Source organism: Elephas maximus, chromosome 15, assembly GCF_024166365.1.
Source record: "Elephas maximus indicus isolate mEleMax1 chromosome 15, mEleMax1 primary haplotype, whole genome shotgun sequence".
In the NCBI taxonomy this organism is placed as follows: domain Eukaryota; kingdom Metazoa; phylum Chordata; class Mammalia; order Proboscidea; family Elephantidae; genus Elephas; species Elephas maximus.
This window is the reverse complement of record NC_064833.1, coordinates 63,035,600-63,323,957: the sequence shown is the minus strand read 5'-3', so window position 1 is coordinate 63,323,957 and position 288,358 is coordinate 63,035,600. Positions and strand designations below refer to the sequence as shown.

The window sequence follows — 288,358 nt, the reverse complement described above, 5'->3', positions numbered from 1 at the left end:
CAAAGGGTCGGCAGTTCGAATCCACCAGGCTCTCCTTGGAAACCTTATGGGACCCTGTCCTACAGGGTCGCTATGAGTTGGAATTGACTCAACGGCACTGGGTTTTTGTTTGTTTGTTTGTTTTAATCATTTCTTTAAGGAGCCCACATAGCAAAGTACTTAAGCCTTTGGCTGTTAATCAAAAGGTCAGTGTTTCAAACCACCAGTCACTCCATGGGAGAAAGATGAAGCAGGCATAGATAGGATACGGCAATTATGGCAGGTATGTGGTGCCACTGAGCAGTTTCTGTTAACCCAGTATGGTCAGCAGCATATCTACGGAAAATGGCACCTATGGCAGACATTCAAATTACATCCCTGTCCAAACATCTGACATCCCTCTTTTAGACAATTTTACCATAATATCAGCTCAAAAATACAAGTCAAGCTCATTAATCTGTTAATTAACAGATTACATCCTTGAGGAGGACACTGGGCAGCACCAGGTTAATGGAAAATACTCAGTGGCACCATGTGCCCAGGCACAGTGCAATACCCTAAGATAGGCCACTGGCAGTTAGCTTCTATAAAGATTACAGCCTTGGAAACCCTATGGTGTAGTTCTGCTCTGTCCTATAGGGACATTATGAGTCAGAATGGACTGGAAGGCAACGAGTTTTCTTTGATTGTAAGCAGTTATTTAATTCCTATAATAGTATTGCCCCAAATTTTTTTTGTTGTTGTTGTTGTTAGGTACCCTATGGTCAGTTCTAATTCATAGCAACCCTATGTACAACAGAAGGAAACACTGACCAGTCCTGCACCACCCTCATTGCTATATTTGAGACCATTGTTGCAGCCACTGTGTCATGCCACCTTATTGAGGGTCTTCCTATTTTTTGCTGACTCTCTGCCAAGCATGATGTCTTTCTCCATGGACTAGTCAATCCTGATAACAAGTCCAAAAATACCTGACAAAGTCACAAAGTCTCACTATCTTCCCTTCTAAGGAGAACTCAGACTATACTTCTTCCAAGAACAGATTTGTTCCTTCTTCTGGCAGTTCATGGTATATTCAATATTTTTTGGCAACACCATAATTCAAATGTATCAATTCTTCTTCACTTTTCCTTATTTATTGTCCAGTGTTATAGATTGAATTGTGCCCCCCCAAAATGTGCGTCAACTTGGGTAGTCCATGATTCCAAATATTGTGTGATTGTCCACCGTTTTGTCATCTGATGTGATTTTCCCATGTGTTATAAATCCTATTACTATGATATTAATGAGGCGGGATTATCAGCAGTTCTGTTAATGAGACAGGAATCAATCTACAAGATTAGGCTGTGTCTTAAGCCAATCTCTTTTGAGATATAAAATAAAGACGTTAGCAGAGAGACAGGGGGACCTCATACCACCAAGAAACAAGAGCCGGGAGAATAGCATGTCCTTTGGACCCGGGGTCCCTGCATTGAGAACCTCCTCAACTGGGGAAGAGTAATGACAAGGATCTTCCTTAAGAGCTGACAGAGAGAGAAAGCCTTCTCCTGGAGCTGACACCCTGAATTTGGACTTAGGCTGTAAGAGAAAAAAATTCTCTTTGTTAAAGCCATCCACTTGTGGTATTTCTGTTATAGCAGCACTAGATGACTAAGACATGCAGCTTTCACATGCATACGAGGTTATTGAAAATAACATCACTTGGGTAAGCCACACTGTAGTCCTCAAGGTGACATCTTGGCTTGCTAACACTTTCAAAAAGTCTTTTGTAGCAGATTTGCCCAATGCAATACATTGTTTCATCTCTTCACTGCTGCTTCTATGGGCATCGATTGTGGATTCAAGTAAAATGAAATCCTTGACAACTTCATTATCTTCTCCGTTTATCATGATGTTGCTTAGTGGTCCAGTTGTGTGGAATTTTCTTTTCTTTATGTTAAGGCATAATCCATACCAAAGGCTGTAGTTTTTAGATTTTAGATCATCAGTAAGTGCTTCAAGTCCTCATCACTTTCTGCAAGCAAGGTTGTTTTATCTGCATATTGCAGGTTGTGAATGAGCCTTCCTCCAATTCTAATGCTGTGTTTTTCTTCATATAGTCCAGTTTCTGAGATTATTTGCTCATATTTAATAAGTATGGTGAAAGGATACCACCCTGACACACACTGTTCCTGATTTGAAAACATGCTGTATCCCTGTGTTCTGTTCAAATGACTGCTTCTTGGTCTATGTACAGGTTCCTCATGTGCATTCTTTGCAAAGTTATTTGTAATTTCTTATGATCTACACAGTCTAATGCTTTTGCATAGTTAACAAAACACAGGTAAACATCTTTCTGGTATTCTCTGCTTTCAGCCAAGATCCATCTGACATCAGCACTATCCCTTGTTCCACATCCTGTTCTAAATCTGGTTTGAATTTCTGGCAGATTCCTGTCATTGTACTACTGCAACAATTTGTGAATTACCTTCAGCATCATTGTTGTACTGTGGTGACTTGCATATCGCTGTGATGTTTTGAAGCTATGCCACTGGTATATCAAATACCAGAAGGGTCATCCACGGTAGACAGGTTTCAACGGAGCTTCCAGACTAAGACAGACTGGGAAGAAGGACATGGCAATCAACTTCTGGAAAAACTGGCCAGTAAAAATCTTATGGATAGCAGCAGAACACTGTCTGATATAGTGTTGGAAGATGAGCCCCTCAGGTTGGAGGACACTCAAACTACAACAGGGGAAGAGCTGCTCCCTTAAAGTAAAGTTGACCTTACTGGTATAGATGGAGTAAAGCTTTCAGGATCTTCATTTACTGATGTAGCACTACTCAAAATGAGAAGAAACAGCTGCAAACATTCATTAATAATCAGAACATGCAATGTACAAAGTATTAATCACGTAAAATTGGAAGCTGTCAAAAACAAAATGGAACACTTCAATATTGACATCCTAGGTATTAGTGAGCTAATGTGGACTGGTATTGGCCACTTTGAATCTGACAAACATATGGTCTAGTGTGCCAGGAATGACAAATTAAAGAGGAACCGTATCACATTATAGTCAATAAGAGTGTTTCAAGACCTATCCTGAAATACTATGCTGTCAGTGATAGGATAATATCCATATATATACAAGGTAGAGCAGTTGATATGACTATTATTCAAATTTATACACTGACCACTAATGTCAAAGTTGAAGAAATTGAAGATTTTTACCAACTTCTGCAGTCTGAAATTGTTCATATATGCAATCAATATACATTGATAATTACCGGTGATTGGAATGCTAAAGTTGGAATCCAAGAAGAATCCATAGTTAGAAAACGTGGCCTTGCTGATAGAAATGATGCCAGAGATTGCGTGATAGAATTTTGGAAGACCAATGACTTATCCAATAGAAATACCGTTTTTCAACAACATAAATGGCGACTACACATATGAACCTTGACAGATGGAATACACAGAAATCAAATCGACCACATTTGTGGAAAAAGATAACCGAGAAGCTCAGTATCATCAGTCAGAACAAGGCCAGGGGCCAATTGAGGAACAGACCATCAATTTCTCATTTGCAAGTTCAAATTGGAGCGGAAGAAAATTAGAACAAGTCCAAGAAAGCCAAAGTACAACCTTGAGTATATCCCACCTAAATTTAGAGACCATCTCAAGAATAGTTTTGATGCATTGCACACTAATGACCAAAGACCAGGAGAGTTGTGGGATGACATCAAGGACATCATACATGAAGAAATTAAAAGGTCATTTAAAAGACAAAAAGAAAAAAAGTCCAAAATCAATGACAGAAGAGACTCTGAAACTTGCTCTTGAACATAGAGTAGCCAAAAGGAAAGGAAGAAATAACCAAGTAAAAGAGCTGAAATTTCAAACGAGTGGCTTGAAAGGACAAAGTAAAGTATTTTAATGAAATGTGCAAAGACCTGGAGTTAGAAAACCAAAGGGAAGAACGTGGTCAGCATTTCTCAAACCAAAATAACTGAAGAAAAAATTCAAGCCTGGAGTTACAACATTGAAGGATTCCGTAGGCAAAAAATTGAATGATGCAGGAAGCATCAGAAGAACATGGAAGGAATATACAGAGTCACTATACTGAAAAGAATTGGTCAATGTTCACCCATTTCAGGAGGTAGCATATGACCAAGAACCAAAGGTACTGAAGGTACAAGCTGCACTGAAGGCATTGTTCAAAAACAAGGCTTCAAGGATTCACGCAATACCACCTGAGATGTTTTAACAAATAGATCCAATGCTGGAAGTGCTCACTTGTCTATGCCAAGAAATTTTGAAGACAGCTACCTGGCCAACTTACTGGAAAAGAGCCATATTTTTGCCTATTCTACAGAAAGGTGATCCAAAGGAATGCAGATATTATCTAACAATATCATTAATATCACATGCAAATAAAATTATGCTGAAGGTAATTCAAAAGGGTTTCCAAAAACTTAAGCCGAGAAATATCAGATTTTAGGGCATATTTATTATTTATTAGAAATTGGTCCAAATGTTATAAATTGCATTAATATAATTATACAAAAAAATATTTATTAAATGTAAGACATTTGCCAACATGTTTCTATCCTTGTTGCTCTATTTGCTTTACCTCCTGTGGCAGACACCATATGGTAACTCGACCTTCATTTCCAGCCGCTTCTCCTTTGTATGGCTCACTAAAAGCCGATAATTTAAATCTCCTTTTTTTTACTTTACTATTAGCTAGAAATAGCATGGGACACAGTATGTGACAATGACATATATGCAGAACTCTGCTGCTTATGGTTTTTTTTTTTCCTTCCATTTTTCCTGTTTGGAAGAAAAACAAGTGGAGGTCTGCAGGGTCATGAAGTCATTCTGTGACCATAAAAAGAGAAGTTTTCTAATTTCAGAGGAATTTTTTTTTTTTTTTTTTTAACCCTGAGAATAGAAGGATGAATAGAAAGAACATTCCAGGGATACATATTAGAATGTGCAATAGGTCTGAGGTTGGACTAATCTTAGTGGTAAAAACTGAAACTTCCTGTTTTCCAAATTCAAGAAAAGAAAAGATTTATTGTTCGTTATTTGGCTATAGCCCCAAGCTGTGAATTATTAACTACCCAAACTGGCTCTAAACCTATCCCAATGCATCTGTGTCTGCTTTGCTTCCATAACCACACCTCTGAAAATCATCCAATCAGCAATAGTCACTTTTCTGAAAGAGTCAATCAGCAAAAGCCTCAGTCCAGGGATTACACTTCTGAAAGTCAAGCAGCAGCAGCCACGTTCAGGAACCATGGTTCCACAGCTGACAGTCCACCGGTCCCTATTTGTCCTTCTGAAAGTTCTCCAGTTCCAGAACTCCTTGCTTCCCAAAACCCTATATAAGATGAGCATTTTCTTCCTTAAGAGAAATGGTGCTTTGAAATTATAGCTCTCCTTGTTCAACAAGGAATAAATGAAGCTTGGTTTTTGTTTTTATTGTTGTTGTTGGTTTCAGTTATTAAGTGTGGTCTCTTGCTTTGATAGTGAATATGAAGAATTAATTGAAGTCAGTGTAAGTTCCTGAAGGGATATATGGAAGATAACCCTGGAAGAGCCACCAGTGACCAGAAATTGGGGGACTTTTTTTTTTTTTCTTAGCCATATTTTGAAACTTCTAGCTTTATATCAAGATTAATGAGTGGCCATTGAAGGATTACCAGTTGGCACCCAGGAGGCTGTTACGATCAGATTTACATTTATCAAATTTTTTCTAGCATCAGAATAAATACCAGTTGGTACCCAGGAGGCTGTTACGATCAGGTTTACATTTATCAAATTTTTTCTAGCGTCAGAATAAATATGAGATTGGATACATTCTGTAGGGGCATTTCAACAGATGAATCAGTATCCATTTAAAAGAAAGATGATGATGGCTTGAATTAGTGAGATATTGCTGTTATGCAGAAAAGTCATCATATTTGAGGGTTTGTTAAAGGTAAAATCAAAATACCTTGCCAAGAGATTACAGGAAAGATGTAAGGGAGAGGGTGTTAAAGATGAACCCTTATTTTTCAACTTTTGCCACTAAATGGAGGGCAGGTCATTCACCACCATCAGAATGACTAGGAAAGAATCAGGATGGCGGAAAAGAAGATCATGAGTTTGTTCTGGATAGAATGTGTTTGAGAAGCCTTTAAGGTATATTAGAGAAGATTTCAAAATGGAATACAGAGTTTGGAGCTCAGAAAAGAGATCTGGGCTAACAATACAAATGTGTGAGTCAACTACCTTGAGAAACACATTTCTGTTTTAGAAGTAGTTCATCTGTAAAAGAGATAAAGAAGAGATGGAAAAGTAATGATCAGAGAGAAGGAGGAAAATCTGGAGAATTCAGAGTCACAGAAGCCAAAAAGTCTTTCAAGAGAAAAGGAGTGGCCAACGGTATTGAATACTGCTGAGGGGACACATAAGATGAGACCTGCAAAAACACCCTATTGAATTACTGATCTAGAAGTCATTGGTGACCTTAGCAAGAGTTATTTTGGTGGAGTGACAGATGAAGAACTAGATTGGAATTAGTTAAATAATGAGCAGGAGGTAAGGAAATTGAAATGAAAAACTACAAAGGCAGCCAATTTTGTTACTACGTCTCCCTGGGAAGAACGAGAACTATTTAGAGCGATAGGTGGAGAATAAGGAGGATTTTTTTTTTTTTTTTCTCGGAGTGGCTACTTGTTTGTTGTTTCTTGAGAAATTTTGATGTATTAAAAAGCATCAAACTTGTATTTTCAATAAACTACCTTCTATATTAACAATTACATTATAACAACTTCTCATAGGAATTATATTATTTTAACAGATTCCCTAATAAGATACCTTATAGACTCCTGCTTAAGCTGAAATTATTCATATCCAATAAAAATTATAATCGAAGAGTAGCCAGTTTTTCTGCATCTTAGTGCATGTTAAATTTTTGTCAGCCAAGGACTGTTGGCTTTTGAGTTGTTAATGATGTTTTATTGGCTAATAAGGTTTTATTTGCATTTCTTGTTAACTGCTAGAGCTTCCATTAACAATGATATTGAGAAAAGATTTACACAGCAGGTGGGGGCTGCATTTAAACCCACAGATTAGCACGCGGTACCAGAAAGAAATTGAAAACTGAACTTAAAGGAGATAGTCTTGTTATTTTGTTTTGTTTTTTATATCTTCTTGACAGCCTTGTTCATTTGTGGGATTGTTATTCTGTGGAAATATAAGCTAGAACAAATAATTGCTTTTAAGGCGGAATATAACTCTACCACAGTTCAAAGGCTATCTTATAATAATGCCAGAAATCTGCATGCTACTAGATAGTCAAAGGAGAATCAATTAATATATAAAATTAAGACCGGAGAAGAAAACAAAGGTTCAGTGTCTCTATCTATAAATGACCAGGAAGAAACAGCCACTAAAATTTTAGGCACATAAAAGGGTTTACCATAACGTATGCATGACCCACAGAAATGCAAAGCAATGTAACGAATGGAGGAATCAACAAATGCAGCTGACTGACCATGAAGTAGCATTAGTACAACCAGAGGTCATTGTAATATGTCCCTTTTGAAAACTTTGCCAAAGAATATCTGAGGTTCTCTTTTGCCTAAACAAGTATTTCAACACAATGATGAACTGCAAGTGGCTTTTATCCTACTGGTGTGATCCAGAGTGGTAAAAAAAATCAAAATAGTGCTGGAAATACAAGGAACAAAGGAGTTTATAATAATCTCAAGTCTTTGAGTCCTGCCATAATTTTAAGAGAAAACTGGATCACTACCATTGAAGCGTTCCAACTGGGGCTGACTTACCATTAAATATCAGGGAGCCACTAGCAGTAATCAGTTCTACTGGGTGACTAGAGCGGAAGGATATGCTGTTACTAGCTTCTGTTTCAGACATCATAATACACATGTTAACTCCACATAACCCATTACCTTCGAGTCGATTCCAAGCCATGGCGACTACCTGTGTTACAGAGGAGAGCTGCTCCATAGGGTGTTCTTGGCTGCGGTCTTTACAGAAGCCTATCACCAGGACTTTCTCCTTTAAAACTACTGGATGGGTTTGAACTGCCAACTTTTAGTTTAGTAGTCAAGAGAAAATCTTTTGCAGCACCCTAGAAACTTAATTCCACACGATAGTGTGAATTCCTGAGCTTTGACTATTGTCTATATTAAATGTTTTTTATTCTAAATTAGCTGATAAAACCAATAACTAACATTTATGGAACATTTACTATGTGCCACAAATTGGGCTGAGTCCTTTGTATATATTGCCTAATTCATTCTCTAGTAGAAATTATGAGGTTGATATTGCAATTATTATTTTATCTCTGAGGATATCAAACCACAGAATAATTACGTAGATTTTAAGTCACACAGATAAAAAGATGATAGAGTAGGGATTTAAACTCAGACAGTCTAACTCCAGTGCACATACTTTAATCTGAAAATTTAGATGAATATTTTAGGTGCATTTATAGATGAAATTATTTTAATATATAACTTTATCTTCCAGTAATGTTTCCTTTCCCAGTACTAAAATTACATAGTGTAATTTTTTTCTTTTCAAAAGTTTAATACTTAAGCTATTATTTCAAATACATTATTATTTATTCTTATCCCATCTATATGCTATTTTAATGGGCTTATATAAATAATTTAATTTCTTACAAATTTATAAATAAAATATACCTTTAACCTTCATATATTTTTTCTAGTTTACCATTTATACCTTTAGTATCCTGGCTATTTTTTAAATTCTAATGCTTAAAATGAGCTTTTCTTTTTTATCTCTAACATTTAAAATAACTTTATGAGTATGTTTCTTCTACTATGGTAGATGAAATGTCTTAAAAGACCTCTTATAACAACCAGAATAAAATGGAATATATATATTTTTAAAAGCATTTCTGAGTTGGTACAAAGATAGAGAAAATTGCCTAGGGGCAAAAATTAAGAAGGGACGGAAACCAAAGTAAGAAGCAGAAGTTCAAGGTATGTATCCCCTGAGGGTTACTTGTTGAATACTGAAATTAAGGGGAATGAATATTAAAAGCTACCTACCCAGGGGCCCCAACACTTGTCTGTCAGTTTGTCATATTGCGGTGGGTTGCATGTTGTGGTAATGCTGAAAGCTATGCCACTGCTTTCAAATACCAGCAGGGTCAGCCATGGTGGACAAGTTTCAGTGGAGCTTCTAGACTAAGACAGACTAGGAAGATTGACCTGGCGGTCTGCTTCTGAAAAATTGGCCAGTGAAAGCCTTGTGAATAGCAGCAGAACATTGTCTGATATAGTGCAGATGAGCCCCTCAGATTGGAAGTCACTCAAAATACAACCAGGAAGAGCTGCCTCTTCAAATTAGAGTTGATCTCGATGGTGTGGGTGAAGTAAACCCTTTGGGACCTTCATTATCTAATGTGGCACAACTCAAAATGAGAAGCAACAGCTACAAGCATCAATTAATAATCAGAATGTTGAATAATGAAATATGGAGCCAGGAAAATTGGAAGAAGTTAAAAATGCAATGGACTCCATTAAGATTAGTATCCTAGGCTTTAGTGAGCTGAAATGGACTGATATTGGCCATTTTGAACTGGATAATCACATGATGTACTCTGCTGGTAACGCCAAATTGAAAAGCAGTGGTGTCGCATTCATCGTCAAAAAGAACATTTCAAGATCCATCCTGAAGTACAGTGCTGTCAGTAATAAGACAATATCCATATGCCTACCTGGAAAACCGGAAACCCTGGTGATGTAGTAGTTAAGTGCTACGGCTGCTAACTAAAAGGCTGGCAGTTCAAACCCACCAGGTGCTCCTTGGAAACTTTATGGGGCAGTTCTACTCTGTCCTTTAGGGTTGATATGAGTTGGAATCAACTCGATGGCAACGAGTATGGTACGGTACACGGAGAACCAATTAATATGAATATTATACAAATTTACTCATCAAACACTAACGTCAAAGATGAGGAAATTGAAGCTTTTTCCAACTTCTGCAGTCTGAGCAATCAAGATGCATTGATAACTACTAGTGATTGAAATGCAAAATGGACGCAAGAAGAAGGATCACTAGTTGAAAAATCCAGCTTTGGTGATAGAAACAGTGGCAGAAATCATGTGTTAAAATTTTACAAGACCAACCACTCATTCACTGCAAATATCACTTTTCAACAATATAAATGGCGACTATACACAAGGACATCTTCGGAGGAAAAAACAGGAATCAAATTGACTATATCCAAGGAAAGAGATTATTGAAAAGCTCAATATCATTAGTCAGAACAAAGTCAGTAGCCGACTGCAGAACAGACTGTCAGTTGAACTTGAACTATGCAAGTTCAAGTTGAACCTGAAGAAAATTAAAACAAGTCCACAAGAGCCAAAATACAACCTTGAGTATATCCCACCTGAATTTGGAGATCATCTCAAGAATAAATTTGACGCATTGAACACTAACGACTGAAGACCAGGAGAGTTATGTGACGACACCAAAAAAAAAAAAAAACTTATTTATTTATTTTTTTGACATCAAGGACATCATAAATGAAGAAGTCAAAAGGTCATTAAAAAGACAGAAAAGGAAGAAAATATCAAAATGGATATCAGAAGAGACTTTGAAACTTGCTCTTGAACATAAACCAGCTAAAGCCAATGGAAGAAATGATGAAGTAAAAGAGCTGAACAGAAGATTTCAAAAGGCAGTTAGAGAAGACAAAGTATTATAATGAGATGTGCAAAGACCTGGAGTTAGAAAACAAAAAGGAAAGAACACGCTCGGCATTTCTCAAGCTGAAAGAACTGAAGAAAAAATTCAAGCCTTGAGTTGCAAAAGTGAAAGATTCTATGGGGAAAATATTAAACGACTCAGGAAGCATCAAAAGAAGATGGAAGGAATACACAGAGTCATTATACCAAAAAGAATTGGTCAACCATTTCAAGAGGTAGCATATGATCAGGAATTGATGGTACTGAAGGAAAAAGTACAAGCTGCACTGAAGGCACTGGCAAAAAACAAGGATCCAGGAATTGATGGAATACCAATTGAGATGTTTCAACAAATGGATACTGCTCTGGAAGTCCTCACTCGTTTATGCCAAGAAATTTGGAAGACAGCTACCTGGCCAACCGACTGGAAGAGATCCATATTTATGCCTATTCCCAAGAAAGGTGATCCAACTGAATGTGGAAATTATTGAACAATATCATTAATATGACAGGCAAGTAAAATTTTGCTGAAGATCTTTCAAAAGCAGCTGCAACAGTATATTGACAGGAAACAGCCAGAAATTCAGGCCGGATTCAGAAAAGGACGTGGAACCAGGGATGTCATTGCTGATGTCAGATGGATCCTGGATGAAAGCAGAGAATACCAGAAGGATGTTTACCTGTGTTTTATTGACTGTGCAAAGGTGTTTGACTGTGTGGTTCATAACAAATTATGGATACCACTGTGAAGAATGGGAATTCCAGAACACTTAATTGTGCTCATGAGGAACCTGTACATAGATCAAGAAGCAGTTTTCGGACAGAACAAGGAGCTACTGCGTGGTTTAAAGTCAGGAAAGGTGTGTGTCAGGGTTGGATTCTTTCACCATGTCTATTCAATCTGTATGCTGAGCAAACAATCTGAGAAACTGGACTATATGAAGAAGAACGGGGCATCAGGATTGGAGGAAGACTCATTAACAACCTGAGTTATGCAGATGACACAAGCTTACTTGCTGAAAGTGAAGAGGACTTGAAGTACTTACTGATGTAGATCAAAGACCACAGCCTTCAGTATGGATTACACTTCAACATAAGGAAAACAAAAATCCTCACAACTGGACCAATAAGCAACATCGTGATTAATGATGAAAATATTGCAATTGCCAAGGATTTCGTTTTACTTGGGTCCAAAATCAATGCCCATGGAAGCAGTAGTCAAGAAATCACACAACATATTGCATTGGGCAAATTCACTGGAAAAGACCTCTTTAAAGTGTTGAAAAGTGAATATGTCACTTTGAGGACATCTGACCCAAGATGCCTCTGACCTGAGCCATGATATTTTCAATCACCTCATATGCATGCCAAAGCTGAAAAATGAATAAGGAAGACTGAAGAAGAATTGATTCATTTGAATGACGGTGTTGGCAAAGAATATTGAATATCCCATGGACTGCCAGAAGAACAAACAAGTCTGTCTTGGAAGAAGTACAGCCAGAGTGCTCCTTGGAAGTGAGGATGACGGGACTTTGTCTCACTTACTTTGGACATGTTATTAGGAAGAACCAGCCCCTAGAGAAGGACATCATGCTTAAATGGAGGATCATCGAAAAAGAGGAAGATCCCCCAGTGAGATTGATTGACACAGTGGCTGCAACAATGGGCTCAAACATAGCAACAATTGTGAGGATGGTGCAGGATCCTTCTGTTATATATAGGGGCACTATGAATTGGAACTGACTCGATGGCACCTAACAACAACAACAACCACCCAGGGCCCAAAAGAAAAATTCTTGGGTGTATTCAACGTAAGCAATAAAAACTGAAACTCCAATACAAAGTCAGGACCCTCAGAGAAAGAGAGTTTAGAAAAAACTGCTTTTTCTTTACAGAAAAGCAAGATATTATACTACTAGAGTGATTTAAGAAGACTTTAAAAAATCAAAATTTTCCTGCATTCGTAACCTGCTGGGGCACACATGAGGAGGAAATACAAATTTTTACTAGAGGGACACGCACTAATGTAGGTCTCCCAGTATGCTCACAGATAGAGCCTCCTGCCTGAAATGAACTTATAATCCAAAGTTAAAAACATCCAAGAAAAAGGTCAGTATAAGCAAGACTTGGCAAATTAATTATTAACCGTACTATAAACCGTACTAGAGCAATAATAATTTCAGATGTTCATTTCCTGAATAAAGTACACTATATATATGTCTAAAGTGTTTACAAAATATAACATATAAACAGAAGCAAAGAATAAGATATGTTTTCACTTTTCTGCTCCTGCAAGTTTATTCTAAGCACAGAAACCAGAGTGATCACTTTGATACGTATGTGGGATCTGCTTAAACCCTGTGGTGATTCCCATAACATTCAGAATAAAGCTGAGGCCCTCACAATGGCCTACAGGGCCCTACATGATCTGGTGCTCATTGCCCCCATGACTCTTTTTCTCCTCCCCATGTACATGCTCCATCCACAATGTCTCCTTGCTTTCTTTGGTCCCATTTTAGTAACTTTGCATTAACTAACACTTCTCTCAGGAACTGTCTTCTCCAAAATATACACATATTTCACTTCCTCATATCTTTCAAATCTTTGCTCAAATATCACCTTCCTAATCACACACCCCCCGATCACTCTTTTCAGAACTGCAACCATCTTCCAACCACAGTACTATCAACCCCCTGTACAGTGTTCCTGCTTTATTGTGGGTTTCTCTTTTTCATAACACTTCCAATTTTCAACAAACTTACTTATTATATCTGTTGTTGCTATGAGTCAGGATTGACTCTACAGCAATGGGTTTGGTGTGGTTTATTGTTTACTGACTGTCTTCTCCCACTAAAATGTAAGCCCCATATTGGCAGAGATCTTGTTTTTGTCTATTTTTCACTAAAATATCCTAAGAGCCTAAAAGATACCTGGCACATAGCAGACAAATTTCTTGAAAAATAAATAAATGAATATTATCAAATAAAGATGAGGGAAATTTGAAAAGAGCCAATGATACTTCTAGAAACTAAAAATATAATTAATAAAATTAAAGTATTGATAGTTTAAATAGCAGATTAATAATGTATACAGGAAAATTACTGAATTGGAAACACAATTCAAGTGTACTACAATCTAAGAAATTACAAAAACTAGACATGAGATGGAGGGATACCAAGAAGTTAAATAAAATATAGAGTAGAAGGAGAAAGCTTTAGTTTAGTTGAAGTTTCAGAAGAAGAGAATAGAAAAGGAAAATTGGGCTGATATTTAGCAAATAATGGTTGAGAATATTCCAGAATTGGCCAAAGACAAGAATCCTTCGATTCAGGAACCCAAAAAATCCCCAGTAGAAAAGAATTCCACACACAGACACAGGCGTAGTGAGAACAGAATAGATAAAAAGATTTAATAAGCAGCCTAAAACCACCAGATTGTCCACAAATAATGACAGCACAATAAGGCAAGATAAAAAGGAGAAACAAATACTGGAATAGGGGTTGGAAAGGAAAAAAATAGAATTGTCTTTATTCACAGATGATACGATCATCTATATAGAAAATGTACGAAGAAATCTACAAAAATCAGCTACTCGAACTGCTAAGTGAGTTTAGAAAGGTCATGGGATATAATGTCAATACACAAAAAAATCTACTATATATCAATATACTAGCTATGAAAATTTGAAGTTTAAATTTTAAAATGCCATTTTTAGTACCATCAAATACCTGAAGTAGTTAGGGATACATCTAACAAAATACGTCCAAAATTTGTGTGCCAAAACTGCAAAACATTGATGAATACACTGTTTTATGGATTGGAAGACTCCTTGTTTAGATAGATTTCAATTTTTCCTAAACTGATACATAGATTCAAAACAATCTCAATCAAAAACCCAGCTGGCTTCTTTGGAGAAATTAACAGTCTGATTATGAAAAGCAACAGTCTTTGAGAATCCATTTATCTGCAAGTCTATGAAAGGCTAAAACTACAGGGAAAGAAATCAGGTAAGGTGTTTTCAGGATCTCAGGGTGGAGGAGGGGATCAGTTTTGCCTGTTTTTGAACTGGTAGTGCAATGGTTAAGAGCAATAGCTGCTAACCAAAAAAAGGTCAGCAGTTCGAATCCACCACCCACTCCCTGGAAGCCCTACAGGACAATTCTACTCTGTCCTACAGGGTCACTATGAGCTGTAATCGGCTCGACAGCAACAGTGTAAGTGGAATCACATAGCATATCTCTTTTTAAGTCTGGCTTCTATTGCACACTGTGTTTGTGGTCTCCATTCATATTTTTTGTGTACAGATGTCTTTTATTCATTCTCATTGTTGTGTGGTATTCTATTGTGTGAATACGCCACAGTATGTTTATACAATCGACTTATTGTCGCATTAAATTTTAAAATAACATATTAGCTTAATTGGCTAAAATTCTTAGCTCTTAGTTAAATCTTACAAAATCTAAATGGCATTTTCTTTACCAAGTCCTCTCTTAAACTGACTTTAGCTTGATATATCTTTGAAATTCACTGACTTCTTTTATGAAAAATTCTAATGTCAGGTATTTACCCAAATGAGTTTAAAACATATACTCACATAAAAAACCACACACTAATTTAACCGCAGATTTTTTCTAAATTGCCAAAAAAATGGGAAACAGCCAAGATATCCTTCAACAGGTAAATGGATTAAATAAACCATGGTAAATCCATACAATAGAATATCACTCTGGTAAAAGGAAATGAACTGCCAAGCTATGAAAAGACATGGAGAAACCATAAATGCACATTGATAAGTGAAAGAGCCCCATCTGAAAAAAAATACATGCTGTATGATTCTAACTATACAACATTCTGGGAAAGGCAAAACTATAGAGGCAGTAAAAAGGTTAGTGCTTGTCAGGGAATCAGAAGGAGGGTAAATAGGTGGAGCAGGGGACATTTTTAGGGCAGTGAAAACTGTTCTGTGGGATATTGTAATGGTGGACACACACATGACATTATGCATTTATCAAAACCCATAGGACAACGCATAGAGCAAACCCTAATGCAAACTATGTATTTCAGTTAAAAATAATGCATCAATATTAGTTCATCAAGTATAACAAATGTATTACAGGAATTCAAGATGTTAATAATAAGAGAAGCTGAACAGGGAGTGGGGGAGGAGTATATGGAAACTCTGTACTACTTTCTGCACCATTTCTCTGTAGATCTAAAAACTAGCCTATGAAAAAAATTCTAATTCCCTTCTATCATTTGATCAGTTTGAAGTTCTGTCCCAAATATCATCACATTTGCCGTGCCATGACCTATCCACTCTCCAGTTAGTTTCCCTGTGGAATTTCCCTTTTCTTAACTGGATTCTCTGATTTAGAGCCACAGGTATGTGAGTTCATTTCATACAAAGAGGTTCTGGCAAGAGCACTCGGAGAGACTCTTTCTGACTCCTGTATAGTGGATGTTTATGACTCTCAGCAACCTGCACATATCAAGGTAACAAGGTTAGGTTTAAACTTGATTGAGTATTGAGATTTTGCATTTTATTGTTGCAGTGAAAATCATGCCATGAATACTCCATTTATTCCTCCATATAAGGATGTTCCTAATTAATCTGTTATTCAAAAGCCACCAGTATTATATTAGTAACTGCATTATTTCATGACATTGACTAAAGCCCAGAAGCAGGTTCCTGTGGCCTAATTAATTTTTTTTAAGCCTTTTACTCAGCAGGATGCTGCCTACCTGGATCTCTGAATGAAAGGATATTAATGAAGCTGTAAGGCAGATGATTACATTGAATGTAATGAAGAATTTATTAGGAAGACAGCTATCACAGGCTGTGCGGTATATGAGGCATAAAACTGCTATGAGTTATGACAGAGTGTAGTTTAGGCAAGTAATGGACAGCCGAGCTACAAAAGGAGAGCTTGGAGATATATTATTTAGTAATAAAGTTCTCATAAAAATTGAAATATGAGGTGGAAAGATTAACATGGTCATACAAGTCATCTTTAATGTTCATACCCAAGTTCTGCCTTTTAGAAAGAGTAAACTGAATTTATGCCTACGACAACACGTAAGTCAAACTCTTTATTTATACATTTCATGCAAATGACTGCAGACCTTTAGTTTGCAGTTACCAAAGTAATGTTTAGTAGCATTTAAATTTATTACATTAGCATTGGACCAGGAGCTGTATTTCTACCTGTCAAGTGGTTAACGTTTGTAGGTCATGTCATCAATAAATAGACTGCATGTGGTTTACAGACCTTGCACTGCTAGTCCCAAATCTGACAAAAGATTTTGCATTTTGTGTTTTTTTCCTTGCACTGACTATGGATGTGTTCTTATGTATTCCATAATAATATCCTAATATTACTAGTTGACAATACCATTTGCTCCCATAGCATGGCCAGGTTCACAGAGGGGAGTGACCATAATGCTGTAATTGAGAGCATGGGCTTTTGACACTGGTAAACTGGAGCATTGACAGCCACTTACCAGCTGCATGACCTTGGTCAAGTTACTCAACAACTTTGGCCTTCTTTTTACATCTGTAAGAAGAACATAATAATATCAATCACATTGGATCATCATGACATTGAAATAAATTATGTAAAATATATCTACTCCATGGTAAGTGACCATCAATGGTAGCTGATTATTATTGTCAATACATCTTATGCTCTAATGAATAGGGGCATCAAAAGTCTTTAAGGAGAGGCAAAGCACAGTTTACCCCTCAGAAATGTTCATCTATCTCTATTTGATTTCTAAAGATAAAAATCTAATGGTTAAGTTGTATCTGGTGAGGTATATAATTAAATTGATAGTCATTAGAATTTGACCAAAATATTTTATGAAAATTCTTGTCTTTTATGATTTCTCGGAAGTAGGCATAAAATTGGAATATAGTCTAAAACTGCTATCTTAACTAAATTCTAAGAGAAAAAGCAAATGGATATACATTTACAAAACATTTTATTCTGAATTTCAAAGCCTTCCTATTTAGTTATTTGCTTAAAGGGTGGAGACAAGGTTGCAGTTTTAAACAGGGTGATCTCAAAGGCCTGAATAAGAAGATGATATTTGAACAAAGGCCTGAAGGAAGTCAGGATATAAGCTGCCATATGAGAATCAGAGGAAAGAACACTTTAAGTCAAGGGAATAGCCAGGGCAAACACCCCCAGATTGGAAAAGAGGGGTATCAAGGGAGGGAGTGGTTATAGTTCACCAAGGGTGCAGCCAAAAAAAAATGCATTGTCTATAGAAAATTTAAAAACAATAATAAAGCTGATGAAACTATTATCATCATGCACTCACAATTGTAAAAAATACCAGTGATAAAATATTGTTGCATAAAAAAAAGTTGGTTGGTCTGAATTCTAAACAATTGCTGTGGTTTCTGGTGAGCCATGATGGCCTGCTCCCACTACCCCAACCTTGGTATGCCAACATTGTGGAAGCATTCTTGGAAGGAACAGCAAGAAGGCAAGTGTGTCTAGATCAGATTGAATGAGAAGAAGAATAGTAGGTGAGGGAGTCAATGAGCACAAGTGTGACTGAAATGTGTAGGGCTTTGTAAGCTCTGTAAGGACTTTAAATTTTACTCTGGATGAGACTGGAAGCCATGGAGGGGTTATAGCAGAGAATTTTCAATATATTACTCACAGTTCAACATATTGGTTGCAATCTACAGAGGGACAGTGGTTGTGGCAAACAACTATAAATGGTGATATATTGGTGTTCAGAATTAAATTATATCCCCCCAAAATGTGTGTCAACTTGGCTAGGTCATGATTCCCAGTATTGTGTGATTGTCCACCAATTTGTCACCTCGTGTGATTTTCCTTTGTGTTGTAAATCTTACCTCTATGATGTTAATGAGGTGGGATTACAGGTAGTAATGTTAATGAGGCAGGACTCAATCTACAGATTAGATTGTATTCTGAGCCAATTTCTTTTGAGATATAAAAGAGAGAAGGGGAGCAGAGAGACTGCAGGACCTCAACCATCAAGAAAGCAGCACCAGGAGCAGAGCACATCATTTGGACCTGGGGTTCCTATGCTGAGAAACTCCTGATAAGGACCTTTCTCCAGAGCTAACAGAGACAGAAAGCCTTCCCCTGGAGCTAGAGCTCTGAATTTAGACTTCTAGCCTCCTAATCTGTGAGAGAATACATTTCTCTTTGTTAAAGCCATCCACTTGTGGCATTTCTGTTATAGCAGCACTAGATAACTAAGACACAGTGGAAGTGGAAAAATTAAGAATTGAAGGAATACTGAATATAGTTTAAAGGTAGAGCCAATGAAAGTTGTGGAGAAATTGGGTGTAGTGTGTGAAATAGAGAAGTCAACGTAAAACTAAGGTTTTTTGACCATAGCAAATGGAAAGATGAAGTATATGTTTACTGAGATGAAGGAGAGTACAGGAGTAATAGGTTATGATACATCCATACGATGGAATAGTGTATAGCTGTAACAAATATTGAACAAACTTTTAACATTTCTCAAAGTTTCCAGAAGACTCAGAGCTCTTCACTTAGACTTCCCAATAATCAGGTCCATACTCAACTATTTTATTTGAGTTGTTTTATCAGAATAGTCTCATTTCCCCAGCCACACATTATCCTATCACTCTGCTTAATTTTCCTTTCTTTTAATAACAGCTTTATTGTATATAATTCATATGCCAGAAAGTTCAAACTTTTACGTGTACAATTTAGTGGATTTTAGTGTCAATTGATCTAATTCCAGAACACTTCATCACCCCCAAAAGAACCCCAGAACCATTAGCGACCACTTCCCATTCCTTCCTCGCCCTCATCCCTAGCAACCACTAATCTAGTTTCTGTTGCTATGAATTTGCCTGTTCTGAATATTTCATATCAATAGAATCATAAAATATGTGGCCTATTATGTTTGGCTTCTTTCACTTAGCATACCATTTACAAGGTTCATTCGTGTTGTACTTTTTTATATCTGAATTCCTCAGATTATTGGAAGCCTTCGTATAATTTCCAAATTTCTGAAAATGTTGGCTTGGAGAGTGTTTCCAGTGTTCTCAATGATTATATGGAGGAAAGGATTTTTAGTGATCCTTACTCTGCCATTCCAGAAGTCTAGCTCCCTCTAGTTTATTTCTTCATAACACTTACAAGAACACTTCTTTAAAGCTCTCTTCTGGAATGATATTGCTTATTATCTAATTGTTTACTGTCCACTTCCTACTAGAATTTAAGCTATAGGAACAGGTATATTGTCTGTCCTGTTTTCTCTTCCATCTGTCAGGAATTATGAAGGGTCTGAGATATTACCCTACTTAATAGCTAACAGAATGAACCCTGGTGAGCAGTTGTTAATGCTCTCAGCTGCTAATCGAAAGGTCAGCGGTGTGAACCCACCAGCTCCTCCGTGAAAGATGTGGCAGTCTGCTTCCATAAAGATTTACAGCCATGGAAACCATATGGAGCAGTTCTGCTCTGCCCTGTAGGGTCGCTATGAATTGGAATCGACTTGATGGCAATGGGTACTAACTAACAAGTTAGCCTGCCACTGTCATGAATGCTGGCAGAAAACACAAGACTCCCGGTTCAGAGGCAATGGACTTTATTACTTAGTGCACAGCAAGCGGCATGAGTTTCATGTTCACACCATTCCCCTTTTCCCACAGGGATGATGCATTGCAACCTAGGGGTATGCTGTGCTTGTGGTGGGTTTACATCAGAGATGAAGAACTCCAAGATGAAGAACTCAAATCCTTTATAACAGGCTGTAAGCAAACCTACCTTCTGCCCTGGAGAGAATTAGTATCTTTATTATACTAGACAGTAAACAAACCTGCCATTTATTCTGGAGGGAAGCACTATCTTCCAAGGCTGTTCACTATACAGACATCTTTGAAAAGATAGTAGAATAAAACCTGTCAGTGCCTCTATTTTCAAGATAGGCAGAAACAGAGACCCACGAAGAATTGTCTCCCAATACCACCTTCAAGCCTAAAACAGTATCTGACACATTGTAGAAGCTCAATAAATACTTGTTGAATAAAAGGACAAATTCTCATTGTAGCCAAGAAATGCTATTTCCATCAATATATTTTTTTCCATAAATAAGGGAAATATTTTCTTTTTTGTGGATATGAAGTGAAGTTTTGAATAAGAATCTAAGCATAAAAACTTCTGCAAAGATTTGATACAGTAGCATGGCAAGTGGAAATTATAAAGATTTTATTGACTTTGTTTCTTAACAGAAATCATAAATTTACCTTACTGACCTTTGAAAGGGCCTCAATCTTCTTTCCTTTCCGTTTCTTACCTTACCTTGACAAAGAAGTACTGCTGTGGTTGATCAGGGCAGGGCAAGAACACTTAGTTAAACCACACAGCAAATGTCATAGTCAGGGATAGATTATCTAATAGTCTAGGTAAGCACGGTGCTTACCTTGCCTACCAGATCATCTGTAGTAAACAATTTCACATGTGAAGTTGTTCACTACAGATTAGTAAGTAAGCACAAGTAAGCCCATGCTTACCTTGCTTACTGGGTCAGCTGCTCCTGCCAGGGATTGTAAATTTGAAAAGAGGCTTTGATTATGTAGGAAGGTGCTGTGGAGTTGACAGAGAGACAGATGCCATCCATACCTAAAAGCAGAATGTTTGATGTGGTGAAAAAAATGTGAAATTGTTCACTACAGATGATCTGATAAGCAGGGTAAGCACTGTGCTTATCTTGCCTATTGGATAATCTGCCCCGTCATAGTATGCCTGTCTTCTGTGATTTCCAACTCTTAGAAAAGTAAGGAGGGCCTGGATTTACTTCTTTGTGGGCAAATGTATAGCTTACTTGATGCAGCTTCTCTTTCTCCTCTCCCTCTCTGTCTCTCACTTTCCCCTACACAGACACACACCCTCTCCTTCGCGCTGTCTCTAATTCTGAACGTTTTCTCTTATTCCATTGGATTAAATGAGAGTTTATAGGAGGCATTTTCCCTGGACCTGTATTCTCTGAAAATTCCACTGTATGGATTGGTACAAACTCTCTATCCTTTCATCGCACTTTTCTCACATCTGGGAACACTCACTATTCCTCAACGTGGAAAAAAAAATAGTAATATTCAAAATTAAGTTTTGGCCTTTAGGGTAGAAATAGGCAGACTGAGTCTTTTGGCTAGCCTTTTTCTAGACCCTCAGACCAAACTCTTCTAGGCAGAAAAGGTCCATATATGGACCCAGAAATTTTCATAATAGTCCATTCTTGTTCATTGGCATTATTTCCTGAGACTTTTAGCCAACAGCTCATTAAATATAAAATCTCCCTCTCCCTCGCTTTGTCCTTTTAAAGGGGTAGCTAGTGAAGAACAGGATTTGATGTTCAGAACCTTGTATCTATAAACATCTGTTGGCACCTCAATGCCATGCAATGCCCAGTATATAACCAATTTTTAAAAGAATAGCACTACTACAGACGAGATTGATTCTCAGTCTGTAGTCATGTTATATTCTGCCTCATGTTTTTTTCAACAAATAGAAAACCCTATAAAAGAGTAATTTGCATAACAGCCACACAACAAACAAAACAGAGTTCTTTTTCTGTGTCTACATAGTTTTATCTTTGAGCATATCATGTCATTTTCAGTTACAAATTCTTTTATGGATATTATTCTGCCTTTGCTCTGTATGTTTAAAATTCATGTAATTTCAGTTGTTTATTCTGTTTTGTCATTGAAATGGATTCATTTTGTGTTACTCTGAGAATTATACTTACATTGTGGATCATTTATATGTCTTCAGTATAGCTAGCTACTCTGATGTTTAAATAGTTTGCCTCATTTACTAACTTTTTTATCATAAACGTTTAAATTACTTTATTTAACTGTTATTGGGATTTCTTGTTTTCCCTTGTGAATGGATTTCCTAGCTCAGTAATATACTTTGGGCCAATTCTAACCTGATAAACTGAGAATATTATTTCTTTGCAATTACATACATTTCCCATATTCTACACAAACCAATTATTAGTCACGTATATCACATTTATGATCACTTTTGAATTAGCTGTTTTTTGTCTTAAAAGGTATAATAATTACTTTCAGTCCTCAAAATGTTAAAATAAATAATCACTGCAGGATATCAAAATATTTTTTCATGTTTTACAGTTTCATTTTTCCTGCCTTTGACCTTCTGTTCAACCATAAATACACCTCAGTGTCTTTACCAAATCTTGAACTATCGGCAAATGTTAACGATTAAATATGTAATTAAAAAGCAAAACAGAAAGAGAACATTTTGCCCCCTACTTTTCCTTTGTGGTCAATTTTCCTCTGTCCCTTCAGAGAAAATTAAAAATATTCTAACAAGTCTCTCCTTAGGAAAGTATTTTTATATATAATAGAGGACTATTGTTCCATAATTTGGAATTTAATTTTGATTTTAATAATACAACCCTACCACAGTTCCCAGATTGAACAGGGCCTCAAAAAACAATTGCTTTATTGGGCAGACTAGGTACTGAGCTACAGGTATTAATATCATTTCCTATAATTTTTACATGAATCCTGTATTATAATTATCCCCATTTTTTGGATGAAGAAACTGAGACTCAGACAATACCACTGGTATCAAGAAATTAAAAACAAGTCTTCCAATTTCCAAAGCTTATACTCTTTCAATAGGAAACTCTGGTGGCATAGTAGTTAAGAGCTACGGCTGCTAACCAAAAGACTGCAGCTCAAATCCACCAGGTGCTCCTTGGAAATCAAATGGGGCAGTTCTACTCTGTCCTGTGGGGTCGCTATGTGTTGGAATCGACTTGACAGTAGTGGCTCTGGCTTTGGGTTTATACTCTTTCAATATGGCATGCCACAAATCTCTGCGTACTTTGCTTTGGACCAAAGTCCAGAAGACACGTGAACAACTGTTTTTTGGACGATCAAGTTTTTTTTTTTTTTAAACATGTAGGGATTTTTCCTACCCTGTACAACTTTGATTGTCTGTTTCACTTTTAAAATTTGCCAAAGGTAGCAGAAGGGGAAAACTCTTAAATAGAGACATGACTTTTAAAGTCTCCTCGTATAAAACTATTCCTTGTAGCTTACAAAGAATTTGGCTGGCAACAGTAACTTGTCTTCTTATTATGCATGGAGCACTGTTTTTCTTTGTCTAAGCTCTTTTCAGCCACGATTAAAATCACCACGATATTGTGGTAGGGCCCACATTTTTTTAGCCCAAACCAGTAAGCACTGCAATGTCTTTCAAAATCTGGTCTTTAGTGAGAGACACAGTTTGAGTTCTCAGATGAAAAGACATGCTAAAAAGAGGCAGTCTTTGGGGTGTTTCACTGAACGCCCAAACCCTTAGAGCTTTCTGTCACTTGCTTTGTGTCTTTTTTCACATTAACTTGTATTTCAAATTTCCTCCTAGAGCTTTTATAGTTTGCAATCTGTCCCAGGAGCAGGTTTAAGTGACAGGCCTCATGGATTTTTTTTTTTTTCTTTTAAGATCTATAAAGGGAAAGAAGGAATACTTTTCAAAGAAAAGAAATATTTACTTGCAAAGAGATATTCTCTAAAGAACATATCCATTATGAGTAGCTCTATTTTTTACCAGTCCTTCGCACCACTGGGTAGGATTACCAGGCTACACCAAGTGGTGTTGGGAGACTTTGGGAAAAAGCTAAGGAGCAGAGCAGGACAATCTTAGGCTGGAGAAGAAAAAGAAGAAACTACATGAAAGCAGTAAGAATGAAAAAAGACCCCAAACCAAGAGATAGAATACAGATGTTAACAATGGGGACCTTACCTGGGTCTGTCCTTTGGCGCCAAACCCCCCAGTAGAGATAATACTCAAAAAAAAAGAGAATCTTTTCTTTCAAGAAAAGAAAGTTTCTTTAAAAATATACCCTCTCCAGAATATAATTGAAAATATGATGATCTGATTAAGCCTCTGGATATGGCTTCAATTTTCCTAAAATGATGAATTTGCTCTACCCAAGGTGAATTTAACAGTAGTGTGGGTTACTCGGTTGCTTTGTTAATGATATCAGAAAAGTAAGACACCTAGGTTCTTATGGAATTCTGAGACTAGGTACTTCAGTATATTGAAGCAAACTAGAAACATCGTTTTTGGAATGTCATGGGTAATAATAACCTTTAGGTTAAAATCATACCATTTACTGGAATAGGAAACACTTGATGAATAATTGGTTTGAGAGGAAATGGGTTTGATCTTTTTGTACATTCTCTTTGAGGTGCCTGGGAGAATCCAAAAGGAAATACTTGGTAGGCACTTTTAATTTTAATCTGGAGAGCAGAAGAAAAAAAGTTGGAGGAAGATATAGATTTGGTCGTTAGCTACATATAGCGTGTAGCTAATAATTCAAGTTTTGAGGTAAATGAGATCTTAAAAAGAGTTTTCAATAGTCTTTACCTGTTCTCTGTGCTTACTATGGACTCCTATTGCTTATGCCTATACAAAACATATACATAACTTACCACACTCAATTAATATTCTCTTTTTGCCCGTCACTTATATATGATATCAGAGATGATGCCATATTCCTATCTATGTGACTGTAATTTAGTAACATGTCTGGAATATATTAGACTTTCAAAAATGCTTGTTGAGTAAGTGAAAGAGTGAATGAATAAATGAAAATAACTTTAGCTGGAATCCTGAACTTCCTTGTGAGCTCCAAATATTTAATCCACTTGTAGAATTTAACTTACCAGAAATCCTATCCAAACCACCATCTATGGTATCTATGGTCCTTCTGCGTTTCTGGAAAAACATAGGACTATGGTTTCTAATTCTAGCTGCCTACTATAATCACCTAGATATCCTATCTGAAACACATATTTCTGGGAAAATCCTTATATTTGTTGAAGCAAAATCTGTAGAGATTAATTTTAACTATTCCCTCAGGTGATTTTCATTCATTGAGACTAAAATTTTCATACATGGACCCATATATGAGAATAACCACCCTAAGAGAGCACTAAGTCTACTTTTCAAAATTATAAGAAATTTCCCTATTAGGTCCATCATGACAAAGAAAGAATATGAGCAGATACTCCAAGCATCCAAAAAACAACTCCATAATGGTTTTGATTTTGCATTTTAAATAGAAGAAAAGTTAAGGTAAAATTTCCCAGGATAAGAAAGGTCACACATTTTCACCAGATGGTCCTTCATGGGGAAAGAAATATTAAAGAACTGTAGCAGTATCTAGCCTGGAAAACAAAATACAGAAATTTTTACCAGTAAGCCATGTGCTCAGTACAATTCTACTTCAGGGTCCTTTCTTATCTGGCCTTAGCAGCTGTATTTTAAAACATTCACAAAAAACTCATTTTATGGAAAAGTACCCACTCTTCTTCACAGGTGTCCTGGTGGCTCAGTAGTTAAGAGCTCAGCTGCTAATCAAAAGGTTGGCAGTTCAAACCTACCAGCTGCTCCTTGGAAACACTATGGGGCAGTTCTACTCTGCCCTGTAGGGTTGCCATGAGTTGGAATCCACTCGATAGCAATGAGTTTTTAATTTTTCTTCACAGGAAATACAAGACACTTCATCATTCTATTCCAACCTACTTTTTACACTTTATTTTCTACGGTTTGGCACCATATACCCTATGCTGTGGTCAAAATAATAATAATAAATTATTTTGTGACTCCCTAAACTTGCCATGTTAGTTTTCGCTTCCAGGCTATTCCTTCTGCCTGGCATGCACTTGAACTTTTCTCCACCCAGAAAATTCCTTCTCACCCATCAAGATCCAATTCAAGGACCTCCTCATTCTTGATGCTCTCTTGCACATCCCCAAGTAGGGTTATTTGCTCCCTCCATTGTTTTGCAAAATTAAATTTTTATGATTTATTTAATGATATATCTCTATTGGATTTTATTTTATTTTTTTTAATATATATATCTCACACTATCTTTTGAGCTCCTCTAGGCCTTTTTTAATCTTTGTATCTGGCACATAAACGAAGGGCTTGCCACATAGTGGTTTCACAACAAATATTGGCTAACTGAATAAAGATACCTTTCAAATCCAAGGAAAGATTTTGTGAATCCTTAATTTAAAATGACTTCAGATTACACTTACTTTCCTAATTTAACTTCTAGTACTGTACAGTATGCCCTCAAGACACTAAGGTTAGCATCCTATAGGGTTAGTGCCCTCTCCGGACTTCATGCATGCAGTAGCTGCCGGTCATATTTGCTAGCGGTGCTGTAACAAAGGAAACCCGGTGGTGTAGTGGTTAAGAGCTATGGCTGCTAACCAAAAGGCTGGCAGTTCAAATCCACCAGGTACTTCTTGGAAACCCTATGGGGTGGTTCTACTCTGTCCTATAGAGTTGCTATTGACTCCATGGCAATGGGTTTGTTTTTTTTTTTTTTTTTTTTTTTTTGGCTGTAATGGAAATACCACAAGTAGGTGGTTTTAACAAACAGACATTTATTTTCTTGAAGTTTAAGAGGCTAAAATTCCAAATTCAGGGCACCAGTTCTAGGGTAAGACTTTCTCTTTGTCCACTCTGGGGGAAAATTCTCCTCTCTAGCCCTGGCTTTCTTCCATTCCTCAGTGATTTCCATATCACATCCATCTTTCCCCCATTTGTGTTAGCTTGTTTTTGTGTCTATTCTGTCCTTTTTATATCTCAAAGCGGATTAGGTGTAATACACACCCTACACTGACATGGTTTCATTAACATAACAATGAAAATTCTATTTCCAAAAGGGGCTATATAGAATTTAGGATTACAACACATATTTGTTGCGGGGGGGGGGAGCACAATTTAATCCATAACACTACCCTTGTAAACTTATCTGGTATACAAATTAAAAAAAAAAAAATCAATCTACTTCTCACATTGAAAAACCTCCAATATCTCTCCATTCGTTATTTCACTAGGTTCAAACTCTTCTACTTGATTTTTTAAACTCTCTGTCTCACTCATCTCAAACCATCACCTAACCAATTCAGAACTGCGTTCTCCGCTGTTGGTCTGCAACTTTAGTTGTAGTCATACAAGTTTGTGTTTGCTCATAGAACCTAGGCATGTTCCAATGTCCTCTAGTTTCCTCACTGGAGCTTGAAAGAGGCTAAGACTATCATGATGAAATGTCAAATTAATAGAAAGATGGCAAGGACTTGGTTCCATGGGGTTGGCAAAATTAGTACTTAAGGCAAACTAATTCTGGGAACTGAAGTCCAAATCCAATGTTTGGTTTACTGCAGACTCAAATCAAAGCCTCGCCTTTACCTGTGCTCTTGTTACATTTAGAAAAAATAGTATAAAGCTTTTATTGTAAACACTGTGAGCAATGCGGCTACCTGAGACATCTCTTGTGTTCTTCCTACAGCAGCTGCGGAAGTGGTGGCTTTGGTCAATGTTTGTTGATTGATGACTTGATCTGGTTAAACATCACCATCAAAAGTCCAGACTTCTCAAAGCTTTCATCCCCACAGAAGAAACTAAAGAAAACCAGATGACAAAAATTTCAAATTGTAAAATGTTCTGGTTGTCAAATTTAAATAGGAATATCCTGTCCAATGCCGAGGCCAATTGGTGCCGATTTCACATTTTGTTCTTTGGTATCTGGACAAAGCCTGCTTGGCCAGTGAGCTGACAGCTCGAGAGTACTCCATGCTCCTCCGCAGGCCCCTCAGAACGTTCTACTTTTCGTAGCATTTCTGCATTACATAGGGTGGGGATGATATTCACAATGAAAAGGATTACAATTAACCATCAGTAGAGAGATTCTCCCATTTTCTGGGTGGCCATCTTAGAGTCTGGTATAGTCAACATTCCCTCTAAAATAGATTTTATGTACTGAAATGAGAAAACAATCATCTAATATGAACAGAGAGATTAAGAGAATTGGTCCAGCCAATCACAGGAGACACCTTTAATTCAAAACCTAAACCACGAGCATAGTGATTATGATCAAGGAGCTTTACAGCACATAAGGGATTCAAAAAAGCATATTAATCCACCTCCTGCAACACTTTTTGCAACACTGCCAATTTAAAAGAATGATTAACCTTCTCTCCCACTCGATTCAACCTGGCATATGTATTATACCACTCTAAATGCTAGCAGACTCCTTGCTTATGGCTTCCATTAGGTAGCATTTAGTATCCATGAAAACTTTCTTCAAGCAGTAATTACTTCTGAGACCATAAACATTTCAGATGGGAAAAGAGAAAAAGAAAGGAGGCATAAGTAAAGGGAACTAGGAAAAAGTAAGAAAATACCAAAATACATAAGCATGTTGGTTCAAAAAAGATAAATTTAAAGGTGATTTAAAAGATACTGGATAAGCATTTGTCCTGTCTCTGCTTTATACAAAGAGCTCTGTTCTATATGCTGTGTTGCACCTGTTTATTATCTAAGACATGTTAAAAAGCCTCTTGAGAAAAGGGATTTATTCTTTCTGGTATCCTAAACACCTAGCTTGATGAACAGCATAAGCATGTGGAGGTCTGGGGATATAGTGAACCCAGCAAAGGCTCACCTCTTACTGAGGATCTTTGAGAGGCTCAATCTCCGCTTCTACGTGGTGTGTGTAATCCTTAATGTAGATAAAACACTGGAGTCACAGAAGATACTAGAGAATGTAGAAAACTTGTTTCTGAAGTGGCTATTCAATACTACGTTTCAAAGAGAACACCTTGCTTTAGGAAAATACATTTTATAATAAGGCTTTCTTGATAATTTTACATTTCTAAAAAAACATATATATATGTTTAGTGAACAATGTATTTGTTTGACCCCTCTTACTTTTCTGGAAATATGCAAGGTTAGTTTTATTGCAAGCAGATACCTCCATGTGCTCTGACTTGCATTTCTGAGCTTTCATCTTGTCTTGCTCTTCTTTTCCACCCCACCCCCATTCTACTTGATGCTTTGTGATACTTTGTTAAAGTGCAAATAACTGTAAAAATATAAGAAGTACAATGTTGGTGATGGCCACCTGTAGTATGAAGATATCAGAAATTAAATAAGTCGTGGCACCAGGTAGGCACCCGCATGTACCTGACTTCAGAAATCAAAATTCTAACTACCACATGCTCTGCACTGGAGCTTATACAAAAGAGAAGCGGAGGCTCCTGCAAAAAAAAGGGCAAGTAAACCAAGGACAGACTTTAATTAGATAATCATTGGTAAAAGACGACGGTGTTCTTACAGAGCAGAAAATACTCACTGCCGTGAACAGAAAAGAAGATAGAGTTAAAATAAAAGCCCCAGTGTGACACAGCAACACGATGGAATCCCCTTGAACTATGCTCTTTCTAAAGCCACACCATATCGTTTGTCCTGTCTTGCCTGGAAATGACAAGGAATACTGCACTGGGTCACACTGACATTAAAAGTAGCCCTAGTTTTAATGAAGTTTTATTTTATGGATTGAATTTCCAAAAAAAATAAAAAATGGGTGATCTCTTTCCCAAGAAACATTTCTATGAAATAACTAAGGAGCCAAGGTTGGTGGTATTAATTTTTCTAAATGCAGAATTATTTTCTGCAAAAGAAGGTATCAATCAGAAATAGAAGTCACCAGTCATTTCTTAACAAAATTGCTTCAAAAGTACATTTTTAATTGATAGGTAAACCTTGCTAAGCTTGCACATTTAGAAGAAATCTGTGCAAATGCCTGAAACCAGGAGGTGCTTTATCACAAGAGACAAAGTCTCCATACACCCCATCTGAGAGCTGGTTCTCCTGAAAATGGCCACCATGTAGTAATTGTTGAGACTAACAAGGCGCAATAAGTGTCTTTAGGAAGCTAGTATGAAACAAAAACTTATCACCTTATGATAAAATGTGTTGCAGTTGACTCTTTGGATATCAGAAGAATGTATAAATTTAACAGAATTGAGGCTGAATCCTGCCTCTAGAAAATGTGCCTTCAAAAACACTACATTGGAAGTTTCCCATCTCTACTGGTGACGCTTGCACAGCCTGGTTGATGTAACTGGTGTCATGGCCAGCTGTAGTATGAATGTACTGAACTGTACACGTGAAAGATGTTGAACTGGCAATGTTGTGTGAGCTATTATTTTACAATGATCTAAAAATATATATCTTAGGAGATTCCTACATTTGTATCAGACACTGTATTCTAACCTTTACCTTTCTAACTTACAAAAAAAAAAAAGATTCCTCAGTTTTTTTTTGTTTTTTTTTTTAGCTAATTAAGCTAAACAATTGTTTGGTCTTAAGGAGACTTCAGGGAATATTTTTGGTTTAAGTTTTAAAGTTTATCTCAGGGCAATAATTTCAGCAGTTCTTCCAGCCCCTTGGCTCCAGAGAGCCTGGAATCTATGAGAATTTGAAATCCCGTTCTCCATTTTCCCCCTTTTGACCAGGCTTCTTCAATAGAATCTTTGTCAAAATGTTCAGTAAAGGTAGTCAGGCACCAGATTTTAAAGGGATGTGACTATGGGGCAAAAGAGACCACCAACTTTTTCACTCTGGAGGTGTTTTTAAAATGAGATTTACTACAAAATCATCTTTCTTAGAGCATGTTATGTGGGTCTCTACTACAGCAAAATATAACATATAAGACTATTTTCTGTCTATTGCTCTTTGATATCCTTGATAAAACATGTAAAAAAAGAACTCCATCTCTTATTTCTTATTGCAAGTACTATATATTTTATTTAAAAGGAAAAAAAAAAAAGCAAGTCAATTCTGACTCATGGCAACCCCTTGTGTTACTGAGTAGAACTACTCCGTAGAATTTTCTTGGCTTACTCTTTACGGAAGCAGATTTCCAGGCCTTTTGTCTGTGGCACCTCTGGATGGGTTCTAACCACCAACCTTCAGGTTAGTTGAGCTTAAATCACATTTGAGGAGAATGTGCGTGAAGACCTAAGGTCAGTCAAACATGGACCACAATGCAGAGAGTCAATTGGCCAACCAGAAGATTAATAAAAATGATGGCATTTACTATGAAATTATTTTTTCAGTAGTAGAATTGGGGGTGAATACAACTTGCGTTTTATTGGATTCCACGAAAAGAGAAAATCTCTTTTCCACAGAGACATTCGTTAACATTAATTCTGAAGAAAAACTTTTGTAGTTGTCTTACTGCTTAGTGGCGACAGACTTGCACTTTTTCACCCGCACCTATTGTGGAAAACGGTGCGCACTCTGGGCTGAGGATTCATGCTGTGGTAACAAAAACCTAAAGGCACCCTCATTAACACTGTGCTTTAACCTTTTTTTAACCAGCTCAGCTAACGGGCTTCAGGCATTCTACAGAGCAGCAATTAGAAAATAACTAATTTTCATACGTTTCTTTCAGAAGAGTGAAAAGCTGAGATATTTCAACCCTGATTTTATGGCTTGGGAGGATACAGAGAGTTAGATTACTTCCTGTCAAAACAGAAATCAACCTCTTATGGGGAATAAATGCCAATTAAGGGAGATAGAGTGAGCACATTATATTGTTTTGTTTGCTTTGCTTTGCTTTCCTGAGCACTTTGTCTGCACAAGCTCTAACCCGTTTCTGGAGTGACCATCGATGCTTCATAAGAATGCCAATACACTGCTCCGTCCAATTAGTGGGATGCAGAGGCCAGTCAGAATGTCCACGTGTTTCATAAAGGAGGTGGAGGTGGGGAGGCAAGGAGGAATCTGGGAAAGTTATCTGTCTTGTGTGCTTTACAATGCAGCATCTTCTTAGGTCTGCTCTTTCTCTTCCTTGCCTCAAACTGCCAAATATGCGTGTAAGTTTCTCAGTTCTTGAGGAAGAGACTCAGCAAAAAGAGCTGCCTCAATATAAAAATGCCTCCACATTCAAGGTGAAGAGGATTTAGAGTTACACAGGAGTATAACCAGTTGCCATCCTGTTGATTCTGACTCATGGCAACCCCACAGAGAACCGCACTTCACAGAGTTTTCACACATGTGACCTTTAGAAAGCAGATCACCAGGCCTCTCTTATGAGATGCTTCTGTGTAGATTGGAACCACCAACCATTTGGTTAATAGCTGAGTACTTTAAACACGTGTGCCACCCAGGGACTCCTAGGGAATACACAACTCAGGAAATAATTGTATAAAACATAGACGTTTCCAAAATTGGCCCATGTTCTCACTGAACTGGTTATAAGAACTTTTAATTATTACTCCTTAAATTATCAGTAAACAAAAAGTCTCAGTTGTACCCAAAGAGCCTTAACATTTGCATATCTTTTTCGTTTTTAATCTTCCTTATCCCAGGTTCCAGCTGAGAGTAGCACTAGCAGATATCCAGATGATAAGAGGGTAGAACTGCAATGGTGCATCAAAGCTCTGATTTATTCATAAAATGAATCAGCATCAATGGAACAAGCTCTCCCAAGATTGAATAATCAGCAAATAATTATTCCTATTAAAGAATTCAAGAACCCAAGTTATCAGTGACCACTACTTCTGAAGCAACCAATAGCTTCATAGCTATTAGTTTACTTAGGGAGTACTGAAGACAACTGTTCACAAATTCTAAACTGCTTTGTAGAAGAGTATTCACGGTCGTCTTAAAATAAAACACTTTCCTAACATTAGTATTAGTCTTTTTTGTATTCTGTAAATAGTAAAATTGCTGTGGAATAGGTGGTAAACTTGATAGGAAACCCCAGATCTCAGCAATTTGCTGTGTAAGATTTAAAGTGGCCAATGCCATTAACCTTTATCAGGAACGACATTGGTGGGCCAAGCCACAGGGCCTTTCCCATCTGTCACGTTCGCCAGGATAATGTCCATGAGGACCTAAGATCAGTCAGACATGGACCACGGTGCATAGAGTCCATTGGCAAGAAATGGCTTAAGCAAGCTCCTGCTGTCGAAGAAAATAACATTTTAGGATTCAGGAGGAAATCTGTTTTAAGTTTTAGAGGAGGAAGGATATTCATTAAGCTTTGATGAAAAGTGAATCTTAATACCTGCTAGTAGTTGTACTAGGTACACAGAATTTCACACAGTGAAAGAGTTAACAGATTGTTCAGAAGAAATTTTTTTCTATGGTATTTTTGTGGTACAACATTTTTTTGTACAGTGATGAAGTTAACATTTCTTTGGAAAAATAAAGTAAAAAGTGTGTAGAGAGGAAGTCTTGATTCATTCTAAAATTATGCTAAGTCAAAGGAAGATGAAAATTAAAGAGATTGAATAGGAAGAGAATAGACTTCCCTGATGTTCAACTAGTGACCTCTCCTCTGGTGTCAGAGGGTGGTTGTACAACAACTTTAACCCCAGTTGTTGTTGTCATTAGGTGCCATCAAGTCAGTTCCGACTCATAGTGACTCTATGTACAACAGAAGGAAACACTACCCAGTCCTGTGCCATCCTCACAATCGTTGCTATGCTTGAGCCCATTGTTGTAACCGCTGTGTCAATCCATCTCATTACATGCATATGAGGCATTTGAAAACACCATGGCTTGTTTCAGGTGCTCCTTAGTCTTCAAGCTGACATCTTGGCTTTTTAAAGCATTACAGAGGTCTCTGGCAGCAGATTTGCCCACTGCAGTGCATTGTTCAGTTTCTTGACTGCTGCTTCCATGGGTGTTGATTGTGGATATTACTGGAATCTTCAGACTTTTGTAGTCCTTTATTATTGCCCACCCCCCACTGCCACATCCCTGTGAACATTTATTTTTTTTTATCAGATACCCTCAGAGGTGTTTTCCTTTATGTAATTATCGTAGTACATGGTAAGAGTATTGGCCCCCAGTGAATCACAGCTCACTGTATCCTCACCCTTTGTAGTTGTCCTCCTATTGACTTGGGCTTGGTCATGTTACTTGCTTTGCCCACAGGCACATTGATTTGTCTAACGGCATATCAGCAACTGAGGCTTGGAAAGCATTAATGTATCAGGGCTTGCTCTTATGGAACACTTGCTGTGATGGTTAATGTTATGTGTCAACTTGGCTAGGCTATGATTCTCAGGTTTGTCACTGGAGTACCGCTTTTTTCATAATATAATGTACTCACCTCCCTGATGAGATTTGATATAATGTAATCACTTTCAAGATGAGATCTGACGTAAAGGGGTCACCTCCATGATGAGATCTGCTATGAGCAGCCAAACAGTTGAAAGGGGAGTTTCCTTGGGGTGTAGCCTGCCTCCAGGATATAAATGGATATTCTACCAAGGTTCACTCTCCATCTGGATCCTGTGTCCAACTCATCATCATCTGATCTCAAGTCCTTGAGACATGTGCCAGCAGCCTGCCACTTGACCTACAGATTTTGGGGTTTACCATCTCCCACAGCTCTGTACATGATCCAGTAACGTTTCAACTGACCTGCAGATTTTGTGTTTCTCAGCCCTTGCAATCATGTGAGTCAGGAGAAGTCTCCAGCCTGATGCCTGACCCAGGGATTTGAGACTTGCCAGCCTCCACAACTATGTGAGCCATTTCCTTGGTTCAGTGGTTAAGTTGATTGAAGGATAACTGAAAATTCAGCAGTTAGAAACCACCAGCAGCTCTGTGGGAGAAAGATGTGGCAGTTTGCTTTGGTAGAGATTTACAGCCTTGGAAAACCTATGGGGTCACTGAGTCTGAATTGACAGTGGGTTTGGATTTTTTTGTTGTTGTTGTTGTATATATATATATATACACACACATATATATAACACTGTTTATATATATATATTTCACTGGTTTTGCTCCTCTACAGAATCTAGCGTAAGACATCTGGTACTGAGAGTGGAACAAAATCGTAACGATGAGTTTTCTGAAGTGGTTCTCAAGTCTAGCTAGTCTTAAAGGCCTCCAGTGGTAAAGAGGGCACTGCCAATTCATGACATAAAGTGGTAATAGCAATATGCAAAATATCATCACCAATGGGTCAAATACTTATGAAGGACATATATGATACTTTTTTACAATTTTGTCAGAGTGAGAAGTATAAGGTACCTGGCTGGTTGGGCCTATTTTCATGAGACAAAGTGCTAAAAGAAAGACATTAGCTCAGGGTTTCAGACTTACAGCTCAATCACCACATAAAAGAACTGAATGTTGTCACTCGTGCCCTGAAAGAAAGCCTTATTTCTTGTAGTAACAGCTGATATTCCTGAAAACCAAACCCTGAGCCTTATCATAAGAGTGGCTGTATTACAATGGCAATCGAATTCCCAACCTCAGATGGCATCTGAAGTTAAAGTGAGATCATTCATTGGGAAGAAATAAGATCTTGAAACTTGAGAGGGAGACATAAGGGCAGATAATTAGGAAGCTGGGGACATTGAGCCCCTAAATTTTGTTGAATCATTCCTCTTACTCCCATCTGAAGGGATAACTTAATCTTAGAATGCCAAGCCACCCTCCTCAGTAAAACTATTATCCCTTCCACCCCCATGTGATGAGATTAACCCGGCTATACCTAAAGAGTCTTTGTTTGAAATGTTGCCTGGGGCAGTACCTGAGGTGTTGCCTGAGGCAGACACCTTGCAAGACATTGCTGAATGTCCCCAAGACGCACCCCCCACCTTCCATTTTTGTTTCTAGACCTATAACTAGACTTAGGTCCCAGTGAACACTAAAAGGTGAAGTACAAAGCGTGACCCAGGAGGAGGTACATTACACTTCAAAGGAACTGCTTGATTTTTCTAATACATACAGAGACCCAGGGAATATGTGTGGGAATGGCTATTAAGGGTGTGGGATAATGGTGCAAGAAAAATAAAATTGTATCAGTCCGAGTTTATTGATATGGTCCTATAAAGCACAGATTTTTCATTCAGTGTTTCAGCTAAAGAGGTTAGAAAAAGATCTAATTGTTATTTTGGTTGGTTCACTGAAGCATGGATTAAAAAAATTTTTTTTACACTATATCAAGTTGAAATGCCAGAGCTGCACTGGTATACTGCTGACAAATGTAACCAAAGAGTTAGGAAAATTGGCATTTTAGAGTGGATTTATCAGGTTGAACCCACAGACCCACCCTGGAGTGGCCAGAGGACAAAGTTTTACTACAACCGTGAGGAACAAATACGTGAAGTGGGCTCCAACACCCTTGAAGACTGCTGTGATTGCTATTTTATATAAGTCAGATTTGACAGTGGTAGATGCTCTAACTAAATTAAGACATCTAATGACAATGAGGCTTTTTGGACCCCGTGGTGGCTGGTGCCAAGTGGCAGCTCTCAATCAACAAAGACAAGGTGGGCATGGTTACCATAATAGGCAACAGAGTCAAGCTTTAATCAGAATGGTCTGCCTTTTATGGACTTAGGACATTGGCTACTTAGTCATGGTGTCCCTAGGAGTATAATAAATGGGACATTGTTGTTGTTCGGTACCATCAGGTTGGTTCCAACTCACAGCAACCCTATGTACAACAGAACAAAACGCTACCTGGAACTGCACCATCCTCATAATCTTTGCTATACTTGAGCCTATAGTTGCAGCCACTGTGTCAATCCATCCCTTTGAGGGGCTTCCTCTTTTAAACTGAGCCTCCACTTTACCAAACAAGATGTTCTTCCCCAGGGTTTGGTCCCTTCTGATAAAATGTCCAAAGTACATGAGATGAAGTCACGCTATTCTTGCTTCTAAGGAGCACACTGGCTGTACTTCTTTCAACACAGATTTGTTCGTTCTTTTGGCAGTTAGAGGCATATTCAACATTCTCCACCAACATAATAATTCAAAGGCATCAATTCTTCTTCAGTCTTCCTTATTTATTGTCCAACTTTTGCATGCATAAGAGGTTATTGAAAATACCACAGCTTGGGTCAGGTGCGCCTTAGTTCTTAATTTGACATATTTGCTTTTCAATACTTTAAAGAGGTCTTTTGCAGCAGATTTGCCCAATCAATGCATTGTTTGATTTCCTGACCACTGCTCCCATGGGCTTTGATTGTAGATCCAAGTAAAATGAAATCTTTGACAACATTGACCTTTTCTCCATTTGTCATGATGTTGCTTATGGTCCAGTTGTGAGGATTTTTGTTTTCTTTATGTGTAGGTGTACTCCGCTCTGAAGGCTGTGGTCTTTGATCTTCATCAGTAAGTGCTTCAAGTCCTCTTCATTTTCAGCAAGGAAGGTTGTGTCATCTGCATAAGGCAGGCTGTTAATGAGCCTTCCTTCAATCCTGATGCCATATTCTTTACATAGTCCATCTTCTCGGATTATTTGCTCAGCACACAGATTGAGTAAGTATGGTGAAAGAATACAATCCTGACACACACGTTTCCTAACTTTAAACTATGCTATGAGCATTCAAACAAATGCTCCTGGTCTATGTACATGTTCCAAATGACCACTTAAGTGCTCTAGAATTCCCATTCTTCCCAATGTTGTCCATAATTTGTCATGATCCACAAAGTCAAATGTGTTTGCATAGTCAATAAAACACAGATAAACTTCTTTCTGGTATTCTCTGCTCTCAGCCAAGATCCATCTAACTCCAGCAATGATGTCCTTTTCTGAATCTGGCTTAAACTTCCGTTGATGTACTGCTGCAACTGCTTTTGAATGATCTTCAGAAAATTTTACTTGTGTGTGATATTAATGATATTGTTCAACAATTTCCACATTCTGTTAGATCACCTCTCTTTGGAATGGGCACACATATGGATCTCTTCCAAAGGTTGGCCAGGAAGCTGTCTTCCAAATTTCTTGGCATTAACAAGTGAGCACCTCCAGTGCTGCATCCATTTGTTGGAACATCTCAGTTGGTATTCCAACAACTCCTGAAGTCTTATTTTTTGCCATTCCCTTCAGTGCAGCTTTGACTTCTTCCTTCAGTGCCATCGGTTCATGATCATATGCTACTTCCGTAAATAGTTGAATGTCGACCAATTCTTTCTGATATTGTGACTCTGTGTATTTCTTCCACCTTCTTCTGATGCTTCCTGCATTGTTCAATATTTTCCCTGTCACAATATTATGACTCGAGGCTTGAATTTTTTCTTCAGTTCTTTCAGCTTGAAAAATACTGAGCATGTTCTTCCCTTTTGGTTTTCCATCTCCAGGTCTTTGTATGTTTCAATACTTTATCTTCTCAACCTGCCCTTTGAAATCTTCTGTTCAGCTCTTTTACTTCCTAATTTCTTCCTTTAGCTGCTCTACATTCAAGAGCAAGTTTCAGAGTCTCTTCTGACACATATTTTGGTCTTTTCTTTCTTTCCTGTCTTTTTAATGACCTCTTGCTTTCTTCATGTTTGATGTCCTTGATGTCATTCCACAACTCATCTAGTCTTTGGTCATTCATTTTGAATGTGTCAAATCTATTCCTGAAATGGTCTCTAAACTCAGGTGGATTATACTCAAGGTTATATTTTTGTTCTTTTGAACTTGCTCTAATTTTCTTCACCTTCGACTTGAACTTGCATATGAGCAATTAATGGTCTGTTCTGCAGTCAGCCCCTGGCCTTGTTCTGACTGATGATATTGAGTTTTTTTCATTGTCTTTTTCCATAAGCGTACTTGATTTCATTCCTGTGTATTCCATCTGGCTAGGTCTATGTCTATCATTGCCATTTATGCTGTTGAAAAAAGATATTTGCAGTGAAGAAGTTGTTGGTCTTGCAAAATTCTATCATGTGATCTCTGGAGTCATTTCTATCACCAAGGCCATATTTTCCAACTACTTATCCTTTTTCTTTGCTTCCAATTTTCACATTCCAATCACCAACGATAATCAATGAATCCTGATCACATGTTTGATCAGTTTCAGACTGCAAAAGTTGGTTAAAAAAACTTCAATTTCTTCATCTTTGGCATTAATGGTTGGTGTGTAAATTTGAATAATAGTCATATTAAGTGGTATTCCCTGTAGGTGTACGGATATTATCCTATCTTCACAGTGTTGTACTTCAGGATAAATCTTGAAATGTTCTTTTTGGTGATGAATATGATGCCATTCCTCTTCAATTCGTCATTCCTGGCATAGTAGACCATATGAGTTTCTGACTCAAAATGGCCAATACAAGTCCATTTCAATTCACTAATGCCTAGGAAATTGATCTTTATGCATTCCATTTCATTTTTGACAACTTCTAATTTTCCTAGATTCATACTTCATACACCTCACATTCCAGTTATTAATAGATGTTTGCAGTTGTTCCTTCTCGTTTTGAGTCATGCCACATCAGCAAATGAAGGTTCCAAAAGCTAGACTTCATCCACATCATTAAGGTCGACTCTACTTTGAGAAGGCAGCTCTTTCCCAGTCATGTTTTGAATGCTTTCCAACCTGAGGGGCTCATCTCCCAGCACTATATCAGACAATGCTATGTTGTTATTCATAAGGTTTTCACTGGCCATTTTTTTCAGAGGTAGACCACCAGATTCTTCTTCCTAGTCTGTCTTACACTGGAAGCTCCACTGAAACCTGTCCACCCAGGGTGCTCCTGCTACCTGCTGGTATTTGAAATACCAGTGGCATAGCTTTCAACATCACAGCAATACACAAGCCACCACATTACAACGAACTGACAGAACAAAAGGTGAGGGTATATATATATATATATAGCAAATATTTTTGTTTTCTTCCTTCCCTTATCCCATAAGATATAAATGGAGCTAACAGGTTTTCAGTTATATGCATGTTAGTTGTGCCATGTTAGTCACAATTATGACTTTATAAATCATCTTTTTTTAGAGACTATGTATGTTTTACATAGATGTGTACAGGTGCCAAGTTGACAAGGGGTAAAGTGTGATAGTTAATGTTATGTGTCAACTTGGTTAGGCTATCATTCTCAGTGGTTTAACAGACTTTGGAGTGATGGCTCTTCCATAATGTTGTTGTTCTTCTTAGGTGCCATCGAGTCGGTTCCGACTCATAACGACCCTATGCACAACACAACAAAACACTGCCCGGTCCTGCACCATCCTTAAAATCGTTGTTATGCTTGAGCTCATTGTTGCAGCCACTGTGTCAATCCACCTTGTTGAGGGTCTTCCTTTTTTCCGCTGACCGTGTACTCTGCCAAGCATGATGTCCTTCTCCAGGGACTGATCCCTCCTGACAACATGTCCCAAGTATGTAAGATGCAGTTTTGCCATCCTTGCCTCTAAGGAGCATTCCGGCCGCACTTCTTCCAAGACAGATTTGGCAGTTCTTTTGGCAGTCCATGGTATATTCAATATTCTTCGCCAACACCGCAATTCAAAAGCGTCAACTCTTCTTCAGTCATCCTTATTCATTGTCCAGCTTTCACATGCATATAATACGATTGAAAATACCATGGCTTGGGTCAGGCGCACCTTAGGCTTCAGGGTGACATCTTTGCTCTTCAATAGTTTGAAGAGGTCCTTTGCAGCAGGTTTACCCAATGCAATGTGTCTTTTGATTTCTTGGCTGCTGCTTCCATGGCTGTTGATTGTGGATCCAAGTCAAATGAAATCCTTGACAACTTCAATCTTTTCTCTGTTTATCATGATGTTGCTCATTGGTCCAGTTGTGAGGATTTTTGTTTTCTTTATGTTGAGGTGTAATCCATACTGCAGGCTGTGGTCTTTGATCTTCATTAGTAAGTGCTTCAGGTCCTCTTCGCTTTCAGCAATCAAGGTTGTCTCATCTGCATAACGCAGGTTGCTAATGAGTCTTCCTCCAATCCTGATGCCCCGTTCTTCTTCATATAGTCCAGCTTCTCATATTATTTGTTCACCATACAGATTAAATAGATATGGTGAAAGAATACAACCCTGATGCACACCTTTCCTGACTTTAAACTAATCAGTATTCCCTTGTTCTGTATGAACAACTGCCTCTTGATCTATGTAAAGGTTCCTCAAGAGCACAATTAAGTGTTCTGGAATTCCCATTCTTCTCAGTGTTATCCATAGTTTGTTATGATCCACACAGTTGAATGGCTTTGCACAGTCAATAAAACACAGGTAAACATCCTTCTGGTATTCTCTGCTTTCAGCCAGGATCCATCTGACATCAGCAGTGATATCCCTGGTTCCACATCCTCTTCTAAACCAGCCTGAATTTCTGGCAGTCCCCTGTCAATATACTGCTGTGGCCACTTTTGAATGATCTTCAGCAAAATTTTGTTTGCATGTGATATTAATGATATTGTTCTATAATTTCTACATTCGGTTGGATCACCTTTTTTGTGAATAGGCATAAATATGGATCTTTTCCAGTCAGTTGGCCAGGAAGCTGTCTTCCATATGTCTTAACATAGACGAGTGAGCACCTCCAGTGCTGCATCTGTTTGTTGAAACATCTCAATTGATATTCCACAATTTCTGGAGCCTTGTTTTTCGCCAATGCCTTCAGAGCAGCTTGTAGTATAATGTAATTACTTCCAGGATGAGATCTGATATAATGTAATCACCTCCATGATGAGATCTGCTATGAGCAGCCAGTCAGTTGAAAGAGAAGTTTCCTTGGTGTGGCCTTCCTCTAGTATATAAATGGATGTTGCAGTCAAATCCCATAGAAAGTTAGTAGGAAAAAAAAAATAGGTGGCGGAGTAAATAAAGATGAGAATAAAGCCCCCGCAGACCCTGACAGCATATCAGAAAGACATGCCCATGAAACAGATGAAATCCATTACCTAGTCTTTCAAAACAAATGAAAAGGAATTAGGAAAATGATAAAAAGCTAATAAAAAACAAAATTAGAAAAACTGAAAAAATAAAGTGTTGGGAAAACAGCAAGATTTGAAAAGAAAGGTGAAAGGACTCAGTAATCTGTAAAAAAAAAAAAAAAAAAAACTCATTTCTTGAATGAAGTCTAAGCTAGAAAGAACACAGTTTGAATAAATGCTATGGATAATGTCTCCTTGGAGAAAGAGCTGCTTTCGGATACAGGTTAGGAAATGTACAAGATGTGATCACATCTTGTCATACCAGAAAGCTGGGAATACTATCAAAGACTACTATGGATGTATCTAAGAGATTCAGGAGCCAACTTGAATAGAATCCATGGGCCTAAAATGGCATAATTTATGCACTGATGATGATAATAACCTTGATGAAAAACAAAACACCTAATTAATCATTTTTGGAAGATATTCTGGAGTCAATTTTTAATTTTTAGTTTATTGAAAACTGGTAATAAAAGAAAAGAAGCATTTATTATGCCTTTCCTATTTGAACTGAAAATCAGGGCAATCAAATAGTTGATGAGTGGAATATTCCAGCTACTTAATTTTTTAAAAAATATTGTAATACAATTAGAATATTACCATTTGGCACCCCTTAATAAAAAAGGTATCTAGGCATATACCATCAATAGCTACAACATCACAATAAGACAAGCTGACACTATTTAACTCTTTTTGGAATTAACAAATATTAAGTAGATTTATTAAAAAAAAAATCAAACCTGGTTCTGATCAAGCCTCTAGATCTACCTACCGATTGACAGGAAATGTGGGATTTCAAGCCAATAAATATATCAGCATAATCCAGACAAGTGGGGAACCCTACAGGATGAATGATTTGAACTCAACAACAAATAAATAGTTGCAAGAAAATAAAAACAAATGTATGGAAAATCTATAGCTTAAAATAATGTTTGGATTGCTATTGAAACAAATATTGGTTTTCTGAAAAGGAAATCAAGGAAATGTGAACACTGATTAGACATTTGTTGATATGAAGGAATTATTGTTGAGTTTGGGGGTGCAATGATGCTGTGGATAGGTAAGAAAGGGAGTTCTTATATTTTAGATTGATAGACTAAAATTTTTACTGAGAAATAGAAAGTCAGGAATTTGTTTCAAAATTGTCAAGAATTATACTGATGGGAGTAGGTGAGGGTACACAGGAAATAGATTAGCTATCAATAGATATTTGATCAGACTGATACATGGAGTTTTATTTTTCTTTCTACTTAGTAGACAATTTAAATTTTCCATATTAAAACCTTTGTTTTAATGTGAATGGCTTGAAATTTACACTTCTATGCTCTCAAAAAGGAGGAAGTCATTCTTAAGCTTGGAGAAGCCTTCTTCCCTGGTCAAAATTCGAACCACAATTCTGCCCGAACTCCCACATCTGGAACACTGGCACCCAGATTGTTTTTGAGGTCTGTAGGTAGTAAAATAAGCAAGAACAATTTAAAAAAAGAAAGAAGAAAGCTCTTTAATCTTACCTGGAACAAGACAACAAAGAGGAAATGTTGGTGCTAGGTCTGAGGCAGAAGCTGTAATATCAATAAATGTCCAAAAAAAAAAAAAAGTTTCCTTCTGAAAATCAGTCAGTACTATTGTGTAAACTTTTGCAATGAAATTTCTTTTATGTATGTTTCAGTGTTAAAATAAAATTATAATTTAGGTAACTTTTAAATTATCATATACTCAAGGCCTAGACATAATAGTCTAGGCAGAAATGAAATTAAATTTATTTGGGTCATTGGAGTGTATTCTTCAGACTTCTTTGCTCTGACTGCACTTTCATAAAAAAGTATGAGGAATTCTCCAAATAATCCATGCCTGAATTCAAAATGGATTCTTTGTAGCTCAATTTCTCCACATGCTCAAGAATGTCTGTTCTCAGACCAATTATTTATTTCTTCTGTCCCACAGGTTACTGTTTGTGTCACATTTTTCCAACTAGACCATGTGCTCCTTTGAGGGTAGAGACCAGTATTACCAACAGTGAGTTCACTTTTGGTCTGCCCATACCCACACCAGTCCTTTCAAAATTAGTGTTGCTCAGCACATATTTATAAAAACAAATCTATTTGACTTAATAATATTGACAAAATGATAATATATGAAACAGAGTATAATTTGAGAGTGGAGGTTGTTCTAGAAATCCCATATTATAGAATAAATTGTCCCAAAAGCTATTATACAATTCACTGATTGAAATATATGCTGATGAACTGGGTACCATTTAAATCCGTAACTGGGAAGGGTTAGAACAAATTTTATTATAAAAAAAGAATACTTTCACACCTAGAATTTTTGAGCTTGATTATCCTTCACATTGAGCAGGAATAGATGAGATAAAAAGCATTTATTCAAATTTCGAAGTGATCCATTCCTTATTTGATATGAAACATTTGATTAGAATTTGTGTAATTTGCCAAGAATCCACCAATCTGTCCTTTCTATATTTTCCAAAGTTTGATATCAGTGCAAAATCAAGTCATTCTGCAGGACTTAGCCATTTCAAAAAGCTTCATCAATGTTACTTCACAAGGATACAAATTAAAATTAGAAAGCCATTGACCACATGATGGGAAATGACACTTGAGTGAGACACATTCAGTGGGACAGCATTCAGACTATTAAGCAAACTAGGATTTGGATTCCAAAATGGATGGATGATGGCTCCTACCAGACCACTAAACCACAGCTCATCTTCTTCTATCTTTAAAGCCATTGAGAATGAACCTGCCCCCTGACCTTTGCGATTCGGCAGAGATCATATATATGTTCTCTGTCTCCTTCAAATCCCTAGGCTTCTTCTCTAGTTTCAGGGATAGTGACACTCAGACAAGTACAATGAGTATAAACAGTGTGGTTAAAAGGGCAATTTAGTCTACCATTGTACCAACTTACTCATAAAATAAACGTGTTGGTTTACACAGTTGTTAGTTTCTTCAATGGCTTTGTTTAGAGGGGTCTTGGCTTAAAAAAGCAGCTTTGTCAGCAGTCTGAAATAGCTCTGCAGAAATCTAATTGCATGAATATGAATGTTTATACAGAATCTTTTATTCAGTCTTAGATTTAGAATTTTACTACCTCTTTTGGCTTGGAAAATATTTCAGGTGAAAAAAAAGGAAAGAGAAAAATTGTATAATACCTCTAGCCCTCTTCATTCCTAGCACCTTGTTTTTTTCCAATTTCATCAAAAGATTAGATATTTCACAATATGGTTTTTTAAATTATTATAGTATATCTTTAAATTTCCTATATGTCTATGTTTTTATTAAAGTTTCTTAAATATAGTTACCTTCCCACCACTTTCTAAAAGAAAGCAAAGAGCATGGTTTTACTTTTTTCCTAAGAGTCAAGGTTTACAGATATTAATTATCATATTTTTTTTTTTTTTTATTGAAGCACAGACTTGTTTTAAGGAGGCTTTTGAGATATGTGAACCTATTTATTCTCATACCAAATGGCACTGCTTTCTGGTGATATTTTTTCTGCTGCAATTATATCCTACTGAGGCTGCTGCCTGTCGTTGTTTGATTTGAGACATTGAAAGGGAAATTCTGCATTCTCCCTTCTACAGAATAATAGGAACGGGTTTTATGATGACTGTTTACTTGCAGATGCCCCTTTTTCTCCCCCTACCCAATTCATATCTATGGTGACATGTCCCAAAAGTAGAGAAAATTCTGACTTAGAGATATATGAATCAATGATTTGATTTATTTGGCTCGTACTTGAAGAGAGAACCCATTAATGTCAAATTGACTCCAACTCAAAGTGACCCTATGGGACAGAGTAGAACTGTTCCTTAGGGTTTCCAAGGAGCGGCTGGTGGATTTGAACTGCCAATTTTGGGGTTAGCAGGTACAGCTCTTAACCACTGTGCCACCAGTGTCCCCATATTCAAAGGAGGTCCTCCAAATTAGTGGCCATTCTGCCTGTCTGTTGTAGCCTAACCTACCACCAGGATCTACCACCACCATCAGAGATTTTCCTTCATTGTAACACTCAGATTTTGTGTATTATTACCTCAGCCACTTGTAGGACTGCAACTGAGTTTCTGTAATTATAAAGAGCCAAATGGAGCAGAGTAACGGTGATGGAGGCAAGGCACTTACCTGTGCAGTGCCAAGGCAGGCAGGGAACTACAGGTGTGTGCCTGTACTGATGGGCAGGTTCCTATTCCCATCTACAGGAAAAGGGTGTTGCCAGCATAGCCGTGATCCTTATCATAGATTCTGGGCAACCTCAGGCAATTTTTCAAAGACAGATTCTGAAAACCAAGACATGAAATTATGAGAAAGAATAATTAAAGCACTTTTATTCTACTTACGGTCCTCTTGGTAACTTTTTCTGTCTAAAAAGCTTCACTATGTAGTTCTCAAGTCAGGAAAATTAGCATGGGACAGTAGTTTCCAAACATTTTCACCCATCGCTCCTACACCAAAAGAAATGCTAAAATTGATGGCTCCTAGTAAATGAAAACCCCGGTGGCATAGTGGTTAAGTGCTACGACTGCTAACCAAAGGATTGGCAATACGAATCTGCCAGGCGCTCCTTGGAAACTCTGTGGGGCAGTTCTACTCTGTCCTATAGGGTTGCTATGAGTCGGAATCGACTCTACCGCACTGGGTACTGGGTAGTAAATGAAAAACAGTTGCCCATCAAGTCAACTCTGATCCATGGCGACCTTATGCTCCATAAGGTTTTCAATGGCTGCTTTTCAGAAGTAGATCACCAGGCTTTTCTATCAAGGTGCTTCTGGGTGCTAAGTGAAAGACTGGAGGTTCAAGTCTACCCAGAGGTGCCTTTGAAGAAAGGCCTGGCGATATAGTCCCATTGAAAACCTCACGGAGCCCAGTTCTACTCTGACACACATGGGGTACCCCTAAGTCAGAATCGACTCCTTGGCAACTGGTTTTTGAGCTGGTTTAGTAAACAAAATATCTTTTAGACTCTCTACATTTACCCAGAAAACATTTAACAAGATCCGGAATCGACTTGATGGCAATGGGTATGGGTTTTTTTTGTTTGTTTGTTTTGTTTTGTTTTACCATATACCAGGAAAAAAATAAAAATAATAAAGATGCTAACACACAGATTTTAAAGAATTTTAGTTCCAGTATTATATTTCCTTTTGACTTCAATATGTGAGCTATTTGGCATCTGTGGGAGGGAATAAACAACCAATGACAGAATCCAAGGTATCTCTTCCCACATTGTGCCACTACAAGTTTGGTCCTGGAGTTGCTCAATACCCTTGTATTCTGATTTAAGGAGATATTAAAAGACCTCCATGTTCCCAAGTATCTCCATTATGCGGAGGCTGAAAGTGCCCTGTATTAGCATACATGCATTGAATCCAGTTGCTATTCATTTGTTCAAACAATTGAGTAGTTTGCAATTTAGCAAATAAGTACAGATTTCTTCCAGATTGGAGACCCTGGTGCCATAGTGGTTAAGAGATCAGGCTGCTAACCAAAAGGTCAGCAGTTCAAATCCACCAGGTGCTCCTTGGAAACTCTATTGGGCAGTTCTACTCTGTCCTATAGGGTCGCTATGAGTCAGAATTGACTCAACAGCGATGGGTTTGGTTTTGATTTTTGGTTCCACCAGATCACCCATCCAGCTGCATAAAAAAATTTTTTTTTTTTTCCAGAGAAAAACTGTCAGGAAAGGAAAACTCAAAGGGCAAAATTTCAAGGTTCCATCCCCACACGTGGGAAACTGACAGGCGTGTAAGACTTAAAGAAGCATTTAGGGACACTGGGAATTTAGTGAACAGATCGGCAAGGATGGTAGAAATAAGACTACCCCCAAGAAGGAAGTAAACTAAGTAGGTGAAATTTTCTTTTACATTCCTTTGCCTTCTCATATACTACTGCACTTTCCTACCTAGGGTCTGTTTTGTATCCTCAGTAGACCTACACGCACGCGCACACACACAAACCCACATCCACACATGCGTACATACACAGTCCACAAACAACTTTGTTGAAATTCAGTTTAAACCAACTAAAGGAAATATATAATGCCCTGAATTTTATAGACTTTGGAAATATTTGCATTTTAATGAAGAACTCTTAACTCAAAACCTCTTTCCACAAAGTAAGTTATTTCTAATATCAAACATTGGGAGTTGAAGGAGAAATTTGGGGGAGCAAAGAAACATAAGAGACCTCTTCTCAAGCACCATCTTTCACATCCTAGGGAAAAATCCTCACCACAAAGGCAACAATCCTTCTGCTAAATTGAAATCAAGCTTTATCATGGTCACAATTTCACACAGAGCTACCTGGTTCCTATTAGGTATTCAATGAGTATTTGTTGAATGGAGGAAGAAGATATGGAGGAGGAAATTATTTTTTTTTTTTTATAGTGTGCAATGTTTATATATATATAATTTCCGGTTGCATCATAGGCATGTGAAAGCTGACCAACAAATAAGAAAGACTGAAGGAGAATTGATGGCTTTGAATTATGGTATTAGTGGAGAATACTGAATATATCTTGGACTTCCAGAAGAATGAATAAATCTGTCTTGGAAGAAGTACAGCCAGAATGTTACTTAGAAGCGAAGATAGCCAAAGACGGCAAGACTTTGTCTCATGTACTTTGGACATGTTATTTTGAGGGACCAGTCCCTGGAGAAGGACATCATGCTTGGTAAAGTTGAGGGTCAGTGAAAGAGAGGACGACCCTCAATGAGATGGACTGACACAGTGGCTGCAACGATGGGCTCAATCATAGCAATGTGGGGATGCTGCAGGATCAGGCAGCGTTTTGTTCTGTTGTACATAGGGTCCGTATGAGTCAGAACCAACTTGACGGCACCTAACAACAACAACATACATATATATATTTAAAGTCAAGGTAAAATGCAATTATAATTTGAAATTTGTGGAATTTTTCTTTTTAAAAGAAGAATCTTTTTTGAAAGGTCAACATTTAACTTAAGTCTATTTTTCAGAGGAGATATTTGGTCCAAGTGAAGAAACCCTTTAATTATTGCTCTTTTATCCTAAAGCAAACAATTTGTATTTTCGTATCATGAAGTACAACTATTTGACGAAAAGAGAATAAATATTTCATATTTTTTAAAACTTCTCCAATCCAAATACTGACCTCCTTGCTCAATTTCAATAAATCTGAATGTTTCTGAGCACCTGTTTTTTAGCCTGTACTTGAAGAGTTGAATAACTTACTTTATTAAGTCACTAAAAAAAAAGAAAAAAAAAAAATTAGCACCTTGAAAATGTGCTGACCTCTATATATGCAGTTGACAGAGCACACCACCAGAGGGTGGTAAAGAAGTTAAATCTCGAACCAGAGTAGCGAAAATAGTATGAGTTTAAATAAAAGCAACATTTCACAGTATGCTTTCCTGACCAGTGTCATATATAAAGACCTAATAGATTATATATACATGAATTCTAGAAATTCAGCATCACACTTCACTGATCAATTTCTATGACAAAAGGAAAGTAATTTGAGTGTAGAAAAAGAGTATACTTACTTCTTAAATTCCACGCCCACAGAACCGACTCGCTATTGAAAAATTGCAGGAATAATAGCTTTCTGTGACTCAGTGGTCAGGATACCATTATCAAGAGTAAAATTTATCTTCCTGTGATGCTCAAATGCACAGGAAAAATGCATATCTAGGAGAATGACTAAACTCTGAGTGACACATGAAAATAATTCTTCAAATGGAAAAACTATGAGATCTAGAAGGAACAGTTTACTCTGTACCACCATGGCTATATACAGTAAGAGACTAAGAAACATAAAAATTCATTCTAGGAAGTAATTTGAGGTAGAAGAGAATTAACATGAATGAGGAAGAAAAGGAATTTGGTTAACAATATTATAAACCAAAAAACCAAACCCGTTGCCGTCGAGTCGTTTCCGACCCGTATTTTTTTGTCATGCTTGGAATACGAGGGAACTGTGCCTTTCAGACTAATGCCACAATTGAACATAGGAACTGAGACCTCTACTGAAGCCCAGCCAGCATTAAAATGTCTTGTAATAATGCTGAGGAAATATAGTCAAATAACTCTATTTGTCTTAAGTCAAAACAACTTTAAGACATCTACTTTTTTTAGGTGTTAAGAAGGTAGCACAAAGTATATTTAAATATACTCATTTTTGTTTTACAGAGAATACAGATTCTGAACCAAATAAAATAACATCATCAAACCCATGGATACAACACATTGCTATTTTTCTTCTCATTTCTATAACTTAGAACATGCCTCTAGAGGAGGAAAAAAAAAAACTGGGGGTTAATTTACCCAGATTTCATATTCAATATGTAATTTTTAGATAGAAAATATCCCTGGTAAAATAAAGTAACACAGATTCATTTTTGGATGGTATATTAGTTTCCTAGGACTACCACAAATGGGTGGTTTAAAACAGCCAAAATTTCCTTTCTCTCAGCTTTAGAGGCTAGAAGGTTGAAATCGAAACGTGGGTCTGGCTATACTCCCCCTAGAGTCACAGGATCCTTCCTTGCCTCTCCCATCCCATCTTCTGATATCCCCAGCCTTTCTTGGTTTAAAAATATATATATATATATAATTCCAGCTTCGGCTTTTGTCTTTACATGGCCATCTTTCCTTTGGGTGTGTGTCTGTGTCTTCACATTGTTTTCTTCCCTGTGCATGTCTCTGTCTCTGCACCTCTCCTCCTTTTCTTAGAAGGACACAAGTCACATCGGATCCGGGTTCACCCTACTCCATTATGACCTCATGTTAACTAATTACATCTGCAAAGACGCTCATTCCAAGTAAGATCACATTCGCAGGTGCTGGGCATTAGGACTTTAACATATCTTTTGGGGGCAAAAGTAATCAACCCACAACAGCCAGAGAGAGTAAAGCGAGCCATGTTTTACTATGTTGTATTGTTGTGTAGCGTTGAGTCTGTTCCGATAGGACTGAGTAGAACTGTTCAGTAGGGCTTCCTAGGCTTAAAACTTTATGGGAGCAGATTGCCAGGTATTTCCTCCCTTGGAGCAGCTAATGGGTTCAAATTGCCCACCTTTTGGTTAGCAGCCAAGCGCTTAATTGTGCTACCAGGGCTCTTTTATTTTACTACAAAAAAAATTTAATAACATTAAAAATAACAGCAACAACAGAAAAAAAAAAAAAAAAAACAGAAGTCTGCTACCTTAATCATTCCTACCCCCAGTCTTCTAACCATAAAGATCCCCTTTTAGAAAAACTATATATGTATTGCTTTTGTAATCTGAAATAACATACTAAAACTGTTAAATTTTAATTTTATCATTCATTTTCAAGTATTATCTATTGGTTTCTAATATAATTAGTATTTAGTTGTTTTACAACAAACACAGGCACGCACACACACACACACATTCACACAGACAGAGATTCACGCATGCTTTCCTCTCTTCCCAGAACAGGTATAACAAAAATTTTTGTTAAATCAAAATTCAGTGTTTGCTTTTTTATTTTTTTACTTATGTAAATATTTTTCATTGCTGAATCACATGGTGAAATATAATTACACTGTTTGCACAACTTTTTGTTTTGACTGAACTTGATAATCACATTTTTGTTTGTCTGCATGCTTAGCTTTCTGTGTACATATTGTTAAAATAAAACTTCTCTCGATATGGCCAAAAAGAACAGGGAACAAAGTGTTTTTAAAATATTGCACATTTGAAAATACCTGAATTCCTCTTCATACCCAATTGGTAATTAGCAAGACACACAATTTTAGATTAAAAATTATTTTCCTTCAGAATTTTGAAGAAAGTGTTCATTTTCCTTTTGTTTATAGTGCTGCTATTGAGAAGTCCAATGACATTCTCACTATTGATCCTTCATATATGATCTTGTTCTTCTTCCCCACCTCCAACAGTCTAGAATCTTGTAGGATCATCTCCTTATACCTAAAGTTTTGACCATTCATAATACTATGCAATAGTATCATTTTTTAAAAACTCATTGTACATGGTTCTCAGTGGACTCTTTAAATCTAGAAAGCCAGGCTCTTTACTTCTAAGAAATTGTCTTGTATTATTTCTTTGGTGATTTCTCCCTAGTCTGTTCCTCTGTTTTCTCCTCCTGAAATTGATAGCAGATGTATATTGTACTTCCCGGCTTGATGCTGTAATTTATAAATTTTTGTACTTATTTTTCATCTCTTTGTTGTTGTTCTTATTGTTTTACTTTCTGGGAGATTTCCTCAGTTTTATCTTCTAGTCCTCTTAATGTATATACATTTTTTAATTTGTGGTGTCATGACTTTATTTTCCAAGTTCCCTTTCTTATTCTTTTAAACACATAGCATTAGACTCATGAATACAAAATCATTTGTGAAGTTTTATCAAACAATATTAATTGATTTTTTTTTAATTTTTTTGTTCTTCGCCATGCTTTTCCTGTTTTGTTTTGTGTTCCTTTTTACTGTTTGTTTGCTGTTTGCTTGTTTGTTAGTTGGTCTGTGTCTGTTATATGAGAAACTTTCCACAAATGCCTTATAAATCTTGATTATGCATTTGAAGAATAAGGCACTGAAAGGCTTATCAAAAAGTCAATGGGCAAGAATGAGCTTTTCTACTGCTTGTCAACAGTTAGACTTCAATCATAACCAGGTGAGGACAGGGATATTTCATTTCCCTTACCCTATATCAGAGATTTTTCTTCTTCCCCATGAAAGAATCATTCATTCATCTGAATAAAGAATATAAACTTGGAAATAGCATCTGGGAGCCAAACAGTAAGTTCATTACACTGACTTTAACTCAAACCCTCTGTTTTCAGTAAATTATTCCATTTTCAGCTTCAATTTCTGGAAGTCCCCATTTTTGTTGCATCTGATATTAATGATACGGTTTGATAATTTCTGCATTTCACTGGATCGCCACTGTTTGGAATGGACACAAATATGGACCTCTTCCAGTTGATTGGCCAGGTAGCTGTCCTCCAAATTTATTGCAAGAGACAAGTGAGCACTTTCAGCATCACATCCATTTGTTGAAACATCTCAATTGGTATTCTATAAATTCCTGGAGACTTCTTGTTCACCAATGCCTTCAGTACAGCTTGGACTTCTTCCTTTAGCACCGCTAGGTCTTGATTATACATCCTGAAATTTTTGAACACTAACCAATTCTTTATGGTATAGCAACTCTGTGTTTCTTCCATCTTCTTTTGATGTTTCCTGCATCATTCAATTTTTGCCCACAGAATCCTTCAGTATTACGGCTCAAGGCTTCAATTCTTTCTTTAGTTCTTTCAGCTGGAGAAATGCTTAGCACGTTTGTCTGTTTTGGTTCTCTAACTCCAGGTCTTCGCATATTTCATTATAATATTTTACCTTGTCTTCTCATGCGGCTCTTTGGGATCTTCTATTCAGCCATGCCTAGCATCTCAGAGTCCAGAGTTTCTCTGATCTTGGGTACCCAATTATGGATAACATTGTGAAGAAGGGGAGTACCAGGACACTTACTTGTGCTTATGTGAAACACGTAAATAGAACAATAGGCAATCTTTCTAACAGAACAAAGGGATACTGTGTGGTTTAAAATCAGAAAAGGTGTGTGACAGGGTTGTATCCTTTCAACATACTTATTCAATCTGTAGGCTGAGCAAATAGTTTGAGAAGCTGGACTATATAAAGAAGAATATGGCATCAGAACTTATCCAAATCAAATGTGAAAAATATATGTGTGCAAGTGCACAAATCTATTATATGTATATCATTATATATCTATAATTTTATGTACATAATATTGTATATATTATTTTAATGAACTGAAAGATTTAAATTATCTCATCTACAGAACTTACTATACAGTTAGGGAGTGACTTAGGGTACGAAAATGAATTGAGCAGTCTAGTACTTGAGAGTCACTATAACCCTTCCTAATTTGTTATTTTTTGCTAGAGCTTAACTATTTATTTTTAGTAGATGAATCAGGAAAAGCAAGAAAATTTTAATTTCTAAGATAGAGGAACAATTGTACATTAGGAATCAAAATTCTTCTTTGAATAAATTTAAAAACAATTTCGTACATCATGTATTATACAGAGATTCAGCTGGCCACATTGGCTCATTAAGGTATGAAACAGTTTCATATAATTCTAATCATTTTAGAGGTCACATGAAGAATTATCTTGTGACATGGAAAGGTACAAAAGGTTTAAATATATTGGTGCTGATTAAAGGGAACTATCAAGCCTCCTCATACAGTAATTACATATTTAAAGATACTTTAAAAGTATTCAAATTCCTAGACATTTATATCTTTAAATAAGTCAGACAATAGCCAGTTCTTTTAAAAGTTTTGACTCTATTCACCAGTCCCCCAAATTAAAAAGCATGCTTTTCATTCCTCTTTTTAAATAAAAACAGCCTTGTCTGCACTGATTTCATCATCACTATTGAAAATGTTTATCTGCCAAATAAAAAAGAAGAATACAAATTAGGAACACTGATATGTCTTCTGACATTTTTCATTTTGAAGCTGGCTCTCAAGTTGTCATTACATTTACCACATAAACGTTAGAAATGATTTTGTTTGGAGACCCACAGCTATTTTTAGGTGCAAGATGTTTGGAAAACTGTAGATAAAGTTGCATTATCAGGCTGACCAAATATGCTGAAATTATATATGAATCAGGATACTTTTTGCTCCATGAACTTAAAGTTATTAACCTATCCAGGCAAAATATCCTGAACACCATCATTCCCCAAAATTACAGAAGAGGTTTCACCAGGCAAGAATGTGAAAAATGATCTTTGAAAATTAAAGTCAAGGATTAAGTTGGACTATGCTCACATTTCTTTCATTGGATTGTTTCCATCTTTCTTCTGGTCTGTGGAACTCAGCCAAGCTTTGTACTTCCACAAAACCTTGTACTTCTTTCATCAGCACTTATCGCACCTGAAAGTATTAATTGTCTACATTCTCCAATAAGCAATATGTTTGTTAGGCCAAGGGCCCCTTCTGGTTTGTTCTTTTCCAAAGCATTGAGAATCATAGCCTAGCCAAGCTGACACATAACATTAACCATCATACATAAGTAGCTGGCGATACAGATTTCAAGATACCTGCATTCTAGTGAATGTGAGGAACTAAAAAAACAAAACTTAAGGTCTGTACTGAAAATATTTAAAAACAATTTAATTTACCAGTGTGCTATATTTTTATGATTTCTAGATTACCATCATAATTTATTCAAATAACAGAGAGACAAATCTTTCAGAATATTTGCTATATTGATCAAATGAAGAATTACAGTTAAATTTAAGTTTACTTTTATACTGCATCCAAATTTTGTACTTAGATAAAAGTGAAATTAACATTTCCAAGAACTGCTTTTTCAGTATAGAAAATCTTTACTAATTTTGCATCTTAAGTTCTTAAAGTAATTTTCTTAACATTTTCAAACATTAAGGAAATTTTGTTTATTAAAAACATGTAATATTTCCCTGTAGGCATATGAACCAGGGCCAGAAGGCTACATAGCAGTGCTTCAGATGTAATCTAAAAAATGTCCTTATGTGCAAGAGCTAAGACCAATGATTCCTGAAATTGCTCAGTGTTGGACATATTCCTTCTTATACAACTGATAGGTTTGAGACCAATAGTTTATACAAGACATTTTCCCTCAAACTTTGAAGTAAAAATATAAACTCTACTCAATATATCAGCATTTATATTAAAATGTAACTTCTTACTCATGGAAAAAGCTTGAATTAAGTATATTTATAAGTTTGGAAATCAGTAGTACATCACGTTGAACGATTCAAATACTTCTATTCCTACCTGGGTTGGAATAAGAGAGGAAACTTAGGAAATAAAAAAAAAAAAAAGAAAAGTCCATCCACTGCGCATCTGTAAAACTACTGACTTACCCACATCTGTACCCACATTCTCCACTTCCCTCCTTTTTAATAGAAAAAAATGTCCCATTTCCTACCAAAAGCTGATCATTCTTTGTCCCCAGTATATCATCACAGAAAACCATTCAAAGACTTCACTTTTAAAGTTATCTTCTTTCTGGCCTGCATCATTAGTTTCTTACTCTGTACTTGATTATTTCCCAAAACATATATGCATCTCTATTAACTCAGGAAACCCTGGTGGCATAGTGGTTAAGTGCTATGGCTGCTAACCAAAAGGTCGGCAGTTCAAGTCCACCAGGTGCTCCTTGGAAACTCTATGCAGCAGTTCAACTCTGACCTATAGGGTCGCTATGAGTCGGAATTGACTCCACGGCAAGAGGGTTTTTTTTTTTTTTTAATTCTATTATCTCTTAGGAGCCCTGTGGCAAAGTGGTTAAGAGCTTGGCTGCTAACCAAAAGGTCTGCAAATTCACCAGCCATCCCTTGGAAACCCTATGGGGCAGTTCTACTTTGTCCTGTAGGGTTGCTAGGAGTTGGAATCAACTCAACGGAATGGATTCAATATCTCTTAAGGGCCCTAGTGGCACAGTCGTTAAGCACGCAGCTGCTAATCAAAAGGTTGGCAGTTCAAACCCACAAACCACCTCTTTTGGGAGAAAGATGTGACCGTCTGCTTTTGTAAACATTACAGCCTTGGAAACTCTATGAGGCACTTCCGCTATGTCCTATACGGCCACTACGAGTTGGGATCAACTCAACAGCAGTGAGTTTTTAGTATCTCTTATCTTTATTTTCTTTAAAATATACTCCATTGTCTCTCAATCTACAAAAAAAAAAAAACTTCCCTTAACCTGAAATCTCTGTCAAATACTGCCTAATGTCTCTGCTAGCAATCACTGCATTATGTCACAAAAACCATTTCATATCTCTTGAATGAATTTCTTTACTTTCTATCATGTCTTGTGGTTAATTTTGCTTATTTTGCCTATCACAATCTAAACTTATTGTAATTATTTCTTTTGCTAAGATCAAAAGAGGTGCTGAAATTCAATAGAATGTTGTTACTGTAAGTCAAACTTGGCAAATACTTCAGTATTTAATACAAACTACAACCCTGAATTTTTCCCCCAAAGCATAAATAAAGTGTCAAAAACTTTTAAATATTCCTTATACTGAAGGAAAGGTAAACACAGCTGAACATATCTGTAGGCTAGAAAATTAGCATACAACTTTTTTGCTGCTGTTGATCACAGAACACATAGTTCCAAATAAACAATAATAAAACATGTGTAAGAGTTCTCATACAAGATCTACCCTGATCCTCAGTTAATTTTGAAAGCACATTTATTGCCTGTAGTTATGAATCATAAAAATTCTACTGTACAATAGGTAAATGTATATTTGTATACTATCCGCATGTCCTATGACCTGGTAGAAAAACAAGTTCGGCTACTGATACTGGTTCAGTGCATGGACACTCATTCTATAAATATTTAGTCTCTGAAGAGTCAACGTGAGTAAATAAGAACAGAGCAGAGGCAAGATAACTAACACTGACCCTGAATAAACTGGAGAAAGGATAAACAAAAGCAGGGCAGGTCTTTTATTGCATTGTGCTTTATTAACTTTTAGACACTCTATATCAATAAAGCCACAGGTATCCAGTCTCCCACCTAGGCTGTTACCAAGACACTAGAGAATATATGTTTTAAGCTTTTCAGTTTCTACAATAACATAATTCAAAAGATAAACTTTCTCTTCTACTAACTATAGAGTAATTTAATGTGGAAAATTTAAACAGTTCTTTCTGAAAAAATATCTCTCTTGTGGCAAATATATTACTTGGAGTTTTAAGGGACTGATAAGTGACAATCTGAACAGTTATTACTCATTATGAAATGGTCAAAGACAGGGTCTAGCTGTATCAAGCTGAAACCTTCCTTACTTCCAATCATTCTCCCATTAAACACCCAAACATAATCATGCCACTTCCAGAGACAGAACATACAACCAGAGCAATCTGTTTAAAATAGGATTCCTACTGGGAAAACAACGAGAATACAAGAAAAAGAAATCTCTACTTGAAGAAAAAGGCAAATAGAAAAAATAATGAGCTTTGAAGTTAGAGATAGAAAGCAACTCTCTTCAAAGATGATATAAACAACTAGTTACATACAGCATTGATGGGATACAATTCAGAATAAAATACTCAAAAGAAGTCATAATTACTGTAATTTTTGTTGTCAGTTATAATTTTAAAAGAGCTTTCCTTTTCAAATTAAATTCTCAGAACATCTATTTACTGATATGAATGGGCATTTTGTGTTTCTCTGATTTTTTTTTCATTATTATAGATGTTATTAAATTAATGCAGTCAAAAACAATCAGAGCAAATCCAAACTGAAATGCACTCTTTAATGTGAGGTGTGCTGGTAAGCCACTTTCGTTATGAGTGACAAGGCATCTGATGTTTTCTCACCACATCCACGGCCAAGGTTTTCCTGCCAAGCAAAATGATTTTTCTCTCAAAGCTCCACGTTTACAAAATTTAACATATTCAACATTGTTTTTCTTCTATAGCCTTTCATATAAGTTGCATATAAGCCTCCTGGGGGCAGAAACAGTGGCTCTGTTACATCTCCATTGTCTAGTACAATGCCTGGCACAGAAGGGATTGAATAAAGATGTGTTGAATGAACAAATGAATGAAGGAATACTACTGCAAGCTGGTAACATTTGTTCCCTTCAATATCCTATGAGATTTTTTCAATAAAATCATAAGAACAGAGAATTTAAAAATGCTCCACCGACATTTATTCCGATCTTCCACTCAAACGAAAACCTCCATTACAGTAATAACAATCTCTTAAGTGTCAGTACTATGCTTAGTGCTGTGCATCCGTTAGAACTTTAATACCAACAATGAGGTAAATATGATTATTTTCCTTTTACAGATGAGAAAATGAGGCTCATAATGTTTAAGACACATGTGAATGGCCCACAGCTGTTGTTAGGTGCCGTCGAGTTAGTTCCAACTCATAGTGACCCTCCGTACCACAGAACAAAACACTGCCCAGTCCTGCGCCATCCTTACAATCATTGTTATGCTTGAGTCCATTGTTGCAGCCACTGTGTCAATCCATCTCGTTGAGGGTCTTCCTCTTTTCCATTGACCCTTTACTCTACCAAGCATGATGTCCTTCTCCAGGGACTGATCTCTCCCTCCACTTGTCTGTCAGTTTGTCATACTGTGGGGGCTTGCGTGTTGCTGTGATGTTGGATGTTGCGTGTTGCTGTGCTATGCCACTGGTAGTCAGGTACCAGCAGGGTCATCCATGGAGGACAGGTTTCAGCTGAGCTTCCAGACTAAGACAGGCTAGGAAGAAGGACCTGGCAGTCTACTTCTGAAAAGAATTAGCCAGTGGAAACCTTATAAATAGCAGCAGCCCACAGCTAGTAAGTGCTAAAGCAAACATTCTAACTGGTGTTAATTCACGTATCAAGCCAAATTAAGTTTGGCTGAGAGTAACAGAAAACTTTATAACAATAGTGACTGAAGATAAGGCTAGCATAGCAGCTGTGCTCTAGAAAATTTTTAGGAACCCAGGCTCCAGCCTGTTCCCCTCTCTGGCATAGAATATAGTCTTTATCTTCAGATTCTGTCTTCCAGGGAGTAAGAGGGAGGAAGTACCAAAGAAGAGTAGTAAGGAATACATGACAACTGTCTCTTAAGGAAGGTTTGTGGAAGCTGATACATTATTTTATATTTTTTACCAAAACTTAGCTCCATATAATGGTCTGGAAAAAAAAAAAAAAAAAACTAGCTTTTTGCTTCGTTGTCTAGCTAAAATTTTGAAAGGGGGAAAATGATTATTACAAGGAAACAGGCAGTCTCTAACAAACTATGCCACACTCTGAGAGGTGGTCTTGAGACTCAGTATTTCCTTGAACATAAGGTACTGTCAATTTTGAAAGAAACATTAGTGCATTATATTTTGATCTACACGTTGTTGTTGTTAGATGCTGTGGAGTCAGTTCTGACTCACAGTGACCCTATATGCAACAGAATGAGATGCTGCCTGGTCCTGCGATGTCCTCACAATTGTTGTCATGCTTGAGCCCATTGTGGCAACTAGTGTGGCAGTCCATCTTGTTGAGGGTCTTTCTCTTTTTTGCTGACCCTCTAATTACCAAGCATGTTGTTCTTCTCCATGGGTTGATCCCTCCTGATAACATGACCAAAGTATGTGAGACGAAGCTTTGCCATTCTTGCTTCTAAGGAGCTTTCTGGCTGTACTTCTTTTAAGACAGATTTGTTCATTTTTCTGGCAGTCCATGGTATTTTCAATATTCTTTGCCAACACCATAGTTCAAATGCATCAGTTTTCCTTATTCATTGTCCAGATTTTGCATGCATACAAGGTAATTGAAAATACCATGGCTTGGGTCAGGCACAACTTAGTTCTCAAAGTGACATCTTTGCTTCTCAACACTTTAAAGAGGTCTTTTGCAGCAGATTTGCCCACCGCAATATGTTGTTTGATTTCTTGACTGCTGCTTCCATGGGCGTTGATCGCAGATACAAGTAAAATGAAATCCCTGACAACTTCAATCTTTTCTCCATTTATCACGATATTGTTTATTGGTCTAGTTGTGAGGGTTTTTGTTTTCTTTATGTTAAGATGAAATCCATACTGAAGGCTGTAGTCTTTGATTTACATCAGTAAGTGCTTCAAGTCCTTTTCACTTTCTTTAAGTAAGGTAGAGTCATCTGTGTATCAGAGGTTGGTAATCAGCCTTCCTTCAAACCTGATACCGAATTCTTCTTCACATAAACCAGCTTGTCAGGTTATTCGCTCAGCATACATATTGAATAAGTATGGTGAAAGGATACAACCCCCCCACACACTTTTTTTTACTTTAAAACATGCAGTATCCCCTTGCTCTGTTCAAATGACTGCCTCTTGGTCTATGTACAGGTTCTTCATGAGCACAATTAAGTATTCTGGAATTCCCATTCTTTGCAATGTTATCCATATTTTGTCATGATCCACACGGTCAAATGCCTTTTCATAATCAATAAAGCACAGGTAAACATCGAAAGAAAAAAATTTTGCAGTTTAATTATGATACCCAGTATAGGTTATCTATTTCAGAAATGTTAAAATCTTAAAAAAGAAATGGGCACCTGAGAATCAAGAAAATATAGTAAATTATTCATAAAACAACTTAGTTGTAACAATGAGTTTAGATGAGCTATGATTGAATATTTTACACTCTAATTTACATAAAAATTAGTATGACTTATCTTACTATAGGATTAGAAAATGTGTATATAGGACATCATTGATGTAGATAATGTGAATTTACCAATATGGAAAACAATGTAGATAAAAATATATTAAAAAAAAAAAACTTTCTAATTTTGCTTGTTCAAACAACTTCACTATGTTAGTGGAATGTAGTATCAATTGCTGTCGAATAGATTCCAACTCATAGCAACCCTATAGGCAGAGTAGAACTGCCCCCATGGGGTTCCCAAGGAGCAACTGGTGGATTTGAACTGCTGAACTTTTGGTTGGCAGCCATAAATCTTATCCACTGTGCCACCGTGGCTCCAGTAGTGTTCTATAGTTTGCTTAAAACAACTAATATTCAGGCTCTGTTATCTTTATTCTAGAAAAGAAGGATAAATTTTTGTGATGGTTCCGTGAAAGAAATGTAATACATCTTCCCATACCAAATAAAAAAAATAATAATACCCCTCTAATTAGGAAAAATAAAATATGGTCTAAGAGGCAAGGTTGTAAAAACTAAAATCATCAAATACAGTAATAATTAATTTCTTTTTTTGCTTTTATTTTCCTCTCCTCATTGAAACTGAAGTCACATTTACTTGAAATATTCTTCTCATTATATATTGGCTAAACTTCTTTAGAAACAACTGGGATTCATTCTCTTTAGTCCCAGAGGAAAGTTTTAATTGCATGTTGCCATGACAAACTGAATTATTAGGACAAACATTACTATATAATTCTACAACTGTCTGATTTTAGAAGGTCTCATCAAAGCTATTTTCTTTCCATGTAGATGAGATCTAAGAAAATGAAAAGTATCCATTTCACAATTAGAAAGGAACAATGCAAAGACCAGTTAACTTACTCAACTAGGGCTGAGAAAGGAAGCCAGGATCTACCAGTGTGCAAGCTTTGATGATTTTACATTTATAAGCCCATGCAGCTTAATTCACCCGACCTGCGAAACAGCACCAGTTATTACTATTAACATTAATATTAGTAACTATTATAGTATTTAGGGTGTTTCTTCACAGTGTTATAGAGTATAATAAAAACAATTTGAGATTCCATTGCATTGATAAACCAATAAAATATTAGTAAAGATATTAGCTAACACAAACAGGAAAATGCTTAGAATCTGAAGAGTGCATTTGTGAAGAAAAGGGCTGGGCTTCTCATGAGAATTGTTAGTGACTTTGACTGTAAGGGAAGCAGCCTCTAAGAAGCCTTTTTCCCTTAGAGGATAGAGTTTAGTGGTGACAGTAATTTCAGCAAAAGGAGGAGAAAGTGGAAAATCAAGACGTATTAGCAAAATGAAGGCAACAAATCGTTCATTCTAATAAATTTTGTCCTTTCATGGTAAAACATAAAGGAAGATGGTAGAAAAACAAGGACAGGCTGAAAGTTTAGAATAATTTAATAGCTCTAGCAGTAAGAGGTTCATCTTCAGCAGAAATCTATTATATGTGAAAAAATTACTATCAAAGTATTTATCGTTAACACTTAAATGAATCAAGAAAGCTAAACAGGAATCTCATTCCCCAACTTCTTTACACCTGAGTTCAGTTTTTAAAAAATAACAAGGAATAAATTCTGTAAAATTATTTTGCCGTGGCCTATCGGCGAATCCCTTCCTACATTCTGAGATGCCCAATCCTAACTAACTCCAGTTTCTTTAAAGACCATGTCAAATGTCATCTCCCTCATGTGGCCTTTCCTGATTCCCATAAGCAACGGTTATAAGTGCTTGGCTGCTAACCGAAAGGTTGGTGGTTGGAACCTGCCCAGTAGATCCATGGGAGAAAGACCTGGCATTCTTCTTCTGTACGATTACAGCCTAGGAAACCCTATCAGGCAGTTCTATTCCATCACATGAGGATGCTATGAGTCAAAATCAATTTGTCGGCACCTCACAACAACAACATGAGCAACTGCAATCTCTCTCTATGGCACTTAATTATATGCTCGACTTACCTACTTTCCAAATCTGGGGTTAGCAAACTTTATCTATGGACTAAAAAAAAAAAAAATTTTTTTTTTTTTTTGTACTAGACAGTAAATATTTTAGACTTTTGGGGCCATTTGATCTCTTTTACAACTACTGTACTCTGACATGGTAATCATAAATGAATGTATGAACTGTATTCCAAAAACCCTGGTGGCGTAGCGGTTAAGTGCTACGGCTGCCAACCAAGAGGTCGGCAGTTCGAATCTCCCAGGCACTCCTTAGAAACTCTATCAGGTGGTTCTACTCTGTCTTGTAGGGTCACTATGAATAGGAATCAACTCAACAGCAGTGGGTTTTTGGTTTTTGAACTGTGTTCCAATAAATATTCATGAACACTGAAATTTGAATTTTAGGTCCTTTTCATGTGCCACAAAATATTCTTCTTTTTTTGGTTTTGTTTTCAGCCATTTAAAATTTAAAAACCATTCTTAGCTCACAGGTCATACAAAAATAGGGGACAGGCCAAATTTGGCCTACAGGGCGCAGCTTGTCAACCTGTGCTCTAGAATGTGACTTTGGTAAAGAAAGCCATCTCCAATACTCACCTTTACCATCCCTGCAGTACCTAAGGCACTGCCTTGCAACTTTTTCAAAATGAATAATGGCATTATAGAAATAAATTGCAATTAATAAAAACAAAACATGAAGCAAGTTCGTCCTTCGTCTACTTCTTCAGAGTTCCTTTAAGCAGGTCCTTTCCTATTATACTCTCATAGTGTCCTGTTCTTTCCCATTAAGTAGTTACCACGGTAGTTAACTATACATTTATTTGTGAACTTTCATATTTATTACTATATTAGTTTCTATTGCAGGTGTAAAAAATTACCACAAATTTAGTGGCTTATAGCAACATATATTTATTACATCACATTATGTCAGATGGGCACATGGCCAAAATTAGGGCGTCAGAAGAGCTGGAAGCTCTAAGGGAAAATCCTCTTCCAGGCTCACACAAATTGTTGGCAGAATTCAGTTCTGTGCAGTTTCAGGACTGAGGTCCCCATTTCCTTGCCGCTCTTTGTCAGGGGTTGTTCTGGACTTCTAAAGGCTGCCCACATTCCTTACCTTTTTGTTTCCTTTGTCTTCAAAGCCAGTAACCACAGATCGAGTCCTTTTCACGCCTCATCTCTCCTGTCTTCTTTCACCCATCATCTTTCTCTAATTTTAGTAAAGAAAGATTCTCTGCTTTTAAGGGTTCATGTGATTAAACTGGGCCCAAGATAATTTCGCTATCTCAAGATCAGTAACTTTAATCACATCTTCAAAGTCCCTTTTGCCATGCAACATAACATATTCACAGGTTTCCTGGATTGGGGCATGGACATCTTTGTGAGAGCTGTTATTTCACCTACCACAATTACCGTCTACTCTATTTGACTGTAAGCTCCTATCTCTTATTATTCCTGTATACCCAATGCCTGACACATTGGCCAGAAACATGGTAGTTGTGCATAATAAATGTTTCTTGAATGAATGAATTAGCAAATGAGTGAATGAATGGATGAACCTAGGGTAGATTCAGATGTTCTCACCTTGTGTTAAATACTTAGTAATCACCAGTATATCTACGGGATCGTGGTTAAGTAAAGCACAGACTTTAACTTCAGAAAGACAAGGATTCTAACTGGTGATTTCACTAACTTACTAGCTAAGTGACCTAGAGGGACTTTTACTTAAACTCTCTGTGCCACACAGTTTCCTCATACGTAAAATGGAGAAATCGAAACCTCTCCCTAAGAGTTGTACTGAGGATTAAATATCTGTCTGTTTGTATGTGTTTTCTGGTTATCACAGCACCTAGCTCAAAGTAAGCACTCATTTTATTATGCTGTTGCTAGCTGCCATCAAGCCAACTCCAGCTCATGGTAACCTTATGTACAACAGAAGGAAATGTTGCCCAGTCCTGTGTCATCCTTACTATTGGCAGCATGTTCAAGTCCGTCATTGTGTCTATTGTGTCAACCCATCTCACCAATGGTTTCTCAAGCCCTTGTTGGCCCTCTACCTCGCCAAGCATGATATCTTCCTCTAGCTATTCATCCCTTTTGATGATGTGTCCAAAGCAAGTGAGTCAGACAATGTTCTCTTGTGATCCATAAGGTTTTCATTGACTAATTTTTTAAAGTAAATCACCAGATTTTTCTTCCTAGTCTGTCTTAGTCTAGAAGCTCTGCTGAAACCTGTCCACTATGAGTAGTCCTGCTGGTATTCAAAATGCTGGTGGCATAGCTTCCAGCATCACAGTGATATGCAAGATACGGCAGTATGACAATTTGACAGATGATTGGTGGCATTTTATAATGTCATTGTTGTTGTTGTTAGGTGCCATCGAGTCGGTTCCAACTCATAGCGACCCTATGCACAACAGAAGGAAACACTGCCCAGTCCTGCGCCATCCTCACAATTGTTGTTATGTTTGAGCCACTGCTGCAGCCACTGTGTCAATCCATCTCATTGAGGGTCATACTCTTTTTCACTGACCCTCTACTTTACCAGGCATGATGTCCTTCTCCAGGGACTCATCCCTCCTGACAACATGTCCAAAGTATGTGAGACACAGTCTCACCATCTTTGCTTCTAAGGAGCACTCTGGTCATATTATTTCCAAGACAGATTTGTTCATTCTTTTGGCAGTCCATGGTATATTCAATATTCTTCTCAAACACCACAATTCAAAGACGTCAATTCTTCTTCGGTCTTCCTTATTCATTGTCCAGCTTTCACATGCATATGATGCGATTGGAAATACCATGGCTTGGGTCAGGAGCACCTTAGTCCTCAAGGTGACTGTCTTGCCTTTCAACATTTTAAAAAGGTCTTTTGCAGCCAATTTGCCCAATGCAATGCATCTTTTGATTTTATGATATATGTTTTATTATATACAAATAATAGATATAATAGATGATATATATTTTATTATAGCCAGTCATAAATGTTACAGGTATTTTGCAGTCTTGGAAGATGACGGAATTAACAGGGATGGGAAGAGGAAAGAAAAGAATACAGGAAAGGAGAAGAAAAGGGCCCAGAGCAGAATACTGCCAATGATCAGTATTTAAGAATCAAGTAATTTGGCTGCATGTATTTGTGTGTTTGCTTTAATGTCCTTCATTCATTTCTTATCAGAGCTATTTCAGTTTCTTACTCTCTTCTCATGCCCCTGTCCGGTCCATCCTCCCCAATCATACTCAAAGTTCTTTTCCCATTTCTTGTAGAATGTAGTAACCATAATGCAGAAGCTTTCTTGTCTTCTTAACGTCCCCCTTTTCATGGAACCAAATACATGCAACCGTTTCTGTCAAACCTTCAGATGCTAAGATCTTACTCAGCCTAAGATCTTTCCTTTAAAAATCAATTTTCTTTCCTTTAAAACCAGTTTTCTGGGAAAAATAGACCATACTTCTTCATTCCATTTTCTCCCCCTCATTCCTTCCTCTTCTATTTCTCCTTCAACCTACTATAAGTTTGTGTCTTCTCCATTATTTCATGAACCTGTCTACTGAATTGCCATTGACCTCTTTAGCCAATAATGTAAAAGACTCACTTCAGTTTTTACATTATTTGATATTGTTGCTTGTCATGGATTGAATTGTGTCCCCCCAAAATATCTGTCAACTTAGCTGGGCCATGATTCTCTGTATTGTATGATTGTCCACCATTTTATGTGATTGTCCACCATTTTATGTGATTTTCCTATATGTTGTAAATTCTATCACTATGATGTAATAAGATGGATTAGTAGCAGTTATGATGATGAGGTCTACAAGGTTAGGTAGTGTCGTGAACCAATCTCTTTTGAGATAAAAAAAGAGAAGAGAGCAGAGAGACGTGGGGACCTCATGCTGCCAAGAAAGCAGTGCCGGGAGCAGAGTGTGGCTTTTGGACTTGAGGTTCCTATGCTGAGATGCTCCCAGACCAAGGGAAGACTGATGACAAGAACCTTTCCTCCAGAGCTGACAGAGAGAGAAAGCCTTCCCCTGGAGCCGGCGCCCTGAATTCAGCCTTCTAGCCTACTGGACTTTGAGAGAATAAACTTCTTTTTCTTAAAGCCATCCACTTGTGCTATTTCTGTTATAGCAGCGCTAGATAATTAGACACTGCTGTATTTGAAACTGTTAATCATTCCATCTTAAGAACTACCCTCCTTTTGTTTCCAAGACTGTGCTCTGCTCTATTTCTCTCATTTCTTTAGCCACTGCATTTTAAAACCCAAAAAATCAAACCCACTGACATTGAATCAATTCCAACCCATAGAGACCCTGTAGGACAGAGTAGAACTGCCCCATAGCGTTTCCAAGGCTGCAAATCTTTATGGAAGTAGATTGCCACATCTTTTTCCTAGTGGAGCTGCTGGTGGGTTCGAATTGCCAATCTTGTTGTTAGCAGCCAAGCACCTTAACCATGCATCACCAGGGCTCCTACATAGTGTGTCTTTATATGAGTATGTATGTGTGCATAGATATAATTTTATGCATTCTTCTGCCAGTGTGTATTTGGATATTTAGATTATTTCCAAATTTTTTGCTACTACAAACAGTGCTGATATATTCATTAGTGTTTATTTCTTCTGGTGCACATATGCAAGAATTTCTTTCAAGTTTATACCTAATAGATAATTTTACATTTTTAACATTTACTAAACAATGCCAAATTGTTTCCCGAAGTAGATTTACAAAAATACACTCTCAGCAGATGCGTAGAAAGAAAACTTGACTTTGCTCCAACAGTACTTGATTTTGCTAGAATTTCTTGTTTTTTTTGTTTTTGTCAAATGGTTAGGAATAAAATAGTATCCCATTGTAATCTTAGCATGTGTGTCACTGGTTATAAACGAGGTTCGCAATTTTTTAAATATGTTTATTAGTTTATGTGTTTCACATGCTTAATATTTTATATATTTATTGGTTTATGTGCTATTTTTGTCCAGTGTCTTATTTCTGTTTTTTTTTTTTTTTTTTCCAACCACATAAATTAGATTTGGTTGGTAAGGTAAATTTTCCTAGCATTTTATTTGCTTGAAAATGTCTTTGTTTCATCTTCTTTTGAAGAGGTTGTTGAGTGAGGTACACAATTCTTTATGAGTCAGAATTGACTCAACAGGAATGGGTTCTGGTTTTTTATATACTTTGTAGCTATTTGTCCATTGTCTTGATGTTGAAAAGTTCAGTGCCAGCTTAACAACATAACTTATAGGTGATATTTCTTTTTTTCTGATGGCTATTATAATGAGTGTTTCCCTTCCTGTTCTGTTATCATTGTGTTTAACTAAATATGAATTTTTATATATTTATCCTGTTAAAAATAAGTTATGATTTTTGAATCTGAAGATTTATACTTTTCATGAATTCTCAGAAGGTCTTAAAAATTGTTTCTCCTTCATTCTCCCTACTCTCCTTTTAGAATTCCAATTAGACATATGATAGGTCTTCTTATTCTTTTTTCTATGCTTCTCAAACTCTTTCAAGGTTTCTGTATCCTGGCATCTCTCTACTGTGTTTATTTAATTTCTTTCATTAATAACTTGAAAATAATTATTTATTATTAGTTTATTTTTAACCTGTCATATTACAATTTATCTTTTCTGATGTACCTTATATTTATCCAATCCATTAGGTTTTGATTTCAATTATTGTATTCTCAGCCCCATTGAGATTGATGCTATCTATTGGGCTGTGACTTGGTGTGAGTCACTTCTGAGTAGAATCTCAGATGATCTTGTTTGCTGTCCTTCAGCTGTCACTTAGCCTTAAACAAGAGGATAACCATATGCTGAGATGGCTCAGTCATGAGATTCAAACAGACTGGATACCTAAGCTGCTAGATGGAGGACAGTTACCATATAGAGTCACATGACATACCATAGGCTTTAAGAGAGTATGAGAAACTTTTTTTCCCCTTGGGGTTGCTTTTTGCAACAGCCTAGCCTAGCCTAGCCTGATAAAATTTTTCAATTGGTTATTTTTAAACTCTGTTTTGGTTGTTTTTGACATGCTCTTGTTACCTTGGTCACTTTTTAAGATACATACTTTTTTTTTTAATTTCACTAGGCGTTTTAGTCTTCCTTATTTTCTATAACTGATGATTTCAATATTTGAATGTCCTTGGGGTTTAAGTGTGTTGCTTGCTGTTTTCTTCTCCATATATTTGTTTTGTTTTTAAAACCCATATTTTAAATCCATGTTTGGCTGCATTACAGATGCTCCCCTCCAGAGAGGATTTGCATAGCTTCTCCTGCCAACGGGACATCCCAACAAACTGGGACTACTGCAATTTACTCTCTCAGCCTCCAGTTTTCCTGACCACCCCAATACCGAAAAATCCATTGCCAGTGTATTGATTCTGACTCATAGTGATCCTATAAGACAGAGTAGAATGGTCCCATAGGGTTTCCAAGGACTTCCGCTGACCTTTTCGTTAGCAGCCCTAGTTTCTTAACTACTTGGTCACCAGGGCTCCAGACCTCCTTGGTAGTATAAATTCAAAGCCCAGATAGTGTAAGGCAAATCCATGGTACAAATTCTGAGGAGACACTTTTTTCCTGTTTATAGTTGTGGCCAAAAAAGGCACGTTTTATGTTTGTTTTCTTTTCTGGTCAGTGGATTTTACAAGCCTTCCCTTTCACTGAGGGTAGATCACCTTTGAGAAGCAAGGTTTTATTTAAAAAAAAATAAAAAATCTCTGATCTAGCTTCCCCCATTTCCATGGGCCCCAGACCTAATATCCTGGTGCGCATGTAGCTAGCGTTGCCCGGTGGTGTAGTGCGTAAGAGCTCAGCTGCTAACCAAAACTTTGGCAGTTCGAATCCACCAGCTGCTCTTCAGAAACCCTATAAGGCAGTTCTACTCTTTCCTGCAGGGTCACTAAACGGTTTGGTTTTTTGGTTTACGTAGCTAGTATTCCCTAAAATTCCATTTTGTGGCATCGTTTGCCTCCCTTCCCCTGCAACCACCAGTGAAAGCCCCAGATTTTGTGTTAGCTTGCAATTCTAATTTTAGCTCCTAAATGCTTCTGTTTTGGGGGGGGGTGGGTAAAAGTAGATGATTGAAGATTTTCTTTACTTCCTTGAGAACTCAGCTATGCATTTAAAAATGTTTATTTTAGCGTAGCTCATGTCTATGTGTTTTGCAGAGGAAAAACTTGGAAGAAACAAACGATTTATGTTTTTATACACAAATATATCCCCACCACAGAGGAAAAACTTGGAAGAAACAAACGATTTATGTTTTTATACACAAATATATCCCCACCACTTAGTGTTGTATGAACACAAAAATATTTATTTAATAAATTTATAGAACCATTTAGAATGAAGAAAACACCAAAAACAGAAATAAGACAAACTTCTTTTTTTAATTATGAGTTGGAACCGACTCGACGGCAGTGGGTTTTAAATACTTAAAACATATAGAAAAACACAGAGAATAATATGAAACAAGAGCCAAGGACTGAGCACCCAGATATTATAAATGTTGACATTTTTCTACATGTGCTTCAATCTCTTTTAGAGTAATTGAGTGTTACAAAAACAAATAACTTCCAATTAAAGCTAATTTCAGAGTTAAGGAGCTATCCATGCGTTCATCCAATTAACATACATTGACTCAAAATTAAATATTATGTACTATGCTTAGTACTGGAGATTCAGTGGTATAAATTATGTGATTTAAATCACTTAGCTTTTAGGTCAATACTGGAAATATGGCTTTCAAAATAAAATTTTACTACAACTGTGTTATTGACGATTCAATCTCATTCCATAAACATTTATTGAGCACATAGGGAAAATCTTGCAGTGAAAATACAGGGTAAGAAAATGCTATAATTATGAAGAACCTTCTTTATTACTTACTGACACTGTATATCTAAAAAGAATTGACTCATCTATGTATGTTATTCCCTGCCTTTCACCTCTATTTGGATTATTTATTAATTCTTGACAAAAAGATCAATATATTGTGAATTCATTTATATACGCTCAATATCAGTGAGATAAAATATAATTCTGAAAGTACTATTACATAAAGAAGACCAGATAGAACTATTACAGATACTTAGAGATGAGCTATGCCTCTCTCATTTCCTGTACTTTGCTCTTCAAGTAGATATAATACTATTTCTTCCATTATCTATTGAAATATTCTTAAATTTGCTGAAGAATTTCAATAAAGTGAATGAAAAGAATTATTAATCCCCTTGGATAGTAGTGGGAAATGCACTGTAATTGGTAAGTTTTATATCAGAGTTCTTGGAATTTCTCCAACTGCATTAGCAATTGGTCATCTTAATTACATGGTCCATTAGCTGAAATCTGAATCACAAAACGACCATGCACAATTCTTGCCAACTCTGAGCCGTTCATTGTGAGGTCAAAGTTTTCTTGCTCATCACAAAATGAAACTAGATATATTAAGTTAAAATATTTCGAGCTCATTAAGTACACAACTTCAAGTTAGTGATTATATCACATACAGAAAATAACTGTATTTCTAGAGACAATGCCTCTAAGACTTTCAGCTTTTTCTGATGAAAATAAGGTAGTTATGCAAAAGATTTAGGCACATTCCAAAAATTTTAAAAGACCATGTCAATCATTGTGCTTCTGCTTCCTCTGTCTTGAGCTTAAACTCTCTGTGCCTTATAGATATAATTACCCACAATTTTGACACAAACATCTCAGTCTAACTGATAATAGTCACTAGTGTGTTTCTAAAAAAAAACATTTAGAACCAGTTTCATCATTGCAAGCAAGCATTTGGACCAGAGCATCCATGGAATCTTACCATAAGCCACCTTCAATGCTTCTGTTGTTGTTGTTGGGTGCCATTGAGTCAGTTCCAACTCATAGCAATCCTATGTACAACAGAACTCAACACTGCCAAGGCCTGCGCCATCCTCACAATCGTTGCTCTATTTCAGCCCATTGTTGCAGCCACTGTGTCAACCCATCTTGTTAAGGGTTTTCTTCTTTTCTGGTGACACTATACCAAGCATGATGTCCATTTCCAGGGACAGATCCCTTTTGATAACATGTCCAATGTACGTGAGACAAAGTCTCGCCATCCTCATTTCCAAGGAGCACTCTGGCCATACTTCTTCCAAGACAGACTTCTTCTAGTAGTCCATGATACATTCAATATTCTTCACCAACACTGTAATTCAAAGGCATCACTTCTTCTGAGGTCTTCCTTATTCACTGTTCAGTTTTTGCATGCATTTGAGGCAACTGAAAATAACATGGCTTGGGTCAAGTGCACCTTAGTCCTCAAAGTGACATCTTTGCTTTTCAACACTTTAAAGAAGTCTTTTGCAGATTTGCCCAATACAATACGTCATTTGCTTTCTTGCCTGCTGCTTCCATGGGCATTGATTGTGAATACAAGAAAATGAAATCCTTGACATCAGTATTTTCTGTTTATCATGATGTTGTTTTTTGACCCAGTTGTGAGGATTTTTGTTTTATGTTGAGATGTAATCCATACTGAAGGCTGTAGTTTTTGCTCTTCATCAGCAAGTGCTTCAAGTCCTCTTCTTTTAGCACGGTCTTTATTTGAAACCAACTAATACTGACTGGATCTATTCAATATTAATTTCTTTACCCAGTCAGGTATTAACATTTTTTGAGTACCTACGATGTGCTCCATACTGGTGTACCAAAATAAATAAAAGATATCCCCTATCCCCAAAATACTTGTCTCCTAGCCCATTCTATATAAATTTTTGAACAGGAAACAAATTTATTAATTGTTGTTATTTACCACAAAGGGCTCACCTCTCCATTTACTTTCTCTTTCCTCCCCCCGACACATACTTATTTATTTTTATTGCACTTTAAGTGAAAGTTTACAAATCAAGTCAGTATCTCATACAAAAATTTATACAGACCTTGCTATGTACTCCTAGTTGCTCTGCCCCCTAATGAGTCAACACACTCCTTCTCTCCACCCTATATTCCCCATGTCCATTCAGCCAGCTTCTGTTCCCTTCTGCCTTCTCATCTTCCCTCCAGACAGAAGCTGCTCACATAATCTCATGTGTCTACTGGAGCCAAGAAGCTCACTCCTTTCCACTACCATTTTCTATCTTACAGTCCAGTCCAACCCCTACCTGAAGAGTTGGCTTTGAGAATGGCTCCAGTCTTGGGCTACCAGAATGTCTGGGGATCATGACCTCCGGTCTGGGGACCATGACCTCCAGAGTCCCTCTAGTCTCAGTCAGACCATTAAGTCTGTTCTTTTTAAGAGAATTTGAGGTCTGCATCCCACTGCTCTCCTACTCCATCAAGGATTTTCTGTTGTGTTCCCTGTCAGGCCAGTCATTGGTTGTAGCCGGGTACCATCTAGTTCTTCTAGTCTCAGGCTGATGTAGTCTCTGGTTTATGTGGCCCTTTCTGTCTCTTGGACTCATAATTACCCTAAGTCTTTGGTGTTCTTCATTCTCCTTTGCTCCATGTGGGTTGAGACCAACTGACGCATCTTAGATGGCTGCTTGCTAGTGTTTAAGACCCCAGACACCACTCTCCAAAGTGGGATGCAGAATGCTTTCTTAATAGATTTTATTGTCAATTGACCTAGATGTCCCCTGAAACCATGGACCCCAAACCCCTGCCTCTGCTACACTGGCCTTCAAAGCATTTGGTTTATTCAGGAAACTCATTTGCTTTTGGTTTAGTCCAGTTGTGCGGACCTCACCTGTATTGTGTGTTGTCTTTCCCTTCACCTAAAATAGTTCTTGTTTACTATCTAATTAGTGAGTATCCCTCTCCCTCCCTCCCCACTCCAGTAACCATCTTTTGTATTTAAACTATTTCTTGAGTTCTTATAATAGTGGTCTTATACAATACTTGTCCTTTTGCAACTGACTAATTTCACTCAGCATAATGCCTTCCAGATTCCTCCACACTATGAAATGTTTCATAGATTCATCACTGTTCTTTATCAATGAGTAGTATTTCACTGTGTGAATATACCATAATTTATTTATCCATTCATCCATTGATGGGCACCTTGGTTGCTTCCATCTTTTTGCTATTGTATACAGTGCTTCAGGGAACATGAGTGTGCATATATCTGTTTGTGTAAAGGCTCTTATTTCTCTAGGATATATTCTAAGGAGTGGGATTGCTGGATCATATGGTAGTTCTATTTCTAGCTTTTTGAGGAAGCGCCAAATCCATTTCCAAAGTGGTTGTACCATTTTACATTCCCACCCCAGCAGTGTATAAGTGTTCCAGTCTCTCCCATAACCTCTCCAACATTTATTATTTTGTGTTTTTTGGATTAGTGCCAGCCTTGTTGGAGTGAGATGGTATTTCATTGCACTTTTGATTTGCATTTCGCTATGGCTAATGATCATGAGCATTTCCTCATGTATCTGTTAGCTACCTGAATGTCTTCTTTGGTGACCTGTCTGTTCATATCCTTTGCCCATTTTTTAATTGGGTTGTCTTTTTGTTGTTGAGTTTTTGCAGTATCAGGTAGATTTTAGAGATCATATGCTCAGCAAAATGCCATAGCTAAAAACTTTTTCCCAGTCTGTAGGTAATCTTTTTATTCTTTTGGTGAAGTCTTTGGATGAGCCTAGGTGTTTGATTTTTAGGAGCTCCCAGTTATCTAGTTTCTCTTCTGGTGTTTGTGCATTGTTAGTAATGCTTTGTATACTGTTTATGCCATGTATTAGGGCTCTTAGCATTGTCCCTACTTTTTCTTCTGTGATCTTTATCATTTTAGATTTTATATTTAGGTACCTCTCCATTTACTTTTAAAGGACATAGTGGAAAACTAACTCTATGGGGCAGTTCTACTCTGTCCTATAGGGTAGCTATGGGTCGGAATCGACTCGACGGCGGTGGGTTTGGCTTTTGGAATGGAAAACTTAACCAGGCACCGTCCTAAAATCCAAAGACTATGCCTGTACCTTTCCTGAATCTTATCTAATTTATCAGAATATTGAGGCTAACTTAGAGTATGGTAAATGCTGGACTCAGGCCAGAGTTCTAAGTCTCAAACAATCTAAATCTAGATTTTTCTTTAAACAATCCAAATCTTTATTGTTCTAAGTCTTAAATATTTTTGGAGGTGGAAAAAAAGCCATTATAGAATTTTGCCCAGTATCAAGGACATTCTTACTGAATTATACCTTTCAGTCTTTATTTCTCTCAGTTAAAATGGGGATAGCAAATACTTATTTCCTGTCTTTCCATCTTACTTTTTAGTTCCCCTGAATCCTCAGAGATCACTGAGAAAAATTCAAATGCATATGCAAGTTTTTACTGTAGCTGAGCTACAGTTCTTCTGAGTTAAAAGGGCTGTTAACTAGTCCCTTACAATCTTCACTCAACCATGACTTTGTATCGATGCTTATTCTAAACTTAAAAAAAAAAAAAAAAAATTACTCATCTAAAAATTATCTCCTTTGGCAAGAAAATGAAATAAAAGTGGCTGAGCAGATCTACTTTCTCTGTCAACTCTTTACCTTATACCTTTGTCTTCAATGAATAGCCACACCTTAATATTTTTATTCGTGCCTTGAATATAACAGTAGAAACAAACAAAAAAGTCTTTCTGTTGTCCATGCATTTTCTCATTATGGGCCTTAGCATCCATGATGCATCTTTATTTGTCTGTGCCCCTCCAATATACCTCCTTAGCTATACATCATCCAGTCCGTGTTTTCTAACAGTCCTCTAAAAATTGTGTTTTACTGGATTGGTTTCTATGCAGCTATATCTATCTCTTTATGAATCTTTCCCATTTTCTTTTTCATTAGGATCAGTTGCAATTGAGGAGTCAGAGATTCATTTCAGGAGGCTCCTAGCCTTCTTAACTTATCCTCTCTTTTAGGGGGTCAAGCAGTAGGATCAAATCTGTTGTGGTGTAAGCTTTAGAGATGATATGACTTAAGTCAAATCACCTTATATAACCCTGGCTGGCTGGAAACAAGCATAAAGCAGTTTCCTGGAAGGAACCGTGTAGAAAGGATGAGTCCTGCAGAGTTCAATCTACTTTCTAATCCTATCAGTCCCAGGGGAAAGAGATAAAAGGGCCATTAAAATGGTACAGACATGCCCTGGACTGATGATTGCACCCCAGTCCCTGAGAGTGAAGGGGCTGCTAGTACCAAGCGTTTCAGCAAAGGCAATCTTTGGTGGTGGCAAATAGGAGGGAAATAAAAGTGTACTTTGTGTATTTCTTAAGCTCTCGCCACAATGTTGCACAGTGTTACTGAAATATTTTAGAAGGAACTGGCAGAACCTTGTACCGCTTTGGAAACTAGGAGACAAGTGAGAACATGGGAGAGAAGGCAATTTTAAAGACATTGCCAAAGAGCAATAGGGTTATGATTATTACCTAGTACCATGACCATATCCCCAGGAACTAACTGCCTTTGAAGGATTTAAATTTCCTTTTACAATATTTTGGAGCCCTGGTGGCATAGTGGTTAAGAGCTCAGCTGCTAACCAAAAGGTTGGCAGTTCAAATCCACCAGCCATCCCTTGGAAACCCTACAGGGCAGTTCAACTCTGTCCTGTAGGGTCACTATGAGTCAGAATCGATTCAACAGCAACAGGTTTGGGTTTATGGGTTTTACAGTGCTTAGGGCACACATCTGATTATAACCATCATTCCATACACTAGCAGATGGGAACTGTAAGGTGACATGGCCCTTCTCACAGAGTCTCTGTTGTTCTCATATTGAAATACAGTTTTTTTTTTTCCTGTTTTAAAAAATTAGGTTAATAGTAGGTCCCAGCACTCCTTCTACCTTCTCACTGTTAAAACCTGAAAAAAAAAAAAAAATTTTTTTTTTTTTTTCCAGCAGCTATCTGAACAGTTGAAGTTTTGGGATTAGACATAAACCTTATTTGACTATCTGCTAGGAGTCCCTGGGTGGTGCAAATGATTAAACACTGGGCTATTAACCTAAAGGTTGGAAGAAAGGCTTGGACTAAGGATCTGCTTCCAAAAGATCACAGCCGTGGAGACCTCGAGGGACAGCCCTATGGAGCACAGCTCTATTCTGAAATGCATGGGGCCGCCATGAGTCAGAATTTACTCGATAGCAATTGTTTTTTTGTTTTGATTTGTTTAATATTCTAAGCACCTATATTTTGCATTTTCACATGTGTTATCATATTTAATATCTCACATTTTCTATTTTGAGTACACTGACTCTCAGAGAGTAGAGAAGTAAGAACCAGAGCTATGTGGCCCTCTTCCTGGTGCTACCTAGCCTCATCTCAATTCTGGCCTGCCTTCGTGATCATTAGGGATTGGCATCTTCCATTACTTCTACCTGTCTGGCTACACTGGTGTATTACCATAATTAGAAAACTCCTATCCTATTTCCTGTTATTCTCATCCATAGTATAGTCTTTGTTTAACTGCAAAGAGTGACCATAGGCTTTTCTCCCTAGCAGATCTGGTTCTAACTCCGTATCTACCTCTTACCTGCATATTTCTAATGCTATTACTGTTGGTATTGCCTCACAACTGGACCAATAAGCAACATCATGAGAAATGGAGAAAAGATTGAAGTTGTCAGGGATTTTGTTTTACTTGGATCCACAATCAACATCCATGGAAGCAGCAGTCAGGAAATCAAACGATGCATTGCATTGGGCAAATCTGCTGTAAAAGACTTCTTTAAAGTGTTAAAAAGCAAAGACATCACTTTAAGGACTAAAGTGAGCCCGACCCAAGCCATGGTGTTTTCATTCGCCTCATATACATATGAAAGCTGGACAGTGAATAGAGAAGACCTAAGAAGAAGTGATGCCTTTGAGTTATGGTGTTTGTGAAGAATATTGAATATACCATGGGCTGCCAAAAAAAAAAAAACAAATAAATCTGTTTTGGAAGAAGTATAGCCATAATGCTCCTTAGAAGCAAGGATGGTGAGACTTCATCTCACATACTTTGGATGTGTTACCAGGAGGGGTCAATTCCTGGAGAAGGACATCATGCTTGGTAGAGTAGAGGGTCAGCAAAAAAGAGGAAGACCCTCAATGAGATGGGCTGATACAGTGTCTGCAACAATGGGCTCAAGCATAACAACCATCATGAGGATGGCACAGGCTAGGGCAGTGTTTTGTTCTGTTGGACATAGGGTTGCTATGAGTCAGAACCATTTTCAAGGCACCTAACAACAACAACATTGCCACTGCATCACCTGTGAACTTTCTCTTCTTGCCTCCAGAGCCAGGATCCAACCCTTTTCATTTCCCACCACTCCAAACAAATCTCCTCCACTAGATCCTTCTGAGAAATGGGTATATTAAAGATTTCATAAAGGAGTTATTAGCAGGACTTTCCATAACTCAAGCACAAAACTTTACTTCAAAACTGCTACGTTTTCCTTCCAAGTCAGGGCCACAGCATCCAATTCCTCTTCTGGTCACACTTTCCCCTTCAGCCCCTCCCTTCAACATGCTTCACTTCTCCCATGGCTCTTTTATGACTTTCTTTTTTTCAAATGTCGACTAATTTACCTCTTCCATTATATTACATCCCCACTGACATCATTTATACTCTCTTCAAGCTGACAAAAGGACAACAAATAAAAAATTCTCCCATTTGTTATCGGGATCCAAGTCCCTCAGAAAGTGACTAGAAAATTACATTTTTTCTGTTATATATTTAACGCTTTCCAAATGTGTTTTATATGCAAGACTCTGTGTGATGTTAGGAAAACATGGATAAGTGATACACAATTACTAAGACATGAGTCCATACCTGTGAAGGCAAGTACAGATAAATATATAATCAGGTGAACAGGATGTAGATAGATATGTATTCAGGTGGTACATACAAGTAGTTATGAGTTAAAAGATGGGGGATGAGAGAAGCCGAGTAAGACAGAGCCAACTACAGAGTTCTAAACTGAAAGTTTGGTTAATGATGCCGTACCACTTCTAGGTAAGGAAGAATTCTTGAAGTCCTGGGCCCAGAGACTATGTCTAGTGCAGAGACAATGTACAGTCTTGCATCACCACACTCAAACAATGGCTCATATGAAGAGTTCCTACTGTTCCCCATGGTGCCCAACATAATTTCCCTTTGCTTCTTATCCATGCTTTGCATTTCCATATTGTGTCTAGTCCTATTGTTCCCATTTGTAACTTCTCCTGCCTACTTCCTCCACTTTTAACCTCTTGGGGTCATTATGAATCAGAATTGACTTGATGGCACACAACAATAACAAATATATGTCATTATCAATATCTTCCCTAAAAATATTTTTTTTACAGGTTTACTAAACCCTTTCTCTCCACCCCCTACCCCCAGCCGTTGAATTTTCGTATGTTGGAGGGATCTTGACGAGATGAATATTCTCTTGATAATTATGTAAAATGTAATTCATTCTCAGGAAAACATCCCATCTTGTAATATTTTAAACCATGACCCATATTTTCTCTTCTCTCTCTAAACCCCATGCTTTCTGGGAAAGAATAGCTCTCCTGTATTTCTAATTCCTTCCCTTTTTTTCTAAGGTAGCATATATGGCATAAATGCTACTCTCACTATCTCCTAAACCCTTATACTTCTCTATCACTTATATGTTTCATTGTACTCATTCAACAAATATTTAAAGAAAACCCCTGATTCTATTAGGTTCTGGAGATATCAATGTAAAAGATAATCTGAAAAAGCCCTGAGTCAAGTGAAGAAGACCATCGTATGATGACTGGTGTGGATAGTGGTGTCCTCAGGCTGCTATGAAAACCCAGAGAACAGGCACCTACTTCTCAATTATGCAGTGGAGGATGAGTGTGGAAGGAGAGGGCACAGAAAAGACCTTCAAAAGAATATGACACTTGAGTTATCACTATCATAACTGGAAGCCAAGAATTTAGCCACTCTAACTTATCACCCTAAATATTTTCCTTTAACAGGTCATGTTGATTCAGCCTCTTATCTCCTTAATATCACTTCAAAATTTTCAGTTCTCTCCATCCCTCTGTCACTATCTTATTTATACTACTGTCTCTCCCTAAAATACTAAAATAGGCTCTTAGATGTTCCCCCTCATTGTAAGATCATACTTCTCCAATCTTTTCTTTTACTTTGTTTTTTAATTTGTTAAAATTCAAGGTCTTAAACTTCTCAGTGGTTGTTAAATGCTCTGAAGATAAAGTACAAGTCCTTCAACATGTCTCAAATTGTTCCTGGGAGACCACACAGTACAGCAGTTAAGAGCATGGAGCCTGCAGGTAGACAGCCTAAGTGTGAATTTGTCATTGTAAGGGATTGAATTGTTCCCCCCCCACCCCCCATTCTCAAAGATATGTTGAAGTCCTAACCCATGCACCTGTGAATATAATCCTGTTTTGAAACAACAGGGTTTTTCTTCTGTTATGCTAATTAGGTCATACTGAATAGGGTGGATCCTAAACCTAATATCTTTCAAGTTGTGTCTTATGAAAAGAGCAGAGTAGACACAGAGAGACACACAGTGAGTGAAGATAGATGCCATGTGACAATAGAGGCAACGCCAAGGAACATCAAGGATTGCCAGCAGCTACTAGAAGCTGGAAGAGACAAAGAAGGACCTTCTTTGAAGCCTTGAATTGAGACTTTTAGCCTTCTGAATGGAGAGAAAATAAATTTCTGTTCTTTAAAACCACTCAAGTGTGATATTTTGTTACGGTAGCTCTAGCAAACTAAGACAACCATCTTATAGCTATAAGCTTCAGATTCTCATTTTTTAAAAGAGAGATTTCTGTTTATATGATTAGGGTGTGGGCTAATTACATAATGTCCTTAGAATACTGTCTGGGACATAATCAATAGATAAATATTAGCTATAATAATTATATATAATAATAATAATAATAATTATCTCTCTGACTTCATCTTTCCTATTATTTTCCTTGCTCTATGCTTGTGTATCATATGTATCCTTGCTGTTCCTCTAACACATTATGTTTTACCTTAGCTCTGTATCCTTCACATGTTTTGTTCTCTGCCTACACCTCCCTTCCATGTCTTCTCCAAACCTGCCTGACATCAACTCATCTTTCAGGTATATTGTGGATGTAATTTTCTATCTTAAGTTTTCCTGTGCTGAGGTAGGTGCTTTTCCTTTTGGTTCCCATCAGCTCCTCAGACCTTTTTGCTACCACTAATCACTCTATGGGATCCCTGGGCTGCGCAAATGGTTTGCGGTCAATGACTACTAACCTAAAAGTTGGTGTTTTGAACCAACCCTGGAGGTGTTTTTCCATAAAAAGACTTTATGCAAGCCAAGAAAACCCTATGGGGCAGTTCTTCTCTGTAACACATGGGGTTGCCATGAGTCAGAATCAACTCAGCAATAACTGGTTTGGATTTTTTTTGTTTTAATAACAGGCCTCCTTCATTGGATTGTAAATGCATTAAGATCTTATTCCCCATTGTCTTATTCCTCATTGTATCCCCAGGACCTAATACGGGCACTGGCTTATACAGGCACTACATTTGTTTTTGTTAAACAATCTAATTTTCAATTGCATATACAAAACAGAGGAAACTTTGATGTGACTAAAAGCCATAACATGATAATAACTTCTAAGCCTTATAAACTGTGTTTTTTTTAAGGATATGCATTTCTTTATGTCGGGACCTGCATTTCATTCACTTTAGCCACTCCTCCTCACCACTAGCAACTAGCAGAGTGTCTTCTATAGAATACATATTCAAAGACAAGTGTTAATTAATTGTAAATGAAACAAAATATTTTTAAATCAAATAATTCTAAGACTTTCTGTGTGAATGTAATATGGAAATATATGTTTGGGACTCAATTTATCTTTCTACAAATAGATGCCACTGAATTTTTTTGTTTTTAAGTCTGATGGTTTACATTAAGTTATTTTACGGTGAACATTAAAACAAAAAAACCTAATGGACACAGCATTATTCAAAGAGAAATTTTGAAAGAAAGAAAATCTGAGGATTAATGTCCTTAATATTGATTTCTGACAGCCTATGTTCATGTTTAGGTTGTCTGGTCAACATTTGGGTCTGACTCGTAGTTTCCAAACCATGGTGTGTCGTGTTCTAAATCAATTCCCTAGGAGAGATTTAGGGATAACTTTTCCACAGGTTTTCTCAATTAAAGATGCATCTAGCTCTTTGCCCACATCACCCACATCTGCTCATAAAAAATGAATAATGGAACACACATGTACTGACTTGAGATTCATTTCAGCTTTTTGCAGGTGCAAATACAACTTTTAAGGTGCAAAGTGGAGCCACAAATGCTGTCGGCCTGCCCAGCTAAAATTCTAGCCTTTAATCACATCTAAATAACTCCTCAGGTGATGCAATCACAGGATTTTGCTCACAAAACGAGTATAATAAATACTGTAGATTGAACTGGTATATATTAACAGATGAGACTACATTATTTAGGAAGAATGAAACCTAGCTAATTTGCACCATATCCGATATTTGCTCAAGCATTCTTTTCATTTTATTAACCCAAAATTCACCTTGAGTGTGTTTCAAAGCAACTTAGACCAAATAAAATAGAAAATAAAATACTTTTATCTGTATACATAACTGATGCAGGGAATTACATTGACAGGTAACACAAATCTATTGTAATTACTACATATCCTTGTAGCTGAGGTAGGCTTCTAGCTGACAAACCAAGTCAACACTTGGTTATAAGAAGTAATAGGGGGGCTCACTGGTGCAGATAATCCTAAACAGCAAAAAATCCCCAAATCATTTATTTTCAGCTTGGTTACACATTTAGGAGATTTTTTTTTTTTTCAGCAAACATCCCTTCCTAATTTCATTTTTCTTAAGGTAAGATTCTGTGATTATAAACTTTACTAATAATTAAATTGTCACATTCCTTCCATTGGCCAATATAGACAAGAATGTGTCCCTTGCCAGTAAAGATGATACAGGTAAGAGTTGTTTGTTCTAAGATGGAAAGCAGAGCCTTGTTCCTGAGGAGACACATATCTCCATGACCACCTCTGGTGACCAGATTTCCAGAAAGTCTATTAAACATGGTATGCTCTGTGTCTTCTGATGCCCAGTGGTACTTCAATTGTTATTTTGCTTGAGTAGAGAAAATACCCTTTCCTTACTCTGATGGGATAGAGAAGCACAATTGGCTTGTTTCTTTATGAACCAGAAAAATCCGGGTTATACAGAACAACACACTCACACATACTTGCTTTCATTTCAACACTGTAAATATGAAAGAATATCATAATTATGAAAATAAATTATTTCCAAGCAACAGATATGAATGTATTGTTATCCAAGTTGCCTAATAGAAAGGAGAATTGTCCAGGGAGCCTTATTGTGAAAAACATAGTGATAGTGATCCAAAGTTCAAAAGTCAATGAAAGAAAAAAGAGATTTCCCTCTTGGCTTCATACTTAAACACGTATATCTCCTCTCCTCAACCCTGAGGCAGAGAAAAATGAAGATAGGTTCTGCCTATACACTTTGCTCCTGTTATAATACCTCCGAAACCAACCCTCCTTGCTTTGCTTATCCAAATCCTACCCATTTTTCAAAGCGTAGCTCAAATCCTGCCTCTCTTGTAAAGCATTCTTTGACCATCTCATCTGGAAGCAATCTTTCCCTCTTCTAAACTTCCACAAGACTTACTTTCCATACCACTCATTTAGGTCTTATTAGTTACTGACTGGTAGATATGTAATGTTTTCAGAAAGGTTGAAGCCATAATGGAGACTTTTTTTTTTAATCACTTTGTATAAAAAAGAAATTCATATTTTTAAGTAAAACAGGTCTATGTATTTTTACTGTTCTAGATGGATTTAAAATAGGTTACAGATTGTCTCATCACAGCACAAAGAAAACACTCATGTGATGGCATTGTTTTGTGGTCTCAGAAATATTACAAGTTCTAACTGCAAATATTAGGTTGTTAATAATAGAGGTTTTATTTATATATGCACACATACGTGTATATACGTGTTTGTGAACATGTATGTATATGTAAACTTGCTTTGCTCATGTAAATATCCTGTTAGCAAACTAAAGTAAGGCAAAATTCATCCAGGAATTTATTATAAGTGCATCAACAAATTATGATTATAGATTTATTATTGAATTTACTCCTTTTTTTACTTTTGTAACTGATAAAGGGCATACTGCTAGACAATAAGGAACCCAGTATACCTTAGTATTTCCCATCTTTGAGGAAGAGATGAATATTTAAGAAAGGAAGGGAAAGAATTCACAGGCTTAGAATAATACAAAATTATATTTTATGTTTCTGAATTTAGGGCCTTCTTTTTTTTTTAACCAGAAGACACAGGTTGCTTTTATTTTTCTGAGAAAAAAAAATCTGAACCAAAACCAAAACCAAAAAATACTCAGCAAGTATCCAAAAGTCCCAGATTCTAGTCTAGCACCAACAGTCAACTAGCTCCAAGTAGTTAATTTCTGTTTCTTGGTTTCTTCATCTGGAGATAAAGGACACTAATTTGATTAGTTCTATTATTTCAGCTTCAAATTTCAAAATCCATGTTATGATTTTGCCCATCTAGAAGAGGGCCTATTCAAACTAATTTTAAAAGCCATATCTATCATCAATTTCTACAATTATGCAACTTAAGTTTAATAGAATCCAGTCAAAATTTTCCATTTCCAGAAGTTAAAGAAGATGAAAGTCATTAAAATAAAATCACGGAAATTTTATATGTATATCTACATCACCCTTTTTTAGGTTTAAATAACTCCTGAATTGGTGCCATTCTAAGGATTGAAGATAATGGAAAATCAATTAAAGTGGAAAAGGTCATTCAAAGTCCTTGCCTTTGTGCTGGGTGTATCTTTGGGTAAATTCCACATTTATTCTGGATTAATGCTCTACCTTTTTTCCATGGGCCTTTTCAACATCCAGCCTTGAGTTTATTGCACACTACAATTCAGTCAAGTGCAATCACATTTATATCACTGTTATCCGGTATTTCTGAATTGTGTCCCCTATGGAAACCCTGGTGGTGCAGTGGTTAAGTACTACGACTGCTAACCAAAAGTTCGGCAGTTTGAATCTGCCAGAGGCTCCTTGGAAACTCTACGGGGGCAGTTCTACTGTGTCCTATAGGGTTGCTATGAGTCGGAATCGACTTAATGGCAGTGGGTTTGGTTTTTGATTATGGGTGTCCCCTATATTTCCTAGAAAAGAGTTTTGAATTTGAAAGGTATTTGTTAAAACATGATACACAATGAATAGATGACAAGACCATATCTCCATGCCGATATTGAAAGTCCACAGGAAAAGCTAAGAAGTCTTCAGTGGTCTCTCATTCTTTTTTTTTTTAACTTATTCTCATAAAAATAACAGTGACCTAAAAAGGTGGAAACTCAGTTTTACTTTCATTTGTAAAGTTCTGGGCTGTGTTTCTTAACTAATCATAACCATCTGATTGTACAGGTTATTTCTAATACAACAGAAAACCGAGTGTGAGGATATATGCTAGATGAACACTCTGAATCTATGTCATTTTTGTTGTATGCCTTTGTGTCGATTCCAATTCATAGCGACTCTATAGGACAGAGTAGAACAGTCCCATAGAGTTTGCTAGCCTGTAATCTTTACATGAGCAGATCTTTTCTCCCAAAGAGCCACTGGTGGGGCTGCTGGGTTAAAACCTCCTATCTGAACTGCAGACCTTTCAGTTAGCAGTCCAGCACTTAACCAGGGCTCCTGAAGAAGCTATATATATATGGGTATTAATGGTTGTCAGCATCCTAGTTCCATTAGGGACTTGCTATCTTTTTACACAAGTAACGTGCACCTTCTGAGAAGCACCCTCACAAGCCAAATCTCTTCCATGTGTGGCTGTAAAAACAAATTAACATAGCGTGCTTATTAAAATACCTTGGTGGGGAGAGGGAGGGCTCCGCTGGCAAACAAACACAGAAGGGCATGTTATTTGTGTGAAAATACAGGATTTTAAAGCAAATGCCAAGAAGTGTCATATGGATGTGGTGATTTGGAGGCAAAGAGCTGATCACCAAACCAAAAAACCAAACCAGTTGCAATCCAGTTGATTCTGAATCATGGCTACCCCATGTATGTCAGAGTAGAACTGTGCTGTACACAGTTTTCAGTGGCTGTGACCTTTGGAAGGTTGATTATCAGGCCTTTTTTCCACCTGAGGGACAAAGTCCATTCTTTATTACTCAGGCGGTATACTGAATAGAGAAGAAACTTTCTTCAAAAAGAAAGAGGTAGTTTGGGAACACAAACTTGCTTCAAGACATGTCAAGTAGGAGAAAAACAAAAGATTGTACTTCTCAGATTGCCCTGTAGCCTAGCCTCTGGTCTCTCAGGAATTTTAGGGGAAGAGAGAATATGTAAATTCATGAACCCAAGATTTGATAAGAAGCCAGAACCAGAGAACCCCCCGTTTTTACAAATTTCAGCAACTGATGTTTGCTTTATTGAATTTACTATAAACCCGTTGCCGTGGAGTCTGACTCCTAGTGACCCTATAGGACTGAGTAGAACTGCCCCATAAGAGTTTCCACGGAGCACCTGGTGGATTCAAACTGCAGACCTTTTGGTTAGCAGCCGTAGCACTTAACCCCTACACCACCAGGGTTTCTGAATTTACTAAAAATAGAAGTATAAAAAGGAGGAAGGAGCAATACCCATTACAAAAAATAGAGGATATTACTGTATCTCAGCAAGCTGACCCAGGGAGACGTGGGCAAGCAGGAACGGACCTAGCCTTGCTAAAGTTTGTTGCAAGCAGAAGAGTGAGGCACTGTGAACCTGTACAAGGGAGGATACAAGAAATGGCTGAACATAAATGTTGTGAGATGGTCCCCAAATCTGAAAGGAACTAGAAAGAAAAGACTAGTTGTGCTTTATAGAATATTTTTGTGTTTCTTTTTTTTAGTAACAGCACAAAGGATTATGAAATCTGAATAAACAGCTTAAACAGATAAAAATATATCCCACAGACTGAAAAAGTCAACTGCTAGGTATAAAGGCTGTGTCACCAAGCATAATTTACTCATCTTAAAAATGTGTTTTTGTTTCATATTTAGTGGGAAAAAAGCTGTCATGTGGTGTTTTTAAGTTTTTTCTTAGCAAAAAGCCATTTTATACTATTTTTATTTCTCAATATCCAAGGGTTTCAGATTGTTACTGACTAGTATTGTTAATGCTTTCAGAGATAATTATGTTTTCTCACTCCAGTTGGATTACGAATATCTTTGAAGGAGTAAAAAACACACCTTACATTTATTTGATTCTCCTTCTGTATGCAACAGAAAGCTAGCACAGAGGTTTGATATATGGACTTTTACACACAGCAGGGCATTCACATGAACTCACATGCAAACTGTATCTCCTCTACCAATAAGAAATATAAGACAACAACAGAGAATACTGCCATTAATCTTAAGCAAGATTTATTATGGTGTCAAATTAGATTCTCAATTTCTATTCTGTAAGAAATGAGAAAATGAGTGAGATATTACCTCAAAGTCGTTTTATTATATTTCATGATATATGTTTCCTTTCATAGGAGTCTTCTTCTTGGCCATCTGCTAGTCCTGTGTCTTTCGATGTGATTCAGACACAAATCTATTGTTGTGATTAGACCAAGCAAATCTGTTTTTTATCAGTAGCACCTTTTCTTTGTTGTAACAGGAGGAAATAAATTGGCAAAAGAAATATGGGGAAAGGGGCAAAATAATTTGACAAAAAGGAAAGTGTCTTGAATAGAAAGAAGCAGGACAGAATTGTAACCATTCACACCAAAGGAAGCATAATCAAAATTGTACCAAACCCCCCACCTTCTCTATACAAAAGTTTTGGCAAACCCAATTGCCCTTTGCTATTTTTTCTGTTTTTGAATTGCAATTCAGGAAATAAATGAGTATTCAAAAAAGGAATGATTTCCTACCCTTTGGTGCCATCATGAGGCCAGAATAACAAAATACTGAGAAAAGTGGATCTCCAGGGTAACCGAAGGTTTTGATATTTCTCTTCATTCAAAACGTGATTATCCAGAGAATGAGGGCTTATTTCAGGAAAAAAATATATATTTTTACTATATTTGAAACCCTCCAATCAACAAATTATAGCTCATATATCTTCTTATATCTACATAGATCATATATCTGTATAGATACTTTTAGGCAACTGTGAAATTACAATTTTGTGAATTTGGAATAAATAAAATACTCATATTCTGAACCTATATAACCATTGTCCAAAGAGTTTAGAGTATTTTAAATCAATTACAGCAATATCTTAGCTTTACAATTTTTTTTAATTATTCTATGGTGAACCATGAGTGGGAACCGACTCAATGGCACCTAACAACAACATGATGAATCATAAGATAGCATATAAGATAATTTGATAAAAGTACCTTGGAGGTATCGAAACACAAGCTTATGCTATCACAAAAAGAGAATATGTTATTTTAGGACTAGGACAAATGACAATATAAAGAGTATGGCAACGCAGTGCATTAGAAAGAATGGCTAGGAAGGTCATCAATCATCTAAGGACTTCGTTCCCAGATGAAATCAAAGTACTAGAATAAATCAGGTGATTCAGTATTTCAAATTGTCACCATGAAGTACATGTAAAAAAAAACAAAAAAATTACTTAAAATCTCAAATAATAAATATAGCTTTTTCTGCTACTTATGTTATATCAGCATTATTATCACTAGGCTTGTATTAGATCTATTCTCATATCCATAGAGTTTCACGATGTTCATCTATTTTCTCAATCCACTTAATTTTTTTCTGAATTGTTAAGGCTTTCTGATTTGATGAAAATCTGTTCCCTAACTGATGCCTAAACTGTGGCTAAATCTGACCTCTTCCCACTGGTCCTCAAAATTTCCCTTACTTCTCTCTCGTCTTGCCTTCACGGCATTTAGAAACTGAAGCAGTTCATCTGTAATGTACAGACTTTCTCTCTGAAGGATAGAAAGTTTTGCTATGTATATGTCTTGCTTACTTCAGCTTTTCTTATTTACTGGAAAAGTCACCGACAGGGAAAAAAGAAAACTGCTGATCTGGCATTTATCTGCCTTTGTTCACAGAGTGATCTATTCTCATCTTGTTACTCTATCTAGCACCTGAATGCAGTATATCCTTATTCCCAGAATTATCAAAAATATAAACTCCACCATCAGCTTCAATTACAATAAAGGCGGCCTACATTGCTTTTTTCCTTCTCTTGTCTCATATACAGACATTATACCTGGAACTAGAAATAATTTGTTCTCATTTAACGTCAGTGGCCACCTCCTTCTTCCATGACCTAGCCTCCAGCATTCTTTCAGTAGAATCACAGTGCTAACATCAGCTTGGCTTTGGGCATATGTTGCCCTCATTTGGCCTCTGTAACACTGCTCAATATAGATCATTATCTTCAACATTCATTCCAGGGATGGACAGAAGTTAGATCTCCCTCCATGATATCATCAAAGGCCCCATACAGTGACAGGAGTTACCAAAAAAGACATGGTTTCTGCCTTGATAAAATTCTCAAAGGGTCCCAGTCTGAGACTCCCATTTATCAGGGAAGCGTGGAAGCCATCATGATTGAAGATAAAAAGAGGCTTTCTGGTCACCTATGACCTCCTTCTGGCAAGACAAGGCTATGTCAGACACTGTTCTAATATTTAAATGTCATTTCGTCATAATTTTATTCATCTCACATGCTAAGGTTTCTTTCTATCCTGACCACATCATCTTTTGCTTCTACTTCATGATGTAATTTGGGGGAAGAAAGAGAAATTTAGGAGACAGAGAATAGAGTATCTGATTCAGTATAAATCTAAATAAGAAAAGAGTACCTACTTCACTTATTTCTAAGAGAATGTATTTAAACCATGAAATTAGTTACACAGTTTTGGAAGTGGTGAGAAGCCCAACAGGGAACAGTAGGGGAAACCCAGAGATTATCAACACTAGGAAGCCACTACTAACCCCTAGGTGGAAGAGACAAATGGTTAAGGCAGTAAGGGAGAAGCCCAGGGGATGATGTCATCTGACAGAAGGTGGGACCATGTCACCCCTGCCCAGGAGTTGCGGGAGCAGCTGTGTTGTTGCTGTTAGTTGCCATCAAGTCGGCTTCATCACAGGGCAGCCTCAGGTACAACTGAACAAAATGTTGCCCAGTCCTGCACCATCCTCACAATGGCTGGTAGGCTAGGGTCAATTTTTGTGGCCACTGTGTATTCTGAGTGCCTTCCAGCCATGGAGCTCATCTTCCAACACTACACCAGGCAATATTCTGTGATGATACATAGGGTTTTCATTAACTAATTTTTGGAACTAGATCACCAGGCCTTTCTTCCTAGTCTGTCTTAGTCTGGAAGATCTGCTGAAACCTGCCCACCATGGGTGACCCTGCTGGTATTTGAAATACTTTTGGCATCAGAGCAACATGCAAGCCACCACAGTACTAACAGACAAACTGACAGACAGATGGTGATGAAGCTGTGCAGGAGGTGCAAATACTACAACAGAGGCAGAAAGGAAAGTTTTCCTCTCCCTCTGGCTTTCAATCTCCTGCCAATGACTATCATTTTGCAAACCTGCCAGCATCTCTTAAAAAGGTGACCTGATTCAGTCAGATATATAAGACCAAAAGGCCAACTCCTGCCCAAGGGCAAGATCAGAAGGCAGGAAAGGACAGGAACTGGACAATGGACACAGGGAACCCAATGTGAAATGGGGGAGTGTGCTGTCACATTGCGGGGATTGCAACCAATGTCACAAAACAATATGTGTACAAATTTTGGAATGAGAAATTAACTTGATTTGCGAACTTTCACCTAAAACACAACAAAATTAAAAAAGAAAGAAAGAAAATGAAAAACAAAATGGCAGTCTGAGATCCAAAGCCTGTAGGGATCAGCCTTCCCGAAATAAGGCGCAAAATAGTAGAACTGGGAGGAACGGATCTGGACCCAGGTACCTAGAGGAGTACTGCTGGGTATTTGTTGGAAGGAGAAGAGTGAAATCTAAAAGGCTATAAATGCCTATTACCTACTTCCCCTTCTTCAAATATTCTGCTTTTGTGTTTGGCATTATCGTCTTAAAAGAATCCATGGTTGGCTCTTCCAAATTTCCAAATCAAAAGATCTTCTATAACCAAAAAAAAAAAAAAAAGACATAAATATTTTTTCTTCCTTTGACATTTTACAACTAAGAATCATGTAGGAATTTTTTAATACTAGTTTCTCTTTTTAAGAGAGAAACTATTTCTTCTATTGCTTAAAATTGAGTTGCCGCAAAAATAATTTTCAACTAAATTAGATTTCTGTTTTGTTTCCCGCTGCTACAAATGAAAACACATTTTCAGGCAGTGATAAAAGCACAATCCACAACAAAGAGGCTTTTCGTGTTTGATAAACTGGCGAGAGTCAAAACATAATCACAAATTTAAGGGTCTGTTATATTTCAAGAAATCCTGGTGGCGTGGTGGTTAAGAGCTACCATAGCCAACCGAAAGGTCGGCAGTTCGAATCCGCCAGGCGCTCCCTGGAAACTCTACGGGGCAGTTCTACTCTGTCCTACAGGGTCGCTACGAGTCAGAATCGACTCTGCGGTAATCGGTTTGGTTTTTTAAAAAAATATTTCAATTGGAAGCATCTTTAAATTACATTATTCGGTTTTTTCCCGCTAATAACCATATTATAATTGTAAAATTTTTAATTACAGAATTCAGCAATTTTTTAGCCTGAGGAACCAGAGCCATATTTCTAATGCAATATTTCTATAATCTATTAATTAATTTTATAAAACATTCTAATAGTTTAATTCTATCATTGAAATAATTACTTTTTTGCATACTCTTTTGATTAATACTTCACAGAATACACTATGAAACACATATAGAGACAAACATACATCCTAAATATAGCAAATATTAATTTCCTATTATACTTTTTCTTCCATAAGTTTTTGGGTAATACCTACAAAGTTTAAACTTAATCTAAAAATTCTATGATTTTAGTGGTAATCTTTCAGAAAATATAAATTGAAAAAGACAGTAAACAGACCCTCTAGGCCATTTAGTTATTAAAAAGAAATCACCACTAAGTTGTTGCCATTTTCACAATCATGAATGAAGTATCTGATCTGTCTCCTTTTAGCAAGAAAAATCTAAAATTTGGGCTCTTTGTAATATTCATTCTTCGTATGTTACTCTATGTGTCATGCCTCCCCCCTTTTCCTACCGAAATGGTTTCTAACTCAACCTGAGGACAATTAAGGAAGTGTGTTCTGTGCTATTCTGACCTAGTAGAGAAATAGTCAACATTTTCACTTAGAGTAGGCAAATTATATCCGCTAACCTCAATTAAATGGCAGTTAGTGACCTGGCTTCCTCTGTTTCTTAAGTCACCATCTATTCCTTGTTGTGTTTGAACAGTAGCCTTGCTTTTTCATAGTGCTTCCTCAGTGTTATTTAAATTTTCAACCTTCTTGTTCTTGATTGTTACAAACTTGTTAATATGGTGGAGCCCTAGTGGTGCAGTGGTTACAAGCTTGGCTATTAACCAAAATGTCATCAGTTCAAATCCATCAGGGGCTCCTTAGAAACCCATAGTACTTCTAGTCTGTTCTATAGGGTCGCTATTAGTCGGAATTGACTTGACAGCAATGAGTTTGGTTTTTTGGTTTTGTTAATAAGGTAAGTTTAAATACTCCATTGGCTTCCCCTTGCCTTAGAAAATACAGTTTAATCTTACTAACATGGCATACAAGGCTCTTCATAATCTGGTCCCTATCAGCCTCATCCCCCACTGTTTCTCCTTTCACATTTTACTGCAACATTATCAAATTACATGTAGCCTTCCAAACATGCCATATGAATTATTTTGAACATGTTGTTCCTTCTACCTTGAATGACCTTATCTGTATTAGTTCTCCTGAAAAACTCTTCCTCATTCTTCAAAACTCAAGCCAATTGCCATTTCTTCTGGGAAGTCTTCTCTAGACAGTTAATTCACTCCTCCAAGTTTAATCATCCAGATATAAAACTTTCCAGTGAGCAGCATAAAAGCATAGACCATGTGCTGATCTTTGTGCTTGCATACAATAAGTGCTCAACAAATAATCTGATTAATTAACGAAGGTGGTATTATAAGCTCCTAAAAACAGTATATTTTAATTGAAAAATATTTAACACATATTAAGGTTATTTTAAAATGGTTCTGATAAGTCTGATTTTTAAATTTTACAAAAATAAAAAAAATTATCTTGTGTGCTCTATAAATGCAATGTAATTACAAATGGTGAGTAATTTAGAATTTAGCATTAAATGTCTAAGCCAAGCAGAAGCTGCCACCTTTGATCACATCTCTTTTTGAACTATTTTCCTAGGTCAGGCTTGAAGCTTGTGCCATTTTGGAAACACTGGTAAAGAGGTGAGGAAGCCATAATCAACCTTCTCCTGAAATCCCAGAATTATTGAGCTGGTAAGAATCTGAGAGCCACATGATTCTCTCCAAACCAAGGAATCTTCATTACTATGATAGCTCTTCATCTGCCTGCGTCGAACATTTCCTGTAGCAGTCAGCTCATTCCTTTGTTCGTCAGTTCCAGTTATTTAAAACATTCTTTCCTTATATAGAGCCAAATTCTATCCCAATGAAGTCCCACAGCCGTTTTGCCCCACAGTAACTAGACAGAGTCTGATAGTTTTCATCTGACTCTTCCTATCTCTGACGTTAGCTACATACCTTCTTGTCTCAAAAAGAGGATAAGAGGATCCACCTATACAGTTGATTTCTAGGCTCATCTTGGGGTTGACCCTTATCCAGACAGATGCAGTTTACGTGTCATCACTGTTCTCTGTAAATAATTAGCATCCCTGTCTAGCACTTAAAGATATGAGCCCTGGGAGCATTCTCCCCACACCCAAAGTCCCATTGAAATAAGCCACAGAGTATAGTGAGCAAATAATCATTATCAAAAAATATATGAAGACATAGCATCATCAACACTCTAGAAACCTGGAGGAAGTTCTGCTAGGTAAAATATGCTAGGGATTCAAACTGAACATCGGTTTTGTATTTATTTTGCTTTGTCCATTGTTTAAGAATTGTAACACACCCACCATCTCAACTTCATGTCAATCTTCTAGGTTGTCATTCATAGGACCTCACTTCTCTCCAACCACAAGGACACACCCATGACCCAAATTAGACCTGTGAGTCTGACTCTCAAAGAATAAGATCTGTAAGTGAATGTGCAATTTTGTATCAAGGTAACTGATGTTGTGTCTTCTAATAGCAGGATTTTAAAAAGAAAGCTATAGTTACAACCAAAATTTTCACTAACTGATGGATAAACAAAATGTAGTATATCTACGAAATCAAGTATTGTTCAGTTATAAAAAGGAATGAACTAGTGATATATGCTACAACACGGATGAACCTTAAAAGCATTTTGGTAATTGAAAGAAGCCGGACACAAAAGGCCACATGCTGTATGATTTCATTCATATGAATGAAATATGTGAAATGGACAAATCCATAGACACAGAAAGCAGTTTAGTGGTTGCCAGGTGCTGGTGATGGGGAGTGATCGTTTAATGGTGCAGGGTTTCCTTTTAGGGTAAAGTTCTGGAACTATATAGTGTTGATGGCTGCACAACATTGTGAATGTACTAAATACCACGGAATCATATACTTTAAAACGGTCAAAACAGTGAATTTTATGTTATGTGTATTTTACTACAACAAAGAAAACAACACACACACACACATACACACACACACACAAAGACAACCATTAATTCCTGGTTCTAAAATTCAAAACCTCCATTGTGTTTGTCCTTCCTAAGGCTTGGTTATTTTGCTTTCTGTCCATTCTATGAGCTACTCTGCAAATTCCTAATAAATTCCTTTCTGCTTATGTTTTCTGTAATCAATTTTTGCTGTTTTCAAAGAAACAAACAGAAAACAACCTAATTCTCACATGTGTTGCTAAGACTATGAAGTATCACAACTTGGGAAGATATATTTGGCAATACACAGTAAAGCTGAAGATTTGCATATCCAACCCTGCATAAATACCGGAAAGAAAAAAGTGAAATGCTCAAGAGTGTCCATTAGCTTTATTTTTGTTTTTGTTTTTTGAGAAAAAGGGTAAGTAACCTAAATATCTACCAGTGAGAATAGGAATTGTGGTATATTTATACAAAAGAATATTATATTGAAGTTAAAATAACTAGAGTTACATGTATCAACCTAGATATATGGTGACAAAACCATTTTGATCCTCCTGGAGTCCAGATTTCTAGATTCATGGAATTGGGGTGGCCCACCCAGGCTATCTGTCCTTAGGTGTCCTTTCGAACTTTGGCTATACCCCACTCATTTGCACAAATCCTAAAGTGTTGGCTGACTGCTTTAGAAGAAGATGATCCTTTGATTACTGGGGAAACACCAAGGGCTATCCTTCAGATAAAAGCCAAATCAAGTTCTTTGTCTCATACTGGGGTATAAAAACAACATTGAGGTTTAAAAATAAAAAATCCCATAGATAACTCAAAAATGTAAAGCTCTCTAGATAGATCATTTGGAAACCCTGGTGGTGTAGTGGTTAAGTGCTATGGCTGCTAACCAAAGGGTCGGCATTTCGAATCCACCAGGTGCTCCTTGGAAACTCTGTGGGGCAGTTCTACTCCATCCTATAGGGTCGCTATGAGTCAGAATCGACTCGACAGCACTGGGTTTCATTTGATGCTCGGTTTATATAGACCATTTACATAAAGTTTTACAATACAAAAAAACTACATATTTCATTTTGACATTTAAAATTTTAAATACATGGAAATGTTATATACCCAATTCAGTGCTGTAACTATGTGGCAGATATCCATTCCAATAATGGCTATAATATCTCTCATTCAACATGTTCTTCTTGCAATGTGATCTTGTCATTTCTTTCACTGAGTGGCAAGTCTATGTCCCCTCATCTGGATTCTGGTTGGACCTCTATGAGTATCTCAACCAATAGAGTACAATGGAAATGACTGGGTCTTCTGAGGCTAGATCATGAAAGTGTCATGCATTTCTGCCTTGCACTTTGAAAATACTCACCCTTGCAACCCAGTCACCATGCCGTTAATACAGAGGTCCCGAGGCTACTGAAAATTTCACTGCAACTTGCTTGGCTCCCTCTCCCACAATTTTGCATTAGAGTCCCAGTTCCTTTGCTTGACCTGCCTCGCAAAAATCCTGGCATCTGCATAGTATGATTAAGAATGTTGCTGGTCTTATTTATATGGATTCTCTCCTTGTAAACCCCTTAAAAATAATTAACATTTCCCCTCACCCTGGTGGAGCAGTCTTGGCAGCAGCAGCTACTACTGATTCCTTTCCTTGTGCAATAAAATAAAGATGCCTTTCTGCCTTCCCACTTCGATTTTCAAATGATTCCAGTCCCAGACATCAAGTCACTCCCAGTCTTCTAGTCTCCCCAGCCGAGGCTCCAAACATTGTTGAACTGAGAAAAGCCATCCCAGCTGGGCACATTCCCAATTTCTTCTAATCCACAGAATTCACAAACATAATAAAACAGTTGTTGTTTATACCACTAAGTTTAGGCTGGCTTGTTACTCAGCAATAGTAGCCAGAACAGGTAACTGCTAGAGAAAGAAATGAGAAATAGGACCTGGGGGGAATAAGAGAGTCTTGCTACATTAAGATTTGACAAAGGCAGTGTCAAAGACCTAAACGCTTAGAGAATCACCAAAACTTAATGTAACAGAATATATTTATTGTGAGTAAATGTGCTTTGAATTGGGCAGTGGCACCTGAACATATCGGGAAAGCGCTCCTAAGAGGAGACAGTGAAATGGGTTATAGGGGTCATTGTTATGTTAATTTCTCAAGAGATTGCATCAAAGCACCGGGCAGGGTTTCAGAGTTCCTTATTTAAAGAAACAATCACCAAAGAAACCCATTGCTATAGAGTCGGACTCATAGTTACCCTATAGGACAGACTAGAGCTGCCGCATAGGCTTTCCAAGGAGCAGCTGGTGAATTGAAACTGATGACCTTTTGGTTAGCAGCCAAACACTTAACCACTGCACCACCAGGGCTCCTCACAGAATCACCAAGAACATGCCAAACATACTCTGGAGTTCTGTTTCTCAAAGCTGGCTGCGCATAGAAAATTTTCCAAAGAAGTCAATGCCTAAGGCCCATCTCCACTAAGCTGCTTACTAGGCTATTATATGACCTGAAGGTGACTCCAGAGAACCAGTTCCTTTAAGGTTCAAAAGGACATTGAAGGGCAGATGGCCTGGGTGGGTTACCCCAATTCCATGAACCCCAAAGTTTGGATTCCAGAACATCAAAACAATTTCATCAGCAGGTAATAGATACACGAACATTCATTGTACTCTTCTTTACAGCTTACTCTAGTCTTTGAATATTTCAAAATAAAAATAGAAAAAAATGCATATCCTAGAAACTGTTGTCAATATGGAAACCCTGGTGGTATGGCAGTTAAGAGCTATGGCTGCAAAACAAAAAGGTTGGCAGTTCAAATCCACCAGGTGCTCCTTGGAAACTCTGTGGGGCAGTCCTAATCTGTCCTATAGGGTTGCTATGAGTCGGAATCAACTCAACGGCAGTGAGTTTTTGTTTTGGGGGGAGGGTTGTCAGTATACAAATATTTAAATTATTACAAAGTAGGCACCATGAATTAATAAATAATAGAATATCGGTTGGAAAATAAAAAGCTAGTTATTTGGAGGAAAATCAACTTAATTCTTCCTTCATTCTATATGCTAAAATTAATTAGACCTTAATGGTCAAATGTAAAATCCTAATTTAACAGAAATTGGAGAGTAGGTATAAAATATCTACTCTCTGCATTTAAGACTTTCTAATATTAAATTTAAAAAATATTCCATAAAGATACACCAATGATTATTTTTATTTAAGGTCAAAAATGTCAAAATTAATAAATAAATAAATATATTTTCCCTTCAGATTTTACTGAGAAAATTAAAGCTATCAAAGGTGATCAATCTTAAATATCCCCCTCCAACTACAAACATATTTATATTTATCTCAGTTTTTTATTCTGCCCATTATCCACTTTAAAATTCTACCTATCCCCTTAAATCTGAATTTTCTCATCCATTCTAGATTTTGCTCCGTCAATCATTAATTCTCAATCCTTTATTTTAAATACATTGTCTAACAATTCTCCCTCTACTGTCCTTCCACTCTCACTAATATGCATGTTAAACTCTATTGTCCTTCAAAATAATTGTCTTTGTGACTATTCATAGCTATCATCCCGTCATTCTTCTTTCCTTTTATCTGAAATATTTTAACAGTGCTCTACAAATCCTATGTCCACATCACGTCCCATTTACCACTTATTTCTCTACAGTTTTTAAACGAAATATAAGGTAGTAGTTAGAATTAAGTGTCCTGTACTTCAATCCTGGATAAGCCACTTAATTGCTATGTGACCTTAAATGAATTATTTTAACTTTCTATGCATCAGGTTCTTCATCTTTAAAATTGCATGACAGTAATATTATGGTAATCATATTGCCTTTATTACTACAAAAATAAATAACAAATGTCAAGAATATCTCTTCATGAGCTTGTTTGTTTATTCATTTATTCAGATCATAACCTTCAGTATGGCTTACTCCTCAACATAAAGAAAACAAAAAGTTATCAAGGATTTCACTTTACTTGGATCCACAACCAATGCCCATGGAAAAGCAGCAGCCAAGAAATCAGATGACACATTGCACAGGGCAAATCTGCTGCAAAAAGATATACTTGAAGTGTTAAAACTAAAGACATCACTCTAAGGACCAAGGTGTGCCTGGCCCAAGCCACTGTGTTTTCAATTAGCTCATATGCATGTGAAAGTTGGACAATGAATAAGGAAGACCAAAGAACTGATGTCTTTGAATTATGGTGTTGGTGAAGAATATCGAAATACCATGGGCTGCCAGGAGAACAAACAAATCTGTCTTGGAAGAAGTACAGCCCAAATGCTCCTTAGATGCAAGGATAGTGAGACTTTATCTCACATACTTTGGGCATGTTATCAGAAGGGACCAGTCCCTGGAGAAGGACATCATGCTTGGTAAGGTACAGGGTCAGTAAAAAAGAGGAAAACCTTCGACAGGATGGACTGACACAGTGTCTGCCACAATGGGCTCAAGCATAACAACGATTGTGAGGATGGTGCAGGACCAGGCAGTGTTTCGTTCTGTTGTGCATAGTGTCTCTGTGAGTTGGAACTGACTCAACGGCACCTAACAACAACAACAATCCCACACTTTTTATCTAACTCTTACTGTAATTTATTCATTCACCTATTCATCTACTCAAAAAACACAACCCTATAGGAAAGAGTACAACTGCCCCATAGGGTTTCCAAGGTGCAGCTAGAAGATTTGAACTGCTGACCTTTTGGTTAGTAGCCATAGCTCTTAACCACTGTGCCACCAGGGCTCCATTTTATTGGTATTCTGACAAATTGTAAAAATGGTGAGGGGGTCTCTGACTTTGTTTAACTTCATGAGGGGGGAGGATCATCTGCATCAGCCCATGGCTTACGATTCCCATAAGGTGAAAGTCAAATATACTTCTGTCCTTCAGCCATTTTACCAGTTCTGATACCAGCCATCCCTCCCACAGCACTCTTTGCTTCTCTGCTGGGTTTAACAATTCATTCCAATGGCCGCACAGAACTCAGAGACAATATTCACAATTACAGTGTTTATTAGACAAGTAACAGTTTGTAATTCAGGATCGGGAACAACAGGCTAAAACTCAGGATCAGGATCAGAAAGCATGTAAGCAAAGTCTCCCTTCTTCAGTGCAGGATTGCTCTCTCAGTGCTTCTCAGCCATACAGGGCTCCGCTCGGCCCCCTGAGGGCAAGCTTCTCTCAGCCCCCTTAAGACAGTCCTCCTTTCTTGGCCCTCAAGCCTTGGCCCCACTTGGGCCTGGCCTCTGCCTTGCTCTGGCAAGTGTTACAAAGCTCTTGCTCTCTTGTGCCATCTCCAGCGTTACAGCTCTCTCTGTCTCCTGGATCTAGAAGGTTCTCAGTACAGGGATCCTGGGTTCAAAGGACACGCTCCACTCCTGCTCATCTTTCTTGATGGTAGTGAGGTTCCCTCTGCTCTAGGGCTGGCTCTCTTTTTAAGCCTAACAGGATGGTGAAACTGACTAATCCCCTCTTTAGGGACCCATATACCTTATTTGCATGGTCCCACCCCCTGAGGGATTCCATGTATCTTATTTGCATTATTAGCAGGCTGTCCAATCCCCTTGGTGGGCCACAAACACCTTATTTGCATAGGCTTGCCCAATCATTTTTGTGAGAGTCACAAGACACGCATGGCTAGAAGAGCCATACAAGGTAATCCACTGCACCACACAAATACCTGCTAGAAACTGATAAAACATCAGTGATTAAAGCAACATTGCACCTTCCTCATGTCTCCATATAGTTGGGGAGACAAATATCAAATCATTAATCACACAAAAAATATAAACTTAAAACTACGTTTCCCAAAATAGAGACCATCAGTCCAGACCTTTCTTCAGAGGAACTGCCTATATAACCTCTCCACCTGACTGTCTACTGACTGAGAATGCCCTTTACTTCCAAGTCTGCTCTTCCTGCAATGTCCACATCTCATATGATGGCAATTTCTTCCTTCCTGGTTCTCAGTCCTCATACTTTGTAGTCACCTAGTCCCCTCTCTCTCTTACACCCATACCAAACCTTTCAGGAAACTCAGAATCCAACCATATCTCACTATTGCTAACACTCTTCCTCACGACACCATTATATCTTGTCAGGATTGTTGGAACAGATTTTAACTGGTCTCCCTATTTATACCCTTGCCCTTCCTATCCCCACTACCCACCTGCAATCTTGTCTGAACACAGTAGCCAGAGAAATCCTCTTAAGTCAGAAGTCAAATAATGTGACTCTATTGTCCCTTTGCAAGTGGTTTGCACTCAACTACTAACCTAAAGTGGCTCGGCAGAAGCAAAGCCTAGTGATCTGCTTCCATAAAGATTACAGCCAAGAAAATCCTATGGAGCAGCTCTTCTCTGTACTACATGGGGTCACTATGAGTCGAAATCTATTTGATGACAACAGGTTTGGGTTTTTGTTTTGTTTTGTTTTATTGTTCCAAACAGTATAATGGTTCCACATCTTATTTACAATAAAATAAAAACTCTTGACAAATGTTTATGAAGTCCTACATTACCTAGGTCCTTTATCCCCCTCCTCTTTACTTTTTCCATAACACTTCTCACTTCCTCATGTACTATTTATTTTTTATATATTTTATTTATTGTATATTTTTTTGACTCCCTCTTTAACCCTACACCTTTAGGATGTATGCTTCATGACAGAAGGGATTTTCATCTACATCATTCAATATTGAAACCAAAATGCCTAGAAGAGAACCTACTATACATAACATCTGTTGAAAAAATAAAAAGGAAAAAAAGAATGAATTCAAATATGTTCACTAAGGAGATATGATTTTTTTCTAATGAATATAGTGAGGAAATATCCTAAATATTTATTAATCACTTATAACTCATTTCAAAAACTAGAATTGGACTTTAACTTTTGGCCAAGATAAAGCAACAGAAACCAAATCTCCTTCCACCTGAAACAATTAACGAAACAGACAAAATATCAGATGCAATGGTTTTCAAGACATTGGATATCAGACAGCAAAGAAGAGTAATCGCTGAGAGCTGAGGGGGAAAAAAAGACCCCAGTTCTCTATTGTTTCCACTTGCTTGCTGGAGAGCATTTCCATGGTGCAGAGGAAAGAAATAGAAACCAGAGAGAGTACGGGAGTCTCCTTCAGTGAAGGAAACAGAGCTGTGAGGGGCATAGGGTAAGGTGGCTGTAGTTCACAGGGCAGAATAGGTCTCAGCAAGTGTTCAAGTAGGTACTGATCAGCACATAATGTGAAGAAACTATCTGAGGTAAAGAACTACCCAACGGAACAAACAGAAAAAAAAAAATGAAGCTTACATGGACTGGTAATAGTTTCTGCTCCCACTGGCCAAAGTGGAAATCATCATAACTCATGAGGCTTAGGGGAGAGCCTCAGGGGGTTTTGCTGCAGTGGCGGGACAAAATTAACCCTGCTATTCTAGTCTCATCTAATAAAGCTTAAAACAAAGATCCAAAGGATAAAACTGTTACAAAGTGACTTACCCCAGTTCCTGAACACATTCCAAGAATATCTACAGAAATAAAAATATCCAGCACCTAAAAGGTCAAGCTCACAATGTCTGGCATCCATTCAAAACTTACCAAGACACACAGTTTAGCTGGAAAATACAACCTATAATGAAAAGTAATATCAAGTAAACAGTCAACACCATATATTTCACAGATGAAAGAATTGGTAGACAAAGGCATGAAAACAGCTACTGTAACTGTCTTAAAGCAAAAAAAAAAAAAACTTAGTGAGCATCAGGATCATTTTCAGGTACTGAGTTGTAAGTTAGAGAAAAAAATTGAGCATATTAAGTAGAGATATAGAAGATCAATAAATAATACCCAAATCAAACTTCTAGAGATTAAAATATAACGTTCAAGATGAAAAATGCACTAGGAGAGACTAAGAGCAAAATTGACATTCCAGGGTATAAATATAAAACATTTTTTTCTAATTAGTTAATTCTCTTTAAGAGATCACTGCTTAGTAAATAGCAATGTTATTACACATGGCCTAGTAAAGCCTAAAGGGCAATTCTACTCTGTCACGGAGGGTCGCTATGAATAGAAAATAACTCAATGGCACCTAACAACAATGACAATGTATTATGGGATTTATAACACACGTAGTAGAAAGCCAGGTTGGGGAGAAATGGAAGTATACTGTTATTAGGTTCTTAGACAAAGTTATATAAAATCACTTCAAGGAAGCCACAATTTTTTTTTTTTTTTTTTTTTTTAGTGGTGGCAAAAGCATATCTAAAAAAGGAAAAAGTCAAGAAAGCAAAAAACAAAGACTAAAACTAAGGAAACCACACACACACAGAAGAAGACACACATGTACACATGCAACAAAGAGTTATAGCTAACACTCCAAAGGATGAAAATGTAATCATAAAAGAAAATTCTCAAGCCAAAAGAAGGTGAAAAATAGAAGGGAAAAAAAAAAAGCAAAGAACAAATGTGATAAATAGACAAAAAAGCAGTAGATTTAAACCTGACTATTTTTTTTTTATATATCAATAATTGGAAACCCTGTTGGTGCAGTGGTTAAGTGCTATGGCTGTGAACCAAAGGGTTGGCAGTTTGAGTCCACCAGGCACTCCTTGGAAACTCTATGGGGCAGTTCTATGCAGCCCTAAAGGGTCGCTATGAGTCGGACTCGACTCGACGGCACTGGGTTTGGTTTTGGTTTATATCAATAATCACAATAAGAAAAATAGTTTAAACACCTCAACTAACAGTGAAAAATTCCCAAATTGGATTAAAAAAGGAACACTCATTAATATGCAGCTTATTAAAAAGACACTTTAAATATAAAGAAACACATAGGTTAAAAGTAAAAGGATAGAAAAAGACATACCATGCTAAGATTAATCAAAAGGAAGCTGTCGTGGCTATAATAATACCAGACTATCAGACCAAAGAACACTTCAGGAATAAAGAGGGTTATTTCAATATGACAAGTAGGTCCACTATCAAGAAGAAATAACAATCCTAGATGTCTATGTCCCTAAAAAGCTGACTTCGAAATACCTGAAGAAATCAATAACTGATACAACTGCAATGAGAAATAAACTTATAATTTTATAAGTGGGAGAATTCAACTCCCACAATTCAATAATTGGTAGAACAAATCAGTCAGGTTACAGAAAACCGACTGATACTCTCGAAAAACTTGATCTAATTGACATGTATAGTCTACTCCCGGAGCCAACACAGAATAATACCCACTTTTTTTTCCAGTACACACTAAAAATTTCATCAGCTATACCATTTTTTTTTACCATAATTCTGAGTCTTAAAACCATTCTCAGTAGATTAAAAAGTATTGAAATCATGCAAAGTATTTCCTCTAACCACAATGGAATATAATTAGAAATTAATAATGGAAAAATATATTGAAAGATATTTAGAAACTAGAATAGACTTCTAAACAACATATGCGTGAAAGAAAAAATCAAAAGGAAAATTAGGAAGTATTTTGGCCTGAATGAAAATGAAAATACGACACTTCAAAATTTGTGAGATTTAATTAAAGCTGTATTTACAGAGAAATGGATAGCGCTAAATGCCTATGTTAGAGAAGATGAGGGTCTCAAAAAACCTCAGCTTCTACCTCGACTTTCCAGCAAAAAAAAAAAGAACAAATTAAACACAAAGTAAACAAAGCAATGAACGTAATAAATACCAGAGTGGAAATCAATGAAATAGAAAACAATAGGAAAAAAAATCATCTTTTAGATGAATAAAATTGATAAACCTCCAACCAAGCATCTAAGAAAACCCCACAGCTAACATCGTACTTAATGGTGAAAGATTGGATAATTCTCTGCTAACATCAGGAACAAAGTAAGGATGCCTTTCAGATGAGGGGCACAGAGTAAAATAATCATGATGATCAATAATAAAATTAATCCAGAAATAAACCCACACTTCTATGGTTTGACAAGGGGGCTAAGTCCATTCAATGAGGAAAGAAGAGTCACTCCAGTAAATAGTGGTGGGAAAATTGTATTTCCATGTGGAGAAATATGAAACAGGATCCACGCTTCACACCATACACAAATACAAATTCAAAGTAGATTAAGGGCCTAAATGTGAAAACTAAAACCATAAAATTCTTTGTTTTTTAAAGTTTACAGAACTAGCTTCTCATTAAACAATTAGTACACATATTGTTTTGTGACATTGGTTGTCAACCCCACGACATGTCAACACTCTCCCCTTCTCAATCTTGGGGTCCCTATTACCAGCTTTCCTTCCCCTCTTGCCTTCTGGTCCTTGCCCCTGGGCTGGTGTGCCCATTTAGTCTTGTTTTGTTTTGTGTGCCTGTCTAATCTTTGGCCGAAGAGTAAACCTTAGGAGTGACTTCATTACTGAGCTAAAACGGTGTCTGGGGACCATACTCTTAGGGTTCCTCCAGTCTTTGTGAGACCAGTAAGCCTGGTCTTTTTTTTCCTTTGAGTTAGAATTTTATTCTACATTTTTCTCCAGCTCTGTCCAGGACCCTCTACTGTGATCCTTGTCAGAGCAGTCAGTGGTGGTAGCCAGGCATCTTCTAGTTGTGCTGGACTCAGTCTGGTGGAGGCTGTAGTACTTGTGGACCATTAGTCCTTTGGAATAATCTTTCCCTTGTGCCTTGGGTTTTCTTCATTCTCCTTTGCTCCAGACCGGGTGAGACTAGTGGAGTATCTTAGATGGCTGCTCACAAGCTTTTAAGACCCTAGACACTACTCACCAAAGTAGAATGTAGGACATTTTCTTTATAAACTGTTATGCCAGTTGAGCTAGATGTTCCCTGAGGCTATGTAAAACCATAAAATTCTTAGAAGAAAATGCAGGGGCAACGTTGCTTGGCCTAGCTTTTAACAATTAGTTACCAAATATAATAACAAAAGCAAAAACAAATAACTAATGTGACTTCATAAATATTAAAAACTTTTCTTCATAAGAAGACTTCACCAAAAAATGAAAAGACAAGGTACCAGCTGGGAGAATATCTTCAGAAAACATATATCTGATAAAAATCTAATAACCAATATATATATAAAACTTGGGCATCTTCACAACAAAAAGACAAATAACCCAATCATAAAATGAGCAAAGGGCTTGAATAAATATTTCACCAAATAGGACACTGAAATGGCCACCAAAGACAACTCAGAAAAGCAGGGTGCAAATGATTGCACAACTTGAAGAATGTAATCAATGTCACTGAATTTTACATGTAGAAATTGTTGAATTGGTATATGTTCTGTTATGTATAGTCTCAGCAACAACCAAAAAGATGCTCAACACCATTGGTTATCAGAGAGATACAAACCAAAGCCACAAGGAGATACCAATTCACTCCCACTAGGATGGCTAAGGAGTCCTGGTGGCACAGTGGTTAAGAGCTCCACCGCTTACTAAAAGGTCGGTAGTTCAAATCCACCAGCTGCTCCTTGGAAACCCTATGGAATATAAAATGGTACAGCCATTGTAGAAAATACTGTGGTAGTTCCTTGAATACTACTTAGCCAGTAAGAGAAATGAAATCTTGATAAAAAAAAGAATAGATGGAGTACGAAGACATTATGTTGAGTGAACTAACTCAGTCACAAAAGGACAAATATTGTATGACCTCACTTATATTAAAACACAAGAAAAGGCAAAGGTATACAGACCAAAGTTTATTAGTGGTTACCAGGGTTGAGAAAGAGGGGGAAAAGGGAAGGGGTATTGCTAATGAAGTACTGACTTTTAGTTTACATTTGATGGAGAAACTACATTGGTTAAGGGTATGGGTTGCACAACTGATTAATATAATTGCTCTCAATAAGTTGTACTTGTGAAAATTGAATTGGCAAAAGTTGTGTGATTGATATATTGACAAAAAAAAAAGCTGCTGTGGCTGCTTATGTACAACCAAATACCTCATGGGATTTGGTTCCTTGGTTTAGAGGTTTAGGGTCATGATTTCATTAGACATCCCAGTTAACTGGCCTGATAATGTATTCAGTGCTTCTATTCTATCTCCTAGTTTGCCACATAGTGTCTAGGGTCTTAAAAGCTTGCAAGAGGGCACTCAAGGCACAACAATTGTTCTCTATTTGCCTGGATCATGGGAGAAAGAAGGAGAATCAGGAACATAGGGAGAAAATAGAATGTGTGGCTAATTGCCTCCATGAACAATCCTGATCAAAAGGGGAGAAATGAAGAACAGAATTTCTAATTCTCACGGAATCCAAACTTTCTGGAGCCATGAAGGCTGGATAAACCCCTGAAACTATTGCCCTGAGATAATCTTTAAACCTTAAACCAAAAATATACCCTGAAGTATTCTTAAAACCAAACAACAGTTTAGCTTAACTGTCTACCTTGAGCATTGTTCTCTTTCAAGATCTATCTATATGGGATCAAATTGATAATAGCAACTCAAAAGACTAAATAGGAAATGTAGGAGGCAATGAGTTTATGGTAATAGGGAGGAACAACTCAGAAAAGGAGGAAGAGAATATTTGCACTACTCAAAGAATGCAATCAGTGTCGCTGAATTTTCCATGTACAAATTGCTGAATTAGTATATGTTCTGCTATGTATATTCTCAACAAAAATAAAATAAATTATTAGTAGTAATAATAATATTAAATACGTATCCTAAAATCTGTTTCTAGCTCATTTTCTATCCACATTTCCTATCTTAAAAAATTATATCTAGATAGATAGATATAGATGATGATAGATGGTAGAAAGAGAGAGAGAGATAAAATTAGAGCTAGAGATAGTCATAAATTTGTTCTTGCTGTTTGGTAAAGGGCTAAAAATAATACTCTGCTTTCAATAATATCAGGATTAAAATAATTCTATATCCATTATCTTAGAGTCTCTGGGTGGCACAGTTAGCACTCTTGGCTTCTAAATGACAGATGGGCAGTTCAAGTCCACCCAGACGCACCTCAGAAGAAAGGATTGGCCATTGAAAATCCCATGGAGCATAGTTGTACTCTGAAACATATGGGGTCACCATGAGTTGAAACTGACTTGAGGGTAATTGGTTGTTTTTTGTTTTTTAATCTTACCTGAAATCCAGTGAAAAAACAGAGAAAGCCATTCCCATCTTCTTGCTTCTGTTCCTATCTAAAGCAAAATGATTTAGTGACAAAGACACTGGCCAGAGATGATAAGATCTGAATTCTAGCCCAGGATTCATGGTTAACTAACTGTGACACTCTTAAGTATGTAACTTCATTCTTCTGATTTTAGTTTTCTCACCTAAAATATTAAAACATTAGAGTAAATAATATTACTAAACTGGAGTCTGAAGCTCCTTAGTAATCAATGGATTACTCAGTGATCTATAATGCTTAACTCAAAGTAGTTGTTGTTATTAGGTGCTGTCAAGATGGTTATGACTCATAGAGACCCTATGTACAACAGAAGGAAACACTGGCTGGTCCTGCACCATCCTCACAACCATTGCTACGTCTGAGCCTACTGTTGTAGACACTGTGTTGATCCATCTTGTCAAGGGTTTTCCTCTTTTTCGCTGACCTTCTACCTTACCAAGCATGATGTCTTTCCCCACGGACTGGTCCCTTCTGATAACATGTCCAAAGTACCTGAGACAAAGTCTCCCCATCCTCACTTCCAAGGAGCACTCTGGCTGTACTTCTTCCAAAACATGCTTGTTCGTTCTTCTGGCAGTCCATGGCATAGTCAATATTCTTTGCCAACCCCATAATTCGAAGTATTCAATTCTTCTTCCATCTTCTGTATTCATTGCCTAGCTTTTGCATGCATATGAGGCAATTGAAAATGTCATGGCTCAGTCAAGCACACCTTAGTCTTCAAAGCAACATCTTGCTTTTCAACACTTTAAAGAGGTCTTTTGCAGCAAATTTGCCCAATGCAATATGTCATTTGATTTCTTGAGTGTTGCCTCCGTGGGCATTGATTATGAATCCACGTAAAGTGAAATCTTGATAACTTCAATGTTTTCTCTGTTTATCATGATGTTGCTTATTGGTCCAGGTGTGAGAATTTTTGCTTTCTTTATGTTGAGTTGTAATCCATACTGAAGGCGGTAGTCTTTGATAAACTGCTTCAAGTCCTCTTGGCTTTCAGCAACCAAGGTTGTATCAGCTGCATATCGAAGGTTGTTAATGAGTATTTCACCATTCCTGATGACACGTTCTTCTTCATATAGTCCAGCTCCTTGGATTATTTGCTCAGCATACAGATTGAATAAGTATGATGAAAGGATACAATCCTGACACACACCTTTCCTTACTTTAAACCGTACAGTATCTCTTGTTCATTTTGAAGGACTGCCTCTTGGTCTATGCACAGGTTCCTCATGAGCACAATTGAGGGTTCTGGAATTATCATTCTTCACAATGTTATCCATAATTTGTTATGATCCACACAGTCAGGTGCCTTTGCATAGTCAATGAAACATAGGTAAACATCTTTCCAGTAATTCTCCTCCTTCAGCCACTATCCATCTGACATTAGGAATAACATCCCTCATTCCATGTCCTCTTCTGAATTTGACTTGAATTTCTGGCAGTTCCCTGTCAATGTATTGCTGTAACCACTTTTTAATTATCTTCAGCAAAATTTTACTTGTGTGTCATATTAATGATATTGTTGAATAATTTCTGCATTGTTGGATGACCTTTCTTTGGAATGGGCACAAATACGGATCTCTTCTAGTCAGTTGGCCAAGTAGCTGTCTTCCAATTTCTTGGCAGACATGTGAGCACCTCCAGCACTGCATCTATTTGTTAAAACATCTCAGTTGGTATTCCATCAATTCCTGAAGCCTAATTTTTCATCAATGCCTTCAGTGCAGCTTGGATTTCTTCCTTCAGTACCATCAGTTCTTGATCACATGTTACCTCCTGAAACGTTTGAACACTGACCAATTTTTTTTTGTTGTTACAGTGACTCTGTGTATCTCTTTCATCTTCTTTTGATGCTTTCTGCCTTGTTCAATATTTTGCCCATAGAATCCTTCAAAATTGCAGTTCAAGGCTTGAATTTTTAATTCAGTTCTCTCAGCTTGATAAATATCAAACATGTTCCCTTTTGGTTTTATAAAAGGTAGAGAAATCTTATAAGCATTAATACATTGTTTTCCCATATCATCTGTAGGATATGTCATAACCCATGAAAGACACGTTTTTGAAGGCTCTTATTTTGTGTTTGTATTTATGCCAAGCCACAGTTCTCATCAACTGCCACAGTTCTGCAAAAAGAAATCATGAACTAAGATAAATAATATTAATGATGCCCTCCCATAAAAGGAATGCCAAATAGTATCAGGACAGCTGTAGAGATAAAGGTTTCCTGCTTAGTACAATACATAAAATGTGGGATCATTGAGTCTTCCTTTGTTATATTTTAGTATTAGCAATATGGATATGGTAAAGGCAAAAAACGTACACAGTAGGAGCTAGGACCATTTTCAGGTTTTGAGCCACTATTTAGTTTTAGCAAAAGAACCACTTCTATCACATTAATGTTATCTATCTTCCATCATGTTAGAGTTATTAATCTGAAATTGTCCATTGTGATTTTTATTTTATGTATTTTATTAATTAGTTTTGGTTGTACAATTTTACAGGAACTTGTAAGTATACTCGTTTTATGTTCAATCATATTTAGGAAACGTGATAATAAAAAGAGTTAAATCAACACCAAAGTAACCACAGGAATTTTTTTTGTTCCTTTTAAGAGGTTCATAATTAACCAGTGAGAGAAATATTGGGTTAAATAATCTCTAAGATTCCTTTCTAATCAAGAGTACTAAGCCATTCTACTTCTCTAGACATACATACCACATATAACCACTAGAGGACAGCAAGACACTTGGACAGAAGGTGACTTTTCTTTATCTTCCCCCTGTTCTACATAAAAATGTAGACTTGAAAGAAGTCTGATTTATTTGAGCAATTTACCTACACCAGGAGCTTCTTCAGGTGTTAGAAACAATGCCGGAGATCGAATGATAGAACTTTGCAAGACCAATGACTTCTTCATTGTGAATACCTTCTTTCACCAACATAAACGGCGACTATACACACGGACCTCGCTAGATGGAACACGCAGAAATCAAATTGACTACGTCTGTGGAAAGAGACCATGGAAAAGCTCAATATCATCAGTCAGAACAAGGCCAGGGGCCAACTGTGGAACAGACCATCAATTGCTCATATGCAAGTTCAAGCTGAAACTGAAGAAAATCAGAGCAAGTCCACGAGAGCCAAAATACGACCTTGAGTATATCCCGCCTGAATTTAGAGACCATCTGAAGAATAGACTTGATGCGTTGACACGGGTGGATTGACACAGTGGCTGCAACAATGAGCTCAAGCATAACAACGATTGTAAGGATGGCGCAGGACCGGGCAGTGTTTCGTTCTGTTGTGCTTAGGGTCGCTATGAGTCAGAACCGACTCGACGGCACCTAACAACAGCAACAACAACAGGAGCTTTTTATTTAAATAGCCCAAGAAATAGAAATTCTCCACAATCCTTCTTTGATAGTCTCATTTTATGTGTCCCAAATCTGTTGCCAGAATTCTTAATCTTGGTTGCATCTAACCTTTTCCTGCAATAAAGTAATTCTATCCTTTCTTGCCTTGTCTTAGTGAGCCAGGCAGTTATGGTAACACACACACACACCACTACCTATTTTTTAATATTGCTGAAATAAAAATTTAGTAAATAAGGCTATTATACGAAATAAAATGTGTTTATACTTGAGGAGGTTGACATTGACATACCTGTTTTAGAAAAGTAAATCTAGCAAGAGAGAAAAGATGAATCAGAGACAGACTGAAAAATAACAATATTTAATATTTACTGAGTATTTACATCCTTGGCACTTTTCTAATTACTTTCATAAATTATATTCTTTAATGCTTTGGTGGTGCCAAAGGTTAGTTAAATGATTGACTACTAGCTGAAAGGTTGACGATTCAAATCTACCCAGAGGTGCCTCAGAAGACAGACCTGAAGATCTGCTTCTGAAAGGTCACCATTTTGAAAACCCTATGGAGCAGTTCTACTCAGCACACAAGGGGTCATCATGAGTTGAAATTGACCCGAAGGCAACTAACAACAATTCTTAAAAGACTCTATGAGGAAGGAGCTCTATTGGACACTTCTTGTTTATAGATAAGGAAATTTAGATAGACACATAGTCATCATGCAAATAACAAATGGCAAAGCTAGAATTCAAACAGTTTGACTCCAGTGCCTGTTTTTACCCACTACATCATGTTGAAGGGAGAACGGTCATCCCACAGGCTACGGCCACAGTACAGAAAAGTAAGACGAAGTGACTCTACACTAAGATAGTGGTCGTGAGGTATACAAAAGAGTATATGAATTTAGAAAGATACTTAAAACCCAGACCCAGTGCCGTCCAGTCGATTCCAACTCATAGAGACCCTATAGGACAGAGTAGAACTGCCCCGTAGAGTTTCCAAGGAGCACCTGGCGGATTTGAACTGCCGACCCTTTGGTTAGCAGCCGTAGCACTTAACCACTATGCCACCAGGGTTTCCAGAAAGATACTTAAGAAGGCAAATTGAGAGGACATTGGCACTGATCAGAAATGGGACTTTAAAGGTGGTATTAAATCTGAGAATTTCAGCTTACATAGTTGAATGTCCATTAATCAAGTTATCAACTAAGCTAAAGAATTCCATAAGAAGAGTAGGTTTGGAAAGGTGGGAACTAATAAGCTCTGATTTGGACCTGTAACATTTCGGAGTTCTACAAAAGTGTACTAATTCAACACGTATTTAGTGAGTACTTAACACATGCTAAACAGGGACTGATACCTCCAGATAACATGTCTAGGCACTTGAGATGCATCAACACACAAAAAGGGACAAAAATTTCTGCTCTTCCGGAGCTTATATTTTCATACCGACTATAAAAAACTATTATAATAAGTAAGAAAATATGGTAGTTATTAGAAGATGACAAAGCTCTTTCAAAAAAAGGAATAAAAAATAAAAGCCATCTACATAAATGGAAAGAATTCTGCGCTCATGGATTGAAAACTTAGTATTGTGAAAATGTCAATATTTTTTTTTAAATATTACCCAAAACAATCTATAGATACAATGCAATCCCGATCCAAATTCCAAAAACATTTTTAACAAAATGGAAAAACTAATCACCAACTTGGAAAGGAAAGAGGCCCCAAAGAGCCAAAGCACTATTGAAGCAGACCAAAGTAGAAGGCTGCACATTCCCCAATCTCAAAACATACTATATAGCGACAGTAATCAAAACAGCCTGATAGTGGTTCACTGACAGACACTTAGACCAGTGGAATAGAATCAAGAACACAGGAGTAAATCCACCCATCTATGGACAATTGATTTTTGACAAGGGGTCAAAGTCCATTCATTGGGGAAGAAACAGTCTCTTTAACAAATTGTTGTTGTTAGGTGCTGTCAAGTTGGTTCAACTCATAGCAACCCTATGTACAACCTGTATGCACTACCTGGTCCCACACCATCCTCATGATTGTCGTTATTCTTAAGCCCGTTGTTGCACCCACTATGTCAATTCATCTCATTGAGGTTTTCTTGTTTTTTACTGACCCTCTACTTTACCAAGCATAATTTTTTTTTTTTTTATGTCGTTCCCCAGGGATTGATACCTCCAGATAACACGTCCAAAATTACGTGAGACGAAGCCTCGCCATCCTTGCTTCCAAAGAGCATTCTGGCTGTACTTCTTCCAAGACAGATTTGTTCATTCTTTTGGCAGTCCATGGTATATTCAATATTCTTCACCGACAGTATAATTCAAGGGCACAAATTCTTTTACAGTCTTCCTTGTTCACTGCCCAGCTTTCGCATGCATATGAATCAATTGAAAACACCATGGCTTGGGTCTGGTGCACCTTAGTCCTTAAAGTGAAATCTTTGCTCTTCAGCACTTTAAAGAGGTCTTTTGCAGCAAATTTGCCCAATGCAGCATGTTGTTTGTTTTCTTCACTGCTGTTTCCATGGATGTTAATTGTAGGTCCTAGTAAAATGAAATCCTTGACAACTTCAATATTTTCTCTGTTTATCACAATGTTGCTTATTGGTCCAGTTGTGAGGATTTCTGCTTTTTTTTTTTTATGTTTAGATGTAATCTATACTGAAGGCTGTAGTCTTTGATCTTCATCAGTAAATGTTTCAAGCGCTCTTTACTTTCAGCAAACAATTTTGTGTCATCTGCATAATGCAGGTTGTAATGAGTTTTCCTCCAATTCTGATGCCAAAACTTCTTCATATAGTCCAACTTCTCAGATTATTTGCCCAACATACATATAGAATAAGTATGGTGATATGATACAACCCTGATGCACACCACACAGTATCCCCTTCTTCTGGTTGAACAACTGCCTCTTTGTCTAAGTACAGGTTCCTCATTAGCACAATTAATTGTTCTCAAATTCCCATTCTTCCCAATGTTGTCTATAATTTGTTATGATACACACAGTCAAATGCCTTTGCATAGTCAACAAAACACAGGTAAACATCTTTCTGGTATTCTCTTTGCTTTCAGCCAGGATCCATCTGACATCACCAATGATATTCCTTTTCCCATGTCCTCTTCTGAATCTGGCTTGAATTTCTGACAGTTCCTTATCAATGTACTGCTGCAATCACTTTTTAATGATCTTCAGCAAAATTCTACTTGCTTTTTTTTTTTTTTTCCCTCTCCTGTTCCCAGCCCAGCATCCTTGGTCCACACCCCAGGCACCTCCAGAGGGTGTCCAAGGCTGACCCTCATGCATGGCTCCACTTGCAGGAGGCATGCCTACCCCAGAGAGTGTTTCCCAACCCAGACAAGCAAGGCCCAGTCCTGCTTTTCCAGAGATGAGAGGTCTGCCCCTCAGACACTGAAGATCACAGTCAAGCATGGCCCCTGCTTTCTCCCTCCAGTAAATCAAGAGCCCCTATCTTGGGCCCAAGAAATGTGCGGGCCCTCTCCCACTTGGTCCATATGTGACTGTGCACAAGCACAGGACCTCCACAACTGGCTCCTCGGTCCAGTGGGGCCCTCAGATCAACCCCAAGTCTGCCTGACCACCGTTGCCATGAGTCCCTGGAGGGGAAGAAGGGATCTGGCCAAGGGTGGATACCAGGGACTCGATTCATCGCTTTCTTGCTTATTAATGATATTGTTTCATAACTTCCACATTCGGTTGGATCACTTTTCTTTGGAATCGGCATAAATAATAATCTCTTCTGGTTGGTTGGTCAGGTATCTGTCTTCCAAATTTCTTGGCATGGAAGAGTGAGCACTTCCAGTGCTACATGTGTTTAATGTTGAGTCTTAAAAAAAAAAAAAAAGTATTTTACTTTGACTTCTCAAAAATTTTTTAGGTCTTATATCATAAATGCATTCCACTATTTCCACTTCCCTGCAACCTCTGTCCACTTCTTCATTAATCTTCCAAGAAAGTTCTAACATCTTTGCTTCATTTAATGTAGGCTGTTAATTCCCTCTCGGCAAACAAAACCAACTCTGAACCTTTTCCCAAAATATGGGATCTTGAGTTATGGATGAATAACCCCATGTCAATGGATTCTCCCCTATCCAGTTTATAGTCCACATTCCCAACAATCAAATAGACCCTCAAGATTCATTCTTACACATATTCTCCTGTTCTCTGCTAATATATATTATTATGTTAATAATAAAACAGCAAGTCCTGCAATTCCATTGACATGTTGTTATTTCTTCCCAGAATAGAACATGTACCGCTCAGTCCTACTGTTCTGAGGCCCAATAAAGGGTGAGGACGATAAGTTTTGAGAAGAATATCATTCTGTTCAATTAACATTATTTCCATGCTTTCTGTCTTCTGACAAAGGGAAAAGGGCTGCTTCTGGTGGCTAAGATGTCTCAGGGGATTTGAAGGCTCGTAACTATAAGCCGGAATCGACTTGACAGCACTAGCTTTTTCTGGGAAGTGTCAGACTTGTTCAATGAAAGAGTCCCATGAGCTTCCAGAATACCAGTCTTTCCTTACCAGGGCCCTAATTTTAATAGAAGGTCTGCAGAGGCTATGCATTTCATCTTCTTTGTAGTGTACTGCTAGTCTTATAAGATCCTAGGCCTGATTTTCAGTGTGATAAGGCACTATGGCTGGAGGAAATGAGTCTTCTTTAATTCTGTCATAGAGGCCTTTGGCTTCTTGAGCATAACTTAAGATGCCAAAAAACTGCCCTAATTTGATATGGGGGTGGAAAGGAGTATGTCTTCAATGTTATTTAAAAGAGCCAACCTACTTTACAATCTTACAATTACCATCTCCCCTACATCTATTCCATGCATGCTCTTTTCTCAATACATTGATCTCCACATCTACCTCATCACTATGAACCACAGGTAAAGGTTTCAGTAGTTGCGATGCCAATTTATCTTCCTGCTCCTAATGTTTCCTTAGCCAGGTTACTTAGAAAACAGAGCCTGAGGGTAAGCTTAAGTACTAATGCTCTAGTCTATAACACTTTATGTATGGTCTGTTCATCAGGTGTATTTGCATTGCACTGGAACTTGTTAAAAATTCAAGGTCTTGAGTCCTACCCCAGACATACTGAATCAGAATTTAAAAGTTCTTCAGGTATTTCTTAGGTTTAAAGGGTACTACTTTATAAGAAGATGCAATTTTTGAATAGTGGAAGTGAGACAGGAAAGGTGTGGAAGCAAATACAGTTTCACAAAAAGATCAGCCAATTGCTTGGTCTGTAAGATAATCTCCAGAAAAGATGTTCAGAACCCCAATTCACTGAAAGGAGGAAAAAAGATGTCCATACCCTCTCTCCTATCTCCTTTTACTCAGTCAAACTTCACCCCATGGTTCATTACTTCTCCATACGCTAGGTGCCTTCATGCACCCACTGGGTAAAACAGATGCCATGCCTTCTGTTCTGGGATTTCACAGAATGGGGAAGTGGTAGAGGGGTAAAAACTACATTCTGTAATTTTTCAGAATACACTCAAACATGCTTCCACATGTGTACCTTTAACTATATTTTATTTTTATATTATATTTTACTTCTGAAGGATTTGAGAATTTTATGGAATGAAATAGAAAGGCATGTTGTTCAGTAAATAATAGGTTTAATTACTCCATGCTTGAAAAATAGTGTCAGAAATTGGAACTCCTCTCTTGTGCACATATATACGCACTCCAGTGAATCCTGAAGGAAGACCACCAGCTCTCTGCTCCCACCTGCATATTTTTATTCGGAGTCAGGAGAGAAACAATTGCCTCCTAAGTTTTGACTTTCATTGTTAACAGTTTTCTTCATTACCCTTCAAAATGCTTGCAGGAGCTTGTTGAGAAGGGGATCAGCAAGTCTAATCCATTCCAAGATTTTGTATTTTTCTTGAGGGTGTGAAAAACTGAAGATCCGAGATGGCAGCACAGTCCCTTATCACATGTATCATGAATTCTATTTTCATAGAGACTCTTTTACTTGCCCCTTCCTTTCCTTTTCCACAACCACTGCCAAACAGAAATCCTTATTAGTTCTTACCCTGCTTAATGCAAATGTCTTTCTATTTAAAGCTCAATCATCAGACTCTCCACCTCAACTTCTAGTTCATCTCTGCCACTTCCCTGTTGAGAATTTTTTTTTGAAGAATTATTATTTCTTTTTTATACTTTTTTTTTGAGAAAATAATTGAGATTTCTTAGCTTAGTTCTCAAAATTTGTCATTAGAGGTCCCCACCTAACCTACTACTGACCCATTTTACAAACCCATAACTCCAGTCAATAACTTACTTGACTCTACATTGTTTTCTCTAAAATGCAGGTTGTTAAAACATTCATAGCATAATTCCAGAAGATAAAGCATGTTATCTGGACTTGTTATAGCACTTTAGTTAAGAAACTAATCTTTTAAAAGAGGTAAGAAAAAAGGTAAAATCTGAAGAAGGGTGGACAACTGAGAGAAAAGTTTACTGCATGCGCAGCTGGGTCAGTCATCAGCTGACTGTGAGTTGATGGCGGCACTAATGTTCAATGGTTGATTTTAAACCTGGGGGAGAATAGTCATCGTTTAGAATCTGCTCATTCCCACTGAAGAAAATATGTTTCCTTTGAAAGTGACAAATAAAATACCAACTTGGGTCTGGTATCTGGACAGAATCAATTTCAAGTACTAATCAAGCTCATCTCAGACTGGACTGTTAATATAGACGGGCTTACTCCCCAAGAGTTATAGTTTACTCCCCAAGAGTTACAGTTTAAGTCATCTAATGAAAATGAGACTTTGCCAGAATTGCAAGTGGACCAAGTTTAGAAAATATGTTACTAAGAGCCACTCCAATAAAATGTTTTACTAGTAAGCATATGGTTTTATTTACTATTATTCTTTCATCCCTAAATAATTGCATTCAATATTCATTTTGAAATTGGTATGAAGCCATAACAAAGAGACTTAAGTATTTGGCAGCACAAAGCTGTTCAATTTATCAATATTTGGTAAAGCAGAAATGGTGTTCATAAAGAACAGATGGTCTTTGCATTCAAAAGTTTAAGTTCTGGATATTATATATACATGAACTACAGGGTAAGAAATAATGTTATAAGGGATTATTTAGGAAATACATACATGATTATTATTTAGGAGAGTGATTTTCTATTCACCCTTCTGTTACTGACTCACAAAGTTCTAAATAATCCTAAATTTTCTTTGTGTATGTATCCAACAAGAATATATCATAAAATTACTATAAAAGCATCAAATGATAGAGCTAAGGTCAATATTAGAGATTGTGTGATCTCTAAATGTTACAGATAATGAAACTGAAGCCCAGAACATTTGAATGATTGAGTTGCCCAGTTGCAGGTCTGTTAACTCCAAGTCAGTATGTTTATTCTTTTTACATTTCTGATACATCCTACTTCGTCTTTAGAGAGAGCATTACTAGTTAACATAGCATTAATATTCACTCAGTAAGGACAATTGATTATGTATGAGGCCAAAGACATATATACCAAAAAATATACAGTCTTCACAGTACACAGGATAAATAAGAAAGACAAAAAGTAAGGAGGAAGAGAGACCACCATTTTAGGAGGAGAAGGGACCTGAGAGGTGACAACAGGGTTACGTCAACCCTGTTGTTGAAGTTGGTTACGCTTCCAGCCAAATGTTCTGAAATCAGACCAAGTTCCTATAAACAGATCTAATAAATAATCTTTGCACAGGCCAGGGCTGAGTTTAACATTGGCAAGGATCTAAAATTTTCACACAACAACATGAATAAATTAATGTGTTTTACTTGTTAGAATACCAGTAATTTCATAAACCCCTATCTGAATGTTGCAATACAATTCTCTTTAGGATTTGGAACATCAGAGCTCTCTTGCACAATTCTCTGAGAATAAATTTTAGCATAATTCATTCAAAGAATACTCACAATCTGATTCCTGAAGTAATAAAAAGTCCAGTCTACAACAAATAAAATAACTTTGATTGGAAATCCTAGAGAAGGAATTTGAACTTGACAGAACATGCTTAAAACCATGCTTCAACAAAATACCAACAAAAACTCTCATTTAAGTCACTGATTTCAATATGCTATACAGATGAATATTCACTTCCAAATAAAAATCTAATAAAGGTAATAAAATTTTGTTTTGAAGCTGTAGCAATAAATCTGTTAAAATAGAAAGAAAATTATAAACTAGCAAGGTAAAACAAACAATCTAAAACAAGGGAAACAAACTCCCTTTACTTAAAATAAATGCATAAAAATATACCATAGATCTGTTACCTCATTAATAAAAAGATTACTGAAATCTCGGAAACTTCCTGACAAAGATGTCTGAGCAAAAACGTCTCTACTCTCTTAATTCATGCCAACTGTCTTAGGCTGTATTCTCTAGAGAAGCAAAACCAGTGAAGTGTATATATGTGTAGAGAGAGAGAGAGATTTATTTCAAGGAAATGGTTCATGAAGTTGTGAAGGTTGGCAAATCCCAAATCTGTGAGTCAGGAGTCAGGCTGGAGGCTTCTCTTGACTCATATGGTTGCAGAGGCTGATGAACCCAAATTGACAGGTCACACAACAGGCTGCTGGCTCACAGGATTGCAGGAACTGGCGATACCAAAATCAGCAAGTCAGATGGTAGGCTGCTGGCTCATGTCTCAAGAACCAGAGGTCACAGGATGATGAGTCAGATACAGTATCAAGAGAGGGTAAGCTTTGCCAGAACGTGGACATATATTAGATGCAGGCCACATTGCCAAGGAAACTCTCCTTTCAACTGATTGGCTGCTCACATCAGATCACAAAATGGAAACTGATTATATAATATCTGCCAAACCACTGAGAATCATGGCGCAGCCAAGTTGACACATAACCTTAACCACCACACCGACGAAAAACAATACAAAAAAAAAAGAGAGAAGAAGCTTCTTTCTTTAATGAAACAAAAAAACAGCTTTAATTCTACACCACAATCTGTGAATAACCAAAAACAAATCAAACCCGTTGCTCTTGAGTCAATTTCCAACTCATATTTTTTTTTTTTTTTTTTTTTAGTGACCCTATAGGATAAAGTAGAACTGCCCCATAGGATTTCCAAGGAGCGGCTGGTGGATTTGAACTCCAACCTTTTGGTTTGCAGGTGAGCTCTTAACCACAGCACCACCAGGGCTCTACAACCTGTGAATAACAGCTGCCAAATACAGTGCCACTAATTCTAAATTGAGAGATGGTGCCAAGAACAAATAAATAAAAAAGTATATGCTAATCTCTGCAAAATTCACTCAAAGGGAAGACTTGTGTAAAATTAGAAGGCATAGACCTAGAAGGGACTACCTATAATTACCTTAGTCTCCATTTGAATAGAACATACCTAAGAGATGGGAAACATGTAAGATGCCTGCTCACCCACTGTTTTAAGCCTGTTACAGCTCAGATTGAAAACTTCTGGATATCTCCTGTAAGTGTGACTTGAATTTACCTGGAACAGTGAGTTCTAGTGATGTGGGCAGGCCATGGAAGAATTTTAGGAAAATGTTCCACATGACAGAGTGTCTGGCAAAGGGAAGTTGAAAGTTTAAAAAATAAGAAGAAAAGAAATTTGAAGACATGCCACCGTTGCAAGAAGAAAGAAGAAGAAATGTAGAAGAACGTATATTTCAGGGCCTCGCTTTGGCAGTTGATTGTCTGCTGAATAAAAATAAATTAATTATAAGTCATCCTACTAAAAAAAAAAAAAATACTTGCAAAGCTGACTTCCTGCTCATCTTAACACAAAAGTGGGAACATAAAACAAAAAGTAAAGATGTGCCCCCTCAGGCAAAAGACAAAGACAATATATCTTAATTGCCACTAACGTAGCTGAAGTATATTACTTCTCCAGATGTTCTGCTTCTCCTAACACTAATTTCCGCACCCCAAAATGCATTAAATGTAACAAAAAGAAATGCTATGATGATTGTAGTAAAAGCAAAGCTAACAAACACTCTTTAATTTGGTTTCTGGAAAATTGACATCGGATCTCTGAGATTTGCATGCAGGAGATTACTTGGGGAATACTCTCTAAAATAACACATATAAGTGAATGAGGGAAACAGAATTGGGCAGAGGGAGAAGTTAAACTGAAATGAAATTTCAACAGCTCCCCATTCAAACTGCTAGCCTTGGAGCTGAAATGGCCCTTCACAGAAGTCCTGAATTGAGGCACAGAGGCAGCGCCTTTGTACTCTGACATCAGTGGCAGACTAACCCATATGCAAAGTATGCACAGGTTTAATTGTGTTTACGTAAGTGCACAATTTCACACAGGCTTCACCACATAAAAACCATGTGGTGTACTACAGATTGGCAAGTAAGCACAAGTAAGCCCCTGTGTACCTTGCTTATTGAGTAATCTATCCCTGCCTGACATCAACAAGTCATTATTTAGGCTGTCCCAGGAATGACCAGTACCTCTGGGCAAGGCAGCTGCCATAAAATGAGAGCCATTTCAGGGGAAAATTCAGCTGTGAGACATCATTATTCAGCACTTTCAGAATGTTCGTCTTATGCCTGGAAGGGAATCTGGGTAGCATATACCAACATCTCCTTACATAGTTAAATGTCCATTTTCACAAATGGCAGGCTAAAACATGCAGATTAATTAGAAAAGAGGCACTGAAGGGTTAAAGAGTCACTGAATAAGTACTGTGCCAATAACCAGGAGAAAACATAAACACAGAGCACTAAGCCTGGCATTTGGGACTAATTTTTCCCTAGGTGCTTCTGTGGATTCCAGAAAGGTGACTAAGAGCCAGAGAAGCTGAGCATAGATTTTAAGTCTTGCAGTGCTAGTGGGAAACAAAGCTGGAATTCAGGGGCACAAAGAAAGTGGTACTCTGATAGCCCCTTGGGGCTTTAAACTGATATAAAACTAAAGGACAAACCAGAAATTGTTAATTCCTCCAAAAAGATTGAAAGCACATTTTAAATCATCTGAGTTATAATTCTGGGACTGCTAATGACCCTAGCTACCTTCCAAAAACAAAGACAAACTCTCTCTAGAAGAAGATAACATCACATTAGACCACATATTTTTATTATAATTTTTGATATGAAACAATAAGCATATAAAAAATGACCAGGTACATAGGAAACAATATAGATAATTGGAAACTGAGGAAAACAACAGAAAATAGAAAGAGACATACAAGGTATCCAGATAAAGGAGCTATCAGAAAGAGGCTTTAAAATAACTCTCTTTAATATGGTGAAAGAAATTCTTAAAAATTGAGAATTTTGGTGAGAAACTAAAAATTCTACTTAAAAAATCTTAAAGTGAAAAACATAATAATAGAAGTCACGAAACCAACAAATGGGTTTAACAACAGATCTAGCTGAAAGGAAAATTAATAAACTAAAAGATACGTAATTCTTTAGAAGAAAAGAAAAAAGAGAGAATGTGGTGAAAACAATATATGTAGAAATACTGGCTGAAAAAAGTTTCCAAAGCTAATTAATGGCATCAAGCCACAGACTTGAAAGGTATCATAAACTCCATCCAGGATAAATCTTCTGAAAACTAAAAGACTAAAGCACAACCGCTGGGTGGGGGGAGGGGGGGTTAACTTCAAAGGAGCAACAATTCAACTTACCTATGACTTCTTATCAAAAACAATGGAAGCTGGGGGATAATAGAATGATACACTTAAAGTGCTGAAAGAAAAGAGCAGCCAAATGTGAATTTTGGCTGAACAAAGGTGAAACAAAGATATTTTAAGTTAAACAAAACTGAGAGAATTTCCTATCAGCAGACCCACACTATATGTGGAACAGGAAAATACTAAAATACTTGAAAGGAAAAAAAATCTGTAAAAAAAAAAAAAAAAAGGAATCTAAACTGCAGAATGAAAAGTGCCCAGAAAGTGTGCTTGTCCATAGGTGATTCTGGATCACTGTGATCTAGAACAAGGATTAGCAAATTTTCTCAGAATGGACAGATAGTAAATATTTTATCTAGCTAGCTAGTTGCATCTGTCACAACTACTCAACACTGTTGTAGCACAAAAGTAGCCATAAGTATGTAAATCAATGGTCACAGCTAAGTTCCAGTAAAAATTAACTTACAGAAACTGTCTTCAGGCTAGGATCATTCCATTGGCCATAATTTCCTGACCCTTGACCTAGAGGTTTTGGTTGGAAGCATTGCTCTTTAGACATAAAAATAGCATTTCAACCCAAGCAAGATAGGGAATGGGAAGTGAGAGCCTCACAAAAAGCCGTGACTCGCAAAGGCTATACCATTAGCAAAAGAGTGAAAAATAAAAGCTGTGTGCCTGCACCATTAGGATGTGAGAATAATATAGACATAGTTTTTGTTTTTTTTTTTTTAAGGCCGCCTCAAGTAATTCAAAAGCACAAGCTTGTTCTTACAAACTTGGGTTTGGTGTTTGAATTTACATTGTTGTAACTTCGGCAAGGTCTGCAAGATACAGGTAAAATATCAATCAAGGAATTAATGTAAAGCAGTTATAAGTTAGAACTTCCATCAAGGAATTAATGTAAAGCAGTTCTAAGTTAGTACTTCCATGTGACACCTGGCAGAACAAAAGAAAATTCTGAAGCCTATACTCACATAACAGCCTGTCCACCATTTTGCTCACACCACAATGAAAAAGAATGTCTGGCCAGAAATTGTCAATGGATGATAAAAATCAATCAGCCCAAAAGGTTGTTGGGAGAACAGTTTATTCATACAGTATTAAAATAAGACTACTTATTAATTACAAATCAAAAGATGTGTATTTATAATAAAAAGTATTCCAGAAACCATCTTAATTAAATGATGAAATATCATCAATAATGGGACAAACTGAAAAAACGTGCCTTCTGATTTTTAAATAGTTTTTTAATTGTCTGTGGCTGCCATGAAAAAGGACATAAAATAATCTGCATAGCATTATCGGCAAATATGCATGACCTGAATCCAATAGCGAAGGAAATACTAGAAAAATCCATATTGAAAATTTTGCAACACAACTGAACTCTAAAATTATCAGTGTCATAAAAATCAACAATGCCAACAAAAATCAAAAAGTTGGAAGACTGTTCTGGATTATAAGAACTAAATTGACATGACAACTAACTGCAATTTGTAATCCTTGGTAGAGCCTTTGGTAGGAAAAAAAACTGTTTGAAGGGCATTAATGGGAAAATAGGAGAAATTGAAAATGGACAATACATTAGATAGAATATTGCATCAATTTTCAGCTACCAGAGTATAATATAGAAGAATGTTTTCATACTTAGAAGATAAGGGCTGTGTTATGGATTGAATTGTGTTTGCCAAAAAGATATGTTGATGACCATCTAAGATGCAGCAATTGGTCTCTTCCTGTCCTGAGTAAAGGAGAGTAAAGAAAACCAAGGACCCAAGGGAGTAATTAGTCCAAAGGACTAAGTTACCACATGAACCACAGCCTACACGACCCAGACACCAAAAGAACTAGATGGTGTCCAGCTATACTTACCAACCGCTGTGACTGGGATCACAACAGAAGGTCCCGGATAGAATGGAAGAAAAATGTAGAACAAAAAATCACATTCACAAAAAAGACCAGACTTAACCCCTAAGACTATGGCCCCCAGACACTCTGCTAACTCAGAGCTGAAGCCACTCCCAAAGTCCACTTTTCAGCCAAAGTTTAGACAGGCCTATAAAACAAACAATAACACACAACAGTAATGTGCTTCTTAGTTCAATCAAGTATAGGACTCCTAACTGACAGCACTTGCCCAAAACCTAAGACGAGAAGGCAAGAAGGGACAGGAAACCTGAACGAATAGACATGGGGAACCAGAGGAGTAAAGAGAAAGGGGGAGAGTGCTGACACATTGTGGAGATTGCAACCAATGTCACAAAATAATTCATGTCTAAATTTTTGAAGGAGAAACTAATTTGTGCTGTAGGCTTTCACCTAAAACCACACACACACACACCAAATAAATAAATAAGACCAAACTTACTGGTCTGACAAAGACTGGAGGAAACTCCAAGACTACGGTCCTTAAACACCTTCTGATTTGGAACTGAAGCCGTTCCCAGAGACCACCTTCCAGACAAACAATGGGCAAGCCTATAAAATGCACAATAACACCCAAGAGGAGTGTGCTCCTTAAAACACTCAATTATACAAGATCAAAAGGGCAATATTTGCCCGAAAGCAAAGATAAGAAGGCAGGAAGGGGTAGAAAGTCAGGACAAAAGGAAATGCAGAACCCAGGGTGGAAATGGGGAGAGTGCTAACACGTTGTGGGGAATGAAACCAAGGCCACGAAATACTTTATGTACAAATTATCTAATGGGAATCTAATTTGCTCTGTAAACTTTCACCTAATACACAATTAAAATAAAAAGATACGTTGAAGTCCTAAACTTTAAAGGGGACTTTGTTTGGAAAAAGGGTTTTTGAAAATGTTATCAGTTAACAGGAGGTCATACTGGAATCAGGTAGGTTTTACTCCGAACTAAGCGGTGTCCTTATAAAAGAGAAGGGACACAGAGAGGCAAACACAGGAAGGATGGCATGTGAAGAAGCATCTACAAGCCAAGGGACACCAAGGAATATCTGGGGCCACCAGAAGTTGGGGGAGACAAGAAAGGATCTTCCCCTAGAAACTGCAGAGGAACCACGGCCCAGTTAACATGCTGACTTGGACTTCCAGCCTTAAGAACTGTGAGATAATAAATTTCTGTTCTTATGAGCCACTCAATTTGTATTACTTTGTTACAGGAAACTAGGCAACAAATACATGATGAATTTAGTAAAAAAAACGTGTCATGATGTCTGTGAATAATTCTCATAAATTCAGCAAAATATTAATTGTTGTGCAGTCGAGTTAATCCGGACTCCTAGAGACCCTATAGGACTGAGTAGAACTGCCCCCAGAGGGTCTCCTAGGCTGAAATCTTTATAGGAGCAGATCACCAGGTCTTTTCTCCCATGGAGTAGCTGGTGGATTCAAACCCGCCAACCTTTCAATTAGCAACCATTTACTAAAACCAGTTGCACCATGTGGGCTCCTTAAAATAATCATAATAATTATACATATTTCTATATATATAGTACATAGAGAAAAAAAGTAGCAATGTTAATGTTAGGAATGGCTGAATCTAAGAGAAGAGTATGTAGTTATCCCCTGCACTCCTCTGGCTAGTTTTCTAATGCTTGAAATGCTTCCAGATAAAACATTAGCTGAAGAAAAACCTAACAATTCTAAGACAGACAAGGAACTTTAATAAACCTTTTTTATTCTTAAAAATCTTACTTATTAAAGGTATAAATAATTAATTTTAAGAGACTCTAAGGAAAAAGCAGTTAAAAAATTTTAAATAAAAATCATTTATGTACCTAGCACCGGAGAAAGCTGCTATTAATATTTTTACCTTCTCTATTAAGGTGTGTTGTTGGGTGCCGTTGAGTCGTTTCCGACTCACAGGGACCCTATGTACGATAGAATGAAGCAATGTTTGGTTCTGTGCCATCCTCGCAATTAAGGTAAAATTAACATATTTGACAAGTTTTGACATATGTATACAGTTGTGAACCATTACTACAATCTCTGTAAAAAGCATAACAATCACCTCCCAAAATTTCCTCCTTGTCCTTTGCAATCCCTCTTTCCTTCCTTTCCTACCCTCCTCATCTCCAGGACATCGACAACCTCTTTCTTACACTGTAGATTAATTTGCAGAATTACTTTGGACATGTAATCAGGAGGGACAAGTCCCTGGAGAAGGACATCATGCTTGGTAAGGTAGAGGGTCAGTGAAAAAGAGGAAGACCCTCAACAATACAGATTGACACAGTAGCTGCAATAATGGACTCAAACACAGCAACAATTGTGAGGATGGCTCAGGACTGGGCAGTGTTTTGTTCTGTTGTATATACTGTCACTGTGAGTTGGAACTGACTCAATGGTACCTAATAGCTTCACAACATACACGTACATACATATACATATATGAATATATATGAATATGTATATATGTGTGTTTTTTATATATATATATGTATATGTGTATATATATGGAGCCCTGGTGGCACAGTGGTTAAGAGATGGGCTGCTAATCAAAGGGTCGGCAGTTCGAATCCACCAGCCACTCCTTGGATACCCTATGGGGCAGTTCTACTCTGTCCTATAGGGTCGCTATGAGTCAGAATCAACTAGATGGCAATGGGTTTGGTTTTTATATATATATAATGGCCCTTTTTATAAGGTATATGGTTTGCAAGTACTTACTCTCAGGCTGTGGTTTGTTTTTTCATGCTGTTAACACTGCCTTTCAAAGATCAAAATTCCTTAATTTTGATGAAGTTTTATATATATATATAAAAACCCTGGTGGCATAGTGGCTAAGAGCTATGACTGCTAACCAAAAGGTCAGCAGTTCGAATCCACCAGGAGCTCCTTGAAAACTCTCTGAAGTAGTTCTGCTCTGTCCTGTAGGGATTGGTATGAGTCAGAATTGACTTGATAGCAACAGCATGTATTTTCTGACCTCTATTCTGCTTCACTAATCTATTTGCCTATCTTGATGCTAATACCACCCTGCCTTGTTTGTTGTAAGCCCGTAAGTCTTCAAATCTGGTAATATAAATCCTCTATCTTCATTCTTCTTTTCCAAATTTCCTTTTGTTATTCTGGGTCTTTTGCATTTCAATGTGCATTTTAAGATCTGCTTGTCAATTGCCAGGGAAAAAAAAATTCTGCTGAGATTTTGATTGGAATTGAGTTGAATCCTAGATCAATTTGGGAGAACTGACATATTAACTATATTGAGTCTTCTAACTTATTAACATGATACATCTCTACATTTATTTACATCATCTTTCATTTATTTCAATGATACTTCGCAGTTTTCAGTACAAAAGTCTTGCATATGTTTAATATGAAGTGTCCCTAAGAATTTCATGTTTATCATGCTATTCTAAACGAAAGTGTATTTTTGTAAATTTTAATACGCAATTACTCATTGCTTGTATATTGATCTTCTATCCTGTAACTGTGCTGAAGTCACTTCTCAATTTTCAATACAAATTAATGTCAAAGTAGCAATGCTACACAGTAGTAATATGCAAAAATTCAGAGTAATCACAAAGCGTGCATTGTAATAATATGGATGCAGTGTCTTGACAATACGCACATTGTCAGAGAAATTAGAAAAGACGGTGAGTTTCCAAAACCATTTGTTGACTAATATAAACAGAAACATACTTTCACATAATTGCTGAATAAATGATAGAGGGAAGCAAGTGAAGATTAAGTGCAACAGCTGACTTTTCAAACCATGATTTTCATTACTCGTTATCAAGAAATGTATCTTAATCCAGTCAGTTTTGCAGGTAGATTTGATATTATTAAAACCCAGTATTTAAATCAACTTTGTCAAACTTTAATTGAGCATGTATACGTGGGTCAATTTTAGGACTCCCTATTCTGCTCACTAATCTATTTGTCTATCTTGATGCTAAATAATACACACCCTCAAATACTGATTTACTTACGTGATAAAGTGCTTTTGTCAATCAGTCCAACTCTTACAAGCTTGGAAAGAAAGAAAGTACAGACAAAAGAATAAAGTTCTCATAAGCTTTGAAATAGTACTTACAAGAAACATAAAATTAGGCAGAAAGGAGAGGTAGGTAGAGGAGAAGATAGAAATGCAGAGAGACAGAAAGACACTACTTATTTGACTTTATGGGTCGGGGGGCAAAGGCAAGACCAAAGGTTCCAGTATATTTAGCCTGAAGTAACAATTGTGCCTGGATAAAATAAATAAATAAATAATTCTTTTAATATGCATAATATTTCCCTGCTTGTCTCTTATCACACTGTTTCACAAGATCATCATCTCTACAAAGAAAGAAATCAGTCTTCCAATTACCTCTGTGAGAGGAAAACACATAACCCCCTACTACTCAACACTTAATTTTAGCTTAATTGGATGAAATAGCATTTGACATAGTTTCTCGATTATTGTTCTAGGATTTCCCTAGGCCACTTGGATACAAACCAGCTCACAAGTCATTTTTTTAAGGTAATTAAAAATAAATAAAAGGACATCACACAAAATGGCAAAGTAGCAAGCTTAGAGTTCTCTCTTCACCAAAATAACAATTGAACTGAAAAGAGCAATTGGAGCCAACTAACCTGATGGGACACTCAAACCAAACAGAGAAGTGCCAGATGAAGGGAAAGGCACTGATCTTCTGTAGGTGAGCCACTTGTGCCAACCCACTATGATTCCCTATTATTCAGCCCCACCACAGTAGTGGGGACAGAGCCCATGTTCCTAGAGTGGCTAGCTGATACCAGGGTGGGCAGTGGGGACTTTGTCCTCCAAGGGTTTGTGATTGCACAGTTTGCACAGTAGGCTTGGTCTGGCAGCCCTGAGAGACAAGTGCAAACAATTCTGGTGGTTTCAGCCCTCTTACAGTAGCAGCTTTTCCTGCTGCAACAATATAAAGGGCAGGTTTTGTGGTAATTCGTATTCGTAACTCTAGTAGTTGTGCCCTACATAATTTAAAATGCATTAAAAAGAATTATAAATCTAAATGAAAGAACTAAAACCATAATTTCCACAAGATTAAATTTGTGCATGATCTCATAAACTCTGCAATTCATGAACGGGGGGGAGGTGTGCGTGGGGCTTTTGGTCAAGAAGTCAGATGAGAACTCCCAAGTACAGTACAAAGCAGAAAGCTTTTTGTAAGCACAGGCACACAGGAACAAGGAAGCTATACTGAGCAAGTTTGGATTGGCTGGTGGGCATCTTTTTTTTTTTCTTTCTTCCTGATTTAGGATTAATGGGAAATTTGGAACTAGGTTAAAGTGAGCAGACAAGTCCTAATTCGATTAGATTTTCGTTTCTGGGAGAGTCAACTGATTAATTTAGGTTTCAGCTTCTAGGAAGATCAGGCATTTATAGGAAATAGAAACTAGGTTTCTGTTTGTTGACCTGGGGCTTAGCATAAGTGACTCCATTTGGGGCCTACTATAGTCAGGTTTCATAGTGGTTAAGAGCTAGGGCTGCTAACCAAAAGGTCGGCAATTCAAATCCACCAATCGCTACTTGGAAACTCAATGGGGTAGTTCTACTCTGTCCTACAGGGTCGCTATTAGTCGGAATCCACTGAATGGCAACTTTTTTTTTTTTAACAGCCAAGTTAATGGAAACCCTGGTGGCCTAGTGGATAAGTGCTATGGCTGCTAACCAAAAGCCTGGCAGCTCAAACTCACCAGGCACCCCTTGGAAATTCTGTGTGGCATTTCTACTCTGTCCTGTAGGGTCACTATGAGTCAGAATCGACTGGACTGCAACGGGTTTGGTTTTTGGTTTAGTCAGGTTATCAGAAGCGAACATTAAGAGGTTTAAGTGCTAGCACTTCCCTCCCCCGGAAATGTAAATAGTCCACAAAAAAAGAACAAAAACCAGTGCCCTTGAGTCGATTCCGAACTCACAAAGACCGGCTAAATTTCTTTCACTGAGTTTGTACCTTTTCACAAAACAGCAATAGTGCTTCAGCTTTCTTTGCCTGTTTCCTTGTTTTCACACTGACTCCCTTATCTTACCCCTCTGGAATCTCACCCTGCTAACTTTTTTTCAGTTTGATTCTCACGCCCATTGGCCTGTTGTTTCTCCTATTCCTTTTATGCATTCCAGATACACAGTTTCTGTGTTCTCAGGCTTTGCAGTAACAGCTCAAATTCCAACCACCAAGACAATATAAAAATCTTAGAATGGGCAAAGAGAAAATCCCTGCAGTAGTGTTTTGTTTACGAATGAGTTGGTGGCTTGAATTGACTCTACAGGGGATAGTTTTCCTATAAATCTATTGTATGTGATACTGAGTTTAAGGTCACTGAACACTAGCATTGACCACAAATAACTGAACCAAAGATAAATACTGTTTTCCTTGCCTTTTCAGTCCATTTTCTTTGTCCACATTCTACTTTTCAGTACTACTACCAACCACCTATTCACCCTCATTTCTGTATCTCACTGCTTCAAATGGTCCTTCTCATAGCACCCTGCTGAGGCTTTTCCTCTGAATTTTTGTGCATCTATCGGTGGAGAGTGTCTGGGCTATGATATACCATTTCGTGATATTTGTGTAACATCAAAAATTACTAGTTGTGCCTCATCTCAGCCCTACTGTCTGAGTCTCTTGGTGGTGCAAACGGTTAAGCACTTGGTTGCTAAACTAAAGGCTGGTGGCTTGAGTCCACCTGGAGGTACCATGGAAGAAAGGCTTGGCAATCTGCTTCTGAAAAACCAGCCATTGAAAATCCTATGGAACACAGCTGTACTGTGACACACATAGTCTCCATGAGTCAGAACTGACTCAACAGCAACTAATTATCTTTTTTTTTTTTTTAAATAAGACTAATCAAATAAGTTAGACCTATTAAATTATGGTTATCTATTTTTTATGGATTAATAGGAGCCCTGGTGGCACAGAAGTTTAGAGCTGGGCTGCTAACCAAAAGGTTGGTAATTCAAATCCACCAGCTGCTCCTTGGAATCCCTATGGGGGAGTTCTACTCTGTCCTACAGGGTCTCTATAAGTCGGAACCGACTCTACAGTACCTAACAACAACAAGAACAACAACAATGAATTAATATGGTACCTTCCCAGATTCTATTTTAATATTAACAGTAGGCCCTTAGAGAATAACCCAGTGACCTATCTAGAAATTTAAAGTGCCGTATTGTGACCAATAAGGCTTATATCAAATGGGGAAGAGACAGTGGACTTTGGTACTGGTATCTGGAGGCAAGATCCAGAAATTCGCCTTATTCTCAGGCATTCTAAAAATTACATAACTACCACTCTGCTGTAAATGTGATTAGGAAAACTAGTAGGCAAATTTATGCAAAAATACATATAGTAGTAAGATTATGTGAATGAGAAACAATAAAACATGAACTGAATGAAGTAAATCCAGCATGTAGGTTCAGACCTAAGGAAAGGGGAAGTTGTGTTGGGATCTACTAAGTACGGTATATTTGTTAAAGAAATTAATAGTTCACGGTAATTAATAGAGGAAAGTTGATCTTCGATATAGATGCATGGTCAAGACAGTAGTTCCTTTTAGAGAAGGGTAATGATTTGAAGGGAACACAGCAGAAGTTTCTCAAGTTCTGATAATATTCTATTTCTTGATCAGAAAAACCAAAAAAAAAAAAAAAAAAAAAAAAACCTGTTGCCGTCGAGTCGATTCCGACTCATAGCAGCCCTATAGGACAGAGTAGAATTGCCCCACATGGTTTCCAAGGAGCGCCTGGTGGATTAGAACTGCCAACCTTTTGGTTAGCCACTGTAGCTCTTAACCACTACGCTACCAGGGTGGAGTTTAAATAGGTATGCCCATTCTGTGAAATTTAATTGAGCGACACTTTACTATATGATAATGTATACACACACTCCTCACTTATCTACTTGCTCATTATCTAACATTTCGCATTTACAACAGTAGGAAAAAACCTACCGTCTGTCTCTTTTGTGCATTAACAATATGCGTAACCAACCCCAAGATATGAGGGGAGAGTAACAACAGCTGTGATGATTAAGGTTATGTGTCAGTTTGACTAGGCCATGATTCTCAGTTATGTAATGATGAAATTTGGTAGTTACGTAATGATGTAGTCATTCTCCATTTTTGTGATCTGTTGTGGTCATCCTCCATTTTCACGTAATGCTAATTTTCGTATTAACGACCTGGTCTCTGGAACCTACCTTAATAAGTGAGAAGTGGGGGTATATATATATATATATTTATATGTGTGTGTGTATATGTATATATATATATATATATAGTGAAACCTATGAGAGCCGGATCCCAACGGGATTACCTTGTTTTTCTGGGTCTCACAAGTTTTCTGCCTTTGACATGGTGCGGTCTTACCACTTCTCTATTGCTCTCTATTAGTGAAAAATATTTGAGTTTTCCTTCTCTGATGGGCTTCCACCTTACACAGGTTCCAACTTTTGCAGGTTTTACTGCATATTGTATATAGTATACATTGTGTGTGTATATACATATATACTTATATATATACTCACATGTACATTTATATATTTAAATTACAGAAATATTTTTAATGTGACTAGAATTTTGAAGTAGGATCTTGCATTTTAATCAAATTTGCTCCTTTTCTAGGTAGTTTTGACTTATTCCTTATACTCTGTGTTCCACCTATAAGTTTTTCGGTTTAGAAGGTTTGCTGAATTGAAAAATCAATAAAACACACAGGAGTAAATCTGCCCAGACAGGATAAGTTAATATTTCATTGCAATCTCTCTGCCCTATGAGGTGGCCCCAGTATGGAACAATGATAAGCATCACTCATACCTGAATGCAGTAAAAACATTTTTACTGGATTTTAATAGCTCAAGGCCTTTTTACTACTTCATTGTAAGTGGGGGTAAAAACCCAAGAGCTACATACAGTCATAAGAGTTGAGAAGTCCAATACACTTTAAAAAAAAATTTGGAGACCATTAATTCCAACCCTTTCATTTTGTATATGAGTAAACAGCAGCCAAGAAATTAAATGACTTATTTAACAGCTCCCCTAACTAATTAGTGCCAGAATGGAAACTGACCTCGAGTCTTCTAATTGCCAGGTTAGCACACTTCTCTGGATGTCCTCCCTCCAAAAAACAATTTTTTACATGTAAAAAAAAAAATTTTTTTTACTGGCCCCTAGGTTTCATTGTTTTATTCATTTGCCCCAGATTCCTCTTCAATAATAAATAGCTTCACTTGCAATGGAATTATCCTATTGATTGCACCCCAAATAACTTCTCTAAAATTGCTTTACAACCATTTCTGCTATTAGAATGTGTGTACCTTTGGCTATTAAATAGTTGATTCATTCATTTATTTGACATTATGGAAAACCTATTCTAGGACACACACTATAATTTGTGCTGGATATTCAGAAATAAACAAAGACATGGTGTTTGCCATTATAGTACTTTAGGTCAATTGAGGGAAACAGATTTTAAAATAGTTATCATAAAAATAAATGCACTTAAGAAAGGGCCTGACTCCATTTTTGGTGTTTGACTGTTTTGGGCAGTTTTCAAGCACACCACTCCCTTTTCCCCTTCTGCCCCATATCTGCAATCTGATGAGAAAGCCCAGATGTTTCCTTTTTTAGTGCGGTGGGGGGGGAGTTCAAATCCTCAAATCCTAGCTTACTTACAGGAGCCCTCATCCCAACCACAATAAAAGCCAATCCAGTGTCCTTCCTCTGATGTGCCATGCCATCTTTGGTCCTAATTGGAACCTGTCCTGCTCTCCACAGAATAATAAACCTTTCTGTAGTCTCTTGATACATATGTGATATTATTAATCTTAACATCTGAACCAAGTTTTGAGTGAAGAAGGTCACTCCTATCTGTGCAGGATGATCCAAACTTGCTCAATTACAAAGTGTAAAGTGCCGGAAGTGAAGATTCCTAAGCAAGAATCTAGGAGTAAACTACAAAGATTACCTTTGAGCAGGTTTAAGAAAGTCTGGCATTTGAGAACTAACTGATGAATACAAGTTACTCAGGTGAAGAGTGGAAGAAGAAACGTTCCAGACAGTTTGCACAAAGGCTCTGAGATACGAAAAAGCTTTCTACTTCTCAGGATATAAAAATATTCTGTGTCATTGGGACATTGTTATTAAGAAAGAGAGAAGGCTGAGATTAGGCTTCAAAGATAGTAAGGGCACACCAAATAGGGCCATGCAAACAATTTTTGTCCTCAGTTATCAAAATTCCTTATGTTTCCTGTCCACAGTTCTTGCTTATTGTTCTAAGTCCTTCACTTGCTTAACTTTGAATAATTTTACATACTTGTACTTCTTCCTGCTGGCATTTGACAGTGTTCCAACACATCGCCTAATACCTAACAGTTCAATTATTGTCTGACAAAAATGAGTCATTAAATGGTGGCACAGTTGGTAAGCATTTGGCTGCTAACCAAAAGGTTGGCAACCGCTCCTTGGAAACACTATGGGGCAATTCTATTCTGTCCTATAGGGTTGCTATGAGTGAGAATCGACTCAATGGCAACAGGATCTACAAGGTAGGAAAAGAGAGAGAAACTACATGTAATATGTCCATAGAAACCCTTTTTAAATTTGTAAATATTTTTCCTTATAAAAATTTCCAATCGTTATATATATATATATATATTTTTTTTTTTTCTTTTCTCCAGTTGCCATCAAGTCAATTCCAGCTCATGATGACTCTTAGTGGTGCAAACAGTAATATGCTCAGCTGCTAACCTAAAAGTTGGTGGTTCAAATCTACCAAGAGACACCTCAGAAGAAAGGCCTGGCAATCTACTTCCAAAAAATGGGCCATTGAAAACCCTATGGAGCACAGTTCTACTCTGACACACACGGAGTTGCCCTTACTATACAATTATACATAGGAATATATATATATATAACTCTATATAAGACTAAAAATAAGTATATATATACCTATACACACATATATATTACATATATATATGTTGTTGTTTGTTGGAGCAGTACATCAACAGGGAACTGTCAGAAATTCAAGTTGGATTCAGAAGACGATATTGCTGATGTCAGATGGATCCTTGCTGAAAACAAAGAATACCAGAAAGATGTTTACCTGTGTTTTATTGACTATGCAAAGAAATTTGACTGTGTGGATCATGACAAATTATGGATAACATTGCAAAGAATGAGAATTCCAGAACACTTAGTCATGCTCATGAGGAAACTATGCTTAGACCAAGAGGTAGTAGTTCAAACAGAACAAGGGAACTCTGAGTGGTTTAAAGTCAGGAAAAGTGAGTGTCAGGGTTGTATCCTTTCACTGTACTTATTCAATCTATATACTGAGCAAATAATCCAAGAAGCTGGACTATATGAAGAAGAACAGGGCATCAGGATTAGAGGAAGACTCATTAACAACCTGCAAATGCAGGTGACACATTGCTTGCTGAAAGTGAATAGGACTTGAAGCACTTACCTATGAAGATCAAAAGCCACAGCCTTCGGTATGGATTGCACCTCAACCAACATGAAAAAAAAAAAAAAAAAATCCTCACAAATGGACCAATAAGAAACATCATGATAAATGGAGACAATACCAAAATTATCAAGGATTTAGATCCACAATCAACACACATGGAAGCAAGCAACAGTCAAGAAATCAAACAAGGCATTGCAGTGGGCAAATTTGCTGCCAAAAGGCCTCTTGAAAGTGTTAAAAAGCAAAGACATCACTTTAAGGACTAAGGTGTGCCTGACCCATGTCATAGTGTTTTCAATTGCCTTATATGCATGGGAAATCTGGGTAATAAATAAGAAAGACAGAAGAAGAATTGATGCCTTTGAATTATGGCGTTGGTGAAGAATATTGAATATACCATGGACTGCCAAAAGAATCAACAAACCTGTCTTGGAAGAAGTGCAGCCAGAATGCTCATTGGAAGCGAGGATGATGAGACTTCGTCTCACATACTTTGGATGTGTTATCAGGAGGGACCAGTCCCTTGAAAAGAACATCATGCTTGATACAGTAGAGGGCCAGTGAAAAAGAGGAAGACCCTCAAGAAGATGGATTTGACACAGTGGCTGCAACAATGGGCTCAAGCATAGCAATGCTCATGAGGATGGCACAGGACAGGGCAGTGTTTTGTTCTGATGTACACGGCGTTGCTATGAGTGGGAATTAACTTGAGGGCACCTAACAACAATGTTGTTGTTTGTTGCTGTCAAGTCGATTCTGGCTCATGGCAACCCCATGTATATAGAGTGAGTAGAACTGCTCCGAAGGGTTTTAGAGATATTATATAGAGAGAGAGAGAGAGAGAGAGAGGACTCAATATAAGACTCTATGTGTGTATGTGTGTGTGTACATATATATGTACATATACAAATATGTGTATGTATATGTATAAGGAGCACTGGTGGTGCAGTAGTTAAAGCAACCAACTGCTAACTGAAAGTCAGCAATGTTCCAAAGTTCAATATTATTCTTCCATTAAAAAAATTGAAATTAATATCCAGATATTCATCCAGAAATAATATTGTAAAAATCAGTAATCAGATTAATACCCAAATACTTCCAAAATCATGCTTGGCCAAATTTTCTTTCTAACACAGCACTTATAAGAAATTTACAGATATAATTTATTCCCGTAATTTGAAATATAAAATTTTTTTTTAGCGCCTGTATCTCTTCTTAATTCATTCCATGTTTGCCTTTTCTCAATCCTAAAAATACATTTTAACACATTTGTAAAATCCATATATTTTAAATATTCCTCTTGAAATAAACTTGTATCTAAACAATAAAAACCATGTATCTATAAACCACAACATATTTGAGGAAAACCAATATCATCAAAATCATGGGGCACGCAACAACTGCATAACTTACTTTTTTGTGGATATATTCCTTACATCCATTTGTCCTTACAATTCTTATTTATAACACAGGCAATAAAACTTTGTAAACTTATTTTTACAAGGTTACTTAAAAACATTTAAATTATGATAGAACTGTTGATAATCAAAGGGTGTAATAAGAAATTTGACAGTAAATTTAAATTCTGTTTTTCTTCGACTCAACTAATATTGATGCAATGCTGTGTTGTAGTATTTGCCTTTGCTTGTCCTGTGAATTTGGCAGGAAAACAATGAACAAGAGATTTTATTTAACCATTTATCAAGATGTTAATGTATTCCCTCATTGCTTTAGGATGTAAAGCATGTGTCTTGTGAAGGATTCATTGACAAATGCATTTATGTGTTTCTGCTCTACTGATGAGCTTTTAAACACAAAGATTGGTCTCTAAAATCTATATTGTGATTTGACATAGAAAAATACACTATGCTAGGTTAAAATTTAAATTTATCTTCATTGCTTTTAAGCTAAGTACTCATATCCATCTAAATGAAATTGTGCTGCCATTAGAATAGGTAGGAATAAAATGTAATATCATATTCAAATATTCACAGTTAAATCAAATGTATGTTCATATAGATAAGCACATTTTGAAGCAGCATAATATAAGAAGGATAGAGGAAAGGTGGTAAAGATTATTTGTCCAAAATACTTCCAGTTTATTTTAATGCTTATTGAACAGGAAAACATCCTCAGTGCTTGTTAAAAAGTGAATGTACTAAATGCCACTGAATTGTTGACTTTAAAGTTGTTAATTTTTTATGGTTAATGTTATATCAATTTCAGTTCAAAAAAATAAAATTTTAAAAGCTTAAAAATAAGGCAAGCCAGTAAGAAAAAAAAAAAAAAAAACAGTTGCCTTCAAGTCAGTTCTGACTCATGGTGACCCCATGGGTTTCAGAGTAGAACTGTGCTCCGTAGGATTTTCAAGGCTGTGACCTTTCAGGAGATCACCAGGCTTTTCTTCTAAGGCACCTCTGGGTGGGTTCAAACCACCAACATTTTGGTTAGTAGTTAAGTGCTTAACAGTTTATTCCACCCAGGGACTCCAGTAAGGTAATATACATAATAAAAATATAAACAATGTATAATATAAAACTCATATAAATTTAAGGATGTACAACTATGATAACATAAAGCCTGCCTGATACAAAGAGAAAATAAAAAAGTTGGAAATCAAATACAGATTTGAATCTGTCAGGGCACATTGCTAATCATCGCATGCCCAGGCTGATAAATTTTCTTTAACTTCAATTTCATGATCTGTGAGATAATTATAATCATAACAACCACAAAACTTGTTGTGTTGACTGATTTATGTAATGTATATCAAATATCTGACTGATTAAAAAAAAAAGTTGTCAGGTTGATTCGACTCATGGTGACCCCACGTATGGTAGAGTAGTACTGCACTCCAAAGAGTTTTCATGGCTGTAATCTTTTAGAAGTAGATCACCAGGCTTTCCTTTTGAGGCTCCACTGGGTAAAAAAAAAAAAAAAAAAAAAATTTTTTTTTTTTTTTTTTTTTGGGTGGAGGTTAGTAAATTAGGCTGCATACAACAACCTTTAGGTTAGTACTTGAGTACTTAACTATTTTCACCACCCACGGACTCAACTTACTGATTTAAAAAAAAAAACATTGCTGTGGAGTAGAACTGCCCCCATAGAGTTTCCATGGAGAGTCTGGTGAATTTGAACTGTGACCTTTTGGTTAGCAGCCATAGCACTTAACTACTACACCACCATGGTTTCCACCTGACTGATAGTAGTCAACTAATGGGACTCAAATATTTTAAAAGAGAGCTACTTCTCTCATTTGTTCAAAGTCATTCTTTCTATCATTCATATACATGTTTTTTATTAATTCGGTAGGTACGCAGCATAGAAACACGTTCAACAAAAAATTTGTTGACGCATCCTAAAAATATCTTTAAAATAACATTGCATTACCTCTCAAGAACTGGAAAAAAGAAGGGGAATAATAATAACATAGTTTAGATTAATATAAGATTTTTTATATTTATTTGGTTAGCTGAGCTGTTAACCAAAAGGTCAGCAGTTCAAATCCACCAGCTGCTCCTTGGAAGCCCTATGGGGCAGTCCTACTTTGTCCTATAGGGTAGCCAGGAGTTGCAAACGACTCTATAGCACCCAACAACAACAAATATGAAATTGAGTGTGGTTTTAGCCAAAGGTTACAGAAATTTCAACTCAAGCTGCCTTTAACTACAAGGAAATTAATTATTTCACCTAAGAGGAAATCCAAATATTTATGGTAGGTTTCTGAGTTGATTGATATGCTGGATTGACAATGAGATCAAACAATATAGTTCCCTCCATTTTTCACTCTTCCATCGAGCCAGTTATTTGCTGACTCTCAGCCCCATTTCCACCCTCTTTTTTTAGTACTCTCCTCTGTGTCCAAGAGGCTGGAAGCCTCAAACTACATTTCCCAGACACCCTAGCAATGGAGGCCCTGACGCGAGATTGGACGATGAGGAAAGAAAGAAGCCATCATGTTTCTTCTGTAGATGCTTTTTGCTGCAGCAGTATCTGTGGGTTCCACGGGGCGACTGCAGGCCAACGCCATAAATTTCACGCTTGGCTGGCGTTGGTGTTTTTCGCAGCTCCGTCAGGAGTGCAGGCTGTTGTGTTACCACACTACCTTCACCAGGTGGCTGGTGTTGGGGAAATAGTTAAAAACAAAATCCCAACCCTACCCTACCCTACCAAAAAAAAAAAAAAAAAAAAACAGAAAAGTTTTATTATTGGGTAATCATTAAACCAGAATGTGATGCATCACAGGCACTTCACAAATTGTACCCTTTATATAGCTGAGTGGATACTACCCACTACATTCATGTCTTCTAGATAAAATTGCTAATTTTCTATTATTTTTATGGCCTGAGGTAGATTTGAAATTTGGGGCCTGGGCCACTTGAAATTATGGCATCTCCTTCCAGGAATGTTGAAGGTAGAGGAGGATTACCTCAAGTTACATTTTAAATAGATTGCTGCCAGGTTAGAGTTAACTCCTTAGATTTACATACTTTTCAAAGAAACAGAAACTATGATTACAAGTTATCTAAAGTTGAATTCCGAAAAAACGAGAGGAGGGAAGCCTCTTCCCTTACTCTCAGCAAGGAGAATTAAAACCTCTTATTTTGAAGCCCCTGGGTGGTGCAAATGGTTAAGAGCTTGGCTACTAACCTAAAGGTTGGAATTTGAAGTCCATCCAGAGATGCCTTGAAAGAGAGGCCTGGCAATCTACTTCTGAAAAATCAGCCATTGAAAACCCTATGAGAAAGCATGGTTCTACTCAGACACATATGGGGCCATCATGAGTTGGAATCAACTCCACAGCAACTGGTTTGGTTTGGTTTTTGGTTTATTTTCAACTTGTATTTGTCCTTACACTGGCAGGCACAGGGTCACACACTCTTGTTCCTTTTGCTCCTTCAGCCTTGTCTTTCTTTCTTTTGCTAAAACAGCCCTCACAATGACTTTGTCATTAATTTCCTGCCTTAAATCCTCCTCTGTTTAAAATACCTAGAGCTGCTTCTATTTTCCCAACTAGACTCTGAGCTAACCTTAATGATGACTCTACTTAAGCTGGACCAAGGTGGAAACAGCAGTTCAGGCATCAATCCAGATATGACAATGATCACAGGAAGAGAGAGAGAGAAAAAAAAGTCTCTTGCCACAGCTCTCCCTGGTAAAGCATCTTTTCCCCAGAAGATCCCTAGCAGACAGCCCTTCATGGAACCCTAGGCAATACTGAGTCATATGATAAGTTAGTAAATTAGGCTGCATACAACAAGGACTCAAAATAATATTATCTCTAAAGACAGATATTTCTTTCTTTTTTACTTTAAAAAAAACTTCGAATGTAGGCAGTTCAAGCCCAGTACAGTGGTTCTTGTATTACACAAAACAGACTCTCAGCGTTTTAACACCACCATCCCTGGGAGGTAGCCCTAATCCTCATCATCCAAGATGAAGCTCCAGGCTTCACATCTATATTGCATGCACCATGAGGAAGGAAGTGAGGAGGAAGGGGCATGAGCCTCACTTGAAGGACATATCCCAGAACTTGTATAAATCACTTCTGCTCACATCCTGTTGGCCAGAAAATAAGCACGTGGACATATCTAACAAAGAGGAAAAAAAAAAAAAGGAGCAATGGGAAATTGTCTATTTTTTTTCCTGAGCATTTGTGTGTCTGGGTAAAAATTAAGAGTTCTATTAAGGTATAAAAAACCTGTAAGGAACCCCTGGTGGCATAGTGGTTAAGTGTTATGGCTGCTAACCAAAAGGTCGGCAGTTCAAATCCACCAGGCGCTCCTCGGAAACCTGGTGGGGCAGTTCTCCTCTGTCCTGTAGGGTCACTATGAGTCAGAACTGACTCAACAGCAATTGGTTTGCTTTTGGTTTTTTATTAAAGCATAAAAAGAAAAAAATAGATACTGTGGGAAAAACTATTTAGTCTCAGCCAGCCAATCCCTTTGACCATTTAAATATCAATGCATATCCTTCTTTCTACTGAAACATCATTTTAACTGTCTTCCTAAAGAAGACAAATACCAAGTCCCACAACATCAGTGCACCCAACAAGAAATCCACAATCCCTTAGTGATTCAGTCTTCTCCACAATGTCCAAATGCAGTTCCTCATGAGCCAGTAATGTATGAGCTAAAACTATCTGCTCCTGACCAATCAGTATGCAATAAGAGCTCCTATTTGGAAAAAATTCATCACAATCTTCACATCCTGCTGCACAGGGATAACAAAAATGCTGTCCTCTGGATGGAGAGTCAATTCCTTCATCAGCCAAGCTAGGAGCTGCTGGCTCTATTCTCTGCAAAAAGCTCTTGGTCCACTATCCTCCACAGTCATACTTGGTATGTACTTTGGTGAGTACAGTATTCTCAGGGGCTTTTACAAGCCATTTCTAGCTGGTGTAAGTTAAGGACCAGGAATTGTTTCAAGTCAGGCTCCTGAGTTGTTTGGCAAAACAATCCCCTCAAAAGCAGTACAGTGGAGGTTTATTTGTTTCCTGTTGGCTTCATGTGTGAAGCACCACAGCCAAAGGTCTCATCTAGCCACAACTTCTCAGCCTCAAAACTCAGGTATTGCACCTGTGGGCTTCTGTGTTCTCTTCATCCCACTCTATTTCAACTTCACTCATTTGAGGTCATCTGAGATTATGGGTTTGAGTGGTGCCTTAGCCTAGGTCTTTCCTGCCCCCAACACAGAGCCCAGACTTTTGCTTGTATGCAGTGAGTTTATTTGGGAGTCTGTTCTCAGAACAGCCGTGAGGGGATTGGAGATTGTATAAGGAAGGAGGGGAAACCACCACAGCCAGTGAGAGGTTTTATGTGAGACTTTCTGAAGAGCTTCATGAGATGACTCATAAGACATTCCTACCTGAGAAGACAAAGGAGAGTGTCATGAATTGAATTATGTCCCCTCAAAATACATGTTGTAAATCCTAACCTCTGTGCTTGTAGCTGGAAACCCTGGTGGTGTAGTGGTTAAGTGCTGTGGCTACTAACCAAGAGGTCGGCAGTTCAAATCTACCAGGTGCTCCTTGGAAACTCTGTGGGGCAGTTCTACTTTGTCCTATAGGGTCGCTAGGAGTCAGAATCGATTTTATGGCAACGGGGTTGTTTGTGTGTGTGTGTGTGCTTGTGGCTATAATCCCATTTGGAAATGGGTTGTCTTTGTTATGTTAATGAGACAGGATTAGAATAAGGTGTGTCTTGAGTCAATCTCTTTTGAGATATAAAAGAGATTAAACAAGCAAATGAGCAAGCTGAGATGGGGAAAGACATATGCCGGGCCATATGAAGATCACCAGGGAGCCAAGAACAAGTAACTTCCACCAGAGCCAACAGAGAAAGCCTGAATTCAGACTTCTAGCCTCCTAAACTGTGAGAAAACAAATTTCTGCTTGTTAAAACCACCCACCTATGATGTTTCTGTTACAGAAGCACTAGATAACTAAGATCCAAAAACTGAAAGCCAAACCCACTGCTGTCAAGTCGATTCTGACTAGATTAAAAAAAAAAAAATTTTTGTCACTGATTCATTTCCCCCATTAGTTGAGGGCCACTCCAAGTCCCCTGAGTTGTAATGCTGAGGAATCTCCCACTGGAGTCCCACGCCAAAAAATTAGAAAAGACCTGGGACAAGAAAAGAGAAATACACAATACATGCTTTGAGGTAAGGCACTGTCAATCAAAGTGAATTAATGCCTGCACAAAATTTTCACTATATTTCCACTGTGGCTGGAATCAGAGATGAAATTGAGAGGAAGTGAGGCAGTGCACAGGAGGTGATTGATACAGGGTAGGAAGGTATTGTCCTTAATCTGATCTGTGCTGCTGCATTGGATCCCATTGTCTTGCTTTAACTTTTTAAAAATAATTTTAGTTTTTCTTTTGTTGTTGGAAATATGTACAGCAGAACATATACCAATTCAAGAATTTCTACATGTACAATTCAGTGGCATTGATTATAGGCTTCAGGTTGTGCAAACATTCTCACCCTCCTTTTCTGAATTGTTCCTCACCCCATTTAAATACACTCACCGCCCTGTAAGCTTCCTATCAAACCTTTAGACTTGATCCCATACAGATAATTCTTTAAAAGAGCACAATGCTCAAGGCAGACATTCTTTACTAAGCTAAACTATTATTTGGTTTTAGGAAGACTTTAGGGATATTTTTGGTTTAAGGCTTAAAGATTATCTCAGAGCAATAGTTTCAAGAGCTCATTAAGCCTTCATGGCTCCAGAAGTTCTGGTTTCTTTGAGAATCTGAAATTCCATTCTGTATTTTCTCCCTTTTGATCAGGGTTCTTCTATAGAATCTTTGATCAAAATATTAAGTAGCCAGGCACCACTCAGCTCTTCTTGTGTCATAGCAAAGGAGGTGTCTTACCTTAGCTTTTAAGGGAAAATGCTTGAAAAAGACTCGAGGCCACAGGCGTATTTCCTGCAAAGGCTGTTGCTTTGCAGCCATGACTTGTAACTGCTTCCATTTCAGGTAGAGAAACAGTTGAATTTTTCTACCCTGCATGGTCCTAAACGACCATGGTCTCAGTCAGTTTATATTACAGACCTCAGGCAGCTAGCACCTCCTTTATCAAAGTCGGATGCCCTTTCATTTCTGTTTCCAAGTTGACTAGCCGTGACCTGGGTCCTTCTCTCTCCTGAAGAACTTTTCTGAAAGCAGCAACACACGAGCATTCTGAATATTTCCTACCATATAAGAAATATGGGTTAGGTTGGCCCATTGTCTGCCTTTCAAAATGTGAGAAGCAATATTTTATCAACAATTTTGCCACAGCAGATTTCACCAACTCTCCATGAGACTCCATGGGTTACTTAGAGCAGAATCGCTGGACAAAGAGAAGAGGTCTAAGGTCTGGAAGAGAGGAAACCCCACAGAGAAGACCCAGATGAAATGATTAGTTACGTCAGAGGAAAACTGAAAGAGCGTGGTGGTATCAAAAACATAGCTAGCAAGAGCTTCAAGATGGAAGAAGTTGACTGTGTCAAATGCTCATAACAGGTAATAAAATGAGTTCTGAGAAATGACTGTTGGTTGTGGCAATGAGATGAGTATGGTGACAGTAATGGGAATGCTTCTTATGAAAGTAGAAAGCTCCTTGTTTTCCAGAGGATGTGCATCAATGCCGAAGAAACTTTCTACATAGTCTCCCCAAAAGCAGACAAAGAGCCCTTGCTTTTCAGTGTAATAGTATAATGGAAATGATTTGAAATAAACAGCACTACTAACAAGATTAGCGAGAAGCAGGGCAATCTTCAAACCCAATAACATGGCTTACTCAAAATATAATTGTAAAAGACCCATATATTTAAAATAAAACAATTGCTTACTGAACCATCTTTAAAATCAGATATTTGCAAATAATAGGATAAAGCATCCATATAAATTCTTAATATCATAAAATTATTAATGTAATCTAGTTTAATGTCACAAGAATCCAGCCAACACTTAGAAAACAGAAGTTTTAATAATAAGTAATGTTAATGAGTTTATGAAGAAAGTTGATGAGTAAGACAAGATCCTAAGTACTGATTTTCTAATATTTCTCAAAGTATTTCCAGAGTATTATAATAGTCACAATTTTTTTTACTTCAATTAAAAATAACTATCACTACTCAGCATTTGGAAAGGAAGGAAAGGGAAATATGGCCTCCGAAACTAGTTGCCGTGAAGTCGATTCCAACTCATAGTGATCCCATGTGTCTCATCGCAGAACTGTGCTCCATAGGGTTTTTAACAGTCATGATTTTTTACCAAGCCTTTCTTTCCAAAGTGCCTCCAAGTGGATTCAAACCACTAACCTTTCAGTTAGCAACCAAGCACTTAACCATTGGTTCAGTGGTTAAGAGCTTAGGTGCTAACCAAAAAGGTCAGCAGTTTGAATCTACTAACCACTCCTTGGAAACCCTATGGGGCAATTCTACTCTGCCTTATAGGGGTCGGTATGAGTCAGAATCAGCTCGACAGCAATGGATTTGGTTTTGGTGTTTGATAGGGAACCAAATCCCGGAACCGTGGGTGGGTTTCTTTGTTGAATATATGTTTTTATATATATATATTAATTACAGTAGACTTTGAACAGGACCCTTACATGAGTATGATTTAAGCAGTTAGCAGAGGGTGGCACAAATGGCTAAGTGCTGGCCCACTAACTGAAAGTTTGGTGGTTCCAACCCACCCAAAGATGCACCAGAAGTAAAGCCTGTCTCGGGGGACAACTTCGTCAATTGGCATAGCACAGTTCACAAAGATAATGTTCTATCTACATCTGAGTCTGGGGAGTAGCATCTGGGACCTTAAGAGCTTGCGAGCGGCTGCCTGAGATACAACTATCTGTCTCTACTTGTATGGAGCAAAAGAGAATGAAAGAAATCAAAGGCTCAGAGAAGAAACTAGTCCACAGGACTAAGCCCACACAGATCACAACCTCTTTAAACCTGAGACCAGAAGAACTAGGTGGTACCTGGCTACCACTACCTACTGTTCTGACCAAGGACATAACAGAAAGTCCTAGATAGAATAGAGAAAAATGTAAATCAAAACTCAAACTTCTAAAAACAGCCAGACATCCTGGATCAATAGAGACTAGAGGAACCCCCAAGACTATCACCCTAATATACCCTTTGAACTTGGAATTGAAGCTATTTCTCTGTAGGTCACCTTTCAGCCAAATAATAGATTGGCTTATAAAATGCACAATATCATTGGTTATGTGCTCCCTTGAACAATTAACTATATGAGACCACACAGTTAACAGCCAAAAAAGCAAAGACAAGATGGCAAGGAGGGGAAGGGAAACTACATCAATGGAAACAGAACAAACAGAATAGAAATAATGAGAATGCTGACACACTGTAAAAATTGTAACCAATGGCACAAAACAATTTGTATAAAAATTATTAAAGGGAAACTGAATTTGCTGTGTAAACTTTCACCTAAAACACAATAAAATATTATTTAAAAAAAGAAGAAGAAGTAAGGCCTGGCGATCTGCTTCTAAAAAGTCACAGCCTGAAAACCTTATGGAGTGCAGCTCCATTCTGCACATCTGGGGATGCTATGAGTCAGAATCAACTCAATGGCAACTAATAACAACAGAACAGAACTGTCCTACTACATGCAAATAACCCACTCAGACTCTACTCCTTTTGTGTAAAGGACAGACCAGTTTTTCCAAAGGAAATTCTTAAACTCATTAGAGAGCTGGCATTCATTTTATTAGTTTCATTTAACACCACAAAAAGGCCTTGTTCACAGGTTATTTTACTCTCTTCTTCCTCCCCGGATGATTAGCTAGATTCATTTTTAAATGGAAGATATGCTCTAGGTATTTAAAAGTAGGGCATCTCTTCCTTTCAAACCTCAGAAGAAAGGCATGCTTCAGTTTCCCCATGGAAAGCTCTGGTATCCTGCTCCCCTTTTGAAAGAGGGACTCACCCTGCTTTTCCTGTTCTTCTTTTTCTTCCTGCCTTTCTCAGCATTGAGCCTCTTTATCTTTTTTCAGCCCAAAAGGTAGTTTGTCTCATTCCAGGCCATTCAACACTTGTACTTTAATGGAAGTAAATGAAAACAGTTAATCTTTAATAATAAAAAACAGGACAATTGTGGCATTAGTTCTTAAGTAGTATAAAATGTTGACCCTCCACCACGTCAGAAAGCAACCTGAGGACTCAGGGTTCAATGAAAGACAGTAAACAAAAATGTTTTGGTGACTAAGTGCACAGCTTTACTAATAGGTTTTTTATTCATGACGGTGCTAAAAAAAAAAAAAAAAAAAAAAAAAAAACCACTGCCGTAGAGTCAATCCAACTCATAGCGACCCTACAGGACAGAGTAGAACTGCCCCATAGTGTTTCCAAGAAGCGCCTGATGGATTCGAATGGCCGACCTTTTGGTTAGCAGCCCCAGCTCTTAGCCACTATGCCACCAGGGTGACAAATAAAACTAAATATTTTACCTTTCCGTATTAACATTAGACAATTAATCTTGAACATACTTATGAGGTAAAAGGTACTTTTATACTTTTCAATGAGGAAAATCAAGGAAATAGTTACATATAACATGCCTATGTGCAGAGAAATGTAAAAATAATACCAAATAATGCTAACTTGTCACTTTGTTAAGTGTCTGACACAGTACTAAGCATTTACATGAATTTTTTTTCATTAACCCTGAGATATCAGTGTTTTTAGTACCCCCATTTTATAAATGAAGAAATGGATGCAAAAAAAAAAAAAAAAACTCATTGCCATCCAGCCAGTTCTGACTATAGTGACCCTATTAAACAGAGTAGAACTGCCCCATAGGGTTTCCAAGGAGCAGCTGGTGGATTCGAACTGCTGACCTTTTGGCTAGCCGGCATAGCTCAGAGAGGTTAAATACCTTGCCTTTTTTTTTTTTTTTTTTTTAAGGAAGGGCACAAAACTTGTAAGGAACAGGGTTAGACTCAACCCAGATCTTTCAAATTCTAATTCCCATGCTTTCAGCCACTACAGCATACTGCAGATATTAGGGATAGGCTTTGAATTTGAAGCTTAGATCCAGTTTCTAGTAAGACTATGTTGTCATATCTTCATTTTCAAGGAAAAATTGTGGCCTGCACTGCCCTTAATGACACTTCTTCTTTAGAGGAGTGTTCTGGAGGGAAAGGGTACTATTAAAAGTTATTTTTAAAGCTTAATTTTTTTGGGTTTGACTCAGTTCCCTAACTTTTTCATGCTGAAATGGGTAGAAGAACAAATACTAAAGTAACAATATCAGCTGTGTGGGTGTGTGCCTGTGCACATGTGTGTATGTGTGTGTGTATTTATGAATATAAGAATACAACTTACAGGGAAAGGCAAGGTCCAAGTGTGTATTTGTGCAAATAGTAAACTACATAGAAATCAAAGCCGAAGTTCTCTGCTACAACTACCTAGCACTTTTCCTTTGGTTACGAACCCAGTGTATTTAAAAAATTCGCTATCCTTCAGTTGAGGAAAGTATGTTCCTTTTAGGAAATTATTAAATATTTAAAAAGTGAAGAAAATAAAAAATATCTCCCAATACCCAGAATAAAAAAAAAAAAATGCACTGTTATTTCCATCATATACATTTCTATATTCATACATTAAAAAATTACATAATTATATATTTTTACATCACATTCATTGTGACTTTTATCCTATTCTTCACTTAATATTAGGTTGTGATTTTTGTTTCTTTATCAAAAGTACTTTTCAGAGACATGATTTTCATAATTTCTAGACACTATCTATTTAGAAGCTTTCACAAGGATGCATTTCAAATATTGAGACATAAAGTTTCCCAACTCCTAGTGGCATAGATGCCCCGGAAAAGAAAATGGACAGTGACTCTTGGTCCATGGAGCAAATGTCTGAGACATTTCTGATGTAGTGTTCCTTAGGTTGGGGGAGCCATGGACAATGGCTCTCATTAGGACTAAATGACCTGAGCACTAAGCGTTACAAGGCTGAGAGTTGAATGATTTGGTAATCTTATTCAATCAATAACCACCAGTTGCCATCAAGCTGATTTCAACTCATGGCTGGTGACCTCGTGTGTTGCAGAGTAGAACTGTGCTCCATAGAGTTTTCAAGGCTTTGACCTTTCAGAAGCACATTGCCAGGCCTTCCTTCCAAGGTACTTATGTGTGGGTTCAAACTGCCAACCTTTTGGCTAGCAGCTAAGCATGCTAACCATTTCTACCTCCCAGGGACTCATTGATTTGTACACAACCTAAAGAACAGCCTTTACATTGCAGCACTGTTCACAATAGCAAAAAGATGGAAACAACCTAGGTGCCCAACAAGAGATGAATGGATAAACAAACTATGGTACATACATACAACGGAATACTATGCCATGATAAAGAACAATGAAGAATCCTCAAAACATTTCACAACATGGATGTATCAGGAGGGCATTATGCTGAGTGAGATTAGTCAGCTGCAAAAGGGCAAATATTTTATGAAACCGCTATTACAAGAACTCATGAAAAGGTTTAAACACAAAAGAAAACATTATTTGATGGTTACAAGGGTGGGGAGGAGAGGAGAGGGGAATTCATTAACTAGATAGTAGACAAGAATCATCTTGGGTGAAGGGAAGGACAACACACAATACAGGGAAAGTCAGCACAACTGGACTAAACCAAAAGCTAAGAAATTTCCTGTATACAACCAAACACTTTGAGGGACAGAGTAGCTGGGGCTGGGGCTGGGGGAAGGGACCATGGTTTCAGGGGACATCTAGGTCAATTGGCATAACAAAGTTCATTAAGAAATGTGCTGTATCCCACTTTGGGGTCTGGGGTCTTAAAAGCTTGCTACTGGCCATCTAAGATACATCAATCCATCCTAATCCACTTGGAGTAAAGGAGAATGAAAAACACCAAAGACACAAAGAAAATATGAGCCCAAGAGACAAAAAGGCCACATAAACCAGAGACTCCATCAGCCTGAGACCAGAAGAAATAGATGGTACCCACTACCACCAATGACCGCCCTGACAAGGAACACAACAGAGAGTCCCTGACGGAGCAGAGTGGCAGAAAAGTGTGGAGCAGAACTCAGATTCACATAAAAAGACCAGACTTAATGGTCTGACTGAGACTGGAGGAACCCCTGAAGCCATGGCCCCCAGATGTTCTGTTAACCCAGAACCAAAACCATTCCCGAAGCCCACTCTTCAGATGACGATTAGACTAGACTATGAAACATAAAATAATACTAGTGAAGAGTGTGCTTCTTAGTTCACGCAGATATACGAGACTAAATGGGAGGCTCCTGTCCAGAGACCAGATGAGAAGGCAGGAAGGGGCAGGAGCTGATTGAATGAATACAGGAAAGTGGGGTGGAAAGAGGGAGTGTGTTGTCACATTATACGAATTGCAACCAGTGTCACATAATAATATGTGTATAAAATTTTGTATGAGAAATTAACTTGAGCTGTAAACTTTTACCTAAAGTACAATAAAAAAGATGTCAATCATATCTAAAAAAAAAAAAATGAATGAACTTTATCATGATTTGTATACAACTGTAACAAGGGAAGATTAATCAATGTCAGGCTCCCCTTTATTTACCTAATCTCAAAAGCACTTTAAGGAAAGCCGACTCATCTTTCTCAGTTAAATTGCAAACATCAGGCCTTAATAAGGGTAAGACAAGCTCTCCTTCATAATTCTGTATTCTTATATTTAAAAAGAATGTTGAATGTTTAACTTGAGTGTCATCCTTCAGATTCAGTTAGTGTGATCCTTGACATAATTCCAAATTTGGAAATTAATAGAAATGGAGAAAATACACAATTATTTAAACCTCTTTTGATCAGTCTCAACACACCTTTAAAAATGATTATCATTGCCCATTTTTTTATGATAGCTATACTTTTAGTCTTTTTTCCTACTAAAAAAAAAAAAAATCACAGTGACAGTTCTAGGATTATCCACCAGGGGGCAAACATACATCGGTTGCACAATGAAGGGCGCCCCAATAATAAGCTAGCTCTACTGGAGAAAAAAAATGGAAGCACAGCCAGTGCTTGACTTATATTAGAAAGAAAGCAGTGCTAGCAGACCCTTTCAAAGAGAAGATGCTTGTTTAGTTTTTACTTTTTTTTTCCTATTTTCAATACTGGAGGAAATACATCTGAAAGTTGCAGTTGGCTATAACAAAGTAGTGTCACAGCTCTCTAGAAAAGGGTAAGCAAGCACAGTAAGTTCTGTTACAGTTATTATAATTGTCTCTATTCTGACAAATTTAAAATTAAAAAGTAGGTTTTAAAATGCATTTTTGAAAGAGTTTCTCAACAATGCAAACCTTGCCTATGGTGACATCGCTGACATAAACCAAAAAAACCCAACCCATTGCCGTTGAGTTGATTCTGACTTATAGCAACACTACAGGACAGAGTAGAACTGACCCATAGGGCTTCCAAGGAGCACCTGGTGGGTTTGAACTGCCAACCTTTGGTTAGCAGCAGTAGCATATCTCCCATATTAAAGAGGAAAAAATTCTCTCCTTGTTGCCATGAAAAAAAATCCCCTTCTAATTCCTGCCCCATTGCTCCGCTCCTTTTTATAGCAAAACTCCTCAAAAAGATACATCTCCTTAATGTTTTCACTGCCCTTCCTCCCATTTCCTTTTACTTATTTATTTTTTATCCCTCTCCACTACGCAGCCTTCAGTATGGATTACACCTCAACATAAACAAAACAAAAATCCTCACAACTGGACCAATGAGCAACATCATGATAAATGGAGAAAAGATTGAAGTTGTCAAGGATTTCGTTTTACTTGGATCCACAATCAACAGCCATGGAAGCAGCAGTCAAGAAATCAAAAGACGCATTGCATTGGGCAAATCTGCTAAGGACCTCTTCAAAGTGTTGAAGAGCAAAGATGTCACCCTGAAGACTAAGGTGCGCCTGACCCAAGCCATGGTATTTTCAATCACATCATATGCATGTGAAAGCTGGACAGTGAATAAGAAAGACTGAAGAAGAGTTGACGCCTTTGAATTGTGGCGTTGACAAAGAATATTGAATATACCGTGGACTGCCAAAAGAGCGAACAAATCTGTCTTAAAAGAAGTACAACCAGAATGCTTCTTAGAAGCAAGGATGGCAAGACTGCGTCTTACATATTTTGGCCATGTTGTCAGGAGGGATCAGTCCCTGGAGAACGACATCATGCCTGGCAGAGTACGGGGTCAGCGGAAAAGAGGAAGACCCTCAACGAGGTGGATTGACACAGTGGCTGCAACAATGAGCTCAAGCATAACAATGATTGTAAGGATGGTGCAGGACCAGGCAGTGTTTCGTTCTAATGTGCATAGGGTCACTATGAGTTGGAACCGACTCCATGGCACCTAACAACAACCACTACACAGAAACTGTTCTTGTCAAGGTTATTAGTTATCTCTGTGTTACCAAATCCTATATTAAATTCTCAGTCCTTATCTTACTCAATCTATTAGTAGCATATGACCGTTAATCACTTCCTCTTCCTTCTAACACCTTCTCCACTTGGCTTCTGGGACACTACTTTTGTTCTCCCTGGTCACTTCTTTTTCACACCCTTTGCTAAAACAAACTAAACCCACTGCCGTCTAGTCAATCCCGACTCATAGTGACCCTACAGGACAGAGTAGAACTGCCCCATCAGGTTTCCAAGCAGCTGCTGGTGGATTCGAACTGCTGACCTTTTGGTTAGCAGCTGAGCTCTTAGCCACCGCACCACCAGTCCTCCTACTGGATCATCTAAATACTGGAGTGTCCCATGGCTCAATTCTTCAGCATCATGTATTCTTGAACAATACTTGTTCCAAGGTGAATTCTTCTGTTCTAAAGACTTTAAATATGATGATACTGAAATTTGTATTTACAGCTGTAGCCTCTGTCTTCCTTGGATTTCAGAGTAGTATATCCACTTGCCTACTGTTCATCTCCACTGAGTTCTCATAGGGATCATACATTTAATATGTCCAAAAATAAACTCATTATCCCCCAATCTCTGTTCTCCATCACTGTGTGCAACTTTTGCACACATCTACCTCTCTAATTCAATTCCTAACAATCTCCCCGTCATGGATTGAATTATGTCCCCCCAGAATATGTGTCAACTTGGTTAGGACATGATTCCCAGTATTCTGTGGTTGTCCTCCATTTTGTGATCGTAATTTTATGTTAAAGAGGATTAGGGTGGGATTGTAACACCCTTACCAGGTCAAATCCCTGATCCAATGAAAAGGGAGTTTCCCTGGGGTGTGGCCTGCACCACCTTTTATCTCTTAAGAGATAGAAGGAAAGGAAAGCAAGCAGAGATTTGGGGACCTCAGAACACCAAGAAAGCAGCGCCAGGAGCAGAGCGCATCCTTTGGACCTGAGGTCCCTGTGCTGAGATTCTTCTAGACCAAGGGAAAACAGATGACAAGGACCTTCCTCCAGAGCTGACAGAGAGAGATAAGCCTTCCCCTGGAACTGGCACCCTGAATTCTGACTTCTAGCTTACTGGATTGTGAGAAAATAAACTTCTCTTTGTTAAAGCCATCCACTTGTGGTATTTTTGTTAAAGCAGCACTAGATGACTAAGACACTCCCCTCTGATCTTTTTTCTACAGACAAATCAGCCCTCCAGTTTCTGGAACACTCAAAATATACTCCCACCTCCTTGCATATGCCAAACCTCTCCTTCAATATACTCCTTTGGCTTGCTCCCGTGCTTCCTTCAGGTCTCTGCCCAAGTGTCCCCTGACCACGTATAAAATAGAACTGCCCCATCCCTGCCCCTTACTGTGTTCTATTTTCCTCCATGGCCCTTGTCACCAACTCATATGCCATACTGACTGGTGGTCATCCCCTTCCACGAGAACATAAGATCCATGAAGATGGGATTCACTTCTTCACTGCTGTATCTCCTATGTCTAAAATAGCATAACATATCAGGTACTCCATAAAGATCTGCTGAATAAATGAATATCAACCTGCCTGCTGACCAAAGTTCCTTAAAACTTACTTTTTTACCAAACTTAAATGTCTTTTATTTTTTTATTAGTTTAAATTTAATTTAATAAGAAATTGAATATTTCTTTTGCATAAAAAAATGAAGAATAGTAGAGACATAATTCTTTGCAAATATGATTTAATAGCCTATTCATTGAAATAGAAAAAGTTTTCATTAAAGTGTACTTTTGTGGAGAGGAGATTTATTGGTTTCATCAGATTCTTAAAAAGGTTTGAAATGAAAGAAAATAGTAAGAGCATTGCTCGAATGTCTTCTTTTACCTCAATACCTTATAGTAGTGTTTGTTTTTAAGGTTTGAGACTTATACCAAACTAGTGAATGTATCATATGTCATTTACTAAGCATTTCACATAAGCAAATAGACATTTCACAGTTTAACACAGAGTTCCAATTACAGCACAGTAGCTGCATGATATAGATGGCTCAGTGGTTAAAGAGCTCAGCTGCTAACGGAAAGGTCAATGGTTTGAAACCACCAGTTAGCAACTCCACGGGAGAAAGATGTGGCAGTCTGCTTCCATAAAGATTACAGCCTTAGAAATCCTACGGGGCAGTTCTACCCTGTCCTATAGTTATGGGTCGCAATGAGTCAGAATCAACTCAACGGCAGTGGGTTTACTTTTTATTATATGCCAACTCTTTACCAACAGAAAAAAAGTGAAATTCTTAGCAAATGTCTAAAACAGTTTCTGTTCTGCTTGTAGTCACTTCTTTTTCATTCCTTGCTCTTTTTCTGTTATATCTGCAAATCTGTTCAATACCTGATACCAATCTTCATTGAATAAGGATTTTCTTATATCTGTGCTTTTACATTAATGCAGGAAATTCTTAGTCTATCTAGAATTACTTGAATGAAACTTTATTTCTATTGCTCTAGCCTTGCTGTCTCTGAATTACGTTTGGACATATTTTACATGATATACTTTCTGACCTCACTTTTTTTTTTTTTTTTTTACAGAACTTCAGTAGGGCATGATTAATCAACCCCAGCCTAGCAGCCACTCCCACCTCCCCCTCGCCCCCCCCAAAAAAGGTGCTATTACTATAGAAATCCTCTTACTACTTTCTCTTATATCAAAAATTATGTAAGACAATATTGCTTGTCATGCCTAAGTGCCTGATTCTTTCCTAATAGACCAAGTTCCCAGCTCTGGGCAGACCCCTTTGGGGTAATGAGAGCAAGAGACCTGGCAGTCAGTGGGGCGACAGATGCTGGGGCTAAATCACCCTGACAACGGTTCCCAATAATATGTCTGAGAAACTAATCTCTGCTAACTTGTTAATGGCTGTTAATGAGATACTCAGTTACAACTCCTGAGTGCACATTTGCATTTAAATGAGCCCCTTCTGGAAGGACCAGCTTAACCAAAAGCGATTCTAATGCTGACAGCTGAAGACACAAAGTCCCTGGCCCTGATTTCAGATTGCCCCTCCCTGAGATCCACAGTATCACTAGGCCATTTGAGCACCACAATAGATGTGTGAAACCCCTATTTCCAGTGAGTAAAATTTTAACTGTGATTGGAAAAAAAGGGAGAGAGAGAAAATACTGGTCTTCATCAGAATGAGGCTAAAAAAAAAAAAAAGAAAAAGAAACAAATAGTGGAAAGTATCACCCCTTGCAATTTTAGTTAGAAAACTATCGATTTCCCTTTAGAGGGCCAAAACCTCTCTGCCACTACTAAGGCCAACTGGAGCTCTTCAGCAAGTCACATTGTATGTATGTGTCCCCACTTAGTTGCTTTAGGGGAAGTGAAAATAATTTAAAACTATGGTGACCATAAAATTTATTGTCCAAATCAAAATACTTGTGAGTAATATGGAAGTGCTAATAATAATTACCCCTGGACAACAGATGGAAATAGGTTGGACCAAGCAAAGAATTAGGTTTTTTAATTAAAATAAAAGTCAAGGACACCTTTAAAAGCAAAAATGAGTTAAAACTGGGAAAAAGCAACACCACAACATCAGGGGTATGTAAGGAAGAGCAGAGGGGCAGATTCATTTGTCCTCTTAACCTTGGAGATAGAAAAGAAGAATGTCAGCTGAATTACTCACAGTTCTCCTTTCTCTTCCCTTCAGGCCCCTGTTCATGTTCTTCCTTCTACCTAGAATATTTTCTATACCCCTTTGCCTGACTTAACTTCGGCTTCTCCTTTACCCCAAACCTAAAAATAATTTTCTATGTTTATAGAAACATTAACATATGTTCTTCTCAGACTCCTCCCAATCATGAGACAGGTGTCCCTCACATGTGTTCCTATTAGCACCCCGAACCTCCCCTTAGTATTTTATGTTGTTTTGGCTCTTTACTTTCCAAGTACACAGTAAGCTTCTTGAGGGCGTTTACTGAGTCTTCTATCTTTCTCTCATCAGTTAACATACCTAAATGATAGGGGCATACTATTCACTGAACAAAACTGTGAATGATGTATGTACAAGATTTTTTAACAATAGTTGGAATATCTACCTCTTTCTGTCTGACTTGGAATATTAGCTCCTATCTCTGTCTTCTATTAATGTGCGCCCCTCATTTTAGAGATATTATTTCAGTTTACTCACCCTTTGAAATAGGTAAATCAAAGAAAATAATCTAGAAAGTCATAACACAAAGGTCTAAGAACGTGGTATCTTCATATGAAGAGTGATTAAAAATTTAAAAAATACATAAGCCAAAAAATATCTTCAATCAAAATTAATAAATCATAATGATAAGAATAAAAATAGTAAAGATGAAGATGTGTTGTTGTTAGGTGCCTTCAAGTCAGTTCCAACTCCCAGAAACCGTATGTACAACAAAACGAAACACTGCCCAATCCTGCACCAACCTCACAGTGCCTCCTAGGTTTGAGCCCATTGTTGCAGCCATCATGGCAATCCATCTCATTGAGGGTCTTCCTCTTTTTTGATGACCCTCTACTTTACCAAGCATGATGTCCTTTTCCAGGGCCTGATCCCTCTTGATAACATGTCCAAAGTAAGCGAGATGTAATCTCACCAGACTTGCTTCTAAGGACCACTCTGGCTGTACTGTTTCCAAGACAGATTTGTTTGTGCTTCTGGCAGTCCATGATATATTCAATACTCTTCAACAGCATAATTCAAATGCATCTATTCTTCAGTCTTCCTTATTCCTTGTCCAGCTTTCACATGCATATGAGGCAATTGAAAATACCATGGATTGGGTCAGGCGAACCTTAGTCTTCAAGGTGACATCTTTGCTTCTTAAAACTTTAAAGAGATCTCTTGCAGCAGATTTGCCCAATGCAATGTGTCTTTTAATTTCTTGACTACTGCTTCCATGGGTGTTGACTGTAGATCCAAGGAAAATGAGGTACTTGACAACTTCAATCTTTTCTTCATTTATCATGATGTTGCTTATTGGTCCAGTTGTAAGGATTTTTGTTTTCTTTATGTTGAGGTGTAATCCATACTGAAGGTTGTAGTCTTTGATCTTCATCAGTAAGTACTTCAAAGTCTTCTTCACTTTCAGCAAGCAAGGTTGTGTCATCTGCATAAGGCAGATTGTTAATGAGTCTTCCTCCAATCCTGATGCCAAGTTCTTTATACAGTCCAGTTTCTCAGATTATTTGCTCAGCGTACTGATTGAGTAAACATGGTGAAAGGATACAACCTTGATGCACACCTTTTCTGATTTTAAATCGAAGATGAGGAGAGAAAGTAAAAAATTATATTTTTTATGTTGCTGTTGTTTTAGGTGCCATCAAGTTGGTTCTGACTCATAGGAACATTATGTACAACAGAATGAAACACTGCCCAGTCCTGTGCCAGCCTCACAGTTGTTGTTATGCTTGAACTCATTATTGTAGCCACTGTGTCAATCCATCTTGTTGAAGGTCTTCCTCTTTTTCGCTGGCCGTCTACTTTACCAAGCATGATGTCCTTCTCCAGGGACTGATCCAAAAGTATGTGATACAAAGTCTCACCATCTTCGCTTCACAAGAGTATTCTGGCTATACTTCTCCCAAAACAGATTTGTTCATTCTTCTGGCAGTTCATGGTATATTCAATATTGTTCACTGGAACCATAATTCAAAGGCACTAATTCGTCCTCAGGCTTCCTTATTAATCGTCTAGCTTTTAAATGCCTAAAAAAAAAAAACAAACAAAACCCAGTGCCATGGAGTCAATTCCAACTCATAGCGGCCCCATAGGACAGAATAGAACTGTCCCATAGAGTTTCCAAAGAGCGCCTGGCAGATTTGAACTGCTGACCCATTGGTTAGCAGCCATAGCACTTAACCATTACACCACCAGGGTTTCCTATATTTTTATACTTCATGTTATACGTATTCTAGAATTTTTAGTAATGGTAACAAGACCTGAATGTGACATATTTTTAAAATTCCTGTTATATTCAGGCCATGTTCCTATTAATAAAAATTCTAGAATACATATATACAAATAAATTATGTGACATTTACAGCACTCACAAGAATTAGTATCATTAACTTATTATATTTTTTTTTTTGTCAACTTTGGCTATAAATGGCTTTTGAATATTTTCCCTATATCAAATGGACCCTCATAGGACAATGCTTTCTTTAATTCCAAAATATATATTAAAAAAGTAGACTTTACGACCATGATCCAAGATTAATTTTTTTTTTTATAACTTTTATTAAGCTTCAAGTGAACGTTTACAAATCCAATCAGTCTGTCACATATAAGTTTACATACATCTCACTCCCTACTCCCACTTGCTCTCCCCCTCTTGAGTCAGCCCTTTCAGTCTCTCCTTTCTTGACAATTTTGCCGGCTTCCCTCTCTCTCTATCCTCCCATCCCCCCTCCAGACAAGAGTTGCCAACACAATCTCAAGTGTCCACCTGATATAATTAGCTCACTCTTCATCAGCGTCTCTCTCCCACCTGCTGACCAGTCCCTTTCATGTCGGATGAGTTGTCTTCGGGGATGGTTCCTGTCCTGTGCCAACAGAAGGTCTGGGGAGCATGGCCGCCGGGATTCCTCTAGTCTCAGTCAGACCATTAAGTTTGGTCTTTTCATGAGAATTTGGGGTCTGTATCCCACTGATCTCCTGCTCCCTCAGGGGTCCTCTGCTGTGCTCCCTGTCAGGGCAGTCATCGATTGTGGCCGGGCACCAACTAGTTCTTCTGGTCTCAGGATGATGTAGGTCTCTGGTTCATGTGGCCCTTTCTGTCTCTTGGGCTCTTAGTTGTCGTGTGGCCTTGGTGTTCTTCATTTTCCTTTGCTCCCGGTGGGTTGAGACCAATTGCTGCATCTTAGATGGCCGCTTGTTAGCATTTAAGACCCCAGACGCCACATTTCAAAGTGGGATGCAGACTGATTTCCTAATAGAATTATTTTGCCAATTGACTTAGAAGTCCCCGCAAACCATGTTCCCCAGACCCCCGCGCTTGCTCCGCTGACCTTTGAAACATTCATTTTATCCCGGAAACTTCTTTGCTTTTGGTCCAGTCCAATTGAGCTGACCTTCCATGTATTGAGTGTTGTCTTTCCCTTCACCTAAAGCAGTTCTTATCTACTGATTAATCAATAAAAAACCCTCTCCCACCCTCCCTCCCTCCCCCCCTCGTAACCACAAAAGTATGTATTCTTCTCAGGTTTACTATTTCTCAAGATTGTATAATAGTGGTCTTATACAATATTTGTCCTTTTGCCTCTGACTAATTTCGCTCAGCATAATGCCTTCCAGGTTCCTCCATGTTATGAAATGTTTCAGAGATTCGTCACTGTTCTTTATCGATGTGTAGTATTCCATTGTGTGAATATACCACAATTTATTTACCCATTCATCCGTTGATGGACACCTTGGTTGCTTCCAACTTTTTGCTATTGTAAACAGAGCTGCAATAAACATGGGTGTGCATATATCTGTTTGTATGAAGGCTCTTGTATCTCTAGGGTATATTCCCAGGAGTGGGATTTCTGGGTTGTATGGTAGTTCTATTCCTAACTGTTTAAGATAACGCCAGATAGATTTCCAAAGTGGTTGTACCATTTTACATTCCCACCAGCAGTGTATGAGAGTTCCAATCTCTCCACAGCCTCTCCAACATTTATTATTTTGGGTTTTTTGGATTAATGCCAGCCTTGCTGGTGTGAGATGAAATCTCATCGTAGTTTTAATTTGCATTTCTCTAATGGCTAATGATCGAGAGCATTTTCTCATGTATCTGTTGGCTGCCTGAATATCTTCTTTAGTGAAATGTGTGTTCATATCCTTTGCCCACTTCTTGATTGGGTTGTTTGTCTTTTTGTGGTTGAGTTTTGACAGAATCATGTAGATTTTAGAGATCAGGCGCTGGTCGGAGATGTCATAGCTGAAAATTCTTTCCCAATGTGTAGGTGGTCTTTTTACTCTTTTGGAGAAGTCTTTAGATGAGCATAGGTGTTTGATTTTTAGGAGCTCCCAGTTATCGGGTTTCTCTTCATCATTTTTGGTAATGTTTTGTATTCTGTTTATACCTTGTATTAGGGCTCCTAGGGTTGTCCCAATTTTTTCCTCCATGATCTTTATCGTTTTAGTCTTTATGTTTAGGTCTTTGATCCACTTGGAGTTAGTTTTTGTGCATGGTGTGAGGTATGGGTCCTGTTTCATTTTTTTGCAAATGGATATCCAGTTATGCCAGCACCATTTGTTAAAAAGGCTATCTTTTCCCCAATTAATTGACACTGGTCCTTTGTCAAATATCAGCTGCTCATACGTGGATGGATCTATGTCTGGGTTCTCAATTCTGTTCCATTGGTCTATGTGCCTGTTGTTGTACCAGTACCAGGCTGTTTTGACTACTGTGGCTGTATAGTAGGTTCTGAAGTCAGGTAAAGTGAGGCCTCCCACTTTCTTCTTCTTTTTCAGTAGTGCTTTGCTTATCCGGGGCTTCTTTCCCTTCCATATGAAATTGGTGATTTGTTTCTCTATCCCCTTAAAATATGACATTGGAATTTGGATCGGAAGTGCGTTAAATGTATAGATGGCTTTTGGTAGAATAGACATTTTTACTACGTTAAGTCTTCCTATCCATGAGCAGGGTATGTTTTTCCACTTAAGTATGTCCTTTTGAATTTCTTGTAGTAGAGCTTTGTAGTTTTCTTTGTATAGGTCTTTTACATCCTTGGTAAGATTTATTCCTAAGTATCTTATCTTCTTGGGGGCTACTGTGAATGGCATTGATTTGGTGATTTCCTCTTCGGTGTTCTTTTTGTTGATGTAGAGGAATCCAAGTGATTTTTGTATGTTTATTTTATAACCTGAGACTCTGCCATACTCTTCTATTAGTTTCAGTAGTTTTCTGGAGGATTCCTTAGGGTTTTCTGTGTATATAATCATGTCATCTGCAAATAGTGATAACTTTACTTCTTCCTTGCCAATCCGGATACCTTTTATTTCTTTGTCTAGCCTAATTGCCCTGGCTAGGACTTCCAGCACGATGTTGAATAAGAGCGGTGATAAAGGGCATCCTTGTCTGGTTCCCGTTCTCAAGGGAAATGCTTTCAGGTTCTCTCCATTTAGAGTGATATTGGCTGTTGGCTTTGCATAGATGCCCTTTATTATGTTGAGGAATTTTCCTTCAATTCTTATTTTGGTAAGAGTTTTTATCATAAATGGGTGTTGGACTTTGTCGAATGCCTTTTCTGCATCAATTGATAAGATCATGTGGCTTTTGTCTTTTGTTTTATTTATGTGATGGATTACATTAATGGTTTTTCTGATATTAAACCAGCCTTGCATACCTGGTATAAATCCCACTTGATCAGGGTGAATTATTTTTTTGATGTGTTGTTGGATTCTATTGGCTAGAATTTTGTTGAGGATTTTTGCATCTATGTTCATGAGGGATATAGGTCTATAATTTTCTTTTTTTGTAATGTCTTTACCTGGTTTTGGTATCAGGGAGATGGTGGCTTCATAGAATGAGTTGGGTAGTATTCCGTCAGTTTCTATGCTTTGGAATACCTTCAGTAGTAGTGGTGTTAACTCTTCTCTGAAAGTTTGGTAGAACTCTGCAGTGAAGCCGTCCGGGCCAGGGCTTTTTTTTGTTGGGAGTTTTTTGATTACCGTTTCAATCTCTTTTTTTGTTATGGGTCTATTTAGTTGTTCTACTTCCGAATGTGTTAGTTTAGGTAGGTAGCGTTTTTCCAGGAATTCATCCATTTCTTCTAGGTTTTCAAATTTGTTAGAGTACATTTTTTCATAATAATCTGAAATGATTCTTTTAATTTCATTTGGTACTGTTGTGATGTGGTCCTTCTCGTTTCTTATTCGGGTTGTTTCCTTTCCTGTATTTCTTTAGTCAGTCTAGCCAATGGTTTATCAATTTTGTTAATTTTTTCAAAGAACCAGCTTTTGGCTTTGTTAATTCTTTCAATTGTTTTTCTGTTCTCTAATTCATTTAGTTCAGCTCTAATTTTTATTATTTGTTTTCTTCTGGAGCCTGATGGATTCTTTTGTTGCTGAGTTTCTATTTGTTCAAGTTGTAGGGACAGTTCTCTGATTTTGGCTCTTTCTTCTTTTTGTATGTGTGCATTTATCGATATAAATTGGCCTCTGAGCACTGCTTTTGCTGTGTCCCAGAGGTTTTGATAGGAAGTATTTTCATTCTCATTGCTTTCTATGAATTTCCTTATTCCCTCCTTGATGACTTCTATAACCCAGTCTTTTTTCAGGAGGGTATTGTTCATTTTCCAAGTATTTGATTTCTTTTCCCTAGTTTTTCTGTTATTGATCTCTAGTTTTATTGCCTTGTGGTCTGAGAAGATGCTTTGTAATATTTCGATGTTTTGGACTCTGCAAAGGTTTGTTTTATGACCTAATATGTGGTCTATTCTAGAGAATGTTCCATGTGTGCTAGAAAAAAAAGTATATTTTGCAGCAGTTGGGTGGAGAGTTCTGTATAAGTCAATGAGGTCAAGTTGGTTGATTGTTGTAATTAGATCTTCCGTGTCTCTGTTGAGCTTCTTACTGGATGTCCTGTCCTTCTCCGAAAGTGGTGTGTTGAAGTCTCCTACTATAATTGTGGAGGTATCTATCTCACTTTTCAATTCTGTTAAAATTTGATTTATGTATCTTGCAGCCCTGTCATTGGGTGCATATATATTTAATATGGTTATGTCTTCCTGATCAATTGTCCCTTTTATCATTATATAGTGTCCTTCTTTATCCTTTGTGGTGGATTTAAGTCTAAAGTCTATTTTGTCAGAAATTAATATTGCTACTCCTCTTCTTTTTTGCTTATTGTTTGTTTGATATACTTTTTTCCATCCTTTGAGTTTTAGTTTGTTTGTGTCTCTAAGTCTAAGGTGTGTCTCTTGTAGGCAGCATATAGATGGATCGTGTTTCTTTATCCAGTCTGTGACTCTCTGTCTCTTTATTGGTGCATTTAGTCCATTTACATTCAGGGTAATTATAGATAAATAAGTTTTTAGTGCTGTCATTTTGATGCCTTTTCATGTGCGTTGTTGACAATTTCATTTTTCCACATATTTTTTTTTTGTGCTGAGGCGTTTTTCTTAGTAAATTGTGAGATCCTCATTTTCATAGTGCTTGACTTTATGTTAGTTGAGTCGTTACGTTTTTCTTGGCTTTTATCTTGAGTTATAGAGTTGTTATACCTTTTTGTGGTTACCTTATTATTTACCCTTATTTTTCTAAGTAAAAACCTAACTTGTATTGTTCTATATCGCCTTGTATCACTCTCCATATGGCAGTTCAATGCCTCCTGTATTTAATCCCTCTTTTTGATTATTGTGATCTTTTACCTATGGACTGCCATGATTCCCTGTTATGTGTATTTTTTTTTTAATTAATCTTAATTTTTTGTTTTTGTGATTTCCGTATTTGAGTTGATATCTGGACGTTCTGTTTTATGACCTTGTGTTGTGCTGATATCTGATATTATTGGTTCTCTGACCAAACAATATCCTTTAGTATTTCTTGTAGCTTTGGTTTGGTTTTTGTAAATTCTCTAAACTTGTGTTTGTCTGTAAATACAAGATTAATTTTTAAAACGGATTGTGCTATAAAAAGTCGTAGAGCAAAAGAATGATCTCTATTATTTCATCCTACCACCTATTCATTAAATTATATTTTCAAATCCTTTACATTGATGTAAGACATTTCCCTTTTCTTTCTTCTTTATTTACTGCTTTCCCTGTGCCTCCCACTATGGTGAAGTAGTCAAATCCTGCTGGGCCATTTAAAGTCTTTAAATTTTGTCTTTTCCTTAGCATCATAAACACAGAATACCTTCCATGAATAAAAAGAACCTGGAAAGAGTGCATTGTTAAATGAAAGAGCCTATGTTATCATAAGAAACTGCCCATATTGCCAATGAGTCTGGAAACTATACTAAGAAGGATGATAACCACTGTCCTGGGACTGGCCCAAGTCACAACACTTACATCCCTATTGTCTTGGATAAATTGAAGGAAGAGATCAGACATTTACTTTCATTCTTAGGACAAGTCTATATAATAGCCATTGCTCTCCTCATTTCAAAAACAAGACCTAGTCAGGTGGTGAGCGGAAGAATCCAAGTCCAAATCTATTGAACTACAAAATAGCTAAACTTCAGAGTCATCTGAGTCCTCTAGTTCCCATACACTTTCTCATACTCATACTCCTTCCCCTTTACTTTATATGGACTTTTATTCCCAACACCTGATACCTAGCAAATTGTTCAACTAAGTTATAAATTATCAACCACAAGGCTTAGCAAGTTCTCTTTTCTGAGGTATTTAGAACTCTAAAGGTGATGAAAGCCTATCTAAGTGGACAAGGGTAATAACATTTTCCTAGTATAAGTGCCTTCTAATGTCTGCACTAAGCAATTTCACATCTTCCCATTATATCTTCATAATCATCCTCTAGTTGGAATCCTAACCTTCTTTGCACTAAGGACCCCTTTGACAATCTGGAGAATCCTATGGATCTCCTCTCAAAGTAATGCTTTTAAATGCATAAGATGTGATATATAGCATTTCAAAGGAATTATATTACCATATTTTGGAAATCAGTTATCAAAATATGTATTTTTTAATTTCTTAATATAGAAATATATGGGCATTTTAACACATTAAATAACAAGATATAGCAGTGGCTCTAGTAACTGCTATACTTAAAAAGCAGTGATGCTGGGTGCATAGGTTAATTCTGATACTTCTCTACACGTATCCTGGAACTGAAAAATTAAGTAAATGGATGGTGGAAATTGGAGTGGAAATTTACAGATAAGCAAGGAGAGGAAGCTAGAATGATCCATTTATAATGGATTAGAGTTGGAGACACGAGTATGAACTCATGGTTAAAAAATATAAATACAGATGGTTATACATAAAATATTTGTAGGTATGTGTATATACACAAGTTAGTATACTCACATACATTTCTTTCCTCTGTCATCTGAAAGACCCTCAAAGAAATGACAACCCATTAACAACAAGTACACCTGGTACCTAGATCCTGGTTTCTAATTCCATTCTCCGATAAAAAAAAAAAAAAACAGAGTTCCTTTGAGAAATGGCCAAGTCTAGGACCAAGTTAAAACACACACACACATATTGATGGGGGCATGTCAAAGGAGGATAAGATCTAGCTAAAAGAGCTCTCAGTGGCCAAAGACAGAAGAATTTGAGCAAGAAAATAATGTAGTATGGCGTATAGTCCAAAGTAATAAATACCCTTTGGTCCATATTGCTATAAATTATTGAAAAAATTAATATTTGGGTGAGAAGTGACAAATCTCTTGTGGGTAAATTCCAAGTAATTCATGTAGATACTCCACACCCTTTATATGTGGGCTGTGCATAGTAACTTCCTTCTAAGGAGTACAGTATAGAAGTGGGGGAGTAACTTCATAGTGGAGAAACCTGAAAAATGCTACCTCACCCAGTTGATCAAGGTCAACATCAAAAGTCATAAATGATGTTGATAGTATATAGCCTTGTTATAAAGTGATGAAAATGACAATTTACCTCTGTGGTCTTCCTCCTAATAACCTATTACTCAAGTCTTATTATGAGAAAAGCATTCGTTTATAATAGCAGGACACCCTATAGAATACCTGGCCAGTTCTGCTCAAACTGACAAGGTCATCAAAAACAAAGGCAGTCTGAGAAACCGCTATAACCAAGCCTAAGGGAATATAACAACTAAAGGTAATTTGGTATCCTAGATGGGATTCTCAAACAAAATTAAGGGCATTAGGTAAAAACTAAGGATATCTGAATAATAAACTTTAGTTAATAATAATGTATCAGTTCATTAACTGTAACAAATATACCACGAAACCAATACAAATGTAACCAATAACTGTAGCCAATATACTAATGTAAGATGTTATTTGTGGGGGAAACTGGGTGTGGGGATATATGAAAACTCTATAAATTTAAAACTATTGTAGAAAATAGTCTATTAGAAAAACTAAAAAAGTAGTGATGACTTGTAACACCAGAATAATGATATTTTGAGTTGTCTATAACAAATGCAGAAAACCTGGTGGTGTAGTGGTTAAGAACTAAGGCTGCTAACAAAAAGGTTGGCAGTTCGAATCCACCAGGTACTCCTTGGAAACTTTATGGTGCAGTTCTACTCTGTCCTATAGGGTCGCTATGAGTTGGAATCAACTTGACTGTCCTATAGGGTCACTACGAGTCAGAATCAACTCAACAGCAATGGGTTTGTTTTTTTTTAATAACAACTGCAATATAATAGAAAGTTAATCTGAAGCCCTGGTGGCACAGCAGTTGAGAGCTAGGGCTGTTAACCAAAAGTTGGCAGTTCAAATCCACCAGCTGCCGCTTGGGAACCCTCTGGGGCAGTTCTACTCTGTCCTATAGGATCACTATGATTTGGAATGGCCTCCATGGCAACAGGTTTGGTTTGGTTTTTTTTCTTTTTTTAAATCTGTGATTTCCAGGGGTGACAAAGCCACAGGTGCTCCTAATATTATTGTGGTTTGTTGTCTATATTTGTAATTAAAGAAAATGCTAAATGCTAAAATTTAGTTGGAGGTTGGTGAAACTAGAGATGTAATTTTCCCATCCATATTCCATACCTCTGAATTCTATTCACATACACTTTGATATAGATTAAGAATTCCTGCAATACAGCAATATTAATGGCTGGATTTTATGAAAGTGATGCCCCAAGAAATGAATTAAGTTGTTCTAGTTTTCAAAGATCATATATTCTAGGACCAGGAATTCTGAATTTTGTTAGACTTCTTTCACTATACTACCTCCCAATTTTGGAATTAGTAAGCAAAGGTATAGGAACACTTCATTGAACAAAGGCACTTCCCTGGCCTTGTGTAATTCACTGTTTAGGTTACCAGACACTCCACAGAGTAGAGCTGGCTTGGACCTAAAGATAGGTAATTCTAAAAGCAAGGTAAGTTTAATAACGGAGCTCCACTCCCACTGGGGGTGGGGGTGGGGGGTGGGATAACATTGCAAAGAATGGGAATTCCAGAGCACTTAATTGTGTTCATGAGGAACCTGTTCATAGATCAAGAGGCAGTCGTTCGAACAGAACAAGGGGATACTGTGTGGTTTAAAGCAAGGAAAGGTGTGCGTCAGGGTTGTATCCTTTTACCATACCTATTCATTCCGTATGCTGAGCAAATAATCTGAGAACCCCAAACCAAACCCACTGCCGCCGAGTTGATTCCGACTCATAGCAACCCCACAGGACAGAGTAGAACTGCTGGATAGAGTTTCCAAGGAGTGCCTGGTGGATTCGAACTACCAACTTCTTGGTTAGCAGCCATAGCACTTAACCACTATGCCACCAGGGTTTCCATAATACCAGAAGGTGGACTATATGAAGAAGAACGGGGTGTCAGGATTGGAGGAAGACTCATTAACAATCTGCGTTATACAGATGAAACAACTTTGCTCGCTGAAAGTGAAGAGGGCTTGAAGCACTTACTGATGAAGATCAGAGATCACAGCCTTCAGTATGGATTACACCTCAACATAAAGAAAACAAAAATCCTCACAACTGGACCAATAAGCAACATCATGATAAGTGGGGAAAAGATTGAAGTTGCCAAGGATTTCATTTTACTTGGATCCACAATCAACAGCCATGGAAGCAGCAGTCAAGAAATCAAACAATGCATTGCATTGGGCAAATCTGCTGCAAAAGACCTCTTTAAAGTGTTGTAAAGCGAAGATGTCACCTTGAAGACTAAAAGGTACACCTTACCCAAGCAATGGTATTTTCAATTGCCTCCTATGCATGTGAAAGCTGGACGATGAGTAAAGAAGACAGAAGAAGAATTGACGCCTTTGAACTGTGGTGTTGGAGAAGAATATTGAATATATCATGGACTACCAGAAGAATGAACAAATCTGTCTTGGAAGAAATACAACCAGAATGTTCCTTAGAAACAAGGATAGCGAGACTAGTCTCACATGCTTTGGAAATGTCAGGAGGGATCAGTACCTAGAGAATGACACCCTGCTTGGTAAAGTAGAGGGTCAGCGAAAAAGACAAAGACCCTCAACGAGACAGACTGACACAGTGGCTGCAACAATGGGTTTAAGCATAACAACGATTGTGAGGATGGTGCAGGACTGTGCAGTGTTTCATTTCGTTGTGCACAGGGTCGCTATAAGCTGAAAGCCAACTCATGGCACCTAACAACACCACCACCTCCCACAGGACCCTAGGGTCAAGGAACCTCACTACTTGGAAATAACTATCCTTTGCTCAGATGCAGAGAAGAAAGCAAATCCCAGGCCCTTCTTTCACTTAAACTCCCAAACTGCTGATCCGGCCAGTAGTTTAGGAAGGAAGCAAAGGAAGAAGGAGGAAGGGAAGAGGAGGAGGGAGAGAGAAGCAACCTTGTTAGTAACTGGTGCCTAATTAAAGAGGGAAGTGGAGGGTGGGTGGCTCATATGCTTACTGCATTGCCAAGGCAAAGGAAAAAATGGCAATGTCTCTTTCATCCCAAATTCCGATAAATCCTTTGGGATCTGTTAATGTGGATTCTGCTGCTGAGTTTCCAAAGACTACAGCTGTCGCCCAAGCAATTCGTACAATTAAGAAGGGATTAGAGGGAACATCTGTCCATCACTGCACCACTAAACAGCAACGAAAACCTGGCGGAAGGGGACCCCCTCCGTTTCCTTGAGGGCTTTCTGCCCCATTTCTCTATTCCTTTGGGAGTTTCCCGTTTCCATTACGTAGGCAAGAGGGCGAGAGGTCCCCAGCTTTAATCATTGTGAGTGGTTTGAGTTTGAGTGTGTTGGGCGGCAGGGAGAGCATTTGATAATGGAATTAGAAAGATTGTCAATTTAAAATATTTTCGGAGTGTTTGAGTGTTAATCTAAATAGACAATCTCAGCTCTCAAATTCGGCGAAATGAACAATACTGACAATGAAGATGAAGAGGGTGGGAAACCCACACGGTCGCATGGAGTTGTCCATCCAGCGGCAGTGACAGGGGAGCGCTTGGAGGAAGCACGCTATGCAGAGAAAGTCTCTCTGGCTTTTTTTCTCTTGGTCTACAATCCGGCGATACCTTACTTTAATAGAAAATAAAGCTGAACCCTGGAAGGGTGGCAGTGGCCCGGCGCAGTTTCCAGGAGGCCTCCGCGTGGCCGGGAGAGGTCCCTCTCCCCCCGCGGCTGGGGCTGAATGCGCCGATCCGGCCCGGGAGGGGGGATGACTTAATGCGGCCGGAGCTCGGCGGCTGGAGCAGCTGCTGCAGCTGGCAGGTGGGGTGGGGGCCGGCGGGAGTTGACCACGCACACCGCGCGGCGCCGATTGCGGCCCGGGGCAGCGGGCGCCGGGGACATGCGCTGACTCTGTCCTGGAAAGGTAAGCGGCTGGACTATTATTAGCCTTGGCCACCCTGCCTGGTGCTTTCTGCTCGGGGAATAATGAGGTTTGTAATACAGTGGGAAGAAGGGGAATAACCCCGCTGCATTCAATAGACGGAAGAGCAACAACTGGGACTGAAATGCTAAGCAGCCAAGTGTCTGGGATTGGAGGATTGGTGTTACTGGGCAAACAAAGAAAGCGTTCAGCCTTTTTACTCTTTTGAAGATAATCGACAATTTGTATGCCAGACTCGCTTAGACACTGGATAGAATTCAAAATGTACAATAATTTGAGATGCTCTTTTCCCTTTCTATCTTCTACCTTCACTTGATTATTTTCTAGCTTTGGAACAGCAGGTCCCTGGCAGCAACCAAAAAAAACCAAAACCAATCTCGTTGCTGTCGAGTGGATTCCGACTCTTAGTGACCCTATAGGAGAAGGTAGAACTGCCCCATAGAGTTTCCAAGGAGCGCCTGGTGGATTCGAACTGCCAACCTTTTGGTTAGCACTGTGGCACTTAACCACTACGCCACAGGCTTCTGGTAGCAACCAAGGCAAATAAATAATGAGAAGTCTTCTCTCCTGCTCTCCTCTGTCCTCTCCTTTCCCTGTTGTCAGAATGGGTCTGTGCTCGCCTCAATGTCAAATCACCGCCTTCAATACCGAATCTTGAGAAAGAGTATTTGGAACTGAAACTTATCTCTTGGAGTTCAGCTTGAGTTGAGCAGCGTTGACTCTGGCTTCTCCCTTCATTTACCATCTTTTCTGTCAATCATTTCATTGATCTTTTTCGGGAACGCTGTGACCGTTCTCAAGCCAACTCTTGTCAGTTCCTATTCACCATCTCTGTTGCATGGCTGATTTTGTCAAGGACCTAGAAAGGACATTGCCTTACACCAGTTTTGGTATTCTCGTTATAACCTGTAACCCGTGCCCTTTCGCCAAATATGTGACATGAATAAACCCTGCATTTAGCCCAATACCAACATGGTTTCCCATAACTCCCTTCATTGTAGTCACTGCGGTTACCAGAAGGGTTGAAAGGACAAGCAGAATCTTTTGGGGTGCGAGAGACCGGACCATTTTGCTCCCTGTGCAAATGTCTGCCTATCCATATTTTCTTGAAGCCTTTTTTTTTAGTTCAGCTGGGTTGTGAGACATCTAGCTGTATAGGTTTGGGTCAAGTCCTCCTGAAAAAAGCAAGGTGTGTGTTAGCCGTAGGATTTCCCAGTAACCTCAGAAGAGTTTCCAGAGAGGCTTTCCCCATCGACAGCCAGAGAGCCAATGCAGCTGCCCAATTTGAACATCCATAAGAGAGTCTCCCCATTTATTGGTTCCTACCACTTGTCCTAGAATTTCCCCACAAACCCTCTGCTACTGAGCTCAAGTGCCTGTTCTTGTTGCCACCTAGGGATGTACATTTGAATATTATGCTGTGAAATGGTTAAGATGGCTGTTATGGGGATTGCAAATGTGCCACTTCACCAACAGATAACAGTTGCCATAAGCCAGACTGTAGGGTGTGTGTGTGCCAATATTCTGCTTAAAAGGAGATCTGTTATCTTTAAACTAGAAGTTAGAGAGACAGTCTGACTCAACAACCATGTAATTTTATTTTAGCAAATGTAAAGAGTGGAGCTCACTGAAAAAGAGGAGCATAGTTCATAGCTAAAAAATTTCCCTCTGCTTGCCTTTCTTTTTCAATACTGCTTTTAGACAAAGATACTGGTTCTGAAAAACCATGTTAATTGCTTTATATATCATTATTGCTTTTCAGATTACAAATTCTCTTTTTTTGATGCATTTTAGAAAAAATATGAATTTGTTTCTTTGTCTCCATCTTCAGTGTATGAAGCAAAGGGAGGGCAGGGGTGGACAAATCCCATTAGAAAGTGGCCTACTCCAGGAACTGTCCCTTGGGATCTTGAAAACCTCAGGGATGACTTCTTTATTTTGTTGGCTTATTATATATATATATAGCAATAACATTGATGACAACAATAAAAAAAAAATTGTCATCAATGTTATTGCTCTTGTTGTTTGTTGAGCTTGGGTTGGGTTTGAAATACTAAATTTTCAAACCAAAAAAAACCAAACCCAGCGCCGTCAAGTCAATTCCGACTCATAGGACAGAGTAGAACTGCCCCATAGAGTTTCCAAGGAGTGCCAGGCGGATTCGAACTGCTGACCCTTTGGTTAACAGCCATAGCACTTAACTACTACGACAACAGGGTTTCCAAATTTTCAAAAGACTCTGGAATTTTGACTGTTAGGCACGCCAGCTAGAAGATGGAGGAAACAACAACAGCAAAACCCCTCTATTCTACCACCTTTATTTTCTAATCTTAAAAAATATTTAACCATATAAATAATTATCCTAGAAAAGAAATGACAGTGAATATTGATATAGTAATTTATTTTAAAGAAATTAGCCCAAAGTATACAGACTAGTGCAAATGATCTCAGAAGAACTACATTAAGAATTTCTGTAATGTTAAAAGACATCTTTTTGTTGAAGAGCAGGGCATGAGAGAAGCCTAAGGATGGTAAGGAATAGAATGTGTCTTTTATTTTTTTTTCTGAAGAATCTGAGCCATTTGGTAACAAATAGGACCAGGATCAGGGGACTGGTGCTGCCAAAGCTGTATTTACAGGTAAGAGGAATACACTAACGTTAGGAGAAACTTTAATGGGAAGAAAGAAAGGAAAATGGAAATTTTATTCTTCATTTAGGTGCAATTGAGGAAGAGAATTAAATTTAAGGAACTTCAGAATTTGGACTCACATATTTAAACAATTTCTGGGGAAAGTTTCTAAGTTCAGAATAAATATACTTATGATTTTATGACTCAAACTGATTTATGACTTTACTTCTTTTTCTTTAAAGAGTCTTTGGGCAAGGTAAAATTAATTGGCTGGTATTCAGAAACAGGGTTGTTGTTGTTGTTGTTAGTTGTCATTGATTCAACTCTGACTCGTGGCGACCCCATTTGTGCAGAGTTGAACATTTCCGTAGGATTTTGAAGGCTGTGACCTTTGAGAAGGTCGCCTAGCCTGTCTTCCTAGGTGCCTCCAGGTGGTTCCAAACCACCAGCCTTTTGGCTAATAGTCGAGCACTCAACCATTTGCGCCACCCAAAAACAAAAAAACAAAACCCATTGTTGTAGCGTCGATTCTGACTCATAGCTATCCTACAGGACAGAGTAGAACTGCCCCGTAGGGTTTTCAAGGAGCACCTGATGGATTCGAACTGCCTACCTTTTAGTTAATGCCAGTACCTCTTAACCACCAAAACAAACCAAAAACAAAACCCAAACCCGTTGCTGTTGGCTCTGACTCATAGCGCCTGGTAGATTTGAACTGCTGACCTTTTGGTTAGCAGCCGTAGCACTTAACCACCATGCCACCAGGGTTTTCCTTAACCACAAAGACTGGAAAATGGCAGGATGTGCCTTAGATGCTAAAGGAACTGCAGGCACTTTTGCACATCTGACACGATAGAATTAAAGGAAATCTACTGCTTGACAATCACACCAGAAAACATACCTAGCGTGGCCGGCAGTCAGGGTTATCACCAACTCAGAGAGTACAGGTTTAGAAGTCAAAGTTGCCCTTTTGTAACAAAAGCACATTTCTGGTGCAGCATTACTGCCATTAGCGACAAATGAAATAGCCCTATCGTGAGATTTTGAAAAATGGAGAAGAAATGCAGGAATAATAAGCCTCTTAAAGAAGAAATGTCATATCTGTTCCACCACTGCCTCCACCAACAATGGATAGAAAAAGTGTTATTTTGAATGTTGTCAGTGATGGCTGTGTGGGAGAAAGGCCTGGCAATCTGCCTCTGTAAAGAGTACAGCCAATAAAACCCTCTGGGCCAAATCTTACTATATCACATGGGGTCATTATGAGTTGAAAATGGACTCCACGACACCTATCAACAATAACACATCAAGCATTGTGTTACATTTTTATCTAATTTCTTACTGATTCTCTTAAAGTATCCTGTGAAATAACTAAAAGCCGGTGGTCTCTATTTTCAGTGTGTGCCCTGTGATATCTTGCTACAAGTCTTCATTTGTCCCTTTCTCTCATCTTGCTACCTGTTGAAACCTTGCTCACATCAGACACTGCCACTTCCATGAAGCCTTCCCTAAACCCACCTTTCTACCCCCGCTCAGATGTACTTTCTCACTGCTCTAAATTCCTGTAGCATTTTCTCCCTTAGATTATCTTCTAATTCAAGAAGTGAGCACACTTTATCTGCTCTTCTAAAATAGCCCCGGAGAGCAGGGTCTGTGACTGACCACTTTGTGTTACCTACAACCCATAGTACACTTCTTAGCTATGTATATGCATAGTAGGTGCTCAATAATTTGATTTTAGTAAATAAATTTATTGTTATTTCCCAGGAGTATTTATCTACTTACCCATCTCCACCAGCCAAGTTAGGCTCTCAACATATGCACAAATACTAATTTAGTTTAAGAGAAAACACTTACATGACAATAAATATAGTAAGAGCACAACGGATCATATTCAACAAATCTTCTGGGAGTTTACAAGTCCTTGGATATGTATTAGCTTACGTACACAAGCTGACACACACACATATAATTCTGCAAAAAAAAAAAAAAAAACCCAGTGCCTGGATAATTTTGCAAACAATTGTTAAAAGTATGCAAGCATAAAAGTGAATCTTTAAAGATTGCCTGCTTTCAAGGTGATGCAGTCTATTGAAAAAGATTAAGTAGGGAAAGGGGCCTTACGTATATGAGTACTTATCTTGTTTCTAGATACTCTGCTAGATACTCTTCATCTATGGTATTTTATATAATCCTCCCACTATATGCTATATACAGGAAATTGAGGCTCAGAGATGTCACTTAAATACCAGTGACTATTTCCACATTACCATGCTGTTCTTTGAAGTACAACAGAGTGAAGGAAAGCATTTCACAAACAAGGTTGGAGTCATCAGAGTACTTTAAAATTACTTTGTGACTAATCTTTCCAGAGCTTCTTAAACATTTGGGTGTTACAACCCCTTTGAGAATTCAGTAAAGGCTACATATCATCTCCTCAAGAGCACACACACATACACACACACATCTCCTCAAGAGCACACACACACACACACACACAATTTCTCATACAATTGCAGGTGTTTAAAGACCCACTAAAGCCCATCCTTAGTGAATGGATTAAAAACATCCACCCTGGGCTCGTTCTGACAGTGTGTGTCCTTTTTTAGCTCCTGCATTTTTGGTCTTGCTTATGAAGTTCTCCTTCTATTGTTCTCTCTGCATTAGGACCTGAAATAAGAGCTCTACACTAGCACTGGCACAAAGGCAGCTGTGGATGCAAGTGCTAGCGAGAATAGCACTTCAGAGAACCTTGATTCATGGAAAAGGAATCCCAGAAGGAGCTCTGAATGTTACACATTCCAAATGATTTATTTAGAGTTTTTCTATGACAACCATTCTTCCAAAAAAGAAGCGACTCTCAGAGTACTGTACCGCCAAATCTGTGGAAGAACAGTGCCAGCAATGGAGTGCTGTATTTGGCTTTGAAATATATTCATTTTTCTTAGGATGGAATAATATCTGCTTCAAAATATTGTTTCTTTCTGGTTGTGCTGTCTGTGGTAAAATATTTGATTTTGCTAAATTAAGGAAAAAATGGCAAGTTATGCTCATCCCTCCTATGTTCTAAAACAACTGCCAGCCTAACAGATGCATAAAATGCCCTAAGCTGATACTTAAGGAGGGCAGTGCTAGCGTGGTTCCTGCTAATGGTAGTATTCAAAAAGAGGTGTGACAAGGACAACACTAATCTAGAAAAATAAACAAAACAGGCAGAGGACAGACAACTTAATCTGTTGCTTTCTTTACATTTCCAAAAATAGTTATTTGTACCTAAAATGAGATAATAACTATATAAGCTCCTAAAATAAGTGAAATTTAATGGAAATATCATAAAATGCCCAATATGATGTACATTTATATTTTATTTAGTAGATTTTTATAATTTCTAGTTGTAAAGCACTTTGTGTATTGTCTTTTGACTATTAAAGATATCTAGCATCACACTACCATAACATCTTTAATAGATGCCTAGTAATATGGTACAGTGGTTAAGAGTTTGGCTGCTAACAAACAGGTCAGCAGTTCAAATCCACCAGCTGCTCTTTGGAAACCCTATGGGGCAGTTCTACTCTGTCCTGTAGGGTCGCTATGAGTCAGAACCGACTCGGTGGCAGCGGGTTTGGTTTTGTTTGGGTTAATATGTACTATGAGTGTACCATAATTTATTCAAACAAAACCTATTGACAAACATTTATTCAGTTCAAAATTGTTTTGTGCTTTCAAGGTTTGTGGGAATGGACATAGTTGTATATATTTCTTTATACGTATGTTGGTACTTTTACTTTTGATGAAAGAATTCTTAGAGTAGTAGGGAATGGTATTGTTGGATCAAAGGCTACACACATCTTTTATAATTTAAATATATACATTGATTATAAATATCACAATCCTTTTCAATAGATATTATTGGTATTTCCTGAAGCCATTTATAACTATCTTAAAAGTGAATGCAAGAAATGTAATAGGATAATTTCCCATGGTCTGAGCAAGAAAATACTCTTTTTTTTTTCATTTCTAGCTAGTTTCTGTACTAAACACAAGTATAAAAATGTTTCAAGTCTCTCAATCACACATTCCATCATTTCAAAGAATTACAGTTTGCATTACAGATGTCAGTCAATTACTGTAACAATAATGTAGAAAAACAAAAACATCTATAGGTAGGGTTTTAAAGCTCAAGCAATGGGTCATTTGATCCAGCCTAATCTAAAATTTTGTTCATTTTTTAGCTCAAATTTATGTACCTGCATTATAATGGTGAATCTTTTATATATTTTTTTCACTTGGTTTCTCTTAATTGTATCCTTTTTAATTTATCCTGAAGCAAAATAATTATAGCCCAATGATGAGACTGTCTTGTAAGCTAAACTGCAGAATATTTGGAATATCTGAAGCATAAACAGAGTTGGCAAGACGACTAATTACCTCCTCAACAGAAAACTGTGTCTCAATTTGCATTGTCTAGGAGAGAGGGAAAGAGGGAAACAGAGGGCTTGCTGAGGATCACATCATGTTCTAAAACCCTATTTGACTTAGACATTAATGTGAATCAAGATGACTTAACACTGATTTTTGAGAAGCTACTTAAAACTAAAGGATTGCCAGAACATTTGTTTAGATGGAAACGTACCTCACAACATTGCCAACCCTAGAAACCTTACCACATTCTTTTAACATATGCTTTTTCTTTGGGATATTTGGGTGAAGGGATAACCAGGAAGAGGGATTTTCTCCTATTATTTGCCTTTGCCTTTATTGCTGTCTGACCAAACCCTCTCTGAGAAGCAGATTTAAAACAAATAAGCGTTCTTACCTCGGCCTGTGTAAGTATAAGCCACCCGCACCATCTTTTATAATGTTCTGCAGTGGCTATGAAAGCACCAGTTTTGTGGTCGTTGCAATAGCAGGAACACAGCTTGCTGCATTCCTTTCTGTTGTGTACGGAAAAGCCTGCCTGAAGGAAAACAGAAGAGTCAGTAATACCTTTAATGCCATTTTTTACACTCCTCTTCAACCATCTTTCACCCTCAGGTTCTCTGTTCATTGTGATGTAGTGAAAAACAATCTGGATATTGAGGCCCTGATTTTCAAACTTAATCCTGGTAGGACTGGAAATAGTGTTGAATCTGAATTGGTGATAACCCAATGGAACACCGGTATTGACCTGTCAGACTCACTCAAATCCCAATTCAGATTTAAGGGCCATCAAATATTAAAGAGTAACTATACAGAAACCCTGGTGCATTAGAGGTTAAGTGCTATGGCTGCTAGCCAAAAGGTCGGCAGTTCGAATCCACCAGGCGCTCCTTGGAAACCCTATGGGGCAGTTCTACTCTGCCCTATAGGGTCACTATGAGTGGGAATCGACTCCACAGCAATGGGTTTGTTTTTTTTTTTTTTGGTTTTGGATAGATATTTTTATATCAAAATTTTAGAAAAGTAAAATTATTAGTATGAATTTCTAAATAAAAAATAAAGCCTCTGAAGAATAATTCCTGTTTGGAGCATTCATTCTGGCCAAACTTTATGAGCACTTTTTTAACCCGCTAACCTAAGAAATAAATTGTGACAAATCATTCTTCAACCCAGCTAGTCTCACCTGACTTTGAAGGAAGTGAGTAGTTCTTGGGGAAATTGCCTTTGTCAAATTTGTACTCTACCGCAGTGGGTCAAGCCGAGGTGAAATGATGTTGACATTCTTAACTGTTCGCGATATACCCTCATTATTGGAGTTCCTTAATGATCAGCACAGAAGAGTTTTAGGATAAATAAACATGTACCTATTTGGCTAAGACGTGGCTGGTGATCCTATAGAGAAGAAATCTAAATTACATTTCTTTTGTCTTCTCCAGATTAGGGAACAACCCAGGATTGCAAAGCACAGCATCAGAGAGTAGCATTTGAAGTATTTTATAAATGTTAAGATTTCTAGAGAGCTTATCAGTAACATATACTATGATAAGCACTCGATAAATGTAAACTTTTTATTTGATAGCAGTAAAATACCAAGGGCATCAAGAGTTCTGCAATTCCAGCAGTCAGTGCAGTGACTGGCTTATAGGGATTTATAAAATACTTGTTGAACAACTGAATGAATTAATAGCATTTATTTTTTAAAGCTAGCCTAATAATAGAAAATAATTGGTGTTCTATACAAGTTTATTGTGATTGATTTTATAGGTGTGGTGGAGTGAATTATAGATGACTTATCCTCTCCTTTGTTGCCAAACCATAGACTCTTCTCTTTGAGGTTTCACTAAGGTGGGTATTAGAGTGATGCCTATCAAAGCTAGAAGAAAGGTCTAGTGAGCAATTTGAGACAAGTACAGCCTTATTTGACCAGGACAAGAAAACATGTGACATTATCTTTCTTTAACTACAACAGATTTGGACTTTTAGAAAATTCAAAATGCAAGAAACAGACTGTAATAAAATATTAGCCAGTGGTTCTTTTATGTCCATGTCTTTTTCGATCTTATTTTCTGTGAAGAACACAGAGAAAGCAAAATCTCAGCCAGGTGGAAAACTTAACCCATTTCTGTTCCATCTGCATGCAAGTTTGAAATAGTGGACTTTTAGTATCTTCATGGGGCTTTTCTTAAGGTAACTGTTTCTCCACAGATTAAACATCACGAAAATGATCAGTTTGATAGAAGCAGGATGAAAGCTGCATCTTGGTCATCTGTTTGGAAAAAAAAAAAAAAATCACTAACCTGTTCAGACAAAATACTTAAATATTTCAATTTCATCTTTTAATAAACAAACTAGGAAATGAAAGAAAATCGCATTAAAATGTTAGGCTGTTAAGCCCTATAAAAGCAAATCAATTGGATTGATCTCAAAATGTCTGACTATAAAGTTAATGTTTTTTGATCCATTTGATAATAATTTTCTTGTTAGAGCTCTCACACGGCTTTTGACCGTTTTTAAGATTAGTTAAAAAGCTCTAAACATACTCTCCATAGCTGCACCTCCCATTTCTTTCCTTGTTTGTTTATTTATTTATTTAGGTTTTGGCTTCCGCTTATGCTTAAATCATGTCTTTTAGGAATTGAATTTGAGCTTTGGCTTTAGAACTAGTTTGAACCCACTTCTAGCATTTACTGGCTTTGTGACTTAGGGTCAATCACTTAACCTCTGGGAGTTGTTTTCTCATCTGTAAAACAAATCTCCAGGTTGCTTTGAGGATTAAAGAAGATAACATGGAATGAGATTGTAATGCAGTGTCTAAATCATAGTAAGGGTTAATCATTGTTTTCAATTTTTATTGTTTTTATTCTCATGGGCAATTTGCAACCAGATCTCATTACTATTTCTTTTTCCAAATGTTTATGAACTTGTCTTTTTCCTACTTCTCTCAGTAAAAGTTAAACTAAACCTTGAAATGATTCTGAACTTCACTGGCAGATGTCTCAGTGGAGGTAATGCCAACAGTGGGGAAGAGGCTGAGACCACCTCAACATAAGCTTGCCAGGTCCTGATCCCTGCTAAGCTAGTTGCAGGAATTAGACTTAGCTTCTATTTTTAACACTGTAAGGAGTTGATTAGATGACCTGGTAAAAGTCAATTGGCTATTAATTCTCCATCCTATTTTCTTTCTCAATTGTACCTTATATCTAATCACTCTTTTCACTGACTCACTGTCAGAAGTGATATTAAGGTTGTGGAAGAAGCGTGTTGATATCAGAGGTAAAGGACTATGTAAAGTGTGAATGCCTCCTTATTTAAGAGCAACAGTTGGCATTTTCTTTTTTCCCTTAGAGTGTTGAAGAAGTTCTGAGGAGAGGGCAGCTTTAATTTAGAAAGAACTTTAACATTCACTTCCTCTAACAAAAGCCTCTGAAGTTCCTTCTAATTATCTGGCCATATCTGAAATATAGTTTTGTTTTGTTTTGAAATGTGCAACTGTTAGAAAAGCTTCTTATTCTTAATCAATATCATTAAGTTGGTGAAAAAGGAAAATTAACCTTGCACATTATATACAAAATACTTCTTTTGGTCTGTGATACCATTCTATTTTACAGAACCTTAAAGGATTTGAAGAGACCATATAAGCATTTTAATATTTAGGACCTTGTTCATTATGAGGTGCCACCGATTAGATTTCATTAGTAGCAATGCCTTTAAAGTGAAGTCAAAAATAGAGCTCACTTTATGTGGCAAATTTAGTACCAGTAATATCCACCACCCTATAAAAGCTACATTTTTAGTATACTTGTATGTTTTAATATGATGACAATTTTTGCTGGGTTTGGAAAGCACATAGTTTTATTTTTTTTTCTTATATAACTTTCTGTTATTGAATCGGCCATTTGGTTTACATAAACAAGTACAAAAACTGCCTGTAACCTTATGTTTAATATGTAAGTCACAGTTGTTCACAGTGAGAATTTTGTGCTGATCGACAGCTCCAGCCAAATTTGCTGTAATTCATTGTGATTGGTAGAGCCTGTTCATGTGTAGTCTGGGAACAGAGTAACTTTACTCTTTCAAGTAAAAAGTGTAAATCACTAGTAGGCGTTAAGTTTGTCCTAAATTTCCAAGTCAATATTGTTAATCACTGTTTGAATACTGAATTCGTTAGCTAGTCACCAAAGGCTTGAGGCTTAGATTTTAGGCATAGTCTGCTTTTAAGATGAGAGGTTGCAAGCAATAAAAATATATGTGTTACATATGTTTGTATATTTATATAAGTAAACATATTTTCTAGGTAACAGATATTAATTATATTTACCCAATTATGTGTGAGTGTATGTGTATCTATGCATATCTTCTTTCTGTATCAAACATTTGATTAAAGATAATATCATTTAAAATAAACAGAGAAGTGCTTGGGAAAATATTAGAGAAATCTTTGTTTTCAGAGTCAAGTTGGAGAAAGAAAACTTATTTTTTCACTGGTAGTTTTTTTTTTTCCTTCCAAAAGTTATAAGAATAATTTTAAGATTTCAAAGGAAATCTTTAATATAGGAATATGAACATGCATTTACCTACTTCCGATTTCTATGAATGTTGGTGTTTTTAATTATAAAATATATTTCTATATTTAAATTTTTAAAACTATATTTCTCAGCTGATAACTACTATATGATTATGTGAGAATAGTAGTACAGTTGTCTTTCCGCTTGAAAAGTGTACCTATTTCATTTGATTATTTTTTTACCCATTAAGTTCTTGGCCTTCCATCAGCTTTTCTGCTTTGAGGAATACATTGTCCAATGTATGACAAATTCCTTTGTACATCTGTGTTTCATGACTTAATCTTCTAGTGCCTCATGAAATCCTAATTTGGGTGGTTCCCATTTGAATAGAGTGTATCTGAATAGAGACTGTCCCTTTGTGAATCGGTCAGGTCTGTTCATTAGGTATTTCTCCCTTTTTATGTTGTGGAGAATGACAGTAAGGAAAGGGAGAAAGGAAACTGTGCTGTGGAACATTCCAGTTCTCTTTCTGTCCTTAAAAAAAAAAAAAAAAATTTTTTTTTTTTTTTTGCCCTCTCAGAGTAAAACAAGAAACAGGAGAACCGCAGTTACATTGCCCCAAGTTAGGACATTAACCAAATGTACTGCAATTTGTTTCTAGTAAGAGAATCAAACTGGGTCAGGCATTTACTTCAGCCTCCCTTGTCACTATACAAGTAGGATACTATTAACTAGATTTTTAAAAATAGCCGTTTGTTGATTAAAGATGTCTAGTTTGGGTTCTGCTTTGTTTTAACTTAGTTTGGTAACACTTTTACAGAGGCTTATTTTAACAGATATGATGAGTTGAATTGTTGAGTTTCCTCCTGCTTTTTATCTGATTAGCTCTTTGATTTAAAAATGCTAAATGCCAGAGCTTTCAATTAGAAAGTATAAGCACAAATAAAAGCAATGTTATTAAAATTAATTCTGGAATATATTTCTCTTCATGTTAAAAACTTAGTATAAAAAAAACAAACAGAACCCGTTGTGGTTGAGTCAATTCTGACTCTTAAAGACCCTATAGGACAGAGTAGAACTGCCCATAGGGTTTCCAAGGACAGCCTGGTGGATTCAAACTGCCGACCTTTTGGTTAGCACCCAAACTCTTAACCACTACGCCACCAGGGTATAGATGTGTTTGTATTTGAGAGCTTTATGACTAATCATATATTAACTTGTACTACCATAAATTCCCTCTAATACTATTTCTAAGACACATTTATGAAATTTCTTTACTGTTTGCATTTTATTAATTCATTTAAGTGTATTATATATGTAATATTTCATATAAACATTATATTAATTTTAATACTAGTTTAGGAATTTTAATTTGGTATATAAATACACTAACTTATGATGATACTGCTACAACTTTTGGGTCAAAATTAATTTGAAGCTTATTAGTGTTATCATTCTGGATTCTAATGACTGATATCTCCAATAAATGCATTATAAAGACAAAAATATTCCTGGCTCAGAGTTTCTACCCTATTAATTACATACTAACATATCTTGGTCGAGTTATCAGTGAAATGATATATTTTAGAACATAGCCTATAAAATAATTTGCCGGTTGGGAGGCAGCCTTTGACAATAAAATATACCTGATACTTTTGCAAATTCATCGTACCACATAAATGTGATCTTAAAAATTTTAACTGACAAATGACTGTTATTGTTAAATTGTTCTATATATTATGTCTATAAGCAATTATTAGGAACCCTCCTGGCACAATGGTTAAGAGCTCCACTGCTAACTAAAAGGTTGGCAGTTAGAATTCACCAGCCACTCCTTGGAAACCCTGTGGGGCAGTTCTACTCCGTCCTATAGGATTGCTATGAGTTGGAATCGACTTTACAGCAATAGGTTTTTTATGGGCATAACCAATTATTAACACAATATGAAGTAGGCAAAATTTCTATAGTATTTATCCAGGTTTTTATTTAAACTAAGTGTGACCCGCATTCTTGTAGTGGTTTTATATCTACATCTCATTAAAATTTTGAATCACTGTCACTCTTGAAATGCATTTATATCAAGGTATCAGATAATGCTGGTGTCACACAAAGCAGCAATTCTTTTTCTACAAAAATGTTCAATGTGTAGTGACTCTGAAATCCCCTTCTAATTATAAAAATTAGAATAACAGGATATACAGTGACATTGGTGGGGGAGAGGGCAAGATGCTATCCAAGGATCTGGATTTTCTACCTGGAAATAACTGAGTAGAACACCTACTAGAATTCTCATGGGGATGATAGACAAATCAAGTGTTTGGGTTAAATTTCAAAAGCTGGTTATTTTAAGTTTGTTGGTTTGGTAAGCACACTTCATACACACATGAAATAGAAAAGATTCTTATCTTTCTGAAAGAATGCTTAAGCTTTGTGTAGAAATCATATGATAAGTGACTCAACATTGATTAACTGTCGTGTTAGCACACTTCTGACTGTCTTATAGGGTATGAAAATTGATTATGTATGAGAGCATTTTCTAATGTAATTTTAATATTAGATAATGAAAGAAAATGAGAAGCAGAGACTAAGTGAATTTTGAAGTTGGACCCTAATTATTTTTATATAGAGTTCAAAGAGACGTTTAATTCAGTAGAATACTTTTGACTGTGGAATACCAAGTTCTGTTTTGAAGGTAAATAAATTATCTCAGTTTTATGAATGTTCACAGTGCTTACCAAGGTATACTAACCTATACCCAGGATTTTCTTTTCAGCTATTTTTTTTTTTATATAAACTATGTTCACAAATCACCAAGATTTTCCAGAACCCCATCTCTTTTCTAAACAGAAGATAGTTATTTTCTGTTGTTAGGTGCCATCAAGCTGGTCTGACTATAACGACCCTAGGCACTACAGAAAGAAACACTACCCGGTCCTGTGCCATCCTCACAATCATTGTTATGCTTGAGCTCATTGTTGCAGCCACTGTGTCAATCCACCTCGTTGAGGGTCTTTCTCTTTTCCGTTGACCCTGTACTTTGCCAGGCATGATGTCCTTCTCCAGAGAATGATCCCTCCAGACAACATGTCCAAAGTATGTAAGATGTAGTCTCACCATCCTTGCTTCTGAGGAGCATTCTTGTTGCACTTCCTCCAAGACAGATTTGTTCGTTCTTTTGGCAGTCTATGGTATATTCAATATTCTTCACCAACACCACAATTCAAAGGCATCAATTCTTCTTCAGTCTTCCTTATTCATTGTCCAGCTTTCACATGCATATGATGCAATTGAAAGTACCATGGCTTGGGTCAGGCCCACCTTAGTCTTCAAGATGACATCTTTGCTTTTTAACACTTTAAAGAGGTACTTGCAGAAGATTTACCCAATGCAATGTGTCGTTTGATTTCTTGACTGGTGCTTCCATGGCTGTTGATAATTGAATGAAAAAAAAAATGTTTTTCTCTAAAGTTATCATCTATATTAGTGGAATTTGAAAACGATTTGGCCATTTCCCCAGTTATTTAATGTAATGAAAACCATGCTAGAATAACTGCTCAAAATATTGAAAATCTATTTCTTTGAAGAAGCTGTTTGTGATTTTTGCAAATTTTTAGCCTACTTTAATGAGTCGGAATTGACTGGACGGCACTGGGTTTTTTGTAGGGTTATATCGCCTCTAGGACAATCCTAATATGAATTTTTTTTTAATTTAACATTTGATTATATCTCTAGGAACAGAGAAAAATAGTAGATTGACCTATAAATAACTAAAAAGAACTGTTTTAGAGCTTTTATGCCAGCTTTTAAGTACAGCAGTTAACATTTTTTATTTTAAAAGTATTAAATAAAATGTTTACAGTTCTTAATTACAAATATGAAAATAATCTGTGAAACATTTAGACAAAAGAGACAAATAGATAAAACATTTAGACAAATCTACAAAATAAGGGGTTATCTTTTAAAGCATATGAATTTCTAATATATTTCCTTAGGTTATCTATACTGAGCTTCATTTTATTTATAAACATAGTAGCTCATAAGTGTTGCTTTTACTATTTATTAAGTGTTGAATATACTTAGAGTAGGAAACACTACATAACCTAATAAAGTCTTTTTCGTGAAATGTTAAAGGAAAAGAACAGAATGTTAAATAATAAAGAAAGCATATTCACAATTTGGCTCTGAATATACTGTACATAAAGGAAAAAAGAACCAAGTAGAGACAGGGTGATTTTTACTTCTTGTTGACCTCATTCTATGTTTTCAAATTCATTCAGTATGTGTATTTTGCTTTTAGAACTGGTTATGAAGAAATGTATAAGTTTGAATATGTTCTACAGCATCTAAACATTGCTAAAGTGTTTTTTTTTTTTTTTTTTTTTTTTAAATAGATTTCTGGAAGGTCTAGACTGGCCATAAAATATTGACTATATTAGAGGAAGGAGAATTCCCCCTCATCCTGGAAATAACAATAATCAATTATATTTTCAAAGCACTGTCTATTCCTCAAAACCCTATTATATCTATTCTGTCATATGACAATTCCAACTCTCTGAAGTTGATAGAGCAAGGATTATCCTCATTTTGCAGAAGAGGAAATTAAAGTTTGTGAAGTTCAGTAATTTCCCCTGTTAGGAGCTGTACACAGTTAGTAAGTGGCAGGGCCAGAATGCAAACCTGTTTCATTGCATGGTCAATCAAGTGCTTTCCTCTATGCTGTAGGAAGTGGACACATCTGAGAGATGAGCATGAAAATGTGATGGGCTGGATCTGAAGATACTAGTAACAGTTTCACATGTTGGCCTCCATGGAGCCTGAACCAGGAAAATCTCTGTGGATTACTTTCATCAGTTCAAGGAAAGGGACATATTAAACAGGAAAAAAAAAAAAAATTTTTTTTTTTTTTTTTTAGGTTTAATAAAACTATATATAGTTTGTTTTTTCCCCGTATTCCAGTTCGTGTGTCTTGGTGTCTGCTTCTCCAGACTACTGTTGCCTCCTAAAGAGTTGCATTTCTTAATAAACAAATAGTGACCATGCTGATGTCTTACCTGAGTTAAATAATATACCAATCTAGTTTGGCATAATCCTGACATTTGTAAGAATTTAGCTGTAGCTATATAAATAAGTCTACTAGATCTTATTTAAAAAGCCCTGGGGACACAATGGTTAAGCGTTCGGTTGCTAGCCAAAATGTCAATGGTTTGACCAGCCACCCTGTGGGAGAAAAGACCTGACAGTCTGCTCCTGTAAAGAGTACAGCCTAGGAAACCCGATGGGCAGTTCTGCTCTGTCATATACAGTCACTATGAGTTGGAATCAAGTCGACTGCACACAGCAACAAGATCTAATTAAGTGGTAATTTTTGCTTAATACTAGAACATTGTTTATGTAACTTGCCATCGAATTGCAATGCATGGCACTACGTCATTTAAAAAGGTAATAACTAAAATTTATAGAAAATTCTCTCGTATAACCACAATGAACAATTTTAATTCATTTCTAAGTTTCTATTAAGTATAAAATTATTTAAAACAAGTCATTTATGAGATCTGCCTTAGCATTTTATGCTTCCAAAATATCACCACTATAGCCTGCTTTTAAAATAGTCTGACACCTACTGACTCCTCTTTCACCTCCTACAAGAAAGCAAGAAAAAGAAAGGATCTATGTTTTTAATTTTAGTGATGGTTTCTTGATTTAAGAATTAGTCATTTGCTGCCGTTTGCATTGCATTTCAAGTACGCTTTAAATACTTGAGGTTCTTACCGTAATACTTTTTCTGCAGAGGCTTTGTCTATTTCACCACTTATTTCATCTTTCATTTGGGGTAAGCAAAATCAAAAAGTTTATTTTCCACTATTTTCTAGTTCCCCTTATTTCAAATATTCAGAGCCTGCTCCAAAATCATATATAGTTTTGAGCTGTTTATCAATAATGCCAGGAAATAGTGATTCAAGTTTTTGGTTAAAAGAGCGAGAGAGAGAAAATTAAGGAATAATTAATATAATGATTTTTTTTGGTCTTCATTTAGACCATCAGCTCTTCACACTAGTGAATATTAGATTTTAAGCCTATGGTTCCAAATGCAAAATGTTTTATATATGCAGAGAAGTGAAAAATAACATTATGCTTCCTCTGTGCTAAAGGCAGTTCTAAAACCAAATAGATCACCCCTCACAACAATCCTAAGAGGTAGGCATTATTATTAGCTATTTTACAGATGAGCAAAGTGAGGTGCACAGGGCTTGAGTAAGTTACCCGTAGTCACTCAGGTAATAAAACACACAACCAGGATTTAAAACCAGGTGATCTGTTACTGTGAACGGCTACACGTTCCTGACCCCTGTAATGAATATGGGGTTTTGACCCCTACTATTTTTTTATTTTTTACATGCTTTGTGGAAGAAGAAAAAAGAAGGGGTGGAGAAAGGATGGGAAAGGGAGGGAGATTAAGAGGAGAGACAGAGAAAGAGAGAGCGAAAATGTTCAAATTCTGCCAGTTTGTTAATACTGTGTGCTACAACCTCCAATGAAGTTCATTTTTCGAATTGTAGAGATTTCAATATAATAAATACTTCTTAAATTTCCTTAAAAGAATGTTCTGCTAATATCAGTGCATTTCTGTGTAATTATAGATATAATTGAAATACTATTATTTACATTTAAGCTCACATTTAGAACAAAAAATTTCTGGTAATTTTTACAGCAATAATTCCACCTTTTATTAAAATTATCACATATTTTTCCACTCTGAACACTCCCAGCTTACTTAGTTTTTTAAAAGTCTCAACTTTTACTAAAGTTTTAAGTTAGCCTTTAATCATAGAAAAATTGAAGAAAATTTAGAGCTTTTAACAGAAGAGAAGCACCTTCTTCCTGCCAGAAGCCCACCTTTGACCATTTGCATCCTAACTGCTCCACCAACAAAGTGGGAATTATTCTGATTGGCCAGATTTAATAAACGTTCATTGACCCACATTTTACAGTTACGTAAGGTCACTGTGGAAACCCTGGTGGAGTAGTGGTTAAGAGCTACGGCTGCTAACCAAAAGGTCAGCAAGTTGAAATCTACCAGGCATTCCTTGGAAGCTGTATGGGGCAGTTCTTCTGTCCTATAGGGTCGCTATGAGTTGGAATCAACTCCATGGCAACGGTTTTTTTTTTTTTTAAATTTAAGGTCACTGTGGAAGCCTGGTGGTGTAGTGGTTAAAAGCTGTGGCTGCCAACCAAAAGGTCAGCAGTTGAAATCCACTAGGCACTCCTTGGAAACCCTATGCGGCAGCTCTACTCTGTCCTGTGGGATCCCTAAGAGTTGGAATCTACTCCACGGCAATGGGTTTGGTTTTTTTTACGGTCACTGTGTATTGGGTGTATTTAATATTACACAAGTTTTGAAGTTTGCAAAATTTGGGCGAGCCCACTGACCACATGGTGGTCCTCCTTATATAACGAAGGTTTCCTGAATATTGAATGAAAACCGTGACTTTGTCTAATACAGCAACTAAAGCAGTAAAACTGCCAATTTTTGTAATCATGCCTAATTCCTGGTTCTATGAGATGATAAGTGCATAACGATCCTCCTTGAAACATGAACCTCACTCTCTTTCTTCCCTTTCATCACCAAACCAGAAAACCAAACCCATTACCATCAAGTCAATTCTCATTCATATGGATCTCATGTATTATAGAGTAGAACTGTTCCCTAGGGTTTTCTTGGCTGAACTCTTTTAAAGAGGCAGGTTGCTAGGCATTTCTTCTGCAGTGCTTCAGGCTGGGTTCGAACTGCCATCCTTTAGGTTACTAGTCAAGCACAAACTGCTTGTGCCACCCAGGGACAGTTCTAGGCTGGGTTTAATTCAACAGAACCAATTGACTATTTCTGTCTTCCACCCGCTGGTTCCATGAAGATGAGCCAAGTTCCAGTTGGAGCCCAGCAAATCGTGCATGCTCTTTCATCAGCCTCTTCCTTTAATTATGTTCTCAGAAATGGTAACGTGTTGAGTAAGTCTTTATCACAGCTCTGAACTCAAGATTATTAAGAACTAATTCCACATCTCCACTGTGTACCATGTCATCTTCATCAGCAGATGACAAATTGTACTTAGGGTTAACATTTACTATGAATTATTCACATGGCTCTATGGAATTAAAACCTATTTCTGTATTTAAGTGCTTAAAGCAAGGCTAGGTATGGATTTTAATCAAGATAACTTAAGAATTAAGCATTTATTATGTACCAGATACTATTCTAGGTGTTGAGAATAGAGTGTTAAACAAAATAGAGTAGTAAACATTCTAATTTTCAGACAAGATCATTAAAAAAGGTTACTTAACATTAAAATTAAAATGAGAAAGGGGTACAGAAATCATAGACAAAAAATTAGTTTCATAATTATGTTTGGCATTCTGTGAATAGAAAAATGCAACAGAAGGGAGTTATATAAGGTTAATGATGTATAGTCACTTTGTTTGAACTTTGTTTTATTTAGAACACACAATTCTTTGTGTTTTCCAAACTAAGTCACAAAAATTACCGAAAACAGTTATCCCTTACTTAATATAGATAAGGAACTTTCACTTACGTATGATACATGGTAACAGTCATCTTTCAAGAAAATAATCTCACCATTTTGGAAGTTAGATTCTTTAAAAATAATGAAAATTCTAACATTTGCTCATTAGTTTTATTTTATGCCTTCAAAATTGAATTAAAACTTTCCGATTTTAAGTGAAAAACTGGCATATTGTCTGTTGATTTTTGGATTCCAAGATTCATCATAAGAAAAAGTAGGTGAGGGGTATTCCCAGCTCATAAGCATACCCAAATTCTAGTTCTGAAACTCTTGACTAATTAGATGTTGGTATCATGACATATCTGCACTGACCGAGGACACGGTCAAGTTGTTATAACATTCAGCCCAATGCTAGCTAGGTCTTGAGAATTTAGTAGTTTTAACTACCATTTCTCCTGACCTATTACAGGTTGCCTCCAGCTCTAAAAGTGTTGCTACTCCTTCATTCATTCATGCACCATACAAGTAAGAAATAGTAACCTACTACATATACTGTGCAAGATACCATGTTGGGGACTCAAAGGTGACTACAGCACAGACTTGGCTCTCAAGGACCCGCCAATGTAGTGTGCCCCTGCATCTTACTCTCAAAATGTCATCTGTCCTGGGCAATCAGAGGTAACAGGGAGATAAGTAGCTTTCATACCATAATTAAATGTAGATTGGGTCAACTGATTCGTAAAAATCAGGTTCAATCAAAGAAAGCACGAGAACATCCTTTTGGATTTGCCCTTGATGAGCATCACTATCTGTTCTTCGTATGTAATAATAGAAGTCAGTGAGTAATTCATCAAATAAAGCCCTATGTGAGCCAACATGAATGCTTTCTTTTTTTCCTTCCGTCATTGACTTTTTACAGCCATAGCCAAGGCATTTAAACTTTCCCTGCCAAGAAATCACCAGTACACAGCAATGGTGTTAGGTACGGGGTATCGACTGCCATGGAATTGAGAAAGATAGTGGGCCGTGTTTTGACTACTTGTCAAGGATTTTGATATCTTGGGACAAAAAGTGGTGTTTAAATATAAAGAGCATTTTGTGTGACTTACTAAGTGAAAGAGGAGAAAAAGCAGAACTGTTGTGACATAAGGTTGATTCCTGCTAAAGAGATCGTAAAGAAACTATGGGTTTCAATTTGTGGTTGCTTCCAATACTTTGTAAATTACCCACAATAAATACCCAATATAAAAAGCTATTCAAATTAACTTTTTAACGTACTCTCTTGGGCATTTTTTTTCTCTCTCCCTGAACAAAGGGTAGAAAGTGATTACAAGCTTTAGTACACATCAAAACTGTTTGCAGGGCTTGTCAAAACAACGATCATCTTGGTCAAGTTGTGCTGACTTCCCCTATATTGTGTGTTGTCTTTCCCTTCACCAAAGTTAGCACATTTCCACCATCTAGTTAGTGATTCCCTCTCCCCAACCCTCCCCTCTAAAGGAACCATCAAAGATTGTTTCTTTCTGTGTGTAAATCTTTTCGTGAGTTTTTATAATAGTGGTTTCACATGACATTTGTCCTTTTGTGATTGACGTGTTTCACTTAGTGTAATGCCGTCCAGATTCATCCATGTTGTGAGACGTTTCACAGATTCTTCATTGTTCTGTATTGTTGTATAGTATTCCACCGTGTGTATGTACCATAATTTGTTTATCCATTCATCTGTTGATGGGCACTTAGATTGTTTCCATCCTTTTGCTATTGTGAATAATGCTGCAATGAACATGGGTGTGCACATGTCTATTCGTGTGACGGCCCTTATTTCTCTAGGATATATTCCTAGGTGTAGGATTGCTGAATCATATGGTATTTCTATTTCTAGCTTTTTCAGGAAGTACCATATCGTTTCCCATAGTGGGTATAGCACTTTACATTCCCACCAGCAATGCATAAGCATTCCAATCTCCCTGCAACCTCTCAATATTTGTTTTTTGTTTTTTTGATTAGTGCCAGTAATGTTGGGGTGAGATGATATTTCATTGTAGTTTTCATTTGAATTTCTCTAATGGCTGATGATCTCAAGCATTTCCTCATGTGTCTCTTAGCTTCCTGAATGTCTTCTTTGGTAAAGTATCTGTTCATACCATTTGCCCATTTTTTAATTGGATTATTTGTGTTTTTGTTATTGAGGTATTGAATTATTCTATAGCTTTTAGAGGTTAGACCCTTGTTGGATATTTTGTAGCCAAAAATTATTTCCCAGTCTGTAGATTCCCTTTTTACTATTTTGGTAAAGTCTTTTGATGAGCGTAAGTGTTTAATTTTTAGGCATTCCCAGTTATCTAGTTTATCTTCTGGTTTTTGTGCAAGGCAAAGTCATAGAAGCTTCCTAGACACATCCAAACTCCTTGAGGGACCAATTTATGGGTCTGAGGGCTGGGGACAATGTGCTTGGGGAATATCTAGGTCAATTGGCATAATTCATAAAGAAAATGTTCTACTTCCTACTGTGGTGATTAGCATCTGTGGCCTTAAAAGCTTTCGAGCAGCCATCTAAGATACATCTATTGGTCCCATCACATTCAAAGCAAAGGAGAATGAAGAAAACCAAAGACACAAGGAAAATATTAGTCCAAAGGACTAATGGACCACATGAACCACAGCTTCCACCAGCCTGAGCCCAGAAGAACTAGATGGTGCCCTGCTACCACCACTGATGGCTCTGACAGGGATCACGATAGAGGGTCCCCGGACAGAGCAGGAGAAAAATGTAAAACAAAATGCAAATTCACAAAAAAGACCAGACTTATTGGTCTGACAGACCATGGCCTCTGGACACCCTTCTAACTCAGAACTGAAGCCACTCCTGAAGTTGACCTTTCAGCCAAAGATTAGACAGGCCTATGAAATAAACAATAACCCATGTGCGGAACGTGTTTCTTTCTTTTTACTAATTTTTATTGTACTTTAAGTGAAAGTTTACAAATCAAGTCAGTCTCTCACATGGAAACTTATATACACCTTACTACATACTCCCATTTACTCTCCGCCTAATGAGACAGCCCACTCCCTCCTTCCTGTCTCCTTTCATGACCATTTTGCCAGTTTCTAACCCCCTCTACCCTCCCATCTCCTCTCTAGACAGGAGATGCCAGCATAGTCTCAAGTGTCCACCTGATGCAAGTAGCTCACTCCTCATCAGCGTCTCTCTCCAACCCATTGTCCAGTCCAACCCATGTCTGAAGACTTGGCTTCGGGAATAGTTTCTGTCCTGGGCCAAAAGAAGGTTTGGGGACCTTGACTGCCGGGGTCCTTCTAGTCTCAGTCAGACCATTAAGTCTGGTCTTTTGATGAGAATTTGGGGTCTGCATCACACTGCTGTCCTGCTCCCTCAGGAGCTCTCTGTTGCATTCCTTGACAGGGCAGTCATCGGTTGTGGCCAGGCACCATCTAGTTCTTCTGGTCTCAGAATGATATAGTCTCTAGTTCATGTAGCCCTTTCTGTCTCCTGGGCTCATAATTACCTTGTGACCTTGGTGTTCTTCATTCTCCTTTGATCCAGGTGGGTTGAGACTCATTGATGCATCTTAGATGGCTGCTTGCTAGCATTTAAGACCCCAGACGCCACACTTCAAAGTGGGATGCAGAATGTTTTCTTAATATATTTTATTTTGCCAATGGACCTAGATGTCCCCTGAAGCCATAGTCCCCAAGCCCCTGCGCCTGCTTTGCTGACCTTTGAAGCATTCAGTTTATTCAGGAAACTTCTTTGCTTTTGGTTTAGTCCAGTTGTGCTGACCTCCCCTGTATTTAGCGTTGTCCTTCCCTTCACCTAAAGTAGTTCTTATCTACTATCTAATCAGTAAATAACTTTCTCCTACCCTCCCTCCCTCCCGCCTCTCGTAACCACAAAAGAATGTGTTCTTCTCAGTTTAAACTATTTCTCAAGATCTTATAATACTGGTCTTATACAATATTTGTCCTTTTGTAACTAATTTCACTCAGCATAATGCCTTCCAGGTTCCTCCATGTTATGAAATGTTTCACAGATTCATCACTGTTCTTTATTGATGCGTAGTATTCCATTGGGGAACGTGTTTCTTAGTTCAGTCAAGTATACGAGACCGAATTGGCAACACCTGCCAAAAGCAAACACAAGAAGGCGGGAAGGGACAGAAAAACTGGACAAATGGACATGGGGAACCCAGGGTGGAAAGGGAAAGGGGGAGAGTGCTTACACATTACGGGAGTGTAGCTAACATCAGAAAACAATTTGTGTATAAATTTTTGAATGAAAAACTAATTTGTGCTGTAAAGTTTCACCTAAAATGCAATAAGATTTAAAAAAAAAAACAAAGATTGCAGGGCCCTGCCTCAGACTGTTTGATTCAGTAGGTATAGGTGGGGCCTCAGAATTAGCAGTTGGGAAGGGGCATAGGAGATCCATGGAGAGGTAAAACTGGACTGATCTTGCTCACAGAACTGCCCAAGTTGTTGGGAAAAAAAAACGACTGCTCCCCAGGGGACCAGTTTAAAGTAAATGGGCCTCCTTTGAGTAAGCCATTGGCCTAGTGTAGCAGATACCCATTGTCATGGAGTCCAACTCATAGTGACTATGTAGCACCCTGTAGGACAGAGTGCCCAATAGGGTTTCCAAGTAGTGGCTGGTGAATTTGAACTGCGGACCTTTTGGTTAGCAGACAAGGTCTTAATCACTGAGCTAGTGTAGTGGATAGAACACTCCTAACCTTCTCACTCTTAAGCATAGGTTTACAGATTACAAATCATTTAACCTCCCTCTGCTTCAATTTTTCTGTTTCAGAATAGCAATGGTAATTTCTGTTCTCTGTTATTGAAAGCAGAACGGTACAATACAAAAACTTCAAAGACCCTGGAGATAAAAAAAAAAAATTTTTTTTTTTTCTTATCTCCAGGGTCTTTAGGGAAGATAAATTGCTTTGACGGAAAAAGGAAATAAGAGAAATCTGATGCATGTGGACAATACAGTTCTAGTCACTATCTTTGCTTATCAGTGATGGTCCATATTCTAAAAACGCACAAATACAATTACTAGCCCAAGGCCAAGGTGATAACTGCATCTAATACCAAAATAGAGAAATCCAAGGAAGAGGAACAACTGAATGCGAATTACTACCCATTCAATTAATCTTCTTAAAAAAGCTGTCCCAATGTTTTTTTTTTTTTTTTAATTTTGGAAAAGCAAAATATGAATTTCTGTTGATCCCAAACATTACACATGTATACCCAGAAATATTTATATATCTTGTTACTGTAATAATATCACAAAATACATTACAATTCCAATGTATAGAGAAACTATGTCTTTATTAAATCTGTAACTGATCTGGCCTACAACCCTCTGAGTAGCTGGGAAACACACAGACAGACACACAGACACAGACAATTAATTCCAATCCTGGTATCTCATCTGATTCCCACATCTGAATGGTTCTTTTGGGTAATGATTCTGAGTCTATGACTTTACCCTCCTTCTGTAATGCAGTGTCAGGGTATATGGTGGGAGGAACTTACTTGATAGATCTGTATAATGCTCAGGGTCTTGGGAGACAGCCATGAGAGGGTTGGGGACTTGGGGAGATAAACAGATCATTTTTAATTTTTTTTACCTCTGTGTCAACCTTTCTCTTCCCCAAATCCCCCAGAATAAGAAGGTTCAGTTTCTTTTAATCTTCTAACTGATAACCTCTTTATTCCATGGTTAACCCTGATGGTATTTTCTCTAGGTAGAAAAATCTATAACCTTATCCATTTATTACTCTGATGTAGTAAAGGAGAGCTATAGGAACTTAGCAAATTCTCTCTCTCCATAAAGCTTTTAGGATTTTCAATTTTATTGTATTGCTAAAAGTATCAAATAACCTGTTCTCTACTGCCTGGGAGCTAGAAAATTCCTTGGCTCTGTCTCAGAGGTGAGGAGCCACAGGGAACAAATACTTAAAGAGACCCTCTAAAAAGTTCTATTTAATCCACCACTACCACCTCTCCGATTTTATTCACCAGCCTCTAAGAACACCAGCCTCCTTGCTTTGCCTCTGAGATCCTCAGCATTTTCTTATCCTAAGGCTCTTGTAATTACTATTTCTACTGCTGGGAATGTTATAAAAAGTAATTTATATCCATATAAATAGGCAGAGTATTATAATTGAGGATATTATAATAGAATAAAATTTCCTTTAAGTCTCTGGTCAAATGCCACCTTAACACTGATCATCCTATCATCCATGTCCCTAATATTTTTTCTCCATATACTTGTCTGCATCTGACAAACACTATATTTTCAGTCTCCCCGCCACCCCAATGAGACTGCAAATTCCATGAATGCATGCTTGTTTTTTTCATTGCTATATTCTCAGGACGTAGCACAATCATTGGTATGTTGTTGTTACTGTTGTTAGGTGCCATCGAGTCATTTCCGACTCATAGCAACCCCATGCACAACAGAACGAAACACTGCCCGGTCAGTCCTACACCATCCTCACAATGGGCTATGTCAATCTTGTTGAGGATCATCCTCTTTTTTGCTGCCCCTCCACTTTACTAAGCATGATGTCCCTCTCAAGGGACTGATGGTACATGGTAGCCACTCAGTATTTCTACGATGGAAGAAAGATGAAATACCTTTACAGTAGATTATCCACTGAATAATCTGGCTGCTACCTAGCAGGCACCTTTTGTGCTACTTGCCCAAATGGATGTTATATTCCTCTCATGCTTAAGTGTTGGCAGTTCTCTAGACCCTCCATTGCTCTTTATGCCTCCTTCTTTTAAATCATACTGCTCCTTCTGCCTATATGGTCACTTCTGAAACTTTTGTTGTCTTTCTCATGCCTACATTTTCTTCAAGCCATGAATCAGGTGTCTTCTTCTTTAAAAGTATTTTATGATAAACTTGTCCCTTCTCTGTGCCCCCTTTTTACCTCAGAACTCTATCCTACCACTTAACACACCCTTTATACTATTCTTTCTAGTTGAGACCCATCTCAGACTGACTATGGATCATTTTGAAGGCAAAGATTGGTCACTGTTTCTGGCACCAGAAGCACAATGCCTAGCACATAACCAAAAAACCCAAAAAACCAAACCCACTGCCATTGAGTCAATTCTGACTCATAGCAACCCTACAGGACAGAGTAGAACTGCCCCACAGGGTTTCCAAGGAGTGCCTGGCAGATTCAAACTGCTGACTTTTTGGTTAGCAGCCAAAGCACTTAACCACTACATCACCAGGGTTTCCTAGCACATAACAGCCACTCATAAATGATGAATAAATGAAAAACAATCCACCTTATTATTATTTTTATCTCCTCACGATAAGCTACTCTTCATTGCTCTAAACTTCTAAAATTGTCTTGGGACATAGAAGAGCAGTAAAGACTGTTCCTGCAAGTGAAGAGAATGGGCAATTATGACAATAACCAGCTTGGAGATGAACCAAGTCAAAGTTTCAAGGTTAATTAGAATAATTCTCAAACATGGAAGAGGAAGGATACAAACCTATTTTGGGGTGGTAAGTGACAGCAGTTCTGGTGTCCAGCCTCCCATGAAGAAAACCACTTCTCTTTCTCTCCATTTATGAGTAAACTATGCATGATATTACAAGACGAATTTTAAATATAAAAAATCTGAAGCAAAAGTGATGGACAAAAACATGCAGAGAAGTAAAGTGAGTAATGGAAGGTACAAGTAGTATATTGGTAGGTCTGGAAATTAACTATGAGTAACTTAAGTTGACTAAATGTGGCTTAGGAAATGTGGAGAAAAAGTTGATGAGGTCAAATTAACAGGCAAGAGAAGCAATTTTCTCAACAGTAACATTTTATCTGTGTCAAAGAAGAAAGAGGCACATGATAAGGGAGTGAGAAAATTGAGAAAATGCCAGATGACTAAATCTAAAGTGAAAATGAGAACTCAATCTCAATGTAAGGAAAAAAAATCATCAGGAAAGGACAGTTGTATAGAACAAGAAAAGGAAGACTCAGAGGCATGAACCAGTAGATTAGAACTTTCTGATTTACACACAAAAAAAAACAAACTAACTTACCTTTGCTTCTCAGATTCCTTGACAATTGATAATATATTCTCACCATAGCATTTGTTCTCTTTCACCTGCATTCAAAACCAAAAAAACCAAACCCAGTGCCATCGAGTCGATTCTGACTCATAGCAACCCTACAGGACAGAGCAGAACTGCCCCACAGAGTTTCCAAGGAGCGCCTGGCAGATTCAAACTGCCAACCCTTCGGTTAGCAGCCTTAGCACTTAACCACTACGCCACCAGGGTTTCCTCACCAGCATTAAGATGTAGAATATCCAACATCAATAACTGATTATTGAATTTTGTTCTGTTTTTCTTTACCTCAGATTTTTTAAAAATTAATTTTAAAGCTAAGAATGGTTTTACATTTTTAGAAGGTTGTCAGAAAAAGAAAAAAGAAAAAAACAAGGAAGAATATGTTATAGAAACCTTATGTTGCCCACAAAGCCAAAAATATTTAGTACTGGAGGGTTTAAATTTAAAGGGATATAATTAATTAGAAATATCTTCACATTCTAATTAATATAATTTGTCTAATTGTATAGTGCAATATGGTATGAGTGAACAATTTTATCTTACGCATAGTAGGATTTTGCCCACTAAAGGCTGGATTGCTAGACAAGAGAGAAAGAGAAAAAAATATTTACCAGTTTCATAGTTCACTGGTGTCAAGAAGAAAGAGGATTGGGACAAGGTGACTTTGTTTTGCAATTAAAGCATCAGAAGAAAATGTAGGGAAAAAAAGTGAAATGGAAGCCTCATTGTGGGAGGTGTATAAATCACTTCTTTGAGAGCTTCGATGCTAGAAAGAAAGTGAGAAATGTAAACTTCCTCTTTCAGAAATGAGGAGACTTGGCACGGAAGTGGCCTTAGGAATTGCCATAGAATTAAAAGACACAATAGTTATGAACCTTTTAATGTCTTCTCAGAAAATGTGTATATACATACAGTGCACAAAATTTTCAGTGTGATTTCAGAGGGGTTCTAGAATCTCGTGTGTCCTTGAATATCAGGTTAAGAACCCCAGTTCAGGATGTTCTAAAATTTACTTTTTTTTTTTTTTTTAATAACTTTTATTAAGCTTCAAGTGAACGTTTACAAATCCAATCAGTCTGTCACATATAAGTTTACATACATCTCACTCCCTACTCCCACTTGCTCTCCCCCTCTTGAGTCAGCCCTTTCAGTCTCTCCTTTCTTGACAATTTTGCCGGCTTCCCTCTCTCTCTATCCTCCCATCCCCCCTCCAGACAAGAGTTGCCAACACAATCTCAAGTGTCCACCTGATATAATTAGCTCACTCTTCATCAGCGTCTCTCTCCCACCCGCTGACCAGTCCCTTTCATTTCTGATGAGTTGTCTTCGGGGATGGTTCCTGTCCTGTGTCAACTGAAGATCTGGGGAGCATGGCCGCCGGGATTCCTCCAGTCTCAGTCAGACCATTAAGTTTGGTCTTTTTATGAGAATTTGGGGTCTGTATCCCACTGATCTCCTGCTCCCTCAGGGGTCCTCTGCTGTGCTCCCTGTCAGGGCAGTCATCGATTGTGGCCGGGCACCAACTAGTTCTTCTGGTCTCAGGATGATGTAGGTCTCTGGTTCATGTGGCCCTTTCTGTCTCTTGGGCTCTTAGTTGTCGTGTGGCCTTGGTGTTCTTCATTTTCCTTTGCTCCCGGTGGGTTGAGACCAATTGCTGCATCTTAGATGGCCGCTTGTTAGCATTTAAGACCCCAGACGCCACATTTCAAAGTGGGATGCAGACTGATTTCATAATAGAATTATTTTGCCAATTGACTTAGAAGTCCCCGCAAACCGTGTTCCCCAGACCCCCGCACTTGCTCCGCTGACCTTTGAAACATTCATTTTATCCCGGAAACTTCTTTGCTTTTGGTCCAGTCCAATTGAGCTGACCTCCCATGTATTGAGTGTTGTCTTTCCCTTCACCTAAAGCAGTTCTTATCTACTGATTAATCAATAAAAAACCCTCTCCCAGCCTCCCTCCCTCCCCCCCTCGTAACCACAAAAGTATGTGTTCTTCTCAGGTTTACTATTTCTCAAGATCTTATAATAGTGGTCTTATACAATATTTGTCCTTTTGCCTCTGACTCATTTCGCTCAGCATAATGCCTTCCAGGTTCCTCCATGTTATGAAATGTTTCAGAGATTCGTCACTGTTCTTTATCGATGTGTAGTATTCCATTGTGTGAATATACCACAATTTATTTACCCATTCATCCGTTGATGGACACCTTGGTTGCTTCCAACTTTTTGCTATTGTAAACAGAGCTGCAATAAACATGGGTGTGCATGTATCTGTTTGTATGAAGGCTCTTGTATCTCTAGGGTATATTCCTAGGAGTGGGATTTCTGGGTTGTATGGTAGTTCTATTTCTAACTGTTTAAGATAACGCCAGATAGATTTCCAAAGTGGTTGTACCATTTTACATTCCCACCAGCAGTGTATGAGAGTTCCAATCTCTCCACAGCCTCTCCAACATTTATTATTTTGTGTTTTTTGGATTAATGCCAGCCTTGCTGGTGTGAGATGGAATCTCATCGTAGTTTTAATTTGCATTTCTCTAATGGCTAATGATCGAGAGCATTTTCTCATGTATCTGTTGGCTGCCTGAATATCTTCTTTAGTGAAATGTGTGTTCATATCCTTTGCCCACTTCTTGATTGGGTTGTTTGTCTTTTTGTGGTTGAGCTTTGACAGAATCATGTAGATTTTAGAGATCAGGCGCTGGTCGGAGATGTCATAGCTGAAAATTCTTTCCCAGTCTGTAGGTGGTCTTTTTACTCTTTTGGAGAAGTCTTTAGATGAGCATAGGTGTTTGATTTTTAGGAGCTCCCAGTTATCGGGTTTCTCTTCATCATTTTTGGTAATGTTTTGTATTCTGTTTATACCTTGTATTAGGGCTCCTAGGGTTGTCCCAATTTTTTCTTCCATGATCTTTATCGTTTTAGTCTTTATGTTTAGGTCTTTGATCCACTTGGAGTTAGTTTTTGTGCATGGTGTGAGGTATGGGTCCTGTTTCATTTTTTTGCAAATGGATATCCAGTTATGCCAGCACCATTTGTTAAAAAGGCTATCTTTTCCCCAGATAATTGACACTGGTCCTTTGTCAAATATCAGCTGCTCATACATGGATGGATCTATGTCTGGGTTCTCAATTCTGTTCCATTGGTCTATGTGTCTGTTGTTGTACCAATACCAGGCTGTTTTGACTACTGTGGCTGTATAATAGGTTCTGAAGTCAGGTAAGGTGAGGCCTCCCACTTTCTTCTTCTTTTTCAGTAGTGCTTTGCTTATCCGGGGCTTCTTTCCCTTCCATATGAAATTGGTGATTTGTTTCTCTATCCCCTTAAAATATGACATTGGAATTTGGATCGGAAGTGCGTTAAATGTATAGATGGCTTTTGGTAGAATAGACATTTTTACTATGTTAAGTCTTCCTATCCATGAGCAGGGTATGTTTTTCCACTTAAGTATGTCCTTTTGAATTTCTTGCAGTAGAGCTCTGTAGTTTTCTTTGTATAGGTCTTTTACATCCTTGGTAAGATTTATTCCTAAGTATCTTATCTTCTTGGGGGCTACTGTGAATGGTATTGATTTGGTTATTTCCTCTTCGGTGTTCTTTTTGTTGATGTAGAGGAATCCAAGTGATTTTTGTATGTTTATTTTATAACCTGAGACTCTGCCAAACTCTTCTATTAGTTTCAGTAGTTTTCTGGAGGATTCCTTAGGGTTTTCTGTGTATATAATCATGTCATCTGCAAATAGTGATAACTTTACTTCTTCCTTGCCAATCCGGATACCTTTTATTTCTTTGTCTAGCCTAATTGCCCTGGCTAAGACTTCCAACACGATGTTGAATAAGAGCGGTCATAAAGGGCATCCTTGTCTGGTTCCCGTTCTCAAGGGAAATGCTTTCAGGTTCTCTCCATTTAGAGTGATATTGGCTGTTGGCTTTGCATAGATGCCCTTTATTATGTTGAGGAATTTTCCTTCAATTCCTATTTTGGTAAGAGTTTTTATCATAAATGGGTGTTGGACTTTGTCAAATGCCTTTTCTGCATCAATTGATAAGATCATGTGGTTTTTGTCTTTTGTTTTATTTATGTGATGGATTACATTAATGGTTTTTCTGATATTAAACCAGCCTTGCATACCTGGTATAAATCCCACTTGATCAGGGTGAATTATTTTTTTGATGTGTTGTTGGATTCTATTGGCTAGAATTTTGTTGAGGATTTTTGCATCAATGTTCATGAGGGATATAGGTCTATAATTTTCTTTTTTTGTAATGTCTTTACCTGGTTTTGGTATCAGGGAGATGGTGGCTTCATAGAATGAGTTGGGTAGTATTCCGTCAGTTTCTATGCTTTGGAATACCTTTAGTAGTAGTGGTGTTAACTCTTCTCTGAAAGTTTGGTAGAACTCTGCAGTGAAGCCGTCCGGGCCAGGGCTTTTTTTTGTTGGGAGTTTTTTGATTACCGTTTCAATCTCTTTTTTTGTTATGGGTCTATTTAGTTGTTCTACTTCCGAATGTGTTAGTTTAGGTAGGTAGTGTTTTTTCAGGAATTCATCCATTTCTTCTAGGTTTTCAAATTTGTTAGAGTACAATTTTTCATAATAACCTGAAATGATTCTTTTAATTTCATTTGGTACTGTTGTGATGTGGTCCTTCTCATTTCTTATTCGGGTTATTTGTTTCCTTTCTTGTATTTCTTTAGTCAGTCTAGCCAATGGTTTATCAATTTTGTTAATTTTTTCAAAGAACCAGCTTTTGGCTTTGTTAATTCTTTCAATTGTTTTTCTGTTCTCTAATTCATTTAGTTCAGCTCTAATTTTTATTATTTGTTTTCTTCTGGTGCCTGATGGATTCTTTTGTTGCTCAGTTTCTATTTGTTCAAGTTGTAGGGACAGTTCTCTGCTTTTGGCTCTTTCTTCTTTTTGTATGTGTGCATTTATTGATATAAATTGGCCTCTGAGCACTGCTTTTGCTGTGTCTCAGAGGTTTTGATAGGAAGTATTTTCATTCTCGTTGCTTTCTATGAATTTCCTTATTCCCTCCTTAATGTCTTCTATAACCCAGTCTTCTTTCAGAAGGGTGTTGTTCATTTTCCAAGTATTTGATTTCTTTTCCCTAGTTTTTCTGTTATTGATCTCTAGTTTTATTGCCTTGTGGTCTGAGAAGATGCTTTGTAATATTTCGATGTTTTGGACTCTGCAAAGGTTTGTTTTATGACCTAATATGTGGTCTATTCTAGAGAATGTTCCATGTGCGCTAGAAAAAAAAGTATACTTTGCAGCAGTTGGGTGGAGAGTTCTGTATAAGTCGATGAGGTCAAGTTGGTTGATTGTTGTAATTAGATCTTCCGTGTCTCTGTTGAGCTTCTTACTGGATGTCCTGTCCTTCTCCGAAAGTGGTGTGTTGAAGTCTCCTACTATAATTGTGGAGGTATCTATCTCACTTTTCAATTCTGTTAAAATTTGATTTATGTATCTTGCAGCCCTGTCATTGGGTGCATAAATATTTAATATGGTTATGTCTTCCTGATCAATTGTCCCTTTTATCATTATATAGTGTCCTTCTTTATCCTTTGTGGTGGATTTAAGTCTAAAGTCTATTTTGTCAGAAGTCTATTGCTACTCCTCTTCTTTTTTGCTTATTGTTTGCTTGATATACTTTTTTCCATCCTTTGAGTTTTAGTTTGTTTGTGTCTCTAAGTCTAAGGTGTGTCTCTTGTAGGCAGCATATAGATGGATCGTGTTTCTTTACCCAGTCTGTGACTCTCTGTCTCTTTATTGGTGCATTTAGTCCATTTACATTCAGGGTAATTATAGATAAATAAGTTTTTAGTGCTGTCATTTTGATGCCTTTTTATGTGTATTGTTGACAATTTCATTTTTCCACATACTTTTTTGTGCTGAGGCGTTTTTCTTAGTAAATTGTGAGATCCTCATTTTCATAGTGCTTGCCTTTATGTTAGTTGAGTCGTTACGTTTTTCTTGGTTTTTATCTTGAGTTATAGAGTTGTTATACCTTTTTGTGGTTACCTTATTATTTACCCCTATTTTTCTAAGTAAAAACCTAACTTGTATTGTTCTATATCGCCTTGTATCACTCTTCATATGGCCGTTCAATGCCTCCTGTATTTAGTCCCTCTTTTTCATTATTGTGATCTTTTACCTATTGACTTCCATGATTCCCTGTTATGTGTATTTTTTTTTTTAATTAATCTTAATTTGTTTTTGTGATTTCCCTATTTGAGTTGATATCAGGACGTTCTGTTTTGTGACCTTGTGTTGTGCTGATATCTGATATTATTGGCTCTCTGACCAAACAATATCCTTTAGTATTTCTTGTAGCTTTGGTTTGGTTTTTGCAAATTCTCTAAACTTGTGTTTGTCTGTAAATATCTTAATTTCGCCTTCATATTTCAGAGAGAGTTTTGCTGGATATATGATCCTTGGCTGGCAGTTTTTCTCCTTCAGTGTTCTGTATATGTCGTCCCATTCCCTTCTTGCCTGCATGGTTTCTGCTGAGTAGTCAGAACATATTCTTACTGATTCTCCCTTGAAGGAAACCTTTCTTTTCTCCCTGGCTGCTTTTAAAATTTTCTGTTTATCTTTGGTTTTGGTGAGTTTGATGATAATATGTCTTGGTGTTTTTCTTTTTGTATAAATCTTAAATGGGGTTCGATGAGCATCTTGGATAGATATCCTTTCGTCTTTCATGATGTCAGGGAAGTTTTCTGTCAGGAGTTCTTCAACTATTTTCTCTGTGTTTTCTGTCCCCCCTCCCTGTTCTGGGACTCCAATCACCCGCAGGTTATCCTTCTTGATAGAGTCCCACATAATTCTTAGGGTTTCTTCATTTTTTTTAATTCTTTTATCTGATTTTTTTTCAGCTATGTTGGTGTCGATTCCCTGGTCCTCCAGATGTCCCAGTCTGCATTCTAATTGCTCGAGTCTGCTCCTCTGACTTCCTATTGCGTTGTCTAATTCTGTTATTTTATTGTTAATCTTTTGGATTTCTACATGCTGTCTCTCTATGGATTCTTGCAACTTATTAATTTTTCCACTATGTTCTTGAATAATCTTTTTGAGTTCTTCAACAGTTTTATCAGTGTGTTCCTTGGCTTTTTCTGCAGTTATCCTAATTTCATGTGTGATATCATTAAGCATTCTGTAAATTAGTTTTTTATATTCTGTATCTGATAATTCCAAGATTGTATCTTCATTTGGGAAAGATTTTGATTCTTTTGTTTGGGGGTTGGAGAAGCTGTCATGGTCTGCTTCTTTAAGTGGTTTGATATGGATTGTTGTCTCCGAGCCATCACTGGGAAACTAGTTTTCCAGAAAATCCGCTAAAAAAAAAAATGCAGTCAGATCCCTATCAGAGTTCTCCCTCTGGCTCAGGCTATTCAGATGTTAATGAAGCCGCCTGGGGAGGGTGGGGGAGGGAACAGAGAGATAGGAGAGTAGCACCTCAGAATATAGCCAGAATTGCTTGTCTTGCTTGGAATGACTATTATATCTGAGATTCCCGCGGGCGCGTCACCTATGTGTGCTGGCTGTGTGGAGATTGCCCCCGGGGGGTCTGGCCCGTTGGAGTCACGGTCAGATCCTCCGCTTCCAGCCCCACGCCCAGCGTCAAGGCTCCCCTACTGGGACGGTGCACTCTCGACTCCAAAATCAGTCGCTGCCTCCCGGGGACTTCTCATCCCTCCAGCCGCGTGGCCTTGCCGCCCCCGAGAACCAGTTGGGCCTCCTCCTGGGGTTAGTTCAGATGGGTGGAGCAGGTCCCCGTGCTTGTGCCGTGACCGAGTGTCCCGGCTGGGACGCTGTTCTCCCCGCTCCAATACCAGTCGCTGCCTCCCAGGGACTTCTCCTACCGGCTGCGTCCCACGCCGCCCGCGTGACCCGGCTGGTCCCCTTTCCGGGGTTAGTTCAGGGGGGTGGAGCAACTCTCCGTGTTTATGCCGTACCTGCGTCCAGTCCAAATCCCTGCGGGACGGTTCCCCGGCTCGGATGCTGCTCTTTCTGCTCCAAGACCAGTCACTGCCTCCCGGGGACTTCTCCTACCGGCTGCGTCCCACGCCGCCCGTGGAACCGGCTGGTCCCCCTCCCGGGGTTAGTTCAGGGGGGTGGAGCGCCGTACCTGACTGGTATGCTGGCTCCAGGCTCTGGAAACAATCACTGCTTCCCCGTATTAGTTCGTTCTCTGTCTCTAAATCTGTGTTTGTTGTTCAGGGTTCGTAGATTGTTATGTATGTGATCGATTCACTTGTTTTTCCGTGTCTTTGTTGTAAGAGGGATCCGAGGTAGCGTCTGCCTAGTCCGCCATCTTGGCTCCGCCCCCTAAAATTTACTTTTGAATAATACAACCCAGAGAGTTATCCAGTTGGACCAAATGGTTTAGATCCTTGTATTGTTACTTCTGAATTGCTCCAACCATATACCTTATGCCTTATGACCAAAAATTGCTAGAATTTATTTTCTATCTTTTGAAGTAGCTGTTGAGGTCATCATCCATCACATCCTTCATGCATAGACTATACAAATATAAAGAACATCTTACATATTATTTCACAGGGATAACAGATAATTAGAGTCTAAGGCAGAGGTCCATGGACTCCAGGCTAAAAGTGTTCTACAAAGAGTAAGCTAGATGGCTGTAAACCAAACTCTATATGTTTCTCACACACTGTAGGTCTCAGTTATTCTCCTCTATTATTTCATGAATGCTTTTTATGCTTCAGCTTCTCTCATATGTACTAAAGTGAAACAAAACAAAATACTTTTGTTTTAGTTTTGTCCACACATAGCCTAAAGTGTCAGAGCAGAAGCCTTGAGGCCATCATGGTGGTGGCAGTGATACTCAAAATGAGAGAATCTGAGAACGAATGCGGTATTCCTCCTTTACCTCCCTGAAGATTTGCTTTTCAGTGCTAAGCTCAGGACATTTTTGAAATTTGTTTTAATTAGGGATTTAGTGTTTCATTTTATTATGATTTTCTTTCTTCTAAAATTTCTGTCATCCCACTGCCCACTGAGTAAATCCAAAGTAAACTCCTTAGGGCTGACACTCACGGCATTTCTGCTGTTCCGGCCCATCTCCATCCAATTCATTTACCTACCCTTCTTCACATAGGCCCATGCTGCCACCAGACTGCACAAGTCTCTCTTCTCTCAGCCCCTAGTGAGGCTTCTGATCTCTGTGATTCTGTTCATGCTCTTGGCTGTGCCAGGAATTTGATATCTTCAGACACAATGCATATTAAAGGAACCTTACTAAATACCTTTATACAAAATATAATAAATTAGACAGAAATTGTCAATGAGACCTAATGATGGTTACCACCACCTGTCTGTTAGTTTGTCCAGCTGTGGTGGCTTGCATGTTGCTATGAGGCTGGAAGCTGTTCCACCAATATTTAAAATACCAGCAGGGTCACCCGTGGTGGACAGGTTTTAGTGGAACTTCTAGACTAAGACAAGGTGGTAAGAAAATTTGGTGATCTTCCAAAAACTAGTGAATGAAAGAAAACCTTATGGACCAACATTGTCTAACTCATTTGCTTTGGACAGATCATTAGGAAGGACAAATCACTAGAGGGGGACATCATGTTTGGTGAAGTAGAGAGCCAACAACTACATGGAGATCCTCAATGAGATGGATTGGCACATAGCTGCAATGATGGACTCGAATATGTTGGCGATTGTTAGGATGACACAGGACTGGGCAGTGTTTTGTTTTGTTGTTCCTAAGGTCACCAAGAGTTGGAGTCAACTCAATGGTTCCTAACAACAATGTTGGCTATATTGTTTTAAAACTGGTACATGCGTATACTATATTCTACTCCTCCTGCAAACAAATACCTTCATGATCTCATTCAAGCTTATGCAGCCTCACGCCTTTCAACACTTAACCTCACACTTTATCTTCTCATAATACTTAATATTTCTTGAATATGCTTCGCTGTATATTTTCTAGGCCTTTAAATGTGGCGCTCCGTTTACCTTGAATTTTCTCCTTCCTCCATACTTCACCGCCTGCTACCCCTTCCTCCTATAATGACCTCTTCTTGGGAGTCAGGTTTCTGTCCTTATGGGTTCCCATAGTACCCTATCCAGAGTTCTGTTACATCATATTGTATTGTAACTCCCTACTCATTGTTTTATTAAATCATTGTATCCTCAAAGCCTATACAGCACCTAGCACATAGAAGTACTTGAATGAATGAATGTTGGTGACACTGAAAGATCAATACAACTGGTTTTGAAGTTAAATGATAGTAGTTATTGAAAGTCATAGAAGTATTTATACCGTTGACACAGTGATCCAGAGATCAAAGAGTCGAATGTATTCAGGCATCAGGTAGGTAATATAAATGCATAGTATGGCCTGAGGGGAAGACACTGAAGAGTACAAAGTACTGAACATTCTTCATCTAAACACATTCAGAGTTACATTTTTAGAAACACTGTCCAAGCCAAACAAACCATAACTCTTGTCTCACTCTTATTAAATCATTCTAAAGAAACAATTACTTAGGAGAAAATGATATATTCATACTAAGCTTACTTGTGAATTTATTTGTAATAAAGAAAAAAGTGAACATAAATTAAATAGCTATTAACAGGGATCTGATTAAATATGTATCAGCCCTTTGCCATCAAGTTGATCCGACCCATAGCAACCCTGTAGGACAGAGTAGAACTGCCCCATAGGGTTTCCAAGAAGTGGCTGGTGGATTCAAACTGTTGATCTTTTGGTCAGCAGCCATATCACTTACAACCATTAAATATAATATTTAATATTAAAATAATCCCCCAATTGTAAAATATGGAATATGCTATCACTATTGGATTTTTTTTTTTTTTTATTGGATATAGTGGAGGAAAAAAGCAAAACTGTATGTTTGCTATAATTGCAACCATAAAAAAAAAAAAAAGGACTTGAAGGTATTAGGAAAAATGAATATGTTTTGGTGATCAGAATAGAAAAATTTTTTTTAAGTTTGACATTTAATAATGCTACTGTTTTTCCAATCAAAACTTTGGAGAAAACGTTGGGGGATATCTTTTGGAGTCTTAGAAGACAACACCTAGCAAACAAAATCAGGTTACTTTGGGTAAGAGCTAAAGAATATGAATTGTGGGCTGCTATGGAAATACCATTGTCATAGCAACCACCAAAGATTTCATAGGAGAGGCATAGTTTGAATTTTTTTAAATGGGGATGACTAACAAGGCTCTTTTTTGAAATAATTATGATATAGTGAGGGATTAGATATAATAAATTTGAGAAAGGTTTTGCTAAGAAATTGGAATATCTGGCACACCATTAAGATCAGAAGTTAAAATCCGTAGTGTAGACTTAGCATATTTTGTGTACTGATTAAATTTTATTGACATAATGCTGATCTGTCTCCCTGAATATAATTATTTTTAGAACCATTAATAAAATTAACATAATAATTCTATAATAATTATTGTTATTATAATAAAAAAGCTCAGTTCTTATCAAGAGAGATTTAATATATTTTTCTGATTCTTTATGAAAACACAATTCTTTTCAGGGTTCTTCTGTGATACTATATATAACTTCTTGGAAACAGAGGCCAGTGGAAATACTGATAGAAATTCAATAGAAATGACTGTGACTTCTTTCTTGGAAAGGCATATTCAGTCAGTCCCCTGCCACATTTGTTAAACGGAATTGTCCTCTCTGTGACAGATCTTTTTAGTCTCCAAACTTCCTGCCAGGATGTTATATATTTAATCCCATTCTGTTTTGAGTTAGAGCCCAAGTTTTAGAGAGTTTGCAAAATCCAGTCTAGCCCACTGATCACGTGGTGCTCCTCCTTAAACAATGAAGTTTTCCTGAATAGTGAATGAAATCCATGGCTTTGTCTGATACAGCAGCTAAAGCAGTAAAGCTGCTAATTTTGCAATCGTGCTGAAATTATGAGTGGTTTCTTTGTTTCACTGGGAAAATCTGCTTCTTTGATGACATTCTCTGGTGGTGACAACTCTGCAATCTTGCATAAATAAGCAGCCTAGATATAGGGCCATATGGTTGAGGAGGAAGTGCTTGTCAGCGATTACATTTAAGGAGAAAATTCTAATTAGCATTTTTTTTCTTTTTAATATTGAGGTAAATTTTGTAATCTGGTTTTAACATAAATAGCAACATACCCAAAGTATCCTATTTCTCATTCCACATACAGATTTTTGACTCTAGTTTTTGTTCTCTGTCAAAGGGGTATATTTCCCTTTAACATAAAAAACAGTCAAATCACCTGTTTCTTCAAAAGAAGGGCCTTTGCACCAGCATCAGGAAGCATTATGAATGAGCCAAAATTAAAGATGTGGGACTGAGTTTGAAACCATTGTAGCTTAGATCAGTCCTCCAGCGGCCTCATCATTGAAACTGGCACCTGATCGTTGTTAGAAGTAATTGTGTGTTCACTCAGCTCTCAAGCCAATTAAACATATACCATAAATACTCTATTCTTCTAATCCATTTAGTTTGTGTCTATTGTTCTCTAAAGCCAGAGGAAAAACTAGTGTTCTTAAGTAGCTATGGACGACAGAGGTCATTTTAAAAAATAAAATGGAAGTATTGACATTCTCGTCTCTTTTTAACCATTTAGCTGCAAAATTAAATCTTGAATTCTTACCAGAGAATTCAGGTGTTATAGCAATGTGTGAATTTATTCAATACTTATTTACTGAGGTGCTATTTCATATAAAAGACAATACTGGAAGATTAAAACATTTTGTGTGTGTGTGTGTGTATTTGGAGTTAGCCAATGCAACTAATCAAATTCATGCTGAAGTTCTGAATAAAAAAAAAAAAAGAGTTGAACAAATATTTGTTAAACTTTTTACACAAATAACCATAGGGAACACATTGAAAACAAATATGGCTTCTCTATAATAAATTAAATATGTCTTAATCACTTATGGAGCCCTGGTGGTCAGCCAAAAAGGTCGGCAGTTCAAGTGCACCAGCCACTCCTTGGAAACCCTATGAGGTAGTTCTGCTCTGTCCTATAGGGTCACTATGAATCGGAATCGACTCCATGGCAAGGAGATTTTGGCTTTTTAATCACTTATGTTTCAAGAAATTGAGGAAAATATTAATATACCAAAATCATTCTGCAAAACCCTCTTCGACATAAAAGTGGTCTTAGCCATTTGAACCATATGAAAACTTGTTGATAATTTGAGGCTTTCAAAAATTTGAAGTCATAAGTTGAGTAATTAATAACCTTGAAACTTAACTAGGAAAGCAACTGAGTAGCCCATCCAGGTTGCTGTTTATATTAATTTGATTTATATAAACCTGCCCTAGTCACTCTTCTAAAACTCGGCCAGATAGTAAGAATTCCCCACCTTCAAATATTAGGAAACTTACTAATGCAGTTTTCCAAATTATTTTCTCACTGTTTTGGAGGCTACAAGGCCAAATCAGGGTCTAAGCTGTGTCAGTTACTTCCTTTTAGTAGCCCTGAGTGTTCCTTCATTCCTTGGCTTCTAGACAATATTCACACAGCATCTGGCTTTCTGTGTTTGTGCCAAGGATTCTGGTAAATGTAATCCCCAAGAAACCCACACTGGCATAACAGGATCCAAGAGAGTCATCTCCAACTTTAGATTTCCTTATTGTATGAAAGGTGTCTGAATGCAAAGCGTATTGTCAAATTCCCAATCAAAAGAAAGGTCAAGAGAATGGAGCCGTTACCCAGAGTTGAGAGGGTGGGGCTGTCATGTCAGGGGGCCAGGAGAACAGAGCTGCCTGGGGCTGAGGGGCTGGTGTCAGCACTCAGGTGAACCAGGAGAATGGGGGTGCCAAAGCCAAAGGAGCAAGGCGGCTGTCCCAGTGGGCTTGGAAGGTGACACCCAGCATCCAGAGACTGGCTAATGCCCAGAATCTGAAGGGTAGGGCCATTGCCCAGGTGTTCCTGAGTAACACAAGATTATTTTTCAAGTCTTTAAGAGCTAATGGTTCGCTATGAGTTGGAATCAACTCAACGCCACTGGGTTTTTTTTTTTTTTTTGGTTTTAAGAGCTAATGAACTGTGTTCTGCTGAGTTTTGGACTTGCTTTGGACCTGTGACCCCTTCTTTTCCTTTAATTTCACCCTTTTGCAATGGGAATGCCTACTTGGTGCCTGTTCCACCATTGTACTTTGGAAACAGATAACTTGTGGTCTAGGTTTCACAGGTGGAAGGCAAATTTTTCCCCAGGATGCAATATGCCCAGAGTTTCACCCATGCTTCATTCAGAAGATGAAATTTTAAACTTAGAGTTGATAATGAATGGGTTAAGACTTTTGTGAATGATGTGATTGGGTGAATGTGTTTTGCCCGTTGGAAGAAGATAAATTTTGGGGATCCAACTGGTAGAATGTTGTGGTTTAAATGTGTCCCTGTCCCATTGCTCTCTCAGCTGCACTGGTCTCAGGGGCTGCTGGAATGATGATCCAGAGTCCGCCTAGAAGTGAGGCCAGGAGGCCATGGTGTTTGAGAATGTGGCTCTGGGTTTCACTCTGGAAGAGTGGGCTTTGCTGAATTCTACTCAAAGGAAGCTCTACAGAGGCGTGATGCTGAAAACCTTAAGCTAGGCCATATCCTTCCAAAGGCATATGAGAGTGCACACTGGAGAGTGAATGCAGTCAGTGTGGAAAAACCTTCAATTGGCCCATATCCTTACGAACACATGTGACTACACACACTGGAGCAAAACCCTATGAATGTAAACCATGTGGGAAAGCCTTCAGTCAAATCTTAAACTTTCAGGAACATGTGAGAATGCATACTGGAGGGAACCACTATGAACGTAAGGAATGCGGGAAAGCCGTCAAGTGGTCTTCATCTTTGGAGCCCTGGTGGCACAGTTGTTAAGAGCTATGGCTGCTAACCAAAAGACCAGCAGTTCAACTTCACCAGCCCTCCTTGGGAATTGTATGGGGCAGTTCTACTCTGTCCTATAGAGTCACTATGAGTCAAAATTGACTCAACGGCAACGGGCTTGGTCTTCATCTTTACTAAAACATATGAGAATGCACAGTGGAGAGAATTGCTATGAATGTAAGCAGTGTGGGAAAACCTTCGAAAGACCATTATCCTTACAAACACATATCAATACACACACTGGAGTGAAAGCCTGTGAACGTAAGCAACGTGGGAAAGCTTTCATTTGGCCCATATCGTTACATACACATAGGAGAACACAGTGTGGAGAGAAACCCTATGAATTAATTGTTTCATAAGTAAGCAGTAACTAGAACAATGACAGTTTTGTATTTGATGGATTTTCTTACTGGTGTTGTGTGGTAGATACTGGCTGTCAGTTACTCATTAGGTTCATTCTACTTTTCTTAGTGAGAAAATCTACATTTTTCCCCATTACTGCCAGTGTCCGTATTTCATTATCCTTGCTAGGAAAAATTTCGCAGAAATTTGTAATTAGGCAAAGTTCTTCCAAAAGTATAGTCTGAAGTAAATTGTTATTTTCAGCCTTCACCCTTTTCTCTTTGACCTTGCTTCTGATTGGGAATTTGACAATAGGCTTTGCATTCAGTCACCTGTCATATGATAATGAAATCTAGGGTTGAAAATTTCTCTTGGACTGTGTTATGCCAGTGTGGGTTTGTTGGGGATTACATTTCCCAGAATCTTTGGCACAGACACAAAAAGACGGATGCCATGAGTATCGTCTAGAAGCCAAGGAGTGAAGGAACACTCAGGGCTACTGAAATGAAGTAATTGACACAGCCGAGATCCTGATTTAGACTTGTACCCTCCAAAACAGTGAGAAAGTAATTTTCTATTCTTTAAAACCACTCACTTGTGGTATTTGTTTTTACAATAGTACTAGATAACTAAGATAATCAGATTAAGCTGAATAGACTTAAAATGTGATGAAAGAATGGGGATGGTCTAACTTTAGTTTCTTTAACCTACTGAACAGCACCATATCTTGTCCAGCTTAATAAATTTCAGAATTTTCATGTGCACAGCTTGAACCAGAAGTATCTTTATTGGTCCATTTCTTTTCCAAAATTCCAGGGCTAAATAAAATATTAATAAATCGTCATGAATATCTCACAAGTATATTGGGATAATAACTATGATAGAACCAAAGTTTCTAAAAAAAAATTGTACTAACCGTTTTTCTAAGTGTGTATCTCAAGTTAAGAGGAATTAAATGGCACAGGTGTAATGTTTATTGCTTTTTCTTAAAAGATAAGAGCTTGTGATAAAAAAAAGTTTAATAGATTAATAACTTCATTACAGAATTGAGATTCCTCAGCAAAAAACACTCGGGGTGTGATGGTTAAGGTTGTGTGTCAACATGGCAAGGTTTGGCAGTTATGTAATAATGTAGTTTTGGCTGTTATGTATAGATGTAACTTGGCAGTTATATAATGATGTAGTCATCCTTCATAATGTGATCTGATGTGATCAGCCAAACAGTTGTAATGGGAGTGTCCTTGGGGGTTTGGCCTGCACCCAATATATATGGACATTCTGACAAGGCTCATTGGCTTACTTGGGATCCTGCAACCAGCTCATCATCATCTGAACTCTGGTTCTTAGGACATGAGCCAGCATTTGCTTCCACAGTCTGTGAGCCAGCAGCCTGCCATTTTACCTGCTGATCTTGGATTCATCAGTCTCCATAGCCCATGAGCCAGAGGTCTGACATCTGACCTGCCAATCTTGGGTTCGTCAGCCCCTGCAGTTATATGAGTCAGGGAAAGCTTCCAGCTTGACACCTGACCCACAGACTTGAGACTTGCCAGCCTCTACAACTGCATGTGTGATTTCCTTGAGATAAATCTCTCTCTCACACTGATTTTGCTTCCTTAGAGAATCCAGCCTAAGACAGGGGGTATGTGAGTGATGTTTTATATTTTTTTTCTTTGCCTATATTTCTATGAGTATATTTCTATTGCATTTCCTCTTATGGCCTCATAGTGTAATTGCATTTAAGATGTTCTCTTAGCCATTTGTCGGTGAAAGAAATTCAACCAAAAGACCCAATCTGAGCTTCGTAAATGATGTAAAGTTAGTAAAACCTGTAGCTCATTGTGATCTAGTATTTTACAGAATTTTTGTATACCTAGCTCTTTTAAACTGGGCAAATTACTTGGTACCTTGGTTAGGTGGGCTTGTGAAGAAATTTTCATATACACATCTACTTTATAACAAGCTAATAGCTATGTGTCAAATGGGGGAAATATTATTTTTATATACCTTGGAACTGAACTCAAATGTGAACTTAACATCATAACACCATCAGCTGTGCGGTGCTAGGTGGATGGACATTGAATCTGACATTAGTGGTGCTTTTCCCTTGTAACTAGAACAGCAACTTTTAGAAAATTTTACTATGCAGTTCTTCTTGAATATCATTTATAATTTATTATGATTGATTTGGAAAGTTTCCATCAATTGTTAGAAGTTAGAGTTTGGGGTAAATCCTTCAATGGCCTGAAATCTTCTCTCAATCCACACCACCCATGATGATAGACACCTGAGTTGATTATATAGTGAGCTTCCTGGACAGTATAGCAAAGAGAGTCCTTATTTAGTGAGCTATAAATGATGGACATGATGAATTGTTCCCATTAATCATGATTCTGAACCATGGAAATCATCGAATTGCCAAGAAAATGAGCATAAAGCTACTAGGAAGAATGAATAGCCTATTCACAGTCTCTTTGAAGCAAAGACACTTTTCTGTACATAAGTATAAAAAAACATAATTTTGGAAAAGTAATTTTAGTTGCAATTAGAGGATGATGCACTCTGGGGTTTCACTTATTGCTGGTGAAAGAGTCTGGAGCTGTTGTAAACCATTTTCTCCCCTCATCAACATGATGTGCCTCTTTTAATTAAGTTACAAAGGCTGACAAAATGCTAGGTATCAAGGAGTAGAATATTGAGCAAAAAAAAAAAACAGTATCTCCTTGTACAAAACCTTGATATATCCAAACCTGGAACACAGATATGGCTTTGTTTGCCAACACTAGAGAAAACCTAACAGGGCAGGAAGCTTCCCAGAAATCTTCCATATCCTTATTCTGACTTAGATATTTCACATATGTGTTCCCATGGTGGCACAGACTTTCCAATATCACAGAACTTATCAGCCAACATTGTAATTTTTTGTCTGTTTACTATTTTTGACACCAGATTATGAGCTTCATGAGGGTGGGGATCCTGTTCACATTTGTGATCTCAGGGCCTAATATAATGTTCCTCACCTCATAGTTACTCAGTGCTTGCTAAAATATGCTAAAATAAAAAAAAAAAAATAGAGAAGGGTAGCTGAGAGAGGAAATAAAAATGTGGGAAGTAAAAAGAATGAATAGCCTTTAGTTTGGTAAAATGAAGACTGTAAGGGAATATTATCAGAAGCCATGCTCTCCTAGAAGGTATGAATTTTCCAGTGAATCCTTGAAAACTATAAATGGGCCACACTTGTATATAGGAAAGGAAGTCATGCTTAATACAGCCTATAAGGTTTTGTTTTTTTTTTTAGACACCATGTTAGAATATCTAATTTAATCCTCAGCCTGTGAGAAAAGCATTACGATCCCCACTTTATAACTGAGGAAACCAACACAAAGCCACCATATAGCTACAAAACAGTGAAACTGAGCTTTAAACTCTCACCTTAGTGGCTCCAAGTAGAAAGCCATTAAACTAGGTTGCTTTACCCTTAAATTGTAATACTTTAATTTTTAAGGAAAAAATAAACAGAACTTTTTACTATGCATATTAGATGATACTCCTAAGAATGGATCACTCCCAAAATATACATAGAATCGATATAGTGTTAGATTTTTTAAAATTCTACAGCCAAGGAAGGCTAGCAAACAAAACAGGTGACATTTTGGGGTACTTTCTAAAACCTTGAAGTTAGTGTCAAGAAGGAGAGTCTCTCTGTTTCTCTCTCTGTCTCTCTCATCTGATTTTACCCTTTTCTAAAAAAAAAAAAGGCACACTGGGAGGAAGTAGGACCTAAGGCTTCTCTGGTCCACTACCACCATTCCTCCAACTCTTCTGAAAAACACCAGTCTATCATTTACATTCCTACAGAACAATGGTTTAAAATGAAGAACCCTGTGCAGCCTCTTAGACAAAAGTACCAGGGTATTCTTAAAAGGACCATATGCGAACAAGCATATTAGAAATAATTAATAGTTCACTATCATATCCCAATATGACTGCAAGGTTGCTTAGCAACAAAATCACGCAGCCCTACCAGGAACATGTATGAGAACAATGGAGAAAAGTGATGAAAATCTTAAAAAGGCAGATTATTTTCACTAAATATTTGTGAAAAGGCAAAAAATTATGGGGAAAATGAGTTTTTAACCTAAGAATTGTTCTGTGAGATTGGCACGGCATTATTTCATTGCTAAGCATTTTTTTTTTTTTCATGAACCACTTTCCATAAAATATATAAAACAATGGTACTTTAATCTTACACAATTTAGGGCACTTGAAAAAGACTATCAGGGTTAGCTAAAAAATGCATAGTGACACCTCTATGCTGTCCCATTAATTATCTTTAAAACTGTAGAGAATACTGAAAATATATTTGATTAATTACAAGGGTTCTACCATTGTGTTTTCAATCATCTCATATGCATGCAAAAGCTGGACAATGAATACGGAAGACCAAAGAAGGATTGACTCCTTTATTGATTATGGTATTGGTGAAGAATATTGATTATACCATGAACTGCCAAAAGAAGAATAAATCTGTCTTGGAAGAAGTACAGCCAGAACGCTACTTAGAAGCAAGGATGGCAAGACTAGGTCTCACATACTTTGGACATGTTATCAGGAGGGGTCAGTCCCTGGAGAAGGACATCATGCTTGGTAAAGCAGAGGATCAGCAAAAAAGACGAAGACCTTCAATGAGATGGATTTACACGGTGGCTACAGCAATGGGCTCAAGCATAACAACAATTGTGAAGATGGCACAGGACCAGGCAGTGTTTCCTTCTGTTGTACATAGGGTATCTATGAGTTGAAACTGACTCAATGGCACCTAACAACAACAACTTTCTTGTTATCACATATAGGCAGTCAGAAAGTCTCAAAAAATTGTGTTGTTATCTTTTCAATAAATACACACACATTATCTATCTAATTCTCATTTCCAGTTTAAACCAAAAAACAAACTTACAAAGCGCTGTTCTTTGGGAGTACTAGATTGACTATTTTTTTGACTACATTGACAGAACGACTGATTTTATACTACGATACCAGTAAACTCTTAAGGAAAAGCACAGATTTGCTTCTTTTAATAACAATGGAAACAGATTTGGTACATGTGGGTTCTGTTAATGTGATATACAAACATCCAGAAAGTTCAGTCAAAGAATCAGCTCAGGGTCCTGGATGGGGCAGAGGCAGAAAGCCCTACCTCTTATCCTTGTTCTGTCTCTGGCTTGGACAAGTCACCTAACCGTTCCTGACATCATATTCTTCATCTGTAAAATGAACCCCCCAAGCTCTTTTCCAGTCCAATTCTTTTGAAGTCCATGTCCATCAACTAAATTGTATCAGTCTTTTTTTCTCATGGAAGATTGGTTATTTTATTGAATTTGTCATTTGACCACTGTGTTTAGGTGAGCATTAGAAGTAGCAGACCTGTCCGTTAATATTGTGACTGTGTTAAGCAGGAAAACTTCATTTACAATTTTATAGTGGCATATCTTTGGCTTTTCTTTGTGTTTGATTCTATGTTGCATAGCTGATTTTTGTTCTCTGGAAGCTGAAAACTCACAGGTGCAGACATAATATGCTGTAGCCCTTTATATCAAACCATTTTTTGTTAAAACTGGCTTCTTACAGTCTTTAGAAGAGGGTTAGATGAGCACATCTGTTTTCCTTTTTTGAGAAGTTTTATAATATTACCAAAAGGTCATCCTTAAATAGTTAGACAAGATCAGCAACAAAATCTTGGAAAACATTCAGCTCACCAGCAAAACAAATCCAGTGAACTATTTACATATGTTCAGTTTAAATAGGTACCAGGACATAGGGCTGGAGAGGAGAGAAGAGGAACACTGTAAAGACATAGCAAAATAAACAGCTTCAAGAGATGCCCCCTGAAATTGAGCTGCTGGGAACAAACAACTAATAAGTCTGGCCGCCCAGCAATTTGTAAATGTTGTGTTTATAAAGACGTTGGGAACAAGAAGTCTAAGATTATGAGTTAGAGAAACAATCATGGGACATACACCCACACCGGGTTCTATGTGCCATTTTAACACAAACAGAAATTGAAATGAACATTTAAATTGCCAAGAAGTAAAAAGGTGGTTTTTAACCCCAGCAGTTGATGCCAGGCCAGGTTTTTTACTACGCAACCCTAGATGTATTGATAGCTAGGTACTAGGGGAGATATTATTTTTTTCCCATTAAAATACTGCTTCTACTCATGAATCTCAAAGAACAGAAAGTCCTTAAGAGAAACACATTAGAGGAGAACCACAGATCCTTAAACCCAGGAATGTTATATTGACCTTAGAAACAATAGGCTTAGCATGGGTGCAAGCTACAGAAATCTTTGATGAAGTCTTTGCACTCTGAGCTGAAATTCTGAGAAATTATAAATAAAAATGGAAAATTCTGTTCATCTTTTATCCAGGATTCAAGGAAGTGGCCCATTAGTTTACCAGGATGTTTGAGAATGAAAAGTATTCTGCTGGGGAATACAAAACAGAAACAGTGACCAAAGGCAGAGACACATTTTTGTACTGAAGGATTTCAGCAACATTGTAGGAAATGTTTTTATGGTTGATGCCAGAATTATACTGTAATTATACCAATTATAAATTTTAGATTATGAAACACATATACTTAGGAGAAACAGTCAATAAATTGTATGTAGTATATTGAAATAGTAAATACTAATTTTTTTTTCAATAAGTAACTTTTTGGTCTTTTTAAAGAGCCTAGTTTTTTTTTTTTTTTTTTAGTTGTTTCAAGCTTGGGAAGTGAGACATTTAAAATAAGATGAACCCAATTCCTGCAATCTGGTCTCTGATGCTCAAAGTGCGCAGGCTACAGAATTGTGCGTGACTAAGGTCTGTGGAAATCTCTGTGTTCCTTGCGCTGTTTAAATCATATTATGTGTTTCATAATGTGCAGGATTACGAAGCACTCATAGGTCACACTTTTCAGGCAAACTTTTATACAGGAATAGGAAGTACCTTCAAACCTTTTTTTCTAACTAATTAGGCTAGACCCGAGGCAAAATTGTAATGCCTGCTTAAGTTGGATCAAGCTCCACTTTCAGAGTTCCTTTCCCCTTTGAGCCTATTTATTACTCTCTCCTCTCTGTTACCTAATACCCTCTGCAGAAACCTTATGCCCTCAAGCTCTTCTTCCTCCTCCACACCCTCAAAACTTGCTTCTGTATTGTACAGGCTGAGGTAAAAATGACTAAGATCTCAAAGTATTTGAATTTCAATGGGAAAGATAGATTTAAGCTAAAAGGATGAGATTCTGAGCTAAAGGGATGAGCATAGACTGCCAAGCATCAGTTAGCAGGTGGGGGAAAAAATTAGGCATCAGGTCTTATCTGTTTCCCCCAATCATAATACTAGTCCTGCAGATCACATAGTTGGAGAGAAGTAATCATACATGAGGCTCAATATATCAGAAAATAAACACAAAAAATATACCTCCTTAGGTCATAAGATAACCAAAATTGTTCCCTGTCCCTTACACCCAAACCAGCCAACAGGGAAAAGGAGTTGGCTAATGTGGCCTCAGTGTTGGTAACTGGCAGGAAAAATTCAGTCTAGAATCACAAGTGGAAAGTCGATATCAAGGTCATGTATATGTGTAAGTCTGTATGTGTTGTATAGAAGCCACTTTTGTTATCGAGGGACTGACATTTAAACCTGCCAATGTTATTAGTGCACTAAGAAGAAACTATGAACTTCAACATCATTTTATTGCTACATTGGGTCGTATTTGAGGAAAAATCAATAGGAGTCACTTCCTTGAAGGGTCTCTCAAAGCTATTTATTTATTTATTTGGCACTAGTATGCAAGGGGCTTGTTCTGAGAAGACACAAATAGGTAATACTATCTGCCAAGCATTTTGGCAGTACTTGAGCAAAAAATAAAATGATAGCACAGTTGCTTTTCTTCGTCTCATATACAAAAACGAAAGAGTGAAAAAACACTAACTTCTATGATTTTATGCTTGTCAGTTATGTAAATTAAAACAAACTGATCTTACTGGGATATTACATTATGTTTTTTCAGTTACCAAAGGAACACTTGGTCTGAAAATGATTCCTGAATGTGGGTGCATTTTTTTTTTTCTTAGCAAAATCAGAGAGCAAAAGGCTTCCTATTATGCACAAAAATGAAAATTAGAAGGGCCAGTATTTAGTGGTTATATCGGTTTTTCATGGAAAATGGAAAATTAATTTTCTAACATTCAATCATTTACTATGTTTTTTAACAAAAGCTTTTTTTTTTTAATCAGATGTTCTGTTCTTTGTTAGGAACAGAGGGAAAAAACACCTACTGATTTTAAGTAAGTCAGCTCCCTGATTTGCCTGATGATTATGAATATGAATAGAGTCTTTCTCTACAGTCTAATACAAAAAAAAAGGAAAAAAGGCTGTCTCTAACACATTTTACAAACAAAGTGTGTCAGGAGTAGTCAGCAGTCCTTTTCAATTTTCTTGAGACTTAAAAAATTATTTTGCTAGGCATGAATTTTACATTTTTCCTAAATAATTTTTACTATGGAATGTATTATTATAACACTAAATTTAAGAAAAGAGAGTAGACTTCACATATGTTCAGTTCTTACACTGATAACATTTAAATTTGAACACTAAGTGTTCAAATTTAAATGTTATCAGTGTAAGTGTTGTTATTGCTTCATAAATTTGGAAAGAATCGCTCTGATAACAAGCACAAGAAGCTGGCAGGAACAACAGTTTTTCCATTCTTTGCTTTCCGTTGTTTGTGAGGCTAATTTACTCTAGTTGGCCAATTAATGGCAACAGATGACAAAATTTTCCTGGCTGCTAATTAATTGACTCTATTTTCACTAGTTGTGTTATTGCCAAAGTTTCCACTGATTCTGTGTGAAATTATCTTACCCTACTCATCCTTTTATTATCCCCAGCCTTACTCGTATTTACACACAACTTCTCATAATCCGTCTCATTAACTTTACAGTCAGGGTATACTTATTATCATCAGGGAAAAAGCAAAGAAGAAATGAATGTAATGCCAACCTGTGTAACCATTCAGTAGAAGCAAGGTTTTAAGGGTATTGAAATGGAGGAGGGGTAGACATGATAATAGAATGGTCTCTAGTTTTAGGACAGCCGTGGTATAATAAAGCTTAAAATGGTACCACAGAGAATTTTCTAGGAACTTAATACACATGGATACACATTCAATTTGTGCCCATGGATAATGAGGAACTAGAAGTGGAAGATGAAAAGGTTACATTTCTGGACAAATCAGGCTATCAAAACAAAGTAATAATAGCACTTTTTACTTCAATGATTTCTTAGGCTTTATTTATTATGCTAGAAGTTATCTGATTATCTTTTACTTCATGTCTCACAGTGGCTACAGCATTGTGGGACATGAAGTAAAAGGAGAACCCAGGGAGGGGAGTGAAATGACTAAAGAAAGAAGAAAAAAGAGAAAGGAAAGAGCTGAAAGACTTGTTACTTGGCTGTAAGGTGTTAGGGAAGTTTAGTTTTGATCTTTTATTTAATACACAAAATGCTCTTATTAGAATAGTATTAACCAACAGCGTCACTAGGAAACCCTGGTGCCTTAGTGGTTAAGAGCTATTGCTGCTCACCAAAAAGTTGACACTTTGGATCCACCAGGCGCTCCTTGGAAACTCTGGGGTTTCTACTCTGTCCTATAGGGTCACTATGAATAGGAATTGACTGGATAGCGAGGAGTTGTGTTTTTTTTTTTTTTTTTTAGTGGCGTCACTAGGGTTGGTGTCACCCCTCCCCTCATGGACCTCCGCCCGTACCAGACCGTACAGAATCCTCAGTAATGTTTATTATCAATTTTAATCACAGAATAATATGTGATAAATATAGTTGTAAATTGCTTAAACGTAAGATTTCCTAGATCATATGAATACTAACAGCAAGATTACAACATTAGTTACATTATCAGTAACTGAGCAAAAGCCTTTTTTTTTAATTTTTCTCCTTTTCCTCTACTACTTCATTCTCAAAAAAGCTATTGGCATAGGTTTACAAATACTAATTACCACATATTGTAGCTAAAATTCCAGAACTTTTGATAAAATCAGTGACTATAAAAACACCAGCAGCAAGGAAAACAACAGGGCGTGCTTGTAGTGTGTGGAGAAGAAACCACGTGATCCAAAGCTCGGTGTAATTGGGTAATAATGGCAGCTCTGACTGGAGTGCATTAGAAGGTTTAAAAAGTAAATTGTCATAGAGTTTTAGCCTTTTAAGTGTATTGATACAGATAAGCTGGGCTTACAAAAATGTTTTTATTATAACTAATTACAAGGATATTTTTTCTTTTTTTTTTTATTGAACTTTAAGTGAAAGTTTACAGAACAAACTAGTTTCTCATCAGTTTGTATACACATTGTTGTATGGCATTGGTTAACAACCCCACAACATGTCAACACTCTCTCTTCTCAACCCTGGATTCCCTATTACCAGCTTTCCTGTTCCCTCCTGCCTTCCAGTCCCTGCCCCAGGGCTGGTGCACCCCTTTAGTCTTGTTTTGTTCCATGGGCTTGTTCAGTCTTTGGCTGAAGGGTAAACCTCGGAAGTGGCCTCCTTACTGAGCTGAAAGAGTGTCTGGGTTCCATACTCTCAGGGTTTCTCCAGTCTCTGTCAGGCCAGCAAGTCTGGTCTTTCTTTTACAAGGATATATTTTTTTTTATAAAAAATAATAACTTCCTGCTGAAATGCTGCATGAAAATTTTACAGTCATTTTGGTGTCACCCCTTCTGATAGTGTCACCTTGTGCAGTTCAAACTGCCTAGTGAGGCCACTGGTATTAACGTACCCATTTTACAGACATATGATCGAGGGTCTTGAACAGCAGGTTGTACTTGGTTATCTGTCTGTTATTTAAACCTTGATGGGAACGGTCATGTCAGGAATCTGACCTGGTGGAGACAGCATTACAAAAGCACTGATGAATATCCAAATTTTGACCACATTAAAGTATTGCTTCTCTTTCTCCGGTAAGGTAGTATGTGTCTCAAGAAGAACTGCAGTTCTTTCCCTTTTGACAATTTTTCTGACTCTCTTGTGACAACTAAAGGCTTTGACTGGTTTTATATTAGCAAAGCTCTGGAATTACATGCAAACTTTTGTGTACAGATATATATATATGTATTTTTTTAATTGTTTGTTTTAGAGAAGGAATACAGAGCTGTGGTCAGATTCTGAAATCTAAGTTAAACTATCCAGTATTTTACGTTAAAGGAGGGAATGAGTGCCTTTTCTGGATCCAAATACCGTTTTAATTGTTTATACTCACTACATAATCCCTGAATTCATCTATTATCTGCAGTTAACAGTCAGTAAACTTACTCAAGTAATTGACAAGGGTGGAATTCAAATTCAAGTTTGTACCAGTCTCAAAGGCCACAAATTCTATACCCTATACTTCTTCTCAGAAACTCTGGTGGTGTAGTGGTAAGTGCCACGGCTGCTAACCAAGAGGTCTGCAGTTTGAGTGCGCCAGGTGCTCCTTGGAAATTCTATGGGGCGGTTCTACTCTGTCCTGTAGGGTTGCTATGAGTCAGAACCGATTCGACGGCACTGGGTTTGGTTTACTTTGGGTATACTTCTTCTCACTGTAGATAGTCAGTTGTTGGAAACAGCTGATTCCAACTCATAGGGATCCTATACACAACAGAAGGAAACGCTGCCTGGTCCTGCACCAGCCTCACAATTGTTGCTATATTTGAGCCCATTATTACAGCCACTGTATCAATCCATCTCATCAAGGGTCTACCCTACCAAGCATGACGTCCTTCTCAGGGACTGGTCCCTCTTGATAACATGTCCAAAATACATGAAACAAAGTCTTGCCATTGTCACTTCCAAGGGGCACTCTGGCTGTACTTCATCTAAGACAGAGACTTGTTCATTCTTCTGGTAGTCCATGGTGTACTCACTATTCTTCACCAAGATCATAATTCAAAGGCATCAGTTCTTCTTTGGACTTATTCATTCTCCAGCTTTGGCATGCATATGTTGTTGTTGTTAGAGCCTTTGAGTCAGTTCTAACTCATACTGACCCTATGTACAACAGAACAAAATGCTGCCCAGTCCTGCACCATCCTCACAATCATTGCTATGCATGAGCACATTGTTGCAGCCACTGTGTCGGTCCATCTTGTAGAGGGTCTTCCTTTTTTTTGGTGACCCTCTACTTTACCAAGCATGATGTCCTTCTCCAGGAACTGATCCCTCCTGATAACATGTCCAAAGTATATGAGATGCAGTCTCACCATCCTTGCTTCTAAGGAGCATTCTGGTTGTACTTTTTCTAAGAGAGATTTGTTCATTCTTTTAGCATCCCATGGTATATTCAATATCCTTCACCAACACCATAATTCAAAGGCATCAATTCTTTGGTCTCTTGTTATTCATTGGTCCAGCTTTTGCATGCATATAAGGCAACTGAAAACACCATGGCTTGGGTCAGGTGCACCTTAGTCTTCAAGGTAACATCTTTGCTTTTGAACACTTTAAAGGGGTCTTTTGCAGCAGATTTGCCTAATGCAATGAACTATTTGATTTCTTGGCTGCTGCTTCCATGGGTGTTGATTGTGGATCCAAGTAAAATGAACTCCTTGGCAACTTCAAACTTTTCTCCGTTTATCATGAGGTTGCTTATCCATCCAATTATGAGGATTTTTGTTTTCTTTATTTTGAGGTGTAATCCATACTGAAGGCTGTAGTCTTTGATCTTCATCAGTAAATGTTTCAAGTCCTCTTCACTATCAGCAAGCAAGGTTGTGTCATCTGAATGTTGCAGGTTGTTAATGAGTCTTCCACCAATCCTGATACCTTGTTGTTCTTCTTGTAGTCCAGTTTCTTGAATTATTTCCTCAGCATACAGATTGAATAAGTATGGTAAAAGGATACAACCCTGACACACACCCTTCCTGACTTTAAACCACACAATATCCCCTTATTCTCTTCAAACAACTGCCTCTTGGTCTATGTACAGGGTCCTCATGAACACAATTAAGTGTTCTGGAATTCATATTCTTCACAATGTTATCCATAATTTCTTATGATCCACACAGTCAAATGCCTTTGCATAGTCCATAAAACACAGGTAGACATCTTTCTGGTATTCTCTGCTTTTAGCCAAGATCCATCTGACATCAGCAATGATATCCCTTGTTCTGAGTCCTCTTCTGAATCCAGCTTAAATTTCTGGCAGTTTGCTGTCGAGGTACTGCCGCAACCATCCCCCTTACCCCAGTTGGGGATAAAGAACACATATATGTGAAAGAAACCTAGAATCATAAAACAATACCTGGACCAGTACAGATTAGTTTGATGTAAATGATATAAAAATAATGTGAGTCAGCAGCTACTGCATGTTCATGTTGTGTTAGCATCTGAGTATTAATTATGTGTGTTTTTGATTGTTTAAATCTTGCATATATACTACCTACCATAGGACACAGGTAGTATATATGTGCTACGGTGATCAAAATAACATGATTAGGTACAAGCACTGAAAATGGAAAAGAGGTTCCTGGGCTGAGGGTTAAATTTTGACCAGGGCATTCAGGAGAGAAGGGCTGTGCATTGGTGAGGAGACTGAAAAGCTATTCGTAGGGGAGGAAGAGCACCAATGTGTGATCATTGTGCTGGTTAAGAATCGTGGACCCTGATAACCGCAAAATTGAGGTGCTGATGCAATCGGAAGGTCAGTTTCTTCTTGAAGTTTGGGAGAAAAACTGGTATTTATTAATCTCTTTGTGTTTGAACATGTCTTTGTCTTATGGATGTGTTAAAGGACTGATCTCGATCTCTCTTTCCGATGTGGAATAAACGTCTATGTCAGGGAGATGAAGTTCAGGGAGGTGGCTTTAGCAAGCCTATAGTTACATTTGTTCCTTTTTTAGTGTTTTATACTTTGGTAAAACAAACAAACAGAGTAAAACAAAACTTAGTTCCTTTTATCTATAACTCTTATTAATATACCCCACGCATCTGTCAGTTTGATTTTACACATTGAACACTGATGACCAAAGACCAGATGAGTTATGAAATGACATCAAGAATATCATACATCATACAGAAAGCAAAAGGTCATTAAAAAGAGAGGAAAGAAAGAAAAGACAAAAATGAATGTCAGAAAAGACTCTGAAACTTGTTCTTGAATGTTGAGTAGCTAAAGTGAAAGGAAGAAATGATGAAGTAAAAGAGCTGAACAGAAGATTTCAAAGGGTGGCTCGAGAAAACAAAGTATAATGAAATGTTCAAAGATCTGGAGTTAGCAAACCAAAAGGGAAGAACATGCTTGGCATTTCTCAAGCTGAAAGAACTGAAGAAAGAATTCAAGCCCCGAGTTGGAATAGTGAAGGATTCTATGGGCAAAATACTGAACAATGCAGGAAGCATCAAAAGAAGATGAAAAGAATACACAGAGTCACCGTCCCAAAAAGAATTAGTTGATGTTCAGTCATTTCAGGAGGTAGCATACAATCGAGAACTGATGGTACTGAAGAAGAAGTCCAAGCTGCACTGAAGACATTGGCTAAAAACAAGGTTTCAGGCTTTGTCGAAATACCAACTGGGATATTTCAACAAACGGGTGCAGCACTGGAGGTGCTCACTCATCCATGCCAAGAAATTTCGAAGACAGCTAACTGGCCAACTGACTGGAAGAGATCCATATTTGTGCCCATTCCAAAGAAAGGTGATCCAACTGAACGTGGAAATTATTGACCAATATTTTTTTTTTATATCATTAATATCACACGCAAGTAAAATTTTGCTGAAGAACATTCAAAAGCAGTTGCAGCAGTATATCGACAGCAAACTGCCAGAAATTCAAGCTGGATTTGGAATAGGATGTGGAACAAGGGATATCATTGCTTATGTACTGATGGATCCTGGCTGAAAGCAGAAGATACCAGAAAGATATCTGCTGTGTTTTATTGACTATGCAAAGGCATACGACTGTATGGATCATAAGAAATTATGGATAACATTGTGAAGAATGTGAATTCCAGGACACTCAATTGTGCTGATGAGGAACCTGTACGTAGACCAAGAGGCAGTTGTTCGAACAGAACAAGGGGATACTGTTAGGAAAGGTGTGTGTCAGCGTTGTATCCTTTCATCATATTTATTCAATCTGTATGCTGAGAACATAATCCGAGAAATTGGACTGTATGAAGAAGAACAGGGCATCAGGATTGGAGGAAGGCTCATTAACCACCTGTGTTATGCTGATGACATAGCCTTGCTTCAAGAGGACTTGAAGCACTAACTGATGAAGATCAAAGACTACGGCCTTAAATATGGATTACACCGCAACATAAAGAATACAAAAATTCTCAAAACTGGAACAATAAGCAACATCATGATAAACAGAGAAAAAACTGAAGTTGTCAAGGATTTCATTTTATTTAGATTCACAATCAACAACCATGTAAGCAGAAGTCAAGAAATCAAAAGACACATTGCATTGGGCAAATCTGCTGCAGAAGACCTCTTTAAAGTGTTCAAAAGCAAAGATGTCACTTTGAGGACTAAGGTGCACCTGACCCAAGCCATGGTATTTTCAGTCGCTTCATATGCATGTGAAAGCTGGACAATAGAATAAGGAAAACTGAAGAAGAATTGACACCTTTGAATTATGGTGTTGTCGAAGAATATTAAATATACCATGGACTGCCAAAAGAACAAACAAATCTGTCTTGGAAGAAGTACAGACAAAATGCTCCTTAGAAGCGAGGAAGGTGAGACTTCATCTCACGTTCTTTAGACATGTTATCAGGAGGTATCAGTCCCTGGAGAAAGACATCATGCTTGGTAAAGTAGAGGGTCAGTGAAAAAGAGGAAGACCTTCAACGAGATAGACAGTGGCTGCAACAATGGGCTCAAGCATAACAATGATTGTGAGGGTGGCGAAGGACCAGGCACTGTTTAGTTTTGTTGTACATATGGTTGCTGTGAACGGGAACCGACTTGAACTCACCTAAAAACGACAACAACAAGCATTAATATGGAGCCCTGGTGGTGCAGTAGTTAAGCCTTTGGCTGCTAACCAATAGGTCGGCTGTTCGAATCCACCAGCCACTCCTTGGAAACCCTATGGGGCAGTTCTACTCTGTGCTATAGGGTCACTTTGAATTGAAATTGACTGGATGGTGGTAGGTTTTGGCTTTTATTAATATAGTGAAGAAAACCCAACTGACATTTTTATGCTAAGGTATAAATTAAAGCTTAATGTATTTGGTTGGTCCTTTCTGTAAAATTGTATTAATTCCATCATGTATATTATCACATAAATAGTTTTGTAGTATTTTAGTATCAATGTGATAATCTGACCCTATGTTCTCCTCTTAAATAAATCACCCATCTTTCTGAAAGATTATAATTCATCTACGAAAGGTTACTTATAATTCTGCGTGCTCTGATCTCACACATATTTGACATCATTTTGACTTTCGGTCTTCATCCATTGTGTTTTCACAATATAGATGTTAAAAGAGGCAATCTACAAATCATTTTTGTTAAAAGAGGCAATCTACAAATCATTTCCTTTTTTTTAATAATTTTTATTGTGCTTTAAGTGAAAGTTCACAAATCAAGCCAGTCTCTCACACAAAAACCCATACACACCTTGTAACACACTCCCAACTACTCTCCCCCTAATGAGACAGCCCGCTCTACAAATCATCTCTGGATTGCAGCATCTGGAATACTGATTATACTTGCATTTTAGAGTTATCAGCCTTTAAAACTAGAGCAGATCCTAGGGACCTGCAGGCAGATAGTGCTTCCTTTTGTCACTTTCAGAAAAAGACATCTGTAAATCTGCATTGCTGACTAAAGAAAAACTGATTTATTTACCATTCTGAGTTTATGTTATACTTTCTTTTAAACTAATCATAAAAATGTAAGTTGGACCAACTATAAGCCTTGCTTTTTCTCTCCAGAACAAATGACCAAAACATTTTGTACAAAAAGAAAAGGTTTTTCCAGCCACATCTCGAATCATTGTTCTCCACCTCTTTGAAAGTCTATTCTGATTAAAATATATTTACATCTCATTAAAATCTTTGACAAAGCCAGTTTAGTTGTCCCTTTAAGGAATGATTTATCTCACAATGAGATATCTGAAGCATAGGGATAGTAATAACTGAGGTGATAAATATTACTAATATTGAGACTTGATTCATCAAGAAAAATACATTGGAAAAACAGGTAGACAGTGAAGGAACAAGAATTATTTTTACCTAAATATTGCCTTGATATTTAGACCATTGGCTAAGAAAAATTGTGAAAAACATGAGAACAGGCTTCATCCATTTCAAGGAAGCAGATTACTTGCAGATCACTTAACATTGATGGAGTATTTTCTATGAGTCTGGATGGATATATAACATTTTATATGAATTATTTAATTTAACCACATTCCTCCAGGATAGTGTTATCCCTATTTGCAGATGATAGGCTCAAAGAGATTAAGAATGTTGCCTGACATTACTAAGTTGCAAAACCTAAACTGACCTAATTCCATAGCAAAGATTTTCAATCACATCAGTGTTGGTTTTATCTCTTTGAGAATTGATAAAATTTATGGGCCTTCTTCCAGAAAAAATGCATAAGTAAACATGAGGAATGGCATATCACTACAAACCTCACGAAATGATCAGCGTGGCTAGACTTTCTTCTGTTGGTAGATCTTTTGCAAAAATCACTTTTCTCTGAAGTTGCTATTGGTGTTACGTGTGGTCCAGTCGGTTCCGACTCATAGCAACCCTATAGGACAGAGTAGAACTTCCCTGCAGCGTTTCCAAGGAACGGCTGGTAGAACTGCTGACTTTTTGGTTAGCAGCCCAATAGTAGGTTCAAATATTTTCTCTGAAGGCATTCCTAAATTATACATATCTGAAAATTATTTTGCTTTAAGCTAAAGAAAAATGAAAGCTTATTTAATCACACCTATGTTCTGGCATTGGCAAACCCTGGTAGCATAGTGGTTAGGAGCTATGGCTGCTAACCAAAGGGTCAGCAGTTCGAATCCGCCAGGCGCTCCTTGGAAACTCTATGGGGCAGTTCTACTTTGTCCTATAGGGTCGCTATGAGTCGGAATCTACTCAACAGCACTGGGTTTGGTTTTGTTTTTGGTATGCTCTGGCATTGTAATATATGCTAGCATTCAAGCTATATCCATGAATTTCATTATACTATGATTTTTTTTATGATATTACAATGCAGATATAATTATTAAAAGGAAAAGAAAAAAGAAAAACTGCTTCTTGTTCCTCAGCATCAAGCTGTTAGTCTAGCTCATTGCCCTAAACTAATACTTTCTCCCTTTTGTTACGCTTTAAGACAGAGAGTGTTTTTGTTACCCTACCCTCCGAGTCTTCTCTACTTGAAGTATGTCTTATGTAAACCCAGGGTTTCCTAAGTAGTCAGTCTGTGCCAGCCTTAGGATCAGTTGTTCAGAGCTCAGCTGCTAACCAAAAGGTGAGCAGTATGAATCCACCAGCTGCTCCTTGGAAACCCTGTGGGGCAGTTCTACTTTGTCCTATAGGGTAGCTATGACTTGGAATCAACTTGACAGTGACGGGTTTGGTTTTTTGGTTTGGTGGGATCAGTTGTACCTATAGATAGATGTATAATTTTGAACTTCTCAAATAGGATCCATACAGTTAGTTGAGCATAATGCTTGAGAGTTGATACTGATATCAGATCTGAGTCCAAATCCTGTCTACATCCCTGACTAGCTGTGTAAACTTGGAGAAATCATTTAAACCCTTTAAAGCCACCATCCTTCTTATCTGGAAGATGGGATAATACATAAACCTGGCTCATAGGGTTAATGTAATATGAGATGATGCATGTTAAGCATTAGCATAGTTTCTGGCTCTTAGTAGTAATAGCTGCTTTTATTGTTAATTATTCTTTTTGTATCCCCAGTGCCAGCACCAAAAGAACCCAAACCAAACCAGCTGCCATCAAGCTGATTCGGACTCATAGACCCTATAGGACAGAGTAGAACTGCCCCATATGGTTTCCAAGGAGTGGCTGATGAATTCGAACAGCCAACCTTTTGGTTAGCTCTTAACCACTGCACCACTAGGAATCTAGTCCTAGCACAGTGCCTAGCATATGGTAGGTTTTCAGCAAATATTTATTGGACTGAATTAGTTCTGAAATTTTAAATTATGCATTAATGACCAAGTAGTCAACACCACTACCCCATCCGTCTTTCTACAGAACGGGAGAACAGTGAGAAGAAGCCAACTGGAATACCCTCATTTCCCCTACACTAAACCCCTCACTCAACCCCCAATAAAAACAATAATATTCTGAATCTCAAATAAGTTTGGGAATTTTAAAAATCATACTACTTTGAAAATAGTTGGGTTTCCCTGATCTAATATCTCCCAGGACCCCAGATTCACCAAGCTTGAGGTCTACTTGGGACTAATAGTGATAATTAGTGAACCAGTTATTTATAAGATCTTTTGGGGCTTCAAAAAAAAAATTATCATTAAATCCACATTCCATAGAAGCACAACTATTTTTTTTTTTTTTTTTGGTAGGAGACCCAATAATCACAAATCATAATATAATAGCTCTATTTGAAAGCTCCAAGGGCTATCGTTTTATGGGAAATAGAAATAAAACAAACTTTTTACCAAGACTTACAATCTTCATGTGCTCTAGCCACCTCCTACATCTCTCCTAGACCTTCGTCTGGTTCCAGGCATGCTTGCCTTTTTCAGGGCCTCAGATTCACCAATCTTGTTGCCATCTCAGGGCTTACCATCTGCTGATCTTTTTGTCTAGACCCGTATCACTCTGATCATTTTAATCTCTGTTCAAATACCACTATGATTACCTTGACCTACCAACTCAGTGCCTTTCTGTCCCATTATCCAGTTTTATTTTTTGCAGTATATGAAATTTGTTTCCATATTAGCTCTCCTTCCTCCTGCTCCTGGAACATTTGCTTATAAGCAAGGGCTTTGTGCTTCTTGTCACTGCTCAATCTTCCAAGGCTTTAAACAGAGACTGGTACATTGTAGGTGCTCAGGAAACGTGTAGAATAAGTGAGTGAATATGTGAATGAATGAAAAAATCAGCAACACTATAACTGGAATATTTACCTTTAGAAAGAACAGAGTAATGGGAAACAATTTCATTCAATATGAATCAATTTGTGTAGTTACTAAATCATAGGACTTAGAGTTTACATTCAATACATAATGTTCTTGTTGTTGTCTGGTGCTTTCCAAGTAATTAATTAAATTTTGCTCACATTAAGGGCGAATTGTGAAACATTTATACAACTTGCCTACTCGAAAATTCTAGTATTAACTTAGTCAAGGTCATCACCAACTACTGGTGGTATCACCTTGGATCAATTATATTTAACCTCTCAGTGCCTCAGTTTTCTGTATTTGTTGTATGAGAATAATAAGACCTATCCCATAGGTTTGTAAAGAGGATGAATAATGCATTTAAAAAATCTTAGAATAGTGCCTAGCACTTGGTAAACATTATAGAAATACTGATTACTAATAATACTATTATTACTACAATTATTATTATAGCCCAAGCCCAAGCCCACTGCCATCAAGCTGATTTCGACTCATTGTGACCGTATACAACAGAGTAGAACTGCCCCACAGGGTTTCCAAGGAGCTCCTGGGGGATTCAAACTGCTAACCTTTTTGGTTAGCAGCCATAGCTCTTAACCACTATGCCATCAGGGTTTCCTCCTCTCCCTGGCCCTAGGCCTCTCCCCAAAGTCACTCAGCATTCTCTCTCCATGGGCCAGGAAGCCCACCATGCTATCTTCTGTTGCTGGGTCTCCTGCTGTCTCTCTCTGTCTCTCTCTCTCTCTGGGTCTCCTGCTTCCAGGAGCTTCTCAGTGCAGGGATCCCAGGTCCAAAGGACGTGCTGTCTGCTCTTTGCTGTTCTTCTTTAGTGGTGGTAGGACCCTCCTCTCTGCTCTGGAATTGGCTCTCTTTTAAGGGAAGACTGATCAATCCCCTCGGCAGGACACAATTACCCTATCACACAATCCAGCCCAATCACCTGGGTGGGAATTACAAGACCATGGCTAGAAAGGCCACACAAAAGTAATCAACAGCACCACAATTTATTCTTATAAGAATTAAATATTGAGACTAATCCTTGCAGTACGATATGACAATAACAATTTTGAGAAGGTCAGCCATGAAATAAGAGGACCAAGGGAGGTTTTTGTGTTGTATGTATACTTTTTTTTTTTTTAAAGTAGGAGTTACTAATCTAGAACAAGTTTGAAATTTTGATTGGAATAATCCATAAAGGAAGGGGAGATGTAGAAAATGCAGTGTTGAAACTTCTTGATAAGATGAGAGATAATGGAATACCCACTATGGGAGGTGTAAATGGCCTTTTAACTTTCACTTTTGTAATAAGGGGAGTAGAAAGATCTCTGCTGATGCTGAGTTAATGGACTCGACAGTGGAAAATTTACTGGCTTCTCTTTTCTTAATGAGAAATGAGGCAACTCATCAACTGAAAGAGAGGAAAGTAACCTCATTACCAGTAAAACAGCCGCTGCCCAGTCAGTCCCAGCTCATTGTGACTCCATGTGTGTCTGTGTCAGAGCAGGGTCGTGCTACGTAAGGTTTTCAGTGGCTGATTTTTTGGAAGTAGGTCACCAGGACTTTCTTCCAAAGCACTTCTGGGTGGACTCAAACCCCGAGCCTTCCGTTTAGCAGCTAAGCACGTTAACTGTCTGGACCACCCAGTGACTCAATAGTTATCAAAAAACTCAAAGTAATAGAAGATGAAGTTCCCATTTATTAATTTAGCAAAATTAAAATTATATATCATAGTATCTTATGTTGGCAAACTTCTTTGCCATATATATTGCTTTGATCTTTTGATAAGAAATTTGGCAATATCTAGCAAGATAAAAATACTTATAACTTTTATATATTAATTCTAATTCTGAAAATTTACTCAAATAAACAAAATATAACTAGAAAATTAAATAAAGTGTTCATTGTCATGTCATTTTTGGTAAAAAAACATTGGAAACACTTCTAATTGTCACCAATAGGAAGAATGGTTTAATAAATTATATCCACCTAGTAGAACATTATATAGTCATTAAAATAACAATTACAAGACTATGCTGCAAAATAGAATAATACTGAATTAAGAAAGCTGAATTCAAAATTGTGTCTATCTTCTGTCGATAATTATATAACCATATGAATATTGATTAAAAATTAAACTAAAATTTTAAAAAGCTGTGTCATGGTAAAGGAAATTTTTCACTTTGTTTTAACATATTGTTTAAGATAGGTTTAAAATTTTGCTTTTTAAGTGGAGTATTAAAAGAGTGTTCTGCCCCTTTTTAAAAAAGTCAGATTATTACATCATGTTACATCTCACACTTTCAAATAAAGTCAACAATGCTATTATTATCAGAGAAAATTACACTTACATGACTGTTCATATTTCCAACTTATTTGGTACAAAAAAGGTAATATGCATTTATATTACTTTTTTTTTCTTTTGCTGTGTCTTTCTTGGTATGGAGATTATACAAAATACCTAAATTTGTTAGTCACCTCTCTCATTTTTGTTCATTTATCTTACACTTCATTGAAAGAATAATAAATGAGTCTCCAGGTATATATGCCCATTTCATAAGGCCCCTGTTATCCACATTATGAGACTGCTGACATGAACACATCCAGCATATAAAGAGCTCTTCAGTTATTGAATTATAATTTGGCTTCCAGTATAAAGATCTTATAAAAACAGGGTAAAATCTGGACTAACTTCTGGAAGCTTTTTGATTTCTTTATTCAAAACTAAGAGTTCCTTAGTTCAGTCATATGATTAACAATTATTTGCATAGTTACCGAACCCAGAGCCTCAAGTCGATTCCAACTCATAGCGGCCCTATAGGACGGCGTAGAACTGCCCCATAGAGTTTCCAAGGAGAGCCGGGCAGATTCGAACTGCCAACCCTTTGGTTAGCAGCCATAGCACTTAACCACTACGCCACCAGGGTTTCCATTTGCATAGTTAGAAGCTCCTAAATTATTGGTTGGTGGGTACCTGGCACAGTTCTCTTACCATTGCTCAGATTCTCTATTACTTTCTTTCTCTGTCTCCGTCTGTCTGTCTGCCTGTCTCTCTCTCTCACACACGCACTCACACACACACACACACACACACACACACAAGAGACATGAATACATATTGTGATTAAAAGCACAGGCTCTGGCATCAGAAAGTGCAAGGCTCTAATTCAGTTCTGCCATTTTGGGGCCATTTCACCTTAGGCAAATAAATTAATATCTCTGAGCCTTGTTATTTTCATCTGTCAGTTGGGTTGTCCAGTTTCTCATTAAGGTTGTTTTGAAGATTATCTGAGTGTCTTTTACAGAGCTGGGTACAAAGCAGGAACTCAGTGCATGATTAGTATTTTTATTAATTTATTATTATTTAGGTCTTGAAATAAATTATTATTTCTTCGAGTTTGTGAATTTCCATGATGAAATGCAATTTCCCCTGAATTAAGTAACCCCTGTTATCAGCAAATATTTTAATTGAGCTCTTTTTTTCCCAGTGCAGCTTAGATTAGGATTTCACCCTTCGTATTTGTCTCATGTAGGGTCGCTATGCGTCGGAATCGACGTGATGGCACTGGGTACTGTGTAGGTGTGTAGGTAGGTGGGTAGGTAGGTGCTCAGTAAAAATTTAATAGATAAATGAACACGTAAATGAGTGCATGAGTGAATGATTAAATGCTTCTCTTTGAGAAAGCAGAACAAATATGAAATGGTAGAACAGATGAAGAAAGGGTCCTTGGAAAAAATGGCCAGCTCACTTAGGTGCCTTGGTCAGCTGAGGAAGAATCGCTTCCTTTTGAAAAACATAAAGGAAAAAATGTGTTGAATAATTTATTTTAGAAGTTTTTTTGTTTTTAAATTTTAAGCACAAAATCACCTGATGATTTCCATATTTGGCACCAGTAATGCAGGATTAACCGTATTAAAGACAGAATATTGAGCTAAGGTTGCATTAAATTGCATAGTCTAACTTCGTAGAACTTTTCTGAGTTGGCTGATAAGAAGTCATATGGCAAGGGACCTTTGAGTAGCAAGAGGCAGTGAGAGAAATGGCCTTTTATAAATTCTCTTGTACCTCTGAATGAGAATTTTCCTGTAGCTACAAATCTATAGGTTATGTGACGTTTAGATATTTACTGTGTCGAAACGCCCTCCGGGTCAGGTCATGCCATGCAAGGGATTTGTAAAAGTAACACACATGCCAGATAACACGCATGGCAACCAAAAGTGCCAACAAACTGAGCCTCCAAATTAAATTGATGATTGCGCTCTTGGATACCATGGATTCCCTGTGAGTTGCTTGGGAAAAGTGGGTAAAAATATATAAAAGTGAAGCCTTTATGGACTAAAGTAGTAATACAACATTTTGAAAACATACAATACATTGGCTAAGGTTTTATAGCACATCACATTAATATTTCACCGTACATGAGACATTGCCTACAGTCAATGTTTATGATAATCTCTTCCCTCTGAAATGGAATCATGCCCACGGTATACATTAATCATAGAAAAGATTAAATACTGAAAAGAAACCCAGCATTTATAGACAGTTTGCTTTGATTTATTCAGGGAATTCTTCCAAAAAGATGATCCAGAGAACCCAAGCAAGAATTATTGCTTCTTGAATGGGAGTTATCAACTCTTTTAGAGTTATTTAGGTTTTTTCAACATCAATATCAGTGAAGGGAAGCAAGAAAGGAGAGATGTTAACCACTTGCTTTCCATTAATAATGGTGTGGGATTTATGAGCAGATGATCTGTAACAGGTGACTATAATTTAAGGAGACTGCTCCCTTAGCCACTCAGGAAAACTGCCATTGTTATTTTGGAATCACAGTGTCATGACTTTATTGCTTCATTTGTCTTTTTCTGTACCCTAATATGTAGCTTTCTGAATCACTGAATAGCTATCAACAGATTTATCCTCCCCTCACAACCGCATTACAAAAAGAGCTATGCACACACCAAAAAAAAAAAAAAAGAAAAAGCTTATGTGCATGTAATGGATATTACACATTAAGGGTCACTGTGAAATACTCTTCTGCAAGTTCCTATGTTTATTTTCTGAGTAATTGAATTTAGTCAAATTAATAATTTCCTAAAGATCTTGCCTTCTTTAACTAGGTAAAGACTAAAGAAAGTGAATTTTGAATAAAAAAACTTAGAAAACTTGCCCATGTTTGCCCTTATTTTATGTCTTAATTAACCTTTTTTTGAAGTCTTTACTTGGATTGAAAGCCCAGAATATAACTTGTAGTCCTGTCATAATGCATCCACTTTGTAAATATTCAAACTTCTATCTAAGTCATGTATTTTCCTTAAGTTGAGAATATTTTTTGGGTTAGAATATTTATGCTTGAATGTTTACTTAAAACTTAAAAATCTATATATACGGATCATTTCCTTTCCCTTGCTGTCTTCATTTCAGTTTCCTGAGTTTCTGAGAAGGCCTGGTTTCCCCAAAGGAGTGACTTCTAGTAGAAATCTGAAGGTCTGATCCACAAGGAAAAAAACATCCAGTATAGCCAATGAATTAAGGACAAGAAGGTTTGCAATCAGGTAGGAATACTTAATCTTGCATATCCAATCACCAAAAATACAATGATTTTTTTTTTTTTTGAAAAAAGGATGGAAATCTAATATGAGCTACCCTACTAGGGAAAAAAAAAAAAATTTTCTTTTTTTTTTTTTCACTAGGGAGCCGTTCGTAATTCCCTTGGAGCTTGTGATGTTTATCAGAGAATACCTTGGAGGGAAAAGAATATAACAACAGCATGATTTTTATTTTCCATTTTTAGCTCATTGTTACCAAGTACATTTAGTGATTCTTGGTGCCTGTGGTTTACTCTCTGGTGGTTAAGTATATAGAGATTAATTCTCCTAGGTTATCTGTATGACTGTCTAGTTGTTTATCAAAATTAAGGGCCATGATGGCATCAAGTGTTCTAAGTGAGGAACAGCTCCCATTCAGTGGTGTGAAGAAACCAGTTTGGTTCATGTGGTACATCTATCCTTAGTCTAAGAACGGTCGTGAGTGCACATAAAGAGGTAACAACAAAGAGAGTGAGGCCTATGAAAGAGAGGCTCTGTTTTCATCTACTGATACATGTCAAAACACCACTAATTATTTTCTTCTCATTTCCAATTTGAGATCAAAACTTGGGAGAAAGGGTATGATGAAGACAATGCATTATATGGCTAGACAAAAGACAGTTGCCACGTCAAAATCAGGGAGTACTGGTTTTATTTACAGGTATATATCCAATGGCTAGTAGAGCACTTAACACATAGTTGGTACTCAGTATGAAGACACATGTTGAATGAATGAATGAAAAAATATTAATATGGTAGAAAAGGTGTATATATTTCCATTGCCTTGTGTGTTGACTTCTGTATTCTCAGGCCTCAGCACTGTACCTGACACCTGGTATGTAAGCAATAAAATTTGTTGATTGAATCAATAAAAGGACATTTATAAAACTGACACAGATCTAATATTTGCCAATTGAATGAATGAATGGAAATTCAAAAGACTGACAAAGACCTCGTATTTGCCAATGTCTATGGCAGAAATAGAAACCCTGGTGGTGTAGTGGTTAAGTGCTATAGCTGCTCACCAAGAGGTCAGCAGTTCCAATCCACCAGGTGCTCCTTGGAAACTCTATGGGGCAGTTCTACTCTGTCCTATAGGGTTGCTATGAATCGGAATCGACTCGATGGCAGTGGGTTTTTGTTTGGTTTTTTTATGGCAGAAATGTCCGTGAAATGAAAGCCTGGATCTCTGACTGCTGGTGTTGCTGACAGAATTTATCTAGTCATGAGACTGAGTTTTAGTCATTTACATATAATCCATTACATTTAGGCATAGTGCCTACCTTAGACTCACTATACTATTAAATGACTTGAATATGAGTAGAAAACACCCTTGATAAAAGTTCCTGTGACATATTACTTGCAAAACATATTTTTTAGAACATTTTTATAATGGCATATTTAAGGGTAATTTCAGAATCACTAACTGCTAAAATGGTTATTTATACTTTTTCCACCAGCAGTACAGCCATAGTGCCGCAGCAGCTGTTTCTCTCCAGTCGGCTGTTGCTATCTTTTGCATTCCCAAGGGAGAACAAAAGTCATTTCACTGAAGAAAGAGGTGTAAAACTTAACATAATGCAGCTACCACACAGCCAAAACACATACACTCTCTCCCAGATATGTAGGTGAAATAATAGCCTAAAACAGCACTCTGGAACATATTTCAAATTAAGGGAAATCCACCCATATTTGATTACTTCATCCCTTTATGAATGTGTGATGTTGATATTCGGATGTGTTTATTAAAAACAAATTCCAAAGCGAATGGAAGAAATGATAAAGTCAAAGAGCTGAACAGAAGATTTCAAAGGGTGGCTCAAGAAGACAAAGTAAAGTATTATGATAAAATGTAAAAAACCCTGGAGTTAGAAGATGAAAAGGGAAGAATACATTCAACATTTCTCAAGCTGAAAGAACTAAAGAAAAATTCATGCTTCGAGTTGCAATATCGACAGATTCTATGGGTAAAACATTAAACAACATGGGGAACATCAAAAGAAGATGGAAGAAGTACACAGAGTAACTGTACCAAAAAGAATTACTCAATGTTCAACAATTTCAGGAGGTAGCACATGATCAAGAACCAGTGGTATTAAAGGAAGAAGTCCAAGCTGCATGAAGGTATTGGCAAACTGCAATGTTCCAGGAATCAAGGGAATACCAGCTGAGATGTTTTAACAAATGATGCAATGCTGGAAATGCTCACTTGTCTATGCCAAAAAATTTGAAAGACAGCTACCTTGTCACCCTACTGGACAAGATCCATATTTGTGTCCATTCCAAAGAAAATAATCCAAAAGAATGTGGAAATTATCAAACAATATCATTAATATCACACACAAGTAAAATTATGCTGAAAATCATTCAAAAGCATTTGCAGCAGCACATCAATGGAGAACTGCCAGAAATTCAAGACAGATTCAGAAGAGGACATAGAATAAGGGATGTCGTTGCTGATGTCAGATCATTGCTGAAAGCAGAGAATACCAGATGTTTTCTTGACTATTCAAAAGCATTCAACTGTGTGGTTCATAAATTCTGGATAGCCTTTCGAAGAATGGGAATTCCAGATCGCTTAATTGTGCTCATGAGAAATCTGTACATAGACCAAGAGGCAATTGCTCGAACAGAACAAGGGTATACCTTGTGGCTTAAAATCAGGAAAAGTGTGGGTCAGCGTTGCATCTTTTCACCATACTTATTCAGTCTGTATTCTGAGCAAATAATCCGAGAAGCTGGACTATATGAAGGGTGTGGCATCAGGATTGGAGGAAGACTCATTAGGAACCTGTGATATACCGATGACTCTACTTGCTGAAGACGAAGAGGACTTAAAGCACGTACTGATGAGGATCAAAGACAACAGCCTTCAGTATGAATTACACCTCAACATAAAGAAAACAGAAATCCTCACAACTGGACCAATAAGCAGCATCAAGATAAATGAAGAAAACATTGAAGTTGTCAAGGATTTCATTTTTCTTGGATCCACAATCAATGCCCATGGAAGCAGCAGTCAAGAAATCAAACGACATACTGCATTGAGCAAATCTGCTGCAAAAGACCTCCTTAAAGCGTTCCAAAGCAAAGGTGTGACCTGGAGGAATAAGGTGCACCTGATCCAAGCCATGGTATTTCCAGTCATCTCATATGCATGCTAAAGCTGGATAATGAAAATGGAAGACCAAAGAAAAACTGATGCATTTGAATTATGGTGTTGACAAAGAATACTGAATATTCTTCATGTGCTGCCAGAAGAATGAACAAATTTGTTTTAGAAGTACAGCCAGAATACTCCTTAAAAGTGAGGATGTCGAAACTCATCTCAAGTACTTTTGACATATTACCAGGAAGGACCAATCCCTGGAAAAAGACATCATGCTTAGTAAAAAAAAAAAAAAAAAAGGTCAGCAAAATAGGAATGATACGGACTGACAGAACAGCTTCAACAATGGGCTAAAACATAGCGATGATTATGAGTACGGCACAGAACCAGGTAGTGTTTCATTCTGTTGTACATAGGGTTGCTCTGAGTCAGACAGAACCCACTTGATGGCACCTAACAATAACAACAGACAAGGAATTAGCTACACATCATTTTTGTCTCAGTGTGTATATATTGATAATATATCAATATTGATATATTGCCTCCCTTGCTCCACCCTTTTCTTGTATTCTCTTGTGGACAGGAGATATAGCTTCAAGTTGTTCTGTAAAATTTCTAGATAAGCAAAGGACTAGTATCATTTAAACAAGGATGGGAAACTGTTCCAAAGTGAGTGGCTTCCTTATTAGCTCTTGTTGTCATTGTTAGATGGCACTGAGTTGATTTTGGCTCATAGTGACCCCATGTGAAAGAGTAGAACTGTCCCACAGGGTTGTTGTTGTTGTTTTTAATTTTTTTGTGTTTTCGGTGAAAGTTTACATAGCAAATTAGATTCCCATACAACATTCATCCTCCACGCGTCTGTCAGTTTGTTCTACCATGGGGTCTTGTGTGTTGCTGTGATGCTGGAAGCTATGCCACAGGTATTCAGATAACAGCAGGGTCACCCATGGAGGACAGGTTTCAGCTGAGCTTCTAGACTAAGACAGACTAAGAGGAAGGACCCGGCAGTCTACTTCTGAAAAGCATTAGCCAGTGAAAACCTTATGAATACCAGCGGAACATTGTCTGATATAGTGCTGGAAGATGAGACCCCCAGGTTGGAAGGCACTCAAAAGATGACTGGGGAGGAGCTGCCTCCTCAAAGTCGAGTTGACCTTAATGACGTGGATGGAGTAAAGCTTCCGGGATCTTCATTTGCTGATGTGGCATGACTCAAAATGAGAAGAAAGAGCTGCAAACATCCGTTAATTATTGGAACGTGGAATGTAAAAATAATATGAGAAGCTGGACTATATGAAGAAGAACGGGGCATCAGGATTGGAGAAAGACTCATTAACAACCTGCGTTATGCGGATGACACAACCTTGCTTGCTGAAAGTGAAGAGGACTTGAAGCACTTACTAATGAAGACCAAAGACCACAGCCTTCAGTATGGATTATACCTCAACATAAAGAAAACAAAAATCCTCACAACTGGACCAATGAGCAACATCATGATAAACGGAGAAAAGATTGAAGTTGTCAAGGATTTCATTTTACTTGGATCCACAATCAACAGCCATGGAAGCAGCAGTCAAGAAATCAAACAATGCATTGCATTGGGCAAATCTGCTGCAAAGGACCTCTTCAAACTGTTGAAGAGCAAAGATGTCACCCTGAAGACTAAGGTGCACCTGACCCAAGCCATGGTATTTTCAATCACATCATATGCATGTGAAAGCTGGACATTGAATAAGGAAGACTGAAGAATAGTTGATGCCTTTGAATTGTGGTGTTGGCGAAGAATATTGAATATACCACAGACTGCCAAAAGAACGAACAAGCATGTCTTGGAAGAAGTGCGGCCAGAATGCTCCTTAGAGGCAAGGATGGTGAGACTGCATCTTACATACTTTGGCCATGTTGTCAGGAGGGATCAGTCCCTGGAGAAGGACATCATGCTTGGCAGAGTACAGGGTCAGCGGAAAAGAGGAAGACCCTCAACGAGGTGGATTGACACGGTGGCTGCAACAATGAGCTCAAGCATAACAATGATTCTAAGGATGGCGCAGGACTGGGCAGTGTTTCGTTCTGTTGTGTATAGGGTCGCTAAGAGTCGGAAATGACTCGAGGGCCCCTAACAACAACAACATTCATACTCAAATTGTTCCGTGACATTGGTTACTATCATCACAATGTGTCAGAACTCTCACCATTTCCACTCCACCTGCTCCATTTACATGAATCCAGTTTCCCTCCCCCTCTTTGCCAGCTCATCTTTGCTTTTGGGTAAATTTTGACCATTTGGTCTCATATAATGAATTGTTTAAAGGAGCACATTCCTCAGGGGTGTTATTGTTTATTTTTTAGGCCAGTCTATTATTTGGCTGAAAGGTGACCTCTGGGAGTGGCTTCAGTTCCAGGTTAAAAGGGTATCTTTGGGCAATAGTCTCAGGGGTTTCTGTAGTCTCTATCAGTCCAGTAAGTCTGGTCTTTTTTATGAATTTGAGTTTTGTTGTACAATTTTCTTCCATTCTGAGACCTTCTGTTGTGTCCCTGGTCAGAATGGTCCATGGTGGTAGCCAGATGCCATCTAGTTCTTCTGGTCTCAGGGTTCCTATAGGGTTTTCTAGGTTGTAATCTTTACTGGAGCAGATTGCTAGGTCTTTCTCCTGAGGACCCACAGGATGGGTTTGAACCACCAACCTCTCAGTCAGCAGCCAAGCACTTAACCATTAACGCCACCAGGGCTCCTCATTATGGAGCAGCTGTAAACAAAACAAAACAACCTTTAAATATCAGGAATCTTCTAGGAGAAGTTTACTGTGCCATAAAGTCCTTGGATGAAAGAGGAAGAATTCCATAGCTGAATGTTACTGGCTAGAAAAACTTTATGAGAGTAAATATGTATGTTGTTTCAAAGTGGGCCCCCTTCTATATAATTAATATAGATATTTAAGATAATTAAATACTTTGAGATACTTAGAGGTAAGTATTATCTTCGGTATCTAGAGAATTTTGATTTTTAAAATGTTATTATGTAATATTTCCAAGATGAACAAATCTGTCTTGAAAGAAGTACAGCCAGAATGCTCCTTAGAAGCAAGGATGGCAAGACTTTGTCTCACATACTTTGAACATGTTATCAGGAGGGATCAGTCCCTGGAGAAGGACATCATGCTTGGTAAAGTAGAGGGTCAGCAAAAAAGAGGAAAACCCTCAAGGAGATGGATTGACACAGTGGCTGCAACAATGGGCTCAAGCATAACAATTGTGAGGATAGCACAGGAGTGGGCAGCGTTTCGTTCCGTTGTACATAGAGTTGTAAGTCAGAAGCAACTGGATGGCAACACCTAACATCAACAACATTATCTAATATTTCATACACACAAAAGAATATATGTAAATACATATAAGTGATGAACTATAATAATAAACATTTGCAAACCCATCCCAAACTAAGAAGTAGAACCAAAACTGCTGAATCTTTGTGCTTTACCCTGACTGATCCTACCTTTCTGCCTTCACCAGAGAAGTTACTCTGATCTTGGTTTTATGTTCATCATTTACTTAATTTGTATGTACTTTTTACTATATATGTGATTTTTCTTATTTTTGAGTATTATAAAATTGTTATCATACTTTATGTAATCTTCAGTGCTTGCTTTTTTTACTCATCATGTTTCTAAAATTCATTCACTTTGTTGTAACTAGCATTTGTTCATTTTCATCACTGTATAATATTGTGTTGTGTAAAGATAAGAAAATGTATTTATTTATATTCCTACTGATGATATTTGGATTGTTTTAGACCTATCATGAATAATGCCACCATGAACATTTATTTTAATGTCTCTGTGTACATATGTACAAGACTTATTTTAACACTCATAAACAAGAGTAGAATTCCTTGGTCATCGGGAATTCAAATATTCAACTTAAAAGTGTCAAGATGATTTCCAAAGTTATTGAATCAATTTTCAGTCCTGTTGCTTTACACCCTCAGCAATTAGATTTGCCAGTCTAAATAAAAACCAACCAAACCCATTGCCGTCGAGTCGATTTCAACTCATAGTGACTATAGGACAGAGTAGAACTGCTCCATAGGGTTTCCAAGGGGCGACTGGTGGACTCGAACTGCCGACCTTTTGGCTGGCACCCATAGCACTTAGCCACTACATCACCAGGGTTTCCACCTCATATGGTCATAATTTCCAGGTGGCGCAGTGGTTAAGGGCTTGGCTGCTAACCAAAAGTTCAGCAGTCTGAATCCACCAGCCACTCCTTGAAAACTCTATGAGGCAGTTCTGCTCTGTCCTGTAGGGTCACTATGAGTGGGAATTGACTCACAGCAATAGGTTTTTGGTTTAATTACCAATAGGAGCCTCTGGATAGTGCAAATAGTTAACACACTTGGCTACTAACTGAAAGGTTGGAGGCTTGAGTCCACCCAGAGACACCTGGGAAGAAAGGCTCTGTGATCTACTTCCAAAACATCACTCATTGAAAAGCCTGTGGAGCACAGTTCTATTCTGATACACATGAGGTCACCATGAGTAGGAGTTGACTTAATGGCAACTGATTTTTTTTTAATTACCAATAATTTAAGCATCTTTTCATTTATTTAATGTTCCCTGTTTTTTATTCTGTGAAACACCAGAAAATATCTTTTGTCCAATTTCCTATTATTCATTTTTTCTTACTGATTTGCTTTTATTATTCTTTAAAATATTGTTGTTGTTAGTTAGTTGTCATGTAATCCATTCCAACTCATGGTGACCCCATGTGTGCAAAGTAGAACTGCTCCATAGGGATTTCAAGGCTATGACCTTTCTGAAGTAGATTGCCAGGCCTGCCTTCAGAGACACTTCTGGGTGTGTTTGAAGTGCCAACCTTTCAGTACTTAAACGTTTGCACCACCCAGCTATGCAGATCTTTAAATATAGACAAATTATTCATCCTTTATCAATTGTATGTGATACAAATAACTTCTTCCATGTAATGGCTTTTCTTCTTTTTTGACGGTGTCTTATGACAAATGGGAGCCCCAGTGGCGCAGTGGTTAAGAGCTCAGGCTGCTAACCAAAAGGTCGGCTGTTTGAATCCACCAGTCCCTCCTTGGGAACCCTATGGGGCTGTTCTATTCTGAGTCAGACTTGACTTGACAGCAACAGGTGTTTTTTTAATAACAAATAGCAGCACTTAAGTTTAATGAAATATATTTCTCTCTCAGTTTAGTGCTTTGTCTTGCTTAAAATATCCTTTCCTGGCTTTATAGTATAAACAATCCTAAATTTTCTTCTAGAAGTTCTAATGTATTTTAATTTGTTTTATACTCAATCTCTTAGTCTGCCTAGAATTGCTTTGAGCGTAAGTATGATCCTATTTCTTATTTTTTTCTATTATGAATAACTAATTTTTCCATAATCATTTATTAAACAGTCCATCCCTATCCCAGTAATTTGCAATAACTTACCTGTGATATATCGGGTTTCAAATATGTAATGATCAATACCTGGGCCCTTTATTCTGTTCACTGAGTCTATATGACTACCCTAAAATAATAACACCACAGTCTTAGTTAATATACCTTTATAGTAATCTTGATATCTGATAAGTAAATCCTTCTACATTAATGTTTTTTAGGAGAATCTAGGCTCTTCTTGGTCATTTGGCCATTAAGATAAATTTTAGAATTAGCAGTTCTACAAAATCTCTATGAAGCATTTTGACCAAAATTGTATTGAATTATTTATAAAGTTGGAAAGAATTGACATCATTATGATAATAACTCTTCCTCTGCATAAATAAGATATACCTCTCTATTTTGGACCTCTCAGTATCTCTCAATAAAGTTTTATAATTTTCTCTATTAAGATATTATACATCATTACTTAGATTTATTCCTAGATAACTCACTTTTGTTGCACCCAAAAATAAGGAAGTTACCAAAGAATGTTGGGGAAATGTCTAAAGAACATATAAGCCAAATTGAATGGGTTTCCATTGGATAAATATTGGCTACTCTAAACCTGGAAATACATAATGATAGAAACAGATTTTAGTCAATTAAATAAAATAGGAGTCTATGAATCCATGCCGACATAAACAATTAAATTAAGCAATTCGAAGTTTGTTGAAGAATGGGATATTTACATAATCTATTATAAAGTACCTCACTATAAAACTTCAGTAATGAAAAAGGTTAAAAAAAAAATAAAAGTAACTTTATGGTAAAGAAGCCTGGGTGCTACTGCTTAATCAAATGGTTAAAAAGTAATGTCACAGTAAAGTACAACTTATATTTTTTGCCAGAATTGTTTGAGAGGATACAATGAATAGAACACGACATCGCTACTCTGATATTCCTGCCAGAGATGCATATCATGAACCTAATATTGATACAAACCCAAATCAGCTAAATCCAATACTACAAAATAACTGGTCTGTAACCTTTAAAAGTTTCAAGGTCATGAAATCAAGGGAAGGCCATGGAAATTTTTCAGATTAAATAAACTAAAGAATCATGACAACTAAACGCAACATGCAATTCTGGACTAATCCTTTTCTTTTTTTTAGTGAAGGACATTATTGGGACAACTGAAAAAAATCTGAATGGGCTCTGAGGATTAGAGAGTGCCATATACTATAGTGATGTGTCAGTGTTGTCTGATTTTCATGATTATATTTGGTTATGTGTTTGTAGGAATTACATAAGACTTTGGGTGCATTGTGTTGGCAATTCACTCTGAAATGATTAGGAATAAATTCTTTTTACTGTAATTTCAATTTTTCTGTAAGTTCAAGATGGTTAAAAAAAAAAATTACAAAGAAAATATCCCTAAGTCAGGTAATCCTTCTGGGCATCTAGCATAGTTAAAAGCTCTGTTTACAAGGACAGCCGGTTTCTCAATCTATCTGAGCTAATCTCTCTTAATAACACCACAAAAATCTGACAATATCTCATTTTCCACTTGAAGTTTTTATTTGGTTTTTCCTAATTGGTATTTTTGTTTTATTTTTATTTTTCACTCTATCAGATCTCTATGAAATTAGTAAAGTCCTTCTATTAAAATAAAATCAACAAGATTCATAAAGAATGAAAAGTTTATTATGGATTGAATTGTGTCCTCCCAAAATGTGTGTCACCTTGGCTAGGCCATAATTCCCCGTATTGTGTGGTTGTCCTCTATTTTGTGATTGGATGTAATTATCCTATGTGTTTTAAATCTTAACCTCTATGATGTTAACGAGGCAGGATTAGAGGCAGTTATGTTAATTTGACAGGACACAATCTATAAGATTAGGTTTTATCTTCAGTCAATCTCTTTTGAGATATAAAAGAGAGAAGTGAGCAGAGAGGAGAGGTATCTCCTACCACCAAGAAAGGAGAGCCAGGAGCAGAGCATGTTCTTTGGACCTGGGGTCCCTACATTAAGAAACATGTCCAAGAAGAAGTCCAGCCTTCTTAATGGTGTTTCACTTCAGGCCATTTAACAACTGGGCAATTCAATAAGTAGATTCAAACAATTCTTGTTTTAAACAATTTCTTAAATCAACACTTAGCATAATGAAAAAGTTATCTTTAACTCCCAGAAATCTGGGCAGTAATTAGTTAAAACAAATCTGTTATCCTACTGACTGACCTATACCTTCTTATAAATAGTACTAAGACTGGAGAACAGCCTTGGACACTGAATGGACTTTCTCAATATAGCTTTTATTTTCCCAAAAGGCTTTTAGAAGAATGCTATCTTTTGTGAAAATGTGGCCATTATAAAGGGCGCACAAGCACTAAGGTCAGGGACTTTTAGATCTAGAAAAGATTTGAAATATTTTATTTTGATAGCCCACATTTTTGAGGCATGAAAATGGAGGCCTAATAAAATTAGAATCAAATGGCAAACGAGTAATAATGACGGAACTCAAACACCTGTTTTCTGTATGCATTGAATATGACATATGGCAGATTGTACACCTGCTTATTTTTCTTGCCCTCCACACCATATCCCCTCTATGTCTCATTCCTCTTGCTTCTTTAAGATAATCTTATCTGTACAAATGGTGCTGGCATAACTGGATATCCAACTGCAAAAAAATGAAACAAGACCCATACCTCACTCCATGCACAAAAATGAACTCAAAATGGATCAAAGGCCTAAATATAAAACTTAAAATGATAAAGATCATGGAAGAAAAAATAGGGACAATGTTAGAAGCCCTAATACATGGCATAAACAGTATACAAAACATTACTAAACAATGCAGAAGAAAAACTAGATAACTGGGAGCCCCTAAAAATCAAATACCTATGCTCGTCCAAAGACTTCGCCAAAAGAGTTAAAAGATTACCTACAGACTGGGAAAAAGTTTTTAGCTGTGACATTTCCGATCAGCACCTGATCTCTAAAATCTACATGATACTGCAAAAACTCAACTACAAAAAGACAAATGACCCAATTAAAAAATGGGCAAAAGATATGAACAGACACTTCACTAAAGAAGACATTCAGGTAGCTAACAGATACATGAGGAAATGCTCACGATCATTAGCCATTAGAGAAATGCAAATCAAAACTACAGTGAGATTTCATCTCACTCCAGCAAGGTTGGCATTAATCCAAAAACCACAAAACAATAAATGTTGGAGAGGCTGTGGAAAGATTGGAACACTTACACACTGCTGGTGGGAATGTAAAATGGCACAACCTCTTTAGAAATCAATTTAGCACTTCCTTAAAAAGCTAGAAATAGAATAGAACTACGATCCAGCAATCCCACTCCTTGGAATATATCCTAGAGAAATAAGAGCCTTTACACTAACAGATATATGCACAGCCATGTTCATTGCAGCACTGTTTACAATAGCAAAAAGATGGAAGCAACCAAGGTGCCCATCAGTGAATGAATGGATAAACAAAATAGTATATTCACACAATGGAATACTACTCATTGATAAGGAACAGTGATGAATCTGTGAAACAATAACATGGGGGAATCTGGAAGGCATTATGCTGAGTGAAATTAGTCATTTGCAAAAGGACAAATTTTGTATAAGGCCACTATTATAAGAACTCAAGAAATAGTTTAAACAGAGAAGAAAATATTCTCTGATGGTTACAAGAGGGGGAAGGGAGGGAGGTTGGGAGAGGGGTATTCACTAATTAGACAGTAGTTAAGAATTACTTTAGGTGAGGGGAAAGAAAACACAATACAGGTGAGGTCAGCACAACTGGACTTAACCAAAAGCAAAGAAGTTTCCTGAATAAACTGAATGCTTCGAAGGCCAGCGTAGCAGGGGCAGGGGCTTCGGGACCATGGTTTCAGGGTACATCTAAGTCAACTGGCATAATAAAATCTATTAAGAAAACATTCTGCATCCCACCTTAGAGAGAGACGTCTGGTACCTTAAACGCTAGCAAGCGTCCACCTAAGATGCATCAATTGGTCTCAACCCACCTGGATCAAAGGAGAATGAAAAACACCAAGGACACAAGGTAATTATGAGCCCAAGAGACATAAAGGGCCACATAAACCAGAGACTATATCAGCCGGAGACCAGAAGAACTAGATGGTGCCTGGCTAAAACTGATGACTGCCCTGACAGGGACCACAACAGAGAATCCCTGAGGGAGCAGGAAAGCAGTGGGATGCAGACCCCAAATTCTCGTAAAAAGACCAGACTTAATGGTCTGACTGTGACTAGAAGGACCCCGGTGGTCATGGCCTCCAGACCCTCTGGTGTCCCAGGACAGGAACCATTCCCAAAGCCAATTCTTCAGACAGGAATTGGATTGGACAGTGGGTTGGGGAGGGATGCTGGTGAGGAGTGAGCTTCTTGGATCAGGTGGACACTTGAGACTCTGTTGGCATCTCCTCCCTGGAGGGGAGACGAGAGGGTAGAGGGGGTTAGAAGCTGGCGAAATGGACACGAAAACAGAGAGTGGAGGGAGGGAGCTGGCTGTCTCATTAGAGGGAGAGCAACTGGGAGTATGTAGCAAGGTATATATAAGTTTTTGTGTGAGAGACTGACTTGATTTGTAAACCTTCACTTAAAGCACAACAAAAATTAAAAAAAAAAAAAAAAGATAATGTTATCTGTAGACGTTGTTATTGTTAGTTGCCATGGAGTAGATTCTGACTCATAGCAACAATTTACTTTTTTGTTACTCACTTTGGAAATGCTATTTCTCTGTTAAGAACTAGTAAGAACATTCGTCTTCCTTCCTAAATGCCTCTCCTTGCGTTTATGGTATTTTGCTGTTGAACTGTTATATAATTAAGAACAGAAACACATCTCCAACAGACAAGATAAGAGTTGGGGCAAACTGAAGTGGGAATAGAATTGTCATATCTTAAAGGGACATGGCGGGAGACGGAAGAGGACAGAAATGTAAACTTTCTTTTAAAAAATTAGTGGCAAGTTAGAAATGTGTGGCTATAGCTAATACAATATAAATACAATATAGCTTTCATGAATTTATATTTAAATTCCAGGTTAATTTCAGTTGTTTGCATCGCCACAGACTAGAAGAAATGAAGGCAACCAGATTTTTGTGTTTTATCATTACATCTTAATTTCTAGTTTCCTACAAGACTTATTTTTTAAAAAACTTACAAAGGCATGTCTTTAAAAATTTTTTCCCTGACTGCTTGCTTTAGTAAATTATTAAATGACATTTCAACTCAACAATACGTTGTCCTACAATGTTTAGAAGTACTGGAGATTTTGTGTGTGTGTGTGTGTGTGTGCGTGCGTGTGTGGCAGAATGAAGCCTCCTATCTGGAAATCGTTAGTATCGTTTAGACAAGAACCTGATTTGATAGTGGGGCCAGGCATTGGTAAATTTAAAGTAACCCCAGCTGATTTACACCTGCAGCCAGTTTGAAAGTCTCTTCAGTGAAAGCACTGAAACCAGAGTGTAACCTAGCATAACTCTAATTTCAGATTAGACACCTGCTTTATTTTGAGTTCTTTGGCAAGTGTTTGTCCTATATGTTTTATAGTCTCGGTTTGTGGTTTAAAAATATTAAAAATTGATGTGAATTAATAAGGTGATATCTAAAAATGAAAGCCTGCAAGATAGGATAAGCGTAACATCTTGTAGTCATCACTCAAATTAGTTTGGTTGACAGAAAACATTATGGGAATTAGCTGAAGACATTACTAATTCATAATGCAGAAATAAAACTCTTCTAATTATATAAATACAAAAAAATCCTAATTTGTATCATAAATTTGTTCAGTGTTTACTTTAAAATTGTCTATTTATTTGTGCGTGTGTGTGTGTGTACACCGCAACAGATTTAACAGGTGTGTATATATATATAGTGTAAAGGATTGAATTATGTCACCCCAAAAAATGTGTGTATCAATTTGGCAGGGCCATGATTCCCGATATTGTGTGATTTTCCTATTGTTGTAAATCCTGCCTCTATGATGTTAATGAGGGAGAATTGGGGACAGTTGTGTTAGTGAGGCAAGGCTCAGACTAAAGATTGGATTGTGTCTTGAGGCAATCTCTTGAGCTATAAAAGAAAGAAGCAGAGAGACAGGGGGACCTCATACCACCAAGAAAAGAGCAATAGGAGCAGAGTGCCTCCTTTGGACCCCGGTCCCTGCGCCTGAGAAGCCCCTTGACCAGGGAAAGATTGAGGACAAAGACCTTCCTCCACAGCTGACAGAGAGAGAAAAGCCTTCCCCTGGAGTCCAGGCCCTGAATTTGGACTTTTAGCCTACTTTATCGTAAGGAAATAAATTTCTCTTTGTTAAAGCCATCGGCTTGTGGTATTTCTGTTATAGCAGCGCTAGATGACTAAGACATATGGATATACAACTCACTCCTCCGTTATCGACAAGACTAGGTTCCAAGGACCTGGTCCTTATGTGAACATCAGCATTATGCAAAAATGGAGGATTTTTTGTTTTTTTTGTTTGTTTTCAGCCAATCCGTTTGTCCGATTTTTTCTATTTAGAAAACACGGTCATAGAAATAATAACAGCTAAGATTTACTGATGTGCTCATTACTGTCATGAGTCCAGTTATGGATTATTCCTCTGTGGAGAAGGAGGCTTGGAGGAGACAAAAGCTGTGTGACTGGAGGGCCCATGGCTTAACCACTTCACCTTCCTCCTGGGCTGGGTCAGAGCTTCCATGGCAGAGCCACCTCTAGGGCTCCACTCCCACCCCTGCAAGCCCTGAGGTCACTATCCAGAGCGTGCTCTGCCCTCCAGCCCTGACTAGTCACTGTTGCTCCTTGCTTCCTGCGAAGGCGCTGGGAACCTAGCTGCGCACACAGCCCAACCTAGGTGGAGCCTTCAGGCCCATTTAGGCTCATTTAGGATGTCATTAAACTCGCACAACCGCTCGGATGCTTCTTCCTCCCGCAGCACGGCAATTTTGAGCTGTAGAGCCTCAGGCCACATAGGAGCTGGGAACCCGTAATAGGCGAGCCACTGGCTTGTGGCTGCCTGCCCATCTGCCTGGATCTCACGGAGGAGGCTGGCCAAGTGACAGCTGGACGAGCTAGACAAGGCACCCCACTGCAGGAAAGAGCAGAGGGTGTGGGACAGCAGGGCCCAGCTTCCTGCAGGCCCCCCGGAGACCCTTCTCCAGGAAGTGGAGCTCCAAAGCCGTTGCATCCATGCCCGCAGCTTCGTTAATGCCCCAAATAGTCGGAGGGTAGATTTTTTACTATTGTCATAAATGTGAAATGTCGGACGCCGAGAGAGTTGATAAGTGAGGAATTGCTGTATTTCTTAATGACTGAATTAATACTTTTTTAATTGCACTTAATTTGTTTAATTAGTATTGCTGCTCTTCCGCATTCCTTCTTCTCTCCGGGAGCCTATCCTTACAGAAAGCCTTTGAAATGGTCTGAAAACCCCATTCAAATTGAATGTATGAAAAATCCTTAAAATAACATCTAGTGATGGCAAAGAAGAGTACTGAACATTGTGCAAAAGCATCCCATTAACAAAAAGATTAATCAATAATTCCAACATCGAGCCATATAATGAAAGAGGAAAAACATTAATTATAATACGAGCAATGGCATTTTCTGTAAAGGAGATATTAAATATGTAGGAAACCAGCATCTGCCAAGCAGATAAATTGGCAATAAAAACGAAAAAACCAAACTCTCTGCAGTCCAGTCGATTCCAACTCATAGCGACCCTATAGGACAGAGTAGAACTGCCCTATAGAGTTTCCAAGGAGCGCCTGGCGGATTCAAACTGCCGACCGCTTGGTTAGCAGCGGTAGCACTTAACCACTACGCCACCAGGGTTTCCAAATTGGCAATAGTTATACATATATCTGAAATATGTAAAAACATAGTCATAGCAACTGTTTTGGCTGGAAAGAGGCATATTGGGATATGTAAGCACTATTTCAGTAGGAACAGATATTTAGACACGATACAGAAAATACTTGGTGGCAGAAAAGCACTTATTAATGTGTGTGAATGCACGTGTTTTTTGTGTGCCTGGGAATGTGTGTGTTTAATCTATTTTCAGTCATTCAGAGAGAAGATAGCAGAAGTTAATTTAAATGTAGCATTTTATTATGTAAGTGGCATTGGTGGACTTCTCATCTTGCTGTTCCTTCTGTATTCAAGGTGTAGCACCACCCTCTCATTAATCCAGGTTGGAAATCTGGACACAATTCCAGGATTCTTATTCTTGGGTCCCCTGCCCTCATCCTCCCCATTAAATCAATCACAAGGCTCTCTCCAATGTGCTTCTGCTGTCTAATTCAGGCCTTACGCCTGTGCCTTAGCCTGCCTATCACTGTCCACTTTTACTTCATCATGAGCAGGGCCATATTGCAACCTTCCTCAGTCCTAGGAAATGTTACTTTTGGAAGCTCCACAATACATCTTCTCTAATATATTAAAATGTACCCACAGGACATAGTCAATATAATTTATAGGTAATTAACTCTACGAAAGCTGAGTGGCATTGCAGTTAATAAAGTCATAATATGTGTGTTGAAGACATTAATTAAACATGTATTTATCTCAATTTTGCTTTTTTTAAATATTATGGAATTATGTGTTTAGGTGCCAAATATTTCTGAAGAAGTTTTTCAAGCTTATAGTAGCCTAGGGAGTATGCTTTTACTGTCAAAACGCTAAACAGTCATGACAGCAAGGTGTCAGAGGACCATTAGCTGAATGATTAGATCAGCTATGTGGGAATTAGAACAGCAAACATTTATAGAACAAATATAGAAAAGGAGAAAGAAATATCAATTTATGTACTGTGTATCAGATGATGATATCAAAAAAGCTAGGTTCTGTGGGATATCAATAAAATACCACCCTGGGGAGTAATGTCTCAAAATAATATGTGCACTCCTTACATATTTAAAAAGAAATATTGACAACAAACCATCAACAGAGAATGAAGCACATTTAGTATGCTCCAAAACAAAGGTTGGAAAATGGCAAAAGGTTGTATATGTGTTTAAATCACCTTCTAGCTTCATGACTTAAACTCACTAAAATCTTTATTTTGTTTTTAAAACTGAAATAATGAGAACACCTATTTGATAGGGTTGTTGAGAAAATGTATATTATATAATCCACACATAGTGCTTTAGTGTCATATCTGGTACATACTTGATATTTTTGTTATTGTTATTATTGATAAAGCACTAGTAAAACAATAGTTGTTATTATCACTATGGTTACACCTTGTAACAGACCAGGAAAATACCACTGAACTTGATTTGACTCTTCATTGTGTTTTTAAAGATACCCAGCACCCATAATGAGTTATTTTTGAGAGGAAATGTTTATCGGTGTTCTAACATGCTTTCAAGAGCAAAATATCTGACATGGAAAAAGTCTTAATTTTAAAAGAAGGTATAGGTTTTAAAAGTACCTTTCCTCCTTTGACTCATATAGGCCAGAAAAGGAGGAGATAAAACAAAGGATTTAGAAAGTATTATATAACAAAGAATACCACAAGCCCCAGGCTCTTAATGCTTTTATGACTTTGATGTGAATAAGCCCAGATCCTCATTCTGACGTCAGTACTGCCACTGACTGTGAGAGACATTGGTCAAGTCGATTAACCACTCTCTGCTTTAGTTTCTTCATTCGTAATGTGCAAGTAATATTACTTGTCACTTGCCTACCAGCAATAGTCCTTCAGCTAATTGACTGTCTCAGTAGGGGTGTTGCAAAGATTAGCTGATAAATGATTTATAACCCCTTTGAAATATTAAATAAATGATGTAAAAAGCCCTAATAAGAGAAGGACAGAACAAATCATTCTTGCATTAATTAGCTACTTTTGTAATACATATTTAATAAAAACTTTTAAAAAAGAGGCAGCCCTGAATAAAGCGGGAATAGATTTTTCAAAAAATCCTCTAAGTGAGAAAATACAGAAGAAAAGGATACTAGGGGAAATGATTACAGTTGATCTCCTTAAATTGAAGAAAAGTTTTTTTACTAGAGAAGAAAATGTACTGAATAAGGAAACATGCTAGTTCTACTGCCTACAATGATACGACCTTGTCAAGGTTACTTAGTATCTTGAGATAGACAATTCAGAACAGATTTACAAAATACTTCTTGTGGATGTAAGAACAACAAAATTCTGTGCATTGCGAGGGACTGAAAATCAAAAATACATTATCTGAAGGGAAGTATAATACAGGGAGACAAACAATAAGAAAATAAATTCTCACAGAGTGCAGAATTAAATAAACGCTATATGGAAATTTTTCATTCTACCTGGAGACAGGGGTGTGTGTGGCTTATAAACTGTTGTCTGACCTGCCAACTTTGGGAATCAGCAGCTTCCGCAGCTGTGTGATCCAGCAGCCTGCCCTCTGACCTGCCGATTCTGGGTTTGTCAGCCCTTGCGACCACATGAGTCCAAAGAAGCCTCCAACTGACACTTCACAGATTTTGGGACTTGCCAGCCTCCACAACTGCATAAGCCATTTCCTTGAGATATGGGACAGCAACTCTGCCCCCTCAACTTTGGACAACCTCATTCTCCTAGTAGCAACCCCACCCCCTTACCTCCTGGCAGGCCTTATTCTTCTGCCTCTTGGGCATGGCAGCCCTGCCCGTCTGCTTTGGGTGGCCCCTGTTACCCTGGCACACCTTATGGCAGCCCCACACACTGTAACCAAGCTGGTGAAGATGAGACTCTTTAAAACCTAGGAGACAGTGGGCCCACCCTTTGAGATCCCAGAGACCATGGCCACACCCTTTGAGGCCTAGGCAGCTCAGCTTCCCGTGCCCCTTCCAACAGCTCTGCTGACGTCCAAGCTGCTCTAGGGATGGCTGGTTCTTTTCTCTTCTCGAAGGACAACAGATATAGCTCCTTTGGTCTGTTTTCTGCCTGCAGAATTCCAAGAGGCAGAAAGCATTTTTTCCTTTCATTCTTTCTCTATCCCCTTCAGTCTAAGCTGATGGATTTTCTGCTGTGGTAATTGGTTAGATCCATCAGTCACAGGCTTAATCTCTTTAACAAGTTTGTGTAGCCATGTTCTTGGTGAAAATTCTAGGACACATGTACTTAGTCTGTACAAAAGAATCTTCCATATCTTTAAGTTTTGCTTCCATTTTGCACAGTTCAGTTTTAAGTCCATCTCTTTCCTCTCCCATTTTATTATAAGCAGCAAGGAGAAACCACAGGCCCCTTTAAGATCTTGCTTAGAAATCTCATCAGCCAGATATCCAAGTTCATCATTTACAAGTTCTACCCTCCACCAAATATTTGAACATAATTCAGAAAAGTTCTTTAACACTGCATAAAAAGCATCAGTTTTCCTCCACTGTCCAATCATATGTTCGTCATTTTCTCTTAAAGCCTCACCAGAAGCACATTTTACAGCCACGTTTTTAGTGACATTCTGCTGCTGGCACCATATGTATCCTCTAAGATGAAAGAGGCTTTCTCAGTAGCTCTTCTCACTTCATTCTGGGCCTTTACCAGAATTACCTTTGACGTCTATAATTCTACAAACAGTCTCTTCAAGGCAATCTATTTTATTACTAAGTACCTTAAAACTCTTCTAGCCTCTACCCATTATACAATTCTAAAATTGGTCCCACATTTTAGTTATCTGTTAGAGCAGCATCCCATTCCTTTGTCTGCTAAGCCACCCTCCTCAGTAAAACCATTATCCCTTCCACCCCCACCTGATGAGATTAATACAGCTGTGCCTGAAGACTGTGTCGGAGATATTGCCTGGGGCAGTGCCTGAGGCCTTACAAGACATTGCTGAATGTCCCCAGGATCCACCCCCACTACCCACTTTTGCTTTTAGACCTATAACTAGATCTGAGTCCCAGCGAGCCCCAAGAGGTGAAGTACAAAGTGTGACCCAGGAGGAATCACACTACGCTCCAAAAGAACTGCTTGACTTTTCTAATATGTGCAAACAGAAACCTGAGGAATATGTGTAGGCTATTAACATTGTGGGATAATGGTGCAAGGAACATAAAGTTAGATCAGTCTGAGTTTATTAATATGGGCCCACTAAGCACGAATTCTTCATTCAGTGTTTCAGCTCGAGAGGTTAGAAAAAGATCTAATAGTTTATTTGGTTGGTTCACTGAAACACGGATTAAATGGTGGCCTACACTAATTTTTTTTTTACACTAAATCAAGGTGAAGTACCAGACCTGCCTTGGTATACTATAGAAGAAGGTATCCAAAGGCTTAGAGAAATTGGCATGTTAGAGTGGATTTATCAGGTTGGACACACAGACCCACCCATGGAATGCCCAGAGGACATACCTTTTACCTCAGCAATGAGGAACAAATTTGTGAAGGGAGCCCTACTATCCTTGAAGACTGCTGTGATTGCTATTTTATGTAAGTCAGATTTGACAGTGGGACTGCCCTAATTGAGTTAAGACACCTAACTACAATGGGGCTGATTGGACCCCATGGTGAATTGGGGCCAAGTGGTGGTACTTAATCAACACAGACAAGGTAGGCATGGTTACCACATGGACAGCAGAGTCAAAGCAGTAATCAGAATAGTCTGACTCGTATGGACTTATGGCATTTGGCTTCTTAGCCATGGTGTCCCTAGGAATGAAATTGATGGGAAATCTACGAAATATTTACTTGAATTCTAGGTCAAGTGAACAGCAGTCTAACTTGAATCACCAGAATAGAGAATCACGGCCCCCTCAATCAATTCCCAAAACTTGAGCCAGTTTACAGACTCACAACCCCTTGAATGAAGGTGAGTCTGGGTCCCCTTAAGGAAGGACCTCACTGCACTTTGAAACATTTATACTGATAATCTTTCTCCCAGCCTTCCCCTAAGTGCTCTAAGGCCTTTTACGAGAGTGACTGTTCATTCAGGGAAAGGAATTAATCAGCCTTTGAGGGGATTACTGGACATTCCCTCTGAACTGACACTAATTCCAGAAGACCCAAAACATCACTGTGGCCCACCAATCAGAGTAGAGGTGTATGGAGGTGAGGTTATTAATAGAGTCTTAGCTCAGGTCCATCTCACAGTGGGTCTAATGGGTCCCAAAATAATCCTGTAGTGACTTCCCAAGTTTCAGAACACATATTTGGAATACAAATATTCAGCAAATGACCGAACCCCCCACATTGCATGCCTGAGATGTGGAGAAAGGGCTATTATAGTAGGAAAAATCAAGTGGAAGCCATTAAAACTGCCTCTGCCTAGGAAAAGAGTAAACTAAAAGCAATACCACATTCCTGGAGGGACTGCAAAGATTACTGCCGCCATTAAGGACTTGAAAGATGAAAGGGTGGTGATTCCCACCACACCCCCTTTCAACTTGTCTATTTGTCCCATGCATAAAACCAGTGGATCTTGGAGAATGACAGTGGATTATCGTGAACTTAACTATGTGGTGACTCCAATTCCAGATGTGGTTTCATTAGTTAAGCAAATTAATACAACTTCTAGTACCTGGTAAGCAGCTATTGATCCAGCCAATGCATTGTTCACGATTCTGGTTTTGAACGAGCCCTGAAAACAGTTTGCCTTCAGCTGGCAAGGCCAGCAATACACCTTCACTGTCCTTCCTCTGTTGTTGTTGTTATTGTTATTGTTGTTAGGTGCCGTCAAGTTGGTTCCGACTCATAGCGACCCTATGCACAACAGAACAAAACACTGCCTGGTCCTGCGCCATCCCTACAATCATTGTTATGCCTGAGCTCATTGTTGCAGCCACTGCATCAATCCACCTTGTCAAGGGTCTTCCTCTTTTCCGCCGACCCTGTACTTTGCCAAACATGATGTCCTTCTCCAGGGATTGATCCCTCCTGACAATATGTCCAAAGTATGTAAGATTCAGTCTCGCCGTCCTTGCCTCCAAGGAGCACTCTGGCCGCACTTCTTCCAAGACAGACCTGTTCGTTCTCTTGGCAGTCCACGGTATATTCAACATTCTTCACCAACACCACAATTCAAAGGCGTCAACTCTTCTTCAGTCTTCCTTATTCATTGTCCAGCTTTCACATGCATATGATGTGATTGAAAATACCATGGCTTGGGTCAGGCGCACCCTAGTCTTCAGGGTGACATCTTTGCTCTTCAACACTTCGAAGAGGTCCTTCCTCTAAGGTATATCAATTCTCTGGCCCTATATATATATATATATATAATTTATGTCATAATTTAGTCTGCAGGGACCTTGATTGCCTTCCCTTCCATGAGATGTCACACATTAATGGCATTAAGTTGATTGGACCTAGTAAGGAAGAAGTGTCAATGACTTTAGACTTACTGGTAAGATATTTGTGTGCTAAACAAACAAAAGGAAAAAAAAAAAACAAAACAAACTCATTGCCATCAAGTAGATTCTGCCCCCTGGGAAATTAACCTGACAAAAATTCCAGGCGCTGGTTTTAGGTGAAGTCTTTGTCTCTCTATCAGCTCTAGGGGAAGGTACTTGTCTCTTCAGTTTGTTTCCTGGTTCCTTGGAGATTTCCATGTGGCTTGGCATCCATCTACCCCCATCTCTGTTCTGCTTGCTTGTTTAATTTCTTTTATATCTCAAAAGAGATTGACTCAAGATACACCCTACACTAATCCTGCCTCATTAACATAACAAAAATAACCCATTCCCAAATGGGATTATAATCATAGGCATAGAGGTTAGGATTTAAAACATATATTCTGGGGAGTTGAAACAGTTGAAAATGGTAAAAGGGTCAGTTAGAAATGGCCGAAGGGATTTATGAGTAGCTTTGAGGTCCCTGTTGCCTACTTGGATGATGAAAATTATTACAAATTGTTAACATTTCAGGCCTCATTTTACATTTTAATGTTTTGATTTGTTAAGTATTATGGAAAGAGAAAAAAAAATTATTTGTGCCCAGGCTAAAAAAAGTTTCAGAGAAGAATTAAGTAATTATCCAATTAGCCAAGTCATGAATTTACAAAAACATGCCCATGTATATATCTATTTATATCTATATATCTCATCCTGAACCAGAACATGAGAATAAGAACTACCATCATCTGGGAATCAGAGATGAACTGGTGAATAAGGAGAAGATTGACAGGAATAATCATGAGCACCATGTACTGGAATCTTTTTGAACTTGAGTATTTTTATAATACACTGAAAATCTAGGAGGTGAGCATTTGGCAGAGATTTTCTTGAAAATGCACAAAGTGAGCCTGTCACTTCAAGGAAATAAAAATGACTATTTCTTGCCAATGAGAAAATCAGAGCTTTCAAACAAAACCCCAAAATTTGAAAAATTTATTATTTGCCCCTGTGAACTTGGCAATTTCCCAATACCAAAAAAAAGACTTTCCAGATGTGAGTGATGGCATTATCAACAAATATGATATTTTATAATGAAACATGTTACCTTCTGAAAGATTTGCATAACCCAGAGTACCAGTATTTTCCAAAGGACCAGGCATGATACTAAAAACTCATGCACAAGTACATGATCCTTTCAAAGGGCAAGATAAACAATGGATTTTAATGAAACAAAGTATGGAAAGCATTTTGATATGGTTTTAGGTTCCACATTGCATTTAAAAAAAAAGAAAGAAAATCCAGAATTATCTAAAAAGACTATTAAAATTCTCCTCCCTTTTCCAACTATACATCTGTGTGGGGCCAGATTTTCTTCATAAACTTCAACTAAAACAACATATTGGGACAAATGAGAAACCAGATGTCTTCTATTAAGGCAGACATTTGCAAAATTAAGCCAGAGATTTGCAAAGTATAAAACGATGCCTTTTTTTTTTCCACTGTGTTTTTTTTTGTTTTGGAAAATATTTTTCATTTTTATTAAAAATATATTATTTATGTAAACACGTAATGGGTTTATCATTGGCATCTTTAAGTGAATTTGTAAATATTTTTTAAATTTTTAGTTTTAATTTCTTATATGGTAAATATTTATAGGTATAACCCACATGAACAAAAGCTCACGAGAGTTCTCAATAATTTTTGAGAATGTATAGAATTTCTGAGACCAGAAAGGTTGAGAAACACTAATGTAGACCAAGCACTGAACATACAGTAAATTACTCAAGGACTTTTAACACATTGCACATAATTCCATAAATGAGAAATTATGAAGCAGCAGTTGAGAGGTTGTATAATTGTGGGGCAGGAATAATTTTCTTTCTGTTTTTCTTCTTAAACTAAAAAGAATCATACCATTTGTACTAGAGAGAAGTCTTCAGTGCATGCTGGTGACATTCTCTCCATTCTTTCTTCCAAGTTTCTGAGTCTCATTTCATGTGTCCCCATTTACAGGGGTAAAATTAGCATGATATCCAGTCACCATTTGGCTCATGACTCAGTGTCACTATAAAAATCACTTTAGCAGCTTCATAGGCCCAAATTCTCCTAGGATACATCTATACGAAACTCTTCAATTTGTTTAATATAGAAGACGTAAGTACATTTCCTTGCCTTTTCAATCTATCTAAATGTATAACTAAAAAAAAAATTTTTTTTTAATGTATAAATTCTACTGAAGTAAAACCTTTGATTTATTCTCTCAAATAATTTGTGTGTATATATAAGAAAAGGTTCAGGGCATAAACAGGGAAAAGACCAACAGGAATCATGAGCATCAGTTCAGAAATCCATTATACAAGGAAGAATTCTCAAGGCAGCAATGTTTCTTTTGTTAAAGAGTGAGAAAGTGTGGCGTTTTTAAGAAGGGGAATATGAAAAAGCAGGCTTACTTCTTATGAATTTTGATTGAATTTTATATGTCGATTTTAAAAGATTTATGCTTTAAAATCTAATCTAACTTTGAACAGTTTAATACCTAAATAATAAAATGTCTTTTTCCTCTCCTATCAGTCTTTGGGTATTAGTATAATTGGTTGTTTTGTATGAATATATATAAAAATATAACATCATATTATCTTGTTTATATTCAATACTACCATTTTGTGAGGACTAAACCAAAAATCCAAACCTGTTGCCGTCGAGTTGAGTCCAACTCATAGCAACCCTATACCCGAGAATACTAATTATAAGAGTAAAAACAGGAAACTCTAGTGAAGAAATGTAAGTCTACTTTAAGCAAGTTTTCCAGAATTTTTGTCTGATCAGTTTCTTCTTATAAGGTCAATTATGTACTAATTGCTATTCTATTAAACCTCTATCGGCTGCTAACATTTATTTGACTTTTTATACATCTCTCATTTTTCTGAATACCTGTCAATCATAACTATTTGGCAGCGGTTTCTCCATGATTTCAAAGTTAAAACAAAAGCCATCTATATAGTGGCATATTTGGAAAAAGAGATCTCTGGGTCTCTCATAGTGATATAACTAAATAGAAGACCTGTGCCTAAATGCTCAACTGAAAGAAAAATGACCTAGCTCTTATGCACATAAAAATAACTATTTTTGAGTAGCTAATAATTTCTTTTAATAAGAATTCAGTATATGAACTGTAATCAAGAGAGGGAAAAAATAAAAAGTTTACAGCATCTATATATTTTGTTACAAAATGCGGTTGTACTCATGGTTTCATTGACATATTCAATATGTATTTGTCAGTTATTATTCTTTGTATTAGACAAGGAATTTATTGTCTAGAGCAAGAAAATATAGTTAAAAAATGAAATACTACTTCTATAATGATAATGGCTACCATAATTGAATGTCCAGCATTTATTTTCTGTGTTAGTTTAAAGGTTCAGAATTGGAACAATTCTGCAGATCAATTTAGTAAATATATTTCACGTATTTTTTAAGGGAAGGGGAAGTTTACAGGAATAAGCTCTTCTCACAACTGTCGTTATTTCACTCAGTCCCAACGATGAAAACTATATATAAACATTTTTAAAGGTTCAGTGAGCGCAACATGTGTCTGTATCTTTCATACCCCCGATTTTCCTTCGTGTGCTCGTTACTTAGGAGCATGCGCAGTGAAATATCAAATTATTTGCTTCCCACTTATAAGCAGAATTGCCACCAGGATCCTTTTACATTCCCAAATACACAAATCATGGCACAATATACTTCTTTTAATTCATTTCTTCTGATGAGAAATGTCACCACTTTTCTCTGCCTCATTCTTAATATTTCAAGCTCTCCTTAAAACTGTTAGCAATGAAGTTGAATTAGATGTAAAGCCCCACATGCACATGATTATGACAGTCAGCACATAAAAATGATAATGCCAAAGAACAAGGACCTTTATTACAAAATACAGTGACCTTTACACAAAACCCACAGACCTGGGCTTAACTGATGGTTCTGTGTATTATTTAGCAGTCACTTGACATCTTCCAGGCTTATTTTCTTCATCTGAAAAATAACAATATTTTTACCTACTTCAAAGCATTAGTATCAGATGAGAAATAACAGTTGTTGTTTTTTTTTTTTTATGTTTTAAAAAGCCATAAGACTGAGAGTGAAAGACATCAGCAATGATCGTGAGGAATGCTTATTCTTGTATCCACCTCCTCTTAAATATTTATAAAATATATTTACTAGGCTAATGTGCATGTCCAATTCTGAAATTTTAAAGTAGCATGTGTTGTTGATAGCAGTTTAGAAGGTAATGAAAATATCTTGATAACTAATGGCACTGAATTACTCCAAGCTCAAAAGTCTTATTTGTGTACAGGCAACCTGGTAGAGTAGACAGAGTAGACTGCGACTTTGCAGACCTAAGTTCCAAGCACATAATTAACCAACAGTGTGAATATGGGCAGGTTACTTGAACTTTCTGGTCCTCAGATTCTTTACCTATAAAAACTTCAGGAATGGGTAGATGAATTTTTAGGATTTGGAAATTTAGAATAACATTCCTTATTGGTCAATTCTATTCAACATATTTTTATGTTAGGAATTATAAGTGATTAAAACATAAACAAACAGGAACAGTCAGAATTTATAATCCATGTAGGAGAGATAATCACAATGCGAGTTAGAATTTAAATACCCTTGTTGTTAGTTGCCATAGAGTCGATTCTGACTCATGTCAACCCCATGCGTGCAGAGTAGAACTGTGCTCCACAGGGTTTTCCAGGCTGCGACCTTTCAGGAGCAAGCTGCTAGAAGCAGGCTCCTGAGGTGCCTCTGGGTGGGTTTGAACCCCAACCTTTCAGCTAGTAGTTGAGTTTTTAACCATTCGTGCCACCCAGGGACTTCATAAGGGCCCTAAACCCCTTGCTGTCCAGTCCATCCTGACTCATAGAGACCCTGTAAGACAGAGGAGAACTGCCCCATATGGTTTCCAAGGCTGTAACCTTTACAGAAGCAGACCGCCACATCTGTCTCCCGAGGAACAGGTGGTGGGTTCCAACCTTGAACGTTTTGGTTAGCAGCTGAGCACTTTAACCACTATGTCATTGGTACTCCAATAAGTTGCCTAAGGAGGTATAAATAAAGCCCTGCAGAAGTGCTGGCTGAAGAGATTGGGGAAAGAGAAAACGGTATTTGGCTAAGTTTTGAGGCCTAAATCCATTTCAACAAGCAAGTTTGTTAGGGAAAGGAATACCAAGTGAAGTAATAAAAAAAAGCTTGAGCAAATGCACAGGCAGAGATGCCAAATACTGTGCATTATCCTGCCACAAACCAAGCACGAGAGTGGGTGCTGGAAGTTCATGCAGCAAAGGTGGGTTCTTTCCAAATTGTGAAAGGCCTTAAATGAAATGCTAAGAAATTCAAATGTGTTTTACAGGCAGTGGGGTAGACTTTTGAGAAAGGTCAAAAGGTGATTCTGGTAGCAGCATTTGGGATGGACTGGGGCATAGACAAACCTAGGAAATGGAGAGCGCAACAATAGGCCTGGTATGAGCTTTTCCTGTTTTGCTTTTATAAGGAGCAAATGTGAGTGACATCAGATAAAAACCAATGTGGCCTGGCAAGTGATTGGACGTGGATATCAAGGGAGAGAAATAAGTAAAAACATGCTGCAACACGGTGTGTCACTGTTAATGGGAAGTGAGTGGAGTCATCTGTGGGACTGGATGAGATATTCAAGTCAGGAAGGAAAGAGAGTCAAGGACTGAGCCTGCATTCCAATAGAATATGCCCTTATTCCAACAAGTGACCCTAGGAAGAGAAATCTGTGAAGAATACAAAATCGAATAGAATGGAATCAGGACAGTGAGAGATCATGGAAACAAAGAAAGAACAGCTGGTTTTTATTCATGTGCCAAACACTGCGTTAGGCCCTTTACATACATATTCCAAATAAATTCTCATAGCTACCTTGAGCGCTAGGTATATTGGTCAGAATATATTGATGAAGAAAGTGAAGTACAGAGAGATTATACATAACATAGCAAGATCTAGATTCAAATACAGAAAAGTTTGTTCCAAAGGCAATAATTGCACATCTATAATTTGCCATATGCTCTAGGGGAGAGTTTCAAGAAAGATGTAACTGGCAGAGCCAATTACTATAAAGAGGTCAAACAGGATGGACACTTACAAAAAGACAAACAAAAAAAGACTTTTATAGTAAGCATCAGGGATGCATAAATCTACAAAGATCTATATATAAAACATGCAATATAAAAGCCTTGGAATACAAAAGTTCCAAAGGGTTTTTCAAAGAAAACAAGAAAATAAAAGGAGCTAAACCTTTTTGAGATGTTTAATGAAGGAAAGAAGATGGTAACTCAAAGGTGTATGAGGGTTGAAGAAAGTGTATACAGTTAGATGGCTGGTTCATTTTTTTTTTTTTTTAAGTATGGTAAGATTTGAACATACTTGTAAACTTAAGGGAGAAATACAGAGGGGAAAGAAGATTATCAGGGAAAAAAATAATAAATGGAGCAAAGTCCTAGAGGAGATGAAAGAAGGACATAGAATCAATAGCGTATCTTAAAAAAAAAAAAAGGACAATTCATCCAGGAAAGGAAGAATGGTAATTTTACTGACAAATGTTGTTTGGCAGTGGAAGACATTTAGTCTTAGTCATGTTATGCTCCTATAACAGAAATACCACAAGTGGATGGCTTTAATGAAGAGAAGTTTATTCTCTCATAGTCCAATAAGCTAGAAGTCCAAATTCAGGGCGCCGGCTCCAGGGGAAGGCTTTCTCTCTCTGTTGGCTCTGAAGGAAGGTCCTTGACATCAGGAGCCTCAGGTCCAAAGGACACTCTCTGCTCCCAGCACTGCTTTCTTGGTGGTCTAAGGTCCCCAAATCTCTGCTTGCTTCTCTTTTATCTCTTGTAAGATAAAAGGCCGTACGGGCCACATCTCAGGGAAACTCCCTTTACATTGGATCAGTGACATGACCTTAGTAAGGGTGTTACAATCCCACCCTAATCCTCTTTAACATAAAATTACAATCACAAAATGGAGGACAACCACATAATACTAGGAATCATGGCCCAGACAAATTGATACACACATTTTTTATTGGACATAATTCAATCCATGACAACATTTAAGAGAATTTGCAGCAGATATTCCGTATCATCTCAGAGAAGGAAAATGCAAAGTCATCTCATAAAGGTAAATGGTAGGGTGGTATCTGGGTCTGTGGACTAGAAATGGTTTGGAATCCTTCCACAGGGGAAAGCATAAGGAAAAGTCAACTAGAGGTGAACAAATGAATTTCTGAGCAACTCTGAGCGTATACTAATAATAGAGTCAAAAATTTCTAGTTGGGCCAATTGGCACAATTTCGTGACTTTTTCTGGTAACAATCAGCCAGTTAGTAATGAATGAGGTCAGAGAAAGTGCACCATGATTTTTTCCAAGGCTTGAGGCTTAAGAAGGCAGAGATGACTATAGATCAAAGGGGCTTATTGAAGGCTAGTAAGAAACTACATGCAACTGGCCCAGGCTGGACCTAGAAGAAATGAAAATAAAAAGAGTTAAAGGAATTAAAGATAAGATCAGGACGAAGAATAGATTCACTGATAGTAAGAAGAAAAGAATAGGTGATTATGGCCAGAGAAAGGAATTTCAAAATTCAAGATTTTGGAAATGAAGTAGTTTTGAGTGATTGTTGTTTTTACACCCTCACTGGAAGTGCCATTAACAATCATGTATGTCATCCAGCTGTCCTGATTTACTTATTAGAAAATGGAAGACCAGGAGATTGGGCGATCTTTCACAAGTGACTACATGATTCAGTGGCAGGGCAAGGATTAGAATATTCTGAGAAATATTTTGAAATTTTAGATAAAATGTTAGAACCATCAAATAATATCCCGGCGGGGGGTGGGGCGGGGGGGAGAATGATTGATATAGTCAAGTAAATGGAAACCAATGTTACCGAAAATATTATAGTCACAATAAAGTATACCAAACCTGTTGCCATGGAGTCGATTCCAACTCATAACGACCCTATAGGACAGAGTAGAACTGCCCCATAGTGTTTCCAAGGAGCACCTGGTGAATTAGAACTGCCAAATTTTTGCTTAGCAGCCGTAGCTCTTTACCACTATGCTAGTCAGGGTTTCCAATAAAGTATACAGTATACATATGTTTCCTATTTCGAAACTTGTATTATGCATGTTTCCCTCTTTGCTGTTTCAGTTTCCTCTTGAAGAGCATATAAAAGTCTTCTCCAGTGTGTATTGGGAGAATTGAGACTAAGCTTAAAGGAATGTGCTACTGGCTGTTATCTGAAATTATAAATGGCAGCAAGTAATTTCAAAATGCCAGTGTCTGTGCCCTTGTTGGTATTAGCTTTCTCCACAGTTCTTATCTTTTGAAAAGACCCCTTCCTCTTGAGAATGCAATGAGTTTTTCATCTAAAAGCATAGTAATATGTCTTTAAAATGGTTAGGTTAGGTTAGGTTAGTAGTAAGAATAATTTGTTTAAATCAATTAGCCTGACAGAAATTCGTCTTAGTATTCATTACTCTTTTGACCTTCAGGGAAAGCTACACACTTAAACATAGAAAAAGAAATTAAAGATTTGTTTTTTTTATTTGATGGTCTTTTGTCATAGTTTACCTTGAAAATATGTATCTTCATTAAATGTTTACATATGTGTCTTACCAAGTTTTTTTTTTTTTAGAAAGCTCACTTTCATTGGCTTCTTGATAAATTTAAACAACTACTTTGTGATTTTATTTCAAAGATTCAGTGCAGGGAGATCATTATTCCTTTCAAGCAATGGCATACCAAGGGGAGCACAAGGAAGCTGCCCTCCTGGATTGGGAGCAATATTTGATCACTGACATTTACAATTTCTGGTGCACGCTGGTAATAAAAAAGCAAACTGGATTTTGGTCCATTTCACTATTGTTCTTAGACTCTTTACAAATAATGTACTCGCTTTCTGCTAGGATAGGCCACTCTCACTCAACCCCCACCTTGGTAAGCTAGTAATCTCAAATTCACCTCTCTGGAGTTTAAGACATTAAAATGGTGCTTTTGTTGTTGTTAGGTGACGTCGAGTCAATTTCAACTCATAGCAACCCCATGTGACAGACTAGAACTTCGCCATAGGGTTTTCTAGGCTGTAATCTTTTTAATCTTTATGATAGCAGATCTCCAGGTCTTTTCTTCAGTGGAGCCACTGGGTGAGTTCCAACCACAAACCTCCAGGTCAGCAGGCAAACACTAAATTGTTGCACCACCAGGGCTCCTTAAAACGGTGCTAGAGAAGGAGGATTTTATTATCTAAACCAGGTGTCAACAGGCCAAATCAAGCCCATTGCCTGTTTTTGGAAATAAAGTTTTATTGGAACACAGCCATACTCATGCATTACATATCATCTACAGCTGCTTTTGCACTACAATCACAGAACTTCGTAGTTGGGACAGAGACCTTGAACTATTTAAGGCCTGAAAGATTTACTATCTTTCTCTTTATAGAAAAAGTTTCCCAAAACGCTATTTGCTTTGTAGGTATGTAAACAAAACAATTACTTCACATTCATGTTGTATGGCAGTAGTTTAATGAGTGTCTTTGTTAATGTTTATTTACCAGTCTTTGACCAACCTTATAGTTAACCTATTGTTTTTTTCTCTTTTTTAGTCCCTGCTATGTGGATATTTGTTAGCAATGACTGATGTGGAAACTACATATGCAGATTTTATTGCTTCAGGAAGAACAGGTAGAAGAAATGCAATACATGATATCCTGGTTTCCTCTGCAAGTGGCAACAGCAATGAATTAGCCTTGAAATTAGCAGGTCTTGATATCAATAAGACAGGTAAGTAGTCTGACACACACTTCTCTATGTATGTGTAATGATTTGCAGTGCTTCCAGAGGGGAATTAAGGCATGGAAAGCTACCTTTGAAAATAACCTAATAGAAAGAATTATAAACAGTCTTAGGCAAGATAAAAGTCTGGGACTAATTTTTTAATTACTCCACTCTTTTCAATGACTTCCCTCACAGGATTTTCCACTATAATACAGAATCCCTAAGCTGATTTTACTAATGAAATCAATAAGACACATGTTGATTTTTTAAAAAACAACTCATCTCTATAAAAGCTTTGAAATTGCCTACGTAGAATATTTTAAAGAGTTGGAGCTCCTACTTTGGACAATGTTGGCTACTTCTACCATTTAATAGGGAGTTACATGGTTAACAAGATTCACTGGTTAGTCTGATAGATCAGAATTCCAAGAACCATTTCAAAAGAAAAGGGTCTTTAATACCAATTTTATTGGGAACAGAAGTAAAATACTCTGTTATATGAGTGAATCCTAGGTAAAAGTTTCTTTTATAGTAGAGAGGATTTTGAAAAATTTGTTTTATTATTGGGTCTTTAACTCTTACCCAAGGAGTCTGACTTTACTAACATTAAAAATAATCAAAACTCACTGAAATTTGAATATGAGGTTTGTTCTGAGAAGTTATTTTACATGCATATAGGTAGACTATTTTGACTCTAGCAAAAGCAAATGGCTCGGAGAAGCTAGGTACTGAAAAACCGATCCATTGCCGTTGTGTCAATTCTGACTCATAGTGACCCTACAGGACAGAGTAGAACTGCCCCATAGAGTTTCTAAGGCCGTAGCCCTTACGGAAGCAGACTATCACATCTTTCTCACACAAAGCCGCTGGTGGGTTTGACCTTCCAATGGGGCGGATTAACCAGTAAGCAAGGTATGCATGGGCTTGCATTGTGTTTACTTACTTAACTGTAGTGCACAATTTCACATGGGTTTCAGCACATCATGGTAAAAAACAGCCAAAATTGTGCACTATAAATTAATAAGTAAGCACAAGTAAACCTGTGCCTTGCTTATTGCGTAATCCATCCCTGCCTGCCAGCCTCTCGGTAGCAGCTGAGTCCTTAAACACTGCACCACCAGGGCTCCAGAAGCTAGGTAAATGGGGCTTATAAAGAGAAGAGGAGGGAGAAATATAGAAGACTGACCACTGCCTAATTTAAGCATGATTGATTGAACCCCGCCCTCCCCCTTTTACTGAGATCAAAACCAAACCCATTGCCTTGGAGTAGATTCTGACTCACAGTGACCCAATAGGAACATAGTAGAAGTGCCCCCATATGGTTTCCAAGGAGCCATCGTGGATACAAACTGCTGACCTTCTTTGGTTAGCAGCCAAGCTCTTAACCAAAGGGCTCCATTACTGGGATCAAAAGGATATCAATTCACAAAATAGTCTTTGCCCCTCCACCCAGCCGTATCTTTTGAGAGTCAAATTTAGTAAGCCTGACTTCCTACCGGAAAGAAAGGATTTGCAACTTCAGGTGAAACAAAAGCAGATGGCAGAGTGAGTTTGGTCAGGGATTTCTTTAAAGTGACTATTGTGTTTTGTGGGTAAGAAAACTACAAAATCGAAGCAAGATATCTTCAATTTCTCTCTTTAACACTAATGAAAAAGAAAAAACAAGCCTGACACATTAAAATACTTGGCAGCCTTACTTCTGAGTATTGTAAGGAGTCCCCTGATAATTTCTCTATCAGTAGCTTTTGCAAGTATGAAGGCTGAATGTGTTTCCCTGAGAAAGACCTGTGCGAAATAACCCTTAAAAGTAAAAAGGGGCTCTTGATTAAGGAGTCATAATGTTTCGAAGATTTAATAAACTAATATAAAAAAATATTTAGCACAGTTCTTCAGTTGTGGTAACCACTCAATACATTTTAGCTATCAGAATTTTTATGGAAATGCCTTTGAATTATTGGGAAACTGAATATATATAATACACACACTAATGAAATGGGTCAACATTACCTTTAAGTACCTATGGACAGTTATTTTATTCAATGGGGAAAGGACATTAGATCACAGATTGGTCTTTTCAAATTCAGTCAGCATCACGTTGCGATATATAACCAAAAACCTTTGCCATCAAGTTGATTCCAACTCATAGCAACCCTATAGAACAGAGTAGAACTGCCCCATGGAGTTTCCAAGGATTCGAACTGCCTACCTTTTGGTTAGCAGCTGAGCTTTAACCACTACACCACTAGGGCTCCTTGGAATATACAGACCTGTGTATTTTAGGTTTCACTGTTTCTCTATTATTGCTATCAGGAGTTACTTCTCAAAGCAGCTCTGAGAAAGGCTGAAGAAAATTAATTAAATTTGTTGGCATAGGTAGGTAAATACACTTTTTCCACAGCACCTTTGAGAATTTGCTAATTTATTTTAAAAGATTTATGTATTTTTAAAATTTTTTACGTAAATAACTCCAGAATGCATTAACTTTACCCTTATTAGTAGTACATTTTTATTTAATTCCTTTATTTAATTTTAATTCCTTCTTTTTCTGTTTTCACTAAAATTGATAATTCGTTAGCTCCAAGTCTGTTCTGTTATCCAAGAGAACATATAAAATTATTACTGAATTTTGTCTGGGCAAAATAATTCAGATATCTTCATGCCTCCCAATATCTTTTTTTCTAAACATTTCTGCATGTTCATTGCAATTCTCTAAAAACCCCTTGCCATCAAGTCAATTCTGACTCATAGCAACCCTACAGGACAGAGTAGAACTGCCCCACAGGGTTTCCAAGGAGCCCCTGGTGGATTCGAACAGCCAACTTAAACCACTACACCACAAGGGTTTCCTTCAATTCTCTAGGCCCTTGTAAAATTTTGTTTCTTTTTCAAATCGTAAATTGCAGAACTCGGCAAAGTATAAACAGCACTGACTTTATTATTTTAAGAACTAAAGCTAATAACTGTATAATATGGAATTCTAAAATATAAAAAATGACAAAGGTATAATCACAAATTAAACATCACTGAGAATTTTGAGAGATGTCCTCTTTAATTCCTGAGTGTTTCATCTTATTTTATTTCATACTTGGCAACATTGCTGTCCCATGTTTACCTCAATTTGTTAACAACCATTTATTTTGCCACAGCTCTGTGTTTGTTGCATTATGCTAAGGCATGAGAAGTGTCCCTAGATACCCAGAAAGTCCCAAGCCCCATGGGAGTCTAGTTTCTCATCTTGTATTTATGTAGTCACTTTCATCCTTAAATATTCTACTGTTTGCATCTGTCCTAATTTGATTTCATTCTTTGGTTACCAAGAGCTTCTTCCATTTATGAAGTTCCTCTTGGATGCTAATCTGCACACTCAGATTCATGCCATCTGCACATCCTGGGAGCCTGTTCATTACTCTCATAATAAAAGTAATATATGAAAATGATATATAATGTCTGGTTACATATCCTTGGAACCCATTTAGAACAGAACATAATTTTTATGTACAGGAATTGCTTTTAATTCCCTGAAAGATTAAATACCAGTGGAGTATGGGGAGATGTTTTGTGAACATTTGTTAAGAATAAAGGAGAAACTGACCTGCAACATTATGATCCAAAGAATGGACTAACCTTCTTACCTCCATCCATTTGAATTACAGTAACAAACTCTTAGCAAATATTGCTATAATTTATATTATTGCAATTCCCAAAAATATTTTTGTCCACCAAAAAAGAGTGGACTAACCTTCTTACCTCCATCCATTTGAATTACAGTAACAAACTCTTAGCAAATATTGCTATAATTTATATTATTGCAATTCCCAAAAATATTTTTGTCCACCAAAAAAGAATGGACTAACCTTCTTACCTCCATCCATTTGAATTACAGTAACAAACTCTTAGCAAATATTGCTATAACTTATATTATTGCAATTCCCAAAAATATTTTTGTCCACCAAAAAAAGAATGGACTAACCTTCTTACCTCCATCCATTTGAATTACAGTAACAAACTCTTAGCAAATATTGCTATAACTTATATTATTGCAATTCCCAAAAATATTTTTGTCCACCAAGCCTGCAAAAATGGCAGTGTGGTGTCAGAGGTCCTCCTCTAACTTCAAGAGGGAGAGGAAAGAGAATCGCCATCATCATCAGCCCAGGGCTGATTCCCTGAGATGGAGGTCATACATCCCTCCCCCCTTCCAACCTTTATACAAATTCTGACACCAGCCTTCCCTCACACAGCACTCTCTACTGTCTCTGCTGGGTTCAATAATTTATTGTAATGGCCACACACAAACACAGACAATACTAATGATTATGGTGTTTATTAGGGAAGTAACAGGGTACAACTCGGGATCAGGAACAACTCAGAAGTAACAGAACAACTCAGGACACAGTTCTTGATCAGGACAGCTTCTTTTTGCCCTCTGCCGATGGTTCTCCTTAGGCAAGTGTTACAGCTCTTAACTTCAAGGGTCAGCAAAATCCACCACAACCATCTCTTGCTGGTCTCCTGGTTCCTGCCATCTTGCGCTGCAGTTGCTCTTGCTACTGCCACTGTCTCTCACTATCTTCTGTGTCACAGCTTCTCTTCCTCTCTCTCTCCTCATGTCTCTTTTTAAGATAGCCTAACTGGACAATCCCCTCGTTAGGGTTCCATATGCCTAATTTGCATGGTCCCACCCCCGTGAGACCCCCATTCACCTTATTTGCATACTGTCACCCAATCACTGTGTGGGACTTACAAGATCACACACGGCTAAGACGGCCGCCGTATTAAGTGATGCACTACACCACAAAGCCATATTGGTTGCCTAGTAACCAAGTAACAATGCAGATATTTGAGTATTAGAGTCAAGGGCTGTCTACAAAGTGACCTCATATTGGGTGAAAGCACTGTTCAGTTTTAGTGTTCTCTGTGTTGCTGGCTGAGATTGCCACTGTGGGTACAGTTAGGAGGGTGGTTTTACTGGAATTGAGCACGTGTTCTCTAAAGGAAGTCCAGAGACCTTCTTGAGTATCCAAGTGACTGGCCAGCTGACAACAAATGATGTCCTTTCATCTTCCACTCATGTTTTTAATTTGAACTAATAAAACCTGTGAGAAATAAGCTGTATTATAAATAACAGAAAATGAAATTTTCATATATTTCTTGAATAAGACCAGAAGATGTAAAAAAAGGTAAACTCACTCCCCATTTCTGATTTCTGACTAAAGATGTCTAGAATTGCGACTTGTGAAACTATATTTATATTTCCTACCTATTTGACAAAAGCCTAGATGATCACTAACTACTCTGCAATTTCAATTATTTTGTTTTTGAGTTATGCTGACCTGATTTAGCCGGTCCTTGAAATATGTACACCATTTTCTTGATGGTGATCTGCTTAACCAAGAAAATACGCACGCCTTTCTGAGGATTTCAGATTTCTTGAGTGTTTCTGAAGTTTCCAATATGATATATTGAAAGCCAGTTAATATAAGCAATAGTTTTTATTTTGCCTTTTGCATTTTTTTCATTATCTCTTACAGAAGGTGAAGAAGATGCACAACGAAACACAACAGAACAAAGTGGAGAAGGCCAGGCGGAGGCAGCAAAATCCGAAAGCTAACACCCCACTTTGACCTTGAACAACACCTGAGGATGTCTCCAATCTCCAGGCCTGGCTGGAATGCATTCGTTTCTATGAGTGAAAAGGGGGAAAAGAAAATGGCTGTGCTGCATTGCAGGAACCTGCTCATTAACATGTTAAAAATGGGGGCAGAGGCTGTGGCTGCAGACAGACTTTTCTCTACCTCTGTCATTAGCAATGGTTGAGATCATGTGGCTTGTGTTTGGACGTGGTTTTTGTATGGATCCTTTCACTTGACCACATGATGAAATGCTTGTAGAGAGTAGCACCGACACTAGATGATGATTCTTCCTGTAGCATCTGGCCCCTCACAATGTCAGAGGATTTAATTGTGTCTAATTGCAAAGGGTTGATTGAACGCCAGAGTTTAAAGATCTCTGGCCCAAGTATTGACCCAGTAAAAGAACCATCCAGAAAGCACTGTTTTTAGAATTATAGATCCATGTGTTACTGCTGTGTTATTTACACTGTTTTGTATCGTACAGTATAGACGCTCAGCACTGCCCCCTTCTTTGATTGCTTGTGAAAAACAAAAATGATGTATGTTACTGTGAATTTTTATACCACTCATTTTTAAAAGGGCTGGCTTTTTTTTTTTTTTTTCTTACCATAGTGTGGTGGTGTACACAGGAGAGAGCACACTTTTTTTAAAAATTTTTCCCCTTGATCACTAAATGTTAGTGAATTTAATCTAATAGAGTCATCAAGACTCCATTCCTTTATCATATTGGCATTTAACAATACCCATTGATGTGAACATTGCCTGAATTCAGTGTGTTTGACCAGAATTCAACCTATCAATTTTGTTTCATTTCCAAGAGAAGAGTTTTTCCCAACTAATATTTTTATTTAATTATGAGAATTTTGGAGAGCTGGGAAGGTGGAGAAGACGAGATAATATTAAGAACTGGAAATATTTTGTTCCGTTGGAATCAAGTGTCTTCCAATGCGGTATGTTACTATTTAAATGTGGAGGACAACTTACTTCCTTGAGGCTGCAAAAGATGGGGAAAAGATCTCCTTGCAATCATGTGGACACCAGTCACAAAAGTAAAGCCCTCGTGTTGTATTTTTCATGGTTTTTTTTTTTTTTTTCCCAGCCCTATCAGATCCAAATGTTATTATGCACTTTTTAATGTTTGTAAACTTTTACTAATAATTAGTGTGACTTGCATTCTGATACAATAATAATCGTCATTAGAAGCTAAAAAAATCTTCCTTAATACTGTGGATGGTCTCTGCTGTGTTTTGACATCATGGTACTTATTGTATGGACATTTTCTGTGAGCTGTGTAATTCCTCTGGTCAGTATTATGAAATCATTTGTCAGTGGTAATAAATAAGGAACCAGTAATTTGCCAGTGGTTCATGAATGAGTGGATATATATCAGATAACATGAAGCCCCTGTACAATCAAAAGCCCGTTTAGTGGTCCTCGAGGGCTTAGATACAGTCTCAGGTGAAGCAGATACAGCAGCTTTTCCACAGGTAATCTATGTGGACATACCAGCAACTCAGCCCCTCTTTGTAGTTGCACACAGGATGAAAGGTAAGTCTACCTACATTTCCCTTCACGGTAGTCTTTAACTGACTGGGATAAGGATATGGGTCTCATTTGGTCCTCGATCAGATGTTAGTAGAAAAAAACAAAAATCAGTGTGAGTCTTTTAGAGACTAGAAAGGGAAAATATTAAATTTTGGAGTACTTCTTTCTATCTAATCCATTAAGAGGCAAAATGTCCAGTTAAAATTTTAAAAAATCATCTATTAGTAGACTCACAAGTGTGAAAAGAGGTTCGTGGGGCTTTTTTAGACTCTCTCTAGTAGTCCATTTAAAACATCCAACCCATATGTAGTTCAATATCCTCATTAACAATCCTCAGTTTTCTTATGAATCTAGGTAAAGTTCTCTCCACCTTAAAGTTGTGGATTCCGAACCGATCTCCTGTGATTTTGGGACCACTGCTGAGACTATGTGGAGGTTTTATATTCCTATGTGATACACTATTATTAATGCATGTGGTGTCATGCTTGTCTTTGAATATATAACAGTGCTAAATTGCAAAGTCATATGGAGCTTTTGATTTAGTTTGACCTTTTACTGCTACTTTGTCTGTTACATTCAAACACAGAAGCTTTCCCAAACTGGGAAGATGAAAATTGACTTTCCAAAATGCTCAGCAGAAGTTCACAGTATCCTCCAAACTTTATTGTCATTTCCTTTATTTGCAAGTCAATAATACACATGGATCTGAATTTTTAAGAATGGAAAGAAAGGGTAGGAAACCAAAGCATTGAATGCCTCCTAAACAATAGTCTCTATGTTAATAACTTTGCAGCACATATTTTTCCACTTAATCCTCAAACAATTCTATTAGAGAATTATCACTATCCCAATTCACAGTGTAGGAAAATTGGTTTCAATAAGGCATAACTTTTCAAAGCTTCAAAAGTAATCAGAAATTAAGATTTGAACCCACGTGCATCTATCTCTGGGGAGCTTCTGACTTCACATGCCAAAAAATTAAAGCCAGTTACAGAGCATGTTTACCTGAAAGGGAACATTAAGAGATGGACTGGCTCAGTCTCCATATTTTAAAGAAGGAAACTGAGTGGCAGAAAGAGGAACTGTCTTGCTCAAGTTCATCTAGATGGGTAAAGGCCCAGATGTGACTGGATCATAAATCCAAAAAACCCACTGCCAAGTCGATTCTGACTCATAGCGACCCTACAGGACAGAGTAGAACTGCCCTGTAGAGTTTCCAAGGAATGCCTGGTGGATTTGAACTGCCTGCCTCTTGGTTAGCAGCCGTAGTACTTGACCACTACGCCACCAGGGTTTCTGACTGGATCACAGACTGCATTTTCTTTAAAAGAAGGTCAATTACAACTTATTCTTTCTGTGTTATACTTCAAACATCCAGAAGATATTTTTTTTTTTGGTATATAGTATGTAACCTGGAAACCCTGGTGACGTAGTAGTTAAGAACTACGGCTGCTAACCAAAAGGTTCGCAGCTTGAATCCATCAGGTGCTCCTTTGAAACCCTATGGGGCAGTTCTACTCTGTCCTATAGGGTCATTACCAGTCGGAATTGACTCAACGGCAACAGTTTGGGTTTTTTTTTTTTGGGGGGGGGTTTAGTCTGTAACCTTAGCATGATTTGGATATTTTATGTGCCACGCTACTCATTTTGTTTAATTAACTAGAAACCTGAAGATTTCAGTTTTTTGACCCGTTTCCACACGTGTGAACTTGTTGAATTTATCATCCTTTATATAAGCATCTTATGCCAACATATTACTCTCATAAATTCATAGAAATGTTTTTCGACACATAAGAGACAGTGTGCCCTCCAATTTTTAGGCAATACCCCAGATCTGCACACTGTAACTGCCCGACTCCTGAGTGTTACTCAGACATAGTGGCAATGCACCATCTTATAAGATGAATGATATTTTCATTTCTTTTCAGAGAAGCAATAATGGGTTAAAAAAAAAAAAAAGTAACCTCGGGGCAGTAAGCTTCTGTGTGAATCCTGTAGCAATAGGGAGAAAATGTACTACTCATCAAGTGAAAACAGAAAAGGAGCTATGATTTATGATGTTTTCATTGGCCTTAATTCTTGTTCCTTAATCTAAAAAGTGGCAGTCTCTGAAGTCATTTGTGAGCTTGTATGACTTTTGTATTTAGCAATGTTGCATGCTCACATACTTGATATTAAAACTAACACATTTTTCTGAAACGTACACAGTCTATTAAGAGTATTTATTGAACACACACAATATACTCAGCAGTTGAGACAGTGCTGCAGGTGGTGGAGAAATCCACGCCTTAGCCATCCTGGGGTGTATGCATGCAGCCTACCAGTCTTCGCTGGCATTTACTCCGATAATTTCCGCCTTTGTTCCACTCTAGTAGTCCACTTCCTGGACTGTGTTATCAACCGAAACCATTCCACCTCCTAGATCTTAATTCCGATATCACACCTGTGGTTCTTACCTGCTCACCTGCCGAGTGGTGATTTTTGATCAGGAGAAAGAACGGCATTTATGGAAACTCCCTGAAAGTGTTTACAGCAGTCCTCCACCACCCACATACACATATATACATTCACACACAAACACACTTTTCCCCTTGAAAAGACTTCCTGCATGGCTTTATCTTCTTTCCCAGCTGCTACCACCAGCCCCCAAATTGAGAACCACTTGAATCAACAACGAAGATACACAATAGCTTCTCTACATTAAGGATAACATTTTGGGATAAAAAACATTAAGGATAACATTTTGGGATAGAGAAGCAAAAAAATAACCCCAATGCCGTCCAGTCAATTCCGACTCATAGTGACCCTAAATAGGGCAGAGTAGAACTTGCCCCATAGCGTTTCCAAGGAGCTCCTGGTGGATTCGAACTGCCGACTTTTTGGTTAGCAGCCGTAGCAAAGAAAGTTTAAATTCTTTTATCTTGGATTCCTCTCTTTTCTTCGTATTACTTTTACCACATACAGCCACTAAAGGCCAACCAGAAACCAAGGTGGGGCTCAGGAGAAATGAGGCATATAAACAGCACTTAACTTGAGTCCAGCCAAGTAAAAGAGGGTGCAGGCAGTTAAATTCATCTTACTCAGACCACAAAGGTAAACCACTATATAGGGAATCTGAACAAAACGCTAGTATCTCTTCTCTTAGGAGCCCTGGTGGCACAGTGGTTAAAGCACTGGGCTTGGAGGTTGGAACCCACCAAATGCTGCAGCAATCTGCTTCTGTAAAGATTTAGTCTTGGAAACCCTAGGGAGTAGTTCTACTCTGTCCTATGGGGTCGCTGAGTCAGAATCAACTCAACAGCAACGTTTTTTTTTTTTTGTCTTTTCTCTATTGTATATTTTTTTGCATCTGTCAAGGATTTGGGTATTTGGGATCCTGGTCACCTCCCATTTAAAGTCAAAATTAACAGAACTACCTTACTGTAACCACTAACTTTGTAATGTGTACCACATGTAATTATTGATCATATCAAGATGGATGTTTCCTCTGCAACCCTCCTCCTAGCCTGCAGTCCATTATTGATCATTCTTCTCAGTGCTCTCAACTTCCTTCTTTCTTGTCTTTCTGCTGCCTCTGCCCAATCAGTAGCACTGCCTTCTTTCTACCTGTCTTCCGAATGCTGAATGACTATGAAAAGTTTTGAACTGCTGACCTTTCGGTTAATAGCTTGCCGTAGCTCTTAACCACTGTGCCACCAGGCTACATAAAAAACTTATAACAGTGCTTATTCATTGTTTGCAACCTTACTTTGGACATAAGTGCTGCACAGCTCTTTTTTATTATGCCCCTGGGGAAGAAATTTTCTTATTTTCCAAGATTTATGCTTTCATCTGGGATTTTTAAACTATCCCCTTATGACTTCAACTGGAGGTCTATTCATTATTCTTTCCCCTTCAGTGACTTTGGTCTTTTTCACAAATGTGCTCAAGTTCTCAAGCTGCCTTCTTTCCTTCACTACTTAAGTGTCTCAAAATAATAATCTATGCTGCCTGTTTTCGTGCTTCTTCTCCTTCTTATTCTTTTGCAGTTTGACTTCCCATTAATTTTTTCTCAATATAGTTACTAAGGCATCTTTAGTAGCTCCTGGACTCTCAGTAATTGTCACTGAAGCCCTGACCAGTATGGAAATTAAAGTGATGATGATTCAGATGATTCATGCTTCATCTAAAATCAAATTTAGTGTTTTTATAATTTCAGCTGATATTAGTGTGGCAGAATATAGCTGCATAATAAAGTCTTCTTAAGGATGGAATCTACATATCCCAAAAGACAGTCAGTTTCCCTCTAAAATCTCACCTATGATGTGTGGATATGTCCTTTTCCTTCAATCACAATCTCTCCTTAACGTTTGTTTGCTGTATTTTTAGATCCTATAGTGCTCATTTCTTCATAGGGATAGTTGCCACGTATATAGGCACTAACCCAAAGTCTGGACATCCATAACTGGGCAAAATTACCTTGTGATATTGTAGAGTTCTATGTTCCATCATACCCTGTAATGACTGCCAGTGGTATCAGTAGTTCCTCTCAACAGTAATCATGCACAAAGAAAAAGACACCACTATCCCTCTCTGTATTAGAAAGAAGTATATGAATCCTAATTGCCAAATATAATGAATATTTATATTTTCTAATTTATTGCCTACCCTGTGGCATTTAACCCTGTTCACCAGAGAATCTTTGTTTTTGAAATGTCTAATTTGTCTTCCTTTTTTCCAGGTGTTGTGTGTGTACGTGTTTTTGTTCCTTTCTCTCTGGAAACTCCTCACTCTCCTTGACTGGTTTCTCCTTCTCTACTTCTCCATTAAATACACCTTCTCCTCACGTATCAACTCTCTCTTTATCTGACATTTTCCATTTATGGCAACAGTAAAAAATCTGCTATCCGACTACTTTGCACATTAACGATGTACATCTGACAGTAATGAACGACGAGGTGTGAGGCAAGAGTAACACTAGCCGTGATGGTTAAGGTTGTGTGCCAACTTGGCTGGCCATGATTCTCAGTGGTTTGGTAGTTATGTAATGATGTAATTTGGCTGTTGTACAATGATGTAGTCAACCTCCATTTTCACATCGGCTGATTTTGCATAATGACCTGGTCTTTGGAACCTGACCATGTCGATAAGTGAGGAGAGTATGTACTGTGGTTCTCTGGAGATCCATTCTTATTGCTCTCTCTAATTCCACTTTCTGGATGACTTCTTCCACTTCCACAACCAACACCTTTACAATGATGAATCCCATATCTTAATGTCCAACTCAGAGGTCACTACTGGCCTCTTGGACAATCCAACATGGATTCCCCAAAAGCATCTTAAAGTTCAATATTTCAATGCTAAACCAAGTATATCACCCCATTCCCAAACCTGTTTTCTCTGTTATAGATCTCATATAATGGCACCACTGATTTCTTAGCAACCCTACATCAAAATTCTTAAGAGTTCTCCTAATTTTTTCCTCTTCCTTCAATTTGTTTCCTAGTCAAACAGCTGTAATTCTTAATTACTTCTTGAAACTGCCCACTTTTTTTGTCTGCACTTTAATCCTTCAAATCGCTTATCTAACTCACCAAGACCTGCCTGGTGCCTCCAATCTGGCACTTTGGCCAACCATCTTGTCACTAGATGTATCTTTCTAATACATGAGTCTAATGACTTCATTCCTCTAATTTAAAAACTCTTGAATTTACCCAGACAAAACTTCTTTAAGCACCACACTTTATTTTTACATACCTCCTTACTCTATTTAATTCCTTGCTCTGTGTTAGCTTTTTTATTCTTTCTAAAATGTTCTTTTTTGTGCTTGTTGGCAAATTCTCACTGATCCTTTTAGATGGTGCTCCAATACAACGTTTACCTTAGAGCCTTTTTTGACTTGAATCCCCATTCCAAGATCTACCCTAGTAAGTTAGTTGTTCCATACTCCTTTCTCCTCTAACACTTAGTCTGCAAGCGTATGTCAACATTGTTATACCCATTTGCTTACATATATATCTCCCCAACTAGAATGTAAGATCACTGAGGGCAGGGGCCCTATTTTATTCATCTTTGCATCTTCAATAAATGTTTGTAAATAAGTGGTATCTTCTCTCTCGAAGCTGACAAATACAGTCAAGAGACAAGACTTACACTTAGATCAATTAGGGAAAAACACAATTCAGAGATACAGTTGATGCTTAAAAAATATACAAGATTATATTACAGAAGATAAATATTTGATTTCTATCACGTTATTTCTAGTTTATGCACTAGAGTAACTATTTTTTAATTTTTATCTCAAACCGTGTTGTACATTTGCACACACACACACACACACAAGTGTGACATGGTTTATAGAGATGAAATGCATGCAACCAATAGGATAATATATAAATAAATGACGAGATAAGGGTGAGGCGCCAAGCTAATAGTTGCCTTGGTAAAGGTATTCCTTGGCATTCTGTAGCATGAAATCCCTTCAGTTTCTTGGAATTGAGATTACCCAAAAGAAGGAGGCTGTATCTCTTCCTGGCCTAAAGCAACACATAGACAGGGAGGACGATTTCCAGGGAGAATCTTGGTGGCCTTGAGCAAGATTTCTAGGAATATGTTTTAAAAAAATGTCTTCAATTTATATACTTCAATTGTCTAAAGAAATGGGAATTTTGATAAGACTGTAATGAACTTTTAAGGCAGGAATTCATAGAACAAAAGGGGAAACTAATAGAAAGGAATAAGAAACACATTTTTAAACATCCAAGAAAGAAAGGACACTGATGTCTATGTATAGAATAGCAAAATCTTCTTTCTGACTATTGTAACTTTTGCAAAATTTATTTAGATAAAAAAATAGTAAGCAAAGTAACACTGGAAATCTAACAGGACTTACGAAGTATTGTACTTTTTGACTCTGAAACTGAGAAATAAGAATGGCCAAGGTAATTGTGTAGGTTATCTCCTAAAAGAACACATTTTTACACTTTGGCTGCCATGATTCATTTTACACATTTCACTTGAGTAGGATGGTGTGACTATTATGACTGCCTGTTGAATTTCTAAGTTTTCTTTTATCCCACATGTTCTCAGGAATTCATAAACCAATACATAACCATGAGTTCTAAGAGCAAAAAGTTACGTAAAAATAGCTGTAGCTGAGGAATGACAACTTAAACAGATCATTCCCAGATGGTCCTAAATAAAATCCAGTAAATCATCGAATTTATTTAGAAAATATTTATTCAGCATTTAGTATATTTAAGACTTTTTGTTAGGTGTGGACTCCTGATGGTGCAATGGTTAAGCATTTGGCTGCCAACCAAAAGAACGACAGTTCAAATTCAGCAGCCACTCCTTGGAAATCCTATGGGGCAGTTTTATTCTATTCTATGGGGTCACTAAGAATCAGAATAGACTCAACAGCAATGTTTTTTGTTTTGTTGTTATGTTTGGTGAAGTAAGGAGTTAACATCTTTGACCAGTAGAAATTGAAATTTGTGATGTTAACCATACTTTTTCTATCAGTGTTCCCAGCCATCCCCCTAATACCACTCCTCCTCATCTGATAATTTCTTCCTCAATTTCTCTCTCTGATGCCAATTTAATTTTTGCCCAGCTGAGTCCCAGGCATTTTTTTTTTTTTATCTTCAGCAAATTTTATTTTGCTTGAGTCAACCAAAACGAGTCAGCAGGGGACTAAGCCTCTCCAAAAGACTGACTCAAAAAGGGAAGAACGGCTAGGGCTTATATGGGTTCGGTGGAGATAACAGAGTAATGAATATTTAGTGGACTTCTTTCAAGGGGCGGGTACTTCTCAGAGTGGTGGTGCATGTTAATTAAGTTGCCTGTGCATCTGGAATCTAAGATGGAACCTGCTGATATTCAAGATGGAGTCCTCTCGGCAGCCCTTGGCATTGCTTATTATGGGATATAGCGCAAGCATACTGATCTTTGGCACTACATCACCATCTCCAGAGGGCTAAAAAAGGTTAAACAGCGGTCACACTTTGTTCTTCTGTGCATGCGGGGCCTGTAAAGGGGGAAGGGACTAGAAAACCACTAAGAAGGAGATAGTAATTCATGGGTTATTTCAACCTTATCTCATGTTGACAGGGTGTGGTTCCTGTTTATTCAACTTCTAGAA

The 288,358-nt window shown here is 37.6% G+C and overlaps 1 protein-coding gene across 1 annotated transcript; it reads left to right on the top strand.

Moving 5' to 3' along the window:
- Positions 1–171,038: 171,038 nt before the first annotated feature.
- On the top strand, positions 171,039–282,333 carry PKIA (cAMP-dependent protein kinase inhibitor alpha). Its single transcript, XM_049854466.1, has 4 exons — positions 171,039–171,167; positions 240,198–240,328; positions 272,887–273,064; positions 278,590–282,333. Exons 3-4 carry the CDS (start codon positions 272,914–272,916, stop codon positions 278,667–278,669), a joined length of 231 nt encoding a protein of 76 aa, XP_049710423.1. The 5' UTR covers positions 171,039–171,167; positions 240,198–240,328; positions 272,887–272,913; the 3' UTR covers positions 278,670–282,333.
- The last annotated feature ends 6,025 nt before the right edge of the window (positions 282,334–288,358 follow it).

Excerpts from the sequence above, each read along its gene's own strand:
- PKIA (XM_049854466.1), top strand. The coding sequence starts at position 272,914 with ATGACTGATGTGGAAACTACATATGCAGATTTTATTGCTTCAGGAAGA. Across the intron at positions 273,065-278,589 it reads TCTTGATATCAATAAGACAG|AAGGTGAAGAAGATGCACAA; the intron begins GTAAGTAGTCTG and ends TATCTCTTACAG.